Here is a 288,358-nt window from a genome sequence, read left to right on the forward strand (position 1 = left end):
GATTTAATAACTGGTTGACCCTCCTTTGGCAGAAATAACCTCAAATAAATGTTTTCTGTAGTTGCAGATCAGACCTGCACAACAGTCAGGAGGAATTTTGGACCATTCCTCTTCACAAAACTGTTTCAGTTCAGCACTATTCTTGGGATGTCTGGTGTGAACTTCTCTCTTGAGGTCATGCCACAGAATCTCAATCGGTTTGAGGGTCAGGACTCTGACTGGGCCACTCCAGAAGGCATATTTTCTTCTGTTGAAGCCATTCTGTTGTTTATTTACTTTGGTGTTTTGGGTCGTTGTCTTGGACAAGATAGCCTAACATTCTCCTGCAAAATGTCTTGATAAACTTGGAAATTCATTTTTCCGTCGCTGATAGCAAGCTGTCCAGGCCCTGAGGCAGCAAAGTAGCCCCAAACCATGATGATCCCACCAACATACTTTACAGTTGGGATGAGGTTTTGATGTTGGTGTGTTGTGCCTTTTTTTCTCCACACATAGTGTTGTGTGTCCTTTCCAAACAACTCAACTGTAGTTTCATCTGTCCACAAAATATTGTGCCAGTAGCGCTGTGGAACATCCAGGTGCACTTTTGCAAACTTCAGAGGTGCAGCAATGTTTTTTTTTCTTCCATGGTGCCCTCCCATGAACACCATTCTTGTTTAGTGTTTACGTATCGTAGACTCGCCAACAGAGATGTTAGCATGTTCCAGAGATTTCTGTCAGCTAAAGAGATTTCTGTCAGCTGACACTCTACGATTCTTCTTAACCTCATTGTATCACGTTTCAGGTAAGACCCAAATGCAGACTGTGTTGAAGTAACAATGTTTATTACAGCAACAGGGGCAGGCAAACAACAGGTCAAAGCAGGCAGGGGTTGATAATCCAGAGTAGAGGCAAAGGTACAGGACGGCAGGCAGGCTCAAGGTAAGGGGCAGGCAGAGTGGTCAGGCAGGTGGGCTCAGGGTCAGGATAAGCAAGGTTCAAAATCAGGAGCGTAGGAAAAAGAGAGACTGGGAAAAAGTAGGAGCAGAGACTAAATGCTGATTGAACAAACAAGATGAACTGGCAACAGACAACAGAAAACAAAGGTATAGGTACCCAGGGGATCATGGGGAAGATGGGTGACACCTGACGGGGGGTGGAGACAAGCACAAGGACAGGTGAAACAGATCAGGGTGTGACACATTGAGCATTGTGTGCTGTGCTCTTGCAGTCATCTTTGCAGGACAGCCACTCCTAGGGAGAGTAGCAACAGTGCTGAACTTTCTCAATTTATGGACAATTTGTCTTACCGTGGACTGATGAACATCAAGGCTTTTAGAAATACTTTTGTTACCCTTTCCAGCTTCACGCAAGTCAACAGTTCTTAATCTTAGATCTTCTGAGATCTCTTTTGTTCGAAGCATGGTTCACATCAGGCAATGCTTCTTGTGAATAGCAAACTCACATTTTGTGAGTGTTTTTATAGGGCAAGGCAGTTCTAACCAACATCTCCAATCTCGTCTCATTGATTGGACTCCAGGTCAGCTGACTCTTGACTCCAATTAGCTTTTGGTGAAGTCATTAGCCTAGGGGTTAACATACTTTTTCCAACCCACATTTTGAATATTTAAATGATGTATTCAGTACAGACAAGAAAAATACAATACTTTGTACTGTGTTTGTCTATTGTTGTGACTTAGATGAAGATCAGATTAAATTTGATGACCAATTTATGCAGAAATCCAGGTAATTCCAAAGTGTTAACATACTTTTTTTTTGCCACTGTACATCCAGACCACAGCACCACCAGCCACATCCACTCCCCAACCCCAACCAATCAACACCTCCCCAAGTCAACCATGCCCACACCCCATTTAGGCCCCCTCAGATCAGACCTATGCCCTTCCTGCGCACCCCATGCACCCCACTGCCGCAAAGAGGGCCTCAACATGGAAGTCATACATACTGTATCCCCAGGCCGTGAACAGGCAAACAGGCCCAACCCCCACTCTTACACTAGCCTAAGCCAATGGCATGTACCAGATGCTCAGCAGGCTCGGCTCACACTTACTGGCATGAGGACAAACCACACGACCAACAACATTGGACACTTGACACAATTGCGCCAACAGTTGTTGCCTTCTCACCAAGCTGCTTGCCTATTGTCCTGTAGCCCATCCCAGCCTTGTGCAGGTCTACAATTTTATCCCTGATGTCCTTACACAGCTCTCTGGTCTTGGCCATTGTGGAGAGGTTGGAGACTGTTTGATTGAGTGTGTGGACATGTGTCTTTTATACAGGTAACGAGTTCAAACAGGTGCAGTTAATACAGGTAATGAGTGGAGAACAGGAGGGCTTCTTAACTTCTTCGGGGTAGGGGGCAGCATTTTCACTTTTGGATAAATAGCGTGCCCAATTTCAACTTCCTTCTACTCATCCCCAGAATATAAGATATGCATATTATTAGTAGATTTGGATAGAAAACACTCTGAAGTTTCTAAAACTGTTTGAATCATGTCTGCGAGCATAACATAACTTATGTAGCAGGCAAAACCCAGAGGACAAACCATTCAGAATTTTATTTTTTTGAGGTCACTGTCTTTTCAATGAGATTTCATTGGGACACCAGATTTCTAAGGGACTTGTTTGCAGTTCCTACCGCTTCCACTGGATGTCATCAGTCTTTGGAAATTGGTTGAGGTTATTCCTTTGTGTAATGAAGAAGTACGGCCATCGTAAAGGAGGGTCACTTGAAGTAAATTGTTTGAGAGAGGCACATTACCAAATAAGTTGCGTCAGTTTGTTTTCTTTTTGTATTGAACACAGATCATCCCGTCTTCAAATTGATCGATTATTAACGTTTAAAAATAGCTAACGTTATATTACAAAAGTAGTTTGAAATGTTTTGGTAAAGTTTACATGTAACTTTTGATATATTTTGTAGTGACGTTGCGCAAGTTGGAAGCTGTGTTTTTCTGGATGAAACGCGCCAAATAAATTGACATTTTGGATATATATCGACGGAATTAATCGGACAAAAGGACCATTTGTGATGTTTATGGGACATATTGGAGTGCCAACAAAATAATTTAGTCAAAGGTAAGGCATGAATTATATTTTTATTTCTGCGTTTTTTGTCGTGCCTGCAGTGTTGAAATATGCTACTCACTCTGTTGTGCTATCATCAGATAATAGCATCTTATGCTTTTGCCGAAAAGCCTTTTTGAAATCTGACATGTTGGCTGGAGTCACAACGAGTGTAGCTTTAATTTGGTATCTTACATGTGTGATTTAATGAAAGTTTGATTTTTATATCATTTTATTTGAATATGGCGCTCTGTATTTTCCCTGGCTATTGGCCAGGTGGGATGATTGTGTCCCACCTACCCCAGAGAGGGTAAAGAAAAACTAACAGGTCTGTGAGAGCCGGAATTCTTACTGGTTGGTAGGTGATCAAATACGTATGTCATGAAATAAAATGCAAATTAATTACTTAAAAATCATACAATGTGATTTTCTGGATTTTTGTTTTAGATTCCGTCTCTCACAGTTGAAGTGTACCTATGATAAAATTTACAGACCTCTACATGCTTTGGAAGTAGGAAAACCTGCAAAATTGGCAGTGTATCAAATACTTGTTCTCCCCACTGTACATGATCAAATACAAATCTTAGAATCAACTATTAAAGACTACCAGAACCCACTGGATTATCCAATGACATTGGATGAATTACAGAACAAAATACAAACCCTCCAACCCAAAAAGGCCTGTGGTGTTGATGGTATCCTCAATGACATTCTAAAATATAAAGACAACAAATTCCAATTGGCTATACTTAAACTCTTTAACATCATCCTTAGCTCTGACATCTTCCCCAATCCACAAAAGTGGAGACAAATTTGACCCTAGTAACTACAGTTTGATATGCGTCAACAGCAACCTTTGGAAAATCCTCTGCATTATCATTAACAGCAGACAATGTACTGAGAAAATGTCAAATTGGCTTTTTACCAAATTACCGTACGACAGACCACGTATTCACCCCGCACAACCTAATTGACAAACAAACCAAAACAAAGACAAAGTCTTCTCATTCTTTGTTGATTTCAAAAAAGCCTTTGACTCAATTTGGCATGAGGTTCTGCTATACAAATTGATGGAAAGTGGTGTTGAGGGAAAAACATACGACATTACAAATCCATGTTATAAAATCATTGTACACAATGAACAAGTGTGCGGTTAACATTGGCAAAAAACACACACATTTCTTTCCACAGGGCCGTGGGGTGAGATAGGGGTGCAGCTTCAGTCCCACCCTCTTCAACACATATTGCCCAATAATGTTTGTACCATGTTTTGTGCTGCTACCATGTTGTTTTGCTACCATGTTGTTGTCATGTTGTGTTGCTACCATGCTGTGTTGTCATGTGTTGCTGCCTTGCTATTATTTTGTCTTAGGTCTCTCTTTCTGTAGTGTTGTGTTTTCTCTTGTCGTGATGTGTGTTTTGTCCTATATCTTTACGTTATTTATTTATATTTTTTAATCCCGGTCCCGCAGGAGGTCTTTTGCCTTTTGGTAGGCAATCATTGTGAATAAGAATATGTTCTTAACTGACTTGCCTAGTTAAATAAAGTTTAAATAAATACAAATAAATAAAATATATATCAACAAATTGGCAAGGGCATTAGAACAGTCTGCAGCACCCATCCTCACCCTACTAGAATCTGAAGTCAAATGTCTGCTGTTTGCTGATGATCTGGTGCTTCTGTCTCCAACCAAGGAGGGCCTACAGCAGCACCTAGATCTTCTGCACAGATTCAGCCAGATTTGGGCCCTGACAGTAAATCTCAGTAAGACAAAAATAATGGTGTTCCAAAAAAGGTCCAGTCGCCAGGACAACAAATACAAAATCCATCTAGACACCGTTGCCCTAGAGCACACAACAAATGTACATACCTCAGCCTAAACATCAGCGCCACAGGTAACTTCCACAAAGCTGTGAATGAGCTGAGAGACAAGTCAAGAAGGGCCTTCTATGCCATCAAAAGGAACATAAAATTCGACATACCAATTAGGATCTGGCTACAAATACTTGAATCAGTTATAGAACCATTGCCCTTTATGGTTGTGAAGTCTGGGGTCCGCTCACCAATGAAGAATTCACAAAATGGGACAAACACCAAATTGAGACTGCATGCAGAATTCTGCAAAAATATCCTCTGTGTACAACGTAAAACACTAAATAATGCATGCAGAGCAGAATTAGGCCGATACAAGCTAATTATCAAAATCCAGAAAAGAGCCGTTCAATTCTACCACCACCTAAAAGGAAGCGATTCCCAAACCTTCCATAACAAAGCCATCACCTACAGAGAGATGAACCCGGAGAAGAGTCCCCTAAGCAAGCTGGTCCTGGGGCTCTGTTCACAAACACAAACACACCCCACAGAGCCTCAGGACAGCAACAAAATTAGACCCAACCAAAACATGAGAAAACAAAAAGATAATCACTTAACACATTGGAAAGAATTAACAATAAAACTGAGCAAACTATAATGCTATTTGGCCCTAAACAGAGAGTACACAGTGGCAGAATACCTGACCACTGTAACTGACCCAAACTTAATGAAAGCTTTGACTATGTACAGACTCAGTGAGCATAGCCTTGCTATTGAGAAAGGCTGCCTGTCACGCCCTGGCCTTAGTTATCTTTGTTTTCTTTATTATTTTAGTTAGGTCAGGGTGTGACATGGGGGATGTATGTGTTTTGTATTGTCTAGGGTTTTTTGTATGTTTATGGGGCAGTGTCTGGTCTAGGTGTATGTATGTCTATGGTTGCCTAGATTGGTTCTCAATTAGAGACAGCTGTCTATCGTTGTCTCTGATTGGGAACCATATTTAGGCAGCCATATTCATTTGGTAGTTCGTGGGTGATTGTCTATGTGTAGTGTTTAGTGTCAGCACTATTTGTTATATAGCTTCACGTTCGTTTGTTGTTTTGTGTAGTTTGTCAAGTGTTCTACGTCTTCGTTAATTAAATATGTATTCATTTCACGCTGCGCCTTGGTCCTCCTCTCTTCCACCATACGACGATCGTGACACTGCCATAGCCTGTCTTCTCTTGAGAGCCAGGTCTGCCTATGTGCACACTGCCCACAAAATGAGGTGGAAACTGAGCTGCACTACCTAACCTCCTGCCAAGTGTATGACCATATTAGAGACACGTATTTCCCTCAGATTACACAGATCCACAAAGAATTTGAAAACAAACCCGATTTTGACAAACTCCCATATGTACTGGGTGAAATACCACAGTGTGCCATCACAGCTGCAAGATTTGCGACCTGTTGCCACAAGAAAAGGGCAACCAGTGAAGAACAAACACCATTGTAAATACAACCCATAGTTATGTTTATTTATTTTCCTTTTTGTACTTTAAACATTTGCACATCGTTACAACACTGTATATATACATAATATGACATTTTTCATGTCTTTATTCTTTTGGAACTTCTTTGAGTGTAGTATTTACTGTAAATTTTTATTGTTTATTTCACTTTTGTATATTATCTACTTCACTTGCTTTGGCAATGTTAACATATGTTTCCCATGCCAATAAAGCCCCTTGAATTGAATTGAAAGAGACAGAAGGAGGCAAAGAGAGAGAGAGAGGAGGGAGGGAGAGAGAGGAGAGAGGGAGGGGAGAGGGTGGAGCAGGTGAAATAAAGGGGAGGGAGACAGAAGAGAAGGAGGCGGGTAAAGGGAATAGAGAGCGAGAAAGTGAAAACAGACAGACATGAATGCAATTGACTTATGTGTCAACTACTTGACGCATATCGATGCGTCAACCTCATTGCAAGCAATGTATTCACTTTGACATCGTGTCTGTGATACCTATCTCTCTGCATCATTATTGTGGCTCTAATCTTTCCCCCATTGAATGCAATGTATTTACTTCGTCTCATGTCCGCGATGCCTATCTCCAGGCATCAATTGTGTGAGGCTAATCTCATGACAGAAGTGTCATGTTCCTTGATGTGTATCTTTATGCAAGAACATACCAGATTGACATTTAAGAATTGTATGGCTGGACATCAAACACAACGCACCATAGAGAGAAAGGTATGCTAAAATGATCAGAGCGAGGAATAAATGTAGGGCAAGAAGACTGTGTAAGTCGGCACATTAGCAAACATTAGAAACAGAGTTATTTTCAATTAGATCGGCTGTCTCCAGAAACATTTATATTGATGAATGCTTTTGGAGTTATTGTAATTATTACATTTAAATAACACATTTTTTACTTCTCTCTGGAGAACGCCATTATACTCATCTGCTGTTTTACAAACATTAGCTAGAGTAAGGCTGTGTGTGAGTTGTGTGGAAGTAATTTCTAAAGCCAAATGAAGTGGTGTTAGATTACATACATACTAAAGAACTAGACTTAAAGGCTGATCAATCTATTGCAGATATGGGATTTCCCACAGAGCACTTGATGTGTGTGTGTGTGATCTGCATAGCACACATGTTAGAGCAAGGTACAAAAAGGGTTTTAGGAAATGTCAGTACAGTTTATAAAATACTATATTCACTGTTTAGTATGCATTTGTATACAATATAAAATAACAGACTCAATCAAAAGTCATATTTTATCTAACAATATTGTATCTACTTACAGGCCTATTCCTTTCCCAATGTATGAGTAACAAACGGGGAAAAACATTATGTATGATTGGGTTCCAGCTATGTAAATACTGGTATTAATATAGCAATACAATTTCTTTCCCAAGAAAATTGAAAAATAGATTTTTTTTATATTTTTTTAAAAATGTATTACTACATTTTAGTCATTTAGCAGAAGCTTATATTAATTCGGTTTATATTAAGTGCCCTGCTCAAGGGCACATCAACAGATTTTTCATTTAGTGAGCTTGAGGATTTGAACCTGGTTCAACGCTCTTAACCGCTAGGATAACCACTACCACAGTATATAACTCACTGTACACCACTATTAGTCTATTAACAATACTCCATAGGTAATTCCATTGGTAGTTATTCTGGTATGTAATTCCAACTGTGGTATCATATACGAGCAGATCTGTGTCCATACTTTTATTTCTGACGACTTACAACACTGTCGTCCTCTAATCCAGACGTACAAAATGCACAGATGCCTCTACTCTACAGTTTACCGTTGCCATCTGGTGGGTATGCTATGCACCTGCCACATTGATGTCTAATATCGACTTATATTGATCTACGCCTTATGATTTATGAATTTCCATACATTTCTTTACTGGTGAAAAACATGGTTAATTTAAGTTCAAAATCACAGTAACACTTTATCCTAACTATTTATAAATAGTGTACATACAATCAACAAATAGTTCATTTATTTGTACACATTTATAATCATTACAACCCATGAGCATATATTGTATTGATATTAATTCATAAAGCACTTATAAGCATGTATAAGCATTTATAGAAATGACTTAATCGTGAAAATGATTTTGATAAAGTGCTGCCGACATCTCAAATGTATATGAATGGTGATCCCCTCGTTAAGGAATTGACTGCTTGACTGTCACGGAGGGTTATCTTTACCCGATGCCATTTACATCCTGGAGCATCTGAGCATCCAAGCGACCCGACTGGCGTACTTGGCCCTGGGTCTTCCTCTATGGTGAATGTCAGCCGTGCCCTCCCGCAGATCCCCAATGTTAAAACTTTAGAACATGCCTAACAACTGGACCACAGCTCAGAGGAAATGCCAGAATGCCAGCGTGTGCTCATCGCATCACAACCACCCAAATGCAATCTCTCTCTTGTGGTCATGGACTAATATGGACCAACCACAAGCGTGGATAGAGTTAAAAAAGTAGCGGCACACGCATATTTAAATGGTATGGGATACAGGAGACAGTGCTATATGATATGTCAAGATGATATGTCTTTGAAATGGCATGATGTCTGTTTTGAGTTGTTTATTTATTGGCAAATATAAAAGGTTTGTTGTGAATGTACCATTCAGTGTATATATACTGTACATGCATTACTATGTCATTGTGTATATACTGTACTGTATGACAATAACCAACTTGAAATCCTAGTCAGAGACGTAATGCATTTACTTTTTTGAGGCGGCACTTATGGCAAAACATTTTCTATCTTTGAAGTAATTCCGTATAAATGAAACAATTATCTTCCATATTTTCAGCATAATAGTGGTTTCAATGGGCATGACTCCACTTATTCAAGACGCTTAATCTGTGATCAAAAAAATCGACTCTTTAAAGATATTCTCCAGTGATTTTTTAAACTTTTCTATGAAAAGTGATATCCCAAGTATAAATATATTAACGTACACACAACAAAGGGTCAAATAATTGTTGAACAAAATCATGTTATCAATGAAAATTCAAGGAACAGGATATTCAAGTAGTTGGTCTGATGGGAATTTGTGATGTCATCGACCTCCCCATTTGATTGAGGAACAAAGGAAGACAAAATAGGAGGCCCAATCCCACACTTGTGCTATGTCATTACATACCTGCACCACCTACTGAGGTGTGCCTTTTGTTAAGTAAACCCGATGTTAAATGAGGTGAAAAGGAGTCTGGGGTGCCACTTGAAGTACAGTAGCCTTTACATTCCTGCATCAGTAATTAAAAAAAAGCTATTTTATTTAACCTTTATTTAACCGGGAAAAACCTATATTACAATGGCGACCTGATACTGTTGTGCTTATAATCTATTGGCATGATGCTGACATAACAGTAATGTTGCAGTAATGTTGCTGAAGAGACAAGGAGAAATGTATGTATCATCAAATAAACAAAAAATATATTGATGCTGTACAAATGAAACGACCAGCATTGCTCACATTTTGACATCGAATGTTGAATTGGATATTTGCGAGGAATGGTTCTTAGAGTAAACTGTAGGCTACAGCAGGTGCAATCCTGACACACTTGTCATGAGGATAGTGTTCAGAAAGCTGTGAAAGCTAACCATTTCTCTGTCACATGCTACAGTGCCTTGCAAAAGTATTCACCCCCTTGGCGTTTTACCTATTTTGTTGCATTACAACCTGTCATTTAAATAGATTTTTATTTGGATTTCATGTAATGGACGTACACAAATAGTCCAAATTGGTGAAAAAAATAATAATAATAAAACTTAAAAGTGGAAAAGTGGTGAGTGCATATGTATTCACCCCCTTTGCTATGAGGTCCCTAAATAAGATCTGGTGCATCCAATTACCTTCTGAAGTCACATAATTAGTTAAACAAAGTCAACTTGTGTGCAATCTAAGTGTCACATGATCTGTCACATGATCTCAGTATATTTACACCTGTTCAGAAAGGCCCCAGAGTCTGCAACACCACTAAGCAAGGGGCACCACCAAGCAAGCGGCATTATTAAGACCAAGGAGTTCTCCAAACAGGTCAGGGACAAAGTTGTGGAGAAGTACAGATCAGGATTGGGTTATAAAAAAATATCAGAAACTTTGAACATCCCACGGAGCACCATTAAATCCATTATTCAAAAATGGAAGGAATATGGCACCACAACAAACCTGCCAAGAGAGGACCAACACTCACGGACCAGGCAAGGAGGGCATTAATCAGAGAGGCAACAAAGAGACCAAAGACAACCCTGAAGGAGTTGCAAAGCTCCACAGTGAAGATTGGAGTATCTGTCCATAGGACCATTTGAAGCCGTACAGAGCTGGGCTTTACAGAAGAGTGGCCAGAAAAAAAGCCATTGCTTAAAGAAAGAAATAAGCAAACACGTTTGGTTTTCGCCAAAAGGCATGTGGGAGACTCCCCAAACATATGGAAGAAGGTACTCTGGTCAGATGAGACTAAAATTGACCTTTATGGCCATCAAGGAAAACGCTATGTCTGACGCAAACCCAACACCTCTCATCACCTCGAGAACACCATCATGGTGGTGGCAGCATCATGCTGTGGGGATGTTTTTCATCGGCAGGGACTGGGAAACTGGTCAGAATTGAAGGAATGATGGATGGCGCTAAATACAGGGAAGTTCTTGCGGGAAACCTGTTTCATTCTTCCAGAGATTTGAGACTAGGACGGAGGTTCACCTTCCAGCAGGACAATGACCCTAAGCATACTGCTAAAGCAACACTCGAGTGGTTTAAGGGGAAACATTTAAATGTCTTGGAATGGCCGAGTCAAAGCCCAGACCTCAATCCAATTGTCACGGCCGTCAAAAGGAGGAGACCAAGGCACAGCGTGGTATGCGTACATTCTTCTTTATATTAAGAATGAACACTGAACAAAACTAACAAAATAACAAAACGAACCGTGAACCTATACAAAAGAGTGCTGAAAGGCAACTACACATAGACAAGAACCCACGAACACAAAAGGGAAAATGGCTACCTAAATATGATCCCCATTCAGAGACAACGATAAACAGCTGCCTCTGATTGGGAACCATATCAGGCCACCATAGACATACAAATCACCTAGAACTACAAAAACCCTAGACATACAAAAAAACCTAGACAATTCAAAAAATAACGTACCCACCCTAGTCACACCCTGACCTAACCAAAATATAAAGTAAACAGAGATATCTCAGGTCAGGGCGTGACACCAATTGAGAATCTGTGGTATGACTTAAAGATTGCTGTACACCAGCGGAACACATCCAACTTGAAGGAGCTGGAGAAATTTTGCCTTGAAGAATGGGCAACAATCCCAGTGGCTAGATGTGCCAAGCTTATAGAGACATTCCCCAAGAGACTTGCAGCTGTAATTGCTGCAAAAGGTGTCTCTACAAAGTATTTACTTTGGGGGGGTGAATAGTTCGCACGCTCAAGTTTTCTGTCTTTTTGTCTTATTTCTTGTTTATTTCAAAATAAAACATATTGTGTATCAACGGATACAAACCCCCCAAAAAATCAATTTTAATTCCAGGTTGTAAGGCAACAAAATAGGAAAAATGCCAAGGGGTTGAATACATTCGCAAGCCACTGTAGTTACATACTGTTAATTCTTCAGGGACATGCAGAACATGACACCTTTACAGAGTTGCTTTATGACATACAGTGCACTGTAGACATTTTTAAATTGGCTTGTAATTACAGTAATGCTTGTACACTGTACAGCATTATTTTAACAGGAGAGAGTGAGAGGGTGTGTGTGTGTGGGGGGGGGGGGGGGGGGTTGCGCGTGCGTGCGTGCGTGTGTGTGAATGCATGCACATTTTTGTCTCTGTGTGTGTGTTTGGGTGTTTTGTGCAATTAACTGTACCCTCAACCTCAAGTTTCGAATGCTGTGCCAACACATGGTCATACCTGTGTTTCCTGTTTCAACAGGTTACACTAATGCTTACCATTACTCAACTGCCACAAGTCAAGTGTGTAGTAACTGAATCTAACATGTTACTTTTATTATCTACAGATGATGAATAAAGCTGTTGCCTCAGATGCACTTAAAAACTTACACAAACTGTCACGATCGTTATAAGGAGTGGACCAAGATGCAGCGTGGTATGTTTCCATCCTTTTATTTGAAAGAGAAACTTAAAGAACAGAAAACAATAAAGCGAACAAACGAAACGTGAAGCTCAGAGTAGTGCTCACAGGCAACTATACCTAGACAAGATCCCACAAAGCACAATGGGGAAATGGCTACCTAAATATGATCCTCAATCAGAGACAACGATAAACAGCTGCCTCTGAATGGGACCCATACCAGGCCAACATAGATCTATAATTCCCCTAGATAACCCACCCTTAAATCACACCCCGACCTAACCAACATAGAGAATTAACAGTACCCCCCCAAAGGTGCGGACTCCGACCGCAAAACTTGACTCAATAGGGGAGGGTCCGGGTGGGCATCTACCGTCGGGGGCGGCTCCGGTGCGGGGCAAAGTATCCACTCCGCTCGTGGATACGTCATCGGAGGAACCGGACCATGGATCGTCGCCGGTGGAACCGGACCGTAGATCGTCGCCGGGGACTCCAGACCGTAGATCTTCGCCGGAGGAACCGGATCGTAGATCGTCGCCGGGGACTCCAGACCGTAGATCGTCGCCGGGGACTCCAGACCGTGGATCTTCACCGGAGGAACCGGACCCTGGATCGTCGCCGGAGGCACCCGACCGTAGGTCGTCGCCGGGGACTCCAGACCGTGGTTCGTCGCCGGGGACTCCGGACCGTGGTTCGTCGCCGGGGACTCCGGACCGTAGATCGTCGCCAGAGGCTCCGAACTGGGAACGCTCGCAGGAGGCTCTGGACTGGGAACCAGACCGTCGCCGGAGGCTCTGGACCGCAGACCGTCGCCGGAGGCTCTGGACTGCCGACCGTCGCTGGATGTTCCGGACTGTGGACCGTCTCAGTAGGTTCCGGACCGTGGACCGTCTCAGGAGGTTCCGGACCGTGGACCGTCTCAGGAGGTTCCGGACCGTGGACCGTCTCAGGAGGTTCCGGACCGTGGACCGTCTCAGGAGGTTCCGGACCGTGGAACGTCTCAGGAGGTTCCGGACCGTGGACCGTCTCAGGAGGTTCCGGACCGTGGACCGTCTCAGGAGGTTCCGGACTGGGAACTGTCGCCGGAAGCTCTGGACTGGGAACCGTCGCTGGAAGCTCTGGACTGGGAACTGTCGCCGGAAGCTCTGGACTGTGAAGGCGCACTGAAGGCCTGATGCGTGGGGCCGGTACAGGTGGCACCGGACTGGTGACACGAACTTCAGGGCGAGTGTTGGGAGGAGGCACAGGACATACCGGACTGGGGAAGCGCACTGGAGGCCTGGTGCGTGGAGCCGGCCCAGGTGGTACCGGACTGGAGACACGCACTTCAGGGCAAGTGCGGGGAGCAGGCACAGGACGTACCGGACTGGGAAGGCGCACTGGGAGCCTAGTGCGTGGAACCGGCACAGGACGTACCGGACTGGGGAGGCGCACTGGAGGCCTGGTGCGTGGAGCTGACGACCATGGAGTGCTAACATGCAACTACACATAAACAATATCCCACAAATCACAGGTGGAAAAATTCTACTTAAATATGATCCCCAATTAGAGACAACGATAACCAGCTGCCTCTAATTGGGAATCATACAAATCACCAACATAGAAAATAAACTAGAACAACACATAGAAATAAATAAACTAGGTCACCCCCAGTCACGCCCTGACCTACTTCACCATAGAGAAACAATGGCTCTCTATGGTCAGGGCGTGACAACAGTGCCCTCAAAGCTCATCACTAAGCTAAGGCCTCAGGAACCCAACACCTCCCGCTGCAACTGGATCCTGGACTTCCTGACGGGATGCCCCCAGGTGGTAAGAGTAGGTAACAACACATCTGCCACGTTGATCCTCAACACAGCGTGCGTGCTTAGTCCCCTAATGTACTCCCTGTTCACTCATGACTACATGGCCAGGCACGACTCCAACACCATTATTACATTTTCCGACGACACAACAGTGGTAGGCCTGATCACCGACAACGATGAGACAGCTATCAGTGTAGCTGAAGGGGAGGAAACAGGTTAAATAATAAGCCTTGAGACAATTGAGACTTGGATTGTGTATGTGTGCCATTCAGAGGGTGAAAGGACAAGAAAAAATATTTTAGTGCCTTTGAACGGGGTATGATAGTAGATGCCAGGCGCAACGGTTTGTGTCAAGAAATGCAACACTGCTGGGTTTTTCAGGCTCAAAAGTTTCCTGTGTGTATCAAGATTGGTCCACAACCCAAAGGACATCCAGCCAACTTGACACAGCTGTGGGAAGCATTGGAGTCAACATGGGCCAGCATCCCATCAAGGTCACAGCGACAAGTAAACATGTATCATGTCAAAACCAAACCAAACAAGACAGTTAAAAAAAACAGTAACATATTATTTGGATAGTCCATCGGTAGATGCTCTAAAGATGATCTAAAGACTATCAGTAACATTTCAACTATCTACTAACCCTAGCCCAAACCTTAACCCTTATCCTAACCCTAAACTTAACCCTTACCCTAGCCTCTAACCTTAACTCTTACCCTAACCCTTATTCTAAACCTAACCCTTACCTTAACCTTAGCAAGCAGTCGCCTATCAACATATAGTTTGTTGATAGTATGACTATACATACTATCCAAATAACGTGTGACCAACAAAACAACTAAAGGCTAGCTAGCGTCAAATTCAAAAACGAAATACCAGACCATAAAGATCAGTTCCTTAATACATGTTATGTATCCGCACACAGTGTTTCTGAAGTAAATATGGAGCTATTTCCACCCAAACATCCCCTCAATGTCTCCCCCTGCCAGAGTCTTTGCAGTTTTCACTGCTGCCCTAGACATGTTGGCATAAAGTATGCAGTTCTGAAAGACAGCTGCACTACAGTGGCATTTTTAACATGCCTAGCAAGGGACCCAACCAGACCATCAGGACATATGGTCTACAAGGCAGTGTTTCTCAACCTTTTTTGGACCAGGGACTACCAGCTATGGTCCGATGGTCCATCTATGGTTCTCATCCTCGGGAAGATCGCTTCGATTAAAACTGTGAAGTGTGTCAGATGACTATCTCAACGACCAGTCAGCGACATTGCAGGGATCGGTGTTGTTCCACTGCCCACGGTTGTGTTCACTAAGTGCACACCGGAAAATGAAAACATTCATTTATGGACAAGTACAGATGGTACCTCCTTGTCTCAGTTAATTTCAGAATGTTTTATTCTGTTTTGTGCCTACTGAACATGTCACAGGGGTATCATTATTTTCTTGTGGCCAAAGATGTAGAAAAATATCTTATGACTTGTTGTATAAGCTTCGGGAGAAGAAACCCTAACACTTAACTGTTGTACGTGCCTTGTACCTGTACCTGCACTTGTCTTTTCTTACTAACACTGATTTGTACTAGTCTGACCTGGCTATTTTTTGAACTTTTCCTGTTGAAAAAAAATCTCCATAAGTATAAATACGGTAATGTACACACACTTAAGGGTTAACAAATATTATTTTTTTTAAACAAGTTCAGACATGGAGTAGGCCATTCAAGGACTTGATCTGGTGGTGCCCTCGGTCATCGGCCTCCCCCTTGCTTGCAGGAGCAATAGAGGAGCAACAGAGGAAAGCCCTCCCCCTTGTGGAATGTCACAAGGATACCTGGAACACCTATTGAGGTGTGCCTTTTGTTAAATAAATCAGGTGATCATTGAGCGGAAAAGGAGAAAGGAGTAGGACTTTAAATTGAATGCACTGACTGTAGATGTGTGTGTGTGTGTGTGTGTGTGTGTGTGTGTGTGTGTGTGTGTGTGTGTGTGTGTGTGTGTGTAACCTTTAATTTAACTAGGCAAGTCAGTTAAGAACAAATTCTTATTTACAATGACGGCCTACACCGGCCAAAGCCAGACGACGCTGGGCCAATTGTGCGCCGCCCTATGGGACTCCCAATTACGGACGGTTGTGATACAGCCTGGACAAGAGTGTCTGCTGGCCTCCCGAGTGGTGCAGCGGTCTAAGGTACTGCATCGCAGTGGTTAAGGTTGCAGCCGGCCGCGACCGGGATACCCATGAGGCGGCGTACAATTGGCCAGCGTCGTCTGGGTTAGGGAAGGGTTTGGCCGGCCTGGGATGTCCTTGCCCCAGTGCACTCTAGCGACTCCTTGTGGCGGGCTGGGCGCATGCACGCTGACTTTGGTCGCCAGTTGTACGGTGTTTCCTCCGACACATTGGTGCGGCTGGCTTCCGGGTTAAGCGAGCAGTGTGTCAAGAAGCAGTGCGGCTTGGCAGGATCGTGTTTCGGAGGACGCATGGCTCTCAACCTTCGCTTCTCCCGAGTCCGTACGGGAGTTGCAGCGATGGTACATGATTGTAACTACCAAGTGGATATCATGCAATTGGGGAGAAAAGGGGGTAACATTTACAAAAATAAATAAATAGGAGTGTCTGCTAAATGACCTAAATGTAAAATGTACAGTATATCAGACTGAACAACTAACACACATATAGAAGGAACCGTTTGACAAGCACATCTAACAAACTGACACATTAAATATACAAGCATTCATCATCACATTTCACACTTTATGGACAGTTTTCATAGGCTGGGGACTAAAAGGCATTGATGCTGGTTTGAATATTACTTGAATAGAGAGGAGGACCTTGTTGGATTGATTCTGTACAGTCCCTCAAAAAGCCTGGAGTCACAAAGGAGCACATCTTGCTGTACTGTACTGCTGAATCATTAATTCTTATTTAGGTATCCAACACATTCTCATAAAATGCTGGAGGAAAGGAGCTGTTGTGAGTCACAATGTTATTTTAAGAGGCTGTGAACAAGTAAGTTCATTAGTTAATAGATTCCCTCACACTTGAAGTTAATCTTCCCACAAATCACGTTGCTGCCTTTCCACGTATCTTTTTACTTGTCTTCCCTCCTCGAAACTGAATGTAAAAGCAAAGGTAATCATTACTTTAAGTCTTATGTTCTGTCTATTCTACAATTGAAAACATAGCTTGTCTATTTTTCTACATGTCCAGCCACTCCCTATACAGACAGACGCACTGCAATCACGCAGTTGCGTAATTTGACAAGCGCAAAACAAGAGGGAGTGAGCAGCTGACAACTGCATGGTTTCAGCTATTTGTTCAAATCAGAATTAGTCCTATGCTAAATTACCCCCCCCCCACACACATTTTCGCGGACTACTGGACATAACATTATCACCGTTTATGGCCACTGACTTATTAACCAATGATGTTTGGGTCGCTCTGGGGCAGGACGCACCCGAACACTGAAAACCAACTGCACCACCACTAGCAGACAGGCTGAGAGAAGGGCGAGGAAAATATCACGGTCATGGACAAGTCCTCAACAACATGAAGAATACAATCGGTGAAAGCTCTTAATTTCACGACTACAATCTGGTACGGTATTTAATTAGAAAGCGAGTTTACAGTTTGAGCGAGGAGATTGTATGACATCGTTGATATTTAGGCTATAGTATAGGCTAATATTCTGCCATCTAATTACCAGGCAAAATAGCCTATATGTACAGATCAATAGTGGACTGAGATGAAACGTTTCCCATCTCAATGTATAGAATGAGATGCATGAAGTCAGCAGCTGGACAGTCTAAATTCAGCTGTAGATTTCCATCGCCTAGACAGGAACACTAGTTCAGAAGCCCGGCTGCTTGGAGGGGATTTATTTCATGTGCTAATAGTCTTCAGTCGGGCCCCAATATTCCCCCAAACGATGCGCACTAGTTCCAGTTGTTTCGTTTTTTCAAATACTGTAGGCCTTACTACATGTGTTTCAAAATATGTGCATTGACACATGGAGAGTGACAATGTTGCGCATTGTGATCTTGTTTTGCGTTGGTCAGCGTAGTCTTTTTAAGGGATATGGATGGTTTTACGGGAGATGTAGCAGTGTAGCCTACACGATCAATGCTTTACTGCTGACTGGTTGATATGAACGTGATCACCACTCTCTCCGTTTTCCTAGAGCACTGGTATGGCTGCAAAAAAATATAATGTAATAGTGAGATAGTGTATGAAGCCATTAGCCTTAGCCAGAGATCCGTCTCTATGTACATTTTTCAATTTGAGTTGGTGCGAGTTCCATTCCTTATAATGGTAGCTCGGAGCTGGCACGGGTTATGGCTGGAACATGTAGCTCAATCCAGGGATGCAATACTCCAATGTACTCCAAATTCGCCCAGTATCCAAACTGCTAAACCCTGGCTAGATTAGCCTATGCCACACCAAATTCCAGTAGCCTTCACAGGGTTTATTTCCTTGATTGTTGCTGTATGGGGAACAGCCCAGCTGGTCGATTTTCTATTAACTAGACTCTGTAACATCATCCTTTTCAATAGAAAGAGCAAACATAACAGCACAACATTAAGTTCTTAACAGTCAACAATAAGAAATGAAAATGCATTTTCTTTTAATTTCAGTTGTCATCTTCTTTTTTAAAATGATATATAAACAGAGGACACGTTAACACAGAGTAGTGATCAACAATGAGAAGATAGTCCTTTTGTTTGTGGCTGAATAAATCCATGCTGACGATTTACCAGACCCTTGTGAGCAGTTTGTGTGACATCATGGTTTCCTTTTGCTGTTCATGAGTGTACTCGTTGCATGTGGTACAGCTGCTAACAAAGTCTTTCATTTCTGCATGCATGTTTGGACAGTTTTTAATGTTTCACGTGCCTGGCGGTAGCATGTATCACCTCCAACGTGACTGGAGTGTATGCGGGTAAGCATCTCTGGACGTAGTAATTTGGGGTTAATGACATTCTGACCTCTGAACAAGATGCCATTTTGCACGCTGATCTCATCTCGAAAGGTCCAGTATTCTCTCACTGTGAAAGGTGTCTCTTATTTCAGGTACGGCCAACCGGTGAGAACCATGGATTTCAGTGACTGTAGGTGTTCATCCTTGTCAGTGTGTTGCCTAATCTGGGCTAGGCGGTGATCTGTGACGTTTAAGTAGTCTGCCTGATTGATCTGTTGAACATCTTGTTCCTGCTGTAGCGAACAGATGGCCTGCCGCTGATAGGCAGTGCCTCTACCTGTACATTGTGCCGTTGCCCTGCTCAGTGTGTCGCAGATGTACATCCCTGGCTTGTAGACAACCTTCACACTGTAGTTTTGCAGTCAGGAGCATGCTTTGAAACCTCTTGGGCACGTTGAGGAGCGGTTTACTGAATATGTCAATGAGTGGTTTGTGGTCAGTTTCAGCAGTGACCAGCTCTCGACTATATAAGTAGTGATGGAAGCACTGGCAGGAGGAGAAGATAATGCTGAGGCACTCTTTCTCAATTTGTGCATAGGTTTGTTCTTTGGGGGGGTGCTCTCGAGGCACTGGTCCTGGTCTTCCAGCATAAGACTGTATCCAAGTCCACTTTAGCTGGAGTTGCTCTGGATTGTGACAGGCTTCGTAACGTTGTAGTAGTGCAACACTGGCATGGATGAAACCAGAGATTTCATCTCCTGCACTGCGGCCTCATGTTTGGGTAGCCAGTGCCATCGTGTGTCTTTGTCCAGCAACTGGCGCAGAGGCTCACAGGCTCACAGACTACTGATAGATGTGGCATGAACTTTGCAAAATAGTTTGCAAAGCCAATGAGACACTGCACTCCTTTTGCATCAGACGGGTTTGGCATGTCGAGGATCGCTCTGACTTTGTCTGGGTCCTGCTTCATGCCTTTGGCCGAGAGAATGTGGCCATGGAAGTGACGTCTTTCACCTTGAACTGCAGCTTCTTCAGGCCAAGACGAAGCTTAACTGATCATGGGCGCTCCATCAGTGCCATGAGCTTCACATCGTTGTCGCGTTCTGCTTCTTCGTCTGTGTCACCACAGCCTATGATCAGGACATCATCAGCGATGGGTTCAATGCCCTTGAGCCCAGCCAGTAACTCTTCCTGCTTGCGTTGGTATACCTCAGGCGCCACTGAGACACAAAACGTGAGCTTGAGCAAGCGTTTCTGAATCCACGGGGTCCAGAAGGTAGTCATGAAGCTACTCTCTTTGTCCAGCTTGCATTGCAGCAATGCATCTCGGTCATCCACCAAGGTGAAAATCCTGGCCTTGGGAAGCTTGTAGAGGACATCCTCCAGTGTCAGCATGATGTCGTAGGAATGTTTTAGTGCTTGGTTCAGATGCTTTGGGTCGATGCAGACCCTCAAATTCTCTGTCTTTTTCCCTCTGACCATATTGCTGATCCAGTCAGTTGGTTCAGTCACAGATGTCATGTGGCCATCGACCTCATACTTGTCCAGCTGGGCCTTCACAGCCACTTTCATTGCAATAGGCACACTGGACTGACGCTCTCATCCAATTCAAAGTGTACCTCCCCAGGTACTGATTCAATGTGCTCATTGAATACGTCGTCATATCTGCTGAGTAGTTGTTCTTTGGACAGAGATCCATGCTGCACACGCTCCACGATGTGCAAGTCATTTGGTACGGTGAACTGCATCAGTCCCAGGCGTTTACATTTAGAGTCTGAGAGGAGAAGATGTTGACAACTGGATTCTGGCACGTAGTACCGGAATCCAGTTGACATTGTTGCAGCTTGTTGTGTAATCGTAGTGTCACAAACCATTTCTTCCCTCTTGAGTGTACAGCCCCAATGGATTCATGCATGTAAATGTCACTTTCACTGTTCTGCTCTGAACACTGAGTGACACCATCAACACAGTGAATCTTGCCCTCACTCACCCTTCTTTTGCTTTTGAGAGACACTTTTGCAAAGTGATTATTAGTTCCACAAGCTCTGCATGGTTTTTCGTAGGCAGGGCAGTGGTCTTTGCCTCGTGTGTTTGCAATTCCACAGTATTTGCATGCTATGGGGCTGTCTGTGTTCACCATTCGTGGTTAATTGTCTGAATGTCTGCTTGGCAACAGCGTGAACAGTATCAACGTCGGAGCGTGGGGTTTCCATTTCCATTGCTCTCATTCTCATATGAGTGACTTCGGCAGTGCGGCACATTTCAGTGGCAGTTACTAATGTTAAGCCTCTCTCTTTTAGTAGACGCCAGCGCGTGTCATAATTTGCAATTCCCAGTACTATTTTGTTACAAATCAGTTAATCTTTCAATCCCCCTTATTCACAAGAAGCAGATCTTTCTCTCAGACAGGTTACAAAGTTGTGTACTGACTCACTCTTTTCCTGTTTGCAGCTTCCAAAAACGTTCCTGGCAGGTTGGAAGTAATTCTCCAATGCATTCAGTATGGCCTTTGCATCATCCTGTTGTTGTGCTGTGAGGGTGAGATTGTGCCGGTTGATATGCCTGCATTCACTGCCCATTAAGATCCTCAGAGTTTCCGCATGGACTTCGTTGGGTTTTTAATGTAGACTTGTCGCCAGCACATAGTCCTCGAATTCATCCCTGTCCCAATTAATATTCCACTCCCCTGTAATAACCATGGGTTTGGGTGGTGGAATGTTCACTGCCATAGCGATGAAATAGGAGGTCTCTTTGCCTTCAGCCATCGAGGTAGGTAGTGATGCTAGCTAGCCAGCTAACAACAACTTTCTGTATGATATATTAGATTAAAGAATAAAGGCACACAAATGTCAAGTTCAAGAGCCTTGTTCAAGCATTGTACATGTCCCTACATACGGGGTCCAGAGAACAGCCAAGCGAGTCGATTACCTGTCAACTAGACTCCGTAACAGTGATGGGCTTGTGAATACTGAACATGTATGTACTTTATAGGCCATGTCAGTGAAGGATTGGATTGTTAGCTAGCGAATATGCTAACGTTAGCAACCTAGCTAAACATTAGGCTATGGGCTGGCACTGGCAGTATGGGACTTTGGAGAGTGAATTCAATTATTTATTCATCATTTTGCTAGGTAGTTATCTAGCTGTGGCCATCTGGCTAGTATCAACACGGGCTTTCTACAAAATACCAACATTAGGGGTAACATTGGAATCTAGACCATAAGCAATACGCACAAATATGCATTGGCAAGCAACGCTACTGCCACCCTCTGGTTTGGAGTATTTTAACAAGGCCGGGTGAATGACAACTACCAAGGTCTTTGCTGTGTCAACACAAGAGATTAACTGCTGTTTGTCTGTCCCACCAGTGTGTATGAGCTTGCTTTAACACTTGTGCACATCTCTCTCAATTCAATTAGCTTTATTGGCATGACGTAACAATGTACATATTGCCAAAGCTTACTTTGGAGATTTTATGGGCAGGCAGCAATATAATGTAGTGCGTGGCCAACCTACAGCTCTCTCCGTCCTCCCCCAACAGGATGGGTAGCCTATCCTCAACAGAGAGGCATTTGAATAAGGGTTTCAAATTTGGGGAAAGTACACTCTTTTGGTATTGCAGGGTTTGGTAATGATATGGGAGGGGGGTCACTGTATTTTAGATGTTTACAAAACTTAATTGCTCTTTTTTGAGTTTTTATTATTAATGGATATTGGCCTAATTCTGCCCTGCATGCATTGTTTGTAGTTTTCCTCTGGACATGTAGAATAATCTTACAGAACTCTGCATGCAGGGTTTCAATGGGTTGTTTGTCCCATTGAGTGAAATCTTGTTTTGCAAGTGGACCCCACATCTCGGTGCCATAAAGTGCAATTGGATCAGTGACACATTCAATTAGTTTTATCCAAATATTTCAATTTTAAATGGTTTATTAATGGCGTAGAATGCCCTGCGTGCTTTCTCTCTGTTCATTCACTGCATCATTAAGTGTGTGCAGTACTCTATATGTTTTGTACCAATTGAGAACTGTGGTCTATTACCCTGAGATCTGGATTGTCTCTGGAAAATCATTATTTTAGTATTTTTGGGGTTTACTGCCAGGGCCCAGGTCTGGCAGTACTGCTCTAGAAGGTCCAGGCTCTGCTGTAGGCCATGTGCTGTGGGTGACACCAGGCACAGGTCATCTGCGAAGACCAGACATTTAACCTCTGAATTGTGGAGACTAACACCAGGGGCTGAGGATTTTGCTAGAATAGATGCCAATTCGTTGATGTAAATTTTGAAGAGTGCAGGGCTCAGATTGCAACCCTGGTGAAGGCCCTGGCCCTGGTTAAAGAATTATGTTCTTTTCTTGCCAATTTTGATGCCCCCTACACCACTTTAAATAACTTTGTAGAACAGTCCTGTATGCCAAATAGAATCAAATGCCTTTTGGAAGTTGATAAAGCAAGCATACATTTTGGAATTATTTTGGTGGACATGTTTATCATGGCTGTCATAGGCTGTAAATTTTTTTGGTACATCTTGCGATGTTTTGGTTTGTATCCAATTTGGCTTTTAATCAAGACATTGTGCTTATTGAGGAAGTTTTTACATTTATAATACTGCAGAAAACCTTGCCCAGGTTACTGTTCAAACAAATGCCTCTGTAATTGTTAGGGTCAAATTTGTCTCCATCCTTAAAGATTGGGGTTATGAGTTCTTGATTCCAGATGTCAGGGAACTAAAATGAAACAGTTTTAACCTTATCATACGTGAGTTCCAAATATCTCTAACGGTCGCACCACGTCATGCACGTCATGTCAGAATACGCTCACTGTTCCAAAATATGATTATTGCGCAACAGGACAGTTAACATACGCTGCTAATTATCTATAGGCTATGTTTCAACTTGTCAATTTCAAATGATTTTCAGTTAACAGTTTGAATTGAGGTGTGTTCCGCCTCCTCATTAATTCACATAGAAGTAGCCCCTTTCAGCGTTGCAGACAATTTTACGTTTTGAAGTGCGCCGGACAAACTTCTCTCTTTGAGGAGAGCCCACACACTTCCAATTTTTGCGCAGATCAAGTATGCAGATATTTGCACAGTCTTGCATGAATTGGAAACATTTCTGGGTGGCGCTCGCATTGCCTTGTTGTTTTCCTTACACATAATAACTTTGGACACGTGTGCGTTGCTATCAAAGTAAGTTCCTTATTTTCTGTATATCATGTTGTCGTTTCTACTGTAGGTGCATACAGTATGTATGTACAGTTGAAGTCGGAAGTTTACATACACTTAGGTTGGAGTCATTAAAACTCATTTTTCAATCACTCCAAAAACTTCTTGTTAACAAACTATAGTTTTGGCAAGTCGGTTAGGACATCTACTTTGTGTATGACAGAAGTCATTTTTCCAACAATTGTTTTCAGACAGATTATTTCAAATATAATTGAAAAAAAATTGTAGACCTCCACAAGTCTGGTTCATCCTTGGGAGCAAGTATAAACACCATGGGACCATGCAGCCGTCATACCGCTCAGGAAGGAGACGCATTCTGTCTCCTAGAGATGAACGTACTTTGGTGTGAAAAGTGCAAATCAATCCCACAACAACAGCAAAGGGCCTTGTGAAGATGCTGGAGGAAATAGGAACAAAGGTATCTATATCCACAGTAAAACGAGTCCTATATCGACATAACCTGAAAGGCTGCTCAACAAGGAAGAAGCCACTGCTCCAAAACCACCATTTAAAAAAAGCCAGACTACGGTTTGTAACTGCACATGGGGACAAAGATCGTACTTTTTGGAGACATGTCCTCTGGTCTGATGAAACAAAAATAGATCTATTTGGCCATAATGAACATCGTTATGTTTGGCGGAAAAATGGGGAGGCTTGCAAGCTAAAGAACACCATCCCAACCATGAAGCACAGGGGTGGCAGCATCATGCTGTGCGGGTGCTTTGCTGCAGGAGGTACTGGTGCACTTCACAAAATCAATGGCATCATGAGGAGGAAAATGATGTGGATATATTGAAGCAGAATCTCAAGACATCAGTCAGGAAGTTAACAAACTATAGTTTTGGCAAGTCGGTTAGGACATCTACTTTGTGCATGACACAAGTAATTTTTTCAACAATTGTTTACAGACAGATTATTTCACTTATAATTCACTGTATCATAATTCCAGTGGGTCAGATGGTCGCAAATGGGTCTTCCAAATGGACAATGACCCGTTGTATACTTCCAAAGTCTTGGCAAAATTGCTTAAGGACAACAAAGTCAAGGTATTGGAGTGGCCATCACAAAGCCCTGACCTTAATCCTATAGAAAATGTGTGGGCAGAACTGAAAAAACATGTGAGCAAGGAGGCCTACAAACCTGACTCAGTTACCCCAGCTCTGTCAGGAGGAATGGGCCAAAATTCACCCAATTTATTGTGGGAAGGCTACCCAAAATGATTAACCCAAGTTAAACAATTTAAAGGCAATGCTACCAAATACTAATTGAGTGTTTGTAAACTTCTGCCCCACTGGGAATGTGATGAAAGAAATAACAGCTGAAATAAATCATTCTCTCTACTCTTATTCTGACATTTCACATTCTTAAAATAAAGTGGTGATCCTAACTGACCTAAAACAGGTCATTTTTACTAGGATTAAATATCAGTGAAACTGACAACAAAATATATTGTGAAACACCTTAGCCAAATACATTTAAACTCAGTTTATGTAAACTTCTGACTTCAACTGGATGTATGGAGCATAATGAATTTAGAGTTTTATTCACATGTTTTCAAGTGCTGGTAACGAATAATGCATTCCGATTATTGCATAGATCGTAATGGATGCCTATGATGTGCGTAAAATACTTTTTTGACGGTTGTGCTGATTTATAATGAGCTAAGCTAATGCTAATTGTGGCGAATGAACCTATTCCTTTTCAGTTCTTCCCAGGCAGAAAAAAAAACATATGCTAACTTTCACATGATTTTGGCTAGAGGCACACTGTCTTCAGCTATTTAAAGGCGCAAGCATTGACTGTAGCTGTGTTCTGGGTCCATGCGGAAACACTTGCGCTTAAAAGGTTTCCGTGAAGTGAAGAAATTGGAGATGTGATTAACGGTGTCACCTTTTTTGTTACTGCGATTAACATGTCACGTGTTAACTTTCACAGCCCTAGTATTGAATGTAACTCACAAATACTCCATATATTTTTTTTTACCTTGCAGGGTAGTTCCGAGATGGACAAATATCTGTCACCTCCTCAGAATATCCCAGACACCAGACAGCCATCTTTCACGGAGGACCTTGGTTCCCCATACAGCATCAACATGAGTCTCCTCCTACCTGACGTTACCTACCTGTGCCCCAGCCTGTGTCTGCCTATGAGACCCATCAAGACAGAGCCTCTCTCCCACTCCCTCATCCATCCCAGTTGCCAGTGCAACCCTGGTCCTACAACCCTTCCAGAACACCCTGGGCTGTATGGCGCTTCGACAGACACAGGAAGTAGTCTGTTCATTAAACAGGAAATGTCCTCCCTGGACTTCCCAGACAATCCGTTGTTCCAGCTGTTGAACTCTGAGCTGGAGCAGCTGGTGCCCGATCATCCGGTGAACACCAACCTCCACAGTGGGGTCCCTGTGTCCTCCTTGTCTGTCCCTTTCAGCAACGTCCACATACCATCCCCCCAGATTGTTGTCAAATCGATGGGATGCCCACAAAAAGATGGCAATCCTCTGACAACCCAGTTCGCAAGCCATTCGCAGCAGCGACCAGACTATCTTCCTCCGTCCCCGCCTAACTCTCAGCCAGGGAGCCCAGACAGAGGGAAAGAGCTGATTCAGAATCGTTCTCCGCCTTCATCATATGCAGCCAGTATTGCCTCGAAACTAAGACCTGGTCTTAGGCCAGTCCAAAGCTCTGGTCTAGGACCAGTTCCGAGCACCAGTCTTAGATTAGTTCAGAGTCCATGTCTTGAACAAAGCCAATGTTCTAGTCTTGGAGCAGGCCAGAACCCTTGTGTTGGGCCAGTGTCCCCAACGTTGGCTCAATCAGTTCCAGAGAGGATTAACCACAGGAATAACCCTGACCTGGAGAGGAGGAGGATACATCACTGTGACATTCCAGGTGAGGAGACATGACAGGTAGTCTCAATTCACTAAAGCAGGGTTCCCAAACTGGCGGCCCATAGGCCGAATTTGGCCCGTGGGTTGTTTTATGTGGCCCTCCCCATGTTTTCTGAGCATAGAAAATAAATATATACAGTACCAGTCAAAGGTTTGGACACACTAACTCATTCAAGGCTTTTTCTTTATTTTTACCTTTTTCTACATGGTAGAATAATAGTGAAGCGTTACAGAAGGCCTCTTTTAGTGTCCTAAGTTTTCATAACCTTGACCTTAATTGTCAACCATCTGTAAGCTGTTAGTGTCTTTACGACCGTTTCACAGGTGCGTGTTCATTAATTGTTTATGGTTCATTGAACAAGCATGGGAAACAGTGTTTAAACCCTTTACAATGAAGATCTAAGAAGTTATTGGGATTTTTACGAATTATCTTTGAAAGACAGGGTCCTGAAAAAGGGACATTTATTTTCTTGGTGAGTTCATATTTTTCAAAGTAGCCACCCTTTTTCCTAGCTGACAGCTTTTCACACTCTTGCATTTCAATTGAAAGTTCATTTGTGGATAATGCGTTTGAGCAAATCAGTTGTGTTATGACAAGGTAGGGGTGGTATACAGAAGATTATACAGAAGATTTTGGTATTTTACCCTATTTGGTAAAAGACCAAGTCCATATTATGGCAAGAACAACTCAAATAAGCAAAGTGAAACAACAGTCCATCATTACTTTAAGACCTGGAGGTCAGTGAATCCTGAACAGTTCAAGAACTTTAAAAGTTTCTTCAAGTGCTGTAGCGAAAACAATCAAGCGCTATGATGAAACTGGCTCTCATGAGGACCGCCACAAGAAAGGAAGACCCAGAGTTGCCTCTGCTGCAGCGGATACGTTCATTAGAGTTACCAGCCTCAGAAATTGCAGCCTAAATAAATGCTTCACAGAGTTCAAGTAACAGACACATCTCAACATCAACTGTTCAGAGGAGACTACATGAATCAGGCCTTCATGATCGAATTGCTGCAAAGAAACCACTACTATAGGACACCAATAATAAAAAGATACTTGCTTGGGCCAAGAAACACGAGCAGATGATATTAGACCGTTGGAAATATGTCCTTTGGTCTGGAGTCTAAATTTGAGATCTTTGTGAGACACAGAGTAGGTGAACGGATGATCTCCGCATGTGTGGGACCCACCGTGAAGTATGGAGGAGGTGTGATGGTGTGGGGGCACTTTTATAGTGACACTGTCTGTGATTTATTTTGAGTTCAAGGTTCACTTTACCAGCATGGCTACAACAGCATTCTGCAGCGTTACGCCATACCATCTGGTTTGCACTTAGTCCCACTATCATTTATTTTTCAACAGGACAATGACTCAACACAGCTCCAGGCTGTGTAAGGGTTATTTGACCAAGAAGGAGAGTGATGCAGTGTTGCATCAGATGACCTGTCTTCCACAATCACCTGACCTCTAACCAATTGAGCTGGATTAGGATGAGTTGGACCGCAGAGTGAAGGAAAAGCAGCCAACAAGTGCTCAGCATATGTGGGAACTCCTTCAAGACTGTTGGAAAAGCCTTCCAAGTTAAGCTGGTTGAGAGAATGCCAAGAGTATGCAAAGCTGTCAAGGCAAGGGGTGGCTTCTTTGAAAGATCTAAAATATATTTTGATTTGTTTAACACTTTTTTGGTTACTGCATGATTCCATATGTGTTATTTCATAGTTTTGATGTCTTCACTATTTTTCTATGTAGAAAATAAAAAATTAAGAAAAACCGCTTGAATGAGTTGGTGAGTCCAAACTTTTGACTGGCACTGTATATATATATATATATATACACTGCTCAAAAAAATAAAGGGAACACTAAAATAACACATCCTAGATCTGAATGAATGAAATATTCTTATTAAATACTTTTTTCTTTACATAGTTGAATGTGCTGACAACAAAATCACACATTATCAATGGAAATCAAATTTATCAACCCATGGAGTTCTGGATTTGGAGTCACACTCAAAATTAAAGTGGAAAACCACACTACAGGCTGATCCAACTTTGATGTAAAGTCAAAATGAGGCTCAGTAGTGTGTGTGGCCTCCACGTGCCTGTATGACCTCCCTACAACGCCTGGGCATGCTCCTGATGAGGTGGCGGATGGTCTCCTGAGGGATCTCCTCCCAGACCTGGACTAAAGCATTCGCCAACTCCTGGACAGTCTGTGGTGCAACGTGGCGTTGGTGGATGGAGCGAGACATGATGTCCCAGATGTGCTCAATTGGATTCAGGTCTGGGGAACGGGCGGGCCAGTCCATAGCATCAATGCCTTCCTCTTGCAGGAGCTGACACACTCCAGCCACATGAGGTCTAGCATTGTCTTGCATTAGGAGGAACCCAGGGCCAACCGCACCAGCATATGGTCTCACAAGGGGTCTGAGGATCTCATCTCGGTACCTAATGGCAGTCAGGCTACCTCTGGCGAGCACATGGAGGGCTGTGCGGCCCCCCAAAGAAATGCCACCCCACACCATGACTGACCCACCGCCAAACCGGTCATGCTGGAGGATGTTGCAGGCAGCAGAACGTTCTCCACGGCATCTCCAGACTCTGTCACGTCTGTCACATGTGCTCAGTGTGAACCTGCTTTCATCTGTGAAGAGCACAGGGCGCCAGTGGCGAATTTGCCAATCTTGGTGTTCTCTGGCAAATGCCAAACGTCCTGCACGGTGTTGGGCTGTAAAGACAACCCCCACCTGTGGACGTAGGGCCCTCATACCACCCTCATGGAGTCTGTTTCTGACCATTTGAGCAGACACATGCACATTTGTGGCCTGCTGGAGGTCATTTTGCAGGGCTCTGGCAGTGCTCCTCCTGCTCCTCCTTGCACAAAGGCGGAGGTAGCGGTCCTGCTGCTGGGTTGTTGCCCTCCTACGGCCTCCTCCACGTCTCCTGATGTACTGGCCTGTCTCCTGGTAGCGCCTCCATGCTCTGGACACTACGCTGACAGACACAGCAAACCTTCTTGCCACAGCTCGCATTGATGTGCCATCCTGGATGAGCTGCACTACCTGCGCCACTTGTGTGGGTTGTAGACTTCGTCTCATGCTACCACTAGAGTGAAAGCACCGCCAGCATTCAAAAGTGACAAACATCAGCCAGGAAGCATAGGAACTGAGAAGTGGTCTGTGGTCACCACCTGCAGAACCACTCCTTTATTGGGGGTGTCTTTTTTTTAATCTTAGGGGTGGATCAGCTTAATATTGCGGAAAGAATGTTGCTTCCAATGTAATTGTCTGCATTTCCAATCCCCCATATTTTTTGGGGTAAATATATATATCCATACACGTATGCATACATATATACATACACATACCTATATAGACATACATACTTTTTTAAAGAATATACCTTTATTATTATTCCCCGCAAACCCTACCACCGATCCCCCAATTGGAGTAAACTGATAAACATTTCTGTTTTTACCTTCAATTTATACACATTTTACAGACACAGTCTACTTTATAATAGTTCTCTCTTGTTTGTTCTTAGTCCTTCCTCTATTTCTGTTGTCCATCCAGTTTGATTTCCACTTGTAACTGTGCTATTTCACAAAAGCTCCGCACTATTGGGGGTGTCTTGCTAATTGCCTATAATTTCCACCTGTTGTCTATTCCATTTGCACAACAGCATGTGAAATTTATTGTCAATCAGTGTTGCTTCCTAAGTGGACAGTTTGATTTCACAGAAGTGTGATTGACTTGGAGTTACATTGTGTTGTTTAAGTGTTCCCTTTATTTTTTTGAGCAGTGTATTTCTTGGTATGAATGTTCATTGTTGAACAACTTCAGGAAATCAGCTCCAATTGATTAAAATGTTGGAAATGTATTCCCATGCATAATAGAGACACTTTTGATCGAATACAAATTTAAGGAAGGTTTGAAATTATTGTTTTAGTTAAATATTATACTGTATCTTTTTGGGCTTCTTGTGGTCAATTTGCAGTCTACAAATTATTTGTAAATACGTTTCGGCCCACTGACCATCTGCTCAAGAAAAAAACGGCCCGCAGGTGAATCTAGTTGATTATTCCTGCACTAAAGTCTGTCTAAGCTCGGTAGTCGAAGTTGTGTATTTGAGGTTTAAAAGGCTTTTGAAGTGTGTCATTTCCACCTTGAAGTTCCAGACTTGACTTTCCCTTACGAAAAATGTATCAAAATATCCATAAAAAATAATCCGTTCAATAGTTCCAATGTTCTGTTGCTGCAGGAATATTTTCCAGCTGCAGCAAACTGGCTCAAATTAAGATCCTATGTCTGTAGTGGGAGAGAGGCTTTGGTTTTCTCATGAGTAATGAAGACTAGTAGGAGATTAGATGATTATGTTCTTGAAACCCATGGAATTGAATCATACAGATCAAACAAACAGAACATTAAACGGTTCCATAAAAGTCTAACTTGATTTATAAGCATGAAATGAATGCATTGTGTGGTTTATAATTCAATCATGACCATTAACACCACTCTGTCAGATGTAGGATGTTATTCTTGTTAATCAATTCAAGTTATGTTGTAATGACATGCATTTGGTTCCATTCTTTTTCATCAGGATGTAAGAAAGTCTACACAAAGTCCTCCCATTTAAAGGCCCATTTGCGGACACATACGGGTAAATGTTTTACTGGTAACATTATAAAAGTCCTGTTATGGGCAACTCCTCTCTTATTTTGGGGGGCCAGTATGTTATGTTGCCAGGCAAAATAATGCTTCTGGCATGCAGATGCATTCTGAATGCTAAATGAGATCTTGCCCGCCAAATGTTGCCGCGTGTTGTCGAACGTGTTTTAAACACCTTAAATAAATATCTATTATTTAAAAAAAATATAGATTCTATTTCATTCAAGATAATTGTGTAAAATATGAAATATCTTTACTGACCTTATAAAAACAAATATTATAGTTAAGAATTTAGTTAGCACTCTACATTTGTGACATAACATGATCAACCCTGTTTCTGCTGTTGAATAATGTCATTGTGTGCTGCATTCCAGGAGAGAAGCCGTACCAATGCTCCTGGGAGGGATGCGAGTGGCGCTTCGCTCGTTCCGACGAGCTGACACGCCACTTCAGGAAACACACAGGGGCCAAGCCATTCCAGTGTGTTGTGTGTGACCGCTGTTTCTCCCGGTCTGACCACCTGGCTCTACACACGAAGAGGCACCGGAGCTAGAGAAGCTTACATACAGTATATCCTTTTTTTTATTAGATCAAAGTCAAATGAAACTTTATGTTAAATATACTTAAATCTCTAACTTTCACAATACAATTGTGCTGACAATGGTTTCACAGGATTAGGCTCCCTGTCCTTACTGAGAAATAAATGTGTTGCTGAAACACATGGATTTGTTTTATTGTACCCATGTATCTTACACTGACTGCAATATGGATGTAGCTTTTCCATGTATCTATTTCACTAAATGCTGCAATGGTTTGATTTTTGAATAAGAGCACAAAGTTGGAAACAAGCTAATTTCAGTATCTCTATGATTTATCTACAGCAGTGTTTCCCAAACCTCTGCTCATGTACCCCCAGCCATTTCACCTATTTGATCTATTCCAGTACTAGCACACCTGATTCAACTAATCATTTGATTGTAAAGTTGAGGGCCCGGTTTCCCAAAAGCATCTTAAGGCTAAGTTCATTGTTAGAACCTTCGTAGGAGCATCGTTAAATCTCAGAGCTGTTTCCCAAACCATCGTTACTAAAGTTGTACTTGAAAACTCATAATATATAACACCTGCCTCAGACCACTCGTAGAAGAGCTAAGTGTGCCATTATTCGTTTTTGCCCTCACTTCATACACAGAAGATATCCGCTAAACATAGAATCACATGGTTTATCCGTTGAAGTTCAATTCATTTAGTTCTATTTTGCTACTTGCAGGCTACCGTCATTTGTCTCAATATATTTCATGATGTACCAAATCTGTGATTGAGTGCATTTTTATTGGGTAAGTATTAGAATAAGCCGCCTCAACTTGCAGTCGTAGGTGGTAATACTGTTTCTCTCTAGGAGCTGATCCGTAGTCAGTATTGTGAAATAATTATAATGTTAGCGAAATATTTGAATGGAGAAAGCTGATCCGAGAGCAGCACTCCCTTTCTTTCAATCCTATCAGTATCGACACACTTAGTGACCGTTCTCTCTGCATGGTGTTTTGGGAAACGCATGTTACATCTTCGGCTGTTCTAGGAAAGATTACATTGTTAAAACACTCGTAAGCCTAAATTCCATCGTTATAGATTGAAAAAGTGAAACAGTTGGTTCTCAATTTACAGTATTATCTCTGTCTTTTCTACTTGGTATCGGTACTTCAAGGCAAAATATTTTTATGTATTGCTATCGACGTCTAAGTATGACTACGACTACATTTAAATCCTGTATATCGTGTACAAATGGAAGTCGAAGTAATATTTTTTTTATATCTTGTTTAAGAATATCACACATTAGTACTGAGTATCTAAGTGCCTTTTGATGTTTTATTAATGAATTAAAGACTAAGTAAATAGAGTCCATTGACTATTGCTGCATTTTTTGGCTATAAAAAAATGTAAGATAGTTACTGTGTTGTACATTTCTTTTTTTGAATTTGATTAAATACATTGAATAATAAGAGCTATCATTTCAGATTACGAGAATGTGTTGAAATATAAATATTTTGTATCCTCTGTATTTCGGATCTTATTGTCAATGTTTTGTTTATTTCTCCTTTAAACTGTAAACTGGTTTACACTGAATTTAAATGATACTAAGTAGTGCTTAAAAAAATATTAGTGTTCAGCATTTTGAGATGTCATACTTATAGGCTATAATGTCCAATCTGTGCCAAGAGAGCAACAAAACATGATAATAAACTGTGTTTACAATGTTATACCTTGGGAAAATGTATTTTATTGTATTCAAGGTATGTGTGGATTGATATAGTATTCACCTGTCATAGCAACAAAGAATTTGAACCTCACACCCACTGTGTTAACACTGCCCTGTGATAAAAGAACACCAATGATCCGTGCAGATCATTTCACAGATAATATTTCATGTCATAGTTAAAGGTTAAAAACATGTTTTTTTTAATTGGCACATAACATTCCTCTCAAGACGTTTGCGCATTCATTGGAACCTGAACTATTTTGTTTGTAATGCCATCTGTCAGTTTCTCATAGAGCAACGCCAACTCTAAGATTGATGTACCTATTATGTACAATTAATTCTCCTGAGGGTGTCACACCCTTGCAAAATCCACCTAGCTCTATGGTAATTATAAGGCCATTAAAACCTACTGCTCACTTAAACATTCAAACTCCACTTGCCTAACAAACGATTTACTTCCATGTTTGTTTGGTTCTTCTTGGGCCTATTGCAACCGTTTTTGGTTACTGTATTATCTCCAGGTAATCTCTTGTTAAACCATCAACATGCACAAAAATCACTGCACAGCTGATTTCAATTGCAACCATTATTGGCCACTGTATTACTGCTCCTTAAAGCTGTCGGAATTAACTTTTTGTCCTTTCTCACAAAATCGTTCAAGACATTTTCGCCACGATACTGACCACAACTACTGACACACAACTACTGACCACAACTACTGAACCACACAACTAAGGACCACACAACCCCAGAACTACTGACCACAACCACAAAATTACTGACCACCACATACTTCAGCTACTGAGCACACCTACTGACCACTACTGAATAAAACTACTGACCACAACTAGTGAATCACACACCTACTTACTAAAACTACTGACCACAACTACACAACTACTGAACCACACAACCCCACAACTACTGACCACCACTATATACCAACAACAACACTACTGAAAACAACTGTCACGATCTTGGAAATGAGCGGACCAAGGCGCAGCGTGAGTAAAGGTCCACATATTTAAGTGAAACTAACAAAACAAAATAACAAACCTTACAAAGACTGTGAGGATGTACTGCCCAAACACACTAACACAAACAATATCCCACAAATGCAGGTGGGAAAAAAGCCTACCTAAATATGATCCCCAATTAGAGGCAACGATTACCAGCTGCCTCTAATTGGGAACCACACAAACCACCAACCTAGAAATCTATAAACTAGATTACCCCCCAAGTCACGCTCTGACCTAAACACCATAGAGAACCGAGGGCTCTCTATGGTCAAGCTCTGGACTGTGAATGTGCACTGGAGGTCTAATGCGTGGAGCCGGACTGGTGACACACACTTCAGGGAGGTTGCGAGGAGCAGGCACAGGACGTACCGGACTGGGGAGACGCACTGGAGGCCTAGTGCGTGGAGCCGGCACAGGTGGTACTGGACTGGGGAGGCGCACTGGAGGCCTGATGCGTGGGGCCGGTACAGGTTGCACCGGACTGGTGACACGCTCTTCAGGGTGAGTGAGGGGAGCAGACACAGGATGTACCGGACTGGGGAGGCGCACTGGAGGCCCAATGCGTGGAGCCGGCACAGGCTGCACCGGAGTGGTGTCAGGGCGAGTGCGGGAAGCTGACACAGGACGTACCGGACTTGGAAGGCGCACTGGAGGCCAGATGCGTGAAACCGGTGCAGATGGCACCGGACTGGTGTCACGCTCTTCAGCACGCCTGTTTGGCAGCATTCTCATTGCTACCACCTCTCTCCGGAATCTTTCATCAAATTCCTCCTCCGACTCCCAAACAGGCTCTGGCACGCTCCGCTGCTCGACCGCCAGCTCCATCTGCCCCCCCCCCCAAAAAAACATCTTGGGGTATCTGTGGCCGTGGTCGCCCGCGTCGTCGCTGTCCTTCCATGCTCCTTGGCGACTCCCGCCAAGGAAGGGTCTCGTGTCCTCTCATGTCCTCCCAAGTCCAAAACTTCCTTGCTTCATTTTCACGCTGCTTGGTCATTTGTCGGTGGGATATTCTGTCACCCTCTTGGAAATGAGCGGACCAAGGCGCAGCGTGAGTAAAGGTCCACATATTTATTTAAGTGAAACTAACAAAACAAAATATCAAAACTTACAAAGACCGTGAGGACGTAGTGCCCAAACACACTAACACAAACAATATCCCACAAATGCAGGTGGGGAAAAGCCTACCTAAATATGATCCCCAATTAGAGGCAACGATTACCAGCTGCCTCTAATTGGGAACCACACAAACCACCAACCTAGAAATCTATAAACTAGATAACCCCCCCCAGTCACGCTCTGACCTACACACCATAGAGAACCGAGGGCTCTCTATGGTCAGGGCGTGACAACAACAACACTACTACAGAGAATAACGCCTGACCACATTTCCTGACCACAACTACTGAACATAAGCACACATCTACTGACCACAACTAATGACCACAATGACTGACCGTAATCACACAACTACTGACAACCAATAATCTACTGACCACAACTACTGACCACACAATCACTGAACCAAACAATTAATGACCAAAACCCCACAACTACTGGCCACTATTGACAATTGCTGACAACCACCACAGAAATACTGACCACGACCACACAATAACTGAACACAACTACTGACAACTACAGCCCACAATACTGAATACAGCTACTGACCACAACCACAGAACTACTGACCACAAAACTACTGGACCACAAAACTAAGGAAGACAACAATACAACTACTGCCCACAATCACAATTACCGACCACAACTACTGACCAATATATACCTTAACTACTGACCCGAACTATTGACATTTACATTTACATTTAAGTCATTTAGCAGACGCTCTTATCCAGAGCGACTTACAAGTTGGTGCATTCACCTTATGATATCCAGTGGAACAACCACTTTACAATAGTGCATCTAACTCTTTTAAGGGGGGGGGGGGGGGGTTAGAAGGATTACTTTATCCTATCCTAGGTATTCCTTAAAGAGGTGGTGTTTCAGGTGTTTCCGGAAGGTGGTGATTGACTCCGCTGACCTGGCGTCGTGGGGGAGTTTGTTCCACCATTGGGGTGCCATTGACAACAACAACACAACTATAGAGCATAACTCCGGACCGAACAACTACCAACCACAATTACTGACCACAACCACAAAACTACTGACCAAACAACAACTGAACCACACAATGAATGACCAATACCCACAACTACTGACCACAACTATTGACAACCACCACACAACTACGGACTACAAACACACCACTGCTGACCACAAACACACACCTACTGACCGCAACTACTGAACCACACAACTACTAAACACAACTACTGACACCTATAGCCCACAAAACTGAATACAGCTACTGACCACAGCCACACAACTACTGACCACAAAACTACTGAACCACATCCCAAAAATTACTGACCACAACTACTGACCACTATAGACCACAACTACTGAGCACAGCTACTGATCAGAACCACAATACTATTGACCACAACCACTGACCAAAACTACTGACCACTTCAGACCTCAACTACTGACCCAAACTACTGACAACAACAACACAACTACAGAGCATTACTCCGGACTAAACTGCATAACTACAAACCACAATTACTGAGCACAACCACAAAACTACCACAACACAACTGCTGAACACATAACTACTGACAACAACAACACTACTACCGAGAATAAACTCTGACCACAATTCCTGACCACAACTACTGACCATAATCACGCAACTGACAACAACCAATAAACTATTGACCACAACTACTGACCACACAACTACTGTACCACACGATTAATGACCATAACCCCAAAACTATTGACCACAACTATGACAACTACTGACAACCACCACATGACTACTGACCACAATTAATGACCACAACCACACAACTACTGACCACAAAACTACTGAACCACACAACGAAGGACCACAACAACAAAATAGACCTCAACTACTGACCAAAACTACTGAACCACAAACCTACTGACCACAGCTACTGAACCCCACAATTAATGACCACAACCACAGAACTACTGAACACAACTACTGACAACTGCAGCCCACAATACTGAATGCAGCTAATGACCACAGCCACACAAATACTGACCACAAAACTACTGAGCCACACAACTAATGACCACAGGCACACAACTACTGACCACAACCACACAACTACTGACCACAACCACAAAATTACTGTCCACAACCACAAAATTACTGACTACAACTACTGGCTACTATAGACCTCAACTACGATACTATTTACCACAACTACTGACCACTACTGAACACACCTACACAACTACTGACCATAACCACTGAACACACAACTACTGAACCACGCAACTAAGGACCACAACCGCACAACTACTGTCCACAACCACAGTACTACTAACCAAAACCGACCACAACTACTAAACCACAACTACTAACCGCAACCATGAAACTGTTTTCCACAACTTCTGATCCCAACTGGCCACAACTACTGCCCACAACCACACAACTACTGACCACATCTACTGAACCACAAGTTCAAAATATTTAAAACTTGTATTAACTATATCTATATACATTTGCATAGAATAACTCACCAACATTAATTATTGAACTGTTCAAGCTAAAGACATTAACCCAACTTTCACGTGTTCACGCTATGCTGATGTCAAATTCTTAGAAATGTTTATCCGCTATGACTATATAAATGTGCAAACATTTACATAATATAATTTACCAACAGTACCTCGTGAACCATTCAAGCTAGATACACCAAACCAGCTGTCATATCTTCAGGCTTTACTATCTTTTTATCTACCTACTTTTTCAACTATAAACAGTCACAACCACTGCCGACTCTACCACTACTATAATGTTTTCCAAAACCATACATACTTAAAACTGCATCACTTTAAATAGTAAGTCAAACCTTTTTACTTGTACCCCTACCACAAAAATACTTTTAAATAGTTAACCTGTTGAGGACAGAGGGCGCTGTTGTCACTTTGGGGGAAAAACGTGCCCAATTTAAACGGCCTCGTACTCAATTCTTGCTCGTACAATATGCATATTATTATTACTATTGGATAGAAAACACTCTCTAGTTTCTAAAACCGTTTGAATTATATCTGTGAGTGAAACAGAACTCATTTGGCACAAACTTCCTGACCAGGAAGTGGAAAATCTGAAATCGATGCTCTCTTCTGGGTCCTGCCTATAAATGGGCATGAGACCTATTAGTATACATGCACGTCATACACCTTCCTCTGGATGTCAAGATGGAGTGAGAGAAGAAATGGAGTGTTTATCTTGGTCTGAGATGGAATACGTCCTCTTGGAATGACGTGTCACTGATTTCTGGTTTTCAGGAAGGCGCGAGGAGGACAGTGGGATTGCCTTTTGAAAAGCTGTCGTTATAGGCGACTACTATCTCCGGCTTTGATTTTATTTGATACATGTGACCATATCATCGTAAAGTATGTTTTTTCAATATAGTTTTATTAGATTTTTGAAATTTATTCGGGACGTTAGGCGTGTTGCGTTGTGTGCCTTTGTTCAGAAAGGAGAGCTTCGCGCCACTTGGCCAGTGTGCTTGCTAATTCAAGAGGGGAAAACGATGTTCTAAATCCAAACAACGACTGTTCTGGACAAAGGACCCCTTGTCCAACATTCTGATGGAAGATCACCAAAAGTAGGACCCATTTATGATGTTATTTCATATATCTGTCGAACTGTGTACTAGTAGTTTTGCGCCCAGGTTTTGGCCACTCTCTCGCTATAACATAAGCCTTATGTCGTAATGAAGATATTTTTAGAATTCTAACACTGCGATTGCATTAAGAACTAGTGTATCTATCATTTCCTATACAACATGTATTTTTTTGTAATGTTTATGAATAGCTATTTGGTCAGAATAGGTGAGAGTCTAATAGAAATATCCGCACATTCTGGGAAAAAGAAGCTACGTTAGCATAATGGATAACCACTGATTTCAGCTCTAAATATGCACATTTTCGAACAAAACATAAGTGTATGTATAACCTGATGTTATAGGACTCTCATCTGAGGAAAGTTTATGAAGGTTAGTGAAAATTAATATCTTTTGCTGGTTTATTCGCTAACGCTAACGTGCCTATTGCTATCGCTAACGTGCCTTGATGAATGAATGCGGAAGTGTGGTAGGCTATTGTAGTAAGCTAATATAATGCTATATTGTGTTTTCGCTGTAAAACACTTAAAAAATCTGAAATATTGGCTGGATTCACAAGATGCTTGTCTTTAATTTGCTGTACACGATGCATTTTTCAGAAATGTTTTATGATGAGTATTTAGGTATTCCACGTTGGTCTCTATAATTACTCTGGCTACTTCGGTGCTATTTTTGACGGTAGCTGTGATGGTAGCTGCAATGTAAAACTGATTTATACCTCAAATATGCACATTTTTCGAACAAAACATAGATTTATTGTGTAACATGTTATAAGACTGTCATCTGATGAAGTTGGTTCTTGGTTAGTTAGGTTGGCTTTGTGCATGCTACCTGTGCTGTGAAAAATGTCTGTCCTTCGTATTTGGTGGTGAGCTAACATAAATATACGTGCTGTTTTCGCTGTAAAACATTTAAAAAATTGGACATGTTGACTGGATTCACAAGATGTGTATCTTTCATTTGCTGTATTGGACTTGTTAATGTGTGAAAGTTAATGCAATAAATGCAATAAATATTTACTCTGAGCTGCGCTTCAATAGGTTGGTGGTAGATGGATGGCCATGTTGCCCGACAGAGTCCTTTGTCCTTTGAAGAGTGTCTCTGAAGGTGAACGGGAAACGTTGTAGTGTCGTCGTTGTGTGGTAGACGGGATTCTCTGTCCTTCCTTTCCTAGCCCACGTTTACAGCGGCCGCTGCTAACTCAACGGCTAGGAGGTATCACTTCTGTAACGAATAAGAGTTCAAAGTTCATAACATTCGCAACCAAAGCTCACGCTGAGGTTGGCTTCGTTCTGAAGTTATTATCTAAACCCTTCTGACATCGGACCGTCATCCTAATTTACCCGGAACAGGAGGTTACATTTTCGTCAAGGGCTTATATAGTAGAGGGAGAAGGGTGTGTTTCATTATTTATAACCCATCTTCACAGGGGCGGGCGGGCCACTGATTGAGCAGAGCCCTAAACTTATAAAAACCCAAATCTCTCATTTGGAAGCTAAAATTTCATTTAATCTTTTCACCAATAATTTTATATTTAAACATTTGAATTGCAAAACAATTACATGTGAATCTGATAACTATAATGTGTAGACTTTCCCAGATACAGTTTAGGTCGTCCTGTCATCAGTCATAACGTCTCAGATGACAACCGAACTGACATCATATTCATTAAGTACCAACGCATATTTTCAACTGGTTCTATAACCGAAATATGGTTCCTTTCCCTCCACTTGTTTGATGTTCCCAGACTCACTATGTTTAACAAAGGCTATTCAAAAGTCACTCTGTAGAGTCAAGAGAGAGGGAAGGGAGAAAGGTATTTATGGGGGGGGTCATAGACCCTACCCGGGTCGACCACCAGATGGGGACCCGGGTAGGGTCTATGACCCCCCCCCAGTTTATGCGAATGAAGTCCGCTCCAAGGCTAGGCAGCATATGTCCAGTTGGTGATCGCTGTTGCAGTCCCCACTCTGGTGGTCGACCCGGTTAGGGTGTCTGCAAATGAAGAAGTCCGCCCCAAGGCTGGGCAGCGGATGTCCGGAGTGGGATAGCCGTTCCGGACCCGTCGTCTGGTCATCCAGACTGGAAGATCTGGGCAGTAACTTAGGCAGATGTTAACAACACACACACACACTCATGAAATATATTATTACATAACCTCCCAAATGAGCGGCGTTGTGGCACTAACTGATGGTTGTATGGGGAAGTTGTTTATGGCTCTATCACTTTCTACGTGCCGAAGAAAATGAAACAAAATCAATGAAAGCATAAACAAAACAAAATATAGTTATGGCACCTTAATCATCTAATTGGTCTGTATTCTATCTATGTCCATGGTCTTGGCAAAATGACCCTTTCATGGCATTGTCTAATGTCATATCTAGGGCTTTCCTAATTTGCGGGGTGTTGCTTAGGGTACTATCCTATGTTGATAACTACATGATAAGTCTACAGCTGTAAGGCACTAGTTTTGGGCAGTCTACAGGGATGACCTATGGACTTTTGAGAAGAAAACTGGTCAGTGCTGTAGCTGTAGAGTTAAGGCCTCATAATATATGTTCAACTTTACTAAGGCTGGTATTTTGCTCGGACCCTTAATTAAGTGATCCGAGCATAAATCCTAATTGGATGTTCCGTTGTGCATGTGCGTTTATACTTACGCAAGCGCACATGTCAAGGGAAGGAAACCAAGTATCCTGGCAGATTACAACGTGTTGAGAATGAGTCTGACGTAGTCAGGTAATTTTCAGGAAAATGCCTGGAGGTCAGTCAGAATTGGTGTCGATGGAGTCTGTAGTGGTTTTACTACCAGTCATTGTCTTCCACTATTGTAGTGGCGGTAGGTATGACGAAGTCTACTTCATAGCTATGTTATCCACGGAGGAGCTAACCTCATGACGGAAGTACTCTTCAAGTATTAGACCAGTCGTACGTGGTGTGATCATGATTCATGACTTCTAATAACTTTTCTCCTGAACGGAGGGTTCTATTTATTAGTGGCGTGTGTTAACCATTGGAAGAGTGCAATGGAGATTCCCTTCCCCGTGTTGCACTCTGAGTGACTCCTATGTTGCTATTATCAATAGCAATTTAACTTGTGAGGTTATTAATCCTCTTACTGAGTGTTGCTGGACTGACTGTGGTATTGGTACTGGTACTCAAGGGGTCCAGTTGTCCTACCGATTTATTCTGAAATGTTATCCTACAGGAATACATGATTAGAGCATTTTACTAGTTGTCTTGTAGTGGCTACTACACATGGCAAGGAATGATTATTGTTGCCATTTGTTTTGGAGGTGGACAAGTCCACTGGACTTCCTTTACGACCAGTGTGGTACACCTCCGTACTATCTTAGGTGTAAGATAGTACCCGTCTAGGGGCCTGTCTGCTCCTCACTGTTCTCAAAGTGGAGTTTACAACTAGATTTGATTTATGATCTGGCGGCCTCGTACGGTGTTGTCCATGGTCTCGACCCCCCCACCGGCCTCGATAAGGCTCATCATGGGTCTGGGCTACTATTCCCCCCTTTTGTGTCTCAGGACCCCCCACCAGCGGGTGGTGTTGGTATCCGAGGCGCAAACAAAAAGTTCGGACCCTATGTACGAGTTGTCAGTGGCCACGTTATTATGAGAATGGCTGTAACCTTTCAACCAAATCTCCTGGTGTTTGTGCTTCAACACCCTCAGTGGCTGTCGAGGTCTGTCAGTCACCACCGCGTCCGCGTGTGGCAACCTCTTCAGTACCTGCAAACTGAAACGAGGATATCGGTCTGTGATGTCGCAAAGTGTTTCACCAGTGGGAGTCATCGGGTCAGTTGCTGGACTGACGCCATTAGTGTCATTGTAAGGGTTGACAGTCCCCCACAAAGCGGAAGGTGTATCATCGGAAGCGGAGTATACTCTGCGCATCAATGTTTTTCTTGCTGAGACGGCCGCAGTGCTTGCAGAAGCGTCCGAAGTGCAAGAGAAGTTCATCTCAACTACCGTATTGCACGACTGCAAGGAGGAGGGAAGTTGCTCATTCACAGAGACAGCTGGCTCGAAATCATGAAAAGAATGGTCAATCAGACTGGCTGATGGAATGGGTCGAGATATCGTAATATCTCCTTGGATCGGATTCTGCACCAAGTGGTTTCTAAACGTCTTTTTCCCAAGGGGTGCTTTCAACAGATACCCCTCGTGAATGACTGCATTGCAGCTGGCGTTAGAGGAAGACAGTGTGGTCAGTGGAGAAGGCACTGTGGCCTGTGACCATACCTGGTTGGTTTTCCAATCCATCAATGGGAGTAACCGATCCATCAAGTCTGCTCCAAGTAGCAGGGGTACAGTTTTGAGGCTGGTAACATACACACGGTGGACGACCGATACGTCCTTGAAGTGTAGTTTCAGCATGACTCTCAATGTGAGAGGCGAGGTAGTCTGAGTGACCCCTTGAAGTGTAGTATCGCATCGTTCCACTTTTAACCAACGTTTAGTTGGCTTCAAAGCTCTTTTGAGATCATCGAACAATGTTTGAGAGATGAGTGATATTGTCGCACCCGAATCAATTAGCGCATGACAAGTTAAACAGGTCAACATTCACAAGACCACAGGGCCAGATATATTACCAGGACATGTACTCAGAGTATGCACTGACCAACTGGCAATTGTCTTCACTGACATTTTCAACCTGTCCCTGACCGAGTCTGTAATAGCTACATGTTTCAAGCAGACCACCATAGTCCCTGTGCCCAAGAATGCCAAGGTAACCTGCCTAAATGACTACCGACCCGTAGCACTCACGTCTGTAGCCATGAAGTGCTTTGAAATGCTGGTCATGGCTCACATCAACGCCATCATCCCAGAAACCCTAGACCCACTCCAATTCGCATACCACCGCAACAGATCCACAGAGGACGCAATGTCGATTTCACTCCACACTGCCCTTTCCCACCTGGAAAAAAGGAGCACCCACGTGAGAAGGCTGTTCATTGACTGCAGCTCAGTGTTCAACAGCATAGTGCCCTCAAAGCTCATCACTAAGCTAAGGACCCTGGGACTAATCACCTCCCTCTGCAACTGCATCCTGGACTTCGGGACCGGCCGCCCCCAGGTGGTAAGGGTCGGCAACAACACATCTGTCATGCTGATCCTCAACACCGGGGCCCCTCAGGGGTGCATGCTTATTCCCCTCATGTACTCCCTGTTCAGGAAAAGGAGCGCTGAGCACGCCTCCTTGGGGCTGTAGTGGAGCCGGTCGAGAGCTTCAAGTTCCTTGGTCTCCACATCACCAAACTGTCATGGTCCAAACACACTAAGACAGTCGTGAAGAGGGCACGGCAATGCCTATTCCCCCTCAGGAGACTGAAAATATTTTGCATTGGTCCTCAGATCCTCAAAAGGTTATACAGCTGCACCATCAAGAGCATCCTGACTGGTTGCATCACCGCCTGGTAGGCAACTGCTTGGCATTCCACCGCAAGGAGCTACAGAGGGTAGTGTGTCTTGGGGCCAAGATTTCTGCCATCCAGGATTTCTATACCAGCTGCTGTCAGAGGAAGGCCCTACATATTGTCAAAGACTCCAGCCACCCTAGTCATAGACTGTTCTCTCTGCAACCGCATGACAAGCTCTACTGGAGTGCCAAGTGTAGGTCCAAAAGGCTCTTTAACAGCTTCTACCCACTATTCATAAGACTGCTGAACAGTTAATCAAATGGCTACCAGGACTATTTGCATTGACCCACCCATTGTTTTTACACTGCTGCTACTTGCTGTTTATTATATATGCATAGTCACTTTACCCCTACAGACTTGTACATATTACCTCAATTACCTCGACTACCCATGCACATTGTCTTGGTACCTGCTAGTATATAGCCTTGTTATTGTTATTTCATTGTGTTACTTTTTGAAAACTTTAGTTTATGTTGCTAATATTTTCTCAACTCTTTTTTTTCTAAAAACTGCATTGTTGGTTAAGGGCTTATAAGTAAGCATTTCATGGTAAGGTCTACTACACCTGTTGTATTCAGCGCATGTGGCAAATACAATTTGATTTGGATCGATCAAATATACAGACATTTGTGCATCTCCAGTCAGAACAGAACCTGCACAAATTTACCCCCCTGGCACATTTTCTGGCTGGCGCCGCATTGCCTTCATTATTGTTCACCTTAATAATAATAACTTTAGACATGTGTGCATTCCAATCAAAGTAAGTTTCTGTATATTGTGTCGTTGTTTCTACTGTAGCACACCATATATATGGAGCATAATGTATTTACTGTTATATTCACGTTTTTAATGACAATGACAAATCATGCATCCCGATTCTTGTATAGATTGTAATAGACACATATGATGTGTGTAAAACACTTTTTTGAAGGTTGTACTGATTATCATGAGCTACTGCTAAGCTAAATGCCAGCTATATGTGGCGAAATGTTTGTTATCATCATACAATGCATTCTGGTTGTCACGTAAACGTCTGTTACAACAAAACAAGGTGAAGGGATGGTTCACTCAACTGACTTAGATTGTAACTATCGTTACTCAGTGTTGCCAGCTCAGACCCCCCCCCCCCCCCCCCCCCCCCCTTTCCGTGGGTTTTATTTTTAGGTAACTCAGAAACTTCTCCTGTCTTTTCCCCCAATCTATTGATAAATCCCCCATCATAGTAATATTACCTGCATCGTATCCCCCCACGATACCTTCCCCCATTTCTATCCCCCTTGGACTTGAAATCCCCCACAAATTAAATGAACCCCCCCAAAAATCCCCATAAAATGGTTTCAAACAAAACTGACTAGCTTTAACTCTACTAGCTATTACTCTACAGCAGTATCTGTGAGGTGATAACATTTTATATGCTTTGTGATTTGTCAAAAACTGTAGACGACTTGTCAAGTCATGTGTTCCAGTTCTTGTATACACTGTAACAAGTACATCGAAGAGTTTTAATATGCTGAAAAGTGGCAAAACTAAGTTAATATTTTTTGGGCAATGGGTGCAGCTATCTGTGACTTTTAGTTTGTTTATTTGGGTCTTACAGTGAATGGCATTCTGGGATTAGGGAGTTTTTGCTTGTCAAACATAAACAAAATGGCTGCCATCATAAAGAATTTAGCTGCTGTTAGCTTAGCTGACATGCATCTCTTTTCTAAACAATACTACATTTCCCACTAGAGCCCCCCATTAATTTAATTTGGGAAAAATGGTCCATTCTATACCTATCTCCTACTGTTTAAAGCTACAGTATGTAACTTTTTGGGCGACTCAATCAAATTCACATAAAAGGTTTTGGGCCAGTAACCGGAAGGTTGCTGAATCGAATCCCCAAGCTGACAAGGTACAAATCTGTCGTTCTGCACCTGAGCAAGGCAGATAACCCGCTGTTCCCCAGGCGCCGAAGACGTGGATGTCAATTAAGGCAGCCCTCCGCATCTCTCTGATTCAGAGGGGTTGGGTTAAATGCGGAAGACACATTTCAGTTGAATACATTGTTGGACCACTGACTAGGTATCCCCTTTTCCCTTTCCCTAATATATCTTTCCTTAAAGTTGAACGCAAGGCTAAGAAGCAGTAGATCTGTTCTATGTGTGCTATTTCTATGCTTCCCGTTCTGAAGTTTTGTTTTGGTATCATTTACTTTCTGTTTTGTACACCAGCTTCAAACAGCTGAATATACAATATTTTGGGTTGTGGAAAATATTTTTCAGAGCGGTTCAGATGGTACAATGACTTTCAACAGAATGACTGCTTGTTTTGTTACGTAAACTGAAATTAGGCAAACTGTTAGAATTTTAGCATCCAGGATATGGCGGAACGATTTCTGCACAGTGCATTTTTAAGGTATCAACTCCAAACCAATGTTTAGATGTTCAGACTGACCCAACTTAGATTGATTGCATTCAGAATTTTGAAAACATTTATACTTTTTGAACGATGACCATTTTACATTTTAATAAATGCTCCATAGGCTTGAATGGGAAATATTTGGATTCACAACTGCTATTAAACCATTTAAGCAATCAATGCCAAACTAACATGGAGATGTTCAGACTGACCCAACCTATATTGCTTGCATTCACATGTTTGTTACAATACCATGCATTCGGAAAGTATTTAGACCCCTTCCCTTTTCCCACATTTTCTTACAATACAGCCTTATTCTAAAATTGATTAAATAAAATATTTTCCTCATCAATCTACACACAGGTGCATCCTGTTCCCCATAATGACAATAAAAAATTTTGCAAATGTTTTAAAAATAAAAACAGAAATACCTCATTTACATAAGTATTCAGACCCTTTGCTATGAGGCTCGAAATTGTGCTCAGGTGCAACCTGTTTCCATTGATCATCCTTGAGTGTCACACCCTGGCCTCTGTTATATTGATTTTCTTTATTAGTTTAGTTAGGTCAGGGTGTGACATGGGATGTTTGTGTGTTTTGTCTAGTTTAGGGTGTGTGTATTGTTTAGGGGGTTGTGTATAGTGTATGGGGTTGTGTTCAGTAGAGAGGTTTAGGAAAGTCTATGGTTGCCTGGTTTGGTTCTCAATCAGAGACAGCTGTTTATTGTTGTCTCTGATTGGGAGCCATATTTAAGGCAGCCATAGGCTTTAGGTGATTGTGGGTAATTGTCTATGTTCTATGTTGCATGTGTGCACTTAGTTCGTTTTAGCTTCACGATCGTTTGTTTTTGTTCGTTTAATAAGTGTTTGTTTTTCTTCATTAACCTGTTTGGCGTGCAAGCCCGACGTCGGTACACTTATGACAACAGCCAGCTCAAAGTGCAGGGCGCGAAATTCAAAAGATATTTTTTTTAAATATTTAACTTTCACACATTAACAAGTCCAAGACACCAGATGAAAGGTACACATCTTGTGAATGAAGCCAACATGTCAGATTTTTAAAATGTTTTACAGGGAAGACACAATATGTAAATCTATTAGCTAACCACGTTAGCAAAAGACACCATTTTTCATTACTCCACCAGTTATTTACTCCATCAGTAGCTATCACAAATTCGACCAAATAAAGATATAAATAGCCACTAACCAAGAAACAAATTCATCAGATGACAGTCTGATAACATATTTATTGTATAGCATATGTTTTGTTAGAAAAATGTGCATATTTCAGGTATAAATCATAGTTTACATTGCAGCTACAGTCAGAAATTGCACCGAAAGCAGACAGAAAAATTACAGACACCAACGCCAAATAACTAAATACTCATCATAAAACATTTCTGAAAAATACATAGTGTACAGCAATTGAAAGACAGGCATCTTGTGATTCCAGACAATATTTCCGATTTATCAAGTGTTTTACAGCGAAAACAAAATGTAGCATTATATTAGCTTAGCACAATAGCCAGAAACACTTGGGCGCCGGCGACTACGGCAGATATATGAAATAACATCATAAAATGGGTCTTACTTTTGCTGATCTTTCATCAGAATGTTGGACAAGGTGTCCTTTGTCCAGAACAGTCGTTGTTTGGATTCAGAACGGACACTTTCCCTCTTAATTTAGCAAGCGCGCTAGCCGGGTGCCACGACACTCTCCATGTCAACAAACGGAAGAGAACGGAACACAGCAAAACTCCCGAAAAAATTTCAATAATCTGATGAAACCATATTGAAAAAACATACTTTACGATGATATGGTGACATGTATCAAATAAAATCAAAGCCGGAGATTGTAGTCGCCTATAACGGAAGCTAAACAAAAGGCAATCACACTGTCCAGCTCGCGCTATTCAGAGTACCGAAAATGGTGGACACGAGATTCCAAGATGATGTGTTCCAACTCAGATCGAGATAATCACCTCATTTCTTCTCTCACAGCCTCTTGACAACCAGAGGAAGGTGTATGACGTGTATGTATACTAATAGGTCTTGTGCCCATGTATAGGCATGAAGAAGAACAGAGCATCAATTTCAGACGTTCCACTTCCTGGGCAGGAAAAGTGCTGCAGAATGAGTTCTGTTTCACTCAGAGAAATAATTCAAACGGTTTTAGAAACGAGAGAGTGTTTTCTATCCAATAGTAATAATAATATGCATATTGTACGAGCAAGAATTGAGTACGAGGCCGTTTGAAATGGGCACGATTTAACTGGCTACTCAATACTGCCCCTTGCAGCCATAAGAAGTTAAAAGAAGATGTCTTTTTTCCACGCTGCGCCTTGGTCCACTCATTCGTCTCATAACGATCGTGACAGAATTACCCACCAAAAAAGGACAAAGCAGCGTGTCAAGCAGCAGCAGGAGCTTTATACACAGGATTCTTGGACTTGGGAGGAGATACTGGATGGTAAGGGACCTTGGGCACAACCGGGAGAATATCGCCTCCCTCGTGAAGAGCTGGAGGCAGCTAAAGCCGAGAGGAGGCGATATGAGGAGGCAGCACGGAAGCAAGGCTGGAAGCCCGTGAGTAAAACCCAAAAATTTCTCGGGGGGGGGGGGCTACAAGGGAGTGTGGCGAAGTCAGATAGGAGACCTGCGCCAACTCCCTATGCTTTCCGTGGAGTGCGAGAGTACGTGTTATGCGGTAGAGCGCATGGTGTCTCCTGTACGTGTGCATAGCCCGGTGCGGGTTATTCCACCTCCCCGCACTGGCAGGGCTAGATTGAGTATTGAGCCAGGTGCCATGAAGCCGGCTCAACGCGTCTGGTCTCCAGTGCGTCTCCTCGGGCCGGCATACATGGCACCAGCCTTACGCATGGTGTCCCCGGTTCGCCTACACAGCCCAGTGCGGGTTATTCCACCTCCCCGCATTGGTCGGGCGACGGGGAGCATACAACCAGGTAAGGTTGGGCAGGCTCAGTGCTCAAGGGAGCCAGTACGCCTGCATGGTCCGGTATATCCGGCGCCACCTCCCCGCCCCAGCCCAGTACCACCAGTGCCAACACCACGCACCAGGCTTCCAGTGTGTCTCCAGAGCCCTGTTCCTCCTCCACGCACTCGCCCTATGGTGCGTGTCTCCAGCCCGGTACCACAAGTTCCGGCACCACGCACCAAGCCTCCTGTGCGTCTCCAGAGTCCTGTGCGTCCTGTTGCTGCTCCCCGCACTAGCCTTGAGGTGCGTGTCCCCAGCCCGGTACCACCAGTTCCGGCACCACGCACTAGGCCTAATGTGCGTCTCCAGGGTCCAGTATGCCCTGTTCCTTCTCCCCGCACTAGCCCTGAGAGGCGTGTCCCCAGCCCGGTACCACCAGTTCCGGCACCACGCACTAGGCCTAATGTGCGTCTCCAGGGTCCAGTATGCCCTGTTCCTTCTCCCCGCACTAGCCTTGAGGTGCGTGTCTCCAGTCCGGTACCACCAGTTCCGGCACTACGCACCAGGCCTACTGTGCGCCTCAGCAGGTCAGAGTCGGCCGTCTGCCCAACGCCGCCTGCACTGCTCGTCTGCCCAGCGCCATCTGAGCCATCCGTCTGCCCAGCGCCATCTGAGCCATCCGTCTGCCCAGCGCCATCTGAGCCATCCGTCTGCCCAGCGCCATCTGAGCCATCCGTCTGCCCAGCGCCATCTGAGCCATCCGTCTGCCCAGCGCCATCTGAGCCATCCGTCTGCCCAGCGCCATCTGAGCCATCCGTCTGCCCAGCGCCATCTGAGCCTTCCGTCTGTCCCGAGCCATTAGAGCCGCCCGTCTGTCCCGAGCCGTCAGAGCCGTTCGTCAGTCAGGAGCCGCTAGAGCCGCCAGTCAGCCAGGATCCGCCAGAGCCGCCAGTCAGCCAGGATCTTCCAGAGTCGCCAGCCAGCCAGCCAGGATCTGCCAGAGTCGCCAGCCAGCCATGAGCAGCCAGAGTCGCCAGCCAGCCATGAGCAGCCAGAGTCGCCAGCCAGCCATGAGCAGCCAGAGTCGCCAGCCAGCCATGAGCAGCCAGAGTCGCCAGCCAGCCATGAGCAGCCAGAGTCGCCAGCCAGCCATGAGCAGCCAGAGTCGCCAGCCAGCCATGAGCAGCCAGAGTCGCCAGCCAGCCATGAGCAGCCAGAGTCGCCAGCCAGCCAGGATCCGCCAGAGCCGTCAGCCAGCCAGGATCCGCCAGAGCGGGTAGTGACTATGGTGGAGGGGGGTCCACGTCCCGCACCCGGGCCGCCGCCATAGGAAGGCCCACCCGGACCCTCCCCTTCTGTGTCAGGTTTTGCGGCCGGTTTTAAGGTCCCCAAAAAGACAGTGGCCTCCATCATTCTTAAATGGAAGAAGTTTGGAACCACGAAGACTCTTCCTAGAGCTGGCCCGCCCGGCCAGACTGAGCAATCAGGGGAGAAGGGGCTTGGTCAAGGAGGTGAACAAGAACCCGATGGTCACTCTGACAGAGCTCCAGAGTTCCTCTGTGGAAATGGGAGAACCCATTTGGGTGGCCACTCCTCAGTAAAAGGCACTTGACAGCCCGCTTGGAGTATGCCAAAAGGCATAAAGGAATCTCAGACCATGAGAAACAAGATTCGCTGGTATGGTGAAACAAGGAATGAATTATTTGGCCTGAATGCCAAGCTTCACGTCTGTAAGAAACCTGGCACCATCCCTACGGTAAAGCATAGTGGTGGCTGCATCATGCTAGGGGATGTTTGTCAGTGGCAGGGACTGGGTGACTAGTCAGGATCAAGGGAAAGATGAACTTCCAACAGGACAACGACCCTAAGCACACAACCAAGACGAAAGATGCAAGATGGCACCGACAGAGATGGTCGCCTAGCTTCAGGTCCTTAGGAAACTATGCAGATATTTGTTTTTTTATGTATTGTTTTTTTTGTATTATTTCTCACATTGTTGGCCCAGGAAATTTCAAGTGTTAATACATACAGCCGCGAATATGACCCCTCCTGTCTCAGCCTCCAGTATTTATGCTAGTTTATGTGTCGGGGGGCTAGGGTCAGTTGGTTATATCTGGAGTACTTCTCCTGTCTTATCCAGTGTCCTGTGTGAATTTAAGTATGCTCTCTCTAATTCTCTCCTTCTCTCTTTCTTTCTCTCTCTCGGAGGACCTGAGCCCTAGGACCATGCGTCAGGACGACCGGGCATGATGACTCCTTGCTGTCCCCAGTCCACCTGGCCTTGCTGCTGTTCCAGTTTCAACTGTTCTGCCTGCGGTTATGGAACCCTGACCTGTCCACCGGACGTGCTACCTGTCCCAGACCTGCTGTTTTCAACTCTTAATGATCGGCTATGAAAAGCCAACTGACATTTATTCCTGATTATTATTTGACCATGCTGGTCATTTATGAACATTTTGAACATCTTGGCCATGTTCTGTTATAATCTCCACCCGGCACAGCCAGAAGAGGACTGGCCACCCCTCATAGCCTGGTTCCTCTCTAGGTTTCTTCCTAGGTTTTGGCCTTTCTAGCAAGTTTTTCCCAGCCACCGTGCTTCTACACCTGCATTGCTTGCTGTTTGGGGTTTTAGGCTGGGTTTCTGTACAGCACTTCGAGATATTAGCTGATGTACGAAGGGCTATATAAAAATGATTTGAAACTTGATTTGAATAACTATTGGATATAAAAGCGATGACAACTTACCAACATTACGATCAGGAATACGTCTTTCCCGAAGCGGATCCTTTGTTCGGACCTCCACCCTGGACATCCGATCCAAAACAACGCGGTCGCCGCAGGAGAGGTAGACGGAGCGGCCTAGTGGTCAGACTCAGAATGCGAGCACACCATCCACCGCTTCCGAGCATATTACTCGCCAATGTCCAATCTCTCGATAACAAGGTGGATGAAATTAGGGAACGAGTTGCCACCCAGAGAGACATCAGAGATTGTAACATTCTCTGTTTCACGGAAACATGACTCACTCGGGATAAAGCTAACCTGAGAACGAGACTTCCTAAATTCTATCACCATATCGAATGCACGACACGGGCTGCTGGCATTCTGGATCATTGCTACTCTAACTTCCCTCCCCCGCCAAATCTGACCATGACTCCATTTTGTTTCTCCCAGCCTATAAACAGAAACAGGAAACACCCATGCTCAGGTCTGTCCAATGCTGGTCTGACCAATCAGATTCCACGATACAGGAAGATGAACCATTGGATATAAAAGCATTGACAACTTACCAACAGGAATGCATGGACCAGGATATATTCCAGATAGCCTCAGACAACAACATTGATGTATACACTGACTCGGTGAGCAAGTTTATTAGCAAGTGCATCAGAGATTTATACATTTTTTACCTTTATTTAACTAGGCAAATCAGTTAAGAACAAATTCTTATTTTTAATGACGGCAGCTCGGGGATTCGATCTTGCAACCTTTCGGTTACAAGTCCAACGCTTTAACCACTAGGCTACCTGCCGCCCCACAGTCATACCAACTGTGACTATTAAAACATTTCCTTACCAGAAATGGCAGCATTCGCGTAAAACTAAAAGTGTGAACCACCTTTTTTAATCATGGCAAGGTAACTTGAAACATGACCAAATACAAACAGTGCAGCAATTCCCTCCATAAGGCAATCAAACAAGCAAAACGTCAGTATAGAGACAAATTATAGTCGCAATTCAATGGCTCAGACACGAGACGTATATGGCAGGGTCTACAGCCAATCACGGATTACAAAAAGAAAACCAGCCACGTCGCGGACATCGATGTCTTGCTCCCAGACAAATTAAACTACTTCTTTGCTCGCTTTGAGGACAATACAGTGCCACTGACATGGCCCGCTACCAAAGCCTGTGGGCTCTCCTTCTCTTTGGCCAAAGTGAGTAAAACATTTAAATGTGTTAACCCTCGCAAGGCTGCCGGCCCAGACGGCATCCCTAGCCGCGTCCTCAGAGCATGCGCAGACCAGCTGGCTGGTGTATTTACGGACATATTCAATCAATCCTATTCCCAGTCTCTTGTCCCCACATTCTTCAAGATGGCCACCATTGTTCCTGTTCCCAAGAAAGCTAAGGTAACTGAACTAAATGACTATCGCCCTGTTGCACTCACTTCTGTCATCATGAAGTGCTTTGAGAGACTAGTTAAGGAGTATATCACCTTCACCCTACCTGATACCCTAGAACCACTCCAATTTGCTTACCGCCCCTATAAGTCCACTGACGATGCAATCACCATCACATTGCACACTGCCCTATCCCATCTGGACAAGAGGAACACCTATGTAAGAATGCTGTTCATTGACTACAGCCAAGCTTGTAGCATCATACCCAAGAAGACTGGAGGCTGTAATCGCTGCCAAAGGTGCTTCAACACAGTACTGAGTAAAGGGTCTGAATACTTATGTAAATGTTGTATTTCCGTTTACATTTTTTCATAAATTAGCAAAAATATAATAACACTTGTTTTTGCTTTATCATTATGGAGTTATTGTGTGTAGATTGATGAGGGAAAAAAACTATTGAATCCATTTTAGAATAAGGCTGTAACCTAACAAAATTTGGAAAAAGTCAAGGGGTCTGAATATTTTCCAAATGCACTGTATATATATTTTAAACTATAAGCATTTAAAATGTGCAGAAATTAACATGGGTTTGAATTAGAACCACAGTAATACAGTGGTAGCTATTTAAAATGTTCCCGCTCCATGTAAGCTACAAAACCATTCAGGCTAACTTCAAATTCTTTAAGATCTCTCTCAACTATAACTATACTGAACAAAAATATAAGTGCAATATGCAACAATTTCAATGATTTTACTGAGTTACAGTTCAAATAAGGAAATCAGTAAATTGAAATAAATTCATTAGGCCCTAATCTGTTTCACCTGTCTTGTGCTTGTCTCGTCAAGCCTACCAGCGTGTTTTTCCATACTCCTGTTCTCTTTAGTCCCTGTTCTCTAGTTCTTACGGTTTCGACCATTCTGTCTGCCCTGACAGGTGGCGCCCCTAGGGGGGGCGGGGGTAACTGTCACGTCTGCTCCTGCTCCCCCACTCTGGAACTCGAGGTCGCCCGGCTGCTCATCATTACTCACACCTGTCACCATTGTTATGCGCACCAGTGCTTCATCGGACTCACCTGGACTCCATCACGTCATTGATTGCGTCCCCTATATCTGTCACTTCCTCAGTTTCATTCCCGTGTCTGCATTGATGTTGTTTTGTTTCTCTTGTCCAGACACTGTTCTTGTTTAGTTTCATGTCTATTTATTATTAAACCCTCACCCTGTATTTGCTTCCCTTCTCTCAGTGTCTGTAGTTATCGAACCGTTACAGATGTTTAGACTGATCCAATTTAGATAGCTTGCGTTCAAAATTTGGATAATATTTATGATTTAAAAATTATAACCATTTTAAATGTGCATAAATTAACATGGGTTTGAAGTATATACATAGGAATTCAGTGGTAGATATTAAAAATGATCCTACTCCTTGGCCAATTAAGCGATCAGACCAACTTTAAAACATTCAGGCTATCCTAACCTCCAAATTCTTAAACTTTTAGCAACTATAATTATATAAATTAACTATCATTATATAAATGTGCACACATTTGCATAAAATAACCAACCCATAATAGCTCTTGATCCGTTCAAGCTAGAGACAACTTTCACATGTTCAGACTATTTTAGCTTCCAATAAAAAAAAATACCTCTATATATTTGCATACACTTGCATAGAATAATCTACCAATAGTAATTCTTAAACCGTTCAAGCTAGACACCAAACAAGTTCAGGCTATCCATAACTATATATATTTGCATAAAAAAACGTATCTTCAAAACTTCCAATTCTTAAAAGTGTTTATCAGTTACACTGAACAAAAATATGAACGTAACATGTAATTTCATGAGTTGAAATTAAAGATTCCAGAGTTCCATATGCACAAAAAGCATATTTCTCTCAAATTGTGTGCACAGATTTGTTTACATCCCTGTTAGTGAGCATTTCTCCTTTGCCAAGATAATCCATCCCCCTGACAGGTGTGGCATATCAAGAAGCTGATTAATTTGAACAGCATGATCAATACACAGGTACACCTTGTGCTGTCACAAAACACAATATAGTTTTGAGGGAGTGTGCAGTTGGCATGCTGCCTGCGGGAATGTCCACCACAACTGTTGCCAGAGAATTGAATGTTCATTTCTCTAACATGTCGTTTTAGAGTTCAAATAAGGAAATCGTCCAACTGGCCTCACAACCGCAAACCACGTGTAACCATATCAGCCCAGGACCTCGACATCCGGGTTCTTCACATGTGGGATCGTCTAAGAAACTAGCCACCCGGACAGCTGATGAAACTGTGGGTTTGCAAAACTGAAGAATTTCTGCACAAACTGTCAGAAACCGTCTCAGCTCATCTGCATGCTCGTTATCCTCACCATGGTCTTGACCTGACTGCAATTTGGCCTTCATGGGGTTATGGCATTGTTATGCATAAGCTACGGACAACGAACAAAATTGCATTTTATCGATGGCAATTTGAATGCACAGCAATACCTTCATGAGATCCTGAGGCCCATTGTCGTGCCATTCGTGCCATTTATTTACACAATTCCTGGAAGCTGAAGATGTCCCAATTCTTCCATGGCCTACATACACACCAGACATGTCACCCATTGAGCATGTTTGGGATGCTCTGGATCGATGTGTACAACAGCGTGTTCCAGTTCCCGCCAATATTGAGCAACTTTGCACAGCCATCAAAGAGGAGTGGGACAACATTCCACAGGCCACAATCAACAGCCTGTTCAACTCTATGTGAAGGAGATGTGTTGTGCTGCATTAGGCAAATGGTGGTCACACCAGATAGTGACTGGTTTTCTGATCCACGCCACTACCGTTCACCACTGTTCAAGATAGAGACCCCAAACCAACTTTCACGTGTTATTCTATTCTTCATGGAAATTTACTTCTCTCATTTAAATTATCTTTCTCCAATACATTTGTAAATTGTCCCATACAATAATCTGTACTGTAAATTTTTTCTATAATTTAAAAAAAATATATATATATATTTTTTTTAATATATTTGGCATTCCCACTGCAATCCTGCCTCGAACCCGACCCCGACTTTGAATACAACTGCCTATGTGGACACTTGGACAGATGATTGAATGCCCAACAAAGACCATGGCCCATTTTATCATTACATTCAAGGACATACTGTATTACAATTTTGCCGATAAAATTAGCTCTGATAGCTGTGCACAACTTTTTATAGCTATCATTCGGGAATGACTCTCCTAATACTGAACTTAGGTTTCTGAATGGCAGCAAAGGTGAGTAGCGCACTCAAATGTCCTAGCGAAATCAACACCACCCGCTAACCACAACACAGCCTCAAGTCTAAATGAGTTCTGATACGACCGTGTTACATACAAAATGTAACTTTATTCACCTTCATGCCTCCATTCATATTAATAAACATTATGTTGGAACTCGGTTTCATTTCACAGCTCCGTCCATATGAAGACTATTGACAGAATATTTAGACAACTTTTGAAGAACAGAAAATAATAAAACAGAAGAAAGAAAAAGAAATGAGAAAAACACTTGTTATTTCTACCTTTGAAAAACATTGGGTTTCCGAATCTGTTCGTAGAATTCCTTGAGCTAGGGTCTCCCTTTGAAACATTGCAGGGCAATATCACAACTTTACTGTAAGAATGAAAAACTCTGAATAAATGTACAATACAGGCACTATACATAAATACAGGAACAACAATTACTGTACATAATAGCAGTAAGCTTGAAACAAAGGCATTCGCATCACTAAATAATTATTCAAAAGCAGAGATAAAAGAAACGCATAATTTAAAACAGAAATTAAATTAATATTGAACGGATACAGATATAAGTGTAATCAAATTGATTTCACAGGGTGCTCCCCAAGGGTTGGTATTCTGGCTTTTACACATTCAATAGAGCTTTCCCTGTGAACCACAATACATTCAACACTGTGTAAAATCAGTTATATCAAATGGCTCTTCTGTGCTTTTGTATGCAGAAATATGATTATGAAAAATGAAAGTATTTGCACAAATAACCAGTATCGGAGAGGTCAAAACCCAAATGATACGATGACGATAAAACAATTAAATTCTTTTAAGCGAAGTTTTCAGCAAAATACATCCATGCAAATCATATTCAGCTTCCATGGGAGATTCATACAGCATGTAAAAGGCTGGTATGAGGATACTGTATTGAAACAATGTGGTAAGGCTCAGTGCATTGAATATAAACTGAAAAATGGGAGGTGGCCTGTTTGCATAATGATTTCAGAGTTGATGTGCTTTTATTTTTTTACGAATACTTCTCTGGCTGAGTATCAATTCAAAAGTCTATTATTTTGAATTAATGTGATACATGTTAGTTGTGAAATAGTTTAAGTGGATGCTTTTCAGAGATTTGCTGTGATAGGAGGCACTATTCATTATTGCATAAGTTTGACCCTGCTTACCATTACTTGGATGCTTGTAAAAAGTTTTCATAATGCTAAAGGGGAATGATAATGCATGCATACAATAAGCCTATGTGTACACATGCAAAATATTAGTTAACTTTCAAGTGAAGTTAAAAAAAATTAACAACAATGCTATTGTGAATGAAACCCTGAATTAAATAGTTTGATATAATGTTGATATGAATCTGCACTTCTACTTGTAAGATTGTTCAATTGAACGTGGGTGGGTGGAGAATAACGTATTTGGGTTTGATCTATACAGCAATTATCTGATCAAATGTTTGACAATATTTATATGGAAACTTTCTCTTGTTTTGAGAAAGAAGACAATCACAAACCAAAATGCTAAATGGCAAATTTTTGACATCACATTTGATCATTTATATGAGTATTTTAGATAACAAATTGTTTATTATCAATAGCTCCATTGTACTGTATATCAAATCAGATAAATGAGTGTCTCTGAAAAAGACTTTACATGTATAAATGTATTTCCTGTTGTCTAATAATTAAAAGGCCTATTTCTTTTATGTATATACAGACTGTAGAACTGAGTAATACTTTTTATTTATTTCCACTATCACATATTTTACAACATTTCAAAATATATATATTTTTTTACAGAAAATTGTTATATGCAAGATGAAGTGCCCCTCATTTCAGAAAAGTACAGTATATGAATAATAAAATATGTTGATAATTATTAATATGTATCAATGGATTTAACATTTCAAATGAATTCATTTAAAAACTATACTTCATAACAAACAAGGTGCTGATGATATGCATGAGCCAAAAAAGGCAATACAATTGGAAATATTCACATGTACACAAACATATACCGTAGCAACATAATATGACATATATTATAATACTTCATAATACCAAAAGGGAAAGAGACAAATTGGGCATGTTTCTGCAAAATATAGTTTTGTTTCAGGTAATGATGTGGTTTTGAACTCTAGTACAGGACCACTACGCTGGTGTGTCTGTGTGTGTTATTAAAGTCACTGAGCATATGCTGGCCTTCTGAAATGTGCTTCTGAAACTGTAAGCGGGGATCCAGCGAAAACCTCTGTGTATAAAATGCAAGTTGTAAAAATACTTTGAACAAATACAGTTATCATACATGTGGGATTCTGTTATGAACGGCTTTGATAATGATAAACACCATCAGATCTGTGTCACATAATTGCAAAAAAGTGAAATCTGATAACTTCGCTGATAGGAAAAGCTTACAATATTGCTTTCATGTGTCTCAGAAAGATTTATGTAGTGTTATTTGTATGTCCATAGGCATCTATTTCCAACCGGCTGGATAAATTGGAAATTTAAAGTTGACGTCAAACAACCTGCAAAACATAAGTGGTTGATGTCATAGCTAAGACTAAATGGAAGTTGAGCCATATTATTATTTTTAGAATAACCCAGTTACAGTGCCTTTCAAAAGTATTGAGATGCCTTGGATTTCTTCACATTTTATTGTGTTACAAAGTGGGATTAAATTTGATTTAATTGTATTTCTTTTCTCAACAATCTACACAAAATACTCTGTATTCAAAAGAAATAAAGGAAATATAGTCGTTGCGTACGTATTCAGCTCCCTGAGTCCATACATGTTAAAAAACACATTTGACCGCAATTACAGCTGTGAGTCTTCTTGGGTAAGTCTCTAAGAGCTTTGCACACCTTGATTGTGCAATATTTGCCAATTATTATGTTCAAAATGCTAGTCAGAAATGTTCAAGTCATGCCTTACTTTTTCAAGCAGATTAAAGTCAAAACTGTAACTTGGCCACTTAGGAACAAACACTGTTTTCTTGGTAAGCAACTCCAGTGTAGATTTGGCCTTGTGTTGTAGGTTTTTGTCCTGCTGAAAGATGAATTCCAGTGTCTGGTGTAAAGCAGACTGAAGAAGGTTTTGCTCCAGGAGTTTGACTGTGTATAGCCCTATCCCATTTATTTTTATCCTGAAAATCTCCCCAGTATTTGCTGATGTCAAGCATCCATGATTCAGCCACCACCAAGCTTGAAAATAAGGAGACCGTTACTCAGTGATGTGTTGTGTTGGATTTGCCCCAAAATAGGGCTTTGCATTTAGGCCAAAAAGTGTATTCATTTGCCATGTTTTTTTGCAGTATTATATTATTTTGTATATTTGTGTTATTCTTTTGACTCTATCATTTAGGTCATTCTTTTGGAGTCACTACAATGTTGGTGATCATCTGCTAAATATGTGTATGTGATCCATCCTTTTTGAGGATGGATCAATCCTCAGTTCTCTCCCATCACAGCCATTAAACTCCGTAGCTGGTTTAAAATCCTCAATGGTCTGATGGTTAGATACCTGAGTAGTTTCATTCCCGTCCTGCTGCTCAGTTCAGAAGAACGACTGTTTCTTTGAGGTGCCTAGGTGGTTTAATATATGATGCACAGCATAATTATTAACTAGACCATGCTTTAAGAGATAGTCCATGTCCATGTCTGATTCGAAAATCTCCCTGGACTTTGTAGTTGAATATGTGCTTTAAATACAATACTTGTCTGAGGGACCTTACAGATGTTGTATGGGGGACAGAGGAAGGGTTAGTCCTTTAGAAATCATGTCAAACCCTATTATTTCACAGAGAGTGAGTCCATGTACATGTGATTTGTGGGATTTGTTAAGCCAAACTTCACTCCTGAACTAATTTAGGCTTGCCTAAACAAATGGGGCTGAATACTTATGCAATGACTATATTTTATTTTATTAATTTAAAAAAATGACATTACAGAGTTTTGTATGTACATGGTTGACAAAAAATTACAATTTAATTCCACTTTGTAACACAATAAATTTGAAAAATTCAAGGGGTCTGAATACTTTTGTAAGGCAGCCTATAGCTGTAAAAACATCTCTATATTTCCGTAGATCTCTTTTTGATCCATGTACAGAGACTGATCAAAATGTGGTTTTACTGTGTTGAATAACCCTTTACTCTGAGATATGGTAGATGAGACAGTAGAAACCGCAGTATGGATATCTGTCATTGAGGGACATGCAAGACAAATTGCAAGAAAAGGTAGACCTGAAGCTGGATCTGAAGACCTCTGTATGACTAAAAAAGACATCGCTCTCTCGCAAACCGCCAGACAAAGCTACAGGGCCAACTGTCTGTGTGCATCGTGTACTACGATGTAGAAAAGAGAAGGGGAGATTTTGTTCCAAGTTCGACAAACATGTAGGTCTGTTCATGAATACATTTTGAAAAAACCTGTTCCTCCTCAACCACCCATCATTAATGTGACATTTTCCAAACTGTTTACAGTGAGCTTGCCTAGAACCTTGTGCTGTAGCTACAAACCCAGTAGAAATATAGAAATGTGTAGTATAGAGTACGAAGTGGCACTGGTAGAAATATATCTGTAACAGAGGGATTTAGGGTCATTTTGGGTATCAGCAACCAGAACAAGAATACAAGAACACATTTCCCTGTTCTGAACGTATTGCTTTCCAATTGAACTAGAGCAACTGAGTTCCCGGGTTAGCCCTCTGAACTGAAGCCAATATGCTTTACCTATAGACTACTAACACACAAATGATCACAATGCCAATCCCTTCATCTGAAAATACCAGGGATATGAAACAAAATCCTTGAATATTATGGAATCATCATATGTGTGAATCTGTAAGGTGCTTCAAAGTTGTTTTCACATACCGGATATGTTCATTCGATTTTTCATTGTACATTGGGGGTTCGGATTGATGTTTCTTTGTGAAAATGTATCAAAAACAGGCATACACAGCAAGATACAATAAACTAGAAACAATAAAAGTCTCCATATTAAAACTCTATTTACCCAATGAGATTGCACTTTACTGATTGCTAATCACTGCACAAAATGCACCAATCAAGTTTTTTTTTAAAGAAAAAGTTTAGAAGAGGCTCAAGGTGATGAGCCTCAATGTGGTTGAGTCGATCTCGTGTGTTAACAAGATCCATTGAATGAAAAACAAAACAAATAGCAAAAACAACTCTGCATCTACATCACTGGTCCATTGCGATGCTCCGGATGCTTCTTAATCTAGAACACTGGTACTAGAACTTATTCTACAATACTGATTCTAGAACACTCAAACCAGTTTTTATAGGTACAATCTATGTGTGGATGGCACCCTCTGGTGCCGGGTTGTCCTGAAACACAGAGATTCAGGAAGCTGCTGTACGGCGGGAACTGTGCAACAATACTTTCCATAGGCAAATTGGAATCTGTGTCTTTTTATTCCATTGTCCAATCCAAGGCCCTATACTTCAAAACACATGCATACAGCCCTTCCATCCATTCATCCAGCCATCCAATCCATAGAGTTCTTTCACATTATAGACACTAGAAAAGCAGCCATTTTGAACAATATAACTAAAACAAAGACAACAAGAACAAAACGGTTGCGATTCAAGTTTCCTTCCAAATGAACGAAGAACATCCCTCCAAAAAAACTCAGAAGTGAAACCATTTAAGAACAGTGCTAGGAAAAAAGACAGATTGTCGTAAAAACTCCAAACTCCAAAATGACAACAAAAGAGCCTTCTCCGGTTCCAACCCTCCTCAGTCAGTGAGGATCCAGAACCGACCCTGTTTTTTTTTGCTCTGTGGACAGACAAACACCATTCTGTGCTTTTCGCTCTCTTTTCCCACTGCCTCACGGATAGACAACAGTGTGTGTCCAGTCCAGCTGAACCACATTGAGGGAGAGACCCCGCTCCCCCCTGCGGCGATGTGTGTGTGTGTGTAAATGTGTGCTTCTGCTTCGTCTGATGACATCATCACCCTGAAACTGTTTCACACCAGCATGTGTCTCCGTCGATGCAGAGCCAGGTGGTCCGAACGGGAGAAGCTGCGGTCACAGTCTGCACACTTGAAGGGCTTGATGCCTGTGTGTTTCCGGTAGTGGCGAGTCAGCTCGTCAGAGCGGGCGAACTTCCACGTGCAGCCGTCCCAGGTGCATTTGTATGGCTTCTCACCTGGACAGGTCAACACAAACAGACAGAAACAGAGACTGGGTGAAACAGTGACTTTCACAACATACAATTTGTGTGCATTCGCTAGTGTATTGGCTATTTTTTTCCCCATTTTCTACTTAAACAGTCTTATAATATGCTTGGAAAGTGTAGACATCACAAGCATCAAAAAGTAAACAGTTTTGGAGACAGTTGGCAGGTTTCCATTGACCCAGGTTTATTCAACAAAAGTTTAAAAAAACAACAACATTGAAAGAAGTAATGGACATGGCAGCTATGGGAGAAATGTTCTAATGATTGACAACAATTTTATCTGCTGGACAGGGGTGGATTTTTCTTTTGTCTATCTTTCTTCATCGTGACAAATCATGACGGAAATTGTGTTTTTCAAATAAATGATACTCTCTGAATAATTTTTAAGGTGTATGTCATCACGTAAATAAACCTCCAATCCAAATGTAATTCTAAACGCAACTTCTTGCTAAAAATCTATGTCTTTGCAGGATAAGGATTGTCCTGATTTTCAAGAATGCCTGAATTGCTTTGCTTTGCTTTTCTGGTTGGCTTGATGAACTTTTCACCATCCAATTATTTCAGATATACAGGAGTACAAGTTTCACCATGGAAAGGACCATGGTGATACACTGACATGTGAACATGTTTAGAATATGGCAAATACAAGTAAATACTTGCATTCTATCCATACTGGCTTCTGGGGGCTATCTCCCTGGTACATGATAGGAGCAAAGGCCTATAGGCTGTCGCACAATTTTTCTAAACTGATCATGGAAAAACTTCAACCACCTAATCTTCTAGTGATTCTTTTTTTTAGGTGTGACCTCCCTACTTCCAGCTGTTTTTATCAACACAAGACAGTTCAATGTAAATCAGTGATGTGTATAAACCCTGGATGACTAACAGGGGGAGCTGTAATGAAGCCACCGCACAGCCATCTTGTTACTTCTCCTCCATTGTAAAAACAGATTTTGGAAGCTGTAGAAATGCAGTTATGAATGTCTAGAATTGGTTTTGACACATTTATTCTATTACAGACACCTTAATGCATACGTTTAAATTATATTATGTTAGCTAAACATACAAATAGTAAATGAAAGCATTTTCCTTAACATCACCTCATACCCGCTCTCCTCTTCTTTCCCGGTTCAAGCCCTCGATAATCATTCACCAGGTTCCGGGACCATCACCAACATCACCGAACCACTCACCCTCACCTCACCTCACCTCACCTCACCTCACCTCACCTCACCTCACCTCACCTCACCTCACCTCACCTCACCGTCCATCCATCAGGAGAACATTCCCTTTTATTTAACTAGGCAAGTCAATTAATTAAGAGCAAATTATTATTTACAATGACATCCTACCCCGGCCAAACCATAACCCGGACGACGCCGGACCAATTGTGTGCCCCCCTATGGGACTCCCAATCACGGCCGGTTGTGAAACAGCCTGGAATCGAACCAGCGTCTGTAGTGACGCCTCTAGCACTGAAATGCATTGCCTTAGACCGTTGCGCCACTCGGGAGCTCATCACCAGTGCACCAGCTCACTAGATCATCCTCAGCCTCCCTTGGCTTCAACGCCATAAGTCCAACATCTCAAGGTTAAGAATGAAAATCACGGACTAGGCACCCGAATGCTTGAGGACCTTCTTTCCCGTCCCTTGTGGTTCCACTTCGTTTGAGAGTCCTGTGGTTGCCCTTCAGCCCAACATCCAGGAGGTATACCAGGACCTGCGGGAGGTATTTTCCAATAAGTGCGCCACCTGTCTCCCTCTTCATCGCCCCTGGGACAGTGCCATCGACCTGCTGGCAGGTTCTGCGCCCCTGCGCAGACGCATCTACCCTCTGTCGGTGGCTGAAACCAAGGCCATGGAGGAGTACATCCATGAGGCGCTCCAACAAGGTTTCATCCGCATGTCCACATGTCTCCTGCGTCTGCAGGCTTCTTTGTCGTCAAGAAAGATGGAAGATTACGCCCGTGTATTGATTAGCGAGGACTCAATGAGATGACCACCAAGTACCGTTACCCTCTCCCGTTGGTGTCGGCAGCCATCGAATAGCTCCGCAGGGCCCGGTTCTTTACCAAATCGGACTTGCGGAGTGCATACAATCTCTTCTGAAAGGGGGATGAATGGAAGACAGCTTTTAACACGATGTCTGGTCACTACGAGTACTTGGTGATGCCATTTGGCTTAGCCAATGCTCTGTCAGTATTCCAGGCATTCATCAACAAGGTGTTCCGGGACATGCTCGGATGCCAGGTGGTCATGTATATCGGCGACATCCTGGTCTACTAGGCTACCTTGGAGGATCACATCACTCATGTTCGAGTAGTCCTGGAATGCCTCCTGGCTAACCAACTGTTTGTCAAGGCAGAGTAGTGCCAGTTTCATCAGGAGGCTGTCTCCTTCCTAGGCTACTGGCATTATGGCCTTTCTGAGGACATTGTCTCCAACCGTGGCCCCCAATCACATCACAAGTATGGAGAGCCTGTATGGAGAAGCTCGGGGTCACGGTCAGCCTCACTTCCAGGTATAGGCCTCAGTATAACAGGCAGGTGGAGAGGATGAACCAGGAGCTGGGGAGGTTCCAGAGGATTCACTGCCAGGACCGGCAGGGAGAGTGGGCCCGATTCCTTCCATGGGCGGAGAACTCCCATAATTCATTACGTTACTCCTCGACCGGGCTGACTCCCTTCCAATGTGTTCAGCCGGCCATGGCTGTGCCAGACCGAAGCTCCTGCGGTGGATGAGTGGATGAGCACGGAGGAGAATTGTGGAGCGATGCAGACTCCAGCGTACCATCCACCATCAGAAGGAGGAGGCAGACTGCCACCGAAGTGAGACTCCCGTTTTCCATCCTGGGGATTGTGTCTGGCTCTCTACCAGGAAACTCTCACTCCGCCTACCTTGCAAGAAGCTGAGCCTCCGGTTTGTAGGGCCGTTCAAGGTTCACCGGAGGGTCAACAAAGTGACGTATAGGTTACAGCTTCCCAATGACTACCGTATCTCATCTTCTTTTCATGTCTCCTTTTTCAGGCCAGTGGTTCCTGGTCCCCTGGCTGATGCTGTCCCCCACGACACCCATCCGCCTCCCTGGACGTCAAAAGGACATCCCACCTATATCGTCAGATCCCTACTCAACTCCCGACGTCATGGAGGTTGGCTCCAGTACCTGGTGGACTGGGAAGGGTACGGACCCGGTGTTGGGGAGCTGTGTTGGGTTCCGGTGGTGGACATTCAGGATCCCAACATCATCCGTGATATCCATCTTCGCCAGGACAGGCCCGCTCCTCATCCTCGGGGCCATCATGTTTTCTCCCATTCCTCCCATTAAATCAAATGAAATCAAATGGTATGGGTCACATACACATGGTTAGCAGATGTTAATCCGAGTTTAGCGAAATGCTTGTGCTTCTAGTTCCGACCGTGCAGTAATATCTAACAAGTAATCTAACAAATTCACAACAACTACCTGATACACACAAGTGTAAAGGAATGAATAAGAATATGTACATATAAATATATGGATGAACGATGGCCGAACGGCATAGGCAAGATGCAGTAGATGATATTGAGCACAGTATAAACATATGAGATGAGTAATGTAGGATATGTAAACATTATATAAAGTAGCATTGTTTAAAGTGATTAGTGATACATTTATTACATCCAATTTTTTATTATTAAAGTGGCTAGAGATTTGAGTCAGTATGTTGGCAGCAGCCACTCAATGTTAGTGATTGCTGTTTAACAGTCTGATGGGATAGGGATTGATTGAATATGTCCGTAAACACACCAGCCAGCTGGTCTGCGCATGCTCTGAGGATTCGGCTAGGGATGCCATCTGGGCCAGCAGCCTTGCGAGGGTTAACACGTTTAAATGTTTTCCTCACGTTGGCTGCGGTGAAGGAGAGCCCACAGGTTTTGGTAGCGGGCTGTGCCAGTGGCACCATATTGTCCTCCACCATTATGTCTGGGAGCAAGACATCGGCGTCCGTGACAGGGCTGGTTTTCTTTTTGTAATCCGTGATTGACTGTACACCCTGCCACATACGTCTCGTGTCTGAGCCGTTGAATTGCGACTCTACTTTGTCTCTATACTGACGCTTAGCTTGTTTGATTGCCTTGCGTAGGGAATAGCTACACTGTTTGTATTCGGTCACCTTGCCATGATTAAAAGCAGTGGTTCGCACTTTCAGTTTTGCGCAAATGCTGCCATCAATCCACGGTTTCTGGTTGGGGAAGGTTTTAATAGTTACCGTTGGTGCAACATCACCGATGTACTTGCTAATAAACTCGCTCACCGAATCAGCATATACGTACATCAGTGTTGTCTGAGGCTATCCGGAACATATCCCAGTCCACATGATCGAAGCAATCTTGAAGCGTGGAATCAGATTGGTCAGACCAGCGTTGAACAGACCAGAGCACAGGCGTTTCCTGTTTTAGTTTCTGTCTATAGGCTGGGAGCAACAACATGGGGTCGTGGTCAGATTTGCCGAAAGGAGGGCGAGGGAGGGCATCATGGAAGTTAGAGTAGCAGTGATCCAGAATTTTTCCAGCCCGGGTCGCGCATTCGATATGCTGATAAAATGTTGGGTTTTCAGATTAGCCTTGTTAAAATCACCAGCTACAATAAATGCAGCCCCAGGATATGTGGTTTCCAGTTTACATAGAGTCCAATGAAGTTATTTCAGGGCTGTCGAGGTGTCTGCTTGGGGAGGACATACACGTCTGTGATTATAATCGAAGAGAATTCTCTTGGTAGATAATGCGGTCAACATTTGATTGTGAGAAATTCTACGTCAGGTGAACAAAAGAACTAGAGTTCCTGTATGTTGTTATGATCACACCACAACTCGTTAATCATAAGGCATACACCCCCGCCCTTCTTTTTACCAGAGAGATGTTTGTTTCGGCGTTCAACTGCGCCAGTTTACTAACCACCGGTCCTGGCAACCATCATTATGTGCACCTGGCATCAATTATTTTGCGCACCTGCGCTTCATCATGAGGCACACCTGGACTCCATTACCTCACTCGTTAATTCCCTTTTATCTGGCACTCCCTTAGGTTCATTCCCCAGGCAGCATTGTTCATGTGTTTCATGTCAAGACGCTACTCCTGCTTCTCGACTCCCAGCGTTTACGTTACAGGTTTAATGAATGATTTGTCCCAAATACAATGCGTTTAGTTGTAGAAATATTTAGGACAAATCTATTTATTGCCACCTATTCTGAAACTGACTGCAGCTCTTTGTTAAAACTTCTTAGTGATCCCTTCGCGCGCCATTCCCGTTAACGGGATTGATTTGACAATACCCAGTGAAATAGCAGCGCGCCAAATTCAAAAACAGAAATACTCATAATAATAATTCATAAATCATACCAGTGTTATACATCGTTTTAAAGATGAACTTCTTGTTAATCCAGCCAAAGTGTCAGATTTCAAAAAGGCTTTACGGCGAAAGCAAACCATGCTATTATCTGAGGACAGCACCCCATCAAACAAACACTTGAAAATCATAATTCAACCTGCCAGGCACAACACAAAAGTCAGAAATAACGATATAATTCATGCCTTACCTTTGAAGATCTTCTTCTGTTGGCACTACAATTTGTCCATTAAACATCACAAATTGTCCTTTTGTTCGATAAATTCTGTCGTTATATCCCCAAAATGTCCATTTATTTGGCGCGTTTGATTCCGAAAATACACCGGTTACAATCGCACAACATGACTACAAAGTATCTAATATGTTACCTGTAAACTTGCTCCAAACATTTCAAACAACTTTCCTAATCCAACTTTAGTTTTTTTTAAACATAAATAATCAATTACATTTAAGACGGAATAAACCTTGTTCAATACCGGACGAAAACAAAGTGGAGTGAGCTTCCAGGTCGCGCCCCAACCACAACAGTACACTTGGCTATCCACCCAGAGAGGAAATGGCCACTTCATTTCTCAAAAGGAAAAACATCAACCAATTTCTAAAGACTGTTGACATCTAGTGGACGCGATAGGAATTGCAAGCAAGTGCCTTAGAAATCTAGATCCACTTAGAAACCCCATTGAAAAGAGAGTGACCTCAAAAAAAACATTCCTGGATGGTTTGTCCTCGGGGTTTCGCCTGCCAAATATGTTCTGTTATACTCACAGACATAATTTTAACAGTTTTAGAAACTTTAGAGTGTTGTCTATCCAAATCTACCATGCATTTCCTAGCTTCTGGGCCTGAGTAGCAGGCAGTTTACTTTGGGCACACTTTTCATCCGGACGTGAAAATAGTGCCCCCTAGCCTTAAGAAGTGTTGCAGTGATTTCTCTCGCTGTAGAAGCTTACATGTATGGTGTTGAGTCATCTGCATACATAGACACACTGGCTTTACCCAGAGGCAGGTAATTAGTATAGATTTTAAAAAGTAAAAGGCCTAGACAACTGCCCTGGGGAATGTCTGATTACACCTGGATTACGTTAAAGAAGCTTCCATTAAATAACACCCTCTGTATTCTCTTTATTCACAATATATCAGGGGCATTAAGCCAGAATACGTTTTTTCCAGCAGCAGACTATGATTGAAAATGTCAAAATACATTTTTCAAAGCTTTTCCAAAATGTCCAAAATTATGGAATATCTATCGTGATGGATTTATGGGTCCTTGAGGCAAATTTGTTCATCATGAGGAAAGACACAAGTCTCTAGGTCAAACGGGGCGACAAATATGAGGGTTTAAGTAAGACTGCTTATAATAGCAGTCTCACTTAAGTCTTCTAGGACAATCTGTGCCATTCTTTTTGACCAAGTTACTCATGGCATCTAGTTTCTGTGTGCCAAATTAGTAAAAACGTTACCAATCTATGCTTCAGTTATTTAACCAAGTTAAGATTTTTGGGGGGTGAATTTATAGAATAACAATAGGTAGCAGCATCGTGTATAGTTAAATGTGTTTGTGCATGTGTGATGGTTTGTGTATGTATGTGTGGGGTCAACGTGTGTGTGTGTATGAATATGTGTGTGTGTGCGCGAGAGTAACAGTGTAAGTGGGTGTGAGTGTGTGAATAGAGTTTATGCTGCCTTGTCAATAACATGTCTCAAAAAATGTGCTATTGTGACCAGCAAAGTCACACTAGATCTAAGGCAATATTCAACGTTTGTCTAGGTCCCCAGGATGTCGGGAGATGGCTTCAATATCGGTCACTAGAGGCAATGGTGAGCGCTATTACCATCAAGTAGGCTCGCGGCTTGCTATGGCGTAGTGGATGGAGATGGTAGATGGGTATAAGCTCAGAGAATCACAGGTTCAACCCCAGTGCTAGGCACTCTTTTTTGTTATTTTTGTTTTAAACCTATCCCAACCTTAACCCTACCTTAACTATTCAGAACTAATGCCTAAATTTAACAGTCAAATTGAAAGTTTACCGACAAGCGTGAATACTGCAGTCAGACCGTGAGATCTTGTTGATTGTGAAGAGGCTTACATGTGTATTCATTTTCCATGCGTATTAGAGCGAGGGAAATCATTTTATTCAGGAAGAAAGTGAGACATAGACTTTAATTGATGAAGACAACTGTAATGAGTTGGTGAAGCCACACACACACACACACACAGTCTTGTACAGCTAACCTTGTGGGGACATACAATTCAGTCCCATTCAAAATCCTATTTTCCCTAACCCCTAACCCTAAACCTAACCCTAATCCTAACCCGTACTCTTACCCTAACCCTAACCCTAACCTTAACCCTAACCCTAACCCTAACCCTAACCCTAACCCAAAAACCTCAACTTTATCCTAACCCTAAACCTAACCCTAGCTCCTAACCCTAACCCTACAACTAACCCTAGCTCCTAACCTTAATATTTAACTTAATTCTAACCCTAAAACTAATTCTAACCTTAACCCTAAACCCCCTAGAAATAGCATTTGACCTTGTGGGGACTAACAAAATGTCCCCAGCTGGTCAACTTTTTGTTTGTTTACTATTCTTGTAGGGACTTCTGGTCCCCACAAGAATAGTTAAACACGTCCACACACACACACACACACACACACACACACACACACACACACACACACACACACACACACACACACACACACACACACACACACACACACACACACACACACACACACACACACACACACACACACACACACACACTGACCTGTGTGCGTCCTCCGGTGTGCTTTTAGATGGGAGCTCTTGGTGTAGACCTTATTGCAGCCCTCAAAGTCACACCTGTGGATGCGTCTCTTCTTGGAGTCGGGCGACTCTGACCTCTGAGGGCGCCGTATGCTCTCAATACTGAATGGTGACATGGAACTGCAACAGGAGAGGAAGAGGTGGCTCATTAGAATTTAGCATCCTTAGCATTTTCAGCATCTTTCATTTACATTATTAGTTTGGATATCAACAACTGTATGGTCCATTCTTAATGAGCAAAACCCAACATGAGACTGTGTATGCATTGACTATTGTAATTCCATCAATGGTGTCATTCATGTATATTAATATTCCTTATAATACATATAGGAGTATATACTCAACATTTGGTGGAGAATGTGGACTCAACCATCTTTTGAAGTATGAAAATCACTAAAATAATATTTAGATTTTTCAAGCTCTTCTTTCTCTTGTAGGCTTCGTCATGTACACTTATACTACAACAGCATTGTACTATTATGTAATGTAATTATGTAACGTATGACATTTCAACATCCCCCAAGCTCCAAGTTCTTCACTAGAAATACTAGGAAATAGATCAAATTTCACATTTTATGACATGTTCATTCTGAGATATTGTGAAAGAATTTAAATGGCCTTTAGATGGTGCTCTAGCAACATGGTAGAAAGGCACAGGAAACTGGATGATGTAAGACTGTTATTTTTACCGTTCCCATTGATTTATCAATCATCAGAAGGCAATGTCACATTTTTTTTTCTTCCATGCAGTTCAATGAACATCATTTCTGTTGAGTTGTTTATATTGTATCAATATAACTGGTCATGACATTTCGTTTCAAATTAGTAGTACACGGTGGGGGGGGATACAGGAGAACGAGGAGCAGCCAAAGTCTATTTGGGGGCTAGGAAAAGGAAGGAGAAAAGGAACAAGAAGAGCAGTCTCAGTGGGATCTGTTTTTTTTCTGGAGGGGTGCATAACAGGGCTCTTTCGAGGTTGGAAATGAGAAGAGGTTACGGGTTGCAGACAGAAGAGAGAGGGGAGGAGAGAGGGGAGCAGCAGTCGTGGCTGCTGGGGACCGGGGTAGGTGTTTTTGGGTGGTGGAGGAGAGAGGAGGCGTGGCCAGAGAGGCCCTCCGGTGAACTGTCTCAACCACCCGCCTCCCACTTCCTGTCTCGCTGATCCACCCACACGCTCGCTCGCACACACAGGGATCACCTGTTGCTCTTGGCTAGCTGCCATGCTGGGGCCGTGGGGCTGAACAGGAAATGAGCGCATGGGTCAGATATGAGACTGAGCTCTGCTCTGCGCTCTCTCTCTCTCTCTCTCTCTCTCTCTCTCTCTCTCTCTCTCTCTCTCTCTCGCTCTCTCTCAGCTCTCTCTCTCTTTCTGTCCCTTGCTCTCTCTGCACCCTTCTTTCTCATTCTCTCTCAGCCACAGAAGCTCAAACTAACTTCCCCTCTCTCTATTTCTCACTTTAGTTCCTCACCCTCTTTCTTTCTCCCCCAAATGTGCACTTCCTCTGAGCAAAGAGGAGACTCAGTGTAGCAAACAACAGCGCAACTATAGGCACAAATAAGGTTGAGACTTATTGGCAAACATACTGTACAATATATAAACTGTACAGTACATAAACATAGTCAACACATACTCAGTCGAAACTGATTAACCTACTCAAAATGATGTACACTGAGTATACTAAACATTAAGAATGCCTGCTCTTTCTATGACATAGACTGACCGGGTGAATCCAGGTGAAAGCTATGATACCTTATTTATGTCATTTGCTAAATCAACTTCAATCAGTGTAGATGAAGGGGATGAGACAGGTTAAATAATTATTATTAATCCCTGAGACAATTGAGACATGGATTGTGGATGTATGCCATTCAGAGGGTGAATGGGCAAGACAAAATATTTAAGTGCCTTTGAACGTGGTATGGTAGTACGTGCCAGGTGCACTGGTTTGTGTCAAAAACTGCAACGCTGCTGTATCAAGTTTCCCATGTGTATCTATAATGGTCCACCACCCAAAGGACATCCAGCCAACTTGACACAACTGTGGGAAGCTTTGGAGTTAACATGGGCCAACATCCCTGTGGATGGCTTTCGACATGTTGTGGAGTCCTTGCCCCGACAAATTGAGGCTGTTCTGAGGGTAAAAGGGAGGGGTGCGACTCAATATTAGGAAGGTGTTCCTAATGTTCGGTATACTCAGTGTATATGAACAACCTAAAGGAAAAGCGAGAAGCCTACTGTACTCCAAAAATGACAGCAACTAACACGTTCAGAAAATACAGAGTGGAAGAGTGGCGAAAGGGAATGGTGATCTAGGGATGAGAGGTAAGAAGAGAAGCGAAGAGAAGGATTTGAGGATTCACAGTGCAAACACTGGGCTCAGGGACATCCAGCAGGAGAGAGGAGGAGGATGTGCACTTTCTGACTTCTTCCCAAAGTGATTCCATGATCATGATATCATTTAGGACGCCGAATCAAACAGATTCTAAAACAAAAGGATGAAGGATGACTTCAGGTTGATCATAATTCTGTTAGATTACAGATTTTGCGGGAGCTTTCGTAGGCCTACTGCTGCTGCTACTTCCTTGAATTATTACTGTTACTGATACTTTTATTCTGGTATTACAGTTTGTTTTTCAATCGCTTTGGTGCAATTTCACAAGTATGTGGTACATTTTCAAAACTCGAAAAACAGATGAACAAGGCAGCTGTTTCAAAACTCTAAACACATGTTCAATTGACTAAGTACAGCACACAAAATCGTCACTTTTTCACCAAACTTAATCAGTGTTTCATCTAGAAATACGTGTTTCACATTGCTATTGTTCACATAAAGTGATTGCCTTTCACAATGCATTACTCACATTGCTTTTGATATGATTCTCTTCTAATTTGTTAAAATACATTTAACTGTTACTTAATCTGACATCTCTTCATTGACCATCACTAAACCTAAAGATTTTAAACTGATCATTTAACTGTGACTGTATTCATGATACAGAACAACCTCGTGTGCCTTATTGCTTTTATTAAACTGTTCCCAACATATTAAAATAAAATAACAATGATTTACATATTTTCATTAAAATGTTATTTCATACAATTTCATTCTTCCGACAGAAGATATAGTCCGGACAGATCTTTTGGTCTAGAGACACGACCCACTCATTAATTATGTTTGCAAATTTGCTTCGCAAAAAGACTGGTCTTTCTTAACAAAATGTTTGATATGCAGCCTGGATAACGTTCTTGTCACTTGCTAGCTAGCTAGCCAACTTCAGCTCTCAGTCACGTCAAACATTGAACCTGGAATGACAGTACTTTCGTTTGTTTGAGTTTTTTTTTCTATTGGTATTTTCTTAGATATGTCCATGATAATGATAATGACGATTTCGACTGTCTCATAAAAAGTTGTCTCGTCTTGTCTGGGCACTGTTCACTCTATGTACTGTTCATTGTTCACTCAGAGATCGAAATTCAAAAGTGAAACATTGTTTCACATCATGCAAGCGGTCAGACAAGTGAAAATATTGGTCACTAAAGAAAACTTTAAGCTCGTCCCTCAATTTAAAAAAAAAACGTGTCAATACTTTGCCCCTTGATAACCAATGCACTTCTGTTTGTTGTAAAAGTGTTACATGGTCGCTGCCCATATCATTGCATAGTGCAGAAAGTCGTCAGGAGCAACTGCTTGCACGCTCGTTACCACTCCACTATGTCTCCCTGTCATGGCGTTTGTGCCATCAGTACACATACCAACATGAGCAGCAGCAACGTTTGGCTACATACGAACCGTTAGTGGAATACCCACGAGAGAGAAACGGTTAATGTGATTGGATGTTAATTAGTTGACTTGGCTACCTGTATTTGACATTGTGTTGCTATTTCGCTGAACACTAGCTGGTTTAATTTAATTTTTGGCAGTGAAACGAGGCTACTCAGGTGATGAGAAAAGAAACTCACCCAAATGTATAGCCCCGTTGGAAAATATAAATGGATTGTTTGAAAATGTGAAGAATGAAAAAAAATGTTAAAAATATATATACAGTTGAAGTCTGAAGTTTACATACACCTCAGCCAAATACATTTAATCTCAGGTTTTCACAATTCCTGACATATAATCCTAGTAAAAATTCCCTGTCTTAGGTCAGTTAGGATCACCACTTTATTTTAAGAAAGTGAAATGTCAGAACAACAGCAGAGAGAATTATTTATTTCAGCTTTTATTTATTTCATTACATTCCCAGTGGGTCAGAAGTTTACATACACTCAATTAGTATTTGGTAGCATTGCCTTTAAATTGTTTAACTTGGGTCAAATGTTTCGGGAATCCTTCCACAAGCTTCCCACAATAAGTTGGGTGAATTTTGGCCCATTCCTTCTGACAGAGCTGGTGTAACTGAGTCAGGTTTGTAGGCCTCCTTGCTCGCACACACTTTTTCAATTCTGCCCACACATTTTCTATAGGATTGAGGTCAGGGCTTTGTGATGGCCACTCCAATACCTTGACTTTGTTGTCCTTAAGCCATTTTGCAACAACTTTGGAGGTATGCTTGGGGTTGTTGTCCATTTGGAAGACTCATTTGCGACCAAGCTTTAACTTCCTGAATGATGTGTTGAGAAGTTGCTTCAATATATCCACATACTTTTCATGGCGGTTTGGAGCAGTGGCTTGTTCCTTGCTGAGCAGCCTTTCAGGTTATGTCGATATAGGACTCGTTTTACTGTGGAAATAGATACGTTTGTACTTTTTTCCTCCAGCATCTTCACAAGGTCATTTGCTGTTGTTCTGGGATTGATTTGCACTTTTCGCACCAAAGTTCATTCATCTCTAGGAGACAGAACACGTCTCCTTCCTGAGCAGTATGACAGCTGAGTTGTCCCATGGTGTTTATACTTGCGTACTATTGTTTGTACAGATGAACGAGGTACCTTCAGGCATTTGGAAATTGCTCCCAAGGATGAACCAGACATGTGGAGGACTCCAATGTTTTTTCTGAGGTCTTGGCTGATTTCTTTTCATTTTCCCATGATGTCAAGCAAAGAGGCACTGAGTTTGAAGGTAGGCCTTGAAATACACCCATAAGTACACCTCCAATTGACTCAAATGATGTCAATTAGCCTAAGCTTCTAACACCATAACATAATTTTCTGGAATTTTCCAAGCTGTTTAAAGGCACAGTCAACTTGATGTATGTAAACTTCTGACCCACTGGAATTGTGATACAGTGAATTATAAGTGAAGTAATTTGTCTGTAAACAATTGTTGGAAAAATTACTTGTTTCATGCACAAAGTAGATGTCCTAACCGACTTGCCAAAACTATAGTTTGTTAACAAGAAATTGGTGCAGTGGTTGAAAAACTAGTTTTAATGACTCCAACCTAATTGTATGTAAGCTTCCGACTTCAACTGTATATCAAAATAAATAAATGTGAATCATCAGTTTGGGAACATCTGGTCTAGTCTAATTGAAACCGATGCAAGCCTGCTGGCTACGTGACTAGCTAAAGGACCAGTGGTGGCACTGAGGTCCATATGAGACACTATGCTCTAGTGCCATCGTGCAGAAATAACAAAGAAAATCACTATTTGATGAGATAGCGGAGTTAGCTAGAAAGTTATACCAGTTATCAAATAGGATACTAGCTAGCTTTTCATGCATGGCAGTACCAGTGTTGTCAAAGCTGGTAGACCGTCTCTGGTGATGTCAACATTACAACCAGGATGGACTGTCAAATTGGATGAAAAAACGCTGTCACATACACAGATGGAGCTCTCATCTATGGGCGAGCATGTTGTTAACTGTAAAGTAGCTAGCTAGATGTGTCTCGATAATCTTGCTATTGCATAAAAAAATGCGTACATCAAAATATCTCTTAATACATATCTCTTAGTCGACAATTTCTCTAACATTTGACTCATGGCTCTTGCACAGGAAAGAGGTGGAGACCGTTTTCAAGGACCTACCAGATCACAAAAAACTGTGAACAGCAAGGGGGAGACAAAAAATGATGGTTAGGGCGAAATCTACCATATGACCACTAGGTGTCATCGTATACCCACAGATCAAATTGATTTCAACAGTACGTGATGAAGTCCACTAGCTTGCTTCACTGTTGTAAAATAACACTATTGCATATTATTTGTATATTAACATATCTGGGAAATTTTGGAGAAAACATGGATTTGTTAGACACCAGTGGAGGGTCCTATGAGGAGGAAGGGGAGGACCATCCTCCTTTGTAAAATTTCAGTAAAAAAAAATAGTAAACACTAAAAAAGTTATCATTTTTAGATGAAAGTATACAAAATATATTCATGTCACCAACTAATTGATTAAAACACACTGTTTTACAATGAAGGTCATTAGTAACTTCAACAGCACTCTCTGAGGTAGCACCATGTTGTAGCCGGAGGACAGCTAGCTTCTGTCCTCCTCTGGGTACATTGACTTCAATACAAAACCTAGGCTCGTAGGCCTCACCCCCTTTCATAGACCTACATGGTAATTATGACCACTTCTGGAGGATGACCTCCAACCAGTCAAAGCTTTTGCAGTATGAACTGACATGTTGTCCAATCATAGGATTATAATCAGAGAATGAACACAGTGTGTTGTATTGGGGGTGTGCCACAGAGAAGCTTGATGAGTTGGTGACATTATTGGATCGAGTTTGAAAAGTGATAGTTGAGCATTTTTTGGATATTATTCAATTGAAATTAGTTTAATCAAATTACTGGAGACGGAGGAGGTAAATAGTTTTCCTGGTTTTAGAGCTTTATTTATTTTTATGTCCAGTTAGTCCATTTTATTTCAATTTGCCTTGCTAAATTCAGTAGCAAGTAGCAGTAGCGAGCTAGCTAGCTACCAGCTCGAGTGTGTAGTTTTAACCGTAAATGCTACTGATAATGTTGTTGAATTTTTGTTGAAGAACCCCATTCTCTGGGAAACGTGGAAAAGGTGTGAAATAAAACCGAGGGTCAACCTCTGCCTGAGATCATTTTCATGAAGAAGGATGAAAAAGTGAGGGTGTTCAAAACCAATTGGTATCAAAAGTATAGCTGGTTAACAGGGAGCCTTTCATCAAGCCGCCTGTATTGCTGGCCTTGCCTGCTTTTTGGAAAGTCTGATTACAGTGACCGACATGGTGACCGACAAAACAAAAGCAGGGAGCATATGAATGCCGACATCAGATTCAAGCTTCTGGGAAAAAGCTGCATCGATCATGACGAAGGTCTGCGTATTCAAACGCAACACAACGAGAAAGTAAGACGAAACCTGGATGTTCTCAAGCGGCTTATGAACACCACTCGGTTTTGGTTCATGCAAGAATGAGCTTTTAGAGGACGTGACGAGAGGGTTCCGCTAAGAAGGGAAACTACAAGGAGCTCGCAGCGATAATTGCATGTTACGATGCTTTACTTGCTGAACATATGGAATTTTCAACTGTCTTTTCTGGGAATGTCAAAATCAATTCAGAATGATTTGATAGCTTCCATCGCGTCATCCATTAAAAGTTAGATTAAAGAGAGAGGTTGACGCACCATATTGTTTTGCGCGCGCACTCAAGTAGGCTTTCCACTTTCCACTCCTCCTGTATTTATTTAGCAAAGATGATAACACATAATCACTCCAGACAGACCCAAGCAAAAACTAATTGCATAAATGTTGCAGCAGCCTAGGCTACACCTAAACATGAGAGATCTGACATGCTGTATGGGATGAAAAGGAGACTATTTTTCAGTCTGATCAACTGTAGGCTCCCAATAAGAGCAGCTGCATACCATGTTCCCTGTCCATCTGGTCAGGGTAAACTAGTTGGTAACATTATGTATTCATAGTCCATTTCTGTGTCAGGAGAAAATGTGAATGTGATCAAATTTGGTTAAAATTCTAAATTGGGCTGGGTAGGCTGGCTATACATATTCAATCCAAATGTATTAGCTGTAATTAATCAATCAACATAATAGTGATGACAGATGTGAGTACATTTTTTATAAAGCCTAAAGTTGCATGATGCAAACATGCATAAAGCAAGCTCAGCCTCGTGAGTTCTATTGTCTATGAGTTGTTGTCTCTGTGTCTGGGTAGAGGAAATCCCCTCCTAATCATGTCTAAATATAATTCATATGAACAAGTATAAGGTTGCTGCAGTTTGTCAACTCTCTCCTGACATGAACTGAAGCCACGTATCATGTGACCGCTCATCCACTACACATTGAATGTTTCCTCTCCAAGCAGTACCCCTATACATTTTCTCTCATTACTGTATGTAGAGTCAATCACACACAAAAAAAACAATCACATTATTACACATCAATGATTTTACTAACTGCGTAGTGTGTTGTTTTATTGTTTTTTGTCTTCCCAGTCAAATTCTGCACTTAAGTCAAGCTGCACTGAAGTCAAGCCTCTGAACACCTCAACTCATGGCTCATAACCTCATTCAATCACTGCTGTGATCCCTTCCCAACACTGTAAGTAGCTCTCTCATTCCCATTCCCCATAACATTGTACTATAAATGTCTTTATTAAATGTTTTAGGTTAAAATAATTCGTCTTTGACGTTTTTGAAACACACTTTGTCGTCTCCGTGCCTATACCGTGGGTCTCCCATCCTCCTCCATGTTTCAAGTCACCAGCCTCCACTGTTAGATACATACATACATACATACATACATACATACATACATACATACATACATACATACATACATACATACATACATACATACATACATACATCTATGTATTTTCTCTGTAAACTGATTTGACAACTGATTCTCATTTCTGGGGTGAGGTTGGGCTATTGGAATGAGAAATGGAAAACTGGAAATACAGCGTACTTTGTGATATCAAATGTCTTCTTACACTTTAAGATGGGGCATGCAACCAATCTCACATGAAACCATTCATGAAGATAAATGATCTGAAGTACTTAGGCCCCTAGTATAAAAAAGTATGATTATTACAGATACCCCGAAATATATTGAATGGCGATGTTATTTTATTTGGGATGCAGCATAATTAATCAGTTATACAATTTCAAAACAATACAATACATTTCACTACAGATTTTGCAAAACACATTAAGTATGTTCCCTTCAAATACTTTTAGACTACTCTACTACCATATATCTACAACACAAAATCAATGTGTACTTGTGTGTAGAGTGTGTATTTTATCGTGTGTATGCATGTATCTGTGCCTGTGCGTGTCTACTCAATCTAATTCTACTGCTTGTATTAGTTACCTAATGTGGAATAAAGTTCCACGTAGTCATGGAACTATGTAGTAGTGCGCCTCCCATAGTCTGTTCTGGATGCGGGGGCTGTGAAGAGACCTCTGGTGGCATGTCTTGTGGGGTATGCATGGGTGGCCGAGTGGTGTGCTAGTCGTTTAAACAGACAGCTCGCTGCATTCAGCTTGACAGTACTTCTTACAAAAACAAGTCAATCTCTCCTCTACTTTGGGCCAGGAGAGATCGGGATGCATATTACTAATGTCAGCTCTCAGTGTACATTTAAGGGCCAGCTGTGCTGCCCTATTCTTGGCCAATTGTAGTTTACCTAAGTCCCTCTTTGTGGCACCTGACCAAACTAGGGACTGTAAGATCTGCCTGGTTGATGGCTTTGTTAAGAAGGCAGAGCAACACTTTATTATGAGCAGACCTTTCTCCATTTTAGCTACTGTTGCATCACTGTGTTTCATCCATGACAGTTTACAATCCAGGGTTACTCCAAGCAGTTTAGTCATTCACACAGTACTGATGAAAAATCAAGTGCATTTTATCTAAATATGGGTATACGCGGGCCCGGCTCCACTACGGGGCTAAAGGGGGCTCAAACTTTAGCCCGCTCGGTTTTATTTTTATGACCTTATATAAAAATAGCTAAACATTTTAAATGATTGGTTGGCACAAAAAAAATCTATCTCCTCTGCGCTGGACAGGGCACACGTGTGTAGGGGGGCTATGGAAAGCCACTGGGTGGTTAGGTTTGGCTCCTTTGGGTTTCCATAAAAAGCAGGAAAAACACTTCTCATCTCTGTCGTAGTCTAAGTGAATAACGCGATATGCCTCCCCCTGTAGTATTTGATTTTGATTTCAAAGTTTACAGGTAAAGCTGCTTTACTCTTAGCTAGATAGCTGTTAAAAAACGTTTGTTATTAGCTTCAGCCTATTTTGCTCGATCAAACCAGCTAATCTGCCACGATGGATATCAGAAATTGGCTTTGCCAAAGTACCCAAACATTGGAAAAGGAGAGTGATGAGCAGCAGCATCAAACAACCGAGGCCGCCGCCAAGCTCGACAGCGATGATGCTGCCGATCTCCAGCTAGCTCCGTGTGCAGAGCCTACCCACCCTTCCACAAGCGCTGCCAGGATAATGGCTCCACAGCGAACAGCTGAGCCAGCCCAGGTTAGCCTAGAATCCTAGCCTAGCCGTAGTGTTTCTGGAAAATAGCAACTGGTTCATAGGAAGAGAGTGGTTGGAATACTCTAGATGCTGCATTTTGCTTCCCATATCTAAAGTGCTGTGTTGGGTCCAATGCTAACGCAGACAAGGCCTTCACCCAAGCTGGGTATTCTAACTGGAAGAATGATATTGATAGTACCAAAGGATTCGCTAGGTATTCATGCAAAGAGTATTTGAAATGCACTGCACTGTGGAAAGAAAAACTATTTCTAAGTGCTTTGGGAACATCAGTGTCAACAGTTGTTAATGATGGGCAGCTGGCAAGAAATCGCAGGTATTTGTCAGCGATTGTGGACATTATTGAGTTCCTTGTTTCAAACCAGCAACCACTGAGGGGGACATTGTACTCGGTAGAGTCAAGAGGAGAGAAGGGCAGTGGACTCTTTCTGTCTATATAATATAACAGAAAAGGAACGTGCCATGGTGCTTAACACCATACCCCCCAATGCCACATACTGTACACGTCACACGTATTCCAAATGTAATCATAACGCTCATGGGTGAGATTGTTACTGAGGAAATAGTGAAAGAAATCAGGGAGAATCTTGGTACACACTGAATGTAGACAGGACCAAGGATCCTACTGGATGTGAAAATATATCCATTGTCACTTGTTACCTGGATGAAAGTATAATGTGTATGAGCGGTTGCTGCCAATGGAAACCACAATATACTCTGATGCTTTATCATTTTTATCATTGACAAAACTAGTTCTTAACGAGCAAACAAATGTTGGCTTTGGCACAGAAAGGATACTTAATCAATGGTATGATGGTGCTAGTGTCATGTCAGGTGAAAAGGGGGGCATGCAGAAAATATTGCAGGACAAAGTAAATAGAGAATTGGCATATGTTCATTGTTTCATGCAATGAGGAAAGGGAAAGGGGGATACCTGGTCAGTTGTACAACTGAATGCCTTCAACTGATATGTGTCTTCCGCATAAACCCAACCATGTGGTCTGACAATGCGCTTGAGGACTTGTATTAATGTCGGTGACTCACTCTACAAGTTCTTTAAAAAAACAACAGTGGCTGCCCTGTACACTGGAGAAACCTTGAAAAGTCCAGTGGTGGAAAAAGTACTCAATTGTCATACTTGAGTAAAAGTAAAGATACCTTAATAGAAAATGACTCAAGTTTAAAGTGAAAGTCACCCAGTAAAAAATATGTGAGTAAAAGTCTAAAAGTATTTGGTTATCAAATTAGATGAAATTGCTCAAATGTAGTTAAGTATTAAAAGTAAATGTAGAAATCATTTCATATTCCTTATATTAAACAAACCATAATGGCACAATTTTATTTACATTTTCATTGACGGATAGCCAGGGGCACACTCCAACACTCAGACATAATTTACAAACAAAGCATTTGTTTTTAATGAGTCTGCCAGATCAGAGGCAGTAGGGATGACCAGGGATGTTCTCTTGATAAGTGTGTGAATTGGACCATTTTCCTGTCAAAATGTAAAGAGTACTTTTGGGTGTCAGGGAAAATGTATGGAGTAAAAAGTACATTATTTTCTTTAGGAATGTAGTGAAGTAAAAGTAAAAGCTGGCAAAGATATGAATTAAAAAGTAAATTACAGATAACCCCCAAAAACGACTTAAGTAGTACTTTAAAGTAGTTTTAAGTACTTTACACCATTGGAAAAGGTCACTGGATCAAAGGTGGACCAGACACCTGCCTACTGTGTCAGTGGTTGTTAAAAGTTGTGACAGCACTGTGAAGTTCCTCTCTGACATCGAATGCATGCTGTCCTACAAAACAGAAGTACAATTTAAAGCTACAGGGCTATGATGGATGGAACCCGGCTTAAAGTTTACAGCCACTCTGGTGCACAGGATCCTCAGTTGTCTTGATACTCAAAGCAAATGACACCAGGCAAAAGCAATGGATCGTTACACTGGAGTCAAAGTGGTCCACAGTGCGTTGGAGTGCATCGAGAAGCTGAGGTGTGACATCGATTTCGAAGCCATTTGGGCACAGTGCAGACCCAGTGGCACTGATGCACCACCATGTTAGTACCACTGTCCAGCAATTGTGGACCACTGTTCAGCAATTGCTGTCCAGCAATACGTGGTGGACAGTACAGTAGGCCAGCAGGACAGAGGTGCTGTCATTGGTGAAAGGTCAAGACGATTGGTGGAGGCCCTGTGTGCTCTTGGCCCAGAGAGCTATGACTTTCAATATGTCAAGAAGGTGAAACCACTGCTGGATCTAAGCAAAACAGATTTGATGGAAGCTGAGTTTAGTGTCGCACGCCAGTTTTTGCAGACTGAAATCGGCCTCTCTGGTTCCAATGAGGACAGATGGACCCCACTTGATATCCTGCAATGATTCTCTGGTGCGATCTCCACAATGCCGATGATGCCTACAGCACTGAACCATGGGCTGACATTTGGGGCGTCCACAGCTACATGCGAGAACTAACTTTCCACTTTGACTAACGTGTTCAGTCAGCACAGAAGAAGCACGCTACACCCGAGGAATGCTCAACTAATCCAACTGGTATTTGAGTGGGATCTTACAATTTTGGGTAAGAATGGAATTATCGATTACTCAGGAAGTTCCACAGAGCATCAAGGAAGCTGCAACGCTTTTGAAAAGGTAAGATCTAGCTGGTTGGTTTTTTATCAAAATATTGCTTTAGTGTGTAGGCCGCTGTCCATAGTGGTGATAGAGCGTGGTGAGATTTTGTGCCACTTTTTGAACCTGTCACTTCTTGGTCAAATTAATTTTTGGAACTTTTATGTTTATTTTGGTATAGTGTGATATAAGAACAATTCACTATAAATCCAATGCAAGACCCCAAATGATTCCCCTGGGTGTACAGCTACATATCAGTATGTTTCATCATAGAAATAGATAACCATAATAGAATGTAGCCTTTCTTGGTAGCCTATAGGTTTCCGTTGCTGTAAATGGAACTGTAAGTATTGGAAACATGTTTATGGTCGGCTGGCATTGCATAATTGATTATTTGGGTTGAAATTGATTCACATAAGTGTATTGTGCCGTATAACATCGTGTTGCTGAACTCATGAGCGAACGTCATGATTTTTCATGCTTGAAGCAGGCCTGTACAGGCCTATTTATTTGGCAAGACAGCATGTGCATGGCTGCATCTCACTGTAGTCGGCTGTAGGGTATGTTTTGGTTATTTGGATCTCCATTTCCCTTTTGTTTACTGTTAATGTAGCTAGCCTAAATATAGATTGTGTCATGCATTTATTAATCTGATATTTTGTTTACTAGGCCTACTACTTGGTACCGCTGTTTGGTTCTGTTCACATTCGTTCGCATTCGCAGTTGTGTCGGTATTCTAAGCCAAACTGCTATTCACCGTTTTTGTTTGCACGCATGAATAACTAGGCTACTACTTTCAGCATTTAATTTGCATTATTTTGGTAGGAGCTATGTGTACGCCTGCATTCACACAGGCTGTTTGTAATAGGTGAATTGCGGCCTAGCTGCAGGGCACTGTACATTGTGCTGATACAGCGCAGCAGAGATAGGTTACAGATTTCAAAACCACTCAATGATCTCAGAGTCTCTGCATTTGAACTTTATATTTATTGTGGTATAGCGTGATTATGTAAGCGTAATTCCAAATAGTTCCAATGCAAGAACTGCAAATTGTTTTGCCCCCTGGCCGATTTCAACTGCCTACTTAGTCACTTTATCCTTGCGCCAGGTCTGGGTATACGAGAACATCTAGTGATCACTGGGATTTTCATCCTCAGTTGCTAGCTATTATGAATGTGTATCCCCAGTTTTCAAGCTTGATGTTGGGTGAGTCCCCTTTCCTATGCAAAAAAAAACTCAACTAGATATTTTATGCACTAGCATGCAATGCAAAGAGATTTAATTGATTCAAATCAAATTTAATTGTCACACATATTTAGAAGATGTTATTGCGGGTGTAGCAAAATGCTTGTGTTCCTAGCTCCAACAGTGCACTAATATCTAAAAATTCATAACAATAAACACAAATCTAAAGTAAAGGAATAGAGTTAAGAAATATATAAATGTTAGGACGAGCAATGTTGGAGTGGCATTGACTAAAATACAGTAGAATAGAATATAAAGCTGATGATCATGTAATAGCATGTGCTGACTAGCATTGCTAGCATGCTAATGTTAGCGTGCTAATGTTGATACACCATAGTCTTGGGTTCGCAAAATCAAGCAAATGATACTGAATGTACGACAAAATCATGTTTCAACATTGTGGTAGCTATTTATGTTTCTTGTTTTAGTTTTCTATGCTCAGTGACATTGTGAATATCATCTATTTGGAATTCAACTCTGATTTAACTACCGGTATGTATTTAATCTGGTTCCGGCATGATAAAATTACTGAAGTCCCAAATTCCTGCGAGATACTCCGAGAATTTGTCCACTCAGAAATAAAAGATCCGGTCACGGATTAGGAGCCACTCCCTAATTTTTTCATCAATGATTGCGAAAGATTCAACGATCACACCATTGATCACACATGGGATAGAAATTATAGAAATGTAATGTTCAGAAAATTTGAATGGGTAGTGCAAGTGTATTACCTACTGTGAAAACAGTGTGATTTACAGAGCTGTAGCATATCACATTCAAAGGGCAATTTTGAAAGATGTATCGTACAATTTTTGATATTGGATTAGTAACTGGTTGTTAAAATAACTACATTGAGAAAATAACAACATTTTGTTCATGCAGGGCTCATCTGCAGAAGAGACCATGGTCTCAGCATTACAGTGGTTCCTCCTTTAACCTATCATACTCTAATTCCACTGATTTCAAAACTTGATCTTCCGTAAAGTGGAGAGCATCAATTATGCAGCTCCACTACACGATAGTAAAAAAAAAAAAAAAAGAAATCAAATTGTATTTGTCACGTACACATGGTTAGCAAATGTTAATGCGAGTGTAGCAAAATGCTTGTGCTTCTAGTTTCGACAATGTAGTAATATCCAACGAGTAATCTAACCTAACAATTTCACGACAATTACCTTATACACACAAGTGTAAAGGAATGAATAAGAATATGTACATCAAACAATATATGAATGAGTGATGGATGAACGGCATAGGCAAGATGCAGTGGATGGTATGGTATAGAGTACAGTATATACATATGAGATGAGTAATGTAGGGTATGTAAACATATAAAAGTGGCATTGTTTAAAACCTCTTAGTGAATAGGGGGCGCTGTTTTCACTTTGGGAAAAAATCGTGCCCAAATTAAACGGCCTCGTACTCTGTTCTAGATCATACGATATGCATATTATTATTACTATTGGATAGAAAACACTCTGAAGTTTCTAAAACTGTTTGAATTATATCTGTGAGTAAACCAGAACTCATTTGGCAGCAAACTTCCAAACAGCAAGTGAAAATTCTGAAAATGGGGCTCTGTGTAAGGCCTTGCCTATTCAATTGCCTTTTATTTATGAATCTGTATGCACTTCATACGCCTTCCACTAGATGTCAACAGGCAGTAGACTGTTGAATGGGGTGTCTAGCTTAATGTGAGACCGAATGAGAGCTTTTGGAGTGACAGGTCCGCCCTATTGGCAGTATTCAGCTGCGCACCAGGGAACACTACATTGTTTTCTGCAATGCGTTAGGTATACACGACGAAATGCTCCGTCTTCGACGTTATTGCATACATATGAGAAAAACATCATAAAGATGGATTTTCAACTGAGTTTTGACCAGTTTATTCAACGTTTATTGTGACTTTTGGAATTTTTCGTTCCATGCGCCAAGAGTTGATGGACATGTGCCCTCCACAATGCTAGCCAAAGTTGCTAATTCGACAGAAGAAATGGATATTCTAAAACAAAACAACGATTTATTGTGGAACTAGGACTCCATGCACTATATTCTGATGGAAGATCATCAAAGGTAAGAGAATATTTATGATGTTATTTCGTATTTTTGTGGAATATGTTAGCTCCAACATGGCGGAGAATGGCTGGGCGCTGTCTCAGAATATTGCATGCTGTACTTTGTACTAAAGTTATTTTTTTAAATCTAACATAGCGGTTGCATTAAGAACCAGTGTATCTTTCATTTGCTGTACAACATGTATTTTTTAGCAAAGTTTATGATGAGTTTTTTGGTTAAATTACGTGACTGTCCAAAATATCTCTGGACAATTTGGTGCATTATGGCGCCGTATTCACAATGTAAAACCACGATTTGTAGCTATGAATATGCAAATTTTCGAACAAAACATAAATGTATTGTATAACATGATGTTATAAGACTGTCATCTGATGAAGTTGTTCAAATGTTAGTGATTAATTTTATCTCTATTTGTGGGTTTTGTGAAAGCTATGTTAGCGGTGAATAAAAGGCGTTGTGTGTTTGGCTATTGTGGTGAGCTAACATAAAATATATTGTGTTTTCGCTGTAAAACACTTAAAAAATCGGAAATATTTCCTGGATTCACAAGATGTTTATCTTTCATTTGCTGTACAACATGTATTTTTCATAAATGTTTTATGATGAGTATTTATGTATTTCACGTTGCTCTCTGTAATTATTCTGGATGTTTTGGTGCTATTTGTGACGGTGGATGCAATGTAAAACTACGATTTATATCTATAAATATGCACATTTTCGAACAAAACATAAATGTATTGTATAAAATGATGTTATAAGACTGTCATCTGATGAAGTTGTTCAAAGGTTAGTGGTTCATTTTATCTCTATTTGTGGGTTTTGTGAAAGCTATGTTTGCGGTGAAAACATGGCGTTGTGTGTTTGGCTATTGTGGTACATAAATATATATTGTGTTTGCGCTGTATAACATTTTAAAAATCGGACATGTTGGCTGGATTCACAAGATGTTTATCTTTCATTTGCTGTATTGGACTTGTTAATGTGTGGAAGTTAAATATTTCACAGCGGAATGTTGTGGGTGTTCCGCTAGCAGAACCCCGGGGCGAGAAAGGTTAAATTGGCTAGTTATACATTACATCAAGATGGCAAGATGCAGTAGATGGTATAGAGTACAGTATATACATATGAGATGAGTAATGTAAGGTATGTAAACATTATATGAAGTGGCATTGTTTAAAGCGGCTAGTGATACATTTATTATATCCAATTTTAATTATTAAAGTGGCTAGAGATTTGAGTCAGTGTGTGGCAGCAGCCACTCAATGTTAGTGATGGCTGTTTAAGAGTCTGATGGCCTTGAGAAATAAGCTGTTTTTCAGTCTCTCGGTCCCTGCTTTGATGCACCTGTACTGACCTCGCCTTCTGGATGATAGCGGGGTGAACAGGCAGTGGCTCGGGTGGTTGTTGTCCTTGATGATCTTTTTGGCCTTCCTGTGACATCGGGTGGTGTAGGTGTCCTGGAGGGCAGGTAGTTTTCCCCCGGTGATGCGTTGTGCAGACCTCACTACCCTCTGGAGAGCCTTACGGTTATGGGCGGAGCAGTTGCCGTACCAGGCGGTGATACAGCCCGACAGGATGCTCTCGATTGTGCATCTGTAAAAGTTTGTGAGTGTTTTTGGTGACAAGCCAAATTTCTTCAGCCTCCTGAGGTTGAAGAGGCGCTGCTGCGCCTTCTACACCACGCTGTCTGTGTGGTTGGACCATTTCAGTTTGTCCGTGATGTGTACGCAGAGGAACTTAAAACTTTCTACCCTCTCCACTACTGTCCCGTCGATGTGGATAGGGGGGTGCTCCCTCTGCTGTTTCCTGAAGTCCACGATAATCTCCTTTGTTTTGTTGACGTTAAGTGTGAGGTTATTTTCCTGACACCACACTCCGAGGGCCCTCACCTCCTCCCTGTAGGCCGTCTCGTCGTTGTTGGTAATCAAGCCTACCACTGTAGTGTTGTCTGCAAACTTGATGATTGAGTTGGAGGCGTGCGTGGCCACGCAGTCATGGGTGAACAGGGAGTACAGGAGAGGGCTGAGAACGCACCCTTGTGGGGCCCCAGTGTTGAGGATCAGAGAAATGGAGGTGTTCTTTTTTTACCTGCATCACCCGGGGGCAGCCCGTCAAAAAGTCCAGGACCCAATTGCACAGGGCGGGGTAGAGACCTAGGGCCTCAATCTTAATGATGAGCTTGGAGGGTCCTATGGTGTTGAATGCTGAGCTGTAGTCAATGAACAGCATTCTTACATAGGTATTCCACTTGTCCAGATGGGATAGGGCAGTGTGCATTGTGATGGCGATTGCATCGTCTGTGGACCTGTTGGGGCGGTATGCAAACTGAAGTGGGTCTAGGGTAGCAGGTAAGGTGGATGTGAAATGATCCTTGACTAGTTTCTCTTAGCACGTCATGATGACAGAAGTGAGTGCTACGGGGCGATAGTCATTTAGTTCTTTGCCTTCTTGGGTACAGGAACAATGGTGGCCATCTTGAAGCATGTGTGGACAGCAGACTGGGATTGGGAGTGGTTGAATATGTCCTTAACCTCTCTTGGGCACGTGAGACGGTAGCGTCCCACCTCTTCAACAGCCAGTGAAACTGGTGGGCGCCAAATTCATATACAGAAATACTCATTATAAAAATTCTGAAAACAAAACATATTTTACATAGGTTTAAAGATGAACTGCTTGTGAATCCAAACACGGTGTCAGATTTTTTTAAATGCTTTACGGCGAAGCATACATTACGATTATGAGAACATAGCCCACTAAAGAAATCATTACAAACAGTAGCCAGCCAGCTAAAACAGTTACACAATTTAGAAATAGAGATAAAATTAATCCCTTACCTTTGATGATCTACATATGGTTGCAATCAGCAGACATTCATTTAATCAATAAATGTTATTTTTGTTCGATAAAGTATCTTTATACCCAAAAACCTCTGTTTTGTTCGCGCGTTTTCTTCAGTAATCCACAGGCTAAAACGCAGTAAAAACAGGAAGACAAAAAAATCCAAATTGTATCCGTAAAGTTCATAGAAACATGTCAAACTATGTTTATATTCAAACCTCAGGTTGTTTTTAGCCTAAGTAATCAATAATATTTCAACCGGACAATAACGTCGTCAATATAAAATGTAAACAAGAAACGCACTCTCTCGGTCTTGCGCAGGAAAAAGCTCTGTGACACGGCAGGGTCCACTCATTCAGACTGCTCTTACTTCCTCATTTTTCAGAATACAAGCCTGAAACATTTTCTGAAGACTGTTGACATCTAGTGGAAGGCATAGAAACTACATTTTGAGTCCTAAGTCAATGGATACTGTATTGGCATTGAATAGAAAACTACAAAACCCCCAAAAAAATACTTCCTGAATGGATTTTTCTCCGGTTTTTGCCTGCCAAATCAGTTCTGTTATACACAGACACTATTTTAACAGTTTTGGAAACTTTAGAGTGTTTTCTATCCAAATCTACCAGTTATATGCATATCATATATTCTGGGCCCGAGATGCAGGCAGTTTAATTTGGGCCTGCATTTCATCCAAAATTCCGAATGCTGCCCCCTACCCTAGAGAAGTTAAACACACCAGCCAGCTGGTCTGCGCATGCTCTGAGGACACGGCTAGGGATGCCGTCTGGGCTGCCAGCCTTGCGAGGGTTAACACGTTTAAACGTCTTACTCACGTCGGCCACGGAGAAGGAGAGGGGAGGCCCACAGTCATTGGTAGCGGGCCACGTCGGTGGCACTGTATTATCCTCTAAGCGGGCAAAGAAAGTTTGTCTAGAAGCAAGACGTCAGTGTCCATGATGTGGCTGTTTTTCTTTTTGTAGTCCGTAATTGCCTGTAGACCCTGCCACATACGTCTTGTGTCTGAGCTGTTGAATTGCAACTCCACTTTGTCCCAATATGGACATTTGGCTTGTTTGGTTGCCTTTGCTGCGGGAATAAATACACTGTTTATATTCGGCCATATTCCCAGTCATCTTTCCATGGTTAAAGGCGGTGGGTCGCGCATTCAGTTTTGCGCTATCACGGTTTCTGGTTAGGGTAGGTTTTAAAAGTCACCAGTGCTATATCATGTACAATATAGGGAAAGATCTAGTTAAATGAGGTTTGTTACATTTTTACGATTAGGCTAACCTGTAGCAGACACAGACACACACTCACACACTAACCTAACATAGCAGGCATGAATAGCTTCATTTATTTCTTTCTGGGACAGACAAGAGAAATAAAACTTCTGGGGGAGGTTCTCTTCTGCACTGTTTAACCAATCCATTAAATGGGGAGGAGTAGTTAACATGGAGTGTGGCCTTGTTAATGTCCAAAAGCACAAGTCTCTTCCATTTGCCCTGAAAACCGGATGCCTCCGGTTGTTGCCAGCCAAGCTGAGGTTGCGCACACATGATTTAACTTAATGAATTAATTCAGACTAATATCTTAAAACTACCCTTTTTTGATTTAGTTGATTTTAAGACAATGTTTTGATCAATATATTCTACAGGCACATCAAATTTCCAGAGTGGGCTCTCTGCTAATTCTGAAGGTATGATCAATTTTATGAGCACCTTGAACACAATGAATGGGAAAATGGTTTCACAAAGGGAACTCCCTCTGCTGGTGACTTGCTGAATGTGCAATCCTAAAGGAGGGCTGTGATTGGTTAATGACCTATGACATCATGTCATTACAAGTGCTGGAGATCCCACTCCTGAAATCTGACGTGTTTGAAGTGGGTAGTTTTGAGATATTAATATGAATAACATGTTGAATAAATAAATGTGTACATTTTACAGCTGGATCTGCCAACTTCTGTCTGTAGCGTCCAAACAGTTTGGGCTACACAGTAATATGACTCTCGCGAACACGTACATGTTGGTTGTTTTGCTCTAGGACACTCACAGGCCTCACAAGACTCATCTGAATGTCCGCCGGTACCAGTTGAAAAATGTATGGACGTATATATGGAGAATAGTAGCAAAAATAAGGGGTTAAATACTTGTAAAACAAATAACAAATGTTTCCTGATCTTTTCATATCTGTCTTATGTTGAATAAATACATTTGTAAATGTGTATTTCAGAGTACAGACATACTCCATATTTGAGAGAACACTATAAGAAGTATAATGGCACAAAGATTTTGTCTGTATCATGTACGGTTCACAGATCATAGGATCCTACACGAGGCATGTATACATCTAGAAAGGGCCTAAATTAAGTAAAACTACTGTAAAGTACTACTTAAGTTGTTTTTGGGGGGTTATCTGTACTTTACTTCATAATTTAGATCTTTGCCAGCTTTTACTTTTACTTCACTACATTCCTAATGAAAATAATGTACTTTTTACTCCATACGTTTTCCCTGACACCCAAAAGGACTCTTTACATTTTAACAGGAAAATGGTCCAATTCACACACTTATCAAGAGAACATCCCTGGTCATCTGACCTGGCAAATTTGCCAATTTCATTGGGATTTTCAAAAAAAATGCTTTGTGATACAAAAAAAGATGTTAAACATCCTTCCTCCCAGTGAAGTTCCTATGTGAGAATTGCTGGAACAATCTGAGATATCATCAAATATTTTCCACTCGCCTTAAGGTATTTTAATGGGAAATGGCTCGTTGAAAAAAGTGGATTATTATTGTTGATAGTGGATTTACTATACAGGCTGTAATCTGGTGGCCTATTCTGTATACAGTATAGATGTATGAAGCATTATATGGCTTGTTCGAGCCATACCGTTCAGTGTGTGAGTACCAACAGTAGAGGTGAAGGATGGGGGAGAGAGAGTGTCAGTGAGAGGGGAGAGCCTGCAGTTGAGCAGAGGGCTGTGTTTCAACATAAATACATGAGAGAGAGAGAGAAATTAAGAGAGATAAATAAAGAGGACTAGAGGGAGGGAAAGAGGAAGAGTGGGGGGGGGGGGAAGAGTGGGGGGGTGAAATGGAGAGCGAGCATGGTTAAGTAATGGGCTTCTTGGCCAGCCTCCTCTATATTCATGTGTTTCCTTGGGGAAATGGTGGATGGGCTATTGTTGGAAAGAGAGAATGAGAGAGAGATGGACAGAGGGAAAGAAGGAGGTGGAATATAAGGGAGAAGGGGAGAGAGGGTGGAAGGGAGGGAGAGGTTGCAATGCTCTAGTGATTTCTGACCGGTCCCTGAGGGCCTGAGGCCGCAGAGCAGGTGAAGGGAGAGCGAGGAAGTGTGTGCACGGGGAGACGGTGTGTGTGTGTGTGTCTGTACGCAGGCACAGAGATGCCCCTTGGGCTTTTGGAAGTCCTCACTACATTGTGTGTGTGTGTGTGTGTGTGTGTGTGTGTGTGTGTGTGTGTGTGTGTGTGTGTGTGTGTGTGTGTGTGTGTGTGTGTGTGTGTGTGTGTGTGTGTGTGTGTGTGTGTGTGTGTGCGTTTCTACGCTTCCTATGCCTCCATTCCACATGAGGGCTTGTTGTTTGTTTTCTGTATCTTGTTGTTATGGTCCCGTTTCCTCTGAGAAATTCAGAACCAGACGAATGCACAGCCTCTGTCCTGCACAGAGAGTGTTCCGCAGAAAGCCCCTGTTACAGGTGACACACACACAGGAATGCACAAACACACACACACACACACACATCCCCCTCCCCTCACCCACAACCCCCACACGCGTACATACGGACAGATTAGGGCGAAGGGAAAAGAAGAAACAAAGGAACAAAATCAGGAGAGCAGAGAGTTGAAACAGATCTCAGTTGTAAAAGTTTCCTCTCTTTCAGTGTGTTGGTTTGGGAAAGACAAACACGGAGTCTTTCACACAGGCAGTGGTGGCAGGGTTACACCGGGTGTAAGGCTGCCGCTCTGCCACGGCCCTCAGGAGATATTATTGCTTCATCTATTATTATTACTACTTCCACAAATACGTTTATAATACTATGATACGTGTAGGGGTAGAGTAGTAGTAATGGTATAAATGTCTTCATACTGTATTTAGTCAGTAGAAATGCAAATGTAGTAAAGGATGTGCTTTTGTAATAGAAGTAAGCCTTGCTTGTGTGACGAGTAGTGGTGGGCACCGGTATCGATAATTCAATATGATGCCGATGTCGTTTGATGTTGATATGAGCAAGGTATGTCGTGAAATCGGTTTATATAAAATACCATACATGATTGTTCTTGAAGGCACAAAACCCTCGTACAGACTCTAAACAGATCATACTTAACTGCCTGCTGATGGGCCAACAATGGGCTTTCCATTGTATTCAAACTGGCCCAATGGGCAATCAGCAAGCAGCTGTCGGAACTTTGCAATGTTATTCATTCAGTTGCAATGTTATACACTCAAACCGATATCAATTAGAACATTTTTAACCAGATTTTCCATATCGATGCTCATCACTAGTGATGAGTAATATTGCCTTAGAGTAATATAGTCTCAAATACGACCCGGGTTTAATCCAGTTGGTCACATCTACAACTACTCGAACATCCACTGGCATTACCGTTTTGTAACTGCTTTGATGCTCTGATGTTATAGGACTGTCATCTGATGAAGAATATCAAGGTTAGTCAAAAATTATATATCTTTTACTGGTTTGTTACGATCGCTAACTTTTACTGCTGGGAAATGGCTTGTGTTTTTGGCTATTGTGGTAAGCTAATATAACGCTATATTGTGTTTTCGCTGTAAAACACTTAATAAATCGGAAATATTGTCTGGAATCACAAGATGCCTGTCTTTCATTTGCTGTACACTATGTATTTTTCAGAAATGTTTTATGATGAGTATTTAGGTATTTGGCGTTGGTGTCTGTAATTATTCTGTCTGCTTTCGGTGCAATTTCTGATTGTAGCTGCAATGTAAACTATGATTTATACCTGAAATATGCACATTTTTCGAACAAAACATAGATTTATTGAATAACATGTTATAAGACTGTCATCTGATGAAGTTGTTTGCTGGTTAGTTTGGTTGGTTCTTGGTTAGTTAGGTTGGCTTTGTGCATGCTACCTGTGCTGTGAAAAATGTCTGTCCTTTTTTGTATTTGGTGGTGAGCTAACATAAATATACGTGCTGTTTTCGCTGTAAAACATTTAAAAAATCGGACATGTTGGCTGGATTCACAAGATGTGTACCTTTCATTTGCTGTATTGGACTTGTTAATGTGTGAAAGTTAAATATTTCTAAAAAATATATTTTGAATTTCGCGCCCTGCACTTGAAGTGGCTGTTGTCATATTGTGGGCGGCCTCGGGCTTGCAGCCAGAAGAAGTTAAAAGTTGTGTCATACTGCGGCACACCTTGCGTGCTGCTGTAGCATTCTGTGGCACATCATTTATTTCTCAACCATTTTTTCTGTTACTGCAAGTTATTGCTAGATTGACCACCAGAGGGCATCTTTGAGAAGCATTTGATAGTATTCAGTATTGGCATTACCAGAGAATTTAAGTTCACAGTTGACACCATCGAGGTGCGGATGTTTACTTTCTACACAAGTGTTTTTTTTTCCAGTTTCGTCCGACGAACAGATTGTAGTGGTAAAATAAAAAGGTATATATTTTTTTTGCCATGTAGACTAGAGGGAATTCTAAGCATCACTCCAGTCAAAACAGGCTCTGCGAATGTTCGATTCCATTAATTTGCTATGGGCTCGCACTAGTGTTCCAGCTTAGCCAACGTTCTTAAGTCGTTTTTCAGCCTTGGGTGAATTTTGACTTGTTCTATTGTCCAGCCTATAGATAGCCAGAGCAAATTTACGAAAGCACCCATTGAGAATGTCCATTGAGAACGCACAACGACTATACCATTTAGCTAAGCTAAGAATGACGGGAATAACCATGTCACTAAACGTTTGGTAGTTAGATAGCCTATTGTTAATATACTGGCAAGATTGATGTATAACTACTAACGTTAGGTAGCTAACTAACATTCCGGTACATACTGCTGTAATGATATGCTATGTGGTTCGTAAGGACAGCGTAGCTAACAAATTGTCAGCCAACATAATGTATAAGGTTACTTATTTGAAAAGTCATTACTTTATTACATTGAGTAGCAAGCTACCCCTTGGTCGTTAGGGTAAATCTGGTCTGTGATAGGAGGGGGGTGTTTCACACCTAGCTCGGCTATTAGAATATTCTTTAGTAAAGGTTGAATAGTCTATTGTTCAGCTATTAGTCCCCCTCCCCAACTTGCAACAAATTGTTGTTGTACCCATCTCATTCCTTTCCCTCTTCCACGTGTCATCATTCTGCGCCTGAGTGGCTCGCTTGTGGGCATGCTGGCAGGACATGGCAGCATCTTCGGTTGTGCGTCAAGAATTCTGCATACAGTAGCACGTTTCTATGAAGGTGTGGTTATTCAGAGGCAAATTGTTAAACGCTATGGAGGTACATTTGTGTTTTTTGTCGAGAGCAAAACTTTTTTTATTTTAATCAATAATAATTGTTCTGAAAGCAAATTATAGCGGACACCTACGAAGAAGGACTATGTGATGATGGCATCTCAGGGAAGCATCACTGGACGTTCTTCCGTCCAACTTTTACATAGCTAGTAGTTAGCTCCTACGATTCAGTCTCAGTTCATAACATTCTACTATATTACATACATACCGCAGAATGATAAATCATGCAATTATTATTCTCAAGCTAACCAAAAGCATTTAGCGTTCTCGCCATTTTCAGTTGAATGAATCTAACTTTCTTTCATGGCAACTCATAAGCAGGCCAAGTCATATTTGTTCATAGTCGATATATAATAATTTTTCATGACAGTGTAACGGTTAGAAAGAACACAATATGTCTGTCACGAAGAGTTAGGGAGTCTTTGCAGTGTGTAGATGGTGCAGTTATCATTGTGTATTTCCCATCACCTAATGAACAACCACAATACCAGTCTGGTGTTAAGCTTTCTGTGCTGTATTGACGTATCCTGAAAATGACATCTGATGCTTTAGATTGAACGGTCATATCTCAGTAATTGTTTTCATACCTACAAAAAATAAGCTATTTTCTTTACTTTCAGAGAGTGAGCTGATCAAGGGGTTGAACATGTAGATATTGCCAGATGATCAGGCCGTGGAACAGGCTGTGGAAGCTTTATTGCTGGCAAAAGTGTCCATAGCCAGAGGTAATTAACTTCACTAGGGTAGGGGGCAGTATTCGGAATTTTAGATGAAATGCATGCCCAAATTAAACTGCCTGCTTCTCGGGCCCAGAAGATATGATATGCATGTAACTGGTAAATTTGGATGGAAAAGACTCTAAAGTTTCCAAAACTGTTAAAATAGTGTCTGTGAGTATAACAGAACTGATTTGGCAGGCAAAAACCGGAGAAAAATCCATTCAGGAGTTTTTTTATTTATTCAATGCCATTACAGTATCCATTGACTTAGGACTCAAATTGTAGTTTCTATGCCTTCCACTAGATGTCAACAGTCTTTAGAAATTGTTTCAGGCTTGTATTCTGAAAAATGAAGAAGTAAGAGCAGTCAGAATGAGTGGACCCTAAAGTGTCACAGAGCTTTTTCATGCGCCAGACCGAGAGAGTGCGTTTCTTGTTTACCTTTTAAATTGACGACGTTATTGTCCGGTTGAAATATTATCGATTATTTAGGCTAAAAACAACCTGAGGTTTGAATATAAACATCGTTTGACATGTTTCTATGAAATTGACACATAAAATTTGGATTTTTTTTGTCTTCCTGTTTTGACTGCGTTTGAGCCTGTGGATTACTGAAGAAAACGCGCGAACAAAACGGAGGTTCTTGAATATAAAGAGACTTTATCGAACAAAAGGAACATTCATTGAGTAAATTAATGTCTGCTGAGTGCAACCATATGAAGATCATCAAAGGTAAGGGATTAATTTTATCTCTATTTCTGACATGTGTAACTGTTCTACTTGGCTGGCTACTGTTTGTAATGATTTGTCTAGTGGGCTATGTTCTCAAATAATTGTAAGGTATGCTTTCGCCGTAAAGCATTTTTTATAACTGACACCGTGGTTGGATTCACAAGAAGTTAATCTTTAAACCTATGTAAAATATCTTTTGTTTTCTGAATTTTATAATGAGTATTTCTGTATTTGAATTTGGCAACCAGCAGTTTCACTGGCTGTTGAAGAGGTGGGACGCTACCGTCTCACGTGCCCAAGAGAGGTTAAACTGTTCTGTGTTATTTTTCTCTCTTCCTCTCTGCCTGTCTTGTTGTACATGGAATCTGTCTCACATGCATTAATTAAAATGTCAGCTGCTAATTGTCAAATTTACACCACATAAACACAGCCATTTTCACTGGACTATCTGTTTCTATCTGTTGCTATCTGTTGCTGCAAAGTCATTATTTCTCTGGGGGTTAGCCTTGCAATAACCAAGTGGTGAGACACATAGCCCTCTTTATTTTAATGTTTCAGGTATACTCCGATAGGTGTCTGCGTCACATACAGTATCTTCTATTGTTTGTCCTCATGTGTCTGTTTTTCAGCATAAAGTACTCTGTAGCCACTTAGTGTGGATACCAGGTGAGACCAAACACACACTAACAGTCTCTCTTCTTCACTTCATCCCTCTCCCCCTTTTCCCTAAATCCTCTAGGTTATATCAGCCATTTTGGTGAACCCCTCCCGCATCTGAACTGGCTGACACAGAGGGCACAGCATGATCACAGGTGAGAGGTCACTTGGTTGGGTCAACACAAAGTATTAATTAAAGATATGCTTTACATTAAAATACAGACAGAGATGTAGTAGTCCCAGAGTTAACGATCCAAGGTCAGTTTTGCATTTCACCTCCTGATGATTTGGATGACTGACCATGATATAATTAAAAAAACAGGCCTTAATCATGCTCTCTCTCTATCCATCTGTTTCTTATCAGCAGGTATGTTTTGTTGTGAGAGAGGAAGCCAGTCCTGTCATCGCCACCTCACCCGCTCTTAAGATAACCTTTGGACCAACTGGGGGCCCAAGGCTGGTTAGGAGACACCGCAATTGTGATGGACTTTGTTTCAGCGACAGTCTTAATCTTGCGACAAAACCGCTACTGACATGACTGCTGCTTATAGCTGCTGCTCAGAAACCAGGGGAGACTGAAGAACTAACAATAATTGCTAATTGCCTAGCAGAGGTGGACAGCACACCTCCCTGTACTAATTGCTGATTGCCTAGGAGAGGTAACCCCCCCCCCCCCACAATACAGCCACTGATCACCAAAACAAGTCACAAATTGCCCTGCCCCTTGATCCTGGTTGATGTGTCAAAATAGGCTGGTAGGGACATAAAGCTCTCAGCATTTAAACAACATTTTGGCTGTGACTTACTTAGAATTAAATACCAAATTAAATGAAAAATGCCTCATTAGGCTCAGTCTACAGTGCCTTTGAATTAATTTTTAGAAACACAAGTTTGACCAGTCTGTTGCTTCAGGCTCATGCTATGGTGCCTGGAGAGCAGGCCATCCTCTCCACGCTTGCAGAGCCACTGGGGATGCTAAACAAAAGCTCCTTGAAAGTGGGACTAAGCCAGGCCTATTATCATTTAGGCCAAAATCAAATATGGACTAAATGATAATAGAACAAAAATGAATGAAACTTTTAAGAGATCATATTTTTTGTTTATAAATACTTTGCTACAATAACCCACTGAGCTATCTACCCAACTAGTTTCTAGGCTACAAATGCGTGCTGGGCTGGGCATGCCCTGAGCTCATGAAGTGAGCGCTACTGGAGCGAAATTGGAGTGAGGGAGAAGGCCGACAATCCAGCCTTTGGGAAGGTCGCTCCTTGCTCCGTTCAAATTAGGCACACTCTGCTCCTCGCTCCGCTCCAGCTCCACTCCGCTCCGCTCACATACTCTTTTTTGGGATGCATTCAAAGTGAGGGAACGTTTGTTTGTGTGTGTGTGTGTGTGTGTGTGTGTGTGTGTGTGTGTGTGTGTGTGTGTGTGTGTGTGTGTGTGTGTGTGTGTGTGTGTGTGTGTGTGTAGGATGTGCGTCTGTGTGTGTGTGTGTGTGTGTGTGTGTAGGATGTGCTGAGTCTGGAGGTTAAAGTATGAGTACTGGGTCTGGAGGTTTCTAGGTTTAGCGGTGATGAGAGCATACTGAAACCCTGATTCTGATTATAAGACTGGGCTAGGATGGATGGGGAAGCCCTGACTCATCTTATTATATGCAGATGGACTAGAAACGTGAATAGGGTGGTATACGGCTATACAGAAGGATACATAATACTTAAACACACACACACACACAAACGCACACACACAGAACACACAAAACAAACACGCACACACAGAGAACACACAACACACACGCTGGTACTTTTTTCTGTACGGCATCTGTTAAAGATAGAGTGGTAGATCACACAGACACACACACACTAGTACTTACTCCTGTACGGCGCGTGCTATAGACAGCGCGGTAGATCCGGTCTCGATGACACTGTCCAGGGTGACATTGGGCAGGTCATCATCGTCACTGTCACTCTTGATGTGCCGCGGCGACAAGCTGTTGTGGTCTGTGTATGCTGCCATGGAGACAGACAGAGAAGAGTTAGTCCCATATTCTATATTCTATACTGTAACATGTGATACTGTTGTAAGGTTACATGAAATAGACATATGATAAGGTTTATGTGTGCTGCCATTAGACACAAACACAGAAGACAAAGACAGAAGTCCCATATTACATGATATACTATACCATACAGACAAGCCAATGCACCACACAAGCCAAAAAGCTTCATGATACAATTTTTGTGTATCAACAACCACTCCTTAAAAATAAAAATAAATCATGCTAAATATCATATGATTCTACAGTATGTACAGTATCTAATATCCAAAATATCAGACAGAATCTCTTTGTTTTCTCTATTAGAATGTGTTCTTACTGCACATGGTTTCCAGTTACTGGGGGGAGAAAAAAAAGATGTTGCTATTTTGGTATTATTCAAATAATATGGCTTCACAGAACACTGGCGCCTCTCATCAGCTGTAGCCCTTTTTTCACCAAGTTCCTCAAACCACCGATGTCTCAGTCCTAGTCTTATTGATATGACATAACGTGGGGTTGAAATGATTGACACCCTTGATAAAGATGAGCAATAATGACTGTAAAATAATTAAACAACACATCCGCCACATTGATCCTCAACACAGGGGCCCCTAAAATGTGCCTGCTCAGTCCCCTCCTGTACTCCCTGTTCACTTATGACTGCACAGCCAGGCACGACTCCAACACCATCATTAAGTTTGCTGACGACGCAACAGTGGTAGGCCTGATCACCAACAACAATGAGACAGCCTATAGGGAGGAGGTCAGAGACCTGACCGTGTGGTGCCAGGGTAACTACCTCTCCCTCAACGTGATTAAGACAAAAGAGATGATTGTGGACTACAGAAAAAGGAGGGCCGACAACGCCGCCATTCTCATCGACGGGGCTGTAGTGGAGCAGGTTGAGAGCTAACATGGTCCAAGCACACCAAGACAGTCTGTTACGTCCGTCGTTAAATGAAGACCAAGGTGCAGCGTGGTAGGCGTACATATTCTTTAATATAAATGTTCCACCAAAAACAATAAACAACTCAACGAACGTAAAACTAGGAGTGCAACACCTGCAACACAAAACAAACAAGATCCCACAACTGAAGGTGGGAAAAAGGGCTGCCTAAGTATGATCACCAATCAGAGACAACGACAGACAGCTACCTCTGATTGGGAACCATACACGGCCAACCAAGAAATATAAACATAGATTTCCCACCCTAGTCACACCCTGACCTACCAAATAGAGAATTAAAAGGATCTCTAAGGTCAGGGCGTGACACAGTCATGAAGAGGGCACGACAAAATCTATTTCCCCTCAGGAGAATGAAAAGATTTGGCATGGGTCCTCAGATCCTCAAAAGGTTTTACAGCTGCACCATCAGGGGCATCCTGACGGGTTGCATCACTGCATGGTATGGCAACTGCTCGGGCTGCGACCGCAAGGCACTACAGAGAGTAGTGTGTACGGCCCAGTACATCACCGGGGCCAAGCTTCCTGCCATCCAGGACCTCTATACCAGGCGGTGTCAGAGGAAGACCCTAGAAATTGTCAAGACTCCAGCCACTGGCTTGGTCCTGTTGTGACTCCAGCCACAACAGGACCAAGCCTGACCTGCTGAGGAGTGACGGACTCCATCCTAGCTGGAGGGGTGCTCTCATCTTATCTACCAACATAGATAGGGCTCTAACTCCTCTAGCTCCACAATGAAATAGGGTGCAGGCCAGGCAGCAGGCTGTTAGCCAACCTGCCAGCTTAGTGGAGTCTGCCAATAGCACAGTCAGTGTAGTCAGCTCAGCCATACCCATTGAGACTGTGTCTGTGCCTCGACCTAGGTTGGGCAAAACTAAACATGGCGGTGTTCGCCTTAGCAATCTTATTAGGATAAAGACCTCCTCCATTCCTGCCATTATTGAAAGAGATCGTGATACCTCACATCTCAAAATAGGGTTACTTAATGTTAGATCCCTCACTTCAAAGGCAGTCATAGTCAATGAACTAATCACTGATCATAATCTTGATGTGATTGGTGCTGCTCGATCATCCTACTTTTCCAACTTAATCGAGGAAAATAAGAACAATCCAAAATTTCTTTTTGATACTGTTGCAAAGCTAACTAAAAAGCAGCATTCCCCAAGAGAGGATGGCTTTCACTTCAGCAGTAATAAATTCATGAACTTCTTTGAGGAAAAGATCATGACCATTAGAAAGCAAATTACGGACTCCTCTTTGAATCTGCGTATCCCTCCAGGGCTTAGCTGTCCTGGATCTGCACAGCTCTGCCAGGGCCTGGGATCGGGAGAGACACTTAAGTGTTTTAGTACTATATCTCTTGACACAATGATGAAAATAATCATGGCCTCTAAACCTTCAAGCTGCATACTGGATCCTATTCCTACTAAACTACTGAAAGAGCTGCTTCCTGTGCTTGGCCCTCCTATGTTGAACATAATAAACAGCTCTCTATCCACCGGATGTGTACCAAACTCACTAAAAGTGGCAGTAATAAAGCCTCTCTTGAAAAAGCCAAACCTTGACCCGGAAAATATAAAAAACTATCGGCCTATATCGAATCTTCCATTCCTCTCAAAAATTTTAGAAAAAGCTGTTGCGCAGCAACTCACTGCCTTCCTGAAGACAAACAATGTATACGAAATGCTTCAGTCTGGTTTTAGACCCCATCATAGCACTGAGACTGCACTTGTGAAGGTGGTAAATGACCTTTTAATGGCGTCAGACCGAGGCTCTGCATCTGTCCTCGTGCTACTAGACCTTAGTGCTGCCTTTGACACCATCGATCACCACATTCTTTTGGAGAGACTGGAAACCCAAATTGGTCTACACGGACAAGTTCTGGCCTGGTTTAGATCTTACCTGTCGGAAAGATATCAGTTTGTCTCTGTGAATGGTTTGTCCTCTGACAAATCAACTGTACATTTCGGTGTTCCTCAAGGTTCCGTTTTAGGACCACTATTGTTTTCACTATATATTTTACCTCTTGGGGATGTTATTCGAAAACATAATGTTAACTTTCACTGCTATGCGGATGACACAGCTGTACATTTCAATGAAACATGGTGAAGCCCCAAAATTGCCCTCGCTAGAAGCCTGTGTTTCAGACATAAGGAAGTGGATGGCTGAAAACTTTCTACTTTTAAACTCGGACAAAACAGAGATGCTTGTTCTAGGTCCCAAGAAACAAAGAGATCTTCTGTTAAAACTGACAATTCATCTTGATGGTTGTAAAGTCGTCTCAAATAAAACTGTGAAGGACCTCGGCGTTACTCTTGACCCTGATCTCTCTTTTGACGAACATATCAAGACTGTTTCAAGGACAGCTTTTTTCCATCTACGTAACATTGCAAAAATCAGAAATTTTCTGTCCAAAAATGATGCAGAAAAATTTATCCATGCATTTGTTACTTCTAGGTTAGACTACTGCAATGCTCTACTTTCCGGCTACCCGGATAAAGCACTAAATAAACTTCAGTTAGTGCTAAATACGGCTGCTAGAATCCTGACTAGAACCAAGAAATTTGATCATATTACTCCAGTGCTAGCTTCCCTACACTGGCTTCCTGTTAAGGCAAGGGCTGATTTCAAGGTTTTACTGTTAACCTATAAAGCGTTACATGGGCTTGCTCCTACCTATCTTTCCGAGTTAGTCCTGCCGTACATACCTATACGTACGCTACGGTCACAAGACGCAGGCCTCCTAATTATCCCTAGAATTTCTAAGCAAACAGCGGGAGGCAGGGCTTTCTCCTATAGATCTCCATTTTTATGGAACAGTCTGCCTACCCATGTGAGAGACGCAGACTCGGTCTCAACCTTTAAGTCTTTACTGAAGACTTATCTCTTCAGTAGGTCATATGATTGAGTGTAGTCTGGCCCAGGAGTGTGAAGGTGAACGGAAAGGCTCTGGAGCAACGAACCGCCCTTGCTGTCTCTGCCTGGCCGGTTCCCCTCTCTCCACTGGGATTCTCTGCCTCTAACCCTATTACAGGGGCTGAGTCACTGGCTTACTGGTGCTCTTTCATGCCGTCCCTAGGTGGGGTGCGTCACTTGAGTGGGTTGAGTTACTGACGTGATCTTCCTGTCTGGGTTGGCGCCCCCCCTTGGTTTGTGCTGTGGTGGAGATCTTTGTGGGCTATACTCGGCCTTGTCTCAGGATTGTAAGTTGGTGGTTGAAGATATCCCTCTAGTGGTGCGGGGGCTGTGCTTTGGCAAAGTGGGTGGGGTTATATCCTTGCTGTTTGGCCCTGTCCGGGGGTATCTTCGGATGGGGCCACAGTGTCTCCTGACCGCTCCTGTCTCAGCCTCCAGTATTTATGCTGCAGTAGTTTATGTGTCGGGGGGCTAGGGTCAGTTGGTTATACCTGGAGTACTTCTCCTGTCTTATCCAGTGTCCTGTGTGAATTTAAGTATGCTCTCTCTAATTCTCTCGTTCTCTCTTTCTTTCTCTCTCTCTGAGAACCTGAGCCCTAGGACCATACGTCAGGACTACCGGGCATGATGACTCCTTGCTGTCCCCAGTCCGCCTGGCCTTGCTGCTATTCCAGTTTCAACTGTTCTGCTTGCGGTTACGGAACCCCTACCTGTCCCAGACCTGCTGTTTTCAACTCTTAATGATCGGCTATGAAAAGCCAACTGACATTTATTCCTGATTATTATTTGACCATGCTTGTCATTTATGAACATTTTGAACATCTTGGCTCTCTCTAATTCTCTCCTTCTCTCTTTCTTTCTCTCTCTCGGAGGAACTGAGCCCTAGGACCATACGTCAGGACTACCGGGCATGATGACTCCTTGCTGTCCCCAGTCCACCTGGCCTTGCTGCTGTCCCAGTTTCAACTGTTCTGCCTGCGGTTATGGAACCCCTACCTGTCCCAGACCTGCTGTTTTCAACTCTTAATTATCGGCTATGAAAAGCCAACTGACATTTATTCCTGATTATTATTTGACCATGCTTGTCATTTATGAACATTTTGAACATCTTGGCCATGTTCTGTTATAATCTCCACCCGGCACAGCCAGAAGAGGACTGGCCACCCCTCATAGCCTGGTTCCTCTCTAGGTTTCTTCCTAGGTTTTGGCCTTTCTAGGGAGTTTTTCCTAGCCACCGTGCTTCTACACCTGCATTGCTTGCTGTTTGGGGTTTTAGGCTGGGTTTCTGTACAGCACTTCGAGATATTAGCTGATGTACGAAGGGCTATATAAAAAATAAACTTGATTGATTGAGTTTTAACTGTACCTGGCAGATGGTAGATAGCGTGTTTGGTGTCATGTGAGTGTGCGGTTTTCTGACGTTAACATTGTGAACAGAGTGCCCCAATGTGGTGGTGAGGTTATGGTATGGGCAGACATAAGCTACGGACAATGAACACAATTACATTTTATCGATGGCAATTTGAATGCACAGAGATACCGTGATGAGATCCTGAGGCCCATTGTCGTGCCATTCATCCGCCGCCTTCACCTCATGTTTCAGCATGATAATGAATGGCCCCATGTCGCAAGGATCTGTACACAATTCCTGGAAGCTGAAAGTGTCCCAGTTCTTCCATGGCCTGCATACTCACTCGACATGTCCCCCATTGAGCATGTTTGGGGTGCCCTGGATCGACATGTACGACAGCTTGCTCCAGTCCCCACCAATATCCAGCAAATTCGCACAGCCATTGAAGCAGAGTGGGACAACATTCCTCAGGCCACAATCAACAGCCTGATCAACTCTATGCAGTGGAGATGTGTCGCGCTGCATGAGGCAAATGGTGGTCACACCAGATACTGACTGGTTTTCTGATCCACACCCCACATTTGTTTTAAGGTATCTGTGACCAAGAGACTAAAGGAACACTTATAATGTCATAAATCAAAAGGAATGAATGCCTCAATCTATTTGACATCGGTAGAGTTTGTTTTCTCTTTCCTAAACTCTGCCTCTCTCGCACAGACATTGCTAAAACGTAAATGTAAAGACGGGGAGAACATGCAACAACAAAATAATTTACTGGAAAGATTTTCCATGAAAAATGTCCAAATGACATCAGAGTGAAATTAAAAGCTGCTAAAACGAACCAACATGGTTTTGATAAGATTCCAGTTTGCCTTGGATGTATATTTTATGTGGTTTACGTACTATCAACTTTCATGATTTTGATAAAGATTGCACCTTTATAGACGGTCCCTAAACACACATTCATTCTCTCAAGATGCTAAAATAAATAAATCCTATTTCTCCAGTCCTGCCAAATTTTGACTCGGGAACAGAACAAAATAAAATTTTACTGCAAGAAATGCTTAATTCTGCAGGAGTAAGTATTATATTAGGCTATGTGAAAGGTTATAGAACTACAGTTAGTGTCCAGATTTCAGTTAGGCTACTATTCCATTTAACCCATCTGAACAGTACAGTTCCCATGACGTGCCATTTTGAAGTCCCTGTCTTGTGAGTGTCAAAATTGTATAGTGCCTCACAGTCATCACACATAACATCCTCGTCCTCTTTTACAACTTCACCAAATCTTTTCCAGACATTAGAATACTGTTCTGGCCCTTCCTTCTATTTATTTTCAACTCTCCATTTCACAACTTTTCTCTTATTGAATTAAACTCCGACATTGTCCTTTTTGCCTCAGTGGATCAGGCCCTAAAGCTTAGGCTATGCACTAACGCCAGATACAAATAATGAAAGAAAAACCTCAGTGTAGCCTGTAGATATGAATTGCACAAATAATTAATATTTATGGACTTCATTCAACCCAAGCGACACTGCTCATGCCATGCTACAGGCTGTCTTGCCCTCAGGCCAGTTGTCCGTTTGATTGACAGCTCCTGACAGGAAGCTCCTGTTCGGTCTACAGTGAGGATGGGCCCACCCCAGAGACACACACACACACACACACACACACACACACACACACACACACACACACACACACACACACACACACACACACACACACACACACACACACACACACACACACACACACACACACACACTATCGCCCTCGCCCTGTAGATAAGAAGCTGGGTGGTGCAGTGTATTTTGGCATTGTTGTTGTCTCTGAGCGGTGGGTGGGGCATGTCTTGATAATGATACCCGTCAAGTGTGTGTGTGTGTGTGTGTCAGTGGAGGCTGCTCAGGGGTGGACGGCTCATAATAATTGCTGGAACGGAGCGAATGGAATGGCATCAAACAGGGCTCCTGAGTGGCGCAGTGGTCAAAGGCACTGCATCTCAGTACTAGAGACGTCACTACAGACCCTGGTTTGATCCTGGGCTGTATCACAACCAGCCGTGATCAGGAGTCCCATAGGACGGCGCACAATTGGCCCAGTGTCGTCCGGGTTAAGGGAGGGTTTGGCCGGGGTAGCCCGTCATTGTAAAATAAGAATTTGTTCTTAACTGACTTGCCTAGTTAAATAAAGGTTAAAAATATGGAAACCATTTGATTTATGTTGTTGATACCTTACCGCTCCAGTTATTACCATATGTCCGTCTTCCCCAATTAAGGTGCCATCAACCTCCTGTGATATGTCTGCATATTATAGAGATGGAAAGAGGTCTCATCATTGTATCTGTGATATTATGGTGTCTGTGACAGCATTGGCAGTGCTATTCTCCATTTTAAAGTAGTCCATTTTCTTCTTCTTTTGAGTTTAAAAAAAGTGCTGGAGACCTGAACCAAATTTTGTGTCACTCAGTTATTGTGGCCACTAGATGGCGGTGTTCAAGCCATTTACAAACCATAACACCTAAATTTGAAAAAGAAGACCTAGAACAATCATGAACCTTCATTTCTATTACTTGTCAGTGTTCTGAACAGGCATTATTTGTCTTTTTACCTAAACATGTAAACACCATCGAATAGAATTCATAGCAAGCAGTGGACTGGGTTAGTCAGATTTGATGAAATATATAGTGATGGGTCGTTCGCGAACGAGTCGGCTCTAAGAGCCAGCTCTTGTAGGTGAACGTTGGGAGTCGGCTCGCATATCAGAAGAACCGAATCTATTTATAAAAAATATTTTAAAAATAAGATATGAATAATCAAACGATTTAAATAAATATAATGAACTAATTCAAAGAATGAAAAAAGAAATAAAATAATATAGGCCTAAATGCTCAGGCTGAGCTGGTGTAAGAATAAGGCCTCTAGTAAGCTGTGGGTAGACAAAGTCATGACAGGGAGACTCGGCATAGTGGCCACATCCGTTACCTCTGAGAGGGTCTTCTCGAAAACAGGACAAATAATTACTGAGAGAAGAAACTGCATCAGCCCCTCGTAAGTGAGGGAGCTTGCATTTCTGAATGTAAATTTCTCAAAGCAAAATATGGTCAGCATTGCATTGTGTGCTGCTGTTTATAACATGGCAATAAAGAAGAGAGAAAAGAGGGCCAGTTTAATGTTTAAAGTGGGATGCTGCAGTTTTGCACATTGTTATTTATTTTTCTTTGATATGGTGCAATATTCTTTTATGCTGTTCAGACTGTATTCGTTTTGAATGGTTAGAATTATATGCACTTTGTTTATATACATTAAAAAGTTATACTTGAAATGCAAATGTTTAATAGCGTTCTTTTTCTTAACAAACCAAGGCATTTTTAAATACATTGTGGTTAAGGTAGAGTATGATTTCATTTAATCATTTAATTAGAATTGTTTTAACACCAATCATAGACACACTATCGCAAACTGTTTGACTTGAAAAAATACGAAACATATTTTTTTAAAGAGCCGATTGGCAGCCAAAAGAGCCGGCTATTTTTGGTGAGCTGAGCCGAACGAGCCGGCTCACTGAAAAGAGCCGGAGTGCCCATCACTAGAAATATAACATTACAGATAAACTGGAATGACATTCAGGCTCATGGGATGGGTGCCAAAAACAACTAACTGAAAGCGACACGCCCAATATGTCACGAATATGACTTCATTGAGGCATATGTCACTGTGCTTTTATGGCTATATGCACCATGCCATTGCCAATTTCATTTAGCTAAAAAGACATTTTATAATCCAGTGCCATTATCACACATCTATATTTGAGCTATAATTAGCTTTAAAAATCCGAAATCTTCTTTCAGCCTCATGGCAAGATGTGTAGTATAGCATGAGATGAGCTATCAAATTGCACATTTTTCTCTCTGCCCCATGGCAAAATGTGTAGATTTGCAGGAAATCTGCTTTAAATGGCAATACTTTCTCTTTGCCCCATGGCAAAATGTGTAAAATTGCAGGAAAGGAGCTGTTTTCCCACCAATGTTTCTGCAGGCTGGCTGACGTTCTAACAATGGAAATACATGTCCTCAATGAGTGAAGGCAAGTGAGATCATTCTAGCCAATGAGAAGGCAGATACGTGTGTGCATAATAGGCACAACTAAGTTGTTTTTCTCGAAGTTGCCGGAATGCCACGTGCATCCACTTATATAAGTACATTTGTAACAGCCCTAAATATTACTAAACTTATATTCGATCAAATAAGCCTTGTGTAATTCCATATTGTCTCATAGACCTCCATACAAAAAAGTGGCTTCTCTCTCGCAGACAGATTTTGGCTGGAGTAAATCCTCTCACTTCACCTCTTCCTTTCTGTCCCAACCCATAGGAATCACACCCAGTTTACTTTAAAATGGTGGAAGCCCTCAATAACAATTTCCATGCTAGTACAGGTTACATCCAAGTTGAGTCCTCCATCTATCTCTATGGTGTGTCTACGGTACATGCACACAGTCCATGTGGGTTGAGCTTTACATAAAAAACACTGTCTATTTGTTTCAAAGCACATCTCTCCGACAGCAGGCATCTCTCATGTTGAGACTACGGTCTCTTTGCAGATAAACCCTGCATGAACACATCAATAAACAACAATGACACTATACATAGCTACACTGAGTATACAAAACATTAAGAACAGATGCTCTTTCCATCGGTTTTTAATGCTCAACAGTTTCCCATGTGTATCAAGAATGGTCCACCACCCAAAGGGCATCCAGCGAAATTGACACAACTGTGGTAAGCATTAGAGTCAACATGGGCCAGCATCCCTGTGGAATCTTTTCGACAGCTTGTAGAGTCCATGCACCGATGAAATGAGGCTGTTCTGAGGGCAACGTACACTCATCAATTACACATGAAAAGCAAACATAAACACACATAAAGCAAAACACAATCATATCAAACAAACACATTATTCAGTAAAAAAAAGGCCCTCTGACATCCCCCTGAATTGCCCAAGAGGGGCCGACTTCATCAACTTTAAGGAGTTTTTTAAAGATAATTCCACATGAGAGGAGCAAAAAAACCAAAGCATATATACCTAACTCTGTGAAGATTGGAGGGATCTCCTGGGTTTGCCATACCCGAGTTCGGGTCTGGTAACTTCTATGTCTAAAGGTTAACAATGAGGTAAGGTACGGCGGAAGTTTTACCAAGAGGCCTTTATAGACAAAAAAAGAGTGCAATGTATCAATCTACGAGACTTCAAAGACGGACAGCCTACTTCCTGACACAAAATGCAATGTTATGTACTGAACCGATCACCCGCAATAAAGTGCAACGCGTTATAATAAACTGCGTGCATTCCTATAAATGATATCGCCATCGTCAATAACCAGGATGAATTTTGGCTGAATTATTTGTTTTCTGCCATTTAACAAAAGAACACGGACCTGGGTTCTTTCTTATATTAAAAACAGGCTTACTTTTGAAAACCTGTGCTTTTCTCACTGTGTAATCCTGTGGTGTGTAAGAGGGAACACAGTGTGTGCATGTTCTTCATTCTAGACCACGGTTAGTTGTTTTAGGCGCTGGGCTGGAACAAAGGCCTGCACTCCCTGCAATAGGAATGAAGTTGACCATCCCTTATCATGCACAGTTAATTTTTTCTCAATTCTATGTGACATCAATTTTCATTGGCCTGGTCAAATGTGACCCTTGACATCCAGCCAATGGGACTAATGCCCTCTTGCTGCTAATTTTCCATTGCTAGTGTCACATCTTCTACTGAAGTTTTGTCAACTTCTACAATAGGCAACTCATTGGACATATGACCAGGGCCTTCAGCCAATCTCTAGCTAAGCATTCTCCTGCTCGCTTACTAGTACCATAGACCCCTTGACATTTTCCACATTTTGTTACGTTACATCCTTACTCTAAAATGGATTAAATAGTTTTTTCCACTCTAATCAATCTACACAAAAGTACCCCATAAAGAAAAAGCAAAAACAGGTTTCGACATTTTTGTAAATGCAAAACTTAAATATAATATTTACATAAGCTCTCAGATGCTTTACTCAGTACTTTGTCGCAGCACTTTTGACAGCGATTACAGCCTCGAGTCTTCTTGGGTATGACGCTACATGCATGGCAAACCTGTATTTGGGGACTTTCTCCCATTCTTCTCTGCAGATCCTCTCAAGCTCTCTCAGGTTGAATGGGGAGCATCGCTGCACAGCTATTTTCAGGTCTCTCCGGGCTCTGGCTGGGCCACTCAAAGACTTGTCGCGAAGCCACTCCTGCGTTGTCTTGGCTGTGTGCTTAGGGTCGTTGTCCTGTTGGAAGATGAACCTTCTCCCCAGTCTGAGGTCCTGAGCGCTCTGGAGCAGGTTTTCATCAAGGATCTCTCTGTACTTTGCTCTGTTCATCTTTCCCTCGATCCTGACTAGTCTCCCAGTCCCTGCAGCTGAAAAACATCCCCACAGCATGATACTGCCACAATCATGCTTCACATTAGGGATGGTGTCAGCTTTCCTCCAGACATGATGGTTGGCCTTCCCCAGATCTGCTGTCTCGGAGCTTTACAAACAATTCCTTCGACTTCATGGCTTGGCTTTTGCTCTGACATGCACTGTCAACTGTGGGACCTTATATAGACAGGTGTGTGCCTTTCCAAATCATGTCTAATCAATTGAATTTACCACAGGTGGACTCCAATCATGTTGTAAAAACATCTCAAGGATGATCAATGGAAACAGGATGCACCTGATCTCAATTTCGAGTCTCATTGCAAAAGTTCTGAATAGTTACATAAATAAGGAATTTCTGTTTTGTCCAGTGACAAAATGTGGAAAAAGTCAAGGGGTCTGAATACTTTCTAATTGTGCTGTATCTTGATGCTACTCTCTCTACTTCATATACTAGCTCAGCAGCTCTCAGAGCATATCAGACAGTGGCCATAATGGTCTCTAATAACACAGGTCTGGAGGGAGGAGACAGAACTGGGAAAAAATATTAGTCAAACCATTTCAAATACTTTAACAGAATACTGCAAGAGTTGTTCTACTTACCCAGAGTCAGATTAACTCATGGATAAAAATGTTATGTCTTGGCTTGCAGTTTGGAGATAATTGTTGAAAATAAGTTAGCATATCGTTAGCGTAGCGCAATTTATGGAAGTCTCCAGCTACAATAGCCAGTTCCTCTCAAAAGCAGAGAACTGGACATTCTAACTATTACAAAGCGGGGTGTTTAGCACTTTGTACTCTATTGATACAAAAAACTATGTTTTAATTAAGGATCGTACCATTTTTTTATATTTTCACCTAAAATGACATACCCAAATCTCACTGCCTGTAGCTCAGAACCCAAAGCAAGGATATGCATACTCGGATACTATCTGAAAGTAAAAACTTTGAAGTTTGTGGAAATGTGAAATTAATGATGGAGAATATTACACGTTAGATCTGGGAAAAGATAATACAAACAAAAAAACATGCTTTTTCTATTTTCTGGCCACCAGATGGCAGCAGTGTGTGAAAAGTTTCAGACTGATCCAGTGAAGAATTACATTACTGCACACTATTTTGTATCAGGTTGGCCTAAATGTGCCGAATTGGTCAATTGATACATTTTCAAGTACATAACTATAGAGAACATACAAAAATGCTATGGTAAAAAAAAAATAAGTTTACATACTCCAGGAATTTCTTACATGATGGATCATTAGCTCATACACTAACTTTCACATTTCGAAATGGTGGGCGGGATGGGTGCGGAGCCAGAGACACCAGTGGGGTCAAACTGCAGACCCCAGTTCCTACATTTGAACATAAAAATGTATTTTATCAAACAAAACTATGCTACATTTGATCTCTGGGACCCTCATGATGGCAAATCAGAGCAAGATTACTGAATGTAAGTACATTATTTATCTTCAGAGGTGCCGTGATAAATATTTGTTGTTGAGCACTCTCCTCAAACAGTAGCATGGTATTTTTTTCACTGTAATAGATACAGTTAATTGGACACCACAGTTAGATTAACAATAATGTAAGCTTTCTGCCCATATAAGACATGTCTATGTCCCAGAAAATTGCCTGTTGTATATAACGTAATTCCAGTCACATTAGCACATGTTAGCAACAACCGTCCCGGTTTACGTACACAGATCCCAAAGAGGTTGTTAAGTGAAATATTGGCTTTTGACTTAAACTGAAAAAGACTGGAAATTCAAAAGCTATTTTGACATATATACTAAAGGCTTTTCAGCATAAGCAGCTTGACTATTGTTAGAGAACTGTAGCTTTATTGATCAACTGTCCTTCAACAACAGATATACTTACATTGGATGGTTTGATTAGGATTCAAACCTTCTCTCAAGCAGCCTAATACATACTCTTAGAGTAGGTTTACCCCATTAATGTACTTGGTTATGTAAATATGTTTTCATGTAAGACATCATCCCATTTCATTCAAACATTATGTTCAGGTTTCCCCAGACATGGATTAATCCTAGTCCTGGACTAAAAAGCAAGGTCAATGGAAAATCTCCAGCCAAAATTATTTCTAGTCCAGCACTATGTGTAATTTGTGTCCTCAAAACTGCTCCTTACCCCTACATTTGACAGATGCTAACACATAAGCCTAATCAGATGGGAAATGGACAAGGTTGTTGACAGCTTTTGAACATATTTTGAAGCTATACATAGTTTTTGTTCCGGTTATGAACAATGGAGTAATGCAACATTATAATTCGGGTTATGATAGGGTGAGACAGTTACGCTATGCTCTTGAAACATTTATAAATGATAGTGTTTAAAAAAAACTTAAAGCGCCAATCCCGTTAGCGGGATAGATTTGACAACATCCGGTGAAATTTCAGAGCGCCAAATTCAAACTACAGAAATATAAATATTCAACATTCACGGAAATATAAGTGTAATACATCAAAATAAAGCTTAACTTCTTGTTAATCCAGCCGCTCTGTCAGATTTCAAAAAGGCTTTACGGTGAAAGCATACCATGCGATTATCTGAGGACAGCGCTCCGCATACAAAAACATGAAAATAATTTTTCAACCAGGCAGGTGCGACACAAAAGTCAGAAATAACGATATAATAAATGCCTTACCTTTGAAGATCTTCATCTTTTTACAATCCCAAATGTCTCAGTGACACAATGAATGGTCGTTTTGTTCGATATATTCCTTCTTTATATCCCCAAAATGTCCATTTATTTGGCGCGTTTGATTCAGAAATACACCGGTTACAACTCGCCCAACATGACTACAAAGTATCTAATAAGTTACCTGTAAACTTGGTCCAAACATTTCAAACAATATTTTTAATCCAACCTCAGGTACCCTAAAATGTAAATAATCAATAAAATTTAAGACGGGATAAACAGTTTCTAATACCGAAGAAAAACAACACGGCGCAGGCGCTTGTTCACACGCACCAAAAGACTAGAGACCTTCTGAATGACACATGGAATGAATAGGACTACTTCTTCATTTCTCAAAAGAAAAACATCGCACAATTTCTAAAGTCTGTTGACATCTAGTGGAAGCCATAGGAACTGCCATCTGGGCCCTAATAAATCAGGTTTCCCATAGAAAAGCATTGGGATACACAATGACCTCAAACATTTTTTCCCCTTGATGGATTGTGCTCGGGGTTTCGCCTGCCAAATCAGTTCTGTTATACTCACAGACATTATTTTAACAGTTTAGAAACATTAGAGTGTTTTCTATCCAATACTACCATGCATATGCATATCTTAGGGCAGTTTACTTTGGGCAGTTTACTTTTTATCCGGACACGAAAATACTTCCCCCTATCCCAAATAAGTTTTAAAGCAGAGGCGGCACCACAGGTTCAAAAATGGTGTGTCAAATTTGAACGCGTCTATCTTGGGGCCTGGAGTTTTTCCTGATCTCATGACCTGGTCAGGTAAAACTCTGGATCCTATTTGTAGGCTATGACAGGGTCCAACGCTAACTTTTTTCACAGGCAAGACCGGGTCAGTTGGCCAAAAATCTACTAGCCCGGACATTGTGTAGTTTTTATTGCATCAGGGTTTTGCAGGGTCTATAGGTTGGCATGCTTTCTCACTATATGCAGATATTAATAGTTTATATTTGTAATATATTCAATTTTCAATTCACCTTTTCAATTCACGAGTATTAATACACAGGTGTACTTGTGTGTGAATTGAAAATGTGTTTTTGCATGTCCCAACTCTTCCTGAGACACCCTCGGAGAGCGGGGTCACAGCCAGGGTCTGACATTATTAATGTAGCAATTAAGGTTATGTGCCTTGCTCAAGGGCACATCGACAGATGTTTCACCTTGTCGGCTTATGGATTTAAAAAAAAGTAACCTTTTGGTTACCGGCCCAACGCTCTAACTGCTAGGCTACTGTACCTGCTGCTACCTTTGCTTCTTCTGAAGCTGTTTAATAGAATTTAGCAATGTAAGTCATTACTCAATCTTAAGAATTGCATTGTACTAATTGCATTCCTTATTGTTTCTAAAGTGCACTATATATGCAAAAGTATGTGGACACCCGTTCAAATGAGTGGATTTGGCTATTTCAGCCACACCCGTTGCTGACAGGTGTGAAAGCTTTAGCACACAGCCATGCCATTTTCATAGACAAACATTCATAGTTGAATGGCCTTACTGAAGAGCTCAGTGACTTTTAACGTGGCACAGTCATAGGATGCCACTTTCCCAACAAGACAGTTCCGCGACTCCTCGACGGACACAGACGATTTATGCATTTCACCACTGGGAATAGTAAGTGTGGAAACTGACTTGCTAAAGTCGATAAATGATAAACTGGGCATACTTGAAATAGTCAGTAAAGACGTAGAAGTTGAAGGCGAGCTTCGAGTTAAGTGACGAAAAAGCTGACAATGGAAAAAGAAACAAACAAGCTTAAAGGTACAGTCAATACGATTGAAATGGACGTTAAAGAACTTAAAAAGGAGAACATGTTTCTGAGAGAAGCCTTTCTTGAAATACAGACTAAATCTATGAGAGAAAATCTGCAACTTACTGGTATCAAAGAAAAAGATCCTGAAAGTGTGTTGAAATAATTATTTCTTACAGCACTACAGATCCTAGACGATACTGTAGACAAAATCAAACTCGGTGTACACTGTTACGGAGAGAGAGCACATAGATATGAGTGCCCAATCGTTGCCAAATTATAACATTTTTAAAGATAAATGAATGGTTAAAAGCCTGGGTAAAAGTCTCGCTGGCATGAAAAATAGGGATGATTTTTATTTTTTATTTAACCTTTATTTAACTAGGCAAGTCAGTTAATTAAGAACAAATTCCTATTTACCCCGGCCAAACCCTAACCCGGACGATGCTGGGCCAATTCTGCGCCGCCCTATGGCGGATGATCTGTACTGAATGATCAGTTCCCGAAGGAAATTGCAGAATGGCGCAAAGTTCGGTATCCATGAAAAGTGTAACGTTTAGTTCTTACCGTCGATAAACTGTAAACTGGACTGAATTGAAAAGCAATTGTTCAGAAACACCATGGCTATTCTAAAAAGTCTAAAGTTCCCATAAAGGAGTCAAATAACGGAACACCCAATACTACACAGGGTAGGGGTTGTAATGAAGAAAAAAACAGGAAATCAATATAATACAATAATTGCTAAAGAAATAAACTGCAAATACACTATTCCATTCAAGATAGGGTATGTTGTAAAATAATTAGTATTCGACTTTCTATTTATAGTAATTACAGTACAAATAGACAAGACAGCATTAGAAGAAGGGATCATTATTGAAATACTATATCTTCAAGTATAAGAAACTGGAACAAAAAAGTACTCAAAAGCCTGAAATGAGGTAGGAATCAACATGGTAGGGATAAAAACACAGCAAACAGAGGACATGGAAGGCACAGTATGTGGATTTGTGTGGGTGTATTGTGATGGAAGGTAGGGTGTGTTTTTGTGTTTGGAAAAGCGTGGAGTAAAGTGAGTGAAAAAGGAAAATGGTTGCAAATACCAGAGCCCATGTGTCTGCGAGCAGGAGTTGTGACAGAGAGAACATTCATATATGGGACATATCATTTATTTTAAAATGAAAAATATTGTTTATTTATTGTCCTATCATGATGGAACGGTCCCACAACTCTATACCCTAGACACCCATCTGAGTGACCCATACACTAAGGAGAAGTCCTTATCTTTTTTATAGGCCTACCGCAAGTAGCCTATACACAGCCAAGACATAAAGATAAATGCAATTAGAGACCCACTAAAGCAGCACCACCCAATCAAGATTCTGAGCCTGCCTGGCAGGGTTGGTCTTACAAAGCCAAAGCCCCCGGATGGTTAAGCACAATATACAAGGAATTTCTCAAAGCTGCTAATGAGAACCTTGACGACCTTGTACGTAGCCAGTGGGGATTCCGGTGGGGTGCCCCCACCCAGGTGGTGGGAGTGCTGGCACTGGGGAGGGGGTCACACTCGGACAAAGAGAGGGGGCAAATTATTGTGGCCCTGGTGGCACAAAATAATCAAAGGTCTCACTGCACAGAGATGCTTAGGAAAATGATCACAATGGGGGACCAGCGTGTGTGTGTTTCAGGGGAAACGGGTGTATCTGAGCTCCATCAGCTAGGACTTGACGGTGGATAGGGGGCAGTATTCGGAAGTTTGGATGACTGAGGTGCCCAAAGTAAACTGCCTGCTACTCAGGCCTAGAAGCTAGGATATGCATATAATTGGTCGATTTGGATAGAAAACACTCAGAACTGATATGGCAGGCGAAAACCTGAGGAAAATCTATCCAGGAAGTGCTATTATTTTGAAATGGCTGTTTTTCCATTGAAAGCCTATCCACCATACAAAGACTTATGACGCAGTTCATGATCCCAATGATCCCAGTATTTAGGCATTGTTTCAGGCATTTACTCTGAAAAATGAGGGAGAAACACCACTTTCAATGAGAGGCCAGTGGATGTATGATGTGTAACTATTTGTCATATTAAAGTGTTTTTCATGGTTGCAAAGGATGCAAAAGCCACATGTGTGTGTGTACGTACCTATCGCAGTGCCTACAATTTCTATAATATAATATTTACAAGTATATATGAAACTAGAATATCTGACGCTGGGTAAGTTGAAAAATGACCTAGATCTAAAAAGGTCCCAGTATCCCTTTAACTGTAATTGATTGAGCTTGCTTGGCACAATTAAATCAATGACATAGTCTACCAAAGTGCCAAACCCCACCCATCTGGCACTCCCATTGAAACTCCAGACAGACTCAAGTAAACACTCATAGTATTTTGTAAGATTTCAGTCACTATTTGAAACCAGGTCTGACTATTACAGCAGGAAGAAAACACAGCCAATACTAAAACTACAACTCTGTCTCTCCTTTATAGGGTCTTCCTTCCCCCAAGACTGATAATCTACATTTTCAGCAAGCCTCCTAATTGCACAGGGTGATTAGTAGAGACGTTAGTTTGAAAATGTGTATTTTGAGCAAGGGAAGGGGACACAAAAGAGGAGTGCATGGTGGAGAGGTGGGCTGAGCCCCAGCGTGTTTCGCCTTTTGTTTCCATGGCAACCTCCTGCTGGAGACAGTGCAGGAGTGCAACTGAAAGAGAATGGCCAACCTGAGTGTGTGAATATATGAGAGAGAGATAGAGAGAGATAGAGAGATAGAGAGTTATCCCATCATTACATTTACATTTAAGTCATTTAGCAGACGCTCTTATCCAGAGCGACTTACAAATTGGAAAGTTCATACATATTCATCCTGGTCCCCCCATGGGAATTGAACCCACAACCCTGGCGTTGCAAGCGCCATGCTCTACCAACTGAGCCACACGGGATCATTCTCCTGATCCTACCCTTCAAGACAGTGTAGTACAGATAATGTATACAGGAATAGATCCCAAAGAGACATTATGAAGAAGACTTCCTGAGCCCATCCATCTACGAACTTGAAGAGCCTAACCAAACCAAGTAAACCAACAAGTATACAAATAAGATCAAGACTAATAATGAATTAAACACATTTCACCTAATACAGTAACACTTAGGTACTTTTATGTCTCTGCAACACAGTATTGATACATAAAGAATAAATGTCACATTCTACAAAGAAGCACAAAAGTGTGGAGCTGTTGTCCAGTGGTAACACTCCAGGCTCTATGCACATGTGTGACCCCTGCAGGAGACTGGTGTTCAATCTACAGTTGCGCTGTGTCTCTTCCTCATCTATCCCCCACTGTTTTTAATCTGTCTGTCAGCAAAGCATAAAAAATACAAAAGGACTGTGACTCTCCATGACAAAAGAAGAACAATAATGAGGTTGTGTAATCCTCCAAAGAATTACAGTTGTAGTCGGAAGTTTACATACACTTAGGTTGGAGTCATTAAAACTCGTTTTTCAACCACTCCACAAATTTCTTGTGAAAAAACTATAGTTTTGGCAAGTCGGTTAGGACATCTACTTTGTGCATGACACAAGTCATGTTAAAATAAAGTGGTGATCCTAACTGACCTAAAACAGAGAATTTATACTGTGATTAAATGTCAGGAATTGTGAAAAACTGCATTTAAATGTATTTGGCTAAGGTGTACGCAAACTTCCGACTTCAACTGTACATGTGTGTGCATTCCACTATATGATAGTGTGCCTGAAGTGAAAGGATAGTACAGTACTTTGGCTTGCTCTGCATTGCTTTTCAAATCAGAAAAAACAGTTTGTTTAGATACTATTGCATAAGTACTACCAAACCCAATGACTCTACATTACAGTGCTGTGTTCTGTCTGTATCACACATAAAACACACACACACACACACACACACACACACACACACACACACACACACACACACACACACACACACACACACACACACACACACACACACACACACACACACACACACACACACACACACACACACACACACACACACACTACAATGCAATGCTCTGTGTGCCTCATGTTTTGGCTGTATCACTACAGTGACTGTGTCTGCCCCACCCAAAGCTGACCCCGATTCCACTGATCTCTTCTCACACACTGGGTGGAGCTGTTGATGTTGCTGTGTGTGCGCGTGTTCTCAATGTACACTGCCAGCCATTTTCAATATCGGTCTCCACCCTATTACGCAAGCCTTGTTTTTACTCTCATTCGTCCTCTCTCCTCTTCCAGAGAGCAGACACCCAGTGTTTAAAACGTCTGTGTGTGTGTGTGTGTTTGTGTGTGCGTGCACCAATCCGAGAGGGAGTGAGAGACAGCAACCTCAGATCAACAAGGTTCTTTGACAAAAAACTGCTCCCCGGTATACAGCTCCAGTCCACTTGACAGAAACACCCAAAGTCACTAGTGGTTTAAACACGCTGACTGTAAAATCACACCCTGTAGCAAGCCTGCCTGCTTCAAAACAGAAGGTTCAGGCAGGGCCACGCCAGCCAACCACACACATACAAGCATGCACACAGGCATACATGCACGCACGCACCCACTCATGAACATAAATTACACGCAAATGCTCTCTCCCTCTTGCTCTCTTTCCCCCATTTAACCTGAACACATCTCTCCTGCCTCTTTCTCCCTCCTAAACAAAACAATTAGAAGACCACATTTGTTAAACAGCAGTAACAGTTGCAAGGTATAAACGTTTCGGTTTTTCATTACGTCCAGCAGGTGATTAGCACAGCATTACAATTCAGTCATTCAACAGACGATCTTATCCAGAGCAACTTACAGTAGTGAGGGCATACATTATCATATTTTCTCGCACTGGTCCCCCATGGGGACCCCACCACCCTGGCGTAGCAAGTGCCATGCTCAACCAACTGAACCACACGGGACCAATAGCATGTCGCGGGTAGCATTGGACCTTTGGGATGGGGGCGGCCAAGGTGGGGTTGGTGGGGCTACTTAGACCAGCTATGGGTTCAGTCCGACCCGGTAAGGTGCCACTCTGGTCAGCAGAGGATGGACCAGGTTGAGTGAGTGGTTGGGAGACTTGCTTAAAGTGGGAGATGTTCCTTGTCACCATGTGCTGTCCACGTTGTGCTGTGATCATGGTGCCTTTGATTGCAGTGACTTGGTGTGGGTCTGGATGGAAAGGTGACTGGAATTTGTTGGCTGGTCGCAGCTGTCTGAAGAGCACGAAGTCTCCAATGTCAAGTGGCGAGGCATGACAGAAGGATCTTTCATGATGCTCTTTCATTGTTAGCTTTACCTGTGTGTCGGTGGCTCTCAGCAGGTTAGGGTCCATGGAAGGAAGGCTGAATTTGTTGATTGAACACGAGTGTAACGGGAGGTTTTCCAGTGGAGCACTGTGGGGTCGCTCTGTAGGCTCTTACAGAATGTCTTTGCTCTTGCTGAATGTCTTTGTGGTGCAGCGTAGCAATGCAAAGGGTCTTTTTCAGAGTCTGCATGAATCGTTCCACTTCTGCGTTGGCCTGTGGCCAATGTCGTGTTATTCTTCTGTGATTGAATCCCAGGTAGGTAGGGAAAGAGGAAAAACCCTGGGAATTGAAAGGTGGTCCATTGTTACTCTTAACAACTGCAGGGTTGTCAAGGAAGAGAAGTACTTCTCCAGCTTTGGAATGACTGCCATAGCAGATGTTCCTGACTTCCTGACTGATGTCTTGAGATGTTGCTTCAATATATCCACATAATTTCCTCCCTCATGATGCCATCTAGTTTTGTGAAGTGCACCAGTCACTCCTGCAGCAAAGCACCCCCATAACATGATGCTGCCACCCCCGTGCTTCTCGGTTGGGATGGTGTTCTTCGGCTTGCAAGCCTCCCCCTTTTTCCTCCAAACATAATGATGGTTATTATGGCCAAACAGTTCTATTTTTGTTTCATCAGACGAGAGGACATTTCTCCAAAAAGTAAAATCTTTGTCCCCATGTGCAGTTGCAAACCGTAGTCTGGCTTTTTTTACGGCGGTTTTGGAGCAGTGGCTTCTTCCTTGCTGAGCAGCCTTTCAGGTTATGTTGATATAGGACTCGTTTTACTGTGGATATAGATACTTTTGTACCTTTTTCCTCCAGGATCTTCACAAGGTCCTTTTCTGTTGTTCTGGGATTGATTTGCACTTTTCACAACAGAGTACGTTAATCTCCAGGAGACAGAACGCGTCTCCTTCCTGAGCAGTATGACGGCTGCGTGGTCCCTTGGTGTTTATACTTGCGTACTATTGTTTGTACAGATGAACGTAGTACCTTCAGGTGTTTGGAAATTGCTCCCAAGGATGAACCAGGCTTGTGGAGGTCTACAATTTTTTTTCTGAGGTCTTGGCTGATTTCTTTTGATTTTCCCCTGAATTGAAATACATCCACAGGTACACCTCCAATTGACTCAAATTATGTCAATTAGCCTATCAGACGCTTCTAAAGCCATGACATAATTTTCTGGAATTTTCCAAGGTGTTTTAAGGCACAGTCAACTTAGTGTATGTGACCCACTGGAATAATTTCATTATTAAGTGAAATAATCTGTCTGTAAACACTTGTTGGAAAAATTACTGGTGTCATGCACAAAATAGATGTCCTAACCGACTTGCCAAAAGTATAGTTTGTTAACAAGAAATGTGTGGAGTGGTTGAAAAACGAGTTATAATGACTCCAACCTAAACTTCCAACTTCAACTGTAGGTCAGCTGTGTGTTCCAGAAGGGTGTGCCATTGTTCTGTTCTAACACCATTGATTACTCTGAGTAGACATGGTTCAGACTGTGTTGCTGCTTGGATTTCAGCCAGTGCCATAGCACGTGGAACATTGTGATTGACCACATAGCGAACATGAGCTTCTGCTAGCTCTGAGGCATGAATGTCGTTGGGCCCCTGTTCTGGGACTGAGTGTCTGGAGAAGATATCAGCTGGGTTGCCAGATTCAGCCTTGTAGACAACAGAGAACGTGAAGTTTTGAAGTTTCAGCAACAACATTTCTATTTTTGGTGAAGGGGAGGACGAGGGTTTTTTGAAAGATACGCACAAGCTGTTTGTTGTCAGTAATCACAGTGAAGGTGTGTCCGACTATGTAGAGCTGAAAATGAAGGCAATCCCAGATTATTACCAGTGCCTCCCTATCCATCTATGAATATCGTTGCTCCACATATGTGCATTTTTCCACCCGAGCCAATCTGGGTTAAGACTGCGCCAAGACCCACTGGGCTGGCATCCACCACCATATCAGTGGTGGCAGCATTGACAGTCCCGTAGCCATGTGAGGACTTTCTCCAAACGCTCATCATGTTCTAGTGCATGTCATCGCTAACGTTCAGGACACCTGAGATCATGTTTTGAAATATTTCCGCAATTGAGGATATCCCGAAGTTGAGGTGTTAGTAGCGCCACAGGCCACCATGAGTTGTGAAAGTGGTGATGTAGCAGATGCAGGTCAAGTTGGTGGTACCCCACTGTCAGGTCGAGTTTTGAGGAGACTTTTGCACAATTTAGGTCTGCTATCATGTCGTTAACCATTGGCGTGAGGTGCCTCTCACGTTTGACAGCCTCATTTGGACGTCTCATATCCACACACACTCTCATTTTGCCAGGATGCTTTGGTTTGGGAACTACAACTATGGGTGAGACCTAGGGCATGGTACCTTCAACCCATTCGATGTCCACTCTTTTGAGCTCCTCCAGTTCCTTCTCCACTAGTTTTCTAATGTGGAATGGGATGCGTCCGTGTTGTCGCACTATAAGTTGCACAGACTTTCAATGTGGAGCTTACCTTTGTGACCCTTTAACTATCCAATGCCATGTAAAACATCAGGGTATGTGTCATAGAAGTGTCTATCTACACTGTTGACCAGGAGTACTAAGTCAGACGCAATTGCAGCCTGGCAATTTATGACAGGAACTGCTGTCTTGTCAACAACATAGAAAGTATTTGTGAGTGTCTTGCCTCTGAAGCAGATTTGTGAGTGAAACTGTTCACGCATGGGCAAATCTGTGTTTGAGACATAGGTAAAGATCTTGATTGATGCATTTTGTATAACTGGTGGCCCTGGCAAAGGCTAACATGTGCAAAGGTCCATGACATTCACAGAGGCGCCTGTGTCTTCCAAGACATCCGACAGTGATCCAGTAGGGTTCTGCAGTAGGAATAGCAATGGTTGGATCCACCAGTGTAAATAGTGTAAATAGATAGTTGGGCTTTCATCATCAGGGTTAAGTGTGTTTTTTGGTATCTTCAGGCACAAGTGAATGTGCAGTTTGTCTGTGGTGCGATCTACTTTTGCAAAATAATTTATTTTCCCACAGTTGTAGCATGTGTGGCCATTTGCAGGGCACTCTCCTTGGTGAGGGAACGAACCGCCACAGTTAAAAGCATGTGCACCGACTTGCAGTAGTGGGTGCAGCCCTGGATTGTTGAGCTTGCTGGCCCTTGCGATCTATTCTGGGTAGTACCAGGATGTTTTTCCATTTCCTGTGCTTGTATTTCCGATACTTCATTTATTCAAGCTATTTCCAGGAGCTTTGTGAGAGTAATTTTATGGTCTGTGAGAGCATGTCTCCTCAGTTTGTTGGATGAGAAACTTTGAACAATCTGCCGTCTAATTTCTGAGTCATTCACCAATAATTTCAGTCTCGGATTGAACAATTTGTCTGAATTTGTAGACCTAAAAATATAAATTTGTCATTGGTGAAAAACATTGAGTCAGCACAGTTTTAGATTTGTCAGACTTATCATCTCCTGTGTCTGGAAGTGTAGAACAAATATAGAAAAGTTGCTCCCCACAATAGTGGAGTAGCATGGCACGTTCCCATGCATTTTATTTGATGTTCAATCTAACAGGATATTTTCTTAATGTTTCAGCCACTTCTCCCAGTTTGTGGCTAATATGTTATTAGCTTGATAGCTAGCTGGAAAAGTTTGTGGCAAGCTGACATTTCCATAATTTGTCAGAATAAACTCATAAAAAACAATGTAAGGGTTCAAACTAAATCCACAAAATCCTTGTCGCCATTTGTGGTGTAGCTGTTCTTAGTACTAAGAGGGGAATCCTAGTGTAAGGAATATGTAAACCTTGGTCTCATTTATTTTCCTTCTGTCCCGTACTATTACATTGTATATCCTGTTTCTCTCTCTGGGTATCACTCCCATAGCCCATAACTCGTGTGCTCTTAAGGCCAAAATCATATTTTTGCATCTACCTATACCGAGATTTGTTGGTATTTTTGCTCATTAAAATTAGCAATTTTAAAAAAGTAAACATAAACGTGTAAAACTTAACCACTTTAAAATGGACATACATAATTTCAAAGCCTACATTATTTTAAATTACGCTTATTTTAAAATCAATTTCATGAAGAATGTTACAAACTGAACTATATTTATTAACTTATTTTGAAGAGAAGTGGATTGGGTCTATATAGGCATTTGGCAGTCTTGGAACCAGCTGGCCGCCCGGCCAAACTGAGCAATCGGGGGAGAAGGGCCTTGATCAGGGAGGTGACCAAGAACCCGATGGTCACTCTGACAGAGCTCTATAGTTCTTCTGTGGAGATGGGAGAACCTTGAATAAGGACAACCATCTCTGCATCACTCCAATAATCAAGCCTTTATGGTAGAGTGGCCAGAAAGAAGCCACCCCTCAGTAAAAGGCACATGACAGCCTGCTTGGAATTTGCCAAAAGGCACCTAAAGGACTTAGACCATGAGAAACAAGATTATCTGGTCTGATGAAACCAAGATTGAACTCTCTGAATGCCAAGCTACACGTCTGGAGGAAACCTGGCACCATCCCTACGGTGAAGCATGGTGGTGGCAGCATCATGCTGTGGGGATGTTTTTCAGAGGCAGGGACTGGGATAATAGTCAGGATCGAGGCAAAGATGAACAGAGCAAAGTACAGAGAGATCCTTGATGAAAACCTGCCAAGAACACTCAGGACCACAGACTGGGGTGAAGTCTCAACTTCCAAACAGGTCAACGACCATTAGTACACAGTCAAGACAACGCAGGAGTGGCTTCGGAACAAGTCTCTGAATGTTCTTGAGTGGCCCAGCCAGAGCCTGGACTTGAACCTGATCAAACATCTCTGGAGAGACCTGAAAACATCTGTGCAGCAACGCTCCCCATTCAATCTGACAGAGCATGAAAGGATCTGCAGAGAGGAATGGGACAAATTCCCCAAATACAGGTGTACCAAGCTTCTAGCGTCATACCCAGGAAGACTCGAGGCTGTAATCGCTGCCAAAGGTGCTTCAACAAAGTACTGAGTAAAGGGTCTGAATACTTATGTAAATGTGATATTTCTGTAGTTTTCTTTATACATTTGCTAAAATATCTAATATGGGGTATTGTGTATAGATTGATGAGGGGGGAAAAACGATATAATCCATTTTAGAATAAGGGTGTAATGTAACAAAAAGTGGAAAAAGTCAAGAGGTCTGAATCCTTTCCGAAGGCACTGTATATATGTGTATATATACTGTATATATATATATATATATATATATATATATATATATATATATATATATATATATATACAGTGCCTTCGGAAAGTATTCAGACCTCTTGACATATATATATATATATATATATATGTTTATATTCACGAGTATATATACAGTGCCAGTCAAACGTTTGGACACACCTACTCATTCAAGGGGTTCCCTTTATTTTTACTATTTTACTATCAAAACTATGAAATAACAGACGGAATCATGTAGTTACTAAAAAAGTGTTAAACAAATCAAAATATATTTATTTTTGAGATTCTTAAAAGTAGCCTCCCTTTGCTTTGATGACAGCTTTGCAAGAAACACGAGCAATGGACATTAGACCGGCGGAAATCTGTCCTTTGGTCTGATGAGTCCAAATGTGAGATTTCTTTTCCAACCGCCATGTCTTTGTGAGACGCAGAGTAGGTGAACGGATGATCGCTGCATGTGTAGTTCCCACCCTGAAGCATGGAAGAGGAAGTGTGATGGCGGGGAGGTGCTTTTCTGGTGACTCAAGGCACACTTAACCCGAATTTAAGGCACACTTAACCAGCATGGCTTCTACAACGATATGCCATCCCATCTGGTTTGTGCTTAATGGGACTATCATTTGTTTTTCAACAGAACAATGACCCAAAACACCTCCATGCTGTGTTAGGGCTAATTGACCAAGAAGGAGAGTGATGGAGTGCTGCATTAGATGACCTGGCCTCCACAATCGTGGAAAGAGTGGCTACATTGAAGAATCTAAAATATATGTGGATTTGTTTAACACTTTCTTGGTTACTACATGACTCCATATGTATTGTTTTGATGTCTTCACTATTATTCTACAATGTAGAAAAGAGTAAAAAATAAACAAGAACCCTTGAATGAGTAGGTGTGTCCAAACCTTTGACTGGTACTGTGTTTGGATTTTTCATCACTGAACAAAAATATAAACGCAACATCTAAAGTGATGGTCCCCATGTTTCATTAGCAGAAATAAAATATCCCAGAAATTGTCCATATGCACAAGAAGCTCATTTCCCTCAAATTCTGTGCACACATTTGATTACATCCCTGTTAGTGAGCATTTCTCCTTTGCCAAGATAATTCATCCACCTGACAGGTGTGGCATATCAAGAAGCTCAAGAAGCTGACACTCAAAAACACAATGCCACAGATATCTCAAGTTTTGAGGGAGCATGCAATATGCATGCTGACTGCAGGAATGTCCACCAGAGCTGTTGTCAGAGAATTGCATGTTACTTGCTCTACAATAAGCTGCCTCCAACGTTGTTTTAGAGAATTTGGCAATACGTCCAACCGGGCTCACAACCGCAGACCCCGTGTAACCACGCCAGGCAAAGACCTCCACATCCGTGTTCTTCACCTACGGGGTGGTGTGAGGCCAGCCACCATCCTTTGGTTTGCACAACCTAAAGAATTTCTGCACAAACTCTCAGAAACCATCTTTGAAAAGCTCATCTGAGTGCTCGTCATCCTCACCAGGGTCTTGACCTGACTGCTGTTCAGCGTCGTAACCCACTTCAGTGGGCAAATGCTCACCTCCGATGGTCACTGGCACAGCGTGTATGGCTGTTTGCTGATGTCAACGTTGTGAACAGTGACCCATAGTGGTGGTGGGTTTTGATATGGGCAGGCATAAGCTACGGACAACGAACACAGTTGCATTTTATCAATTGCAATTTGAATGCACAGAGATACCGTGACGAGGTCCTGAGGCCCATTGTCGTGCCATTCATCCGCCGCCATCACCTCATGTTTCAGCATGATAATGCACGGCCCATTGTCGCAAGGATATGTACACAAGTCCTGAAAGCTGAAAATATGCCAGTTTTCCCATGGCCTGCATACTCACCAGACATGTCACCCATTGAGCATGTTTGGAATGCTCTGGATGTGTACAGCATCGTGATGCAGTTCCGGACAATATCCAGCAACTTTCACACAGCCATTGAAGAGGTGTGGGAGAACATTCCTCAGGCCACAATCAACAGCCTGATCAACTCTATGTGAAGGAGATGTGCCGCGTTGCATGAGGCAAATGGTGGTCACACCAGATACTGGCTGCTTTTTTTTATTCACGCCCCTACTTTAAAAAAAAAGTAATCTGTGACCAACAGATGCATATCTGCATTCCCAGTCATGTGATATCCATAGATTAGGGCCTAATGAATTCATTTCAATTGACTGATTTCCTTATAGGAACTGTAACTCAGTAGTCTTTGACATTTTTGCATGTTGCGTTCATAATTCTGTTCAGTGTATGCAGTATAGAAAGAGAGAGAGAAAAGAGGAAAAGACACAGACAGACCAAGCCTGCTTTTTGTCTCACCTTTGCTATGGTGGCTCTTATGATTGTCCAGCAGAGGTAGCATGATGGCATTGTTGTGGAGGCTGGAGGGTGAGCGCACGGCCGTGGTGTACATGAGGGGCAGTGACTGTACCACTACAGGGATACGATGCAGGTGGTGGCCCCCCATCTTTCCCCCTACTCCTCCTCCTATGCCCTGTACCCCTCCCAGGTTCAAGGGGCTGGAGGGTGGCGGCGGCACAGGGTGCAGGATGTGCAAAAACTGCTGCTGATGATGATGATGATGATGATGACCATGGACACCGGCTCCAGGGGCCACCAGGGGCCCGGGTGTGAGCACAGATGAGGCAGATGTGATGACAGACGGAGAGGAGGAGGATGATGATAAAGAAGACATGGAGGACGGAGAGAAAGCGGAAGTGACAGGAGAAGCGGTGGAGGTGGCGGACGGGGGGGAGGGGCGCGGCTTGTTGATTGACAGGTCGACGGGCTCGGTCTGCGTCTGGAAGTGGGGGTCGTGGGAGAGCAGGTCCTCAGGAGGTTCAGATTTGACTTTGCTCAGGAGGAGGGGGACGGCGTCCATCGTGGGGTAGCGGTGTACTTTGGGGGACTAGAGAGGAGAAGAGAGACACAAATCAGATCAATTATTCAACGTCTATATTAGTCAAGTGATGTCCGTGGCTTTGGCGTGCATACCATAAAACTCTGCCAAGAGACACACTTTTGATCTTTGGGGGATTGAAGGAGGAAAAGAAACCTGTCAAAACATCCATGTTCTCTATGATATACATATCATTATTTTGGATTTGTATATGCAGCAATACACTGCCTTCAGAAAGTATTCATCCCCACGGACTTATTCCACATTTTGTTGTGTTTAGGAATGCACATTTCAGTAAATTTTACATTTTGTTGTGTTTAGGAATGCACATTTCAGTAAATTTTGCTCCCGACGAAACCAACCCTCATTCACCGGTCAACAAATGGTTACATCTTTTCCAAACAGTAAAATGAAGTGGCCAACAGAAAATACTATTAGAGATCTGTATATAATGACACAATGCTTATTTTTCTGCCCGCCCAGGGCGGGAAGGCAGGAGGCCAGCTTAGTCCCACAATATGCCCATAGAAATGTATTGAGCTCATTTTGGACAGATTTCGGTGAGAGTGAAACCTCTCGCTTTGCCTACTCCTCTCTGATACTATGCATGCACCGGACATTTTTCATCAAGCGCTTAATGGAAACCTGCAACAATAGCACGCCTATCGTCTTACAGTTCTAAAGTCTACAGCCTATTATTGAACATGCTACTCCTGTTATGAAGCAGCTAATAAAACGTCATTTTCAAACATTCGCCGAAATGCAATTCGCGGAAAACACCATTATTAACCTAATGCGAGCAGCTGTGACAGAGATTAGAAATCTCTGTTCGAAATTTAGAAAGAGGGGGAATCTAATACCAACAACTATGATGGGTGGCGACTATTACGAAGATTGTGCATTTGGCTTGTGGACAACAAAAGAAAGTTGATAAGAAAACCAATAGAACAGGAGAGAAATGCTGGTTAATGGCATGAGGAAGTTTTATCAAATAATTGCCTCCGTGTTTCTTCAGATATATTTTCGCAAGACTACTTCAAAGCAAGGTAAGACATGCCTCATTATTTGAAGGTAAAACACTCCTTACGGTGTGTGAAACCATCATTTGACAGCCAGCCAAACTCCAATCAAGAACCAGAGTCAGGGATATGCTTTCCATAAACCTCCAGTTCATAGTTGAAATGGTGTAAAACTGTAACAATACAGAATAATGAAATTATTGGAGCAGCACAGACTGAAAGGCAATATAAATGCACAACTTAACCAATGTTTCATAGTCCATAGTGAACAATACAATACTTGACCAACACTGTACATAGAAAACATACGTATCCTGCTTGAATATAGTTCCAAACAGGATTAGTATCGAAATAACATATATGCTAACTTAAGTGTGAAGAGAAATCACATGTAGAGAGAAGCTAGCTCCAAAACAGCACTTAACAGGCAGGCTAGGCTAGCGAGGGAACATGAAAAACATGACCTGCAGAAAAGACTTACAATACTAAAAGATGAACATCTCAGAAATGATTTGTACTTACAGGCAATGCTTTACGAAGGCTTAACAAGAGGTTTCCAACAAAGAAGACTGAACTGCATAATTTCCTGTTTTACCACCAACAAAGAAGTAGCACAGCATAGCACACGTTAGCTGCAGCTACACAAAACAGCCACTGTATGGCACCAGAAGGCAGAATTCTCCCCGTCTGGCGTCGGAAAGAAGCCACTATTGATTAACGTTACACACATAACTCAAAGACTAGCAAACCCCCAGTCTTCTTTGGCTAAAAGGAGTATGACCTCAGACGGATCTCAGGAACTTCTTGGTGGTCCCCTGAGCAGTAATCTTGAGTTCCACTTTGCGCACCTGAACGATGCCAACCTCTACATTTGTTCAGCTGGCCCATCGTGTCTGGCTTGAGAGAGCGAGCAACATGAATGAAGAATGCAACAGCTCTCAGTAGGGATTTCCAGGTGGAGAAGAGCTTGAAGGGCTCTGAGGTGAGTGGTTTGTCTTTGACTTGAGTGATGCAGCATGGCACCTGGGGGCGGATTTCAACATCCAAGTCTGGACTGACCAGCTTGAGGGAAACTTGTGTCTCTGGTGAGCTAGGTTAGCTTTTTCCAGGAACGCTGGTCCCGTGAACCATGATGTACTGGTGAGGCGTGGTCGGTGGGATTGTATTCTGTGGGCATGTAGTGCCACTGCTCCGGGTGTGTTGATTGACAGACTATGTTGTGCACATACACATAGAAGTGTTTAGTCTCATTGTATATGTATCCCAAGACTAATTTACTGTCGCAGTAGAAGTTAACAATGTTTGGTTAGAGGTCTATTTCATCGAGGATGAGCTCTGCCATTTCTACTCCCAACACTTCTCCACATAGTTAGAGGCGGGGTATGGTAGACTCAGATTGGGGGGTTAACATGGCTTTTCCCAAAACAAAGTCCACTTCACTTTGTACATCTTCATCAGCGGCTCTGATGTACGCCACTGCACCGATGGCTTTGCTGGATCTGAAAACACGCACATTGAGAGGGAGTTCTTAGTGTAGGTGCGTGGAAAATGCTGCATCAGATCCTGTAGTGAGTCGCTCCATGCTTCCCATTCTTTCAGCTTTTCTTTGGGGAATCCAAATCACAAGTGTCTGAGGAGAGTTCCCACAGTATGGCTCTGCCCTGCCCAGGCCGAGAGGGTCGAAGAGGCTGTTTACCTTTGACAGGACTCCACGTTGTGTGAATGGTTTGCTGTTCACTGATACATCAAATGTGAAGGTTCCCAGCATAAATCAAGACTGCGTTGCAAGGGTGTGGTTTCTCCTCCGAGGCCTAAATATTTTACGCCCTTGGCGTGGTCTTCTGGGGGAAATGCCTCCATTACAGTCACACTGTTTGATAAAATGTTGGGCAGTTGTAGGTTTGACTACGCGAGTGATGCTTGTGTTCTCCGTAGCAGGTCGATGGGCAGAGACTTGAGCCCATCAGCCACATAGAAATGTCTCTCCACGAACTGTCGAGTGTCTTCTACGTGGTCTTGCTCACCTTCTTGAGCGGCTCACCTGAGCCTGTAGATGGCGACATCAGGAGATGGGATGTTGCCGAAGATGTGGAGCTTCATCCTGTAACGATTACGTATTTTGTGACGTCATTGTCTCTGTACCATATAATCTCAGGTAGATTCTGTGATCTTCACTCACAACGAAACAATGAATCATCTGTTGGATATCTGCCATTATTGCTACAGCTTCTATTCTAAAGTGGATGAGAACTCCCAGAGGACTGTTGTTTAGTTTTGGGCCTGTGAGCAACACGTTGTTGAGGGAGAGACCATACTGCTGCGCACTGAAGTCGAAAACCACCATGATCTGACCTGTCTTTTGTGGATGGTAGACCCCTTTCAGTGGAGGTGCTGGCTCTGCATGGTTGTTTACGAATATCTTCCCCATGAAGGTGACAAACTGCTCTTTCATCTATGGCTTCTTGTCCAGGCTATGGCGTACAGAGGTGAGACGGGTGAGCGCCTGTGTGGGGTTGTTTGAGAGAGGTGGCCTGGGTACTCTGAACGGGAGACGAGCTACCCAGCTGTGTGTCTTGTATTTGTAGAACTCTTTGTCCATAGTCTTTAAAAAGACTGTGTCCTCATTGTATTTCTCTGTCCTGTCAAACACTGTGAGTCCAAGTTTGTCTTCAGATGCTTTGTGAATAGGGCTTTTCTTGAATGTATGGGAGAAACGATCCTGTTGATCCGCAATGTAGCTCACCTTTTCTTTTAGATGAATGTAGCTCTGACACAGAGTGAGGGCCGTCTGTTCTCCAACACATTCGTTTTGAAGTTGTTCACGATTGGCTTGTGTGCGTTTCCCAGGCGTATTCACCCACTAGGACCCAGTCGAGTCGAGTCCATTGATTTGTTATCTCTGACGATGTCTCTCCCAAGCAAAAGAAGGATCTGGGCACTTTGATCAAGCTCGGGAATGTGGGTGGCCACAGAATTTGAGGTGGGGGTGGTGAAGGGCTGCCTCTGGGGTTGGTATTTCTGATCTGTTATTGAGGATCTCATTGCATTCGATGAGTGAAAGAAAGTCTTGTGCCTTCATTCACTGCCTCGATCTGGAAGCCGCCCGCCTTTCTTCCTGCAGTTTCCATGACTCCAGCGTAGGTCCTCTGAGATTTGGTAGATGGGTTACCCAGAATACTGAGCAGATTGAAGAAGTCTGATATTGCCAATGAGCGGTTGCTCTGGTCGATATAGAGGTTCTCGTGTTCCTCATGGCTGGGTATTCGCTTCTCGCAGATCCACTGCCACCACTATTAGAAAGGGCAAAGCTCGGGTCGTTTATAGTTCCTGCTTCTTCGCAAATGAACTATGTGAAGAAGAAGAATGGAGGAATGCACTGGTTGTTTTCATTTTTGTACCTTGAACCATGGGAAATCCATCTATCCTGAAGAGAGCTAATACCACGGGCGGTGTCCAGGTAAGTTAGAGCAGGTAAGTCTCCATCTTCTTTTGCAGGCATTCTATTAGCTTGTAGTCTTTGCTAGAATAGTCTTTGCTAGAAATTCTGGAGAGGCTTTCCAACTTCTTGAAGAGTGCCATTTTTATGACTACTGATGAGCCATAACACTGCTTCACTCTGTCCCAGGCCTTTTTCAGGGCTGCACTTGGGTCGTTGAGGTGCACTGAGAGGACCCTCTTTACATGTTGTGATGATTCCTTACCCAGCAATTTTGTTAGCAGAGCCAGCTCATCATTGCCATGTTAGGAGCTTGAGTCTGGTCTACTAGAGTTGTGTGTTTCTGAGGGATGTCATTGTCCGATGTAATCGTCCGACATAATCGTACGATGTGGTTTCAATAGGCCTTTCCGTTGCAATGTCGACGAAGGCCCATCTCTCCCGCTCGCCTAGTGTAGTAGCAACTACAAAACGGCTCCCTCACTCACCTATTGCTGCTCATTGGGCCCTATGATCCCTCGCCTACACAGCTGATGCCTGCTGGACTGTTCATTAACACCGCACCTCGTTTTGTTAATCTGTCAGCCCCAGCCTCGAACTCAGGCCCTGTGTGTACCTACAGTTGAAGTCAGAAGTTTACATACATCTTAGCCAAATTCCCTAAGTTTGTTTTATTCACTGCTTTAGCACACTCTGCCAACCCAGATGTCCTAGCCGTGTCTGAATCCTGGCTTAGGAAGACCACCAAAAACCCTGACATTTCCATTCCTAACTATAACATTTTATGACAAGATAGAACTGCCAAATGGGGCGGTGTTGCAAACTACTGCAGAGATAGCCTGCAGAGTTCTGTCTTATTATGCAGGTCTGTACTCAAACAATTCAAGCTTCTACTTTAAAAAATCCACCTTTCCAGAAACAAGTCTCTCACCGTTGCCGCCTGCTATAAACCACCCTGTGCCCCAGCTGTGCCTTTGACATCATATGTGAAATGATTGCCCCCCATCTATCTTCAGAGCTCGTGCTGCTAGGTGACCTAAACTGGGATATGCTTAACACCCCGGCCATCCTACAATCTAAGCTTGATGCCCTCAATCTCACACAAATTATCAATGAACCCACCAGGTACAACCCCAAATCCGTAAACACGGGCACCCTCATAGATGTCATCCTAACCAACTTGCTCTCCAAATACACCTCTGCTGTTTTCAACCAATATCTCAGCGATCACTGCCTCATTTCCTGCATCCGTAATGGGACTGCGGTCAAACGACCACTTCAGCGAGCAGGCCTATCTAATTGACCTGGCCTGGGTATCCTGGAAGGATATTGACCTCATCCCGTCAGTAGAGGATGCCTGGTTATTCTTTAAAAGTGCCTTCCTCACCATCTTAAATAAGCATGCCCCATTAACCTGACTGCCCTTGACCTGACTGCCCTTGACCAGATCAAAAACATCCTGTAGCATTCTGCATTAGCATCGAATAGCCTCCATGATATGCAACTTTTCAGGGACGTTAGGAACCAATATACAGAGGCAGTTAGGAAAGCTAAGGCTAGCTTTTTCTAGCAGAAATTTGCATCCTGTAACACAAACTCAAAAAAGTTCTGGGACACTGTAAAGTCCATGGAGAATAAGAGCACCTCCTCCCAGCTGCCCACTGCACTGAGGCTAGGAAACACTGTCACCACCGATAAATCCAATATAATTGAGAATTTCAATAAGCATTTTTCTACGTCTGGCCATGCTTTCCACCTGGCTACCACTACCCCGATCAACAGACCTGCACCCCCCACAGCAACTCACCCATGCCTCCCCCATTTCTCCTTCACCCAAATCCAGATAGATGATGTTCTGAAAGAGCTGCAACATCTGGACCCCTACAAATCAGCCTGGCAAGACAATCTGGATGCCTCTCTTTCTAAAAAATATCTGCCGAAATTACTATTACTAGCTTGTTCAACCTCTTTCGTATCATCTGAGATCCCCAAAGATTGGAAAGCTGCCGCGGTCATCCCCCTCTTCAAAGGGGGAGACACTCTAGACCCAAACTGCTACAGACCTATATCTATCCTACCCTGCCTTTCTAAGGTCTTCGAAAGCAAAGTTAATTAACAGATTACTGAACATTTTGAATCCCACTGTACCTTCTCCGCTATGCAATCTGGTTTCAGAGCTGGTCATGGGTGCACCTCAGCCACGCGTGTCACACCCTGGCCTTAGTTATCTTTGTTTTCATTATTATTTTAGTTAGGTCAGGGTGTGACATGGGGAAGTTTGTGTGTTTTTGTATTGTCTAGGGCAGGGGTGTCAAACTCATTCCACGGAGGGCCTAGTGTCTGCAGGTTTTTGGTTTTTCCTTTCAATAAAGCCCTAGACAACCAGGTGTGGGGAGTTCCTAACTAATTAGTGATGTTAATTCATCAATCAAGTACAAGGGAGGAGCGAAAACCCGCAGACACTCGGCCCTCCGTGGAATGAGTTTGACACCTGTGGTCTAGGGTGTTGTATGGTTTAGGGGGTTTAGTAGAGTAGATGGTTTAGTGTTCAATGTAGGTGTCTAGGAAAGTCTATGGTTGCCTGAATTGGGTCTCAATTAGAGACAGCTGGTTATTGTTGTCTCTGATTGGGAGCCATATTTAAGGCAACCATAGGCTTTAGCTGTTTTGTGGGTAATTGTCTATGTGTAGTGTTTGTGTCAGCACTATCTGTATTTATAGCTTCACGGTCGTCTGTTTGTTGTTTTGTTTCGTTTTTCCTTCTTATAATAAAAAGAAGATGTATTTTTCACGCGCTGCGCCTTGGTCCTCTCTCTCTCCCTTTGACGATCGTGACAACGCTCAAGGTCCTAAACGATATCATAACCGCCATCGATAAGAGACATTACTGTGCAGCCGTATTCATCGACCTGGCCAAGGCTATCGACTCTGTCAATCACCACATTCTTATCGGCAGAATAAACAGCCTTGGTTTCTCAAATGATTGCCTCGCCTGGTTCACCAACTACTTCTCTGACAGAGTTCAGTATAAATCAGTGATGTTGCTCTTGCTGCTGGTGATTCTCTGATCCACCTCTACGCAGATGACACCATTCTGTATACCTCTGGCCCTTCTTTGAACACTGTGTTAACAAATCTCCAGACGAGCTTCAATGCCATACAACTCTCCTTCCATGGCCTCCAATTGCTCTTAAATGCAAGTAAAACTAAATTCATGCTCATCAACAGATCGCTGTCCGCACCCTTCCGCCCGTCCAGCATCACTACTCGGGACGGTTCTGAATTAGAATATGTGGACAACTGTCTGGTTAGACTGTAAATTCTCCTTCCAGACTCACATTAAACATCTTCAATCCAAAATGAAATATAGAATCGGCTTCCTATTTCGCAACAAAGCCTCCTTCACTCATGCTGCCAAACATACCCTCGTAAAACTGACCATCCTACCGATCCTCTACTTCGACGAAGTCATTTACAAAATAGCCTCCAACACTCTACTCAACAAATTGGATGCAGTCTATCACAGTGCTATCCATTTTGTCACCAATGCCCCATATACTTCCCACCACTGCGACCTGTACACTCTCATTGGCTAGCCCTCGCTTCATACTTGTCACCAAACCCACTGGCTCCAGGTCATCTACAAGTCTCTGCTAGGTAAAGCCCCGCCTTATCTCAGCTCACTGGTCACCATAGCAGCACCCACCCGTAGCACGCGCTCAAGCAGGTATACCTCACTGGTCACCCCCAAAGCCAATTTTTCGTTTGGCCGCCTTTCCTTCCAGTTCTCTGCTGCCAATGACTGGAACGAACTTCAAAAATCACTGAAGCTGGAGACTCATATCTCCTTCACTAGCTTTAAGCACCAGCTGTCACAGCAGCTCACAGATCACTGGACCTGTACATAGCCCATCTGTAAATAGCCCATCCAATTACCTCATCCCTATACTGTATTTATTAATTTATCTTGCTCCTTTGCACACCAGTATCTCTACTTGCATATTCATATTCTGCACATCTACCATTCCTGTGTTAAATTGCTATATTGTAATTACTTCGCCACCCTGGCACATTTATTGCCTTACCTTCCTTATCCTACCTCATTTGCACACACTGTATATAGACTTTTTCTACTGTATTATTGACTGTATGTTTGTTTATGTGTAACTCTGTTGTTGTTTTTGTCAGACTGCTTTGCTTTATCTTGGCCAGGTCGCAATTGTAAATGAGAACTTGTTCTCAACTGGCCTACCTGGTTAAATAAAGGTTAAATTAAACAAATTAAAAAAGATAAATAAAAAATATCACCAAAAGTATGTGGACACCTGCTCATTGAACATCTCATTTTAAACTCATGGGCATTAATATGTGACCCATTTCAGGAAACTAGGCGTATGTTGTGGGTCACTACTTCACAGGAGAAGTTTGAATGTAAACTTTCTTTTAAGTTGGTGTGATAAGGTGCGTCTCGGTGAGAGGTGTAGGAGTCAGGCGCAGGAGAGCAGGGAACTGAGAAGCGTGTTTAATATAATAATATTATATATATATAGTCCACCAATACAAAATTGGCACAGATCCCTCTATATAAGGTCTCACAGTTCATAGAGCAGATCAGTGAAAACAAAACCGAAACTCGTGCCAAAACGCACGGAGGAACAAACTCAGTTCCGAAAATAAACTACACGTGCGTAAATACTAGAACAAGAAATATCAACGATAAACGAGCGCAAAACCCCCACAAGCTTAATCCCGCACGAAATAAGGCAGGAAACAAGGGCCCTATATACACACAGAAATAAACGCAATTGAAACCAGGTGTGAAAATGAACACAGACAAAAAAAACTGAAAAGGAAAAAGGGATCGGTGGCGGCTAGTAAACCGGCGACGCCGAGCGCCGAGCGCCGCCCGAATCGGGAGAGGGGTTATCTTCGGTAGAAGTCGTGACAGTACCCCCCTCCTGACGCGCGGCTCCCGCAGCGCGACGACGCCGGCCTCGAGGACGACCCGGAGGACGAGGCGCAGGGCGATCCGGATGGAGGCGGTGAAACTCCCTTAGCATAGGTGGATCCAGTACGTCCTCCACCGGCACCCAGCATCTCTCCTCCGGACCGTACCCCTCCCAGTCCACGAGGTACTGAAGACCCCCCACCCGACGCCTCGAGTCCAGTATGGAACGAACTGCATACGCCGGCGCCCCCCCGATGTCCAGGGGGGGCGGAGGGATCTCCCGCACCTCATCTTCTTGAAGCGGACCAGCCACCACCGGCCTGAGGAGAGACACATGAAACGAGGGGTTAATACGGTAATCAGGGGGGAGATGTAACCTATAACACACCTCGTTTATTCTCCTCAGGACTTTGAATGGCCCCACAAACCGCGGACCCAGCTTCCGGCAGGGCAGGTGGAGGGGCAGGTTTCGGGTCGAGAGCCAGACCCGGTCCCCCGGTGTGTACATGGGGGCCTCGCTGCGGTGGCGGTCGGCACTGGCCTTCTGCCGCCCTTCGGCCCGTTTAAGGTACCCGTGGGCGGCCTCCCAGGTTTCCCTTGAGCGTCTCACCCAATCGTCCACCACAGGAGCCTCGGTCTGGCTCTGATGCCATGGTACCAGGACCGGCTGATAACCCAACACACATTGGAAGGGCGACAGGTTCGTAGAGGAGTGGCGGAGTGAATTCTGGGCCATCTCTGCCCACGGGATGTACTTCGCCCACTCCCCTGGCCGGTCCTGGCAATACGACCGCAGAAACCTACCCACATCCTGGTTCACTCTTTCCACCTGCCCATTACTCTCGGGGTGAAACCCAGAGGTAAGGCTGACCGAGACCCCCAAACGTTCCATGAACGCTTTCCACACCCTGGACGTGAACTGGGGACCCCGATCAGAAACAATATCCTCAGGCACCCCGTAGTGCCGGAAGACGTGAGTAAACAGGGCCTCCGCCGTCTGTAGGGCTGTAGGGAGACCGGGCAAAGGGAGGAGACGACAGGACTTAGAAAACCGATCCACAACGACCAGGATCGTGGTGTTGCCCTGTGATGGTGGCAGATCGGTCAAGAAGTCAACCGACAGGTGTGACCAAGGCCACTGTGGAACGGGAAGGGGTTGTAACTTCCCTCTGGGCAGGTGCCTAGGAGCCTTGCACTGAGCGCACACTGAGCAGGAGGACACATAAACCCTCACGTCCTTGGCTAAAGTGGACCACCAGTACTTCCCACTAAGACATCGCACCGTCCTACCAATCCCCGGGTGACCAGAGGAGGGGGACGTGTGAGCCCACCAAATTAGCCTGTCTCTAACCTCCAGCGGAACGTACACCCGTCCCGCTGGACACTGTGGTGGAGTAGGCTCAACACGCGATGCTCGCTCAATGTCTGCGTCCACCTCCCACCTCACAGGTGCCACTAGACAAGAAGCCGGGAGGATGGGCGCAGGATCGATGGCCCGCTCCTCCGTATCATATAGTCGGGACAGTGCGTCTGCCTTAGTGTTCTGGGAGCCTGGTCTATAGGAGATGGTAAACCTAAATCGGGTGAAAAACATGGCCCACCTTGCCTGACGAGGGTTCAGTCTCCTCGCTGCCCGAATGTACTCTAGATTACGGTGGTCAGTCCAGATGAGAAAAGGGTGTTGGGCCCCCTCAAGCCAATGTCTCCACACCTTCAGAGCTCTGACAACAGCCAGCAACTCCCGATCCCCCACGTCATAGTTTCGCTCCGCCGGGCTGAGCTTCCGAGAAAAGAAAGCACAGGGGCGGAGCTTCGGTGGCGTACCCGAGCGCTGGGAGAGCACGGCTCCAACCCCAGCCTCGGATGCGTCCACCTCCACTATGAATGCCAAAGAGGGGTCCGGATGCGCCAGCACGGGAGCCGAGGTAAAAAGAGCCTTCAGGCGACCAAAAGCCCTGTCCGCCTCAGCCGACCACCCCAGACGCGTCGGCCCCCCCTTCAGCAGTGACGTAATGGGAGCAGCCACCTGCCCAAAACCCCGGATAAACCTCCGGTAGTAGTTGGCAAACCCTAAGAACCGCTGCACCTCCTTTACCGTGGTTGGAGTCGGCCAATTACGCACGGCTGCAATGCGGTCACACTCCATCACCAACCCTGATGTGGAAATGCGATACCCAAGGAAGGAGACGGCCTGTTGGAAGAACAAGCATTTCTCAGCCTTGACGTACAGGTCATGCTCCAACAGTCGCCCAAGTACCTTGCGCACCAGGGACACATGCGCGGCGCGTGTAGCGGAATAGACCAGAATGTCATCGATGTAAACCACCACACCCTGACCGTGCAGGTCCCTGAGAATCTCGTCTACAAAAGATTGGAAGACTGCTGGAGCATTCTTCAACCCGTACGGCATGACGAGGTACTCATAATGGCCGGATGTGGTACTAAACGCTGTCTTCCACTCATCTCCCTTCCGGATACGCACCAAGTTATATGCACTCCTGAGATCCAGTTTTGTGAAAAACCGTGCTCCGTGAAATGACTCAATCGCCGTGGCAATGAGAGGTAGCGGGTAACTATACCCCACCGTGATGGAATTTAGACCTCTATAGTCAATGCACGGACGCAGACCTCCCTCCTTCTTCTTCACAAAAAAGAAACTCGAGGAGGCAGGTGAGATGGAGGGCCGAATGTACCCCTGCCCCAGAGATTCAGATATGTATGTCTCCATAGCCACCGTTTCCTCCTGGGACAGGGGATACACGTGACTCCTGGGAAGTGCAGCGCCTACCAGGAGATTTATCGCACAATCCCCTCGTTGATGAGGTGGTAATTGGGTCGCCTTCTTTTTACAGAAGGCGATAGCCAAATCGGCATATTCTGAGGGAATGCGCACGGTGGAGACTTGGTCTGGACTCTCCACCGTTGTAGCACCGATGGAAACTCCTACACACCTGCCTGAGCACTCCTCCGACCACCCCTGTAGAGCCCTCTGTTGCCACGAAATCCTGGGGTTGTGACGGGCCAACCAGGGGATCCCCAGCACCACCGGAAACGCAGGAGAATCAATGAGGAAGAGACTAATTCTCTCCTCATGACCCTCCTGCGTGACCATGCCCAGTGGAGCCGTGGCCTCCCTGACTAGCCCTGACCCTAATGGTCGGCTATCTAAGGCGTGCACTGGGAAGGGTTTGTCAAGCTGAACAAGGGGGATCCCTAACCTGTGCGCTAAACCGCGGTCAATAAAATTCCCCGCCGCGCCTGAATCTACTAGCGCCTTATGCCGGGAAAGAGGGGAAAATTCAGGAAAAACAATCCATACATACATGTGACCAACAGGGGGCTCTGGGTGAGCCTGGTGCCGACTCACCTGAGGTGTCCGAGCAGTGCTCGGCCTGGCGTCTCGACTCCCTGGAGGACCCCCCCAGCACCGGTCAGCAGTGTGCCCTCTGCGACCACAGTTGGCACAGGAAAGGCCCCCTCCTCCGGTCGCCCTCGCTGCAGCACCACCTAGCTCCATGGGTGTTGGAGTGGTGGAGCTGGGGAATGGAACTGACAGAGCCCGATCTGGACGTCCGCGGGTCGCCAGCAAGTTGTCCAACCGAATGGACATGGGGATCAACTGGTCCAAGGAGAGGGTGGTGTCTCTACAGGCCAGCTCCCTACGGACGTCCTCACGCAAACTACACCTATAGTGATCGATCAAGGCCCTGTCGTTCCATCCCGCGCCAGCGGCCAAAGTCCGGAACTCAAGAGCAAAGTCCTGAGCACTCCTCTTCTCCTGCCTCAGATGGACCAGCCGTTCACCCGCCGCTCGACCCTCAGGTGGGTGATCGAACACGGCCCGAAAGCGGCGGGTGAACTCTGGGTAGTGGTCCCTCGCCGAGTCAGGATCGTTCCATACCGCGTTGGCCCACTCCAGGGCTTTACCTGAGAGGCAGGAGACGAGGGCGTTCACGCTCTCACCTCCCGAAGGAGCCGGACGAACGGTCGCCAGGTATAGGTCCATCTGGAGTAAGAACCCCTGGCACCCTGCCGCCGTCCCATCGTACTCCCTCGGGAGGGCGAGTCGAATCCCACTGTGCTCAAGCAATGAAGGAGAGGGTAGTGGTACTGATTGGGGTGTGGCTGATACAGGTGTGGGAAGTCCACCTCTCTCCCATCTCTCCATCGTCGCCATCACCTGATCCATGGCGGTCCCCAGCTGGTGTAACACTGCCGTGTGGTGTTGAACTCGATCCTCCACGGACCCTGGGAGTGCGTCTACTCCTGCTGACTCCATATTTTCGGGTGCGGGATTCTGTGATAAGGTGCGTCTCGGTGAGAGGTGTAGGAGTCAGGCGCAGGAGAGCAGGGAACTGAGAAGCGTGTTTAATATAATAATATTATATATATATAGTCCACCAATACAAAATTGGCACAGATCCCTCTATATAAGGTCTCACAGTTCATAGAGCAGATCAGTGAAAACAAAACCGAAACTCGTGCCAAAACGCACGGAGGAACAAACTCAGTTCCGAAAATAAACTACACGTGCGTAAATACTAGAACAAGAAATATCAACGATAAACGAGCGCAAAACCCCCACAAGCTTAATCCCGCACGAAATAAGGCAGGAAACAAGGGCCCTATATACACACAGAAATAAACGCAATTGAAACCAGGTGTGAAAATGAACACAGACAAAAAAAACAGAAAAGGAAAAAGGGATCGGTGGCGGCTAGTAAACCGGCGACGCCGAGCGCCGAGCGCCGCCCGAATCGGGAGAGGGGTTATCTTCGGTAGAAGTCGTGACAGTTGGTCAGTATGTGTAGCTGGTCAGTATGTGTAGGTAATCCTGTCTAACGCTGCTTTTTTTATGTATCGCGTAGTAAAACTGCACAAATGTTGCTTTCCAGTAGAGGACCAAGTTTTGAAAATCAGTAGAATTCGAGTACGATAGCTAAGGAGATGGAGAAAACACCTGTCTCCGGATTACATCTTCAAACTAAGGGCAACCATGGCATCCGTAACAGGAGACGCGTGCATCTATGATGTATAGGGTAAGATAGTCTAGCTAGCTACATTTTCAGACATGACACGTTTCAATTTTTTTTTCAGAAAGTGGTTTCATTTCAAGTGAAAGTGTACTGGTAGCTAGCTAACGTTAGCTGGTTGGCTCGCTAGCTAACGTTACGTGTGTGATCTTATTATTTGTATATCAGAGCCATTTGCTTGGCTAGCTATGACCTAATGTTAGCTAGCTAATATTGAACCTGGTTGGTTAGCTACCTGCAGATTCATATCGCAACATCATGAGTTGGGATAATGGTTCATTTTGAACCCAGGTTCAATATGTCTTAACAAAAGACTCCACTATGCAAGTAACCATTTGGGGTGTGTTCGTAAATTCAATCTGGCCATCTACTCCAATTTCAGAGCACTCTTGCCTGAGTTTGCCGGAGCGCAGCACAATGGATGAACTTATGAACGCTCAACACCCGCTGAATATGGCCAGTGTCAGTAAAAAATAGTAATTCAATTGTTGCTAGCAGCACAGTTACAGTCACCATTGCCCTGGATAACATGAAAATTGCCTAACCAGCTCTGCTAGGGTGAGTAAAATGGACAGAGTTTGGGTGGGGGCTAAAGCTTAAGTGTGTGTGAATGATGCTGAATGTGTAAAGGTTTTCTTCCAGGGGTGAAGGAGAGGACCAAAATGCAGCGTAGCCAGTGCTCAACATGTTTAATTAAACAATAACCATGAACACTTAACAAATAACAAAATAACAAACCGTGAAAACCGAGACAGTCCTATCTGGTGCAGAACAAACACTGAGACAGGAAACAAACACCCACAAAATCCCAACACAAAACAAGCCTCCTATATATGAGTCTCAATCAGAGACAACGACTACCATCTGTCTCTGATTGAGAACCCACACTAGGCTGACATAGAAACAGACAAACTAGACACACAACATAGAATTCCCACCCAGCTCACGTCCTGACCAACTAAACACATACAAAACAACAGAAAACAGGTCAGGAACGTGACAGAACCCCCCCCTCAAGGTGCGAACTCCGGGCGCACCCCTAAAACTCAAGGGGAGGGTCTGGGTGGGCATCTGTCCGCGGTGGCGGCTCCGGCGGTGGACGAGGGCACCACTCCACCATTGTCTTTCTCCACCTCCTTAGCGTCCCTTGAGTGGCGACCCTCGCCCCCGACCATGGTCCAGGAACCTTCACCAATTCCCCTCTACAATAGAGGAGACAACTCAGGACAGAGAGGTAGTTCAGGACAAAAAGGTAGCTCAGGACAGAGAGGTAGCCCAGGACAGAGAGGTAGCTCAGGCCAGAGGGACAACTCCGGACTAGTGGCAGCTCCGGACTGAGTGGCAGCTCATGACTGGAGGGCAGCTCATGACTGGAGGGCAGCTCATGACTGGAGGGCAGCTCATGACTGGAGGGCAGCTCATGACTGGAGGGCAGCTCATGACTGGAGGGCAGCTCATGACTGTAGGGCAGCTCATGACTGAAGGGCAGCTCATGACTGAAGGGCAGCTCATGACTGTAGGGCAGCTCATGACTGTAGGGCAGCTCATGACTGTAGGGCAGCTCATGACTGTAGGGCAGCTCTGGCAGCTCCTGACTGGCTGGCGTCTCTGGCAGCTCCTGACTGGCTGGCGTCTCTGGCAGCTCCTGACTGGCTGGCGTCTCTGGCAGCTCCTGACTGGCTGGCGTCTCTGGCAGCTCCTGACTGGCTGGCGTCTCTGGCAGCTCCTGACTGGCTGGCGTCTCTGGCAGCTCCTGACTGGCTGGCGTCTCTGGCAGCTCCTGACTGGCTGGCGTCTCTGGCAGCTCCTGACTGGCTGGCGTCTCTGGCAGCTCCTGACTGGCTGGCGGCTCTGGCAGCTCCTGACTGGCTGGCGGCTCTGGCGGCTCCTGACTGACGGACGGCTCTAGCGGCTCCTGACTGACGGACGGCTCTAATGGCTCGGGACAGACGGGCGGCTCTAATGGCTCGTGGCAGACGGATGGCTCAGATGGCGCTGGGCAGACGGATGGCTCAGACGGCGCTGGGCAGACGGATGGCTCAGACGGCGCTGGGCAGACGGATGGCTCAGACGGCGCTGGGCAGACGGATGGCTCAGACGGCGCTGGGCAGACGGATGGCTCAGACGGCGCTGGGCAGACGGACGGCTCAGACGGCGCTGGGCAGACGGACGGTTCAGACGGCGCTGGGCAGACGGGCAGTTCAGGCGCCGCTGGGCAGACGGGCAGTTCAGGCACCGCTGGGCAGACGGCAGACTCTGGCCGGCTGAGACGCACTATAGGCCTGATGCGTGGTGCCGGAACTGGAGGTACCGGGCTGAGGGCACGCACCTCAGGGCGAGTGCGGGGAGGAGGAACAGGGCTCTGGCGATGCACTGGAAGCCTGGTGCGTGGTGTAGGCACTGGTGGTACTGGGCTGGGGCGGGAAGGTGGCGCCGGATAATCCGGACCGTGAAGGAGGACACGCGCTCTTGAGCACCGAGCCTCTCCAACCTTACCAGGTTGAATGGTCCCCGTAGCCCTGCCAGTGCGGCGAGGTGGAACAACCCGCACTGGGCTATGCAGGCGAACCGGGGACACCACCTGTAAGGCTGGTGCCATGTACGCCGGCCCGAGGAGACGTACTGGAGGCCAGATACGTTGGGCCGGCTTCATGACATCCAGCTCGATGCCCAACCTAGCCCTCCCAGTGCGGCAAGGTGGAATAGCCCGCACTGGGCTAAGCACGCGTACTGGGGACACCGTGCGCTTTACCGCATAACACGGTGTCTGACCGGTACGACGCCCTCTCACTCCACGGTAAGCCCGGGGAGTTGGCTCAGGTATCCAACCCGGCTTCGCCACACTCCCCTTTAGCCCCCCCCCAAGAAATTTTTGGGTGAGCCTCTCGGGTTTCCAGCCACTCTGCCTTGCAAGCGCCTCATAATGCCGCCTCTCCGCTTTTGATGCCTCCAGCTCCGCTTTAGGACGGCGACACTCCTCTGGCTCTGCCCAGGGTCCTTCTCCGTCCAGAATCTCCTCCCATGTCCATTCCTCCTTGTACTGCTGCTGCTGTTGCTGCTGCCCGTTGCCACGCTGCTTGGTCCGGGTTTGGTGGGTGTTTCTGTAAAGGTTTTCTTCCAGGGGTGAAGGAGAGGACCAAAATGCAGCGTAGCCAGTGCTCAACATGTTTAATTAAACAATAACCATGAACACTTAACAAATAACAAAATAACAAACCGTGAAAACCGAGACAGTCCTATCTGGTGCAGAACAAACACTGAGACAGGAAACAAACACCCACAAAATCCCAACACAAAACAAGCCTCCTATATATGAGTCTCAATCAGAGACAACGACTACCATCTGTCTCTGATTGAGAACCCACACTAGGCTGACATAGAAACAGACAAACTAGACACACAACATAGAATTCCCACCCAGCTCACGTCCTGACCAACTAAACACATACAAAACAACAGAAAACAGGTCAGGAACGTGACAGAATGGGTGTAGAGAAAGAAGAGCTCTCCAGTAGGTACCAAAACATTCAAAGGCCCTTTTCTCAAAAGTGATGTTACAAGTTGATCAACTTTCAAAGCAGAATTACTTTCCTTTTCTTCCTCAAATGCAGCGTATGATATACTATTTTGTAACTCTTTGTCTCTGCTTTTATCCAAAGTAAAACATATAATTTCAGATGTTTCTACATAAGACCGAATCAAGGCGTTCGGTCACATATGGTGTTGGTCCCCCCTTTCCTGCTATAACAAGTTCCACTCTTCTGGGCTTTCCACTAGATGTTGGGACATTGCTTTGGGGTTTGCTCCATTCAGCCACAAGAGCAATAGTGAGGTCGGGCAGTGATGTTGGGCGATTAGGCCCACCAAACCCAGATTCGTCCGTCGGACTGCAAGATTGTGAAGCGTGATTCATCACTCCAGAGAATGCGTTTCCACTGCTCCAGAGTCCAATGGCGGTGAGATTTACACCACTCCAGCCGACGCTTGGCATTGCGCATGGTGATCTTAGGCTTGTGTGCTGCTGCTCGGCCATGGAACACATGCTCCCAATGAACAGTTATTGAGCTGACATTGCTTCCAGAGGCAGTTTGGAACTCTTAGTGAGTGATGAAACTGAGGACAGACGATTTCTACCCCTTTTGCGCTCCAGAACTCGGCGGTCCCGTTCTGTGAGCTTGTGTGGCCTACCGCTTCGCGTCTGAGCCGTTGTTGCTCCTAGATGGCTCCCCTTCACAATAACAGCACTTACAGTTGACCGGGGCAGCTCTAGCAGGTCAGAAACTTTACGGACTGACTTATTGGAAAGGTAGCATCCTATGATGTTTCCCTGTTGAAAGTCACTGAGCTCTTCAGTAAGACCATTCTACTGTCAATGTTTGTGTATGGAGATCGTATGGCTGAGCGCTTGATTTTATACAAAAGTCAGCAACGGGTGTGGCTGAAATAGCCGAATCACCTCATTTGAAGAAGTGTCCACAAACACTTTTATACGTATATAGTGTATGTGTTACAAGCAGTTCGCTACACCCGCAACAACATCTGCTAAATAAACTCAGCAAAAAAGAGACGTCCCTTTTTCAGGATGCTGTCTTTCAAAGATATTTCGTAAAAATCCAAATTACTTCACAGATCTTCATTGTAAAGGGTTTAAACACTGTTTCCCATGTTAATGAACATGCACCTGTGGAACGGTCGTTAAGACACTAACAGCTTGCAGACGGTAGGAAATTAAGGTCACAATTATGAAAACTTAGGACACTAGAGGCCTTTCTACTGACTCTGAAAAACACCAAAAGAAAGATGCCCAGGGTCCCTGCTCATCTGCGTGAATGTGCCTTAGGCATGCTGCAAGGAGGCATGAGGACTGCAGATGTGGCCAGGGCAATAAATTGCAATGTCCGTACTATGAGACGCCTAAGACAGCGCTACAGGGAGACAGGACGGACAGCTGATTGTCCTCGCAGTGGCAGACCACGTGTAACAACACCTGCATGGGATCGGAACATCCGAACATCACACCTGCGGGACAGGTACAGGGTGGGAACAACAACTGCCCGAGTTATACCATGAACGCACAATCCCTCCATCAGCACTCAGACTGTCCGCAATAGGCTGAGAGAAGCTGGACTGAGGGCCTGTTGTGAGGCAGGTCCTCACCAGACATCACCGGCAACAACACCGCCTATGGGCACAAACCCACCATCGCTGGACCAGACAGGTCTGGCAAAAAGTGCTCTTCATTGATGAGTCGCGGTTTTGTCTCACCAGGGGTGATGGTCGGATTCGCGTTACACCGATGCATGTACTCTGGAGCGGGATTGATTTGGAGGTGGAGGGTCCGTCATGGTCTGGGGCGGTGTGTCACAGCATCACCTTATTGAGCTTGTTGTCATTGCAGGCAATCTCAATGTTGTGCAATACAGGGAAGACATCCTCCTCCTTCATGTGGTACCCTTCCTACAGACTCATCCTGACATGCCACCAGCCATACTGCTCGTTCTGTGCGTGATTTCCTGCAAGACAGGAATGTCAGTGTTCTGCCGTGGCCAGCGAAGAGCCTGGATCTCAATCCCATTGAGCATGTTTGGAACCTATTGGATTGGAGGATGAGAGCTATGGTCATTCCCCCCAGAAATGTCCGGGAACTTGCATGTGCTTGGTGGAAGAGTGGGGTAACATCTCACAGCAAGAACTGGCAAATCTGGTGCAGTCCACAAGGAGGAGATGCACTGCAGTATATAATGCAGCTGGTGGCCACACCAGATACTGACTGTTACTTTTAATTTTGACCCCCCCTTTGTTCAGAGACACATTATTCCATTTCTGTTAGTCACATGTCTGTCGAACTTGTTCAGTTTATGTCTCAGTTGTTGAATTTTGTTATGTTCATCCAAATACTTACAGATGTTAAGTTTGCTGAAAATAAACGCAGTTGACAGTGACAGGACGTTTCTTTTTTTGCTGAGTTTGTGTATGCGACCAATAACATTTTATTTTAAATGACCAAAGGGGTCTGACTTTAAATTAAATACAGCGTCATGCGATATAAAGTCTTTATGGATGTGTTATGAATGACCAAAAGTGTCTCACATCAAACTTAATATTACAGGACACTACATGAAGTGTCAATAAATAGGTTATTAACGTTCTGTTGATTTATGAAGGTTCTCTCATGATTCACAGGTTACTGTAGGGTGTGCGAGGTATTTAAATGGATTGATGGACCTGCAAAGCTAGCCTTTGTGTGTGTGTGTGTGTGTGTGTGTGTGTGTGTGTGTGTGTGTGTGTGTGTGGGTCAGAATCAAGGTGATTTGGAGTAGTCCAACCTGAGACCCCCACAACATGATGCTGCCACTCTAGTACTTCACGGTTGGGATGGTGTTCTTCAGCTTGCAAGCCTCCTGTCACGTTCGTTATAGCGATGAGACCAAAGCGTAGCGTGATTTGAATGCATCTTCTTTTAATAAAGAAAGAACACGGAATGAACAATACAAAAACAACAAAACGAACGTGAAGCTATATAATCATAGTGCTGTCACAAGCAACTAAACATAGACATAGATAATCACCCACAAAATACTCAAGGAATATGGCTGCCTAAATAAGGTTCCCAATCAGAGACAACGATAAATCTCCCTCTAATTGAGAACCAATCTAGGCAACCATAGACATACAAAACCCCAAGACTGGTAACAACCCCATAAACATACAAAAACCCTAGACAGGGGAAAAAACATATAAATCACCCATGTCACACCCTGACCTAACCAAAATAATAAAGAAAACAAAGAATACTAAGGTCAGGGCGTGACACCTCCCCCTTTTCCTCCAAACATAACGATGGTCATTATGGCCATTTTTGTTTCATCAGACAAGAGGACATTTCTCCAAAACGTATGATCTTTGTCCCCATCTGCAGTTGCAAACTGTAGTCTGGCTTTTTTATGGCGGTTGTGGAGCAGTGCCTTCTTCCTTGCTAAGTGGCCTTTCATGTCGATATAGTGGCCTTTTTTATGTCGATATAGAACTTGTTTTACTGTGGGTATAGATACTTTTGTACCTGTTTCCTCCAGTATCTTCACAAGGTCCTTTGCTGTTGTTCTGGGATTGTTTTGCCCTTTTCGCACCAAAGTACGTTCATCTCTAGGAGACAGAACGCGTATCCTTCCTGAGCGGTATGACGGCTGCGTGGTCCCATGGTGTTTACACATGCGTACTATTGCTTGTACAGATGAGCGTGGTACCTTCAGGCATTTGGAAATTGCTCCCAAGGATGAACCAGGCTTGTGGAGGTCTACCATTTTTGTGGAGGTCTTGGCTGATTTCTTTAGATTTTTCCATGATGTCAAGCAAAGAGGCACTGATTTTGAAGGTAGGCCTTGAAATACATCCACTGCTACACCTCCAATTGACTCAAATGATGTCAATTAGCCTATCAGAAGCTTCTAAAGCCTAGACATCATTTTCTGGAATTTTCCAAGCTGTTTAAAGGCACAGTCAACTTAGTGTATGTAAACTTCTGACCCACTGGAATTGTGATACAGTGAATCATAAGTGAAATAATCTGTCTATAAACAATTGTTGGAAAAATTACGCGTGTCATGCACAAAGTAGATGTCCTAACCGACTTGCCCAAACTATAGTTTGTTAACTTCTTTGGGATTGTGGGCGGTATTTTGACATCCGGATGAGAAGCGTGCCCAAAGTAAACTGCCTGTTACTCAGGCCCAGAAGCTAGGATTTGCATATAATTGGTAGATTTGGATAGAAAACACTCTAAAGTTTCTAAAACGGTTAAAATAATGTCTGTGAATAAAACCTAACTGAAATGGCAGGCAAAACCTTGAGGACAAACCATCCCCCCCAAAAAAAAATTCATCCTTCCTCTGATTTCAAAATCGTGCCTGATTGCAGTTCCCACGGCTTCCACTAGATGTCAACAGTCTTTAGAAAGAGGCTGGTTTTTGGAAAAATGAGCCAGAAATTGTAGTTTTTCTAGGTGGCTCCCATTTTGGCTGTAGTATTTCCAAGCTCGTGAATGAGAGCGCGTTCTTTGGTATTTTTCTCCGGTAAAGACAATAAAGATTCTCCGTCTTAAATTTGCGTATTAGGGTACCTAAGGTTTGATTATAAATGTTGATTGACTTGTTTGGATAAGTTTATTGGTAACGTCTGGGATTCATTTTGTATGCATTTTGAAGGAGGGAAACCGAGTGGATTATTGACTGAAGCGCGCCAGCTAAACTGAGTTTTTATGGATATAAAGAAGGACATTATCGAACAAAAGGACCATTTGTAATGTAACTGGGACCTTTTGGAGTGCCAACAGAAGAAGATCTTCAAAGGTAAGGCATATATTATATCACTATTTCTGACTTTCGTGTCGCAACTCCCTGGTTGAAAATGATTTGTTATGCATTTGTGTGCTGGGCGCTGTCCTCAGATAAATCGCATGGTTTGTTTTCGCTGTAAATTCTTTTTGAAATCTGACATGGCGCCTGGATTAACAACAAGTTAAGCTTTATTTTGATGTATTGCACTTGTGATTTCATGAAAGTTTAATATTTATAGTAATTTAATTAGAATGTAATTTCACCGGAAGTTGTCCGCTATAGATCTGCTATTAACATAGTAATATCCTCTGGCTCATGGAAGCCGTCAACTCCCCAAATGATTAATTTGCTGTAAATATGATGCCATAGACAGAGATGTCTCTTCTCTCTCTTTACTGGCATTTGTCACTTTCTCTCTCTGCCCTGGCTCTTATCGTCTCTTTTTGTGATTATCTCTCATTCGGTCTTCTGGACCCTCTTTCTCCTGACTATTTCCAACACCCCATTCTCTCCCCCTCTTCCTCCACCTTTCCCTCTCACCTAGCGTTTGTCTCTCTCCCTCCTGGTTTCTATACCTCCCGCAGCAACACAGCTCTATTAGCTCCTATCATATCTCTCCTAAAGCTCCTTTTGTGATGGTGGAAAAACAACATATGGGCCCAATTTCCTGCTCTCTCTCTCCCTCTTTCCCTCTGTCCCAGCCCTCTTAAGGCCAATGCTGGTGGTTCAGTGTGTCCCTCCACGCACCCCATACTTAACACATCCCAGGCCTCTAAGACACGCTGTTCTGTTGGTCCAGAAGCATTTCATAACACTGTTTATCTTAACGTAACTATCCATCTCCACTGTCGCCTGCTGCTGTCAATAGACAAGACTCTCTGAACTTGGCTGCATGAAAGGCACTCTTGGATCCATAACTTGTAAAAAAAAAAGTAAATCTACCAAAAAAACATGTGCATGAATAATTTTGATAATTACAATATCCATTGTAATTATCAGTCACCTGTTACCAATAAGGTTACACTTTACTGCTCTAACCTAGTGGTTAGAGCATTGGGCCAGTAACCAAAACGTTGCTGGATCGAATCCCGGAGCTGACAAGGTAAAAATCTGTCGTTCTGCCCCTGAGCAAGGCAGTTAACCCACTGTTCCCCGGGCACCAGAGACGTGGGTGTCGATTAAGGCAGCCTCCCGCACCTCTCTGATTCAGAGAAGTTGGGTTAAATGCGTGAGACACATTTCAGCTGAAGGCATTCAGATGTTCAACTGACCCCTTTCCCTTAAGCATTCATAGAACCTTTATAACAGCTATATAACACATTATAACATTCGTCATTTAAAGTGATTAATAATTATGATCAACGGCAAATTATGCAGGTGTTAAAAAGGCTTTATGAATGCAAACATAGGACACCAACAGGAAAAAATGACCTCATAAATTAGGCTTTGTGTGGATAACATACACTGGTATAGAAGTATACTTGGTTACACTGTATAATAACTTTAATGAACAAGCTATTATAAATGCTCTTTTATTATGTTCATAATTAATCCATTTGTTCACGGAATTTTTCCCGGACATGCCACTATGCAAATCTCATGCCATTAGTAACCCTAACATGTAATCCCTATGACTTTTTAAAAAATATAAAAGATTATGTAAAAAAGTTTTATTTACAGTCACAATTGTGACCGGTGAACATACAGTGCTCTGCCTATAATACAATTAACAGACGTTCCTATTCCTCAGCCCCAATATCACCCCACATCACCCCACATACACATGTACACACAATTACCCACATACCCCAGCCCTGTTACCCCCATGCCCTAACCTTAACACCCACACCCTAATATTGATAAAATCAAGAACCAGTGCACTCATATCCCAACCCTAAATGCCCTATTCCTTTGCCAATAGACCTCATCCAAGTTCCTTGCCTATCTCAGTCCTGATTTCCTTAGGCCTGTATCCCTCAAGTCACCAACAATATCCTATTTCCAGCTATTCGCTGCACACCCCAACCCTGTTAATTGCTTATCTTAGTCCTGTGACCTCTGGCCTGTGTACACTAATACTTTCATAGATAAACTCATAGTACAGTAGTATAACACATGTGCCCCAGACCCATTCATTTTTGTTCCTACCACAAACTTGCCAGGAAGGAATTTAATTGGCAATATACATCCATTTAGGACCCTTTTACCTGTATGAGTCTTGTGCACCCACTCTCCATTACTCATATAAACAAGGTAAATCCATGACCATACTCATATAAAACAACCCCAGTGCCCAAGCCTCAGAATTCAGACAAACCAGGTTTGTGCTTCAGCTACACTTGTACTTCAGCGAAATATTCTTACAGACCAGGTGTACACCTGCAAGTCTAAGCCAATATTGATACAAAATAAATAAAAATTGTATTCACCCCCCTTGGCATTTTTCCTATTTTGTTGCCTTACAACATATGTTGCCTCTCTGATTAATGCCCTCCTTGCCTGGTCCATGAGTTTTGGTGAGCGGCCCTCTCTTGGCAGGTTTGCTGTGGTGCCATATTCTTTCACTTTTTTTTATAATGGATTTAATGGTGCTCTGTGGGATGTTCAAAGTTTCTGATATTTTTTTATAACCCAACCCTGATCTGTACTTCTCCACAACGTTGTACCTGACCTGTTTGGAGAGCTCCTTGGTCTCATGGTGCCGCTTGCTTGGTGGTGGCCCTTGCTTGGTGGTGTTGCAGACTCTTGGGCCTTTCAGAACAGGTGTATCTATACACTGAGATCATGTGACAGATCATGTGACACTTACATTGCACACAGTTGGACTTTATTTAACTAATTATGTGACTTATGAAGGTAATTGGTTGCACCAGATCTTATTTAGGGGCTTCATAGCAAAAGGGCTGAATACAAATGCACGCACCACTTTTCCATTTACATTTTTTGGGAAACCTTTTAAACAAGTTATTTTCTTCATTTCACTTCACCAATTTGTCCATTACATGAAATCCCAAAATAAAATACATTTAAATTACAGGTGGTAATGCAACAAAAAAGAAAAACACCAAGGGAGACGAATACTTTTGCAAGGCTTTGTAAACATTTTGTAATGTAGATATGTACAGTAGTCGTGTAATAATGTTAATGTTATATGATGCACTGTTTTATCTTTTGTTTTATATGTAATGTAAGTGCTTTAATATGTTTGGGCCCCTGGAATAGTAGCTGCTGCTTTGGCAGGATGCCTAAAAAATACTAATACAAAGTACAACATAAATTCTTTTTCACTTTTGTGACCGATTGGATTAAATGGGTTAATGACCTGTATTATAATTCATATAATTTGTTGTGCATTAATGCATATTCATGACAGTTATGATTAAACTTGTATTGTATACTTAAATACAGTACTTATGTATAGTGTTACTGTAGTGTGTAAGTATACTGTAGCTTGTCTATGCAACATACACACCAACCAGAGTCCTATATAGTATACACAACAACAGAGCCAGTCTCTCTGGTAGCTAATTGTATTGTGTTCAGGAGTCTCTGGCTGGGACTCAGCCAATCCATCAGGGGGAGAGGGAACTGCTGGACACGCTCTACTAATCATGAAGAAACAGATCATTAAGTCTGAGGGAAGAGTTGCTCCTCTGCGCTGCACTTCTTTCACTACATGTAATGTTGTGGATCTATAGTGAATTACTGTTGGGAGGGGAGATGGTAATGTTTTTAATCCAGACTAAGTACAATCATTTTCAGCCCGACAGGAAATGTTACAACCTAGTAAATCAGCAGCAGAGAGGAGCTTCTCCACGTGGAACTCAGCTTGGGGTCAGACAGCAGCCCTCCCCCGAGCCATGAGATACACTGACCTCTGACCTCTCAACTCTGGCAGGGGTCAGCTGGGGGTCAGGAGTGTAAGGTCAGAGTTCAACTGTTCAGGGCCAGATGACTACACGTATTGGTGTATTACCATAACGTCTACCAAGCAATTCGGAAAGGAATGTGTACGTCCATGTGTAATAGGGAGCATGACAGTTTAACGTCGATAACCAGTTGTAAACAATGCATTACATCACGTACTGACGTCGATGCATCAATTCATATCAGGAAGTTCTTGACCTTGCGTGAATCATGACATGAATATTGCCTACACCACAAGACAAAGTCGATGTATTGCAATTTCCAATTAACAGAGGGAGTTAACTATGATTATAGTTGACAAATTATCTTACTCTATGAATATGATTACGAGGACAACAGAAAGATATCTGCGGGTCAAACATGAATTAAACTGATGACTGTGGAACATTAGGCTCACCTTTCTCTTCCTTGATAGAATAAAAAATACAGGTATATCTAATACAGCCATCAGGGTTCGGGTCAATTCCTTTTAAATTCAGTCAATTCAGAAAGTAAACAGAAATTCCAAATAAATTCCAATTTTCCTCATTGCCTCCTATGTAGTGCGGGGGGTAACGAGTTACAAAAGTAACGTGTTACACAATCAGATAACTTTTCATGAGTAATTAGTAATATAACACATTACTTTTTAAAACTGGGTAATATAATGTAATATATAGTTACTTTGTCAAGTAACGCGCGCGTTACTTTCAGAATCATGTCTCTACCGGGCGCCTGTTTCCACGATCCAATCTCGACTTGTCTCCTCATTTAGTTGTCGAGCGAGCAGAGAAAGGCTGTTTAGAGAAATGTCATGACAGCTGCTGTCCATAAAAATGGTTAGAGGGCGCACCACTGATCTCTGCCATTGAACGCTTCTGTGGTAGCGAAGCCAATAGAGGGCTTCACCATCTAGTAACAAGTTATTGACCTCTATACATCTCTATGGGTCTGTGCACGTGCGGTATAACCAGAACTGGTGGTACGAGAGAAAGCTTGGCACGCCTGTGTTTGGGGAGTTTCTCCCATACTTCACTGCAGATCCTCTCAAGCTCTGACAGGTTGGATGGGGAGCGTCGCAGAACAGTTATTTTCAGGTCTCTCCAGAGATGGTCGATCAGGTTCAAGTCCGGGCTTCTTGCTGGGCCACTCAAGGACATTCAGAGACTTGTCCCGAAGCTACTACTGCATTGTCTTGGCTGTGTGCTTAGGGCCATCGCCACAGTGTAAGATCCTGAGTGCTCTGGAGCAGGCTTTTATCAATGATCTCTCTGTACTTTGCTCTGTTCATCTTTCCCTCAATATTGACTAGTCTCCCAGTCCCACAGCATGATGCTGCCACCACCATGCTTCACTGTAGGGATGGTGCCAGGTTTCCTCCAGACTTGACGCTTTTTCATTCAGGCCAAGAGTTCAATCTTGGTTTCATCAGACCAGAGAATCTTGTTTCCCATGCTCTGATAGTCTTCAGGTGCATTTTAGCAAACTCCTAGTGGCTCTTCCTGTGCTTTTTACTAAGGAGTGGCTTACTTCTGGCCACTCTACCATAAAGGCCTGTTTGGTGGAGTGCTGCAGAGATGGTTGTCCTTCTGAAAGGTTTTCCCATCTCTACAGAGGAACTCTCACCTCTCTGACCAAGGCCCTTGTCCCCTGATTGCTCAGTTTGGCCGGGCGGCAAGCTCTAGGAAGAGTCTTGGTGGTTCGAAACTTCTCCCATTTCAGAATGATGGAGGCCACTGTGTTCTTGGGGACCTTCAATGCTGCAGAAATGTTTTGGTATGCTTCCCCAGATCTGTGCCTTGACACAATCCTGTTTCGGAGCTCTACGGACATTTCCTTCAAGCTCATGGCTTGGTTTTTGCTCTGACATCCATTGTCAACTGTGGAAAAATATATAGACAGGTGTGTGCCTTTCCAAAGCATGTCCAGTCAATTGAATTTACCACAGGTGGACTCCAATGAAGTTGTAGAAACAATGGAAACAGAATGCACTTTCGAGTCTCATAACAAAGGGTCTGAATAATTATGTAAATAAGGTATTTCTGTTTTTAATTTTTAATACATTTGCAAAAATTTCTTTACACCTGTTTTCACTTTGTCATTATGGGGTATTATGTGTAAGCTGGTGAGGGAATTATTTAAATCCTTTTTTGAATAAGGCTGAAATGTCACAAAATCTGGAAAAAGTCAAGGGGTCTGAATACTTTCCGAAAGCACTATATATATATATATATATACACACACAGTGCCTGTCAAAAGAATGGACACACCTACTCATTCCAGGATTTTTCTTTATTTTTACTATTTCATTGTAGAGTAATAGCAAATACATCAAAATTATGAAATAACACATATGGAAACATGTAGTAACCAAAAAAGTGTTAAACAAAAAAATATATATTTTAGATTTTAGATTGTTCAAAGTAGCCACCATTTACCTTGATGATATCTTTGCACACTCTTGGCATTCTCTCAACAAGCTTGATGAGATAGTCACCTGGAATGCATTTCAATTAACAGGTGTCTTTTTAAATGCCTTGTTAAATGTTAATTTGTGGAATTTCTTTCCTTCTTAATGCGTTTTAGCTAATCAGTTGTGTTGTGACAAGGTAGGGGTGGTATACAGAAGATAGCCCTATTAAGTAAAATACCAAGTCCAAGTTATGGCAAGAACAGGTCAAATAAGCAAAGAAACACAACAGTCCATCATTACTTTAAGACATGAAGGTCAGTCAGTCCGGAACATTTCAAGAACGTTTCAAGTTTCTTCAAGTGCAGTCGCAAAAACATCAAGCGCAATGATGAAACTGGCTCTCATGAAGACCGCCACAGGAAAGGAAGACCTAGAGTTACCTCTGCTGCAGAGGATACGTTTATTAGAGTTACCAGCCTCAGAAATTGCAGCCCAAATAAATGCTTCACAGAGTTCAAGTAACAGGCACATCTCAACATCAACTATTCATAGGAGACTGTGTGAATAAGGCCTTCATGCTCAAATTTCTGCAAAGGAACTACTACTGAAGGAAACCAATAAGAAGAACAGACTTGCTTGGGCCAAGAAACAGGAGCAATGGAAATCAGTCCTATGGTCTGTTGAGTCTAAATTTGAGATTTTTGGTTCCAACCTCCGTGTCTTTGTGAGATGCAGAGAAGGTGTACCGATGATCTCCGCATGTGTGGTTCCCACCGTAAAGCATGGAGGAGGAGGTATGATGGTGTGGGGGTGCTATGCTGTTGACACTGTCAGTGATGTATTTAGAATTGAAGGCACACTAAACCAGCATGGCTCCCACAGCATTCTGCAGCGATACGCCATCTCATCTGGTTTGCGCTTAGTGGGACTATCATTTGTTTTTCAAAAGGACAATGACCCAACACACCTCCAGGCTGTGTAAGGGCTATTTGACCAATAAAGAGTGTGATGGAGGGCTGCATCAGATGACCTGGCCTCCACAATGACCCGACCTCAACCCAATTGATATAGTTTTGAATGAGTTGGACCGTAGAGTGAAGGAAAAGCAAAGGCTGGCTGCTTTGAAGAATCTCAAATATAAAATATATTTAGATTTGTTTAACACTTTTTTGGTTACTACATGATTCCATATGTGTTATATCATAGTTTTGATGTCTTCGCTATTATTCTAAAGTAAACTTGAAGAAAAACCCTCAAATGAGTAGGTGCACTAAAAGATTTGACCGGTAGTGTATATGGTTTATTACACTTGTGAAAATTGGCCATATAGGGCCAAATTTGAATGTTTCTAACAAAATAAATTGTGAAATTATCAGATCACAGGTGAGGACACAACAGTTCACCTGACAGGAAGTAGAAGTTTTCCCCGGTGTATTTATCCCTGTGTTTCCTGTCTCTCTGTGCCAGTTAGCCTTGCATGTTTCCAAGTTAACCAGCGTTTTCCCGTTCTTCTGCATTTTGCATTCTTCTTTTTCTAGTCCTCCCGGTTTTGACCCTTGCCTGTTTCTGGACTTTTACCTGCCTGCCTGACCATTCTGCCTGCCTTGACCACGAGCCTGTCTGCAACTTTGTACCTCCTGGACTCTGATCTGGTTTTGACCTTTTTGCCTGTCCACGACCATTCTCTGGCAGCCATTTCCCCATTGTGCTTTGTGAGATCTTGTCTAGGTATAGTTGCCTGCGAACACTACTTTGAGCTTCACGTTTCGGTTTTTTCCTCTTTAATGTTTTTTCTTTGAGTTTCTATTCCAAAAGAAAAGGATGGAAACATACCACGCTGCATCTTGGTCCACTCCTTATGACGACCGTGACATCTACACACTGAATAACACACAAATACTGCAAATCAGGTAGACTACATTTCAATTTGAAGTACTTTTGGTTTGAAGTGTGAAATGCATCAGAAAGGTATTGAGAGGATCCTTCCTTGTGTTTCCCTTAACATTAGGCAATAATTGTGTCTCATTTTTTCTATTGCGTTCCATTAATTTTACCAGACAGCCACCTTGTGCAAATTTGAGCCCAGTGCCGACCTTCCCTTCTAACGAGTCCTGCACGGCCTGTGAGGGAAACAGGGAATTGTGCGTGTTCAGGAGAGACTTAGCTTCTCTAAATGGGGTCATAATAGCTTTCAGCGCACACCATTCAGACTTCATAGCCAAATTCATAAGAACAAGTGCTCTAAAAATTCTTCCTCGTCTTGAAAAAAACACTGTACCTCAACCTCCTTTCACCGCAGCAGCTTATAGCAGGTATAAGCAGATTCAGTGGATGGAGACGGATCCCATCCAAGTAACCCCCCCCCAAATGCACTGTATAGCCCCTTGGGCTATTGTTGTGTGTTTTCTGAATGACAGAAGCGCCAAAGTACCCTGAGGCATCGGACCTTGAAATCTTGTCTCTCCTCTCTTTCCCAATGCAAGCTAATTCAGCTTTGGATGGCTACTGTAAGCATTTGTTCCTTTCAATATTACCATATTTCCTACGAGTGGCCGGACAAAATGAAAATGTGAGATAGCCAAAGATATTCTATTTCAAATGAATAGGAGGTGTTTTGGTTTGAATAATCATTATCATTAAACTGTCAAAGCAATGTACTTTACTACTTTCAGAACAATGTACTTTATACACATTGGAGCACTGAAAATCAGATCTGGGTTCAAATACTATTTAAAATCATTACTTTAGATGGGATTGATTGAGGTTGCCTGGCACAATGGATAGAACCTATAGAATATTTGCAAAACTGCAAACCAAATCTGTCAATCCAGGCAGACTAAATCAAACGCTGAAAGAATTTAAAAGATTTTAAATAGTATTTGAAGCCACGTCTGCATTGGAGTTGTGAAAACCAATAGTTGCTACAGTCAAAAGGCAATGACAGGGGTTCCTTCATTATTACTCAGAGAAGGGGAAACATTGCTGTGGTTTAAAAGGTCAAAATAACAGAGTGGATAAGGTTTCACAGAAGTGAAAAACAGAAACTGAAATATTGATGTAGGCTTTTGTATGGATCTCAACCCAACCCATCTGAGATGGAAAATGTTTGAAAACCTCAGCCACCCCCAGTTTCTCTCACAAAAACACACATAGTTCAACACACACACGCATAGTCGCACACGCACGCACACACAAATGCATGCGTACACACTCACACTCACACACACTCACACTCACACACACACACACACACACACACACACACACACACACACACACACACACACACACACACACAAAAACACTCCTCCAGGACCCACCTGCTCTGTCCTAATCTCATTGTCTTTATGGGGGATACTGGTTAGGCTGGGCTGATTTTCCTGCCCCTTGCGGGTGAATTCTCTAACGAGGCAGACCATTTCCAGCAAAGCCTTGGCCCCACGCCACCCAAATCAAGACCATGTTTCTGCAGTCTAAATGATCTGCCTGCCTGCCTGCCTGCCTGCCTGCCTGCCTGCCTGCCTGCCTGCCTGCCTGCCTGCCTGCCTGCCTGCCTGCCTGCCTGCCTGCCTGCCTGCCTGCCTGCCTGCCTGCCTGCCTGCCTGCCTGCCTGCCTGCCTGCCTGCCTGCCTGCCTGCCTGCCTGCCTGTTTGTGTTGGATTGTGTGTGTGTGTTTACATGTGTGCGTGCAGCCTTGTATGCATATGCCTGAATGATTGAGTTTGTGTGTTAAAAGGGAAGCTCAGTCAGTTAGGGCGAGATATCAGAACATTTCAAAGCCAGTGTGGGTTGTTCACATCCTTGGTTTTTGCTCTGATATGCACTGTCAACTGTGGGACCTTAAATAGACAGGTGTGTGCCTTTCCAAATCAAGTCCAATCAATTGAATTTACCACAAGTGGACTCCAATCAAGTTGTAGAAACAAAACAAGGATGATCAATGGAAACAGGATGCACCTGAGCTCAATTTTGAGTCTAATAACAAAGGGTCTGTATACTTATGAACAAAAGTTATTTTTTTACCTGTTTTCGCTTTGTCATTATGGGGTATTGTGTTTAGATTAATGAGGAAAATTGATTATTTATCTTTAGAATATGGCTGTAAAGTAACAAAATGTGGAAAAAGGGAAGGGGTCTGAAAACTTTCCAAATGCACTGTAACTCACTCAGATCACTTAGGTACAACCAAGTGATCTGAGTCACAATTGCATATTCCTCACATCCTCTCTCCTCTCTCGTCTCCTTCTCAAATCCCATTGGAGGAGAAGGTCAGAAGGGAGGGATCTCTGGATTTCTCATCCAATGTGTGGAGAGAGGAGAGAGGACGTGAGGACTATTACATTGAGATCTTCCCAAAGTCTCTACTAAAGCCCTTTCCTTTATGTATTTCCTCTCAATTGTGATGGACTGGACAGGTGTATGCAACTATGGTTATAGCTTCACTTCACATCCTGGCTAGCTGGATTGTTCGCCTCACTTATCGAATCTGTTCAGATCTATATAAAGCCACAATGGCTAAAGGGGATTGGAGGTTATGTTGGGACAATATTTTAGCTATGCTCATTTTTTCAATTGTTTTTATTTAACCTTTATTTAGCCAGGGGGTCATCCTGAGACCATGGTTTATTTTGCAGAACACATCAACAAACAACAACTACACTATACATATCTATATAGACATCAATCACACAATACATGAAAAGCAAACACAAAACAGGAAAAGCAAAACACAAACATATGAAACACATTCTCCATTAAAAAGGCCTGGTGATACCAACTCCACCAAATTTAAGGAGTTTTAGAGATTGAAGGGATCTCCAGGGTTAGGTAACTTATACATATGAAGGTTAACAATGAGGTAAGATGGAAGTTTATGCAAGAGGGCTTATTTTACAAAAATAGTGCAATGCATCGATAAGTTAATATTTTTTAAAGGAAAACCAATGTTGTTCATGTAAATAGGGAAAAGGCCTAGATCAAGAATCGATCCCTGTGGGACACCTTTTGTTTTGTCCAGATGATCTGATTTAACACCATCAGTAAATACACACTGTGTTCTGCCCTTTATATATTTTTTAAACCAGCTACACGCAGCATAGTCTGAGTACAAGCCTTTTTGGCTAGCATTCCACTCCTTGCCACTCCTGTCATTTGCCAAAGAGACTGATCTTTCGGGCAATCTCAACGCTCAATATGCAGCCGGATTTACTGCTCAGTTGCTGAATGGTATTTGGAAAAACATTCATATTTTCCCATGACAACTTTATGGAACATGGTGTGTTTTTTGCAAATTTGGTTCAGTACAGAATTATAAGAACAAAAACAAACAATACAGTTAGGACCTGTTGCGGTAATTTCCTTGTGAGAAGGCAATGTCAATGCAAGATCATATTGTTCAAAGTGGGTAGAGAGGACTCTATAATGAGAGAAATAATGATGTGGAAAATATTAGCCTACTAGATTCAATTGAGTTTGTTTCAGTTGCATCCAAGTAAGGAGAGGAAAGAAAAGCAAAACGGCCACCTGTCGTAATTCCTTACACACATGCTGATCGTCATGTCTTGCTTACATTTTTACATTTACATTTCAGTTATATTATTTGTCCATCCTCTCTTAATAATCTTTAATAGTTTCATATTTGGCCTTTACTTTTTAGCCCATAGAAACGCATTGAATAACACATTCATGAATGGGAAAAAAGACAGTCAAATAATACTTCATAAGGAATACGTTTTTGATGCGTCTGTCCTATATCTAGGAGATGTAAGAAAGCTCAAGAAATATGTGTTTTTTGGACACATTTAACCCCTTTTTTTGTTGGCACAAAACTACCTCGATACTTACATACATTTGTATTGGTTAGCTTCAGACACGTCCCGTGACACTTGCGGGGGTCGTAAAGCAAAACGTATAACACCATCCTGTTTTTGAGAGTATCCCCTTTCCATTGAGTGGTTAGTTGGCCAAACTGTTAGGATTCTACAGACATTTTCGTGAGAATAAGGATTTTCGGGATGTCTCCTGGTCTGACAAACAGCACTGTAGCTCTGCCACTTTCCACCGCAGATGCAGAAGACATAGGCAGATGTGGTGGATTGAGACGCCGCTATAAACTGATGGATGTAGATTGGGATAGTTTTTTTATCACGTTATTTAGATTGACGCACAGGTGCTTCAATAGACTCTTAAGGAGTTTTAAGGGATGGAGTCCAGACAGGCTACTTTAGGAAACTTTCTGCATGGACATAGAGAATAAGCAAACTCTCTCACACACACAAACACACACACAAACACCAACACACACACAAAGCCTAAAAAGGCCCATCAATCAAAGCCACCACCGCACCTCAGACACACACAAAACACATTTCTCCTATTTAAAACTGAGACACACCTTCAAATCTTGGCCGTAGTCCATCAGAAAGTAGGCCTAGGCTACATTATAGCATAATGCTAAAATAATGTAGCCTATCAAATGAATTGACCAGGAAGGTTTAAAGGGGGGAGAGAGAGACAGCTATAATATTACTAGAGAAGTTGGTTATGTAATTATTGTCCCAGCAAATGCCTTATTCCAGAGGAAGATATGCACAGCATTAGTTTTCTTTCACACTAAGATTGAAGGTATTTCAACATCATGTCTCGACGATAAAATGCTACACTGATCACTCATGCTTGGCTGCCAAATGTATCGGTGTCCCCCGTACGGTAGGTCTAAAATGTAAATTGAGGAAATGTGATCATAGTGTTTTGTGCGATCCACTTTAGGCGTCCCTCCAAATTGAAAAGACATCCTGCTGTGAGCTGCTGGACAGTGCACTTGCACTTGATATGCATTTATTGATGATAAAGTGAACAGCAGGATGAGGATGATTTCCAAGAAGGAACTCAGTGGGGAATCGGGGATTCCCTGCTTTGTGATCTGTTGCCAACATCAACAGCCAAGGTTTCATTAAATAGACCTAGGCTCTATACTTTTTTGTTGCACATTTAATCAAACTGACCATTTGGCAATGCTCAACTTCAATTCATTGGCACAAGATGTTCTTCAGACAAAACTAATTGTTTGTCTCTGGCTTGCTTAGTGGTCGCCTAATTCACTGTAGTAGGCTAGGCCTAATATATAGGCCAGCATACGAATTATGGATTAATATCCCAGCCTATTAATTAACTTCTAACTCACACATCTCTGTCTTCACTGTTCCCTTCTTGTGCAATTCCCTTCTTGCGCAACTGTTCCCTTCTTGCATCTCTGCTGGAATCTAGACTGGCCTCTCTCCCTTCCATCCTCTCTGTATTCCTCTTATAGCTCTTGAACCAGTAGCCAAGCCCAATGTGTGTCCCAGAAGTAGCAATATAGCTTGGTCACTTATTTTGAGCAATTAAAAATGTATACTGAATTAAAATATGAACACAACATGTAAAGTGTTGGTCCCATGTTTCATAAAGTGAAATATAAATCACAGAAAAGTTCCATATGCACAAAAAGCTTATTTCTCTCCAATTTTGTGCACACATTTGTTTACATCCCTGCCAGTGAGCATTTCTCCTCTGCCAAGATAACCCATCCACCTGACAGGTGTGGCACATCAAGAAGCTGATTAAAGAGCATGGTCATTACACAGGTGCACCTTGTGCTGGGGACAACAAAATGCCACTCTAAAATGTGCAGTTGTCAGGAATGTCCACCAGAGCTGTTGCCAGAGAATTGAATGTTTATTTCTCTCCAGCTCCAATGTCATTTTAGAGAATATGGCAGTATGTTCAACCAGCCTCACAGCCGCAGACCACGTGTAGCCACACCAGCCCAGGACCTCCACATCTGGTTTCTTCACCAACTCTTTCTAATTGGCTGGGCCTGGCTTCCCAGTGAGTGGGCCTATGCCCTTGTGCAGTCATGTGAAATCCATAGATTAGGGCCTAATGAATGTATTTCAATTGACTGATTTCCTTATATTAACTAACTCACCCATTGTTGCATGTTGAATTTGTATTTTTCTTCAGTATATATTCGAGGAAGGAAGCACCTTGCTCTTGAGTGCACTATATAAAATAGTCTATAGGTTTCGCAATGAACTGGCGGGGAAGTTTGGTGAGAGCTTATCTAGTGTGATCTGATAAAAATGCAATACAAACGGAAATCCTGTTCTCTCACACTCAATGTTTATGTTTACAATGAAATGTTTTACGTCAAAATGCCCAATGCTAGAATGTTTCCAATCGAATTCATGCATTAAGTTAGAATGTTTTCCTATCAGTTTAATTTACATCCACATTGTGATTGGATGATAGCTGTGAGGGTTATCGAATCAGGATTATATAATCTGATCTCCTCAATCTCATTAATGATAGAATGTTCATATTTGAAGATTGCCGAAAGGCCCTTCTCTTTGGCAAATGACAGGAGTGACAAGGAGTGTAGCTGAAAAGCTACACGCAGCCTGGTCCAGACCAATTGATGAAAGCCTCTGAATAATTAATGAGTAGTCCACAGTGTAGAATGCTTTAGACCGGTAAATAAAAACGTGTTTCTTCTTACTGTAAATTTCTAAGAAGTAATCCTTAAAATCTACAGTTTATATATCACACACCAGGGTTTGAGTCAATTCGGAATTTCTGAATTTAATTCAATTGGCCATGCCCAGTGGTGTAAAGTACTTAAGTAAAATACTTTAAAGTACTACTTAAGTAGATTTTTGGGGTATCTGTAATTTACTTTACTATTTATATTTTTGCCAACTTTTACTTCACTACATTCCTAAAGAAAATAATGTACATTTTCCCTGACACCCAAAAGAACTCGTTACATTTTGACAGGAAAATGGTCAAATTCACACACTTATCAACAGAACATCCCTGGTCATCCCTACTGCCTCTAATCTGGCGGACGCACTAAACACAAATGCTTTGTTTGTAAATTATGTCTGAAAGTTGGAATGTGCCCCTGGCTATCTGTCCCTCCCCCCAGAAATAAGAAAATTGTGCCATCTGGTTTGCTTAATATACGGAATTTGAAGTGGTTTATACTTTTACTTTTGATACTTAAGTACATTTAAAACCAAATACTTTTAGACTTTTACTCAAGTAGTATTTTACTGGGTGACTTTCACTTGAGTCATTTTCTATCAAGGTATCTTTACTTTGAATCATGTATGACAATTGACTACTTTTTCCACCACTGGCCACACCAGAATTTGAATTGAATTTGAATCAAAGTAAGTAGCATTTAACCATTTCATAGAAATTCAACTGAGACATTAAACATAAGTCTCATTCTTTTGACAAATATTTTTGACTAAAGCATCCACCCCATCTTTCTAACGAATCCAGATAAGATTTCAAATATGTCAAACAGTATTTTGTGTGCACGTTTGTCATAATATGTTAGGTTGTTCCCATCCATTCTGGAGTGTTTGATATAATGCTTTCTGGGAAATCAATTTTTCATCATATTTAATTACATGTAAGTGAACTTAAAATGATTATAGACAAAATACGAAATAATCTTGCAGTATTTCCAGACCACTGTCATTATTTAAAACTATGTTTAGGAGGATTCATTTTTTTAAATTAACATTTTCAAAACATAGAAGGATCTGACCCTTTTTTTCAGCTTTCACCTAAAATGACATACCCAAATCTAACTGCCTTTAGCTCAGGACCTGAAGCAAGGACATGCATATTCTTGATACCATTTGAAAGGAAACACTTTGAAGTTTGTGGAAATTTGAAATTAATGTCGGAGAATATCACACATTAGATCGGGTAAAAGATAATACAAACAAAACATAATGCATCTTTTGGATTTGTTTTGTTCCATCTTTGAAATGCAAGAGAAAGGCCATAATTTATTATTGCAGTTAAGGCGCAATTTAGATTTTGGCCGCTAGACGGCAGCAGTGTGTGTGCAAAGTTTCAGATTGATCCAGTGAAGCATTTCAAAACGGGACAATCAAGTCTGCCCAAATGTGCCGGATTGGTCAATTGATACATTTTCAAGTACATAACTATAGAAAACATATTATCTGGTAATACAAAATTTAAGTTTACACACTGCCAGGAATGTCATACATGATGGATCATTAGCTTATACACTAACTTTCACACATCTAGATGGCTGGGCGGGGTGGGTGTGGAGCCAGACACAGCAGGGGTTCAAACTGTAGAACCCAGTTCCTACATTTGAACAGAAAAATGTATTTTATCAAACAAAACTATGCTACATGTATCTCTGGGACACGGATGGATGACAAATCAGAGCAAGATTACTGATTGTAAGTACATTATTTATCTTCAGAGGTCAATGTATCAAACCAGTTGCTGTGATAAAAGTTTTTGATTTTGCACACTCTCCTCAAACAATAGCATGGTCTTTTTTCACTGTAATAGCTACTGTAAACTGGACAGTGCAGTTTGAATCAGAAGAATGTAATCATTCTGCCCATATAAGACATGTCTATGTCTGGGTAAATGTTCTTGTTACTTACAATTTCATGCTAATCACATTAGCGCACGTTAGCTCAACCTTCCCGGTGGAGGGACACCGATCCCGTAGAGGTTAAACATAACCATAGACAGGTGCATGATGATGTATGGAATAAATTAGCCATTTGAATGTCAATTAATTTCATTTAATCAATTTCTACTTCCTTGAATTGAAAGTCAATTCCAATTCTGCTTCCTGTGGGGTGTGGCCAATTCAAATTCATGAATTGAATTGGAATTAAAGACCAATTCCCAACCTAATTCAGAATTGACCCCCAAGCCTATCACGGACATTATGTCTGCTATTACAAAATGTATTAGAATCAACAAGTTATTGACAGCACATGAACGAAAACAAATCATAGCTGGATATACAGACGACAGCCATCACTAAAAATAAAACATGGGCCGGACTCTTATGCACATACACACAGCTGTAACCACTACACAAAGCTCTGTTGTAACCTAGCAACAGCTTCTGCACAGCAGAAGACCAATTCATGTCTCTACTTTAGCGGACTCATTTTTAGACAAAAGAGAATTTAACTTTTGTTTGGGCAAAAACAATAATATAACATAACGTTGGACTCCTGTAGTAGTACACAAAGACTTGACCCAGCGGCCAAAGCGAATTGCAATGACAAAATTACAAACTGCTATGCCTGCTGCAAAGAGGAATGGCACAAGACCACTGTATGTAGGCGTGTGAGAGATGGACAGAGAGATGGAGGGATGATAGTGTGTTTGTATAGGGGAAAGACAGTTGGTTGGTTTTAGGCATAGGGCTGAGAAAGATACATATTCCAGCATACAGCAAATTAGGGAGAGACTGAGACTCAGTGGCGCACTGAAGTTTTGTGGTTTTGCCATAAGGCAAAGAGAAAAATGTGAAGTTTAATAGCTAATCTCATACTATTCTACATGTTTTGCCAGAGGCTGAGAGAAAATGCTGCTTTTTTAAAGCTAACTTCCTGCAATTCTACACATATTGCCATGGGGCAGAGAGAAAATGTGCAGTTGTATAGCTAATCTCATGCAATTCTACACATTTTGCATTGAGGCTGAGAGAGTTTGGCAATTTCAAAGCTAGTTTCATGTTATTCTACACATTTTTCCATGAGGCTGAGAGAAAATGTTGCAGTTTTACAGCAACCGGAGCCCGTGGGCTATGTGGGGTTTCAGGGATTTTAGTACGCAAGTGCTGAGACTGTGGTGTGTGTGTGTGTATGCGTGCATGTGTGTGTTTTGATTTTCAATTGGAGGGAGAAAGAGAGAGCAAGAGAGAGCAAAACTATGTACATAGTTTTAGGAGTTTTCCTTGTGTCTCTCCCTGAAGCAGTGACTCTGGGAGAATCTGAAATTGCATACTCGTTGCGTCCTCTCTCCTCTCCCCTTGCCTCCTTCTCAAAACCCATTGGAGGAGAAGGTCAGAGGGGAGGGACGTCTGGCCTTCTCATCCAATGGGTTTTGAGAGACGAGGAGAGAGGACAGAAGACGTGAGGAGTATGCAATTGAAATCTTCCCTCTGCCCCCCTGCCAACATGGACTCCCTGATGGCTACAGCAACCTCACAGCAAGTCTTCTATACATTCCTACCCCAGCTGCTTTGGCCCTCTCCTCCTCACCACCACACTCTCCAACCACTCCTCCAAGTCCTTGCACTCTCTTCCCTCTGTCTCTTTCTCTCCCTCCCCTCGTTCTCTTTCTCTACTTCCCTCCCTCTTTCTGTCACTCAATCTCACTCTCCCTCTCCCTCTCTCCCTCTCTCCCACTCTCCCCCTGTCCCTCCCTCTCTCTCTCTCTCTCCCTCCCTCCCGCCTGTCTCGCTCTCTCTCCCTCTCTGTCTCTCCCTCGCTCTCCCTCTCAAGCCTGAGAGTAATTATAGGGCTATTGCAGGGAGGGGGAAAGAAAAGAAAAGGAGAAAGGAAAAAAGGGAATTGTCTGGAAAACAACTGCTCTCTTACCCCTTGTTCCGATTCCAGGGGCTCGGCTTTGACTCGGACTGCAGGCATTCCGTCAAGCATTAACATCCTGTTCTCGGGCCGTCTGTGGAGAAATAGAGGAAGGGGGAGGAGGTGTAAGACAGACGCTGAGTTTGACCATGACTAAGCATCTTAGTTTGACACACATAGAAATACAGTAAAAAGCATGAGCTGACGTACGGTGCTGACTAAAAGAACAGTAAACTGTGTAAAAATAAAGGAAATGGCACACTTACACATGCTTAGGGCTTAAATGCTTACAATTTGATAAATAGCCAGGCATTGTGCTGTACATCCTGTATGTGCACTGACAAACATAAATGTAAGCACAGCGACATATACAAAGAAACAGTCACATATAAGAACACAGACACAGTCCACTCTCTCTCTCTGTCTGAACAAGCCACAGCTTTCTGTTTGTAACTACTGTGTTCACTGACATCACTTGTCTGCATGATTGTTCTGGTATGTTTACAAATAATCCATTTGTAATAGACATACAGTATAGTGACCATATCTATATTCCCATAAAACTCATACACAATAGCACAACCATGGAGATCCTGTTAATTTATATTGGCACAACCATGCAATATGAATGCATTCCAAATAACACCATATCCCATAAATAGTGCACTACTTTTGACTAGAGCAATATACAGTGAGTGTACAAAACATTAGGAACACCTTCCTAATATTGAATTGCTGCCCTTTTGCCCTCAGAACATCCTCAATTCGTCTGGACTCTACAAGTAATTCATGCAAGCAGTAAAATCAGATTTTTTTTAATAAATAAAAATACACCTACACAAAAGAGGGATTGTGGAGAGACGTACACACAGGCGCAGACATACGCAATATACACACATGTACACATGGATTTTGTGTTGTACGTGGTAGTGGAGTAGTGGCCTGAGGGCACACACTTAATGTGTTGTGAAATGTAATGTAATGTTTTTAATTGTATATACATGTAACTACCTTCATTTTGCTGGACCCCAGGATGGGGATCCATAATAAATACAAAGTTTTCAGATAAAATCTATTTTTATTTGTCACATGAGTCAAATACAACAGGTAGAGCTTACAGTGAAATGCTTACTTACAAGCCCTTAACCAACAATGCAATTTTAAGAAAATTAAGTGTTAAGTAAAAAATAGACAACACATTTTTTTTAATAACAAATAACAAAAAATTAAAGAGCAGCAGTAAAATAACAGTAGCGAGGCTATATACAGGGGGTACCGGTACAGAGTCAATGTGCGGGGGCACAGGTTAGTCGAGGTAATTGAGGTAATATGTACATGTAGGTGGAGTTTAAGTGACTATGCATAGACAATACACAGAGAGTAGCAGCAGCGTAAAAGAGGGGGGTCTTTTTGAGGATCTTGCCAAATCTTTTCAGTCTCCTGAGGGGGAATAGGCTTTGTCGTGCCCTCTTCACGACTGTCTTGGTGTGTTTGGACCATGATAGTTTGTTGGTGATGTGGACACCAAGGAACTTGAAGCTCTCAACCTGCTTCATTACAGCCCTGTCGATGAGATTGGGGGTTCGCTCGGTCCTCCTTTCCTGTAGTCAACAATCATCTCCTTTGTCTTGGTCACGTTGAGGGAGAGGTTGGTATCCTGGCACCACACTGCCAGGTCTCTGACCTCCTCCCTATAGGCTGTCTCATCATTGTCGGTAATCAGGCCTACCACTGGTGTGTCGTCGGGAATACTTAATGATGGTGTTGGAGTCGTGCTTGGCCGTGCAGTCATGGGTGACCACGGATTACAGGAGGGGACTGAGCACGCACCCCTGAGGGGCCCCTGTGTTGAGGATCAGCGTGGCAGTTGTGTTGTTACCTACCCTTACCACCTGGGGGCAGCCCATCAGGAAGTCCAGGATTCAGTTGCAGAGGGAGGTGTTTAGTCCCAGGGTACTTAGGTTAGTGATGATATTTCACGGCACTATGGTGTTGAACGCTGAGCTGTAGTCAATGAATAGCATTCTCACGTAGGTGTTAATTTTGTCCAGGTGGGAAAGGGCAGTCTGCAGTGCAATAGAGATTGCATCATCTGTGGATATGTTGGTTCGGTATGCAAATTGGAGTGGGTCTAGGGTTTCTAGGATAATGGTGTTGATGTGAGCCATGACCAGCCGTTGCACTTCATGGCTACCGACGTGAGTGCTACGGGTTGGTAATCATTTAGGCAGGTTACCTTGGTGTTTTTGGGCATAGGGACTATGGTGGTCTGCTTGAAAAATTGGTATTACAGACTCGGTCAGGGACAGGTTGAAAATGTCAGTGAAGACAATTGGCAGATGGTCAGCGCATGCTCGGAGTACACGTCCTGGTAGTCCGTCAGGCCCTGCCGTCTTGTGAATGTTGACCTGTTTAAAGGTCTAACTCACATCAGCTTTTTATAAAAGGCAATTTTTTTCTCTGACATGCAAATACGATGGTACATTCATGCAATGCTTTTAACATAAAGGAGATCTTTCCACCCCTACTCTTGTCCATGGTGGTCTGCGAACCCACAAACTTCTGGCCCGTAGTCCTGTGCTCTATCAGAATTCTGGCATTACCATGTAATGCTTACAAGACGAACAGTTTCTAAAAACGGCATATTTAAAGGGCTCTGGTCTGTCCAAGAAGTGAGAGTAAACAGTAGACATGTTCTCTGCTATCCACTTTTTTGTGCATAGGGTTGTATTTTTTATTTTTGCATTCAGGGAGAGTTTAGGTAAAATATATTTTGCTAAAGGGAGGACCATCCATTTATATTTCAGAGAGGTCTGATTTTCTCCATGTAACCCTTATTATAAATAATGTTCACTCCCTAAAGCATATTTGAAACAAGAAAGTACTATGTATGTGTTACTAAATCGGAATCGTACTATATCCTTCACAGTCACGTAAGCATACAGTACAAACACACACACCATACATCCATATCACCAATCAGCCATCCCTCTGCCCCACAGAAACTTCTCACAATAACAGATACACAAAGAACACTCATCCAATAATGTGGGCAGCTCCTCAGCATTAGTAGTAGTATGGAGACGTGTGTGTCTGTGTGTGTGTGTGTGTGTGTGTGTGTGTGTGTGCGTGCGTGCGTGTGTGTACATGTGTGTAAAACACCAGGGTAAATTGCTAGTGGCAATGCGCCATCAGCGCTCTATTTTGCTCCCCTCTCCTCCTCCTCACATTGCTAGAGGCTGGAGTGAGGCTCCACCCATGATTGCCATAGCAACGCCATCTAGGCCCAAGACCTAAAGCCGAAGGACATCCTGGACAACAATACAATAGCTCCAAAGCCAGGACTACTTGGGGGATTCAGACCCACAAACACACACACACACACACACACACACACACACACACACACACACACACACACACACACACACACACACACACACACACACACACACACACACACACACACACACACACACACACACACACACGTCGTCATGTCTCATGCAAGGTTACTCATCACGTATGAAGCGTGTTTCCGTGTGGTTTGTGTGTGTGCACATACATGCGTGCATGTGGTTATCCGGGTATTCAGGCTGATAGCCTAAAGGCTCAGATTTTTCTGTTTCCGTCTACTGTTCTGGGCCATGGCTTCGGTGGACCTGCTCTAACTTGGGGCCAAGCCCAGGCCACTGGTACTTTTCAGCCTCCATTTACATACTGTTTCAATGGCCAACTGTGAACTTTAATGATCCTGATGGAAACACAATAACACTAGAGCTGACATTAACATAAAACACTGGCGACACCCTAGTGTGAGGGGCTGTCCTAGTGGAAATGTACCATGAGAGAGGTTTTTTCTCTCTTTTCAATTGATCACCTCACAGACCTGCACCATGTTTAACTCTACAGCTGCTAAAGCAGTCATTTTGACTGCTCATGAATAAAACAAATATGTATTACTACATTGTTAAAGTCATGCCCCCCTCCATTCTTGACTTTTCCTAAATAAGTCTATATAACACTGTCAGTGTTAGAATCTTAATATCACAAACAGAACTGGAGTTTTAACCAGTTGAAGGTTTTCCCCTGTTAATGGTTTTCCCCTGTTGCACCCTCCTCCCAATCACACCAATAACTGCCTCGAAACTGAACCAAACTATACGGAAATTCATTTGACACATATAGCAACGGATAAGTAAATAAATGAAGTAAAGTATGATGGGGAGAAAGTAGGTGAATGGGTGAGTTGATGAGCGACAGGAAGTGAATGATGCATAATTATGTAATCACCAATCGTGATTAAAGAACAGGGCGGGCTCTGTTTTGACTGTATTGATCTGTTCTATTGATTATCTCAAAATGGTATGTACCCTATATCAGTCCATCAAATCCAAAACAGTCTTATCAGTCTACTCTGAGGGCGCATAATTGTACCCGCTGAACGGCTTTCAATATCTGGGAAAATATCCACATCAGGCAACAGGTGAGCGAGTGTCAGAACATGTGGTAATGAGGCTTGTGGAACCTTACAATGGCAAGGGGAGAAATGTCACCACGGACAATTTCTTCACTTCACTGTAATTGGCCTGCACCATGAACAAAGTGAGACGGGAGATCCCTCCCTCTGCGCAAAATAAGGCACCTGCACAGCCGTTGTACTCCACAACGGTTCTGAAGAATGACAAGATGACAAGGACACGATAAAATCGAATGAAATTCTATCTGTTACATGCGCCGAATGCAACAGATGTAGACCTTACCATGAAATGCTTACTTACAAGCCCTTGAACAAAAAAATGCAGTTTTAAGAAAATAGAGGTAAGAAAATATTTACTAAATATTAAATAAATAAATAACAATAATGAGGCTATATAGAGGGGTCAATGTGCGGGGGTACAGGTTAGTCGAGGTAATTTTGTACATGTAGGTAGGGGTAAAGTGACTCTGCATAGATAATAAACAGTGAGTAGCAGAAGTATAAAAACTAAGTGCGGGGGGTGAGGGGGGGGGGGGGGGGGGGGTGTCAATGCAAACTTTCCAGGTGGCCATTTGATTAATTGTCAAGCAGGCTTATGGCTTGGGGGTAGGAGCTGTTAAGGATCCTTTTGGACCTAGACTTGGCGCTCCGGTACTGTAGCAGAGAGAACCGTCTATGACTTGGGTGACTGGAGTCTTTGACGATTTTTAGCGCCTTCTTCTGACACAGCCTAGTACATACAGTTGAAGTCACACGTTTACATACACTTAGGTTGGAGTCATTAAAACTCATTTTTCAACCACTCCACACATTTCTTATTAATAACAAACTATAGTTTTGGCAAGTGGGTTACAACATCTACTTTGTGCATGACACAAGTCATTTTTCCAACAATTGTTTACAGACAGATTATTTCACTTATAATTCACTGTATCACAAATCCAGTGGGTCAGAAGTTTATATACACTACGTTGACTGTGCCTTTCAACAGCTTGGAAAGATCCAGAAAATTATGTCATGGCGTTAGAAGCTTCTGATAGGCTTTGTTTGAGTCAATTGGAGGTGTACCTGTGGATGTATTTCAAGGCCTACCTTCAAACTCAGTGCCTCTTTGCTTGACATTGTAGGAAAATCAAAAGAAATCATCCAAGACCTCAGAAAAAATATTGTAGACCTCCACAAGTCTAGTTCATTCTTGGGAGAAATTTGCAAATGCCTGAAGGTACCACGTTCATCTGTACAAACAAAAGTACGCAAATATAAAAACCATGGGACCACGCAGCCGTCATACCGCTCAGGAAGGAGATGCGTTCTCTCGCCTAGAGATTAACGTACTTTTGTGCAAAAAGTGCGAATCAATCCCAGAACAACAGCAAAGGACCTTGTGAAGATGCTGGAGAAAACAGGTATCTATTTCCACAGTAAAACGAGTCCTATATCGACATAACCTGAAAGGCCGCTCAGCAAAGGAGGAAACCACTGCTCCAAAACCGCCATAAAAAAGCCAGACTACGGTTTGCAACTGCACATGGGGACAAAGCTTGTACTTTTTGGAGAAATTTCCTCTGGTCTGATGAAACAAACATAGAACTGTTTGGCCATAATGACCATCATTATGTTTGGAGAAAAAGAGGGAGGCTTGCAAGCTGAAGAACACCATCCCAACCGTGAAGCAAGGGGGTGGCAGCATCATGTAGTGGGGGTGCTTTGCTGCAGGAGGGACTGATGCACTTCACAAAATAGATGGCATCATGAGGAATGGAAAATATATGGATATTTTGAAGCAACATCTCAAGACATCAGCCAGGAAGTTAAAGCTTGGTCGCAAATGGGCCTTCCAAATGGACAATGACCCCGAGCATTCTTTCAAAGTTGTTGCAAAATGGCTTAAGGACAACAAAGTCAAGGTATTGGAGTGTCCATCACAAAGCCCTGACCTCAATCCCATAGAAAATATGTGGGCAGACCTGAAAAAGCAGTGCGGGCATGGAGGCCTACAAACCTGACTCAGTTACACCAGATGTGTCAGGATGAATGTGCCAAAATTCACCCAACTTATTGTGGGAAGCTCGTGGAAGGCTACCTGAAACGTTAACCCAAGTTAAACAATTTAAAGGCAATGCTACCAAATACGACTTGAGTGTATGTAAACTTCTGACCCACTAGGAATGTGATGAAAGATATAAAAGCTGTAAAATATATCATTCTCTCTACTATTATTCTGATATTTCACATTCTTAAAATAAAGTGGTGATCCTAACTGACCTAAGACAGGGAATTTTTACAAGGATTAAATGTCAGGAATTGTGAATAACTGAGTTTAAATGTATTTGGCTGAGGTGTATGTAAACTTCCTACTTCAACTCTAGATCCTGGATGACAGGAAGCTTCCTGTCATCCATCTAATTCTATGCACTAAGCATTTAGCTAGAAGTGTAAGAGGCCTCCAATTTTTAAAATGGACAGGATCTTTTTGTATACCACTTGGAACCTTTTTGAGAAATAATGAAATCAGATCTTCTTGTTGAGTATCCGATAATATATAATTTATATAGGAGTGGTTAAAACATGCTAATACCGGCCCTCTGAGTATATAAAACAAAGTTTGGTGTACCTCCACTGGTTTGCCATCCCTGGAGTTTTCCCAGAATTACAGTAGCTTTTTTACAGTGACAGTATTTAATTAAGCTAATCCAGTAGACTCAGAGCAGCAACAATTTTCGCCTAAAATGACACACCCAAATCTAACTGCCTTTAGCTCAGGCCCTGAGGCAAGGATATGCATATTCTTGGTACCATTTGAAAGGAAACACTTTGACGTTTGTGGAAATGTGAAAAGAATGTAGGATAACAATAGATCTGGTAAAAGATAATACAAAGACAAAAACAACTGTTCTTTTGTATTTAAAAAAAAATCATCTTTGAAATGCAAGAGAAAGGCCATAATGTATTATTCCAGCCCAGGTGCAATTTAGATTTTGGCCACTAGATGGTAGCAGTGTATGTGCAAAGCTTTAGACTGATCCAATGAACCATTGCATTTCTGTTCAAAATGTTGTATCAAGACTGACCAAATGTGCCTAATTTGTTTATTAATAACTTTTCATGTTCAAAATTGTACACTCTCCACAAAGAATAGCACAGTATTATTTCACTGTAATAGCTACAGTAAATTGGACAGTGCGGTTAGATTAACAAGAATTTAAGCTTTCTGCCAATATCAGAAATGTCTATGTCCTGGGAAATGTTCTTGTTACTTACAACCTCATGTTAATCGCATTAGCCTAGATTAGCTCAACCGTCCCATGGAAGGGACACCGATCCCAAAGAAGTTTTAATGAACTGGCCGAGAGCAGCTTCCCCATAGGAAATCAATTGGCAGAGCAGGGCAATGGTGGTCTATGTAATGACCACCCAGATAACAGCAGAGAGGGAGAGTTAACACTGAGTAATGAAGTGACTATCTTTCTAAAGGAGGTCACATTGGAAAACTTTAACTGGATTTAATTGTGTTGATTGATTCCGCTCTTTTCTTTTGAAAGACTTGTAGCTTTCCCTATGTGTGATCGAATGACAGAATGCATCATAAGATGATGGAACATATCGACTGCCATAACGTAAACGTAAACTATCATATCACTTTACCTCAAGGTAAAAAATCATGGTTTTAACCACACCCAAAAATAGAATGTTTGGATTGAAGTGACCAGCTAGAATTTGCAGCATGCAACGAAGGGTCGCAAAATGTGACAAAATAATTAGATTACAGAGTTTAATAGTCACATGTACAGGGTTACAGATGTAATTACAGGGTACAATGGCATTCATGAGCTCCGAGCTCCAACAATCAAATCAAAGTTTATTTGTCACGTGCGCCGAATACAACAGTGAAATGCTTACTTACAGGCTCTAACCAATAGTGCAAAAAAAATTGATGTGTGTGTGTGTGTGTGTAGGTAAGTAAAGAAATAAAACAACAGTAAAAAGACATTTGAAAATAAGAGTAGCAAGGCTATATACAGAAACCGGTTAGTCAGGCTTATTGAGTTAGTATGTACATGTAGGTATGGTTAAAGTGACTATGCATATATGATTAACAGAGAGTAGCAGTAGTGTAAAAAGAGGGGTTGGCGGGTGGTGGGACACAATGCAGATAGCCCGGTTAGCCAATGTGCGGGAGCACTGGTTGTTCGGGCCAATTGAGGTAGTATGTACATGAACGTATAGTTAAAGTGACTATGCATATAAGATAAACAGAGAGTAGCAGCAGCGTAAAAGAGGGGTTGGGGGGGGGGGGGGGGGCACACAATGCAAATAGTCCGGGTACCTGTACAGGAGTCTTATGGCTTGGGGGTAAAAACTGCAGGACAAAGTGAAATAAAACAAGACAAATATAATAAAAATAGACAATGTAAAAATATAAATAATAATATGCACATATTATTAACAAATGTGGCAATGATAAAGGTCCATCGGGGAGGGAGCAGGGTAAAATGTAAATTGACGTGTGGGGGGGAAATGTCCATAGGGGGAGCAGCATCTGGGGGGGGGGGCAGGTTTTTATTTAAACATTTTTTATTTAACCTTTATTTAACTAGGCAAGTCAGTTAAGAACAAATTCTTATTTACAGTGACGGCCTACCCCGGGCAGAACCCTCCCCTCACCCGGACAATGCTGGGTCAATTGCGCGCACACCCCGGGATCAAACCAGGGTGTGTAGTGACGCCTCTAGCACTGAGATGCAGTGCCTTAGACTGCTGCACGGTGCGGCAGTGGTGGCTATTCAGCAGCCTAATGGTCTGGGGGTAGAAGCTATTGGCCAGTCTAACAGTTTTTGCCATGATGCTCCGATACTGTCCCCGTCTGAGTGATGGAAACAAGGAAAACAGGCCATGGCTTTTGCTACTATCTCCAGACTAGGTAAGCCAGTGCTGTTGTAGTCCATCAGCAATATACAACTCTGTGTGTGGGAGAGATGGAAAGATAGGGAGAGATAAAGGAGAGGAGATTAAGATCATCTTTCCATTTGCTCTGCTCCAAAATGAAATGATCATCCCAGGTGTGAGGGAGACTGGGTGGGAGTTGAGGTGGGCTGTGGACTGTGGAGTATTGAGGCATTTACAACCCCTTCCCCCTTCTCTCCTTCCCCCTTCTCTCCCTCCACTGACCCACACTTAATCCCCAGAGAGGAACCAGGCTAGAATAAGGCCAAGTCTACCCTACAAAAATGAAGGGGGTGGGGACAAAGGTATGTCAGAGTGTGTGTGTGTCAGACAGAGAAAGTGTGTGTGTGTGTGCTCGTGCATGCGTGCATGACTGTGTATGTTTTACTATTTTGTGTGTGTGTGTCCAACTTCCATCCACCACCCTCCTCCCTCCTCCTCTTCCCCTTCCATCTTCCATCTCCCCTCCTAACTCTCTGATGGCTATCAGCTCTATGGTGACTGGGCCAATCAGCTGGTGTAAAGGGATAAGGCCCAACCAGGCACAGCCAGACAGAATGACTAACGGATCAATAGGAAGTGACAGGCCTCCGAAGAAAACACTGAACTTCAGGGACTCATGGTGACCCCATATTCACACACACACACACACACACACACACACACACACACACACACACACACACACACACACACACACACACACACACACACACACACACACACACACACACACACACACACACACACACACACACACACCCGGTCCAGTCCAGTCCAGTCCAGTCATTGTGCAACTGAAACTCTTTTTCTGTATGTAATTCTTTAGAATCTAACATATTAGGGAAGTGGGGGGGGGGGGGGGGGGGGGGTTCTAAGCTGACATATGGAATTGTTTTAAATGGTCACACATTCATTCAGCTATTTGATTTTGAGTTTTAGGACCCCTTTAGATATCGAAATAAAAATAAATATTGACGCCCATAGAAACGCAAAAACGACAGTCAAAAAAATAACTCTTAAGAAACAAGGATTTGAAGTTTCTGCCCTAAATATAGGCGATATTAAAAAAAACTCTGGAAATATATTTTTCAAAAATTACACATATTTAACCCCTTTTTGGAGTAGATGCAAAACTACCTTCCTACTCCATTTTCTTTTTTTTTTTTACCTGTACCGGTTACCTTCAGGCGAGTCCCGTGACACCATTGTGTTCGTGAGAATCTCCCCTTTCCAAAGAGGGGTCATAGAAGTGAGCCAAACCATTCGGACGCAACAGACGTTTACAAAACAGAATTTGGCACGTCGACAGTACCGACTTTGGACAAGTCTCCTGACACTTGTGGGGGTCGTAGAGCAAAACGGAGAACACCAGCATGTTCGAGGATGTCTCCCCTTTCCTTAGAGGGGTCATAGTAGTGGGCCATTCAGATGTTACAGACGTTTACCTGAGAAGACCGATTTTCAGGATATCTCATGGTCTGACAAACACTACTCTAATTCTGCCACCTTTCACCGCATATGCTGAAGTGCGACACTGGCGGATGCGGTAGATTGAGACGCATCCAATGCAAAAAAATATCTAGCTTAACAAGCATCCATGTAGTTGTCATCTTGCTAGTAACCTGTTTTCAGTATATTAAGTATCCAGTCAATAACCAGTGGAGCGTGTGTTTGTGTTTATCCTGTGTTCCCATTGAAGTAGCTACTAAATAAATAATTAAACCAATTTGTGTACTACTGAACCATAAGTAAGGCTCTGTTTTTTTCAGATGCAAGGAGGTTACGACTGTTCAGAATGGTGATATGATACAATGTTATGATGAATAAGTTGACTGTTTAAAGATGTGATAGGTAAAGACCTTTCTGGAGCTTATTTCGGGAGATGGTAACTTTAAAGAACCACTCTCGTGGTGTCCCAGATTTCGGTTTTGGATTATCGTGGTCAGTCATGACACATGGATGGACGTTTAATACAGACTTGTATCACAGGTGACCTGGCTGGTGGGTGAGCGTGTGCATGTGTGTGCATTACTGCATCATAGTCCGATTGGAAATATTTTCCAAGATCACAATACAGGAAAATGTAGCAACTTAGACTTGAACAATGGGAGCTCTGGCACCTAGTAGATCTGGAATGATGTATATTGGACCTCAACTATTCAGTAGTTTTGGATCTAGAATAGGATGATATCTTAAACCAGAAAGGATATGGAACATTTTCTCCTATGCTCTCTTTGGTTATCTGCTTATACAGTATTTTCAGAAGAGGAGTAAACACACACTCTCTCTCGCTTGCTCACTCTCTCTCTATCTCTCAATTCAATTCAAAGTGGCTTTATTGGTATGGGAAACATGTGTTTATATTGCCAAAGAAAAAAAAAGAAAAAGAAAAACAACATCGCCAATGCTTTGTTCCCATGTTGAGCGCGCCCAAAGCAACTGTGTGTGTGCGTGAGCGCATGCGTGTGTCCGTGAGAGAGAGAGAGAGAGAGAGAGAGAGAGAGAGAGAGAGAGAGAGAGAGAGAGAGAGAGAGAGAGAGAGAGAGAGAGAGAGAGGAACAAGGGGGTGAGGGAGGGTGACAGAAGTTTGAATAAGGGAAAGAACAGAGGAGCTGTTTGCTAGGGGGGTGGTTGGGAAAGCACAGTGGAGAAGTGGAGTAGGAGAGAGGAGGGTGAATGAGGAGAGAGGATGGTAGATTGAAGCCAATGCGCCAGCCAAGCTCAGAGCACAGAGAAGAAGCATGCCAACAGACCCTCCACCACCACAGCCACAGGGGGGGAAGAGAGGGAAAGAGAGAGACAGAGAGACTGCTACGAGACTGCTACCATAGTAAAAAATAACACACTCGACATAAACAGTATTTCAACATCTACGGTATCAAAAGATTTCAGCTACTATTGAGTCATGCTTAAAACCCCAGCTATTACATCCACTGTGTAAAATAAAAGACAAATGAGCTTGATTATGAATCAGTGCTAAGTGGAAAATTGAAGCACATTAGCTAATAGTTCCAATGAAAATGCAAAACCTGGCCCAAACTGTGCTTGATTATACATTTTTCTGTATCAAAAATAATGATTCTTATGTGTTAATTGAGTTGAAACCACATTTGATGTGTGATCATGACAAAATGACAGGAAGTATATACTGTATATAAAAAAAGTGTTCTGATGTGAGAATGTAACAGTAGCACATTGTGATATGTGAGTAGAGAGATATAGAGGGCTTCTTGTGCTCTGCTCCTATTATGTCGCTGTTTGTTCTTCACCCTGCGTTTAGTTCCCTTTTCTCAAACAGACCAGTGTGACAAGTCAGCCACCACAAGCTCAGACAGACAGACGAAGGAACAGACATACGGACGGATGGGTGACGGGCGGGCGGACGGACGGACTGGCAGATAGGAAACAGACAGTCAGACACTCCACCACCAGACAAGACATTAGCCCTTCAACTGACTAACACGAACCATAAAGTTGTATGACGAAATGGAAGACCTGTTAAATGGAAGTATGGCCACGTCCGAAAAATGGCTTGCCTACTACTTTCTAAAACTACAACTCTGTACTAATTGTAATACAAACCACTTAGAACATACTATTTAGTAAAAACATATGCACTAAGCGAAAAATATCAACATACTAGACTCATCCATTCTGAGAAGCTGTCTTCTAATGTGCAATCACGCTTGTTCCCAGCCGTTCATTCAATTTGGGTCAGCCGGCCCCATACCTGATTATCAGCTGTTGACAAACACACGTGGGTCTGTAAAAATGATTCTCTTTCTCAATAGTTTGCAGCGAATTCTACTGGTTTGCAATTAAAGCGAACTCATCTATTTACTATGCAAGTATGGATATCCAGACAAGTCCTGTCTCAAATCAAATCGTATTTGTCACATGCGCCGAATAAAAGAGGTGTAGACCTTCCCATGAAATTCTTACTTACAAGCCCTTAACCAACAATGCAGTTCAAGAAATAGAGTTAAGAAAATATTTACTAAAGAAATAAATAATAATAAATAAAAAGTAACACAATAAATGAACAACAGCAAGGTTATTTACAAGGGGTACTGGTACCGAGTCAGTGTGCGGGGGTACAGTTTAGTCGAGGCAATTTGTACATGTAGGTAGGGGTAAAGTGACTATGCATAGATAATAAACAGCGAGTAGCAGAAGTGTAAAAAACAAATGCGGGTGGCCATTTCATTAATTATTTAGCATTATTATGGCTTGGGGGTAGAAGCTGTGAATGAACCTTTTGGACCTAGACTTGGAGCTCCTAATAGTAGCCGTGCGGTAGCAGAGAGAACAGTCTATGACTTGGGTGACAATTTTTGGAGCCTTCCTCTGTCATAGTTCTGTGTCTATGCGATGACTAAATCAATCCCACCTGGTTCTTATTCCAGCCTAAAGTGTCCATCTAACAAGCACCTTGTCGATGATCATATTCCAGGAGTACATCAACATCACCAAAAATGGCTGTCGAAAAGCTCTCTCTATCTATCTTCCATTCTCACACTGGCAAAAAACTGAACTCCCAACAACCTGTGTGTGTGTGTGTGGACTCTTTCCTCAGGCCTGGATGTACTCAGAAGAACAGTTTTTTTTGGAGTAGGGGGGGGGGGGGGGGGTAATATTTTTTGGCACTCTGTGAATGGCCTCAGAATTTCCATTTCATGAGGCGTATTTTCCTTGGCAGGCGCGGCCGGCCAAGTCTTTTGGATGCTTCTGGGACATTTTTGAACTGGACTCAAAAAAGTAGAGTGCTGCTGCCTCAATGCCCAGCAGCATTTATTCGATTTTTTTACCATTTCAGGAGCACAAGCAGCATTTTTCTTGATGCTATGAAAGCAATTGTCAGGAGCAGAAAACAACAGTCCCAATTTACAATGCATAGTTCTTATTCCATAGTAATGAATTGAATAACATCCACGATACATAATACAATAATGGTATACACATAGTACGTAGTACTTAAAACTGTTATGGATCACCAGGTTTCAATACATGACATATTTTCTCTCCTAGTGTACGTCTTTCAATAGATGATATCACAATTGGCTGGTTATCATTTGTGGAATTGTACACTGAGTAAAACAATAAAAGTGATCGTCACAGGCTTCAAATGGAGACTGAGTATTGAGCTATGCTGTATGTTAATGTTTGTTCCTCTCACCCATTAGGGCGTTAGGGGCGGCGACCCACTTTAGATTGGTAAAAAAAACACTTGTGATGTCTACAAAAACATAATATTACACAAATAAAAGATATTATAAAATGAATGAGTTATGTTTTAAATGCTCATAAAAGTGTGGTAAATTTGTAAATGATCCTGTCAACAAAAAAAAAAATTCTAAACAAGCTGTTCAGTTACTTACTACTCTGCCCCTCATTGACTGGCAGCAGCTCTGCCTCCACGGGCGCATAGGCCATGGGAACATTGCTTTGATTGTTTTGCCAGCTGTTTGCTATGAGGGGAACTGCCCCAATGAAATCTCAGTGATTTCATAGCATACATAATAACAGCACATAGGAAAATAACCAACCTGGGGCACTCAAATGTGCATTCAGTTAGAACTTCTGGGTTTGCTCTAGTCTCCCTCCCAATATGTCTCTCTCGCCATACGGCTGGCTTACTTCTGCATGTGAGACTAGGTCTGCTCTATCAGGTACAGATTGTGCTAAAGCAAAAGGCAAATTGTAATTAACTAGTAAATAAATTATCATAACAGTTATGAGAGCCTGGGATCTGATAAACCGGATGTCTACATCCAACAAGAGGGATACACTAGCTACAACCTTCTCATCGCGGATCAGGTAGTACAAAAAAGCATGAAGAAACATTGAGAAATTATTTGGTCGATTTTTTGGGTCAAATTAACCAATTATCTACCTTTGATAAGCAGCTATCTACTGTAGCTATAGCTAGCTGGTAGCTTACCAGCAAGTTAACTCGCATGCCAATTTCAAGTCATTCTGACTAACTCGGAAATATTAAGTTATTTCAGAATGAAAGTCAACTGGCTATCACATCATGCTTCATGACATTATATTAGCTAGGTATCCCCAGTTAGATAGTGCTCTCACTCTGATTTGTGAGCTGGCTGTTTATTCTCAATGGTATAATCTAATCTGTTCAAAACAGTGGCAGCATGTGCAGCGGTGGTCATTCGGTTTTTTGACACGCAAAAGTGAAAGGTGTATTTATGCTGACATTCAAATGTGCACATCCCTTTATATATCCTCTCAAACTACATGCTGCTTTTGTTGACAACTCCAACCACCTCACGCCCCTGGGTTTTAGCCAATCAGCGGCCGCCACTACTCTCACCATTGGCCTTTACGTCTCCCCTTGGTCCAAGTGTCTGCTTTACCTGAGTTGTTGTTCATTATTGGTAAAAGCTCTCTCACATACCAGAGGAGGACATAGGTGTGAAGAATGTTTCTGATATGCTTCTTTGCTGATTGGAGGCTGGGTAAGTCAGGATGACACTTGAAGTGAAAGTACAGCACATTACCTAGTCACTTCATATGCACACTCGCTCCGGAATGGGAAAAATATCCTCTCTAATTTATTCAGCTAAGTTCAGTTATAATCTTCTCACTATAAAATAATGGCACGGGACTTATAAGCATATATTGTCAGCTAAATGAACAAGCATACAGCCTATGGCATGGAGCATAGCCAGATAGCCAGATACAGTAGGCTAACTCATATTCTGTTCTTCCGAAATACATTTTCTTCTTATCATAATATTTCTTTAGACCTGACTAAATGACATCATTAATTCATTGTGATGGTGTATATTAAATAGATGTGTGACTTTTAAAATGTAAATGTTCCAAGGCACACATCAGCAGATTGTTTTTGTGGAGACCTGGAGATGCTAAACACGTTTATGTTAATTACCAGTCAATTACCATGAGACCGGAAAAAAAGATGACAATAACCGTCTGACAAAATGTCATGACTGCCACAGCCCTACGCTGCCACAGACATGGTGGTGTAGCGACAAGATAGGAATGCCATAAACCAAGAGGTTGTGAGGGAGGTCAGATTTAATAATATTACTGTATAAATGAACACGCACAATGTAATAATGTATGTCAAAGTGTGTCAGATATGTAAGTTTAAAGCACTGTGTGGGTGTCCCTAACTTTGCCAACACACAAAGAGCTGTGAATGGATCAGTGGTTCATCGATTAAGGCCTTGATGGGCTTGGCCACAGTAACAAAGTGTGATGTGTAATGAAACAAGTTCTAGTTTTTTGGAGAACGTTTATTTAGGATCATCAGCAGACATCCTAAAAACGTCTTTAGGGACATCCCGGAACAAGCTACACAACAACCTCCAGGAGACCATGACATGTTTTAAACATTCTTGGAAACAGAAATTCTGACAATGAAAGGCGTCTAGAACATTAATATCTAATATTCTGAGAACATGGCAACCATGTTCTGTGTATGTTTGGTGTGACGTTGATGGAATATTCTCCAAATCCGCAGAATACTGGACAAATGAATGTTCTTGCAACATCCCATGAAACGTGTCTTGAACATTATTTGTATTTATTTATTTTTATTTAACCTATATTTAAGGCTCCTTTTTTCTCAATTTCCGCCTGAATGAAATGCCCAAAGTAAACTGCCTGTTGCTCAGGCCTTGAAGCCAGGATATGCATATAATTGGTAACATTGGAAAGAAAACACATTGACGTTTGTAGAAATGTTAAGATAATGTAGGAGAATATAACACAATAGATATGGTAGGAGAAAATCCAAAGAAAAAACAACCAGGATTTTTTTTTATTGAGAGACCATCATCTTAGAAAGGCAAGTAAAAAGGTCATTTTGAATTTTGATTTTCACTTTTCGCACCAAAGTATGTTCATCTCTAGGAGACAGAATGCGTCTCCTTCCTGAGCGGTATGATGGCTGCGTGGTCCCATGGTGTTTATACTTGCATACTATTGTTTGTACAGATGTACGTGGTACCTTCAGGTGTTTGGAAATTGCTCCCAAGGATGGACCAGACTTGTGGAGGTCTACATTTTTGTTGGAAGTCTACACAATTGTTTTTCTGAGGTCTTGGCTGATTTCTTTTGATTTTCCCATGATATCAAGCAAAGAGGCACTGCGTTTGAAGGTAGGCCTTGAAATACATCCACAGGTACACCTCCAATTGACTCAAAAAATGTCTATTAGCCTATCAGAAACTTCAAAAGCCATGACATCATTTTCTGGAATTTTCCAAGCTGTTTAAAGCCACAGTCAACTTAGTGTATGTAAACTTCTGACCCACTGGAATTATGATTGCTCTCCAGTACTACTAAAACATTCAAAGACCATTTTCTCAAAAGTGAGTTTAAAAGTTAATCAACTTTCAAAGCAAAATAACTTTCCCATTGTTCTTCAACTGTAGTGTATGGTATACCATTTTGTAGCTCTGAGTCTTTACTTTTATCAAATGTAAAAAACACCATTTAAAATGTTTGCTACATAAGAATGATTTGAACCAGTCGGTCACAAATAAAGAAAAACCCTTCAATGAGTAGGTGTGTCCAACCTTTTGACTGGTTCTGTACATACAAAAACACATGCACACACACACACACAGAGACAGACATACACATATGCATGCTAAAAACATGTGCTCTCACACACACACACACACACACACACACACACACACACACACACACACACACACACACACACACACACACACACACACATACAGTGAGAAACTCATGTCCTCAACGCTCCTTAGTGCCTGGTCTATTTCTGCAAAGGGGATCCTGTGTCAGTAATGCTGCCAGGATGGGGTTGATGAGGTCGCCGGATGCAGCTCAAGTCAAATGAGTGTTCATACAGACAGACACACAACCACACACATGCAGGCACACACAAGCACACACACATACACATGCTTCTAAACATAACTCACATACTGTAAATTCAAGCCAAGGGTCTGCTGTTGCCATTGTTATACAAGTGTAGTAACGTTGTCATCACAATGTAACAACGCATTATCTATAAGCTGTTTTTAAATGTTGATTGCCTTTTCATTGTATGCTACTACTCACAACACCACAAACAGCCGCTGTATTTTCAGCCATATTCTGTCCTTTACTGTCTGCAACATAAGGTATCCATGCATCAAAACACTTACGTGCCTGGTAAGAATAGAATAACACCAATTCTCTTTCACTTTCAAAGGTCAGACTGTTTAGTAGCAGTGCAGCCTTTACAACAGCCTATGGATATCTAACCACCTCTGCCTCTCATGTCTTGTTAGACGGTTGGAAATAGAGAACTCCTCTTCAGATTTGAGGGTAACAGGGTCGTTCCACGAAATGGATGCCTTTTGGACATGCAAACTTTTGGAGAAATCGACTTTCAACATTCAATTGCATGGAGGATATGTTTAGGGTAAAGGTTAGGGTTAGGGTTAACCATTCGTAACTGTTATTTAAAAGCATGTTTGAGATAAATACAACATTTTCTCGTTGTTTAAGTATCCCTTGTACAAATAAACACACATACTGTATAATATCAAACAGATCAAGTTTGGGCCCATTGGGCCTCTAACATGGTTGACGCTAACAGGGTTGAGGTTTTAAGTGAAGATCGGCCATTACTCCTCATGTGGTGAAGAGCATTGGACCACATGGTGTTCATGAAATTAGGAACTATACATAATTAGTTCCACACATAATGAAAGTTTAATCAAATTCAAGTGTTCCTAAGATGAATTGAGCGAACAGGGATGACGTGTCGAGCTCAACAACCTCAGTTAAAGATTTGCAAAAGACCCAAACAATGTCACCTGCCGTGAATCATTTAACTTGGGGAATGGTACATTCATTTGAACGAGGTAAATTGTTTGCATAACAGGGTTGACCTTAAAACCTCTTGAAGCTAGGGGGCAGAATTCTTTTGTTTGGAAAAATAACGTTCCCAATGTAAGCTGCCTATTTCTCAGGCCCAGATGCTAGAATAGACATATAATTGACAGATTAGGATAGAAAACTCTAGAGTTTCCAAAACTGTCAAAATGTTGTCTGTGAGTATAACAGAACTGATTTTGCAGGCGAAAACCTGAGGAAATCCATCTCGGAAGTGCCTCTTATTTTGAAAAATCCCTGTTCCATTGCCTGCCTTTCCTCCATTTAAAGGTATATCAACCAGATTCCTTTTCCAATGGCTTCCACAGGTTGTGAACAGTCTTTAGACATAGTTTCAAGCTTTTATTCTGAAAATTGAGCGAGATTTATCAAATCGCGTCAGTGGATAGCCAGATCTCCTTTGGTTAGTTCCTGCGAGCGAAAGTGGTAGCTCGACATTTTCTTTATGTCACGACCCGGTGCGAGAAACAGTCACTAATAATCGTCAGAACCCAGAAGATGAGGCAGACACAGCAGTACTAGAGATGGTGGTTTAATTAAAGAACAAAATCTTCAGGCAAAGAAACTAAATCCACAATGTCCAAAAATAAAGCCAAGAGGCACAAAGTGGAAATCCTCCAAAATACAAAAGAAACTCCACAAAGTGGTAAAAAACAGCAGGGAAAAACAAACCTCAAAAGACTACTCAAATAATACACAAGAACTAAACCAGAGAACCTCTGGAAAATCCAACAAGAGAAATATCTATATAAAACAAGGCTTGGGCTGGGGCTGGGTGCTAACTTACAAACACTGAGCAAGGAACTGAGGAACACACAGGGTTTAAATACTAACAAGGGAATGACCTACAGGTGCAAACAATAATTAGAGCAAGAAAAACAAAAGGTACAAAAAAGGTGCAATGGGGACATCTAGTGACCAAAACCCGAACAGTCATGGCCAAAACCTGACAGAATCCCCCTCCTAGGAACGGCTCCTGACGTTCCTACCAGCCTTCTCAGGGTGGAGGGTCCTGAACTGACGAATGAGGTCAGGGTCCAGTATGTCCTTGGCAGGAACCCAGGAGCGCTCCTCGGGACCGTAGCCTTCCCAGTCCACCAGATACTGCCAGGACCGCTGCACCCGGCGGGAATCCAGTATCCGGTGGACGGTATAAGCCGACTGGCCACCGATGACACGGGGCGGAGGGGGAGGTCTGCCTGCCGGGATAAGGGGAGAAAAAACAACAGGTTTTAATAAAGAAATGTGAAATGTTGGATTGATCTTAAGGGATCTGGGTAAGTGCAGGCGAAAAGTAACGGGATTGACTCTCCTGGCAATCTTAAAGGGACCGATGAACCTCTGGGACAGCTTGCGAGACTCCACCCGTAGTGGTAAGTTCTTAGTTGAGAGCCATACTCTCTGGCCGGGGTACAGGGTAGGACCGGGACGGCGACGTCTGTTGGCTTGTCGTTGGTACTGCTGAGAGGAACGCAGAAGATTAAGACGTGCCTTCTTCCACGTAAGCCGACAGCGTCTGATGAACCTCGAGGCTGAAGGCACTCTGACTTCTGCCTCCTGGTCCGGGAACAATAGAGGCGCATAGCCAAACTGACACTCATGCGGGGATATACCAGTGGAGGAGGAGCACAAGGTGTTGTGCGCGTACTCGGCCCAAACAATGAAGGATGACCATGTGGACGGGTTGTTGGAAACCATGCATCTGAGGGTGGTTTCCAGCTCCTGATTCATCCTCTCAGTTTGGCCATTGGACTCCGGATGGTACCCTGAAGATAAACTGTCCGTGGCCCCTATGAGTTGGCAGAAGGCCTTCCAAAACCTTGAGGCGAACTGGGGACCTCTGTCGGAAACCATATCTTGCGGAATCCCAAAGACTCGGAACACATGGTTAATCACCAACTCAGCTGTTTCCTTGGCAGAAGGTAATTTGGTCAAGGGAACAAACCTGGCCGCCTTAGAAAACCTGTCGATGATGACTAGGATCGTAGTATTACCATGGGACGGAGGAAGGCCAGTAATAAAGTCCAACGAGATATGGGACCAGGGTCGGTGGGGAATAGATAGAGGGTGAAGGAGTCCTTGAGGGCGGAGGTGAGAAGATTTGCCCTGGCAGCACACGGAACAGGCCTTGATGAAAGTGGCAACGTCTTCTTTTATGGTGGGCCACCAGAACTTACGCTGGATGAACTCCAAGGTGCGACCTACGCCCGGGTGACAGGTGAGGCGAGAGGAGTGCCCCCACAGAAGGACTTGGGACCTTGCTGCCTTGGGAACAAACAACCGATTAGCAGGACCTCCTCCAGGGCCCGGTTCGATGGCTTGAGCTTGTTTCACGGTATCCTCCACTTGCCACGAGATCGGAGCCACGATCTTAGCGGCCGGAAGGACAGTCATGTCAGTATCTTCTCGAATGGCAGGAGAGTAGATTCGTGACAAGGCGTCCGGTTTGAGATTCTTCGACCCGGGTCTATAGGTGAGGATAAACTGAAATCGGCTGAAGAAAAGAGACCATCGAGCTTGTCTGGAGTTCAACCGCTTCGCCTGCTGGATATACTCCAGATTTTTGTGGTCCGTAAGCACTTGAAACGGTTGAGAAGCCCCCTCGAGCCAGTGTCTCCATTCCTTCAATGCCATCTTAACCGCTAGGAGTTCACGATCCCCCACATCGTAATTCCTCTCGGCCGGGGTAAGCCGGTGAGAGAAGAAGGCGCAAGGATGAAGCTTCTTGTCTTCACCCCTCTGAGACAGGACAGCTCCAACCCCAACCTCTGATGCGTCTACCTCCACCACAAAAGGTTCATCCGCCGTTGGTAGTGTCAGGATGGGAGCAGAGAGGATGCGCTGCTTGAGTCCTTGGAAGGCCATCTCAGCTTCTCTTCCCCACAGAAACCTTGTGTTGCCACCCTTGGTTACAGCTGAGAGAGGGGCTGCCACCGAGCTGAAGTTCTTGATGAACTTGCGGTAAAAGTTGGTGAAGCCCAGGAAACGCTGAACTTCCTTAACGGACTTGGGGGTGGGCCAATCCGCTACCGCCTCTACCTTCTTGGGGTCCATCTGGACTCGTCCGGGTTCCACTATAAATCCCAGGAATTGTACTCGAGAGGAATGGAATTCACACTTTTCCGGCTTAACGTACAAATGGCTGTCTAGGAGGCGTTTGAGCACTTGTCTGACATGCTTAGTGTGTTCTTGAAGGGAGCTCGAAAAGATGAGGATGTCATCCAAGTAAACAAACACAAAGATGTTAAGCATATCCCTAAGCACATCGTTTATGAGCGCTTGGAACACAGCCGGAGCGTTGGTCAGGCCGAAGGGCATCACCGAGTATTCGTAGTGACCAGTAGGCGTGTTGAAAGCGGTCTTCCACTCGTCCCCGGGTTTGATCCGCACAAGATGGTATGCGTTCCGCAGGTCAAGCTTAGTGAAGACAACTGCTTCCTGGAGCAGCTCAAAGGCTGTGGCCATAAGGGGTAGCGGGTAGCGGTTACGGACGGTTATGGCATTGAGTCCCCGGTAGTCGATGCAAGGTCGTAATCCACCGTCTTTCTTGGCCACAAAGAAAAACCCTGCTCCCGCCGGCGAGGTAGATGGACGCATGAGGCCTGCTGCCAGAGCGTCCTTGATGTAGGTATCCATAGCAGCTCGTTCGGGAGGAGAAAGGGAAAAGATCCGACCCCTGGGAGGGCAGGTCCCCGGCAACAGGTCGATGGTGCAATCGTAAGGTCTATGGGGTGGTAGTTTGGTGGCCCTCTGTTTGCTAAATACCAGTTTGAGGTCATGGTAACACTCGGGAACTCGGGACAAGTCGATGGATTCTAGAGACTCGGAAGGGGAACTCTGGGAACTCGGGAAGATACAAGTGGCTTGGCACGTAGGACCCCACTGCTTGATAGTGCCCACAGACCAGTCGATGTGAGGGTTATGGCTGTGAAGCCAGGGATAACCAAGGACGAGAGGGAACTCGGAACAGGAGATCAGATGAAAGTTCATCACTTCCTGGTGTTGGGAAACTGAAAGTCGCAAGGGGGTAGTGGCACGAGTGACAAGTCCAGATCCCAAAGGGCTTCTATCCAACGTAGTAACCCTTATGGGGTCACTTAGAGGTTCAGAAGGAACGCCATTCTCCTTCGCCCAGATCCCATCCATGAAGTTACCTGCGGCTCCAGAGTCTACCAAGGCTTGAAGAGAAAACTCGTGGTCGTCCCAGAAAAGGGTAACTGGAATGAGCAGGCGGGAGTTGGATGGATGGGAGGAGGTTATGTTTCCCGTTACAGTCCTCCCAGGCCTGCACGGGAGAGTGCGTTTCCCTGGAGCCCGGGACACGTGGAGCGGAAATGGCCCGGTTTGCCGCAATATAGACAGCATCGCTCCCTCATCCGGCGGTCTCTCTCAGCCTGGGAGATGCGTCCAACCTGCATGGGTTCTGGTGGAGCCAGCGAGGATAAAGGTGGAGACTCGGAGCTGGAACCGATAGGAGCTAGGGTGAGCGGTCTATGGTTTTGTTCTCTCTCTCTCAGACGCTGGTCTATGCGTGAAGCCAACTTGATAAGGGACTCGAGGTTGTCCGGTGGTTCCCGAGTGGCCAGTTCATCCTGGATGGTGTCAGAAAGACCCTTCAAAAAACACACTGTGAGCGCCTCGTCGTTCCAGCCACTTGCTGCTGCCACAGTGCGGAACTGGATGGCATAGTCCGTCACGCTGCGCCGACCTTGGCGGAGAATCAGGAGCTGTTTGGCTGAGTCAGGGCCGTTGGTAGGACCTTGAAACACTCGCTTGAATTCTTCAGCAAAGGTAGAGTAGCTGGCACAGCAGGGACTTTGGGCATCCCACACAGCAGTAGCCCAGGCTAGGGCTTTTTCCGACAGCAGGGTGATGATATATGCTATCTTGGACCGGTCGGTGGGAAACGACGATGGTTGCAGCTCAAAGGAGAGAGAACATTGGGTGAAAAACCCCTTACAAACACTCGGATCCCCTGAGAACCGTTGGGGAGGCGGCAGACGAGGTTCAGCCAGGGGATTAACTGCCAGGGGCACTTGAATCGAATGAACTGGAGCAGAAGCGGTTGCCGGGGAAAGTCGATCCGAAATCTGCTTTATGGAAGTCAGCATCTCTGACAGAAGTTGAGAATGTCTAGCCATTAAGGCCTCTTGCTGAACCAGAGCAGCTTCGTGGCGTTGGACAGTCCCCTCGTGGTGGGACAGCATGGAAAAAAGATCCTGGGTACTGGCTGCCTCTGGGTTCATTATAATGGCTCAGTGTTTCTGTCACGACCCGGTGCGAGAAACAGTCACTAATAATCGTCAGAACCCAGAAGATGAGGCAGACACAGCAGTACTAGAGATGGTGGTTTAATTAAAGAACAAAATCTTCAGGCAAAGAAACTAAATCCACAATGTCCAAAAATAAAGCCAAGAGGCACAAAGTGGAAATCCTCCAAAATACAAAAGAAACTCCACAAAGTGGTAAAAAACAGCAGGGAAAAACAAACCTCAAAAGACTACTCAAATAATACACAAGAACTAAACCAGAGAACCTCTGGAAAATCCAACAAGAGAAATATCTATATAAAACAAGGCTTGGGCTGGGGCTGGGTGCTAACTTACAAACACTGAGCAAGGAACTGAGGAACACACAGGGTTTAAATACTAACAAGGGAATGACCTACAGGTGCAAACAATAATTAGAGCAAGAAAAACAAAAGGTACAAAAAAGGTGCAATGGGGACATCTAGTGACCAAAACCCGAACAGTCATGGCCAAAACCTGACACTTTATCTCTTGTATTGAATAGTTTACCGTCCGGTTGAAATATTATCGATTATTTATGTTAAAAACAACCTGGGGATTGATTATAAAGAATGTTTGACATGTTTCTACGAACTTTACGGATACTATTTGTAATTTTCATCTGCCCTTCATGACCACTCGAGCATGTGGATTTCTGAACATAACGCGCCAACGAAAAGGAGGTTTTTGGATATAAAAATTATCTTTATCGAACAAAAGGAACATTTATTGTGGAACTGGGAGTCTCGTGAGTGCAAACATCCGAAGATCATCAAAAGTAAGCGATTAATTTTGTTGCTTTTCTGACTTTCGTGACAAATCTACATTGCTGCTAGCTGTTCGTAATGTTTTGTCTAGTGATCGATAAACTCACAAACGCTTGGATTGCTTTCGCTGTAAAGCATATTTTCAAAATCTGACACGACAGGTGGATTAACAACAAGCTAAGCTGTGTTTTGGTATATTGCACTTGTGATTTCATGAAATTAAATATTTTTAGTAATTTTTGGGGAATTTGGCGCTCTGCAATTCAGCGGATGTTTACGAAAATTATCCCGCTAAAGGGATCTGTGCGCCAAGAGGTGACCTTAACATGAGGGACAGATTTAAATGTCTCACTAATCACATGAATATAAATAATAAAAGCAGCAAAATAACAATGATGGTGAAACTTAGATTCTTTTTTTTAAGTGGGTTGAAATCTTCCTAGAAGTGACATGGGGTTGATGGAGGGACAAGACAAAAGGCTGAATTTTGGCACTTTAGCAAGCCTTTATTCATATTAAAAATCTGATTTATTGATGCTCCATGTGGTATATATGAAAGTGCACTTCATTTAATATAACAGGCTTTTAAAATAAATATTGGTTCATAACTTCTACTTAAAATATCAAAGGGCACCCATTTCATAGAACAACCCAACAAAGTCAGACTGAAAGTAGGAGTCAAGTGTTTTTCTGTCCTGTGTGTGTGTGTGTGTGTGTGTGTGTGTGTGTGTGTGTGTGTGTGTGTGTGTGTGTGTGTGTGTGTGTGTGTGTGTGTGTGTGTGTGTGTGTGTGTGTGTGTGTGTGTGTGTGTGTGTGCGCGTTTGCTGTCACATCTAGATGTATGTGTTGTAGGTTTACCCACTTCTTGTTAAGTCAGTCTGGCTTCCTGGGCCCCACTCTTCAGTTCCCCGTCTAAATCTGTCTGCTACAGTATACACACACTCCTGTGACCTCTGCCTGCACCCACCCTGCCCTGTGCTGCGCTGCACTCATACACATACATGCATGCTGCTGTCTCTAGACATCAGAGTTCCCTGGGTGAGTAGAACAATGTACACTACACTTAACACACACATACACACACACGCACATATGCTGTACACACACGCACCAAGTAGCACCAAGGGAAACCCCTGTTTAACCACTAAGTGAATACTCTCAACACACAGACACACACACACAGCACTCCTGAAAGAGGTTGCAGCCTGATGTCTGATTGCATCATGTGCCTCAGATCTGGAGGCAAAACAAACTGTGCTCATGGCAGTGCCGTTTTAAGTGTTCACCATTGGAAAGATTCACAGACGCAGTCAAAGAAGTATTGAAGTGATTTTGAAAGACTACCGATTTGAGTTGTCATGATTGTAGATGAGATGTGCACAGCTCACAGGTTTCAGTTCCATAGAAAGCATGGAGTTCCGTTTCAATCCTTAACCACGACTGAATGGTCGGACATGTTGAAAAACAGAATAGGATGGCCTCTGTGGAACCCCCCAACACAGACACGCAGACACACACACATACATACACACACACACACACACACACACACACACACACACACACACACACACACACACACACACACACACACACACACACACACACACACACACACACACACACACACAGGCACACACCCTTCCCCCCACATAAACGTGCAGTGGTGTCAGCAGCTGTGTTAAAAAAATCTATAAAAAATTTACTCAGTTGCTCTCTGTCTCTCTCTCTCTTCAATTCAAAAAATGCTTTATTGGCACGAATGAGTGGTTGCCACTGTTGCCAAAGCAATGTATATGAAGTATTATATAAATGAACAATATGTTTGAGCAACAATTATATATATCAACAAAAACAAGGATACATGGAAAATAAGACACAAAAAAGTAAACAAACAGCAACAATTGAGAAATTACATCTAAATGTACTCACGTGTATGACATGGCGGGAGCTATTGTCTCTCTTATGTTACGGCAGGCCAGGACATCATCTGCAGCAATATCTACTTTCTGTAGGTTTTCTGCTAATAAAATGAAGATTTTCTCTCCACAGGCAGTTCAAGAAATAATGCAATTCTTTCTTAAAATTAGTAGTAGGAAGTGTTGCTCATTCTCTACTTCACCCGACCCACAGTGCTTACATAGACTTTCTTCTCTGACCTTCCATGTTTTCCTATGGCGTCCTGTCTCTATTGCTATTTTGTGTGTTTTTTGTGGTGATCTCAACTTTTTCTGTAGATTTCCTATGACCGAAAAGAGCTTCTGGACATCAGAACAGCCATCACTAACCTCAATTTGGATGAAGATTTCTACTTCAACGAGTCGGTGACGCAGGACATACTGCTCACCCCGGATCAGGCCCTAATCCCAGAGACTACTAAAAGTTAAAGACTGCGCAAGAGAGGCCGATAAAATAATCAGAACAATAATCCTCCTCTACTCTCCGTTACATTGGGGAACATACAATCACTGGAGAACAAACTGGACGAGCATCATCTGAAACTAACCTATCAACGGGGCCTGAAGGATTGTAATATTATATGTTTCATGGAGACGTGGCCGAACAAGGATAATATACATCTAGCTGGTTTATCTACCCATCGGCAGGGTCAAACGGCAGCGTCGGGTAAGATCAAGGGAGGAGGTGTGTTTCTTTGTTAATTAACAACAGCTGGTGCGTGATCTCTAATGTTAAGGAAGTCTCGAGGTTCTGCTCACCTGAGTTAGTATACCTCATGATAAGCTGTGGAACATACTATTTAACACGATTGTGAAGAAAACTGAGGTTGGTGGCAGTTCAACTGGGGAGAATGGGCTCGTGGTAAGGGCTGGAGCGGAATTAGTGGAATGGTATCCATGTGCTTGATGCCATTCCATTGGCTCCATTCTAGCCATTATTATGAGCCATCCTCAGATTTTTCACCTAGTCGGCTCGGGGATTCGAACTAGCGATTTTTCAGTTACCGACCCAAAGCTTTTAACCGCTAGGCTACCTGACACTTAGGGTACTGGGCCATAAGGAAACAAGAAAATGCTCACCTAGTGGCGGCACTACTAGTGGCCGGTGATTTTAATGCAGGGCAACTGAACTCCGTCTTAACTCATTTCTACCAGCATGTCACCTGTGCAGCTAGAGTAAACAAAACTCTGATCACCTTTACTCCACACACAGAAACGCATACAAAGCTCTCAATTTTGCCCTCAATTTGGCAAATCTGACCATAACTCTATCCTCATGATTCCTGCTTACATGCAACAACTCAAACAGGAAGTACTGGTGACGTGTTCAATACGGAAGTGGTCCGATGAAGTGAGACTGTTTTGTCCCCACAGAAGCCATGGATTACAGGAAACAGCCATGAAATGGTTTGAAAGGCTGGTCCTGGACCCACTCCAATTTGCAGACCACACAAACAGATTATGCAATTGCACTCCAAAAACTGCCCTCTCCCACCTGGACAAGATGAACACCTTCATGAGAATGCTGTTCATTTACTTTAGCTCAACATCTTAGTGCCCTCCAAGCTCATCACTAAGCTCAGTAACCTGGGACTGACCATCTCCCTCTGCAACTGGATCCTGGACTTCCTGACAGGCCGCCCCCAGGTGGTGAGGGTAGGAAACAACACATCCGACACGCTGGTCATCAACATGGGGGCCCCTCATGGGTGCATGCTCAGTCCCCTCCTCTACTCCCTGTTCACTCATGACTGCATGGCCAGGCACGACTCCAACACCATCATCAAGTTTGCCGATGACACAACAGTGGTAGGCCTGGTCACTTATTTTTTTTTTATTTCACCTTGATTTAACCAGTTAGGCCAGGCAAGAACAAGTTCTAATTTACAACTGCAACATGGCCAAGATAAAGCAAAGCAGTGCGACAAAAACAACAACACAGTTACACATGGGATAAACAAACGTACAGTCAATAACACAAAATAAAATATATATACAGTGTGTGCAAATGTAGTTCGATTAGGGAGATAAGGCAATAAATAGGCCATAGTGGAGAAAAAATTACAATTTAGCATTAACACTGGAGTGATAGATGTGCAGATGATGATGTGCAAGTAGAGATACTGGGGTGCAAAAGAGCAAGAAAAATAAATAACAATATAGGGATGAGGGAGTTGGGTGGGCTATATACAGATGGGCTGTGTACGGTGCAGTGATCGGTAAGCTGCTCTGACAGCTGATGCTTAAATTTAGTGAGGGAGATAAGTCTCCAGCTAGAGTGATTTTTGCAATTCGTTCCAGTCATTGGCAGCAGAGAATTGGAAGGAAAGGCGGCCAAAGAAGGTGTTGGCTTTGGGGATCACAAGTGAAATATACCTGCTGGAGCGAGTGCTATGGGTGAGTGTTGATATGGTGATCAGTGAGTTGAGATAAGGTGGGGCTTTACCTAGCAGAGACTTGTAGATGACCTGGAGCCAGTGGGTTTGGCAATGAATATGTAGCGAGGGCCAGCCAACGAGAGCATACAGATCGCAGTGGCGGGTAGTATATGGGGCTTTGGAAAACGGATGGCACTGTGATAGACTATCATACAATTTGCTGAGTAGAGTGTTGGAGGCTATTTTGTAAATGACATCGCCAAAGTCAAGGATTGGTAGGATAGTCAGTTTTACGAAGGTATGTTTGGCAGCATGAGCGAAGGAGACTTTGGTGCGAAGGAGGCTTTGGGCGTCTTTTACCAAATAGGGTTATCTTCTGTATACCACCCCTACTTTGTCACAACACAAACACATTAAGAAGGATAAAATTCCACAAATAAACTTAACAAGGCACACCTGTTAATTGAAATACATTCCAGGTGACTACCTCATGAAGCTGGTTGAGAGAATGCCAAGAGTGTGCAAAGCTGTCATCAAGGCAAAGGGTGGCTACTTTGAAGAATCTCAAATATAACATTTGTTTGACAAACGTTTGACACTTTTTTGGTTACTACATTATTCCATATGTGTTATTTCATTGTTTTGATGTCTTCACTACAATGTAGAAAATAGTAAAAATAAAGAAAAACCTTGAATGAGTAGGTTTTGTCCGAAGTTTTGACTGGTACTGTATACACACATGCCACCAGACTTATACACTCAAACGCTTACTCAAGTTAGCACATTCACTCCAACACACACACACACACACACACACAAACACACACACACACTGACTGACTGCATGAAAACAGACAATACCGTACCAAGGAAAACATTCCTAATCACTGACTCTCATTATATGAAATCTTACTATGCCTATTTTTAAAAAGGGGGGAAAATCACTTCCCCTAAGTTTGACTCATTCCAGTAATCATACTTCACTTAAGAAAACTAGCAGCTGTGTTTACTTCAGTTACTTATGTACTCTTTCTCTCTCTCATTATATCACTCTCTCTTTCTCGCTCGCCAAGTAAAGCCCTATTCCCTCTCTCCCTCGTCCCTCCACACACAACACACACGCACAGTTTCTCTTAAACCGCTGTTATTCTCATTTCATTTTCAGCTAATACAGTCTCTGTGGTTTAGCGACTTAATTGAAGGAGTTATGGTCCATAACGTGAACATACATTAACATGGCTGTGGCCTTGTTAAAACTAAACCAGGGCTACGTCCCAATGGTACCCTATTCCCTTTATAGTGCACTACATGTTACAGTGCACCATATAGGGAATAGGGTACCATTTGGGATGTACACAAGCTCTGGAATGCCAAAGGCTCTTCAAATGGATTCCACATGTTGTTTGCATAATTCCCCCCCCGTAACACTTGACCTACAACTGGAATGAAAGTTCACACTGATCTGTACGGCATCCTGCAGTATGTATGTAGCTGGTTTTCTGAAATATTCAACAGAGTGACAAGCAGTTTCGTAGAATGAACATGGATAACTAGGCAGGTAACACCTTGGACCTGTTTGATTAATCTTCAAAATGGTGTCTTTCTTTCTTTCTCTCTTTCTTTTTCTCTCTGTCATTCTTTCTTTTTCTATCTCTCTTTCTCTTGCTCTCTTTCTTTCTTTTTCCTTTCTTCCCCTTCCTTCCTTCCTCCCTCCCTATCTTCCTCACTTAATCGTCAGTTTTACAGAGTCTGATTAGTAAAGGGAAGCCGTGGCCTCCCAAGTGGTTCAGCGGTCTAAGGCAATGCATCGCAGTGTTGTGGCGTCACTACAGCCTGGGGTTCGATCCCAGGCTGTGTCACAACTGGCCGTGACTGGGAGTCCCATAGGGTGGTGAACAATTGTAGCAGCATCATCCGGGTTTGGCCGAGGGGGCTTTACTTGGCTCATCGTGCTCTACCAACTCCCTGTGGCGGGCTGGATGGTGTTTCCTCTGACACATTTGTGTAACTGGCGGGCTGGTGTTAAGGACACGTGACTCGACCTTTGCCTCTCCTGAGCCCTTTGGGAGTTGGATATTTGATATCATGAAATATGGGATATAAGGAAGAGATCCATTCATATAATTTTGACCAATATAGTCATGTCAGATCTGTGATTACTTCCACAGTATAGGAACTGTGGGTGTCATCCTTCCTAGTGAGTCACCTCATGTTATCACTCAGGGACAGGTTTCCCAAAAGCATCTTCAGGCTAAGTTTGGGAAAACGTGTTGGGAAACTGGGCCCAAGCCAGGCCGAGGATCGTATTAACCAGTAAGCCCCTAACTTTTAAACCCAAACAATGAGGATTTTGGGGGAATGGATGAGAACGTAATGTTTTTCACCCAGTTTTTCTCAGAGGGTGGCTGAGTATCTGTTGTAGAAGTTGTTTTCTTTTTATTCCATGCACCATGGCTAGACTGTGACGTAACAATGTTTGCACTGTCGCTCAATGTATGCTCTGTTGTTTGTCCTTGCTTGTCACTTTGCTGCTATCTGTTGCAGAGTCCCAAAATGCATTTTCTGTCTTTCCTCAAGAAAGACAGGCTTGTCTATGTCTGATTGCACAAAAAGTGGGCTAGCACTCTCACTCTTCCTCAGTCCAGTCCATAGCTAACCACACTGGCCCAGAAAATTAGAGGATTTCACACTTATTTGACAAGAGAATCTGAAGATGACACTAATGTTTCTGCCTGTGTCAACAAATATAGCCAGGCCTTCTACTTTCTCCCCTTCCTCTAATCCACCCCCCCCCCCCCCCCCCACCCCCCTTCCCACACACACACACACACACACACACAGTGGTGTAAAGTACTTAAGTAAAAATACTTTAAAGTACTGCGTAAGTAGGTTTTGGGGTATCTGTACTTCACTTGATTATTTATATGTTTGACAACTTTTACTTGTACTTTTTACTCCATACATTTTACACGACACCCCAAAAGTACTGGTTACAATTTGAATACTTAGCAGGGCAGGAAAATTATCCAATTCACACACTTATCAAGACAACACATTGTCATCCCTTCTGCCTCTGATCTAGTGGGCTCACTAAACACAAATGATCTTTTGTAAATGATGTCTGAGTGTTGGAGTGTGCCCCTGGCTATCCATAAATCTTTTAAACAAGAAAATGGTGCCGCCTGCTTTGCTTAATACAAGGAATTTGAAATTATTTATACTTTAACTTTAACTTTTGGTACATAAGTATATTTTAGACACATACAACGCCCTCTGTGCTCAAGGGCCATCACATACACAGATGGAAACAGGCCAGGGCCATCCCGCAATGCACACTATGTGAGGGGGGAGCACTCCCCTCTTGCCTCTCCCCTTACGCCTCTGCCCTTCGCTCAACGTAGCCGGATTCTTGCATCCACCAGATGAGATAATCTACGACATACTGTGCTCTACAGTATACAAACATGAATTAATCCAGATTACATTCATTGACAGGTGTCTGCTATTGGATGAGGTTAGTTAACCCCTTTTACTGTCTATTCAGGAGTAGGGCTAAAATATGGGTTAGAACGAACTTGTTTAAGGGATAGACCTAGGGATAGGGTTTAAGGTTTGTTTGTTTTTCTGCAAAAAAAAACAGTATGGGTTTATAGCTCTCCTGCTCTTTTAAGCCTCACTGTGGCCATCTGTGGGTACTACATACCTTGCTGGGCTCATAATCTGGGATAGCAACTGCGTCAGATCTACAAATCACCATTAGCTGCTAAGCAATGAGCTAGACCCATTCATGTGGTTTGCAACTCAGTGAACCTGTGCAACATATGCTCAGTTCATAGCATACAAAATGAACAGAGGTCACATGTATCAAAATACCCAGCAGCCATTTAGAAAGAACAAAATAATGTTTTTGAAAAACATAAATGTTATTATTGAAATGAATCTGTTCCATGAAAATGTGCAAAAATAAGCATAACTGGCATGCAGAGCAGTTTAAATTGTATGTTAAACTGTAAGCTTCCCCAAACTTGAAACTCACGAGCTGCCTATGGTCTTTACTATTACACCCATTAAAAAAAATTGTGACCCCACAAGCGTGCACGCACATAGGAGGTGCTCACCAAGTAGCCATAACCTTGTTAATATCAAGTTACCTGAGGTAACGCTAGCTCATTGCTAACACCAGTGAAGCTTGCATTGTGATACAGAACAATGGGCTGGGAATAGAACGTTCGGAAGGAGAGAAGGTGCTCAATAGAACTAATAGGAGCCCACAGGGTGAAAACTGCCTAAAATAAGGCCTGTTTTTACACTATTACTTCAAAACTACGGCAAGCAGCTGGAACACATGTCAATATTATAAAACTGAACTCCATGGCGGATGCAATGAAGTAATTTATCAGAAAAAAGCTTTGTTAAAAACTGAATCTGTCCAACCTATTATGACAATGTACACAGAACAATAATATAAATGCAAATGTTCATATAAGGAAATCAGTATATTGAAATACATTCATTAGGCCCTTATTTATGTATTTTACATGACTTGGTCAAATATTTACCTTCAAAAAAAGTAGGGGCGTAGGATACAAAAAACAGTCAATATCTGGTGTGACCACCATTTGCCTCATGCAGCGCGACACATCTCCTTTGCGTAGAGTTGATCAGACTGTTGATTGTGGCCTGTGGAATATTTTCCCACTCCTCTTCAATGGCTGTGCGAAGTTGCTGGATATTGGCGGGAACTGGAACACGTTATCTTACACGTCAATCCAGAGCATCCCACACATGCTCAATGGGTGACATATGTGGTGAGTATGCAGGCCCTGGAAGAACTGGGACATTTTCAGCTTCCAGGAATTGTGTACAGATCCTTGCGACATGGGGCTGTGCATTATCATGCTGGAACATGAGGTGATGGTGGCAGATGAATGGCACGACAATGGGCCTCAGGATCCCATCACGGTATCTCTGTGCATTCAAATTGCCATCGATAAAAATAAATAGATTTTGTTTTTGTTGTCCGTAGCTTATGCCTGCCCATACCATAACCCCACCACCACCATGGGGCACTCTGTTCACAAAGTTGACATCAGCAAATCCCCATGCCCACACGACTCCATACACACTGTCATCTGCCCAGTACAGTTGAAACCAGGATTCATCCATGAAGAGCACAGTTCTCCAGCGTGCTAGTGGCCATCGAAGGTGAGCAGTTTGCCCACTAAAGTCGGTTACGATGCCAAACTGCAGTCAGGTGAAGACCCTGGTGAGGATGACGAGCACGCAGATACGCTTCCCTGAGACAGTTTCTGACAGTTTGTTCAGAAATAATTAGGTGGTGCCAACCCACAGTTTTAGCAGCAGTTAAGGTGGCTGGTCTCAGATGATCCCGCAGGCGAAGAAGCCGAATGTGGAGGTCCTGGGCTGGCGTGGTTACACATGGTCTGTGGTTGTGTGGCCGGTTGGACGTAATGCCAAATGCTCTAAAACAATGTTGGAGGCAGCTTATGGTAGAGAAATGACAATTCAGTTGTCTGGCAACATCTCTGGTGGATATTCCTGCAGTCAGCATGTCAATTGCATGCTCCCTCAAAACTTGAGACATCTGTGGCATTGTATCAGCTTCTTGATATGCCACACCTGTCAGGTGGACGGATTTTCTTGGCAAAGGAGAAATGCTGGCTAACAGGGATGTAAGCAAATTTGTGCGCAACATTCCAGAGCAATAAGTGTTGTGTGCGTATGTAAAATTTCTATGATCTTATATTTCAGCTCATGAAACATGTGACCAACACTTTACTTGTAATGTTTATATTTTAGTTCAGTGTGTGTTGTCTTAGAATACTGTACGTGTAGCATTCCATAAGATTGCATCTGTCAACAACGGTTCCAATTTGTGTCACTGTTATTACACTGTGTCAGGCAGATGATGCCATAGGTGGCAGGATCCTGTAGAGCAATTATAATTGGACTGGAATGAACCCTGTAGACCGGTACACTGTTGCTGGCTTCGTGTGCTAGTGGGACACAGGACACTGGGAACTGGTAAGTCTGATATGATTGTGTTCAAGTGCTTTTGAAGTTGGAACAATTCTTCAACCAATAACATTTTTAGCTAGCTCGATAAGCATGCTAACATTGTTAATTATAACGTTAGCTAGCTTGCTTAACGTTGACAATACGAACAGACTAGCTACGTTATCCATATTGATAAGGGTGTCATTTAAAAAAATATTTAAAAGGTGAAAGGTCAGTGGTGAAACATTCCAACTCTGCAATTTGGGTATCAAAATGTACTCAAGAGTTTCCCACTTGTAATTCTGACTTTGGAGGGTCATTGTAGTAAATTGTCCCACTGGGAAGTAAGAGCTTTCGATAACTCTGATAGCACGTGAACTCAGAAATGTCTGTTACTGATTGGACAAGTAGACTGCTGATTGATTAGATGTAGCTGTGTCAATTGCTGATAGGTGCTTTTTAATTGATTAGACAGATAGACTAGGTCCACTGGTGATTGGACAGATAGACTGTGTTTCTTGCTGATTGGTCATTTTTAATTGACTATCTAGGCTGATCTCTATATATATCTATTTGGTGTGGAACTACTAATAGCAGCCTAGAAAGGAAATCGAAATATACTGAAAGTAATAGTTTGATAGCGGTGGCGGGATTACACGCTTGCTCAAATGGTCAGAAACCTAATTTCAACCTATTCTCATCATCTTCAATTTGTATTCTATTATGTTTTCTCCAAATCATTGAACGTGATCTACAGTATGTCTTTGTTCCATAAAATTCAGTAACCTATGTGAAGTACATTGCTGAGTGAAAGGGGCCCATGGTAAATGGATTTAAAGTGAGAGTTGAAATGAGCACTAATCTGGCTCCATGAATACCCTTGAGCAGCACACACATACACACACACACCCCGTGGCTGTCACAGTGTTGAAGGCAGGGACGGGGTCTCTCTCCAGCACAGGGGTAAAGTCACGCAGGTCAGTACTCAGTTTCCACATCAGACCCAGGAACAGGGGCCAGAGTCTCCAACTCCCTCTCTCCCCAGTCCCCTGGGGGGCCCCTCCCCTCCTTGCCTCTCCCCGACCCCCAACCCCCAGTGTACAAATGCCTTTGCTGACAGCTCTGGCACAGTCCTCTGTAATTGAAAAAAACAGGCCAGGGCCAGCCCCCAGCCACCCCACCACACAGCCCCCACTCAGCCACCCTCCCATACCCCTGCCTGGGTTGAGTTGAGCCTCTGAGCCCAGTGACAGACACCCATCAATACCAATGATTATTACCCCTCTAGAAGTCAGAGCCACTACCGATGACATCCAAGACACCAGCCATGCAACACTCGCCCAACGCATATACACACACACATACACACACACACATACTAAACGCACACACACACCTCCCCCTCAGTGTCCTTCCTCTGCTACCCGAGCTTCTGAATGTTTAACCCATTGCTAACAGCCCTGTCTCTCTCTGTGGTTCTGCTGCTTCTTTACAGGAGGCAAACAAGGCTGTCATACACACACACAAACACACTTACTCACAGAAACACACAAGCAGCTATCACATGCACAAACAGCTGTGACAACCAGCAAACTTTTTCGGCAATTCCTAAGGAGTTTGGATCCTGCACTATTTCTCCTGACAGACTCCTACTATACTGTACTCTCACCCAAATCTTCACCAGCTAATTTAGTAAAAACTGTTTCTCAAACACAGAAGAAAAAACAATGACTTCAAACTATACACCACTCCTGCGTTAAAACAAGCTAAAGCACTGCCAAGAACACATGACAGAGGTGGAAGCAGGATTTAAAGGCATCACAACCTAACGCTATAGTGATGTCTACAGTCACTCCTCATTATAATCATCTCACCGCTTGTGCGTTCACATCGAAAATAGGTCCAGTGAGTCCAGTGCTACACTGATTCAGTTTCCTTCTGACAGCAACCCGACACAATGGCATGCATGGTCTGCCAGCCAGCCAGTGTGCGGTAGGTACCTAGGTAACAAGGAGTTGTCATACGTGGTTCAGCTATGACAGCTGAACCAGACACACACACACACACACACACCCCCCCACACACACACACTTAGGCACAATCCCACAAACATGACAAATGAGAACCACAGCATGAGAAGAACAGGAGGAAAAATTTGCACAGACCTTGTCAGAAGCTGCAGAGCCGTAGGAAACAGTTCTCTTCTCCAGTCCTCTCTCTCGCTCTCTCGTTCCCCTTTCTCGCTCTCTCTCTCTCTCTCTCTCTCTCACTCTCTCTCTCTCTCTCCCTCTCTGTGTGCACAGCTCCCTCCCCTTCTGTCGCTCAGCTGCTGAGCTCTCGCAGTTCTCAGGAAATGAATGGGGAGCTGCACAGAGAACTGTTGTACTTGCAAATTACTTAGCCTGCCCGCCCATGTCACGTGATCAGCTAAATGTAGGGTGGGCCAGTGGGTGGAGGCTTCATAAGCAATGGGAAGACAATATACTCTAAGCTTGAACAGCATGCATCGAATTACACAAGGCCCCTCGTGGGAGGTTTCCAACGCTTCCGTGGTCCACTCAGGCAGCCAGGCAGGCAGCGTTCTCTCTCTCAATTTAATTCCATTGAAATGGCTTTATTGGCATTGGAAACATATGTTTACATTGCCAAAGCAAGTGAAATAGATAATAAAGAAATGTGAAATAAACTATCAGAAATTATAATTACACAGTACACTCACAAACGTTTCAAAAGAATAGAGACAATTCAAATGTTATATTAATCAGGGAGATCGTTCAAGATTGACGTCGAAATTGGACATCTATTGATGTCCAGAGGACATCGGGAAATGTCTTCAAAAACCTGCCACTAGGGGAAACAGGGAGTGCTTTTACCATCAAGTAGGCTTGGGTAATCCCATGACTCTGGATCAGAAGGTTGTGTTTTCAATCCCAGTCGTGGACACTGGTTTTGTATTTTTTGTTGTAACCCTATCCCAAACCTTAACCATTTGGAATGAGTGTCTAACCTTAGTGTTTTAACCCTATCCCAAAACTTAACCCATACCTTAACCATTCGGAATGAGTGACTAAACGTAATATTTTAACCCTATCCCAAACTTTAAGCTTTACCTTTTGGAATGATTGTCTAAATGTAACTCTTAACTTTCTCAATTTGACGTTTAGAGAAATAGAATGTATAAAGTGCAGTAGGATGAACGATACAGAACAGCAGGAGCAACAAAAACACTTTGAAATTTGACATTTGGAGAACATTGATGAATTCTGCAGTGAGAGTTGGTTGATATTATGGCTATGGACAGTGTTGTAAAAATGTGCAAATAGTTGAAGTACAAAAGGGAAAATGAATAAATAATAAATATGGTTTGTATTTACAATGGCGTTTGTGCTTCACTGGTTGTCCTTTTCTTGTTGCAACAGGTCACACATCTTGGTGATGTGATGGCACACTGTGGGATGTCACCTAATAGATATGGGAGTTTATCAAAATTGGATTTGCTTTCAAATTCTTTGTGGGTCTGTGTAATCTGAGGAAACAGTGCATTCAGAAAGTATTCTGACCCCTTCGCTTTTTCCACATTTTGTTATTCTAAAATGGATTAAAGGAATTGTTTTCCTCATCACAGCTACACACAATATCCCAAAATGAAAAAATGAAAGCAGGTTTTAAGACATTTTTGCAAATGTATTACAAATAAAAATCAGAAATAGCTTATTTACGTAATTCAGACCCTTTGCTATGAGTATAAAATTAAGCTCAGGTGCATCCGGTTTCCATTGATCATCCTTGAGATGTTTATACAACTTGATTGGAGTCCAACTTTGGTATATTCAATTGATTGGACATATATGTCTATATAAGGTCCCACAGTTGACAGTGGGTGTCAGAGCAAAAACCAAGCCATTAGATCGACGGAATTGTCCATAGAGCTCCGAGACAGGATTGTGTCGAGGCACATATCTGGGGAAGGGTACCTAAACATTTCTGCAGCATTGAAAGTGCCCAAGAACACAGTGGCCTCCATCATTCTTAAATGGAAAAAGTTTGGAACCACCAAAACTCTTCCTAGAGCTGGCTGCCCAGCCAAACTGAGCAATTGGGGGAGAAGGGCCTTGGTCATGGAGGTGACTAAGAACCCGATGGTCACTCTAACAGAGCTCCATAGTTTCTCTGTGGAGATGGGAGAACCTTCCAGAAGGACAACCATCTCTGCAGCACTCCACCAATCAGGCCTTTATGCTAGACGGAAGCCACTCCCCAGTAAAAGGCACATGATAGCCCACTTGAAAAAAGCTGTGCAGCAACGCTCCCCATCCAACCTGACAGAGCTTGAGAGGATCTGAAGAGAAGAATGGGAGAAACTCCCCAAATACAGGTATGCCAAGCTTGTAGCGTCAAACCAAAGAAAACTCAAGGCTGTAATCGCTGCCAAAAGTGCTTCAACAAAGTACTGAGTAAACGGTCAGAATACTTATGTAAATGTGATTTTAACATTTATTTTTTAATACATTTGCAAAAATGTATAAAAACTTGTTTTTGCGTTGTCATTATGGGGTATTGTGTGTAGATTGATGAGTAAAAAAAATACATTTTAGACTTAAGGCTGTAACGTAACAAAAATTCAAGGGGTCTGAATACTTTCTGAATACACTGTATGTGTCTCTATTATGGTCATACATTTGGCTGGGGGTTAGGAAGTGCAGCTCAGTTACCACCTTATTTTGTGGGCAGTGTGCACATATCCTGTTTTCTGTCGAGTGTCAGGTCTGCCTACAGCGGCCTCTCTTCATAGCAAGGCTATGCTCACTGAGTCTCGACATACTCATACTCAAAGTCAAAGTTTTTTTTCTGTCAGTCACAGTGGTCAGCTATTCTGCCATTGTGTACCCTCTGTTAAGGGTCAAATAGCATTCCAGTTTGCTCAGTATTTTAGGTTAATTCTTTCAAATGTGTCAAGTATCTTTTTTTTCTCATGATTCGGTTTGATCTAACAGTGTTGCTGTCCTGGGGCTCTGTGGAGTCTGATTGTGTTTGTGAACAGAGCCCCATTACTGAGGGGACTCTTCTCTAGGCTCATTGCTCTGTAGCTGATGGCTTTGTTATGGAAAGTTTAGGAATCACTTCATTTTAGGTGGTTGTAGAATTTAATGGCTCTTTCCTGGATTTTGATCATTAGCGGGTGTCGTCCTAATTCGTCTCTGCATGCATTATTTGGTGTTTTACGTTGTACACGGAGGATGTTTTTGCAAAATTCTGCATGCAGAGTCTCAATTTGGTGTGAATTCTTGGTTGGTGAGCGGAAGGCAGACCTCAACCATAAAGGGCAATGGGTTCTAAAACTAATTCAAGTATTTTTAGCCAGATCCTAATTGTGATGTCGAATTTTATGTTCCTTTTGATGGCATTTTTGATGGCATAGAAGGCCCTTCTTGCTTTGTTTCTCATATTGTTCACAGCTTTGTGGAAGTTACCTGTGGTGCTGATGCTTAGGCCGAGGTAGGTATAGTTTGTTGTGTGCTCTTGAGCAACAGAGTCTACATGGAATTTGTATTTGTGGTCCTTGCAGCTGGACCTTTTTTGGATTATTTTACTGAGTTTCTGTTACGATCGATGAGGAAAATGTGTGAGGAGTCAGGCGCAGAGAGCAAAGATATGGGGGAAAAAACCACACTTTAATGTCCAACCAGAAGTACAACTGGTAACGTCAAAACATTGGCGTAAAATCCACTCGAATACAGTACACACTGGGAAAAATAAATCCAGACAGTGGAAAACCCCAATAATACGAACAACCTCATACAAAAACAGAAAGACAAGCCCGCACAAACAGAAGCGGGCTAAACGAACTTAAATAGCACCACCCTAACAACCAAACAATGAACAGGTGAAAACAATTAGACAAAACCAAACGAAAAGGGAAAAGGATCGGTGGCAGCTAGTAGACTGGCGACGACGACCGCCGAGCGCCACTCGAACAGGAAGGGGAGCCACCTTCGGTAATGCTCGTTACAGTACCCCCCTCCTGACGCGCAGCTCCCGCAGCGCGCCGACGCCGGCCTTGAGGACGACCCGGGGGCCGAGGCGCAGGGCGATCCGGATGGAGGCGATGGAACTCTCTCAGCATAGATGGATCCAATATATCCCCCACCGGGACCCAGCACCTCCCCTCCGGACCGTACCCCTCCCAGTCCACGAGGTACTGCAGGCCCCTCACCCGGCGCCTCGAGTCCAGAATAGCCCGTATCGTGTACGCCAGGGACCCCTCGATGTCCAGAGGGGGCGGAGGGACCTCCCGAACCTCACCTTCCTGCATGGGACCAGCTACCACCGGCCTGAGGAGAGACACATGAAACGAGGGGTTAATACGATAATACGAAGGAAGTAATAATCTATAACAAACCTCGTTTATTCTCCTCAGGACTTTAAATGGCCCTACACACTGCGGACCCAGCTTCCGGCAGGGCAAGCGGAGGGGCAGGTTTCGGGTCGAGAGCCAGACCCTGTCCCCCGGTGCAAACACGGGGGCCTCACTGCGGTGACGGTCAGCGCTCTTCTTCTGCCGTTCACTCGCTTGACGCAATGATTCCTGAACGGCCCTCCAGGTCTCCTTAGAGCGCTGAACCCACTCCTCCACCGCAGGAACCTCGGTCTGACTCTGATGCCATGGTGCCAGGACCGGCTGATACCCCAACACGGACTGAAACGGTGACATGTTGGTAGAGGAGTGGCTTAATGAATTCTGGGCCATTTCAGCCCAGGGAATGTATCTTGCCCACTCCCCTGGTCGGTCCTGGCAATACGACCGCAGAAACCTACCCACCTCTTGGTTCACTCTCTCCACCTGCCCATTACTCTCCGGGTGGTACCCCGAGGTAAGGCTAACCGAGACCCCCAGACGTTCCATAAAGGCCCTCCACACTCAGGAGGTAAACTGGGGCCCTCGATCAGAAACAATATCCTCGGGTACCCCGTAGTGCCGGAAAACATGGGTGAAAAGAGCCTCCGCAGTCTGCAGGGCCGTAGGGAGACCGGGCAACGGGATAAGACGGCAGGACTTAGAGAACCGATCCACAACGACCAGGATCGTAGTGTTTCCCTGAGATGGGGGAAGGTCAGTCAGAAAATCCACCGAAAGATGGGACCACGGCCGTTGTGGAACGGGGAGGGGTTGTAACTTCCCTCGAGGCAGGTGCCTAGGAGCCTTACTCTGAGCGCATACCGAACAGGAGGAGACATAGAATCGCACATCCCTCTCCAAGGTGGGCCACCAGTACTTCCCCCTAAGACCTCGCACTGTCCTCGAAATACCCGGGTGACCTGACGAGAGTAAACTATGAGCCCATCGAATCAATTGATCACGAACAGCGAGCGGTACGTACCTACGACCCTCCGGGCACTGTGGAGGCGCAGGTTCCTCCCTTAACGCCCGCTCGATGTCCGCGTCCACCTCCCATACTATTGGTGCCACCAGCTTGGCCGCCGGAATGATGGGAGTAGGATCGATGGACCGGTCCTCCGAGTCATAAAGGCGAGACAGCGCGTCGGCCTTAGTGTTGAGGGAACCTGGTCTATAAGAGATCGTAAAACGAAATCTGGTGAAAAACATGGCCCACCTTGCCTGACGCGGATTCAGTCTCTTAGCCGATCGGATATACTCCAGGTTACGGTGGTCAGTCCAGATGAGGAAAGGGTGCTTAGCCCCCTCAAGCCAGTGTCTCCACACCTTCAGGGCCTTAACCATAGCCAACAACTCCCTATCCCCCACATCATAATTCCGCTCCGCTGGCCCGAGCTTCTTCGAAAAAAAAGCGTACCCGAGCGCTGTGAGAGCACCGCTCCAACCCCAGCCTCGGATGCGTCCACCTCTACTATGAACGCCAAAGAAGGGTCCGGATGCGCCAACACTGGCGCCTCGGTAAACAGCACCTTCAACCTACGGAAGGCTCCGTCCGCCTCTGCTGACCACTGCAAACGCACCGGCCCCCCCTTCAGCAGTGAGGTAATAGGAGCTGCTACCTGACCAAAACCCTGGATAAACCTCCGGTAGTAATTGGCAAACCCTAAAAACCGCTGCACCTCCTTTACCGTGGTCGGAGTCGGCCAATTACGCACGGCTTTTACGCGGGACCCTCCATTACCACCCCCGAGCTGGAAATGCGATAACCCAGGAAGGAAACGGCTTGTTTGTAAAACTCACATTTCTCCGCCTTCACGTACAGGTCATTCTCCAGCAGTCGCCCAAGAACCTTGCGCACCAGAGACACATGCGCGGCTCGTGTAGCGGAGTAGATCAAAATATCATCAATATACACCACCACACCCTGTCCGTGCAGGTCTCTGAGAATCTCGTCAACAAAGGATTGAAAGACAGCTGGAGCATTCTTTAACCCGTACGGCATGACGAGGTACTCATAATGGCCCGATGTGGTACTAAACGCGGTTTTCCACTCATCTCCCCCCCGAATACGCACCAGATTATACGCGCTCCTGAGGTCCAGTTTCGTGAAGAACCGTGCTCCGTGGAATGATTCCATCGCCGTAGCGATGAGAGGTAGTGGGTAACTAAAACCCACCGTGATGGAATTGAGACCTCGATAATCAATATACGGACGCAACCCACCATCCTTTTTCTTCACAAAAAAGAAACTCGAGGAGACGGGTGACATGGAGGGCCCAATGAATCCCTGTCCAAGAGCTTCCGTGACATATGTCTCCATAGCCAACGTCTCCTCCTGGGACAAAGGATACACATGACTCCTGGGTAGTGCAGCGTTTACCTGGAGGTTTATCACGCAATCCCCCTGTCGATGGGGTGGTAATTGGGTCGCCTTCTTTTTACTGAAAGCGATAGCCAAATCGGCATACTCAGCGGGAATGCGCACGGTGGAAACCTGGTCTGGACTCTCCACCGTTGTCGCACCGATGGAAACTCCTACACACCTGCCTGAACACTCATCAGACCACCCCTGTAGAGCTCCCTGTTTCCAAGAAATCTTCGGATTGTGAATAGCCAGCCAGGGAATCCCCAGCACCACCGGAAACGCAGGTGAATCGATAAGGAACAGACTAATCCGCTCCTTATGATTCCCCTGCGTAATCATCTCCAAAGGAATCGTGGCCTCCCTGACCAGCCCTGACCCTAATGGTCGACTATCTAAGGAGTGCACAGGGAAGGGGGGTTCTACCTTAACTAACGGAATCCTCAACTTCTGAGCGAGTCCGCGATCTATAAAGTTCCCAGCTGCGCCTGAATCGACTAGCGCCTTATGCTGGAGAGAGGGAAAAAATTTAAGGAAACATATTAACAAAAACATGTGACCAACAGGAAGCTCTGGGAGAGTGTGGTGCTGACTCACCTGAGGTGACCGAGGAGTGTTCTGCCTGCCCTCTCGATTCCCAGATGGACTCCTCCAGCACCGACCGGAAGTGTGCCCTCTTCGGCCACAACTGGTACAGGAGGAGCCTCCTCCTCCGATCTCCCTAGATGCTGCCCCTCCTAGTTCCATCGGGATGGGAGCAGGAGGGTCAGGAGGTGGAACTGACAGGACCCTTTCAGAACGTCCGCGAGCAGCTAGCAGATGGTCTAACCGGATCGACATGTCTATTAGTTCATCCAAGCTGAGCGTAGTGTCCCGACAAGCCAGCTCCCTGCGGACGTCCTCTCTCAGGCTACACCTGTAATGGTCTATCAGGGCCCTGTCGTTCCACCCTGCTCCAGCGGCCAAGGTCCGGAAATCCAGCGCGAAGTCCTGCGCGCTCCTCGTCCCCTGCCGGAGATAGAACAATCTCTCACCCGCCGCTCGGCCATCTGGAGGGTGATCGAACACGGCCCGAAAACGGCGGGTGAACTCCGGGTAGTGGCCCCTCGCTGAGTCGGGCCCGTTCCAGACCGCATTGGCCCACTCTAGGGCTCTACCCGTCAGGCAAGAGACGAGGACACTCACGCTCTCTTCGTCCGAGGGAGCTGGTCGAACGGTGGCCAGGTACAGATCTAGTTGTAGCAGGAATCCCTGGCACCCCGCCGCCGCTCCATCGTACTGACTCGGAGGCGTAATACGCAAAGCGCTGGCACCGGATCCCGCTGGAGGAGATGGTATAGTTGCTGGAGGGAGGGTAGGTGGGGTAGTAGGGAGACCACTCCTCTCCCAACGATCCATCCTCTCCATCATTTGATCCATAGCTGATCCGATGCGATGGAGGATGGACATGTGATGAAGGACTCTCTCCTCCATCGTGGGGAGAGGGGTGGTCGCTGCTCCTGCTGACTCCATTTGGGAGGTGCGGGCTTCTGTTACGATCGATGAGGAAAATGTGTGAGGAGTCAGGCGCAGAGAGCAAAGATATGGGGGAAAAAACCACACTTTAATGTCCAACCAGAAGTACAACTGGTAACGTCAAAACATTGGCGTAAAATCCACTCGAATACAGTACACACTGGGAAAAATAAATCCAGACAGTGGAAAACCCCAATAATACGAACAACCTCATACAAAAACAGAAAGACAAGCCCGCACAAACAGAAGCGGGCTAAACGAACTTAAATAGCACCACCCTAACAACCAAACAATGAACAGGTGAAAACAATTAGACAAAACCAAACGAAAAGGGAAAAAGGGATCGGTGGCAGCTAGTAGACCGGCGACGACGACCGCCGAGCGCCACTCGAACAGGATGGGGAGCCACCTTCGGTAATGCTCGTTACAGTTTCACTGTCAGGGCCCAGGTCTGACAGAATCTGTGCAGAAGATATAGGTGCTGCTATATGCCTACCTTGGTTGGGGACAGAAGCACCAGATCATCAGCAAACAGTAGACATTTGACTTCAGATTTTAGTAGGGTGAGACCAGGTGCTGCAGACTGTTCTGGTGCTTTCATAAATTTATATAGCAGACCCTGATAACAAATTGAGTCAAAGCTTTGTTTTTATCAGCAAAGCATGAGAAGACTTTGCTTTTATTTTGGTTTATTTGTCTCTCTCTCTCTCTCTCTCTCTCTCTCTCTCTCTCTCTCTCTCTCTCTCTCTCTCTCTCTCTCTCTCTCTCTCTCTCTCTCTCTCTCTCTCTCTCTCTCTCTCTCTCTCTCTCTCTCTCTCTCTCTCTCTCTCTCTCTCTCTCTCTCTCTCTCTCTCTCTCTCTCTCTCTCTCTCGTGGTTGGGGAAGAACACTGGAGACCTCCTACCCCATTCAAAAGGAAAAGAGAATAGGCAAAATTCAAAAAGAGATATATTGCAGGAAATGTGGAATAAAATTCATTAATCAAAGTAGAAATTAAGCTCCTGAGCTACCAATAACAGGTAGTTGTAGGATACTGATTATATTTTTGTGAAAATTTGCAGGAGTAAGTAACCCAATACACATCATTGTATTTCCTTGTATTTTTATTTATTTTTTATTATTTTTCTGATGCTCATAATGTTATTTGGCCCATCCGCTGATACACATCCCTGCATATCGGTACCCAATATCAAAAACCACCACCACATACCCATCTCTGTTTTCTCCCCACAATTGTCAGTCTTAATGAAACATTGTGTTGTGTTGTGCTCTGCAATGCCTGTCACTGGAGACTGGAAAGTGGAGAGCGGAGGAGAGGAGAGCTCATGTTATTCACCACACTGTCCCCTGGGACTGTTAATTAAGGTAAAGGAACCAGGGCTCATTTGCATGGCTGATAGACCCTGGAGCTAGCTAGCACTATAGGATCACAGACTACCCTGATGATTCACAAACACGCACACAGACACAAACATAGACACACAGACACACTCATACACACACACTGATTCACAAATACACTTGCACACACACACACACAGATTATTATACACTGTAGTGAGAGAGAGAGATGATTGTAATGTAGTAGTGTAGTGAGCTTGGCCCACCTGCTCCGTATTTAATATCCCCCCTGTTTTACTGTAGATATCTGGTCTTTTCACTTAACACTCTCTTCGTCACGGAATAATGATCTCCACATGAATAGAGGGAATGGATGGATACAGCGAATGGAAGTAGGGGAATAATGGCTGAAAAGGAGGGATGGGGGATGGATGAAAGGATGAGGCTGGATGGAGGGAAACGCTGGATGGATTGAAAGAGGGAAGAGATTTATAGATGGATGGATAGAGTTGCAAGGAGAGATGTCAAGGGATGGATAGAAGGAGGTGACAGACGGAGGGAGAGGGGACGGTAGGATGCTTTCTGTGAGTCGTGTTAATTGTAATGGGTTATAATTACAGGCATTTACTGCTGCATGGGCTGCTTGGATAAATGTATCCTACAACAACACTTCAAATACATGGAGACGGTGACAAGAGTAATGACTACACCTAATGATTAGATATTACATGAAGATGAATAAGTGACTAGTAGTGCTTAGCAATTAACCAAAATGTCTCTTATTTTTCAGGTTTTAAACAACTAATTGACTGCCATTGGACGCTACAGACATAAGTTGGCAGATCGGCTTTACCAACTTCAGACGAGTCCAAAGACACATGTGGTGGTCGTAAAGCAAAACAAACGGAGAAAACTATAGTGTTTATGAGAGTCTAATCTTTCCATAAAGGGGTCATAGTAGTTTTCTAGGCCAAACCTTTCAGACCCTATTGCGACCATCGATGGCACTAGATTATCACCAGTTGATGTCTCATTAAACCATCAATAAGTACTAAATTCAACCGCACAGCCAAACTCAATTGCAGCCATTATTGGTCACCTCATTACTGCCCCCTAAAAGATGATGTCGGTGTTACCTTAGTGATGCTTGCAACCAGTCTTTCAAGATATGTTCGCCTTCTGGTTGGTATTATCATCGGATCAATTTAGTCCTTTATGACCAGACTAAGGGCGATTAGTCTATTTCACAAGCATTCCATATAATATAAATAAAGTATTTCCTCGTTTACAACATCAAATCTACTGTACCAATCAGGGTTGGGGAGTAAGGGATTTGATCCATTACATTTAACTGATTACAAAAACATCTGCAACTGTGATCTGTTGTTACCAGCAAAAATGTTGTGATTAGATGAACACTTCTAGAATTACTTTAAAATTGTGCAAAAATTATTTGACATCTTTCTGTTTTCTCAATGGCATTCGGCACAAGTTTAAATGTGTTCTGTCTGAGTGAGTCTGACCACAAGTCATTGACCAAGTGTTTTGATTTGATTGATCGCAGGAATAGGCTTTTGTACGCCAAGCTACGTATTTCTTCCAATGGTGCGACTGCTGGCGGCATCCAAAGATTATTCAACTGGAATTAACACTTGGAGGTAAGGACGACAGCATTGGTGTAGCCTACAGGTGATATGGATATCACTTATTATTGATACAGTATCTACATAGCGCATTGATGTGAATCACACTGATGCTCTCTCATTGTCTATTTGAGCCTTACGGATTGTGGTTATTCACAAATGTATATGTGTACTTTAACGCAGTAACGGTTTAATTGAAGATGTTTAAGCTGCCTTTTGTGTTTGTGACCAGCGGACAGCCATTGAAAAATTAGCTGTTGCAACAGCTGAATATAGTGCGGATCCCAGACTCTGGAATACAAGTCTGAGGGAGTTCTTCCCTTCTAAATCCTTCCATGGTAATGTGTACCATACTATCAAAAATGAAAAAATTTAAGAAAACCACAAGTGGGCCTTCATTGCTCAATCTAATTCGTGCTAGACATAGCCTAAACAGCTGCAAGTTACAGATATCAAAGTGTCGTAAACTTGTATTTGTCCGAGTTCTCGGTTGTCTTTATAGCAACATTAGGTTACTTCTACATGTCTAAACAAAAGACTATACTTCACCAGATGATTACAAGACCCATCAAGTTAGACAGGTGTGTCTTGGGGTGATTACGGCCATCTATTGTATTTCATGAACATGTGTACACGTCTAGACAATAGTAACCCATACACTTAGCTGGATGTGGCTGGGGGTGGTTATAACATTTCTTTCACATGATCCATCTGTAATGTAGTCTGTGTGTAGCTGGTGTAGAGGAGTCAGGCGCAGGACAGCAGATATGAGTAAATAAACGTATTTTACTCAAAAAGAGAAATACAATACAAAATATGCGAGGCCACATAAACGGACCGTATTACATAAAAACAATCACTCACAAACAAACGGGAACAGAGGGTTAAATAATGAACAAGTAATTGGGGAATTGAAACCAGGTGTGTAAGACAAAGACAAAACAAATGGAAAATGAAAAGTGGATCGGCGATGGCTAGAAGGCCGGTGACGTCGCCGCCCGAACAAGGAGAGGGACCGACTTCGGCGGAAGTCGTGACATCATCAAAGTATGTCTGGGTAAGCATCATCTAATAATTTTAAATATTTTTTATCTTGACACTTTCTATTTTTAATATTGCTAATTTGCAAGTATGAAAGTAACCATTTCACTGTACCGTTTACACCTTATGTATCCTGTGCATGTGACAAATACATGTTGATATAGCCTCTGTTAACCATAGACGGTAATATGAAGAACAACATGACCTGCACCAAAGCCATTAGGATATTAACTTCTTATGGCTGGATGGCAGTATTGAGTAGCTTGGATGAAAAGGTGCCCAGAGTAAACTGCCTGCTACTGAGGCTCAGAGGCTAAGATACGCATATTATTAGTAAAACACTCTGAAGTTTCTAGAACTGTTTGAATGATGTCAGTGAGTATAACAGAACTCATATGGCGGGCAAAAACCTGAGAAAAAATCCAACCAGGAAGTGGGAAATCTGAGGTTTGTAGGTTTGCCTATCCGATATACAGTGGGATATTGGTCATTTTGCACTTCCGCGGGGCTTCCACTAGATGTCAAGTCTTTAAAACCTTGTTTGATGCTTCTACTATGAAGAATGAGGGAAGGAGAGATCTTTGAGTCAGGTGTCTGGCACGAGCTGAACATGCGAGGTCACGTGAGAGCGACCTGCTTTCCATTGCATTTCTGAAGACAAAGGAATTCTCCGGTTGAAAGATTATTGAAGATTTATGTTAAAAACATCCTAAAGATTGATTCTATACATCGTTTGACATGTTTCTACGAACTGTAATGGAATTGTTTGACTTTCGTCTGAACTGCGCGTCATGAATGTGGATTACTGGACTGAACGCGCGAACAAAATTAAGGTATTTGGACCTAAATGATGGACTATATCGAACAAAACAAACATTTATTGTGAACCTGCGATTCCTGGGAGTGCATTCTGATGAAGATCATCAAAGGTAAGTGAATATTTATTATACTATTTCTGACTTCTGTTGACTCCAAAAAATGGCGGATATCTTTATGGCTTATTTGGGCTCTGAGCGCTGTACTCAGATTATTGCATGGTGTGCTTTTTCCAATAAAGTTTTTTTGAAATCTGACACAGCAGTTGCATTAAGGAGAAGTGTATCTAAAGTTCCATGTTTATACTTCTATCTTTTATCAATGTTTATTATGAGTATTTCTGTAAATTGATGTGGCTCTCTGCAAAATCACCAGATGTTTTGGAGGCAAAACATTACTGAACATAACGCGCCAAAGTAAACTGAGATTTTTTTATATAAATATGAACTTTACCGAACAAAACATACATGTATTGTGTAACATTAAGTTCTATGAGTGTCATCTGATGAAGATCATCAAAGGTTAGCGATTAATTCTATCTCTATTTCTGATTTTTGTGACTCCTCTCTTTGGCCTGAAAAATGGCTGTTTTTCTGTGAATAGGTGCTGACCTAACATAATCGTTTGTGGTGCTTTCGCCGAAAAGCCTATTTGAAATCGGACACTGTGGTGGGATTAACAAGAAGTGTATCTTTAAAATGGTGTAAAATACTTGTATGTCTGAGGAATTTTAATTATGAGATTTCTGTTGTTTTGAATTTGGCGCCCTGCACTTTCACTGGCTGTTGTCATATAGATCCCGTTAACGGGATCTCAGCCGTAAGAAGGTAACCACATAGAGATACACTCAGCATGGAGTGAGATGATTAGCACATCCCTGGCCAGTCATATCCCTTAATTAACTCAGGGGACTTCCTCGGGTCTTCTCTACACTCCAGAGATCATTCTCTATATTGATCCCCCTAAATGCTCATGTGAAATATATTTCATTGGTTAGAATTTGAGGTCATTGCATCATATAAAGAATCATTCCACAGGATCAGCTTCAACTAAAGAGAAATAGAATATATACTTTACACATGGTTGAGGCTCACCAAAACTGTGTGAGGCTACAACATTTATCAGCATTGTTTTGTGTAAAGATATGATGAATTTTAACTAAATAATCACCCTATTACTCAGTGGATCTATTACATTTAAGTACTTGAGGCTCATTGATTGGTCCAGGCCTAAGATGAGTGAATCATCTGGCTCTATGCTGGGTGTATCCCTATGTCGTTCCTTATTCAAGGTTTGTGTCTATAACTCTATTGGGACTATAATTACATATTTTAGGCAGGTTATCAGATGTACACTACCGTTCAAAAGTTTGGGGTCATTTAGAAATGTACTTGTTTTTGAAAGAAAAGCACATTTTTTTGTCCCTTAAAAAAACATAAAATTGATCAGAAATACAGTGTAGACATTGTTAATGTTGTAAATGACTATTGTAGCTGGAAACAGCTGATTTTTAATGGAATATCTACATAGGCGTACAGAGGCCCATTATCAACAACCATCACTCATGTGTCCCAATGGCACATTGTGTTAGCTAATCCAAGTTTATCATTTTAAAAGGATAATTGATCATTAGAAAATGCTTTTGCAATTATGTTAGCATAGCTGAAAACTGTTGTTCTGATGAAAGAAGCAATTCAACTGGCTTTCTTTAGACAAGTTGAGTATCTGGAGCATCAGCATTTGTGAGTTCGATTACAGGCTCAAAATGGCTACAAACAAAGAACTTTCTACTGAAACTCGTCAGTCTATTCTTGTTCTGAGAAATTGAGGCTATTCCATGTGAGAATTGCCAAGAAACTGAAGATCTCGTACAACGCTGCGTACTATTCCCTTCACAGAACAGCGCAAACTGGCTCTAACCAGAATACAAAGAGGAGTGGGAGGCCCCGGTGCACAACTGAGCAAGAGGACAAGTACATTAGAGTGTCTAGTTTGAGAAACAGACGCCTCGCCTCACAAGTCCTCAACTGGCAGCTTTATTAAATAGTACCCGTAAAACACCAGTCTCAACGTCAACAGTGAAGAGGCAACTCCGGCATGCTGGCCTTCAAGGCAGAGTTGCAAAGAAAAAGCCATATCTCAGACTGGCCAATACAAATAAAAGATGGGCAAAAGAACACAAGACACTGGACAGAGGAACTGTGCTGATGGTTGCTGATAATGGACCTCTGTACGCCTATGTGGATATTCCATAAACGATCTGTCGTTTCCAGCTACAATAGTCATTTACAACATTAACAATGTCTACACTGTATTTCTGATCAATTTGATGTTATTGTAATGGACAAAAATATGCTTTTCTTTCAAAAACATGGACATTTCTAAGTGACCCCAAACTTTTGAACGGTAGTGCTCTACCTAGTGAGTTGTTAGAGTGTAAGTATAGGTATATTTATTTCTGCATGTACATCTGTTATTGCCTATAGTAATCATATACGCTGAGTGTACAAAACATTGAGGACACTTTCCTAATATTGATTTGCACCTGCCCCTTTTGCCCTCAGACCAGCCTCAATTCGTTGGGGCATGGACTCTACAAGGTTTCACAAGCGTTCCACAGGGATGCTGGCCCATGTTAACTGCAATGCTTCCCACAGTTGTGTCAAGTTGGCTTGCTGTCCTTTGGGTGGTGGACCATTCTTGATTCAGTACACACAGGAAACTGTTGAGCATGAAAAACTCAGCAGTGTTGCAGTTCTTGAAACAAACCAGTGCGCCTACTCCCATACCCCGTTCAAGGGGTTCACCGTTCACCCTCTGAATGACACACGTACACAATCCATGTCTCAATTGTCTCAAGGCTTAAAAATATTTCTATTGCCTGTCTACTCCCCGTCATCTACACTGATTGAAGTTGATTTAACAAGTGACATCAATAAGGGATCATAGCTTTAACTTGGATTCACTTGGTCAGTCTATGTCATGGAAAGAGCAGGTGTTCTTAATGTTATGTACACTCAGTGTATGCATACATACCTTCTTTTAGTCCATACCACTTCAATATTTCTCCCAAGGAATATTGAAAGACGTACTTGAAATGTCCTTGCAATTAAAACACAAGACCTGAATGCTACGTGATTTGACCAATCTTCTACTTATGTTCTGACAATGTAATTTGTTTTCAGTAAGTTAAAAGGGAGAGAAAGGGAGGCAAGGCAAAGACCTGCAGAGAAAGAAAGAAAAATACAGAGAGGGGAAGAGAAGAGGAGGAAAAGTGAGTGACATCGGAGCAGAAAGAGAGAGAGAGAATGGGATAAGAACAAAACAGTGAGAGATAGAGGAATCAAGAGGTGAAAAAATAAAAAAGAGAGGGAAAAGAGAAACAGAGAGCGAGAGAGAGAGAGACAGGACATCTGCTAGCTTGGGGGGGCTCCCCTGGTCCAAGGGCTGTGTGTGCGTGCAAGTGCATTCTGTGTGTGTGCCTGTTCTGTGTGTCTGTTCTCTGCGTGTGCCTGTCCATGTGTACACATGTGTCTGTATTTCTGTTGTGTGTGTGTGTGTGTGTGTGTGTGTGTGTGTGTGTGTGTGTGTGTGTGTGTGTGTGTGTGTGTGTGTGTGTGTGTTTCCAGGCATCAGTAAACCTGCACTGGCTGAGTAGGTTGGTTCAGTGGGCTGATGTGGAGCTCCCCCTCGCCCCCCCCCCCCCCCCCCCCCCCCCCCCCCCCCCCCATCAGGCCCCGCCAAGGTCAGGCTCTAGCTGGAGGCTGGAGAGGGAAAGAGCGGGGGCGAAGGCGGGGGTGAAGGCTCCAACATGACCACCAGGGCCTCTGCGTGCAGTGTCCAATAGCAACTGCATCTGGAGAGACAAAGCGTTTCAGACACATAGAAAGAGGCAAGTGGAGAGTAGACCACTCATAGACAAACAATCATACACACAGGCCACAGCACACATACAGTGTCTTCGGAAAGTATTCAGACCCCTTGATTTTTTCCAAAATGTTGTTACGTTACAGCCTTCTTATAAAATTGATTAAATAAATACAAATACTCAGAAATCTACACACAATACTTGATAATGACAAAGCAAAAACAAGTTTGTTGATATTTTTGCAAATTTACGACAAATAAAAACCAGAAATGCCTTATTTACACAAGTATTCAGACCCTTTGCTATGACACCTGAAATTTAGCTCAAATCAAATCAAATTGTATTAGTCACATGCGCCGAATACAACAGGTGTAGACCTTACAGTGAAATGCTTACTTACGAGCCCCTAACCAACAATGCAGTTTTAAAAAATACAATAAAAAAAAATACAGACAAGAATAAGAAATAAAAGTAACAAGTAATAAGACTATATACAAGTAAGACTATATACAGGGGGGTACCGGTACAGAGTCAATGTGCAGAGGCACCGGCTAGTTGAGGTAAAATGTACATGTAGGTAGAGGTATTAAAGTGACTATGCATAGATGATAACAACAGAGAGTAGCAGCAGAGTAAGGGGGGCGGGGGGGCAATGCAAATAGTCTGGGTAGCCATTTGATTAGATGTTCAGGAGTCTTATGGCTTGGGGGTAGAAGCTGTTTAGAAGCCTCTTGGACCTAGACTTGGTGCTCCAGTACCGCTTGCCGTGCGGTAGCAGAGAGAACAGTCTATGACTAGGGTGGCTGGAGTCTTTGATCATTTTTAGGGCCTTCTTCTGACACCGCCTGGTATAGAGGTCCTGGATGGCAGGAAGCTTGGCCCCAGTGATGTACTGGGCCATTCGCATTACCCTCTGTAGTGGCTTTCAGTCAGAGGCCGAGCAGTTGCCATACCAGGCAGTGATGCAACCAGTCAGGATGCTCTCAATGGTGCAGGTGATGAACCTTTTGAGGATCTGAGGACCCAAGCCAAATATTTTCAGTCTCCTGAGGGGGAATAGGTGTTGTCGTGCCCTCTTCACGACTGTCTTGGTGTGCTTGGACCATGTTAGTTTGTTGGTGGTGTGGACACCAAGGAACTTGAAGGTCTCAACCTGCTCCACTGCAACCCCGTTGATGAGAATGGGGAAGTGCTCAGTGCTCTTTTTCCTGTAGTCCACAATCATCTCCTTTGTCTTGATCGCGTTGAGGGAGAGGTTGTTGTCCTGGCACCACACGGCCAGGTCTCTGACCTCCTCCCTATACGCTGTCAGATGCATCCTGTTTCCATTGATCATCCTTGTTATGTTTCTACAACTTGATTGGAGTCAACCTGTGATAAACGTAATTGATTGGACATGATTTGGAAAGGCACACACCTGTCTACATAAGGTCACACAGTTGACAGTGCATGTCAGAGCAAAACCCAAGCCATTAGGTCGAAGGAATTGTCCATAGAGCTCCAAGACAGGATTGTGTCGAGGCACAGATCTGGGGAAGGGCACTAAAGAATGTTTGCTGTGTTGAAGGTCCCCAAGGACCAAGTGGCCTCCATCATTCTTAAATGGAAGAAGTTTGGAACCACCAAGACTCTTCCTAGAGCTGGCCGCCCGCCAAACTGAGCAATCGGGGGAGAAGGCCTTGGTCAGGAAGGTGACCAAGATCCCGAAGTTTCCTCCGTGGTGATGGGAGAACCTTCCAGAATGACAACCATCGTTGCTGCACTCCACCAATCAAACATTTGTTATAGAGTGGCCAAAACGAAGCCATTCCTCAGAAAAAATGCACATGACAGCCCGCTTGGAGTTTGCCAAAAGGCAATGTTCTTAAGTGGCCCAGCCAGAGCCCGGACTTGAACCCGATCGAACATCCCTGGAGAGACCTGAAAATAGCTGAGCAGCGACACTCCCCATCAAACCTGACAGAGCTTGAGAGGATCTGCAGAGAAGAATGGGAGAAACTCCCCAAATACAGGTGTACCAAGCTTGTAGCACCATACCCAAGAAGACTCGACGCTGTAATCGGTGCCAAAGGTGCTTCAACAAAGCACTTAAGTAAATTAGAAATTTCCTGTTTTTTTCATATAAACTAAATATATATTTTTTGCATCGTTGTGGGGCATTGTGTGTAGATTGATGAATAAGGCTGTAAAGTAACAAGTTAAGGGGTCTGAATACTTTCCGAATACTTCAATCAATCAATCAAATGTATTTATTAAACCCTTCTTACATCAGCTGATGTCATAAAGTGCTGTACAGAAACCCAGCCTATAACCCCAAACAGCAAACAGTGCAGGTGTAGAAGCACAATGACTAGGAAAAACTCCCTAGAAAGGCCAGAACCTAGGAAGAGAAGGGCGGCGCCAACCCGGACAGGAAGATCACGTCAGTGACTCAACCCACTCAAGTGACGCATCCCTCCTAGGGACGGCATGGAAGAGCACCAGTAAGCCAGTGACTCAGCCCCTGTAATAGGGTTAGAGGCAGAGAATCCCAGTGGAGAGAGGGGAACCGGCCAGGCAGAGACAGCAAAGGCTGTTCATTGCTCCAGTGCCTTTCTGTTCACCTTCACACTCCTGGGCCAGACTACACTCAATCATGGGACCTACTGGAGAGATAAGTCTTCAATAAAGACTTAAAGACCGAGTCTGCATCTCTCACATGGGTAGGCAGACAATTCCATAAAAATTGAGCTCTATAGGAGAAGGCCATGCCTCCAGCTGTTTGCTTAGAAATTCTAGGGACAGTTAGGAGGCCTGTGTCTTGTGACCGTAGCGAACGTGTAGGTATGTACGGCAGGACCAAATCGGAAAGATAGATAGGAGCAAGCCCATGTCATACTTTGTAGTTTAGCAGTAAAACCTTGAAATCAGCCCTTGCCTTAACAGGAAGCCAGTGTAGAGAGGCTAGCACTGGAGTAATATGATCACAATTATTGGTTCTAGTCATGTTTCTAGCAGCCGTGTTTAGCACTAACTGAAGTTTATTTAGTGCTTTATCTGGGGAGCCGGAAAGTAGAGCATTGCAGTGGTCTAACCTAGAAGTGACAAAAGCATGAATTAAGTTTTCTGCATCATTTTTGGACAGAAAGTTTCAGATTTTTGCAATGTTACGTAGATGGAAAAAAAGCTGTTGTTGAAACAGCCTTGATATGTTTGTCAAAAGAGAGATCAGGGTCCAGAGTAACGCCGAGGTTCTTCAGTTTTATTTGAGATGACTGTACAACCATCAAGATTAATTGTCAGATTCAACGGAAGATCTCTTTGTTTCTTGGGACCTAGAACAAGCATCTCTGTTTTGTCCGAGTTTAGAAGTAGAACATTTGCCGCCATCCACTTCCTTATGTCTGAAACATAGGCCTCCAGGGAGGGCAATTTTGGGGCTTCACCATGTTTCATCGAAATGTACAGCAGTGTGTCATCCGCATAGCAGTGAAAGTTAACATTATGTTTCCAAATGACATCACCAAGAGGTAAAATACAGTATATAGTGAAAATAGTGGTCCTAAAACGGAGCCTTGAGGAACACCGAAATATACAGTTGATTTGTCAGAGGACAAACCATCCACAGAGACAGACTGATATCTTTCCGACAGATAAGAACTAGGCCGGAACTTGTCCGTGTAGACCAATTTGGGTTTCCAATCTCTCCAAATGAATGTGGTAACCTATGGCATCAAAAGCAGCACTAAGGTCTAGGAGCACGAGGACAGATGCAGAGCCTCGGTCTGATGCCATTAAAAGGTAATTTACCGCCTTCACAAGTGCAGTCTCAGTGCTATGATGGGGTCTAAAACCAGACTGAAGCGTTTCGTATACATTGTTTGTCTTCAGGAAGGCAGTGAGTTGCTGTGCAACAGCTTTTTCTAAAATGCTTGAGAGGAATGGAAGATTCAATTAAGGCTAATAGTTTTTTATATTTTCTGGGTCAAGGTTTGGCTTTTTCAAGAGAGGCTTTATTACTGCCACTTTTAGTGAGTTTGGTACACATCCGGTGGATAGAGAGCCGTTTATTATGTTCAACATAGGAGGGCCAAGCACAGGAAGCAGCTCTTTCAGTAGTTTAGTTGGAATAGAGTCCAGTATGCACCTTGAAGGTTTAGAGGCCATGATTATTTTCATCAATGTGTCAAGAGATATAATACTACAATACTTGAGTGTCTCCCTTGATCCTAGGTCCTGGCAGAGTTGTACAGACTCAGGACAACTGAGCTTTGGAGGAACACGTAGATTTAAAGAGGAGTCCGTAATTTGCTTTTTAATGATCAGGATATCTTATCCTCAAAGAAGTTCATGAACTTATCACTGCTGAAGTGAAAGCCATCCTCTCTTGGGGAATGCTGCTTTTTAGTTAGCTTTGCGACAGTATCAAAAATACATTTTGGATTGTTCTTATTTTTCACAATTAAGTTGGAAAAATAGGATGATCGTGCAGCAGTGAGCGCTCTTCGATACTGCCCGGTACTGTCTTTCCAAGCTAGTTGGTAGACTTCCAGTTTGATGTGGCGCCATTTCCGTTCCAATTTTCTGGAAGCTTGGGTATTTTCTGTATACCAGGGAGCTATATTCTTATGGCAAATGTGTTTTGTTTTTAGGGGTGTGACTACATCTAGGGTATTGTGCAATGTTAAATTGAGTTCCTCAGTTAGGTGGTTAACTGATGTTTGTACTCTGACGTCGTTGGGTAGGTGGAGGGAGTCTGGAAGGGCATCTAGGAATCTTTGGGTTGTCCGAGAATTTATAGCACGACTTTTGATTATCCTTGGTTGGGGTCTGAGCAGATTATTTGTTGCGATTACAAACATAATAAAATGATTGTCCGATAGTCCAGGATTATGAGGAAAAACATTAAGATCCACCATTTTTTTTCCACGGGACAAAACTAGGTCCAGATTATGAGTCGATGATGGCTCCGAAAGCTTTTTGGAGCGGGTCTGTGGACTTTTCCATGTGAATATTAAAGTCACCAAAAATTTGAATTTTATCTGCCATGACTACAAGGTCCAATAGGAATTCAGGGAACTCAGTGTGGAACACTGTATATGGCCCAGGAGGCCTGTAAACAGTAGCTATAAAAAGTGATTGAGTAGGCTGCATAGATTTCATGACTAGAAGCTCAAAAGATGAAAATTGAAATTTGCTATCATAAATGTTAACAACACGCGGGGGATATGGTCACTAGTGTAACCAGGAGGTGAGGCCTCATTTAACACAGTAAATTCATCAGGTTTAAGCCATGTTTCAGTCAGGACAATCACATCAAGATTATGATCAGTGATTAGTTAACTGACTATAACTGCCTTGGAAGTGAGAGATCTAACATTAAGTAGCCCTATTTTGAGATGTGAGGTGTCACAATCTCTTTCAATAATTGCAGGAATGGAGGAGGTCTTTATTCCAGTGAGATTGCTAAACCGAACACTGCCATGTTTAGTTTTGCCCAACCTAGGTTGAGGCACAGACACGATCTCAATGGGGACAGCTGTGCTGACTACACTAACTGTGCTAGTGTGGCAGACTCCACTAAGCTGGCAGGCTGGCTAACAGCCTGCCGCCTGGCCTGCACCCTATCTCATTGTGGAGCTAGGGGAGTTAGAGCCCTGTACTTTTCTGAATACACACACGCGCGCACACACACACTTCTCGCATACAATAGAACAGAACAAAAGGCCAATACAATGATTCGGAAATGATGTGGATTCTCAGACAAAGGAACTACACCCTGAGTATTTAAGACGAGTAGCTAGACAGCAAGGAACGTAATAAGGAGACCTGTAAAACTGTTAGCTGGTGTATTATGTCCATTCCACCTGTATCCATTACCCCTAGATCATCTTACCTACACACGCACACACCGTTATTCTGAAATACCTGAGTCACCTGTGTACACACATTAAAAGCTACAGGGGATTACAATAAAACCATGAAATTCAGATCGTTAAGGTAATATCCAGCGTGAAATAGAGGAGCCATATGGAACAAGTTAGTACAAGTTACTATAAGTGGCACTTTAGAATGTGAAAAATGATACTGGCTTGATAAAGGAGTAGTAGTGAAGTAGGGGAATTGTCGATGTCAGTCTTGTGGATGCATCGTAGCTGTATCACCAATATTAGAACATCCCTTATTGGGAGCCCCAAAAAGTGAGTAAACATCACTTTTTTTCTCCTCAATCATGTGGGTGCAACCATAATCTCAAAAAGTGAATACAGTAACAAACTAATAATGATTTGTAATAATAAAGTACTTCTCAAACTCAAAGACATTGCATCACTCAAAGACGTTGTACCACTAGAATGCCACCACTTGTCACACCCTGATCGGTTTCACCTGTCTTTGTGCTTGTCTCCACCCCCCTCCAGGTGTCGCCTATCTTCCCCGTTATCCCCAGTGTACTTATACCTGTGTTCTCTGTTTGTCTGTTGCCAGTTCGTTTTGTTCGTCAATCCAACAAGGGTTTTTATCTAGTTCCTGTTTTCTAGGTTTCCCGGTTTTGACCATTCTGCCTGTCGTGACCCTGAGTCTACCTGCCATTCTGTACCTTGTCACACCACTCTGGATTATTGACCTATGCCTGCCCTGACCCAGAGACTGCCTGCAATTCTATACCTTTTGGACTCTGATCTGGATTACTGACCTCTGCCTGCCCTTGACCTGTCGTTTTGCCTGCCCCCTGTTCTAGTAATAAACTTTTGTTACTTCGACACTGTCTGCATCTGGGTCTTCTGAAACGTGATAGTATGAACTGGCCATGACTGACCCAGCAGACCCGGACCAGCTCCTTAACGCCATCTCCTCCCAAGGAGCCACCATTGGAAGAAACGAGGAGTTGCTTCGTGGTCTAATGGAAGGGTTCCAGACCTTGGCCGAACGCCATGACCGAGCTTTGAACACATTGCTGGAGCAATTCTGCAGGTCGTCTGTTAACTTCTCTAGGGTAGGGTGCAGCATTTCGAATTTTGGATGAAATGCATGCCCAAATTAAACTGCCTGCTTCTCAGGCCCAGAAGATATGATATGCATATAACTGGTAGATTTGGAAATAAAACACTCTAAAGTTTCCAAAACTGTTAAAAAAGTGTCTGTGGGTATAACAGAACTGATTTGGCAGGCGAAAACCTGAGAAAAATCCATTCAGGAAGTAGTTTTTTTTGTTGGTTTTGTAGTTTTCTATTCAATGCCATTACAGTATCCATTGACTCAGGACTGCAGTTTCTATGCCTTCCACTAGATGTCAACAGTCTTTAGAAATTGTTTCAGGCTTGTATTCTGAAAAATGAGGAAGTAAGAGCAGTCTGAATGAGTGGACCCTAAAGTGTCACAGAGCTTTTTCATGCGCGAGATGGAGAGAGTGCGTTTCTTGTTTACCTTTTAAATTGACGACGTTATTGTCCGGTTGAAATATTATCGATTATTTAGCCTAAAAACAACCTGATGATTGAATATAAACATTGTTTGACATGTTTCTATGACCTTATACGCAAAAAACTGAGGTTTTTGGATATAAAGAGACTTTATCGAACAAAAGGAACATTTATTGAGTAAATGAATGTCTGCTGAGTGCAACCATATGAAGATCATCAAAGGTAAGGGATTAATTGTATCTCTATTTCTGACTTGTGTAACTGTTCTACTTGGCTGGCTACTGTTTGTAATGATTTGTCTAGTGGGCTATGTTCTCAAATAATCGTAAGGTATGCTTTCGCCGTAAAGCATTTTTTAAATCTGACACCGTGGTTGGATTAACAAGAAGTTAATCTTTAAACCTATGTAAAATATGTTTTGTTTTCTGAATTTTAATAATTAGTATTTCTGTATTTGAATTTGGCGGCCAGCAGTTTCACTGGCTGTTGAAGAGGTGGGACGCTAACGTCTCACGAACCCAAGAGAGGTTAGGCAGCCTATCATGATGGTAACGTCCCAGCCCCTCAATAACCCGGCTGTTAGCAGCGCTGCCTCTCCGGCTACCCTGGTTTCCCGGGAACCCCGCAAACCTCCCCCGGAATGCTTCGATGGAGACTCAGGCACCTGTTGGGCGTTTCTCACTCAGTGTTCCTTCATCATCGAGCTGCAGCCCTCCTCCTTCCCCTCACCCGCTCTAAAATAGCCACCGTGTTCTCCATGCTGGACCTACGGAGCACCTACCACCTGGTGCGGATAAGGGAAGGGGATGAGTGGAAGACTGCCTTCAACACGGCCAGCGGTCACTACAAGTATCTGGTCATGCCATTTGGCCTTACCAACGCCCCAGCTGTGTTCCAGGTTCTGGTTAATGATGTTCTCCGTGACATGTTGAACCGCTAATTCGTGGTGGAGGCCGGTGCTTCAGAAGTCAGAGTGGGGGCTGTCCTGTCCCAACGTTCTGCCCTGGACCTCAAGTTACATCCCTGCACCTTCTTTTCCCATCGCCTCAACGCCACGGAGAGGAATTACGATGTGGGGAATCGTGAGCTTCTCACGGTGAAGATGGCGTTGGAGGAGTGGAGGCACTGGCTGGAGGCGGCGGAACATCCGTTCATCGTGTGGACTGACCACAAGAACCTGGAATATCTCCACACCACCAAGCATCTCAATTCTAGGCAAGCTATGTGGGCCATGCTTTTCACCCGGTTCATCTTCTCATACCGATTGGGATCCAATAATGTCACGCCGGATGCGGTATCACGCCGCTATAGCCCCGCTTTTACACCACCGGAACCCAAGACCATCCTTCCCACCTTACTCCAGTGCTAGCTTCCCTACACTGGCTTCCTGTTAAGGCAAGAGCTGATTTCAAGGTTTTACTGTTAACCTACAAAGCGTTAATCCGTCCTTCTGCCTCCCCCACTGGTGCAAGGGTCTTCTTTGTGGAGAAGAAGGACAAAACCCTGCACAAAACCCTGCACCCCAAGACCATCCTTCCCACCTTACTCCAGTGCTAGCTTCCCTACACTGGCTTCCTGTTAAGGCAAGGGCTGATTTAAAGGTTTTACTGAACTTCTTGCCACTAGGGGGGTGCCATTTCGACATAGTACAAATTCGTTTCCAAATTAAACTGCCTCGTACTCAATTCTTGCTCGTACAATATGCATATTATTATTACTATTGGATAGAAAACACTCTCTAGTTTCTAAAACCGTTTGAATTATATCTGTGGGTGAAACAGAACTCGACTTAGAGCAATTTTCCTATGTGTATGTCAGAATGCAGAATTTTGCTGGCTGTTCTGAGACCTGTGTATTAATTTGCCTGTCCTCTATTGGTTGAGATGCACTGCATACGCCTTCCCCTGGTTGTTAGCGAATAGGGAGACTTGAAATGGAGTTTCTACGTAGTTCCCAAAGTTTATAAATTGCTTGGGAAATAGGTGGCTCTTTCTTTTCACCTTCGCTCTGGCGCACAAAGGACCTTGGGACGTTCTTTTGGAAACATCGGTTATAGGTCTTTGACATTTCCGGCTGTGTTTTTATTCGATATAGGCTTTAAAGACATCATAATCTTGTTATTTTGAACCGAATTATATCAGTTTATGTCAGTATATTGCGATTTTCGGGTATTTATTTCCTTGGCGCTGTAGGAATTTGGGTCTCTCTCTCTTTCGTGCTAATGTTTACTGCTAATTGCAACTCTGAAGACGACGTTCTCCAACCTAGCAACGATTCTTTTGGACAAAGGACACCCATCCCAAGATTCTGATGAGAGTTCATCGAAAAGTAAGAACTATTTATGCTGATAATTCATTGTTCTGTTGAAAAAAGTAAAATGCATGAGATGCCATTTCTGGCAGTGTAGCCTTGCGTTATCGCAGCCTGTATTGCGCAGTAAGGTTAATTTTAAAAATGTAATTCAGCGATTGCATTAAGAACTAATTTGTCTTTCAATTGCTGTCCAACCTGTATTTTTTTAGTCAAGTTTATGAATAGTTTTTGATAAGAATAGGTGCCGTTCCAAGATGGCGCCGGACAGATTGCTTGATATTTTGGACACTATTCTCAATGTATAAGCACGATTTGTGCCGCTAAATATGCACATTTTCGAACAAACTCTATATGAATTGTGTAATATGATGTTACAGGACTGTCATCTAAAGAATTCTGAGAAGGTTAGTGAAAAAATTAATATATTTTGGTGGTTTATACGTTATAGCTATTTTTGCCTTGAATCAATGCTGGTGTGATGTTCGCTATTGTGCTAAGCTAATATAACGCTATATTGTGTTTTCGCTGTAAAACACTTATTGTCTTGATTCACAAGATCTGTGTCTTTCATCTGCTGCACGCTGTGTATTTTTAAGAAATGTTTTATGATGAGTAATTAGCTAATACACGATGGTCTCTGTAGTTATTCTAGTCGTTTTAGTGAGAGTTGTGATGGGGGCTGCAATGGTAAACTATGATTTATACCTGAAATATGCACATTTTTCTAACAAAACCTATGCTATACAATAAATATGTTATCAGACTGTCATCTGATGAGGTTGTTTCTTGGTTAGTGGCTATTTATATCTTTATTTGGTCGAATTTGTGATAGCTGCTGATGGAGTAACAAAAAATGGTGGAGTATGGAACTGGTGTCTTTTGCTAACGTGGTTAGCTAATAGATTTACATATTGTGTCTTCCCTGTAAAACATTTTAAAAATCAGAAATGATGGCTTTATTCACAAGATGTGTATCTTTCATTTGGTGTCTTGGACTTGTGATTTCATGAACATTTTATTATATGATATCCCTGTGGCTTTAGGCTAGGCTATGCTAGTCAGCTTTTGTGATGGGGGGGGATCCCGGATCCGGGTTTGGTAGGCGTTAGAGGTTAACCTACAAAGCGTTACATGGGCTTGCTCCTACCTATCTTTCCGAGTTGGTCCTGCCGTACATACCTACACGTACGCTACGGTCACAAGACGCAGGCCTCCTAATTGTCCCTAGAAATTCTAAGCAAACAGCTGGAGGCAGGGCTTTCTCCTATAGATCTCCATTTTTATGGAATGGTCTGCCTACCCATGTGAGAGACGCAGACTCGGTCTCAACCTTTAAGTCTTTATTGAAGACTCATCCCTCAGTAGGTCCTATGATTGAGTGTATTCTGGCCCAGGAGTGTAAAGGTGAACAGAAAGGCTCTGGAGCAACGAACCGCCCTTGCTGTCTCTGCCTGGCCGGTTCCCCTCTCTCCACTGGGATTCTCTGCCCCTAATCCTATTACAGGGGCTGAGTCACTGGCTTACTGGTGCTCTTTCATGCCGTCCCTAGGAGGGGTGCGTCACTTGAGTGGGTTGAGTCACTGACGTGATCTTCCTGTCTGGGTTGGCGACCCCCCTTGGTTTGTGCCGTGGCGGAGATCTTTGTGGGCTATACTCGGCCTTGTCTCAGGATGGTAAGTTGGTGGTTGAAGATTTCCCTCTAGTGGTGTGGGGGCTGTGCTTTGGCAAAGTGGGTGGGGTTATATCCTTCCTGTTTGGCCTTGTCCGGGGGTATCATCGGATGGGGCCACAGTGTCTCCTGACCGCTCCTGTCTCAGCCTCCAGTATTTATGCTGCAGTAGTTTATGTGTCGGGGGGCTAGGGTCAGTTTGTTATATCTGGAGGACTTCTCCTGTCTTATCCGGTGTCCTGTGTGAATTTAAGTATGCTCTCTCTAATTCTCTCCTTCTCTCTTTCTTTCTCTCTCTCGGAGGACCTGAGCCCTAGGACCATGCGTCAGGACTACCTGGCATGATGACTCCTTGCTGTCCCCAGTCCAACTGGCCTTGCTGCTGCTCCAGTTTCAACTGTTCTGCCTGCGGCTATGGAACCCTGACCTGTTCACCGGACGTGCTAAAAAAGCCAACTGACATTTACTCCTGAGGTGCTGACTTGCTGCACCCTCGATAACTACTGTGATTATTATTATTTGACCATGCTGTTCATTTATGAACATTTGAACATCTTGGCCATGTTCTGTTATAATCTCCACCCGGCACAGCCAGCAGAGGACTGGCCACCCCTCATAGCCTGGTTCCTCTCTAGGTTTCTTCCTAGATTTTGGCCTTTCTAGGGAGTTTTTCCTAGCCACCATGCTTCTACACCTGCATTGCTTGCTGTTTGGGGTTTTAGGCTGGGTTTCTGTACAGCACTTTGAGATATCAGCTGATGTACGAAGGGCGACGGTACTCAGATTGGGAATAAGGAAGCATGTTCGTGAGGCGCAGCGTTCCCAGCCGAACCAAACCCCTGGAGGGTGGGCCCAGATTACTGGATGTTTGTTCCTGACGCTGTCCACTCCTTGGTTCTGGAGTGGGCCCACTCCTCAAAGGTTGCTTGCCACCCGGGGTCCTGTCGGACCCTGGCCTTGTGCGATAACGATTTTGGTGGCCTACCATGGTTCCTGACATTTCCGTGTTCGTCGCCACATACACGATCTTTGAGCAGAACAAGACTCCCCAGCAAGCTCTGGCTGGTCTCCTTCAACCTCTGCCTGTTCCTCACCATCCCTGGTCTCACATATCCCGGGACTTTGTCACGAGTCTCCCCCCGTCTGATAGCAACACCACCATCCTGACAGTAGTGGACAGGTTTTCCAAAGTCGCCCACTTCATACCTCTCCCCAAGCTACCCTCTGCCAAAGAGATGGCTCAGCTCATGGTGCAGCCTGTCTTCCGGATCCATGGACTCCCAATTGATATTGTCTCCGATTTATGGGGAAAACGCAGATTAGAACTTTCTCGTTCTCAACTCCTATGGCAAGACGCGGCTCGGGCCTAATGGATGTTTTCCCGCCTTGTCATCTGTCCCAATCCGAATGGCCTGTGCAACCTGGAACTTCTCTTCCAAGGAAGTCGTCTCCATCTATTTCTCCTCCTCCATCCTGTAGTGAAGTAGACAGAGAACAACAACAAAAGTGTTCCAATCAGCACTGGTCCAATGTCACAAGTCGTGGAAACCGAAGGCAGCCGCATGCTGCTAGGTGGACGGGAGTGACTGCGAGCGGTTCGAAGCAGATTGACATAAGGAATAGCTTCACTGCACTGGTGCCTGATCTACTTGCGCCTTCATCGCTGGGACTGCCTTTGTCTGCGACAGCGGTGCTAACTCCAACCATGCTGACTCCAGCAGCGGCTTTGTTGTCGAGATTTGCTCCTTTCACTCTCTCTGAATCTGAGAGGGCACTGCTTGCTGTGGGATGTCTAGACCTATCACCAGGAGCAGCAGGCGTACACTATCCTGCTTCTCGTGGGCCTGTGAAAGGCTCAACAAATTGTGTGAAGGGTGGGAGTGTGCAGATTTCTCAATTCCCATTTCCGGCCGTTGTATCGGGCAGTTCAATGGTGAGAAATGACTCAGTCTCTGTAGCAAAAACATTGTGCTATCCAGGAGCACGAGTACAGGACATCAATAAGCTACTCCCAAACATTTTAAACAAGCATCACGAAATTGAGTCTATGCTAGTTAATGTGGGATTCAATGACATTATGAAGGGCAGCTCAGAACAGCTGAAGATGGATTTTAAAGAAATGATTGGGTCACTACTTGACATCAGCAGACGCCCCGTAATACCTGGCCTTCTGTCCTCCATAAATCGTGGCATTGAATGATTCAGCAGTCTTTTAGCTCTCCATAACTGACTACAAGACTATTGCAGCTATGTAGGTGTAACATTTATTGACAATTTTGATACCTTCTGGAGACCTAGCTTGTAATATAAGGAGGATGGGTTCCTGGATCCTTTCACAGCATTAGAATGCTGCATTGAGACAATGATTTATCAATGACCCAAGCCCAGCTCATTTAATCTCTACCATTGTGTTGCTGAGTTGTCATAATGCTTCAGCAAATGTACATTATCACAGGGGAGCTGGAAGACACAATGTAAGAAACCTAATTTATGTCCCTCTTACTGCCATGAATGCCTCTGCTGATCCTAACGCTATTGTATGCAGTAATCATGAGGCGGTGTGCCCTAGCAGGAAGTCCACTGTGTGCAGCTCACCCTGCACTAACTGTCACGATCGTTAGAATAACTGGACCAAAGCGCACCGTGATCTGGACCGTGGATCGTCGCCAGAGGAACCGGACAGTGGGACGTCGCCGGAGGCTCCGGACCGTGGATCGTCGCCGGAGGAACCGGACAGTGGGACGTCGCCGGAGGCTCCGGACCGTGGATCGTCGCCGGAGGAACCGGACAGTGGGACGTCGCCGGAGGCTCTGGACCATGGATCGTCGCCGGAGGAACCGGACCGTGGTTCGTCGCCAGGGACTCCGGACCGTAGATCGTCGCCGGGGACTCCGGACCGTGGTTCGTCGACGGGGACTCCGCACCGTAGATCGTCGCCGGAGGCTCCGGACTGAGAACCCTCGCAGGAGGCTCCGGACTGGGAACCCTCGCAGGAGGCGTCGTCGCTGTTGTTCCCTCGCTGCCTCCGTCTGCTTCCATGGCAGGCTTTTGTCTCCTGCCATAATCTCTTCCCACATCCAGGATGTCTTCCACTCCTGGCTTTCCTCCTGGGCACGCTGCTTGGTCCGTTGTCGGTGGGATCTTCTGTCACAATCGTTAGAATAACTGGACCAAAGCGCTGCGTGATCTGGGTTTCACATCTTTTTATTTCTAAGTGAAACTCACAGCAAAACCAAAACAATAAATCTCAAACCGAAACGTGAAGCTAATAATAGTGCTAACAGGCAACTATCCATAGTCAAGATCCCACAAAGCACAAAGGGGAAATGGCTATCTAAATATGATCCCCAATCAGAGACAACGACAAACAGCTGCCTCTGATTGGGAACCATACCTGGCCCACATAGAAACATAATCCCCTAGGTGACCCACCCTAGTCACACCCCGACCTAACCAACATAGAGAATAAAAAGCTCTCTATGGTCAGGGCGTGACACTAACATAAATTACCTGAGCATGTCTACCACTGCTATGCTTCCCAGTAAAGCAATAAAAACAATCAAACATCCTCGACAAATGCTAAAAAAACTGCCCACATTAACATATGTATTTTAAGAAACAAGATTCATGTGTGTATGTAAACTTCTGACCCACTGGGAATGTGATGAAATAAATAAAAGCTGAAATAAATCATTCTCTCTACAATTATTCTGACATTTCACATTCTTAAAATAAAGTGGTAATCCTAACTGACATAAAACAGGGAATTTTTACCAGGATTAAATGTCAGGAATTTTGAAAAACTGAGTTTAAATGTATTTGGCTAAGGTGTATGTAAACTTCTGACTTCAAATGTATATATTCTGGGTGATTTAATGGCTTTCATCAAGCTGCCAAATCAAGAGAAAGCTTCAAACTGCAACTAGTGCCTGGTTCAGGTTATCTGTCAACCTACCAGGGTAGCTACAAACAGCACAGGAATGAAATCGACACGTTATCACATCTTTACTAATGCTGCATAAATTTGCTTCAAAGCAGTATCCAAATCTATTGGATGTAGTGATCACAATATAGTAGGCATATCTAGGAAAATCACAGTTCCAAAGGCTGGGCCTCATATCATTTATAAGAGGTCATACAATATGTTTTGTAGTGATTCCTATGTTGTTGATGTAAAGAATATTTGTTGGTCCGTGATGTGTGTAATGAGAAGCAACTAGACGCTGCACTTGACACATTTATGAAATTGCTTATCCCAGTTACTAAAAAGTATGCACCCATTAAGAAAATGACTTTAAAAACTGTTAAATCCCCATGCATTGATGAGGAATTGAAAAATTGTATGGATGAGATGGATGAGGCAAAACAAATGACAAATAAGTCTGGCTGCATAACTAATTGGCAAACATACTGCAAACTGAGGAATCGTGTCAATAAACTGAACAAAAAGAAGAAACTACACTATGAAACAAAGATAAATTACATAAAGTATAATAGTAAAAAGCATTAGAGCACCGTCAATGACATTTTGGGTAAAAAGCCAAACTCCGCTCCATCATTCATGAATAAGATGGCTCATTCATCACAAAACCCAATGATATTGCCAACTACTTTCATTACTTTTTCATTGGCAAGATTAGCAAACTTCAGCATGAAATGCTAGCAACAAACGCTGACACTACACATCCAAGTGTATATCAAATTATGAAAGATAAGCATTGAAATGTTGAATTCCATAAAGTGAGTGTGGAAGAGGTGAATCAATTATTGTTGTCTATCAACAATGACAAGCCGCCGGGGTCTGACAACTTGGATGGAAAATTACTGAGGATAATAGCAGACTATATTGCCATATCTTCAATTTAAGCCTACTAGAAAGTGTGTGCCCTCAGGCCTGGAGGGAAGCAAAAGTCCTTCCCCTACCTAAGAATAATAAATTCCCCTTTACTGGCTCAAATAGTCGACCAATCAGCCTGTTACCAACCCTTAGTAAACTTTTGGAAAAAATTGTGTTCGACCAGATACAATGCTATTTTACAGTAAACAAATTGACAACAGACTTTCAGCATGCTTATAGAGAAGGACATTCAACAAGCACTTACACAAATGACTAATGATTGGCTGTTTCGTTAGAATTCAGTTTGGCTTTTGACGTTACCAATCATAGTCTGCTGCTGGAAAAATATATGTGGTATGCATTTTATGATGAGGGAGGATGATTATTTTTTCATACGCATTACCTTATTTCTATTACAGCATATTGGATGACTCTCATTCATATTCCATTCATCCAGTTCAATGTAACAGCAACAGGTGTAGGCTACTACATGATACACACATTTTCCCAATACCCATCATGAGGTTGCAACAACCTAGCCAATGAATGAAGGTTTACAACGTAGGTGCACACATATTGAGTTACATTCAATACCGCCTTGCACACTCTTTCCTGTATGTAGCTAATACAGGGTGTAATCATTAGTCCAACATTTGCAAATGAGAGTTTCTGTTTTTTCCCCCCCGTTTTGTTCCATTTGCTTCCGTTTAAGAAAAGTTTTTCAACAGAATAGGTGGATTGAATACACCCCGGATCACACGTAAACAGAGTTCACTCTCATAACAGCCAAGTTGTATTCCTTCTCTTCCCTTCATTTGTGGACTTCAATGCACAAAACATCAGCTGTATGTGACCAGGCGAAAAAACCTTTCCAAGCCAAACCACTACACACAGCCTACATCGTTGTCACCATATTAGGTGAAGTAACGTCATAGTCAGCATAGGTAATAGAACTAACGCGTTAGTAAATCCGCTACAATCATGCAGTAATGTTAGTGTACAGTCAGTAAGCAGTTACACCGGCGGGCCCGGTGGCAATAAATGAGTAATACCAAAAGCTTACCTTTACTTGGAAGAGTTCCTGTGTTGTTTTGGAAAGTCATAGCCAGCCCAATAACATAGCATCACTCTGTTTGCACAGGGTGTTACAGTAGGCTAAACTAGAAAGCTGCATTTTCTAGCTTCTCCTTCATTTTGAAAGAAAATAATTTGTTCAAAACTGTTCAACCATTGTCTTTCTCTCTCTTTGAGTCAACTAACCACCACATTCTATACACTGCAGTGCTAGCTAGCTGTAGATTATGCTTTAAGTACTAGAGTAATTATCTGATCATTTGATTGGTTGGACAACATGTCAATTCATGCTGCAAGACCTCTGATTGGCTGGAGGACGTCCTCCGGAAATTGTCATAATTATTTTGTAAATCTGTGGAAGTGGTGAGAACCATGAGCCTCCTAAATGTTGTATTAAAGTCAATGTACCCAGAGGAGGATGAAAGCTAGCTGTTCTCCGGCTACACCATGGTGCTACCCTACAGAGTGCTGTTGAGGCTACTGTAGACCTTAGCAAAATAGTTTGTTTTAATCAGTTATGTGGTGACGTGATCATATTTAGTATAGTTTTATCTAAAATGTATATTTTTTTTATGTTTTAGAATTAAATGTTTTATGAAATTCACTGAGGAGGATGGTCCTCCCCTTCCTCATCCGAGGAGCTTCCACTGGTGTTATGGCTTTACACACCGTGCTATATTGTGGATTAAGAGTTACATGTCTAACAGAACACAGAGGGTGTTCTTTCATGCATTTGTATTTGTATTTATTATGGATCCCCATTAGCTGCTGCCACTCTTCCTTGGGTCCAGCAAAATCTAGGCAGTTATACAAGTTTTAAAACATTACAATACATTCATAACAGATTTCACAACAAACTAAGTGTATGCCCTCAGGCCCCTACTCCACTACCACATACAGTATCTACAACTCGAAAACTATTTGTACGTTTGTGTATAGTGTATATGTTATCGTACGTTTGTATGCATGTGTCTGTGCCTAAGTTTGTGTTGCTTCACAGTCCCAGTTGTTCCATAAATTGCATTTTATCTGTTTTTTTATCTGATTCTACTGCTTGCATCAGTTACCTGATGAAGAATAGAGTTCCATGTAGTCATGGCTCTATGTAGTACTGTGCGCCTCCCATAGTCTGTTCTGGACTTGAGGACTGTGAAGAGACCTCTGGTGGTGGGGTATGCATGGGGTGTTTGCTGTGTGCCAGTAGTTCAAACAGACAGCTCGGTGCATTCAGCATGTCAATACCTCTCACAAATACAAGTAGTGATGAAGTCAATCTCTCCTCCACTGTGCCAGGATAGATTGGCATGCATATTATTCATATTTGATCTCTGTGTACATCCAAGTGCCAGCTGTGCTGCCCTGTTCTGAGCCAATTTCAATTTTCCTAAGTCCCTCTTTGTGGCACCTGACCACACGACTGAACAGTAGTCCAGGTGTGACAACACTAGAGCCTATAGGACCTGCCATGTTGATAATACCGTTAAGAAGGTAGAGCAGCGCTTTATTATGTACAGTCTTCTCCCCTTCTTAGCTACTGTTGTAACAATGTTTTGACCATGACAGTTTACAATCCAGGGTTGAGGTTTAGGGTTTAGTGAAGGATTTGTCCCAAATACAATGAATTCCTACCGCAAACTCTGAACATTTTCATCTGGATCTTCACAACTAGCTAACCGCAATCCCTGGCTAGCGTTTCCATCCCGGTGCAAGCACCAATTAGCCTGAAGCTAGCCCGGCCAGTGCTCCTGTGCTTTCACCGAAGCCCACTCCTGGGCTACAATATCCGGACCCGTTCTACTGCCGGTACAGGGCACGGAACCCCACCAATCCTCTACGACTGGAATACCGACATAATCTGCCCGAGGATTCCAACAGGCCCCTCAGGCGCGATGCCCGCTGAAGGCCAATTCTGCTAACCTGCTAGGCCTGCTAGCTACCTAGAGCTACTTGGAACCCTACTAATTCCACGACTGGTCTATCGACGTCACCGCACGAAGAGGCAAAAACAGACTTACCCCCATTTGCTAACTGCTTGCTCGCTCCGGTCTGCTAACTGCTAGCCCCTCCTAACTGCTTGCTTGCTAACCCGGTCTGCGAACTGCCAGCTTGCCAGTCCCGGTCTGCTAACTGCTAGCTTGTTTAGCCACGGCCTACTAACTGTTAGCTTGTTAGCATCGGCCTGCTAACTATCTGAATCGCCGTGTCCCCATATGTTCACTTGGCTACGCATGCCTCTCTCTAATATCAATATGCCTCGTCCATTACTGTCCTGGTTAGTGATTACTGTCTTATTTCACTGTAGAGCCTCTAGCCCTGCTCAATATGCCTTAACCAACCATGTTGTTCCACCTCCTACATATGCAATGACATCACCTGGTTTAACTTCTTTGATATAGGGGGCAGCATTTTCACTTTTGGATGAATTACGTGCCCATAGTGAACTGCTTCCTACTCTGTCCCAGATGCTAATATATGCATATTATTATTACTATTGGATATAAAACACTCTGAAGTTTCTAAAACTGTTTGAATGATGTCTGTGAGTATAACAGAACTCACATGGCAGGCAAAAACCTGAGAAGAAATTCAAACAGGAAGTGAGAATTCTGAGAGTGGTCGATGTTAAAGTCATCGCCTATTCAATTCCCTGTAATATATGGATCTGTTTGCACTTCCTACGCCTTCCACTAGATGTCAACAGTCAGTAGAACGTGGAATGAAGCTTATGCTGTGTTGTGGGACCGGATGGGAGGTGTTTGAGTCAGTGGTCTGGCAGAGTGCCAGTTCTTGGTCACGCACTTTCCTCATGATATCGTCATGCGTTCCATTACTTATAGAGACCGTAAAGAATGCTCCGGTTGGAACGTTATTGGATATATATGATAACAACATCCTGAAGATTGATTCTCTACTAAGTTTGACCAGTTTATTTGACTTGTAATATAAGTTTTCGTCCGACGTTTGCCTGCATCTGCGCGAGCGTTTGGACATGTGTACTACACATGCTAGCAAAATTAGCTAATTGGACATAAGTAATGGACATTATCGAACAAAACAACAATTTATTGTGAAACTAGGATTCCTGGCACTGCATTCTGATGAAGATAATCAAAGGTAAGGGAATATTTATGATGTAATTTCGTATTTCTGTTGACTCCAACATGGCGGAGAAATGTTGTTTCTGTCTGAGCGCCGTCTCAGATTATTGCATGGTGTGCTTTTGACACAGCGGTTGCATTAAGAACAAGTGTATCTTTAATTATATGTAAAACATGTATCTTTCATCAAAGTTTATGATGAGTATTTCTGTTATTTGACGTGGCTCTCTGTAATTACTCCGGATATTTTGGAGGCATTTCTGAACATGGCGCCAATGTAAACTGAGATTTGTGGATATAAATATGCACATTATCGAACAAAACATAAATGTATTGTGTAACATGGTGTCATATGAGTGTCATCTGATGAAGATGTTTAAAGGTTAGTGATTCATTTTATCTCTATTTCTGCTTTTTGTTACTACTATATTTTGCTGGGAAAATGGCTGTGTTTTTCTGTGGCTATGTACTGAGCTAACATAATTGTTTGGTGTGCTTTCCCCGTGAATCCTTTTTGAAATCAGACATGTTGGCTGGATTCACAAGCAGTGTAGCTTTAATTTGGTATCTTTCATGTGTGATTTAATGAAAGTTAGATTTTTATAGTAATTTATTTGAATTTGGCGCTCTGCATTTTTTCTGGCTTTTGGCCAAGTGGGACGTTAGCGTCCCACATATCCCAGAGAAGTTAACCTCTTGGCGCTAGGGGTCAGATTTTTTTTTTTTTTAAATAACGTTCCCAAGGTAAATGGACTATTTCCCAGGTCCAGATCATAGAATATGCAAATAATTTACAGATTAGAATAGAAAACACTCCAAAATTTCCAAAACTGTCAAAATATTGTCTGTGAGTATAACAAAACTGATTCTGCAGGCGAAAACCTGAGGAAATCTAAACCGGAAGTGATTTCTTTTTTTTTTTTTAAATCTGTGTTTCCTTGCCCGTCTTTCTTCCATTTAAAGGGGTATCAACCAGATTTCTTTTCCAATGGCTTCCTCAGGCTGTGACCAGGCTTTAGACATAGTTTCAGGCTTTTATTTTGAAAAATGAGCGAGAATTTTCAAAACTAGTCAGGTGTCCTTTGATTAGTTCCTGCGCGCGAGAGGGGTAGCTCTCCATTTTCTTTCTCTCTTTTATTGAATAGGTTACGGTCCGGTTGAAATATTATCGATTATGTTTGTTAAAAACAACCTGAGGATTGATTATAAAAAACATTTCACATGTTTCTACGAACATTACGGATACTTTTTGGAATTTTCGTCGAACGGAACGAGGCTTTGGTTTTCTGAACATAACGCACAACCCAAATGGCGTTTTTTGTTATAAAAGTAATATTTATCGAACAAAAAGAACATTTATTGTGTAACTGGGAGTCTCGTGAGTGCAAACATCCGAAGATTATCAAAAGTAAGCGATTCATTTTATTGCTTTTCTGACTTTCGTGACCATGCTAATTTGGGGCTAGCTGTTCTAGCATTGATTGATACACTCACAAAAGCTTGGATTGCTTTCGCTGCAAAGCATATTTTCAAAATCTGTCACGATAGGTGGATTAACAACAAGCTAAGCTGTGTTTTGGTATATTTCACTTTTGATTGCATGTTTATAAATATTTTTAGTAATATTTTGCGCCCTGCAATTCAGCGGTTGTTTAGGAAAATGATCCCGCTACAGGGATCCGTAGCGCAGAGAAGTTAAACGTCTCTAGAGACTATATCTCTCTCATCATTACTCAATGCCTAGGTTTACCTCCAATGTACTCACATCCTACCATACCTTTGTCTGTACACTATGCCTTGAATCTATGCCTTGAATCTATGCTATGGTGCCCAGAAACCTGCTCCAAACATGCTAGACGGCCAGTTCGTATAGCATTTAGCCGTACCCTTATCCTACTTCTCCTATTTTCCTCTGGTGATGTAGAGGTTAATCCAGGTCCTGCAGTGCCTAGCTCAACTCCCACTCCCCAGGTGCTCTCCTTTGTTGACTTCTGTAACTGTAAAAGCCTTGGTTTCATGCATGTTAACATTAGAAGCCTACTCCCTAAGTTTGTTTTACTAACTGCTTTAGCACACTCTGCCAACCCGGATGTCTTAGCCGTGTATGAATCCTGATTTAGGAAAACCACCAAAAACACTGAAATCTCCATCGCTAACTATAACATTTTCCGCCAAGATAGAACTGCCAAAGGGGGCGGTGTTGCAATCTACTGCAAAGATAGCCTGCAGAGTTCTGTATTACTATCCAAGTCTGTACCCAAACAATTCGAGCTTCTACTTCTAAAAATTCACCTTTCCAGAAACAATTTTCTCACTGTTGCTGCTTGCTATAGACCTCCCTCTGTCCCCAGCTGTGCCCTCGATACCATATGTGAATTGATTGCTCCCCATCTATCTTCTGAGCTCGTACTACTAGGTGACCTAAACTGGGACATGCTTAAACCTGTTTGGGCTGCAAGCCCGACACCGCCCACACTATGACAACATCCAGCTCAAAGTGCAGGGCGCGACATTCAAAAGCTAGTTTTTAAAAATATTTAACTTTCACACATTAACAAGTCCAAGACACCAGATGAAAGATAAACTTCTTGTGAATCAAACCAACATGTCCGATTTTTAAAATGTTTTACAGGGAAGACAAAATATGTAAATCTATTAGCTAACCACGTTAGCAAATGACACCACTTTTCTAACTGCATCAGTTTCTTACTCCATCAGGTGCTATCACAAATTCGACCAAATAAAGATATAAATAGCCACTAACCAAGAAACAAATTCATCAGATGACAGTCTGATAACATATTTATTGTATAGCATATTTTTTTTCGAAAAATGTGCATATTTCAGGTATAAATCATATTTTACATTTCAGCTACAAATCAGAAAGTGCACCGAAAGCAGCCATAATATTTACAGACACCAACAGACACCAACGTCAAATAGCTTATTACTCATCATAAAACATTTCCGAAAAATATATAGTTTGCAGCAATTGAAAGATAGGCAACTTGTGATTCCAAACAATATTTCCGATTTATTAAATGTTTTACAGCGAAAACAAAATGTATCGCTATATTAGCGTAGCCACAATAGAGAGACACATTTGGGCGCCCACGACCCGTTCACATGCACGACAGATATATGAAATAACATCATAAAATGAGTCTTACTTTGGCTGATCTTTCATCAGAATGTTGAAACAGGCGTCCTCTGTCCAGATGAGTCGTTGTTTCGTTTCAGAATGAGAAATATCCCTGTTAATTTACCATTTCCAGTAGCCGTGGCCCAACGTAAACACAGTCATACGACGGAACACGGCAAAACTCCCGAATAAAGTTTCAATAATCTGATTAAACTATATTGAAAAAACATACATTACGATGATATGGTCACATATATCCAAAAAAATTCGAGCCGGAGACGATAGCCGTTCGTTAGGAAGGCAAAACAGAAGTCCATCCCACTTCCTTCAGAATACCGGAAGTTGGCGCTCAGGTCAAAGAAATAGGTTTTTTTCCACCACAGACCAAGAGGAGCAAAAAAAATTCTTCTCTGACATCCTCTTTACACCAATAGGAAGGCGTATAGACTGTCAGCAGACTCGTAGGTGTTAAGACCATGTATAGGCATCAGATTGAAAAGAGCATAGATTTCTGACATTTCACTTCCTGGTCAGGAAAAGTGCTGCAGAAGGACTTGTGTTTCACTCAGAGAAATAATTCCAACTGTTTTAGAAACTAGAAAGTGTTTTCTATCCAAAAAGAATAATAATATTCATATTGTAGAAGCAAGATTTGAGTAGGAGGCCGTTTGAAATGGGCACGATTTCACTGGCTACTCAACACTTTGCCTTGCAGCCATAAGAAGTTAACACCCTGGCCATCCTACAATCTAAGCTTGATGCCCTCAATTTCACACACACACACACACACACACACACACACACACACACACACACACACACACACACACACACACACACACACACACACACACACACACACACACACACACACACACACGCACACACACACACAATGAACCTACCAGGTACAACTCCAAATCCATAAACACAGGCACCCTCATAGATGTCATCCTAACTAACTCACCCTCCAAATACACCTCTGCTGTTTTCAATCAAGATCTCAGCAATCACTGCCTCATTGCCTGCCTCCGTAATGGGCCTGCGACCAAACCACCACCCCTCATCACTGTCAAATGCTCCCTAAAACACTTCTGCGAGCAGGCCTTTCTAATCGACCTGGCCGGGGTATCCTGGAATGACATTGACCTCATCCCGTCAGTAGATGATGCCTGGCTATTCTTTAAAAGTGCCTTCCTCACCATCTTAAAAAAGCATACCCCATTCAAAAAATTTGGATCTCGGAATAGATATAGTCCTTGGTTCACTCCAGACCTGTCTGCCCTTGACCAGCACAAAAACATCCTGTGGCGTTCTGCATTAGCATCGAATAGCCCCCGTGATATGCAACTTTTCAGGGAAGTTAGGAACAAATATACACAGGCAGTTAGGAAATCTAAGGCCAGCTTTTTCAAACAGAAATTTGCATCTTGTAGTACTAAATCAAAAATGTTCTGGGACACTGTAAAGTCCATGGAGAATAAGAGCACCTCCTCCCAGCTGCCCACTGCTCTGAGGCTAGGAAACACTGTCACCACCGATAAATCCACTATAATTCAGAATTTCAATAAGCATTTTTCTACGGCTGGCGATGCTTTCCACCTGGCTACCCCTACCCCGGCCAACTGCCCGGCATCCTCCATGGCAACCCGCCAAAGCCCCCACCATTTCTCCTTCACCCAAATCCAGATAGCTGATGTTCTGAAAGAGCTGCAAAATCTGGACCCCTACAAATCAGCCGGGCTGGACAATCTGGACCCTCTCTTTCTAAAATTATCTGCCGAAATTGTTGCAACCCCTATTACTAGCCTGTTCAACCTCTCTTTCGTGTCGTCTGAGATTCCCAAAGATTGGAAAGCTGCCGCGGTCATCCGCCTCTTCAAAGGGGGTGACACTCTTCACCCAAACTGCTACAGACATATATGTATCCTACCCTGTCTTTCTAAGGTCTCGGAAAGCCAAGTTAACAAACAGATTACCGACCATTTCAAATCCCACCGTACCTTCTCCGCTATGCAATCTGGTTTCAGAGCTGGTCATGGGTGCACCTCAGCTACGCTCAAGGTCCTAAACGACATTATAACCGCCAACGATAAGAGACATTACTGTGCAGCCGTATTCATCGACCTGGCCAAGGCTTTCGACTCTGTCAATCACCACATTCTTATTGGCAGACTCGACAGCCTTGGTTTCTCAAATGATTGCCTCGCCTGGTTTACCAACTACTTCTCTGATAGAGTTCAGTGTGTCAAATCGGAGGGCCTGTTGTCCGGACCTCTGGCAGTCTCTATGGGGGTGCCTCAGGGTTCAAACCTTGGGCAGACTCTCTTTTCTGTATACATAAATGATGTTGCTCTTGCTGCTGGTGATTCTCTGATACACCTCTACGCAGACGACACCATTCTGTATACTTCTGGCCCCTCTTTGGACACTGTGTTAACTAACCTCCAGACGAGCTTCAATGCCATACAACTCTCCTTCCGTGGCCTCCAACTGCTCTTTAACGCAAGTAAAACTAAATGCATGCTATTCAACTGATCACTGCCCGCACCTGCTCGCCCATCCAGCATCACTACTCTGGACGGCTCTGACTTAGAATACGTGGACAACTACAAATACCTAGGTGTCTGGTTAGATTGTAAACTCTCCTTCCAGACTCACATTAAGCATCTCCAATCCAAAATTAAATCTAGAATCGGCTTCCTACATCGCAACAAAGCATCCTTCACTCATGCTGCCAAACATACCCTCGTAAAACTGACCATCCTATCGATCCTCGACTTTGGTGATGTCATCTATAAAATAGCCTCCAACACTCTACTCAACAAACTGGATGCAGTCTATCACAGTGCCATCCGTTTTGTCACCAAAGCCCCATACACTACCCACCCTTGCGACCTGTACACTCTCGTTGGTTGGCCCTCGCTTCATACTCGTCGCCAAACTCACTGGCTTTTCAACATTAACAACAGTATCCAAACAGTGTTTTAGCTGCATTCGCAGTTTGCGAAAATTCTGCGCTATCAAGAAGCATTTTCTTTCCATATACTCAGAGACAGAGTGAATGTGCACTGTAAATAGGCTACAGGGCACCAAGCAGCAACTCTACTCTTTGTACTGTAGCTATGGGTTGGGATTACGGTTCATTGTTTAGCTAGCTAGCTAAACAAAATACCCCACTTTGCCAGATCAAGTTAGCCAGGTGTGTCTGGGGATGATTACGGCCATCTATTGTATTTCATGAACGTATCTAGACAATCTTGACTCATCCACTTAGCTGGGGGGTGGTTATAGCATTTCTTTCACATGACCCATCAATTTAGACAAGTGTGTCTCAGTAAGCATAATCTAATATTTACAAAATATGTTTTATCTGAACACGTTCTATGTTTGATATTGCTACTATGAATAACCATGTAATTGTACTGTTTACAGCTTCTGTATCCTGTGCATGTGACAAATAAACATTGATTTTATTTGATACAGTATGTGTTTACCAGGTAACGTGAAGAACAACTATCACGGATTCCTCTGGAACTTTCATCACGCACACCTGGCCCATATTCCCACTGATTGTATTTGTATATATTTGCCCTTTGGTTTCCATTGGGTGGCCGATTATTGTTAATATGTGCGTGTGAGTACCTGTGCTGTGTGTTTTGGCTTTCGTGCCATTGTGGACTGCGCAGATGATTACGGGTCTCGTCCCGTGTGTAAATCATTGTGCGCATGTGTTATTTATTCAAGGTACTACTCGCTCTTTTGTTTTGGGTTTCTACCCTGTGTTTTGTTATGTGTTTGTTTGGTCTTCGCCTCCGTGCCTTTACACGGAACGCCGTAATTTGGGTACAATAAAAAAAACTATTACGCATTCCTGCGTCTGTCTCCCGAATAATTTATACCAGTGTGAAAACAATATGATTAAAATATATGCCAAGGACAAGATGAAGTGTACTTTTACTACTACTTTATGCTTCTACTTTCACCACTTGTAGTCTTGAAATCTTTGGTTGTTTACTACACTACCTTACTCACTCTGTTTAGCACACGGCCTTACGTGTGAATCCTTAAAGAGGTGTGTTGCGGTTAAGGCTTAAAAGGGTGTGTACGATGCTGAATAGGTGTAGACAAAGAAGAGCTCTCCAGTAGATGTACTAAAATATTCAAGTGCTATTTTCTCAAAAGTCGGGTTACAAATTTATCAACTTTCATGGAGGAATTACTTGCCCATTGCTCCTCAACTGCAGTGTATGATATACAAGTTTGTAGCTCTGAGTCTGAAATGTTATCCAATGTAAAAAACACCATTTTAAATGTTGCCACTTAAGACAGAATTGAGGTGGTGGGTCACAAATGGTTTGGCAGCCTTACCTATTCATTCAAACAATTGGAATACAAAAGAAGCCATCCATGGGCTATCAGGAAGACAATAGAATCTTGCCGTGTTGAGAGCATGTGAGAAGTGTTGAGTGTGTGCAAAATGACAGCAATGCTGACACATTTTTATCAAATGTTTCGATTGATATTAGATTAAGTAACCCTAAATGTAATCAGCTGTTTATGGGCTATTACTTCATTTTTGTAATTGGATTAAATAATCCCTGTTACATGTAAACCGTTACTACCCAACCCTGTGTGTATAGATAATATGTATATGCCGCATGTAGTGGCAACCACCTACAATCTCTCAACTAAAACTGTAAAAGCACCAAATACTGAAGAATTTCTCTGAGAGCGCCGGAGCCACCAGCCACCTGAATCCTATAGCAGCATTGAACCAATTATCCCTTGTCACTCCTCAACCTCCTCCCACCACCTCCTCCCCCTTCGGCTGGCAGGGTCTACCGAGGATGCTGGGCTGTATGGGCCGTGGGCTGATCTGACATCGGAGCCCCTGTTGTTCCTCTTTTGTTGCTCTTTTCCCAGCCGGCAACCCTTCAGTTTTGTGGAAGAGAGACCTCTCCTTGTTCCCTTCAGCAGCTCCACCCCTCCCCTCCCCTCCCCTCCCTCCATACCTCCCCTCCTCACTCCCAGGCGTTGGGTAGAGAGGGAACAGCCAGTGCTCTAGGAACACACGGGGAGAGAAGTTGCCAGCGGGTAGTCATGGCAGCAGCTTCTCTCTCGCCCGCCACTTCCCCCGGCCTCGCTCTCTAGAAAAAAAGGGAGTGTGGAGAATTGCAGGGCTCCTCAAACACTCTCGCTCTCTTTCTTCTCTCTCTCTCTCAATTCAATTTCAGTTTCAATTTAAGGGCTTTATTGGCATGGCAAACATATGTTAACATTGCCAAAGCAAGTGAACTAGATCTCTCTCTCTCTATCTCTAATTCTTTATCTTTATTTGTCTCTCTTTTTCTCTCAATTCAATTGAATTCGAAAGGCTTTATTGGCATGGAAAGCGTTACTACATACATTGACAAAGCAAACCTTTTGACACATATCAAATCAATGACGACGCAGATAGATAATTATAATAGGAAAAATAATTATACTCAATGAATAATAGCAATTAACAGCACAACAGAGTAAGAAATTAATGAGGACATTAATTAAATAGTGAGAAAGACACAGGTAGTAATGTTTTTGTCCTGGTTGGTCGTTCATCTGGATGCCCCTAACGGTGTGGCAGGAAGCTACATATTTTGCGGCTAAAATGGCACAAAGGGATTAGATATTGGATTTTCTCCTTTGCTGTTTTAAAATCTTTGTATTTGTTTTCAATTTTGGGGGAGAAAATTGCCCATAAGTCGGCATGGTTCAGTGTATGCAAAATGCAGTTTTGTCTTGACCTCTCTGAGGGCAGAGTGAGCAAAACCTGCCCTCTGTGGGTAGCCGGATCTGCCTATGATGGAATGTTTCTATGGCCACGCTGAGTCTGTACATAGTCAGTGTTTTTCTCAGTTTTGTAGTTGTGGCCAGATAGTCTGTTTAGAGCGGGGATTATGAACTAGATTCAGCCGCGGGCCAATGTTTTTCTTGAGCGGTTGGTCAGGGGGCCAGAATATAATTACAAATAATTTGTAGACTACCAATTGACCACATTAACTTATATGACCACTCTATGGACAGATGAGACTCTCACAAACATGATGGTGTTACGTTTTGCTCTACAACCCCCAGAACTGTCACGGGACTCGTCTGAAGGTAACTCAGTACCTGTTTATAAAATGAATGGAATTATGGACGTAGTTTCATTGCAACAAAAAAGGGGTTAAATACTGTATGTATCCTGAGCTTTTTTATATCTCCTAGATCTCCTATATATCTCCGATATAGGACAGACACTTCAAAACCTTATTCCTACAGATTTTTTTTTCTGTTTTCCCATTTATTTAATGCATTTCTATGGGCTATAGTAGTAAAACCTAAATTCAATATTTTATCCCCAAATATATATATATATATGTTGATACCTACAAGGGTCCTAAAATCAAATAGCTAAAAGATCCATGGTATGACCATCTTAAAAAATGTCCCCCTGTAATGTAGTGAACATTATGCCATAATCCAGTCCGTGTATTGGTACTGTGGGATTCCAGTACCATGTTTTACAGTAGCCAGACAGTGGGAGTGATAAGCCATGTGAACCATATAATGCCCTTATACTTCTGAGTAAAGTTAAACGAAAGTATACGAACGCCTCGACCTCACTTCTTATAAACATAAGCAATCTTAACAGTGGGACGTCACAATTGGCGACGAGTGAAACGCACAAGAGAAGAATGCAAATTACCAGATGAACTGCGTGCCTATTACAGTAAATGCAGATTGCAACAACAGCCTAGCTAACGTTGGAATCAGCTAGCTAGCATTGTGCATTACAGTACAATACCACGATGGCTAGTTTAGCACATTTTCTGATGTTTGATGTGCACACAGAACCCAGCTCAATCAACTCAAGGTGCAAAAAATGGATCAACAGATTCAACAGTTTTCTAGTGGCATTAGACATTGAGGATAACACACAGAAAAGTGCATTTGTTACTCTACGCATGGCCGGATTTGTATGATATATTTGACACACTGCTAGATACCAGAGCGGCTGATGACTATGAAACAGCTGTAGCCAAGCTCAATGCATATTTCTGTCCAAAAGTCAACACCGAATATGAAACCTACATTTTCAGACAAGAAAGACAAAATGATAACCGAAGCCTTGGATGCTTACCACAAACATTTGAGGCAATTAGCATCCACATGGGAGTTTGCAAATGTTGATAAAGAAATAAAGTAACAGATAATACTTAGCTGCAGTTCCCCGCTCCTCCGCCGGGTGGCGCTAAAAGATGGTTCAACGGCTCTCCAAAAACTACTTGATACAGGTAGGGCACAAGAGATGTTAGATAAACAAGCTGCAGGCATGGAGAATGCTCAATCAGAATCAAAAAAATAATTTTCAGTGTGCACTGCGCAAAATAAAAAAATTAACAAAAGCCAGGGCTACAAAAATGAAAGTGACAAATGTCAAAACAAAACATGCAATAACTGTGGAGGAAAATCAAATCAAAAGTTATTTGTCACATGACGTGGACACTGAGGATAACACACAGAAAAGGGCATTACTGTTACGCAGGGCAACTGATGACTATGAAACAGCTATAGCCAAGCACAAAGCATATTTCTGACCAAAAGTCAGCACAGAATATGAAACCTACATTTTCAGACAAGCAAGACAAAATGAAAATGAAGCCTTGGATACTTACCACAAAAGATTGAGGCAATTAGCATCCAGAATATGAAACGGAACTAGAAACTCTCGACCCGCTCCATTACATCCCCGTCGATGTTAATGGGGGCCTGTTGGGCCCTTCTTTTCCTGTAGTCCACGATCAGCTCCTTTGTCTTGATCACATTGAGGGAGAGGTTGTTGTTGTCCTGGCACCACACTGCCAGGTCTCTGACCTCCTCCCTATTGTCTGTCTCATCATTGTCGGTGAACAGACCACTGTTGTGTCGACAGCAAACATAATGATGGTGTTGGAGTCGTGCTTGGCCAAGCTGACATGGGTGAACCGGAAGTACAGGATGGAACTAAGCACGCACCCCTGGGGGGCCCCCATGTTGAGGCTCAGTGTGGCAGATGTGTTGTTGCCTACCCTTACCACCTGGGGGTGGCCCGTCAGGAAGTCCAGGATCCAGTTGCAGAGGGAGGTGTTTAGTCCCAGGGTCCTTAGCTTAGTGATGAGCTTTGTGGGCACTATGATGTTGAATGCTGAACTATTCCAACACGACGGAGGAAAAACAAACTGCCCTGCAAGGGGGGAAAGATTTTAATAAGGATGTGGAAAGTTGAATCACTTAAAAACATGCTGAAGATCGCAAATCACAGAGTCCACTCTTTCAGTTGCTGAAAAGGTAACACAACAGCTTCCGAAACACAAAGTGCACAAAGTGCAGTCACAAGATGACAAAAAGACACAAAAACAAGACACATCACCAAGGTCGGATGATGATGATTATGTGTATATTGTGTGGACACTACAGAAACCAATCGCAACCACACATCCAAATTACCATTATGAACACAACTGTGGATGTTATTGTTGATTCGGGAGCAAGCGTTAACATTGTTGATGATGTCACATGTGACAAGTTAAAGCCCAGCTTTCTATTAAAGCAGGTTACGGCAAACATCTTTGCTTATGGCTCATCCGAACCACTTCCACTGAGTGGAAAATTCACAGCACCAGTCTGCTCCAAGACTAAGATGGAGGATACCAATTTCTATATAATAAAATATTACTCTGGTTCACTACTTAGCTGTCAGACAGCAACAGACATTGGACTTCTGAAAATAATCAACTCTCTGTCCATTACAAATGGACCAGTTGATGATTCATTCTTAATAACCTTTTCTCAATAGGGGGGCGCCATTTCGACTTTGTAAAAATTCGTTCCCAAATTAAACTGCCTCGTACTCAATTCTTGCTCGTACAATATGCATATTATTATTACTATTGGATAGAAAACACTCTCTAGTTTCTAAAACCGTTTGAATTATATCTGTGAGTAAAACATAACTCATTTTGCAGCAAACTTCCTATCAGGAAGTGAGAAATCTGAAATCGGGGGCTCTGTTCCAGGGTCAGTTTATTAATTTGCATGTAATCTATGGGTCTACATGCACTGCATACGCCTTCCCCTAGATGTCAGTAAGCAGTGAGAATTGGAATGGGGTGTCTAGGTAGATCTGAGGCCGAACAAGAGCTCTTGGAACCGGGTGTGCACTTTTCTACGTTCGTCATGACGCGAGACAGACCTCAGGATTGCGTCCTGAAAAGCTGTTGTTATAGGCGCTAGATATATCCAGCTCTGATTTTATTCGATATACGTGTTAAAAACATCATAATGTAGTTATTTTAAACCGAGTTATATCAGTTTATATCAGTATATTGCGATTTTTGGGATTTTCTTTGTTCTGCGTTATGCTGAGCTGGACACGTTTGCACCACATGGCTAACGTTTGCTGCTAATTCCACAGTTGAAGACGACCTTCTACAACCGAGCAACGATTATTCTGGACAAATGACAACTTGTACAAGATTCTGATGGAAGCTCATCAAATAGTAAGAACTATTTATGATGTTAATTCGTATTTTCTGTCGAAAAAGTTAAACTATTATTCCGCCATTAATTTCGGTGCGGTCTCGCTTTAACGCACGCTGTATGTCGTAGTAACGTTAATTTTAAAAATCTAACACAGCGGTTGCATTAAGAACTAATGTATCTTTCATTTGCTGTCCAACCTGTATTTTTTGGTCAAGTTTATGATTAGTTATTGATTAGATTAGGTGCCTCTCCCAAGATTTCTCCCGACATTTTGTTTGCAGTTTGGCTACTATTCTCATTGTATAACCACGATTTGTGCCGCTAAATATGCACATTTTCGAAACCATATATGTATTGTGTAATATGATGTTATAGGACTGTCATCTGATGGAGTTTGAGAAGGTTAGTGAAAAAATTATATATCTTTTGCTGGTTTATTCGCTATCGCTAACGTTATGTTGAATGAATGGGGCTGTGTGGTAGGCTATTGTAGTAAGCTAATATAATGCTATATTGTGTTTTCGCTGTAAAACACTCAAAAGATCTGAAATATTGGCTGGATTCACAAGATGTTTGTCTTTCATTTGCTGTACACTGTGTATTTTTCATAAATGTTTTATGATGAGTATTTAGGTAATTCACGTTGGTCTCTGTAGTTATTCTAGCTGCTTTGGTGAGATTTTGTGATGGTGGCTGCAATGTAAAACTATGATTTATACCTGAAATATGCACATTTTTCGAACAAAACATATGCTATACAATAAATATGTTATCAGACTGTCATCTGATGAAGTTGTTTCTTGGTTAGTGACTATTTATATCTTTATTTGGTCGAATTTGTGATAGCTACCTATGCAGTAAAAAAATGGTGGGAAAAAAAAGTTGGGTCTTTTGCTATCGTGGTTAGCTAATAGAAATACATATTGTGTCTTCCCTGTAAAACATTTAAAAAATCAGAAATGATGGCTGGATTCACAAGATGTGTATCTTTCATCTGGTGTCTTGGACTTGTGATTTCATGATATTTAGATGCTAGTATTTACTTGTGGCGCTATGCTAGGCTATGCTAGTCAGCTTTTTTACTGATGAGGGTGCTCCCGGATCCGGGATGAGTACCAAGTAAAAGTTAAAGATACTCACCTTGTGTTCCTTGTTCTTGTGAAGAAGATTTGAGTTTTCCTTGGGATATCGTTCTTGATTGTGTCGGAGTGTTTGAGATGGAAAAATGACCTCAATAAAGAACTTTGTTCAATTAAGAACTATCTGCTCCTGACTCGTTTATTCCACCTTTCCGCTTTAGAGCAACCTCCAAGTACTTGGTCCGCTCACATAGATCTCAAGATGAACACAACGCAAGTCTCAAAGCTGTTTTCAGAGATTGAGAGAGAGAAATCTCATGTTGAAGAAAGAAAAATGCGAATACAGCAAAACAAAACTTGAGTTTTACGGCTATGTTTTCTCAGAGAGAGGCATTTCGACGGATCCAAAGAAAATCAAATCCACACCAAATCTGCCAGCACCTCAAAATTTCGCGGAAGTTCGTGGTCTGCTGTGTATGATACAATACTGCTCACGGTTCATACAAGACTTTGCAACAACCGCACAGCCTCTTCATGAGCTCACAAGAAAAGATCACACCTGGTCATGGGGACCACAGCACCAGTCTGCAATTTAAAAAATAAGAGCATGTCTGATGCAGCACACAACGACAGCCTACATTGACCCAGCCAAGAGGTCGATACTGTTAGTTGATGCCAGCCCAGTTTGTTTAGATGCCATAGTAAGTCAGCACACCCTACAAGTGACAAATATGCCCATATCATACATATGCCAGCCAAGCGCTTTCAGAGGTTGAACAGCACTACTCACAAACCGAGAGAGAAGCTCTGGTGATCATCTAGGCATGTGAACACTTTCACTTGTATCTCTACGGAGCTCACTTCAGTCATCACAGACCATAAACCACTAGAGCTTATCTTCAGCAACCCAAAAGCCACACCCCCAGCACGACGTGAGCGATGGAGACTCACTATAACCCTACATATACACTTTGAATTACAAAGCCGGTAAAGACAACCCTGCCAACTACATGTCAAGACATCCCATCACAGGGGAAACAACACAAAGAATCTCTCGCATGACAGAGGAATATGTGAACCTTATCTTTGACAACACAGTACCCAAAGCGATGACTATAGAAGCGGTGCAAGAAGAGACAAAGAAAGACTCAGCTCTACAGAAGGTGATGCACCTGTTGTCCACAGGAACCTGGCAAAATTCACAACATGACACAACATATGCTGATTTCAATACATTAAAAGCACTCTTTCGCATGAGACATGAACTCACAAGCAAACGTCATTCTGAGAGGTACATGGCTCGTTCTTCCAGCCTCTCGCCATCTTCCAGCCTCTCGCCATGTATAAATGAACAACGAACTTCCCTTCAATGGACAGTCTTTCACAGATTTCAGCCACTATCTTGGATTTAAGCATAGAAAGATAACACCTTACTACCTGAGAGCTAATGCCAAAGCAGAACGCTTCATGAGACCACTCAAGAATACTATCACAGCCACAAACTCTGAAGGAAAACTACTCAACAAACCCCAGCAGAGCTGATGTTTGGAAGAAAACTCTGCACTACACTTTCCACAATGCCTCACCTCGCACCAAACACCAAGCTACGCGACACTGACCAATGTGCAAAGCAACGCATAAAAGAGACTGCTGACTACAAGAACTGAGCACGACCCTTCACGCTCAAACCAGGAGCCACGGTACTCTACTGTCAGCATGTCAAAGGAAAACTCATGACTCCCTATGATCCTAAACCTTACAAAGTCGTGAGAATCAAAGGATTGATGATAATGGTGACACACTTTTGACGTCTGGTAACCAGAAACTCATCCTTCTTCAAAAAGCTCCCACCATCAATAACTGTGTACTTTGACCCCAAGCTGTCGGAAGAAGAGTTTAGATGCCGTAGTAAGTCACATGCCGCTGAACAACCAGATCGAGACCCAGATCCAGAACCAAACCCTCTATATTCTATTTGAACCAATAGAAGACCTCCAAGATGTCTCATTGAAGAGATGTAATCAATCAAGACTGTGACATAGTTCAAAACCTTAATGTTGTATCCCAAGTGAAATTACTACTGACCCGTAGTGATAACCTAAGTGTATCTTTATTTTGAAATAAGGGAGGGATGTAATGTAGTGAACATTATGCCATAATCCATTCCGTGTATTCGTACTGCGGGATTCGAGTACCATGTTTTTCAGTAGCCATACAGTGGGAGTGAAATGCCATGTGTACCCTGTAATGCCAGCATACTTCTGAGTAAAGTTAAACTAAAGTAAGCAATCTTAACTTCTCTAGGGTAGGGGGCAGCATTCGGAATTTGATGAAATGCATGCCCAAATTAAACTGCCTGCATCTCGGGCCCAGAATATATGATATACATATAACTGGTGGATTTGGATAGCAAACACTAAAGTTTCCAAAACTGTTAAAATAGTGTCTGTGAGTATAACAGAACTGATTTGGCAGGCGAAAACCTGAGAAAAATCCATTCAGGAAGTAGTTTTATTTTTGGTTTTGTAGTTTTCTATTCAATGCCAATACAGTATCCATTGACTTAGAACTCAAATTGCAGTTTCTATGCCTTCCACTAGATGTCAACAGTCTTCAGAATTTGTTTCAGGCTTGTATTCTGAAAAATGAAGAAGTAAGAGCAGTCTGAATGAGTGGACCTTGCCGTGTCACAGAGCTTTTTCCTGCACCAGACCGAGAGAGTGCGTTTCTTGTTTACCTTTTAAATTGACGACGTTATTGTCCGGTTGAAACATTATCGATTATTGAGGCTAAAAACAACCTGAGGTTTGAATATAAACATCGTTCGACATGTTTCTATGAACTTTACGGATACAATTTAGATTTTTTTGTCTTCCTGTTTTGACTGCGTTTGAGCCTGTGGATTACTGAAGAAAACGAGCTAACAAAACAAAGGGTTTTGGGTATAAAGAGACTTTATCGAACAAAAATATCATTTATTGAGTAAATTAATGTCTGCTGAGTGCAATCATATGAAGATCATCAAAGGTAAGGGATTAATTTTATCTCTATTTCTAAATTGTGTAACTGTTCTACCTGGCTGGCTACTGTTTGTAATGATTTGTCTAGTGGGCTATGTTCTCAAATAATCGTAAGGTATGCTTTCGCCGTAAAGCATTTTTAAAATCTGACACCGTGGTTGGATTCACAAGCAGTTAATCTTTAAACCTATGTAAAATATGTTTTGTTTTCTGAATTTTTATAATGAGTATTTCTGTATTTGAATTTAGCGCCAAGCAGTTTCACTGGCTGTTGAAGAGGTGGGACGCTACCGTCTCACGTGCCCAAGAGAGGTTAACAGTGGGAAGTCCCCCCGATGCAATGTACACTGTACATTGCCCTATCCTAACAGGACAAGAGAAATACCTATGTAATAATGCTGTCCCTCAACTACAGCTCAGCTTTCAACATCATAGTGCCCTCCAAGCTCATCACTAAGCTCAGGGCCTTGGGTCTGAACCCCTCCCTGTGCAACTGGGTCCTGAACTTCCTGACGTGCCGACCCTAAGTGTTGAAGGTTTTTCAACATCACATCTGCCGTGCTGATCCTCAACACGGGGGACCCACAGGGGTGCGTGCTCAGCCCCCTTCTGTACTCCTGTTCACCCATGACTTCGTGACCACGCATGTCTCCAACTCAATCATCAAGTTGCTGACTACACAACAGTGGTAGGCCTGATTACCAATAACGATGAGACAGCCTACAGGTGAATGCCCTAGTAGATGAAAGCCCTGGCGGAGTGGTGCCAGGAAAACAACGTCTCTCTCAACAACAAAACGAAGGAGCTGATCATGGACTACAAAAGACAGCAGAGAGAGCACGTCTCCATCCACATGGACAGGGCCGCAGTAAAGAGGGTCAAAGCCTCAAGTTCTTCAGCGTGCACATCACTGACAACCTGAAATTGTTCCTTCACACAGAAAGCTTGGTGAAGAAAGGCTGGATAAATTCAGCATGGCCCTAAGACTCTCACAAACTTCTACAGATGCACCATTGAGAGCATCCTGTCGGGCTGTATCACCACCTGGTATGCAATTGCACCGTCCGCAACCTCAGGGCTCTCCAGAGTGTGGTGCGGGCCACCCAACGCATCACCAGCAGCACACTCCCTGCCCTCCAGGACATCTACAGCACCTGTTCACCCGATACCATTTCGAAGGAGGAGACAGTACAGATGCATCAAAGCTGGGTACCGAGAGACTGAGAAACAGCTTATATCTCCGGGCCATCAGGCTGTTAAACAGTGACCACTTGCCGGCCTCTGCCCATTACCCTGCCCTGAACCTTAGTCAATGTTCTAGCCGGCTACCAACTGGTACTCTACATTGCACCTTAGAAACTGCTGGATGCTCTTACAGAATTCGGCATGCAGAGTTTCAATTGCGTATTTGTCCCATTTGTCAAATGAATGTTTTGTAAGCGAACCCCACACTTCACTGCCATATAGTGCAATTGGTTCTATTATTGATTTGAATACTTTGAGCCAGATCCTAATTGTTATGTTTAATTTGATATACATTTTATTGGCATAGAAAGCCCTCCTTGCTTTGTCTTTAAATTAATGAATGGCCAGTTTGAATTTCCCAAAGCTTTACTCCCAAGTAAGCTTAGGTGTGTGTGTTCTATATGAGTGGGGCCCAGTAAAAAAGTATATCGGTTTCCTTGACATCTGGACCTTTTCTGGAAAATCATAATGTTTATCTTTTTGAGATTGACTGTCAGTGCCAAAGTCTGGCATAAATGTTACAGATTATCTAATTGTTGCTAACCCCTCTTTTGTGAAAGACAGCAGTAACATATGTGGCTTGTTTCAGGAAACTAGCCATATGTCACTACTTCATAGGATAGCCATTTGAAAGTGAACCTTTTTTTTTAAATCAAAATGTGTTTTTTGCAGAAATGCCTTCTGAAACGTGCTATTTCATGTGCCTTAATAACAAACTTGTATACCATCTGTAAATATGAATGTTTTTTATTTTTATTATTACAAGCCTTGTTAGTTTAACCATGGAAAAAGCGAGCAACCTTCCCGCTAGCCATGATTGGCTGAGATAATGAGTGGGCTGGACATGCACACAGAGATGAGTTCGGATTGGTCTGCCGTGTAGCTCACTTCTATCTATAATATGAGATGGACAGTATGTGTAAGTAATCCTCTCAAACGTGGATTTTTCACTTAGTAGAACTGCATAAGTGTTGCTCTCCACTTTCTGGAGGACCAAGTTTTGAAATCAGTGGAATTAGAGTATGATAGCTAAGGAGATGGAGAAAATTCTGGAGTTTGATTGCAAATATGGAGATGGAGTCGAAAAGAGAATGCACAGAAGGCTGTTGCATAAAACATCTGTCTCTGGATTACATCTACAAACTAAGGGCAACCATGGCATCCGTGACAGAGAGGGAGAAGCGTCCATCCATATATATGGGTAAGAGAGTCTAGCTAGCGACATTTTCAGATATTACCCGTTTCTAATTTTGTCAGAAAGTCGTTTTCATTTCAAATGAAAGTGTACTGTTAGCTACCTAGCTAAAATTAGCTGGCTTGCTAGCTAGCTAACGTTACGTGTATGATCTGTGTAGTAATATTATTTGTATCTCAGAGCCATTTGCATTGCTACTTATAGACTAATGTCAGCTAGCTAACATTGAACCTGGTTGGTTAGCTACCTGCAGATTCATGTAGAGTAGTAAAGTTATGAGTTGGGATTATGGTGAATTGTTTAAAGAGACGGGTGGGGCTAAAACTTAAAATGTTGTGAATGACACTGAATGGATGTAGACAAAAAAGAGCTCTCCAGTATGTACCAAAACATTCAAGGACCATTGTGTCAAAAGTGAGGTTGCAAGTTTATCAACTTCCACAGCATAATTACTTTCCTATTGTTCCTCAACTGTAGCGTATGATATTCAAGTTTTTGTGTCTGGAAGTAGCTAGCAAGCTAGCCAATGTTAGCCAGTTGACTGCTGTTATTAGGTCAGAACGCTCAAATCAGCACTACTCTTCGGCCAGAGCGTCCAGTGTGAGCTCTGAATGCTCCGAGAGCGAAATGCTCTGAATTTACGAACGGCCAATCTGACAACACTCTCAGTTTACGAATGCCCAGGGCACACTCTAGTACTCCAGATAAAATTTACTACGGGGGCTGTTGATTGCTCAAGCAATTTGGCCAATTAATTTATATAGATATTAAATCATCTTGAGCTCAAGTTGTTCCCCTGTTTCACCTCACTCCCGTGGGAAAATAAATCAGTATGTGTATCTTAAATTTTGATTGCACATACAATGATTTACATAAGTATTGAGACACACATACCCCTTGATTTTTTCCACATTTTGTTACGTTACAGAATTATTCTAAAATGGATGAAATAGTTTTTCCCTCAATCTACACAAAATACCCCATAAAGACAAAGCAAAAACAGGTTTTCAGACATTTTTCCAAATGTATTACAAATAAAAAATGGAAATATCACATTTGAATAAGTACTGAGACCGTTTACTCAACACTTTGTTGAAGCACCTTTGGCAGCAATTACAGCCTCGGGTCTTCTTGTGTATGACGCTACAAGCTTGGCACACCTGTATTTGGGGAGTTTCTCCATTCTACTCTGCAGATCCACTCAAGCTCTGTTAGTTTGGTTGGGGAGCGTCACTGCACAGCTATTTTCAGGTCTCTCCAGAGATGTTCAATCGGGTTCAAGTCCAATGTCTGGCTGGGACACTAGGACATTCAGAGACTTGTCCCGAAGCAACTCCTGCATTGTCTTGGCTGTGTGTTTAGGGTTGTTGTCCTGCTGGAAGGTGAACCTTCACCCCAGTCTGAGGTCCTGAGCACTCTGGTGCAGGTTTTCATCAAGGATCTCTCTGTACTTTGCTCTGTTCATCTTTCCCTCGATCCTGACAAGTCTCCCAGTCCCTGCCGCTGAAAAACATCCCCACACTATGATGCTGCCACCACCATGCTTTACCATAGGGATGGTGCCAGTTTTCCTCCAGATATGACGCTTGGCATTCAGTTCAAAGAGTTGGTTGGTTTCATCAGGCCATGTGCCTTTTACTGAGGAATGGCTTCCATCTGGCCACTAAATCATAAAGGCCTGAATGGTGGAGTGCTGCAGAGATGGTTGTCCTTCTGCAAGGTTCTCCCATCTCCACAGAGGAACTCTGGAGCTCTGTCAGAGTGATCAATGGGTTCTTGGTCACCTTCCTGACCAAGGCATTTATCCCCTGCTTTCTCGGTTTGGGCGTGCAGCCAGCTCTAGGAAGAGTCTTTCATTTGATAATGATGGAGGCCACTGTGTTCTTGGGGACCTTCAATGCTGCACAGACAACTGTGTGACCTTAGAGTGGCTTGCGAAAGTATTCACCCCCTTGGTATTTTCCTGATTTTGTTGCCTTACAACCTGGAACTAAAATTGATTTTCGGGGGGGTTGTATCATTTGATTTACACAACATGCCTACCACTTTGAAGATGCAAAATATATTTTATTGTGAAACAAACAAGAAATCAGACAAAAGAACAGAAAACTTGAGCGTGCATAACTTTTCACCCCCCCAAAGTCAATGCTTTGTAGAGCCACCTTTTGCAGCAATTACAGCTGCACGTCTCTTAGGGTATGTCTCTATAAGCTTGGCACATCTAGCCACTGGGATTTTTACCCATTCTTCAAGGTAAAACTGCTCCAGCTCCTTCAAGTTGGATGGCTTCCGCTGGTGTACAGCAATATTTATTTCATACCACAGATTCTCAATTGGATTGAGGTTTGAGCTTTGAGTAGGCCATTCCAAGACATGTAAATGTTTCCCCTTAAACCACTCGAGTGTTGCTTTAGCAGTATGCTTATGGTCATTGTCCTGCTGGAAGGTGAACCTCCGTCCCAGCCTCAAATCTCTGGAAGACTGAAACAGGTTTCCCTCAAGAAACAGGTTTCCCTCAAGAATGTCCATGTATTTAGCACCATCCATCATTCCTTCAATTCTGACCAGTTTCCCAGTCCTTGCCATTGAAAAACATCCCCACAGCATGATGCTGCCACCACCATGCTTCACTTTGGGGATGCTGTTCTTGGGGTGATGAGGTGTTGGGTTTGCGCCAGACATTAGCATTTTCCTTGATGGCCAAAAAGCTACATTTTAGTCTCATCTGACCAGAATACCTTCTTCCATATGTTTGGGGAGTCCCCCACATGCATTTTTTTCTTTAAAGCAATTGCTTTTTTCTGGCCACTCTTCCGTAAAGACTTGCTCTGTGGAGTGTACGGCTTAAAGTGGTCCTATGGACAGATACTCCAATCTCTGCTGTGGAGCTTTGCAGCTCCGTCAGGGTTATCTTTGGTCTCTTTGTTACCTCTTTGATTAATGCCCACCTTGCCTGGTCCGTGAGTTTTGGTGGGCGGCCCTCTCTTGGCAGGTTTGTTGTGGTGCCATATTCCTTCAATGTTTTAATAACGGATTTAATGGTGCTCCGTGGGATGTTTAAAGTTTCAGATATTTTTTTATAACCCAACCCTGATCTGTACTTCTCCACAATTTTGTCCTGACCTGTTTGGCAAGCTCCTTGGTCTTCATGGTGCCGCTTGCTTGGTGAAGTCCGTTGCTTAGTGGTGTTGCAGACTCTGGGGCCTTTCAGAACAGGTGTATATATACCGAAATCATGTGACAGATCATGTGACACTTAAATAAAGTCCACCTGTGTGCAATCTAACTAACTATGTGACTTCTGAAGCTAATTGGTTGCACCAGATCATATTTAGGAACTTCATAGCAAAGGGGGCGAATGCAAATGGACTTTTCCATTTTAAATTTTTTTGCATTTTTTAAAACAAGTTATTATTTTCATTTTACTTCATCAATTTGGACTATTTTGTGTATGTCCATTACATGAAATCCAAATAAAAATCAATTGAAATTACAGGTTGTAATGCAAAAAAAAGGAAAAACGCCAAGGGGGATGAGTACTTTTACAAGGCACTTACATTTTACATTTATTTTTATTTTTTATTTTTTACATTTTAGTCATTTAGCAGACGCTCTTATCCAGAGCGACTTACAGTAGAGTGCATACATTTTTATTACATTTTACATACTGAGACAAGGATATCCCTACCGGCCAAACCCTCCCTAACCCGGACGACGCTATGCCAATTGTGCGTCGCCCCACGGACCTCCCGGTTGCGGCCGGCTGCGACAGAGCCTGGGCGCGAACCCAGCCCAGCCTGGGCGCGAACCCAGAGACTCTGGTGGCGCAGCTAGCACTGCGATGCAGTGCCCTAGACCACTGCGCCACCCGGGAGACAGGGTTATCCTCTAACCACTTGGCAGCAGGTTGCCAAGTGGTTAGAGGTTGCAAGATTGAATCCCCGAGCGGACAATGTAACTTCATCTGATGAACAGGATAGATCGGACCAAAACGCAGCGTGGTAAGTGTCCATGTTAATTTATTACAACTGAACACGAAAAATACAAAATAACAAAGTGAATGAAAGAAACGAAAATCGAAACAGTCCTGAAAGGTGACACAACACAAAACAGGAAACAACTACCCACAAACACCAGGTGGGAAAAGGCTACCTAAGTATGGTTCTCAATCAGAGACAACGATAGACAGCTGCCTCTGATGGGGAACCATACCAGGCCAAACACATAGAAATACAAAACATAGAATGAAAAACATAGAATGCCCACCCCAACTCACGCCCTGACCAAACCAAAATAGAGACATAAAAAGGAACTAAGGTCAGGACGTTACAGACAAGGTAAAAAATAAAAAAAAATCTGTAATTCTGCCCCTGAACAAGGCAGTTAACCCACTGTTCCTAGGTCGTCATTGAAAATAAGTATTTGTTCTTTACTGACTTGCCTAGTTAAATAAAGGTAAAATAAAATATATATATATATAGACAGGTATGTGCCTTTCCAAATCATGTCCAATCAATTGAATTTACCACAGGTGGACTCGAATTAAGTTGAAGAAACATCTCAAGGATGATCAATGGAAACAGGATGCCCCTGAGATCAATTTGGAGTGTCAGAGCAAAGGGGTATGAATACTTTTGTAAATTAGTTGTATTTTTGTTTAACAAGGTGTAAGTACTCTTTTGACGGGGCACAACTATCAATGAAACAAACAACTGCCCTACTGTGCACATCAGTTTATCAACAAAACTAAACAAATCACCCAAAATTCACATGTAATTTTTCAGCTGCAATATTCCTGTCAGCAAGAGGGCACTCCACACTCATTTTAGTTCTAAAGATGTTTTTTCACACAGTCTCCTTCGCATCACTACATGGCCGTGGGAAGTAGGGGTGCTAAGGGTGCTGCAATACCCCCTGGAAAGAAAAAAAAAAAAAAAAAAAATGAAATAATAATGAAAACATTAAAACAAAAAATATATATACACTACCGGACAAAAGTTTTAGAACACCTACTCATTCAAGGGTTTTTCTTTATTTTTACTATTTTCCAAATTGTAGAATAAAAGTGAAGACATCAAAACTATGAAAGAACACATATGCAATCATGTAGTAACCAAGAAAGTTACTACATGATTCCATATGTGTTATTTCATTGTTTTGATGTCTCCACTTTTATTCTACAATTTAGAAAATAGTCAAAATGAGTACGTGTGTCCAAACTTTTGACTGGTACTGTACATATTAAAACATCTTGCATATCTTCATTTATTTCTACAATTAACGAATAATATGTTTAATAATGTAGGCAGTGCAGGCAACGGGTTGTTACCTATAACTAGGATTACCATTAAAAAATCTATTTTTTGGCAAGCAATTATTATTTTTGCAAACAATTATTGTGATTTATCCTATATTGTTGTCCCTAACATTATTACCCCATAGCAACAAATGTGGGATACATACTGTTAAGTTCCCCCAGTTTCTGTGTTGTGGGTTTGTTGTGTGTTTAGGCAAGAGGCCTGCGGGCATACATAACCCGTAGTATTTAATCTGTCTATGCACACTTGGTAAGACCTGGGCGGACCGCCCCCTATATTTTGGTTAGTGCGCCAGGTGGAACTTAAGGTTAGGTGGGAAGGCAGGCAAGGTAGAAGAGGGGACTCTTAATAACTTTAACTTTATTTGCTTTGGTTCCATCCAGCCCCTTTTCCCCACTTTACCGTGATCAGGAATAATATTCCCTGTAAACTGTATTTTTCTCTGCCTCTGTCGTCCTTCCCCGCACCTACGATCACATACTTTTTCACTACGAGGGGAGTTGAGATGTAGCAGGGTGTTGCATTCCCTCCTCCAAGATGCGTACGTCACACACACACACACACTCACACTCCCCACCCTTCCCCCACAAACAACCACAAGCTCAGATGTTCAAAATTGTTCCATACCAAGCCCAAATCAAGAAAATACTTGATGTGCGAATGCATATACAGTTGTAGCTGTTCGAGAAGGTATGCAAAATTGATTAAGAATGGGGAGATTGCCGATGACGCTCAGATACACTCCCTTCCCCTGAAACACACACACGCTGGTCCCCCGTTGTGACCATTTCCCCAAGCATCGCTGTGCAGTCAGTCATTTGATTATTATTTGCCCCCTCTCTGATTGTCCTAGTGTTACCACCTCCCCATGGGTTACTGCAGCTAGTGTTGCCAGCACTGCCACACCCAAGCATCTCTGCAGTCAGACCTTTGATAATTTTGAGCCACTAGGGCCACAATAATTTGCACCCTCTCTGATTGTCCTAAAGTGTTACCCCCTCCCCATGGGTTACTGCACTACCTGGGTGGGGGTACCCCACTGGAATTCCCACTGGCTAGGTACAAGTTTGTCAAGGTTCTCATTAGCAGCTTTGAGAAATTGATTTATTGTTACAGAGAAAATGGTATTCAAAAAAGAAAATCTGGGTTTAAACTTTGATCATTGGTGAACCAATTTCCTGATGTGTGTATGTCATAGTTTTGAATTGTCTATGCTTTTAAGATTTAGGATATTTTGTATAATTTTTATTGTGAAGATCTCTGCTAGGTACCATTTGCTAATTGTATCGGGTAACTCTAATCAATCGGATTACATTTAAATGGATACAAACCGTAGTCCTCACATCTTTGAGTAATATTCCTTGAATTATTATTTGGTGAAATGTCAAATGGAAAATGCTATTGACAATACGCATACACTGCATGAACAAAAATATGTGGACACCTGCTCGTAGAACATCTCATTCCAGAATCATGGGCATTAATATGGAGTTCCGCCCTGCCTTTGCCGCTATAACAGCCTTCACTCCTCTGGGAAGGCTTTCCACTAGAATGAATGAAAATGTTATTTCAGTGTCAAATTGCCAATTGGCAACCCCTCCCTTATGGGATTATTGACACATAAACAGACATTACAATAATTCACGAGGGTAATTAAATAATAATTCTTCTTCTGGCATTCTCTGCATTGTGCATCACATACAGAGTGAAAAAATTAAAAGTAAATCAATACATAATAGTAAATAAGGTTATCCAAACAATAATTACATCCATACAACAGTAAAATAATATACATACATATATACATTAACTCAACAAAAAAAAAATTGTTGTTCAAAAATAATTAGTAAAAATCCAAATAACTTCACAGATCTTCATTGTAAAGGGTTTAAACACTGTTTCCCATGCTTGTTCAATGAACCATAAACAATTGATGAACATGCACCTGTGGAACGGTCGTTAAGACACAGTTTACGGAAGGTAGGCAATTAAGGTCACAGTTATGAAAACGTAGGACACTAAAGAGGCCTTTCTACTGACTCTAAAAAACACCAAAAGAAAGATGCCCAGGGTCCCTGCTCATCTGCTTGAACGTGCCTTAGGCATGCTGCAAGGAGGCATGAAGACTGCAGATATGGCCAGGGCAATAAATTGCAATGTCCGTACTGTGAGACACCTAAGACAGCTCTACAGGGAGACAGGATGGACAGCTGATCATCCTCGCAGTGGATGAATGCACAATCCCTCCATCAGTGCACAGACTGTCCGCAATAGGCTGAGAGAGGCTGGACTGAGGGCTTGTAGGCCTGTTGTAAGGCAGGCACAAACCCACCGTCGCTGGACCAGACAGGACTGGCAAAAAGTGCTCTTCACTGATGAGTTGCGGTTTTGTCCCACCAGGGGTGATGGTCAGATTCGTGTTTATCATCAAAGGAATGAGCGTTACACCGAGGCTTGTACTCTGGAGCTGGATCGATTTGGAGGTGGAGGGTCTGTCATGGTCTGGGGCGGTGTGTCACAGCGTCATCGGACTGAGCTTGTTGTCATTGCAGGCAATCTCAATGCTGTGTGTTACAGGGAAGACATCCTCCTCCCTCATGTGGTACCCTTCCTGCAGGCTCATCCTGACATGACCCTGCAGCATGACAATGCCACCAGCCATACTGCTCGTTCTGTGCGTGATTTCCTGCAAGACAGAAATGTCAGTGTTCTGCCATGGCCAGTGAAGAGCCCGGATCTCAATCCCATTGAGCATGTCTGCGACCTGTTGGATCGGAGGGTGAGGGCTATTGCCATTCCCCCCAGAAATGTCCAGGAACTTGCAGGTGCCTTGGTGAAAGTGTGGGCTAAGATCTCACAGCAAGAACTGGCAAATCTGGTGCAGTCCATGAGGAGGAGATGCACTGCAGTACTTAATGCAGCTGGTGGCCACACCATATACTGACTGTTACTTTTGATTTTGACCCCCCCCCCCCTCTTTGATCAGGGACACATTATTCCATTTCTGTTAGTCACATGTCTGTGGAACTTGTTCAGTTTATGTCTCATTTGTTGAATCTTGTTATGTTCATACAAATATTTACACATGTTAAGTTTGCTGTAAATAAACGAAGTTGACAGTGAGAGGACATTTATTTTTTTGCTGAGTATATTTAGGACACAGGTATGGGTATTCTGACACGGCAGTGTGTCAAAGAGGAGGATGTTAGCAGACAGTGAGCGTCTGACAGGTCTGTGACAGGCTTTTCAGGTACTGGCCCTGGCCTTCCTGAAACTGTGTGTGTGTGCATGTGCTTGACTTCCCCACATTGACACCAGATGGCCCTTCCCATCATGGCCGATGGAGGAACTCAGCTGTCAGGGTCTCCTCCCGTCTGTGGTCAGTGTGTGTGGGTTCCACTGCCCCTGCTCTCCCTCACTGACCTATTTGTATTCTGGGCAGAGCAGATGAGGCTCAAGGCGGAGGGCCTTGCTCCCCTCATGGGAGGGCATCTGTGGGGCTGCGCTTGGCAGATAGGGCCAGACCCTGTATGGCATGAGTTTAAACAGTGGAGCTCACCCACACACAACCTCAACAGCCCACAGAGAACAAGTCTGTGTAGGGGGGTTGGGGTGGGCGATGGGGTGCATGTGTGCACACATGGGGTGAGTATGCTTGTTCCCTGTGAAGGTGTAAATGACCTATGCCTGCCTATTCATTCACTCTAACATCTGTATTTGTATTGAATAAATTACACTGAAAATGTATTTATCAGTTCTGTACAACACATGTATCATAACCCACCAGTCTCTCTCTCTCTTTGTCCAGTGGCAAATAGAGAAGCTGAACAGACAAGATAACGATAAAGATGAAGAGATGAGTAAAAAAGAAGGTGCAAGTCACAGAGGCTCTCCATGTAGTCTGATTAGACAGAGTACCTCTCCTACTTCTGTGATTGAGACTGCTGTTTGAGTGGTCAGCCTATGTGTGTGTGTGTGTGCGTGTGTGCTCGTGCATGCGTGTGTGTGTGACAGAGCAACAAGATCTCACAGTCTCACATCGGAATTAGACGTTCATCCATGTTTCTCAAATGTGTGTTTAAGGTTAAGATAGGTTTTAACTCCAAATTTTTAGGGTTAGGGTTAAGGTTAGGTTTTTGGGTTAAGGTTAGGGTTAAGGTTAGAGTAAGGTTAAGGGAAAATAGGATTTTGAATGTGTGTGTGTGTGTGCGCGAAAGGAGAGAGTGAGTGAGCGAAGATAGAGCCAGCAGCACTCCTGGGCCGTGTGAAGTTGTGACTGAACTATGAGTATGAAGGCTACCCTGACTGCATTTACAGTATATCTGTAGGTCTCTATTCCTTTTGTTGTAGACTGTTGGCCAATTTTTTAGCTCCATTTTTACAAACATATAACGAGCTCATTTATGATTTAATGACCTTTATCGTAACAATCTTGAGATAGCTTTTCCACATTATTTTAAAAGAGAAAATGGTGTTGGTGCATCTATTTTTGGACTTTTAAAATAATGATACACTAAATATACAAAAGTATGTGGACACCCATTCAAATTAGTGGATTCGGCTATTACAGCATACAATGACATTCTAGACGATTCTGTGTTTCCAACTTTGTGACAAAAGTTTGTGGAAGGCCCTTTCCTGTTTCATCATGACAATGCCCCCATTTACAAAGTGAGGTCCACACAGAAATGGTTTGTTTGAAATCGGTGTAGAAGAACTTGACTCTCCTGCACAGAGCCCTGATCTCAACACCATCGAACACCTTTGGGAGGAATTGGAACGCCGACTGCGAGCTAGGCCTAATCGCCCAACATCAGTGCCCGACCTCACTAATGCTCTTGTGGCTGAAAAGTCCCTGCAGCAATGCCCCAACATCTAGTGGAAAGCTTTCCCAGCAGCAAAGGGGGGACCAACTCCATATGAATGGCCATAATTTTGGAATGAGATGTTAGACAAGCAGGTGTCCACATACTTTTGGTCATGTAGTGTATACTATAGATAAAATAAAAAGTTGTGGTTTTAACTGCAGATTGCCCTTTTAACACTATGCACAATATGGTAAACACTCCAGTGTAGTATACTGTACAGTAGACGGTACAGTACAGCATGTTTCAGTGCTTAACTGAGGGATTGTGTTACTGGAGGGTTATCTGAGCTGACTCTTTGAGTGTTACACACTCTACTGCGTGAAAGGATCTACACACAACAGATCAGAACAAGGCTGTGTGAGAGTGTGCGAGAGAGTCTGTGGTTGGGGCAGCGTGCAGTACTTAGGAGGTTCATTGAAAACCACTCAGGAATTTCTGACAGACACACATTTTTTTACCCCCTCTCCATCTCTCTCATTCCCTTCTCCTCATTCTCTCCCTCCATCCATTATTTGCAGCCACATGCACATACAAGGATGCACACAAACATGCACACACACACGCTCTGTCTCTCACACATGTGCAGACGCGCTCTCTCTCTCACACACATTATTTGTCACCGAATACAACCAGTGTAGACTTTACCTTGAAAGGCTTTATATCATTTTTATTTAACCTTAAAATAAAACCTTGAAATGCTTGCTTACGGGCCCTCCCCAATGATTAAAAAAAAATATATATATATATATATATATATATATATATATATATATATATATATATATATATATATATATATACACACATATAGTAACACCAGTACCAGATCAATGTGCTGGTGTATGTGTGTGTGTGTCAGAAACCCTCAGGTATTTGTCACGTTCCTGACCTGTTTTCTGTTAGTTTTGTATGTGTTAGTTGGTCAGGACGTGAGTTTGGGTGGGCAGTCTATGTTTTCTGTTTCTATGTTGGTTTAAGGGTGACCTGATATGGCTCTCAATTAGAGGCAGGTGGTTTTCATTTCCTCTGATTGAGAGTCATATTAAGGTAGGTGTTTTCACACTGTTTGTTGTGGGTGGTTGTCTCCTGTGTCAGTGTCTGTATGTTACGCCACACGGGACTGTTTTCGGTTTTGTTTGTTTGTTCGTTCGTTTTATGTAGTCAGTTTTCCTGTTATTGCGTTCTTCGTGTTTCATGTAAGTTCGTCGTCCAGGTCTGTCTACATCGTTTATTTGTTTTGTTAATTATTCAAGTGTAGTTCGTTTTTTCGTCTTGTTTAAATAAATCATGTCATCACACAACGCTGCATTTTGGTTCAATCCCTGCTCCTCCTCTTCGGATGAAGAGGAGGAGGAAAGCCGTTACAGTATTTGGACATAAATGATGGACTTTATCGAACTAAACAAACATTTATTGTGGAACTGGGATTCCTGGGAGTGCATTCTGATGAAGATCATCAAAGGTAAGGGAATATTTATAATGTTATTTCTGACTTCTGTTGACTCCGCAACATGGCGGGTATATGTTTGGCTTGTTTTGGTCTCTGAGCGCTGTACTCAGATTATTGCATGGTTTGCTTTTTCTGTAAAGCTTTTTTGAAATCTGACAAAGCGGTTGCATTAAGAACAAGTGTATCTTTAATTCTATGTAAAACATGTATCTTTCATCAAAGTTTATGATGAGTATTTATGTTATTTGACGTGGCTCTCTGCAATTTCTCTGGATATTTTGGAGGCATTTCTGAACATGGCGCCAATGTAAACTGAGGCTTTTGGATATAAATATTAACTTTATCGAACAAAACATATATGTATTGTGTAACATGAAGGCCTATGAGTGTCATCTGATGAAGATCATCAAAGGTTAGTGATTCATTTTATCTCTTTCTGCTTTTTGTGACTCCTGTCTTTGGCTGGAAAAATGACTGTTTGTCTGTGATTTTGCGGTGACCTAACATAATCGTTTGTGGTGCTTTTGCTGTAAAGCCTATTTGAAATCGGACACTTTGGTGGGATTAACAACAAGATTACCTTGAAAATGGTATAAGATACATGTATGTTTGAGGAATTTTAATTATGAGATTTATGTTGTTTGAATTTGGCGGCCTGCACTTTCACTGGCTGTTGTCATATCATCCCGTTAATGGAATTGCAGCCATAAGAAGTTTTAACATAAATCTTCAATAATGTTTAAACCGGAGAATTCCTTTGTCTGTAGAAAAGCTATGGAACAGAGCTCCCTCTCACGTGAACGAGCGTCACGAGTGTAACGGATGTGAAATGGCTAGCTAGTTAGCGGTGGTGCGCGCTAATAGCCTTTCAATCGGTGACGTCACTTGCTCTGAGACCTTGAAGTAGTGGTTCCCCTTGCTCTGCAAGGGCCGCGGCTTTTGTGGAGCGATGGGTAACGATGCTTCGTGGGTGACTGTTGTTTTTGTGTGTAGAGGGTCCCTGGTTCGCGCCCGGGTCGGGGCGGGGGGACGGACTAAAGTTAAACTGTTACACGAGCTCAAAGCATTCTGCCAGACCTCTGACTCATTCCCCTCTCATTCGGCCCCATTTCACAGTAGAAGCATCAGACAAGGTTCTAAAGACTGTTGACATCTAGCCTTAGGAAGTGCAGCATGACCATATCCCACTGTATATTCAATAGGAAATGAGTTGAACAACGACCAACCTCAGATTTCCCACTTCCTGGTTGGATTTTTTCTCAGGTTTTGCCTGCCAGTTCTGATATACTCACAGACATAATTCAAACAGTTTTAGAAACTTGTTAGAAACTTGAGTGTTTTCTATCCAAATCTACTAATTTCATGCATATATTAGCAACTGGGACTGAGTAGCAGGCAGTTTACTCTGGGCACGCTTTTCGTCCAAACGTGAAAATGCTTCCCCATATCCATAACAAGTTTTAAACAGGTCACTGTTTAAATTATCTCTCTAAAAGGATGCATTATGAAAGGAAAATTACATGCGCAAGAGACAGTGTTAATATTTTTCCTTTTGTAGACTATAATACATGGCATCCAGGTCAGGATAACCAATAATATACACAAAGCACTAACCCTAACTCTCGTTTTTTAATTGTTCATAGGTCTAAGTATATATTCCTGTTTTGTTTTTTTTACTTCTTAAGGAATGGCCCCTTTTTAAATTTTCGCCTAAAATGTCATACCCAAATCTAACTGCCTGTAGCTCAGGCCCTGAAGCAAGGATATGCATATTATTGGTACCATTTGAAAGGAAACACTTTGAAGTTTGTGGAAATTTTAAAGGAATGTAGGAGAATATAACACATTAGATCTGGTAAAAGATAATACAAAGAAAAACCAACTGTTTTTTTGTATTTTTTTGTACCATCATCTTTGAAATGCAAGAGAAAGGTCATAATGCATTATTCCAGCCAAAGTGCAATATAGGTGTTGGGCAGTAGATGGCAGCAGTGTATGTGCAACGTTTTAGACTGATCCAAGGAACCATTGCATTTCTGTTCAAAATGTTGTATCAAGACTGCCCAAATGTGCCTAATTTGTTTATTAATAACTTTTCATGTTCAAAACTGTGCGCACTCCTCAAACAATAGCATGGTATTATTTCACTGTAATAGCCACAGTAATTTGGACAGTGCAGTTAGATTAACAAGAATTTAAAATGCTCAACCGTCCCGCAGGGGACCCACCAATCCTGAAGAAGTTTTAACAAACATTGCTTATTTTAGTTAAACGCTCTTCACAGACCGTGCTTATTTGAGACCAAAACAAGCGAGCAATTGTAGAATCATGACTTTTTATAATCACTTCTGTTTTCTATTCTTCACCTCTAGACTATCAGAAAGAATGTTGGTACTTATTTATTTTGATCCAAAGCCATGAATGAGTGAGTCACTCAGCTTTATGTAGGTGCCAAGGCTTTATGACTGTGCCATCAACTTGATTATTTAGCAAACATCACTTGCTGCTTACATTCAGTCAACACATATATCTTATTAAGAATATCATGGAATATATATATATATTTTTTACAGCTTCCAAAAGAATAATCAGTGCTCTAACTCCCTCTTGCGATGGTCTGGAGCAATGAAGCAGTGACGCAGGGTAACGTACTTAACCACAAATTACCTCTAAGTCCCGCAGCATGATCTCAAAACTTTGAAATTATGAACCATTGTATGTGTGTGTGTGTATTAGAGGTGTTCACGGATCCACCTGTACCCGAAGACTCGAAATCCAATCCGGGACCCGAGTGGGTCCGGATCTAGAAATCAAAATCCGACCAGGTCTATCCAGAACACGTCTAGTTGTCCTCGGGTCCATTCAGAACGGGTCTCCATATTTGAAAAATGCATTTATGCATATCGGGTTCGGGTGGGAAAGCCCCAACTTCTTGGACCCGTGAATACCTCAATGTGTGTGTGCGTGTGTTATGTGTGTATGTAGTGTATGTGAATATGTGACGGTTTTGTGTGAGAGTGTCAGTGTAGTGTGTGTGAGTGAGTGAGTGAGTGGATGTGTATATAGTGTGTATATATAGTCTTGTGAGTGTGCATAGAGTCAGCGCAATATAGGGTCAATGCTGATAGTCCGTGTAACCATTTAATTAACTATTTTGTGTTCTTATGGCTATTTAGCATTCATATGGCTTGGGGGTAGAAGCTGTCTCGGAGTCTGTTTGTCCAAGAGCCGATGCTCCGGTACCGTTTGCCAGAGTGACTGAAGTCTTCAGCAATTTTTCGGGCCTTCCTCTGACACCCCAGATATAGAGGTCCTGGATGGCAGTGATGTACTGGGCCGTCCCCACCACCCTCTGTAGCGTTTTGTGGTTAAGGGTGGTGGTTTTGCCATACCAAAGGGTGATGCAGCCAGTCAAGATGCTCTCGATGGTGCAGAAACACACGCACGCACAAACTCACAATCACATACACTCTCTCTCTTTTACTCTCTCTAATCATCACCCTCAGCAAACACATTGCTGCACACACTCATTCACACACACTCACTCACACGCACTCACTCATACACACAGTGTTGGGGCCATAGCAGAATGCATAGCAGAGTAATCACAGCATCATCAGCTCCGTCCTCTGAGGGTGAGGCCAATAATACCTCCCTAATTGAATAACTTATCCACAACTATTTCCCAAGGGACCAGCCAAGCAATGAGGCAGCGCTTGTGTGAACGAGAGAGGGGTGGGTGGGGGCAGATGGTGCTGATGAACAGAGCAGATCAGCAGTACCATGATGAAAAGTAGGGGAAATATGTACGGCATGCATGCACACAGACCCAAAAATGCATATGAACACACATCTATCTATCTATCTATCTATCTATCTATCTATCTATCTATCAATCTATCACTCACACACGCATGCACAGACACAGAAACACAACTGTGATCGCCGTCCTCCAACCTCAATCAACCACCACTCTCCCGCTTAATGCTCAATCTTTGTATTTCTTTGTCTTGTCTTGTCATAGTAATTCAGCGCTGTTGACATTTTTTCCACCTCCAGATCAGAGTGGGTCCGCTTTTCCTATGTAAGGCTGAAAAGCCTGTACTATCCCTGGGCCCGGGGAGGGATAATTACCCCTACAACCCCTTCCTCTGGCTTCCTCTAACCCTAACTCCTAACCATGACCTTAACTCCTAGCCATAATCTTAATTCTAACCCTAACCCTAATTGTAACCCTAACCCTAAACCTCACCCCTAATCTTAAAATAGCATTTTTCCTCCTGGGGAGCTGCAAAATGTCCCCACTTGTCTGAATTTTCCTTGTTTTACTGTCCTTGTGAGGACCTCTGGTATCCACAAGGACAGTTTTGGACATAAAAGCCCCGTTTATACCTGGTGCTAACATGAATCCTTTGTCCTGATCTTGTTTAAATTCTGATTGTACCCATATTGTACCCACCTCTAGAGGTAGTCAGGCACACATTGTGTCTGGATATCTTACAATTGTAGATGGATCTGGACAGTGAAACCATTTAAATATAAATGATTCTGCCCTCTAAAATCGTTGACAGGTACTACCATTGACATGGCATCAATATGTGTCTTAAAATAAATCAATATTATTTCGAAAGAATACCTGTCAAATAACTTGCATACAGGGAGGGACCAGGATATGTAGTCACAATGCCGGATAAGACACAAATCAGAATGTGGACAAGATCAGGACAAAGGATGCATGTTAATGTCAGGTATAAATGTGGCTAAAGACACACAGACACGTAATAATACACACACGCGCATATTAACACACGAACATACACACGTGTGCACACACCCACCCACACACACATGTTTGAGTGAGTAAGAGGATAATGAGGAATGCCCAAAGATGATTTTTGATTAGGGAAGGGTTCGTTTCAACCATTTATTTAGTTGCCTACTGTGCGGTGCTGAATAAACTGTCTACAAAAGATTTTCAGTCACTCTTGGAGGAAAATGAAGAACAAGTTTGTGAAAAGCTGGAGTGATGGATTTCTTGCAGTAAGGTTAGCCTTCGTCTAGGTGCCATGGTGAAGGAAAAAAATTGAGGTGTGTCTGTGTTGATTGCTCCGTGCCATCATACTTCTCCCATCACATAGGCCATGGCCACAGTGCATGCTCAGATTTTGTGTTTAAAATCACCATTGGAGTACGGTCTACTGTAGCGGTTGTGCAGCCGACTCCAAACCACAACACCCAGAAAAGCTGGTTTCATCTTTGGATTCACCACTGACCATTTTATTCTCTGTATCGCAGTCACACCTGTGTCTTATTCCCTTTTTGTTTAAAAAACTCTACTACACAAGCTTCCGACTTACCTAACGTCACTGTTAAAATATAAAAACATGAGACACCAAACCCGTTCAGAAGGTTGGTTAACTCTTAAGTTTCCCTTGGTCTCCACCAAACTACTTAAATCCGCTCTAGCAACTCATTGCTAGAAACAACTACAAAATACATTACAATTGGATGTTCTGCTGCCGCTCTGGCAATTTAAAATATTGATTCGGGACCTTCTTACTGAGGAATGTAATTGTATTTGTGTGCTGCATTTTACTTGTCTTATGAAATTGTAAATGCAGGGCTCCCTTGTGAAAGAGACCCTGGTCTCAATGGTGACGCCCAGTTGAATTTATTTATTTTCTTATCTTAAAATATAAATCTAATATTTAATACACGAAAAGCAAAACACAATCATAAAAACAGACTCATTCTTCACTAAAAATATCCCTTAAAAACCATCTGAAATGCCCTACTGGCCCCAATCCTTCCAATTTAAAAGTGTATTGTGGATCATTCCATACAAAGAAATGACACGCTGATTTACCTAACTCTATCCCCACCCTTATGGAGTGGTAGCACAAGAGCTTCCTGATAATGTTAAATAAAAAATGTGAGTTATGATGGGCGCTGCACACTTAAGCAGGCCGGGATCCAATTGGTCGGCCCCTGTGGATTTCTTGTTGTCTACTGCTACCAAAGCATCCAGGACTTAATTTTCTGTAAATAGCCGGAAATAAAAGCTTTAATCATCAATTCTCTGATCATTCAGAAAGTTTCCCCTATCAGCATCCAGACCAATATCATTGTGAATAGGCTTCGAAGTTCCACACACAATACACCATAATGACAAAGTGAAAACATTGGTTTAAGATTTTTTTGCAAATGTATTGAAAATTAAATATAGATTAATCTCATCTACAAAAGTATTCACACCACTGAGTCAATACTTTGTAGAAGCACCTTTGGCAAAGATTACTGCTGTGAGTCTTTCTGGGTAGGTCTCAGAGATTTTCATTCCTGGATTGTGAAACATTTTCACATTATTATGAAAAAAAATATTCAAGCACAAATTGGTTATTCATCATCAACTCAACCATTTTCAGGTCTTGTCATTGATGTTCAAGTAGATTTAAGTCAAAACTGTAACTCAGCCACTCAGGAACATTCACTGTCTTCTTGGTAAGCAACTCCAGCGTAGATTTGACCATGTGTTTTAGGTTATTGTCCTCCTGAAAGGTGAATTTATCTCCCAGTATCTGGTGGAAAGAGGACTGAACCAGGTTTTCCTCTAGGGTTTTGCCTGTGCTTAACTCCATTCTGTTTCCTTTTTATCCTGAAAAACTCCCCAGTCCTTAACGATTACAAGCGTACCCATAACATGATGCAGACACCACTATTCTTGAAAATATGTAGAGTGGTACTCAGTAATGTGTTGTATTGGACATCCGAAAATTAGTCTTCTCACAAAATCATCTGTAGTGTCCGAACGGGTTTGGCCTACAATTTTTTTTAGCCCCAATTTGGAAAGATGACTCTCACGAACATGATAGTGTTCTCCGTTTTCCTCTACAACCCCCACAGTTGTCTTGGGACTCGTCTGAAGTTGGTACAGCCGATCTGCCAACTTCTGTCTGTAGAGTCCGAAAAGTTTGGGCACCCACAAGCCTAAGTATACAGTATATAGAGACTGTTTAGTGCCAAGGTTTTAAATACATGTAAAAAAATATATATATATATCCTGATCTTTCTTATATCTCTCAGATATAGGATAGGACAGACACTTCTGAAGGCACTGTACATTTTCAGTAATTCATATGATCTAATGTTTACCAAATAACTACTTGGTGAGATCAATAAGCTTTATCGAGGCATGTACTGTACATGCATATATTATTTTTGTACATACAGTAACATCTGCACAGGTCCATACCTTTACGCACATCCACAAACCACATCTTCAGCTTCAGTTAATGGACGACTCATTAGAAAATAAGAATGAGTGAGTGAGAGAGATGTGTAATGAGAGAGAGAGAGGTGTAGAGAGAGAGGGAGGGAGAGCTGGCAGAGAAAGAGGGAGAGAGCAAAAGAAAGGGGGAGCGAGATAGGTGTAGAGTGAGAGAGAGAGAGAGGTGTTGAGAAAGAGAGAAAGAAGAAGGAGAGGTGTAGACGGAGTGACAGAGGAGAGACAGAAATAAAGAGATGTGTAGTTAGAGAGGGAGGGAGAAAGTGGGGTAGCGAGAGAAAGAGGTGTGGAGAGAGGTAGTGCATTGATTTACCCTTCATAGTTGGTTGCACTACATCTCCCCGGCAGAGTGCTCTGATTAATTCCCTACAGCTCTCTCCAAATTCATTTCTACAGAGATGAGGTGTAAAGCCACTCAATAGCCTTATTAACTCTCCCTCTCTCCATCAATCTCACTCCATCTCTCTCTCCCTCTCTCCTACTCTTTCTCTCCCTCTCCATCCATCTCTCCTGCTCAACTTCTCTCCATCCATCCTTCCATCTATCTATCCCTTTCCTCTCTCTTCCCCTCTGCCTCTTCTTTTCCCTCTCCTTTTCCCTCTCTCCCCTCCAAACCCATATGGGAGGGAGCAGCCCAGCCACAGCCCCATTACATGTATCTCCGTGGACTGCAGATGAAGCTGTGATAAACTCACCCTGCTGATTGAGAATAATGTAGTTTCTCCCTGAGGAAAATTGAATCTTTGTCAAGTCTGTCTTTTGACTATCTACGACGTAGTTACATGGAATTGTAACGGTCATGGTGTAACACCATGTCATTTGTAACTAATATGGCCATAGCAGAAAAGACAAGTGTAGATTTTGAAAAATTATGTGAACACCCCATCAAATTAGTGGATTTGACTATTTCAGCCACACCGGGTGCTGACAGGTGTATAAAATCGAGCACACAGCCATGCAATCTCCATAGACAAACATTGGCAGTAGAATGGCCCTTACAGAAGAGCACAGTGACTTTCAACGTGGCACCATCATAGGATTCCACCTTTCCAACAATTCAGTTTGTCAAATTTCCACCCTGCTAGAGGTGCCCCGGTCAACTGTATGTGATGTTAATGTGAAGTAAAACGTCTAGGAGCAAAAATGGCTCAGCCGAGAAGTGGTAGGCCACACAAGCTCAGAGAACGGGAACGCCGAGTGCTGAAGCATGTAGTGCGTAAAGACGTCTGTTTTCGGTTGCAACACTCACTACTGAATTCCAAACTGCCTCAGGAAGCAATGTCAGCACAATAACTGTTCGTTGTGAACTTTATAAAATGAGTTTCCATGGCAGAGAAGCTGCACACAAGCCTAAGATCACCATGTGCAATAGCAAGCGTTGGCTGCCCCAATGCACAGTGCCCACTGAAAAGTTTGGTGAAGGAGGAATAATGGTCTGGGGCTGTTTTTCATGGTTCAGGCTAGG

At 43.0% G+C, this 288,358-nt stretch overlaps 2 protein-coding genes across 2 annotated transcripts; one reads left to right on the forward strand and one right to left on the reverse strand.

Moving 5' to 3' along the window:
• The first annotated feature begins 26,440 nt into the window (after nucleotides 1-26,440).
• Nucleotides 26,441-32,548, forward strand: LOC120057724 (Krueppel-like factor 5). Its single transcript, XM_039006205.1, has 4 exons — nucleotides 26,441-27,149; nucleotides 27,264-27,329; nucleotides 31,928-31,987; nucleotides 32,370-32,548. The coding sequence occupies exons 1-4, from the start codon at nucleotides 26,441-26,443 to the stop codon at nucleotides 32,546-32,548; spliced, it is 1,014 nt and encodes a 337-aa protein (XP_038862133.1).
• Nucleotides 32,549-61,436: 28,888 nt separating this feature from the next.
• LOC120058169 (Krueppel-like factor 12) lies at nucleotides 61,437-211,706 on the reverse strand. The gene is made up of 6 exons (XM_039006635.1): nucleotides 211,537-211,706; nucleotides 173,639-173,720; nucleotides 131,522-132,110; nucleotides 102,316-102,451; nucleotides 72,542-72,699; nucleotides 61,437-64,347 (listed from the first exon to the last, which is right to left on the reverse strand). The coding sequence occupies exons 2-6, from the start codon at nucleotides 173,702-173,704 to the stop codon at nucleotides 64,166-64,168; spliced, it is 1,131 nt and encodes a 376-aa protein (XP_038862563.1). The 5' UTR covers nucleotides 173,705-173,720; nucleotides 211,537-211,706; the 3' UTR covers nucleotides 61,437-64,165.
• Between the last annotated feature and the right edge of the window lie 76,652 nt (nucleotides 211,707-288,358).

The sequence above is a fragment of the Salvelinus namaycush genome, chromosome 13 (genome assembly GCF_016432855.1).
Source record: "Salvelinus namaycush isolate Seneca chromosome 13, SaNama_1.0, whole genome shotgun sequence".
NCBI classification, from domain to species: Eukaryota; Metazoa; Chordata; class Actinopteri; order Salmoniformes; family Salmonidae; genus Salvelinus; species Salvelinus namaycush.

Bases quoted from the DNA above. Each gene is read 5' to 3' on its own strand.
- LOC120058169 (XM_039006635.1), bottom strand. From the start codon at position 173,704: ATGTTAATGCTTGACGGAATGCCTGCAGTCCGAGTCAAAGCCGAGCCC. The intron at 132,111-173,638 runs GTAAGAGAGCAG...TCTCCTCTCTAG, and splicing joins CCCTGGAATCGGAACAAGGG to TCCCCCAAAGTACACCGCTA. The intron at 72,700-102,315 runs GTAAGTACTAGT...CTCCTGTTGCAG, and splicing joins ATAGCACGCGCCGTACAGGA to TTCCATGTCACCATTCAGTA.
- LOC120057724 (XM_039006205.1), top strand. From the start codon at position 26,441: ATGGACAAATATCTGTCACCTCCTCAGAATATCCCAGACACCAGACAG. The intron at 27,330-31,927 runs GTGAGGAGACAT...CTTTTTCATCAG, and splicing joins ACATCACTGTGACATTCCAG to GATGTAAGAAAGTCTACACA. The intron at 31,988-32,369 runs GTAAATGTTTTA...GCTGCATTCCAG, and splicing joins CCATTTGCGGACACATACGG to GAGAGAAGCCGTACCAATGC.